At 45.1% G+C, this 208,871-nt stretch overlaps 2 protein-coding genes across 6 annotated transcripts; both read left to right on the top strand.

The window, feature by feature from the left end:
- Positions 1 to 11,249: 11,249 nt before the first annotated feature.
- Positions 11,250 to 54,608, top strand: ABCB7 (ATP binding cassette subfamily B member 7). Its single transcript, XM_040572494.1, has 16 exons — positions 11,250 to 11,434; positions 20,105 to 20,182; positions 21,783 to 21,869; positions 27,693 to 27,812; positions 35,406 to 35,538; positions 35,981 to 36,249; positions 37,434 to 37,522; positions 37,605 to 37,692; positions 38,631 to 38,805; positions 40,781 to 40,938; positions 41,476 to 41,639; positions 41,801 to 41,930; positions 42,380 to 42,551; positions 46,070 to 46,173; positions 47,767 to 47,874; positions 50,586 to 54,608. Exons 1-16 carry the CDS (start codon positions 11,267 to 11,269, stop codon positions 50,802 to 50,804), a joined length of 2,262 nt encoding a protein of 753 aa, XP_040428428.1. The 5' UTR covers positions 11,250 to 11,266; the 3' UTR covers positions 50,805 to 54,608.
- Positions 54,609 to 69,585: 14,977 nt separating this feature from the next.
- NEXMIF (neurite extension and migration factor) lies at positions 69,586 to 208,577 on the top strand. Of its 5 annotated transcripts, none has more exons than XM_040572466.1 (5): positions 69,586 to 69,787; positions 162,909 to 163,043; positions 195,745 to 195,869; positions 199,228 to 203,512; positions 204,198 to 208,577. In XM_040572466.1, exons 3-5 carry the CDS (start codon positions 195,794 to 195,796, stop codon positions 204,373 to 204,375), a joined length of 4,539 nt encoding a protein of 1,512 aa, XP_040428400.1. In that variant the 5' UTR covers positions 69,586 to 69,787; positions 162,909 to 163,043; positions 195,745 to 195,793; the 3' UTR covers positions 204,376 to 208,577. The 5 variants fall into 5 exon arrangements, 4 of the variants coding, with proteins under 4 accessions (XP_040428400.1, XP_040428402.1, XP_040428401.1 ...); XM_040572468.1 differs by lacking the exon at positions 69,586 to 69,787 and adding an exon at positions 129,774 to 130,058; XM_040572467.1 differs by lacking the exon at positions 69,586 to 69,787 and adding an exon at positions 156,702 to 156,848.
- Positions 208,578 to 208,871: the final 294 nt, after the last annotated feature.

Raw genomic sequence — 208,871 nt, 5'->3', positions numbered from 1 at the left:
CATGTTTCACGTGCAAAGTTTCAGGCAGGATGCTTTCTAAACAATGAATTTGTGAACTCCTGACAGTGGCGCTGGTAATGGAAGTGCTGGCAGAGCCTTAAACAAAGAGGCACAAACACACATCCCTCATTTGACTTGCACATTTTGATTCTGCAATAATTAAGGGATGTATATCAGTAATTTTGTAGGCAGATGTCTGTTAGGAGAAGAGGATTAAAAAAAAAAATCAAAGCCTTGGCACATCTTAATTAACTTGTCAATCTATTTAACTGAGAACCAAACCTGCAGGAACTCTGCAGAGTTAAAACAACACTTAACAAGAACTTACTGTGGGATTGTGGCTTACTTTAAAATGTAGCAGAGAGAGAACAGAAGACAAAACTGATGAGAAGGTGGAATGACTGCAGCAGTCTGTGTAGCCATCTGCTGCAATAAACATTTATGTATATTCACTTTTGCCTAATGTACCTACAAATGCATTTCTCTGAATATCAGCAAAATTCAGTATGAAAACGGAACCTAATCTTAAATTACGGACAAAACTTTCAATTGTGGGAATTGGAGTATTAGTCTCTGTTCAGTTCACTAGGAGGTGACTGCAATACTCTTGACTTTATTAAAGATGAGCAACACCCCAGAGAGATAACAAGCTGAAAGACAAACTGAGGGATGGGAAACTGGAAGCTATTGTAGAAATGGATAGTTGCATGTTCACAGAAGAGGTATGATTTAGCCAAGTCTGAATCTGTAGCTGTGAATTTCTCTTGAATACAAAGGTCCAATTGTTAGATTTATGTGAATCTTTCTTTCTTTTTTTTTTTTTTTTTTTTTTTTTTTTTACCAGAAGTGAGGCTTCAGAAACAATTCATCCTCTTTTGTCATTTGATATATATATATATATATTTGGGAAATTTATGTAATTTTTTTATTCTGTTTGACAGGGGAAGAGGAGGGAAGAATTTATCTGTAGCAGCTGTTCTAGAGACAAAACCGAAAAAAATGGCAATATTTCCTGCGCTCTGGTTTGACTATTTGCCATCAAACTGAGAGGAATTGCTGCTGAAGTGTCAAGTAGCAGACCATCTAGGCTAGCAAAACACAGAGACACTAAACAAAAGGTGAGCCAGAGTAAGAAGCATTTTGCAATATGCTTGGAGGCAAATTTTAACACTTTTGTGCTTTATTACTTAACTAAAGAGTGTATCTGTTGGGAAACTACAGACTATGAAGATGATAACTTGTGGAATGAGGATATGGGCAAGAGCTAGTTTGGAGGACAGACCACTAGTCTGAAAATATGGGCATCATAACTGCAGAAACTCCAATACCAGCACAGGTGTCTGACACAGAGTGCTGGAACCCGTTTAGTGCCATAAAGCTCAGAGGATGGCAGGTTCTGTGCTGGTGTCCTATCAGAGCATCATGGCAGCTTTCCAGCAGACGTATGCTAACTAAATTTCTAACACCTTAAACATTTGTCCTTTTCACTATGCCCGTCTTATCTCTAAATTAATATGCATAAACTTGTTAAGACAGGGACTAATAATAGTTTATTAAAACACCTGACCCACTTGGCATTCCCTCCTTCCTAGGAGGGACCTTGAGTTGGTACCAGAATGCAAGTGAACTACAATACCTGTAACAATTAAAGAGCAATCACACTTACACTGAATTCAGTGAGAAGTTCATTACTGACTTCAACAAGTGTGTCACATAAGGGAGAAAATACACAACTGGGTTCATGTCTAAGGTTTTTCCTTCAAGAACATACTGTTGGCCGAGCTTTTGATGCTAATCCCATTGCTGCCTCCTCTAGGCCAGAATCTCACATGCCTGTAACACTGCTGTCTGAGGAAGCATCTTCTAAGATCCCAGTGCTGTGCCAGCCCTGCCTAATGAAGGTCAGAGGAAAAACAGTTGACTTCTCGTAGGTGGAGAGGGACATGTTATAACATGGCGCTATCCAGGCCATATGTTAGTAGAAGTCAGAGATTATTTAATCGGAAGCCTAACTTAATCAGCATGTGTCTAGACATTGAAGCAGAACCAAGCTCTATCCATTTTCCGGGAAAATCAGGAGTTGTATACCAGGCATAGTATTATTTATAAAAGGATTGTTTTATGGGATTAATAAGCTGACGTATTACATTCCATCTTCTTGACATTCATACAGTCAGATCAAGTTTGGTGTATTTTTTTTTCTTTGACTTTAGGTTTGTTAACTGTCAAGACTTAAATTTCAAACACATGTAAATTGTACTGTATCCTAGTTACAGTTCTCTGAATGCTTATTTTTAACCAAGCACTGAAACTTCTAAAATTCAAACTGTTAATTAGGTGACACTGCATGGCCAGTAATTAATGTCAATATATCAGACTTTAACTATCTGCTTCGTATTTAAAGTTAATACTTCCAGTCCCCTGGGGACAAGAAAATATATTAAATGCAGGGGAAGAAAGATAACACAGAGATGGGGAGAGCTGAGAAGACAAATTCATTTATAGTATAGGCAAAACCAACAACAATACTTCTAAATATTTTCTCCAATACTGCCCTTAGTCTCTGAAAGTCATTTCTTAGTACAGAAAGACAAAGTGTGTAGTGTAGACTGAAAGTATATGTTTTCTTCTCAGTGATTATCATACTTGCATAGGAAGTGTACTTCTGTTGTTCCTATCTTGAATTTATGTGGTCAGTTTAATGACAACTGGTTTGTGCGTGCAACTCTGCATGTGCTGATGTTGGACTTGGTATCAAAGAGATAGGAAAGGATTTGATGGGGCATAAAATATAAAAGTATTTTGTATTTCTATGTTCCCTGCTAAAGATAAAAAATGGAAGGGAAATAGCACTTTCTTGAGAAATAGGAAACTCTCTACTTGAAGACAGCAATTGCATCATCCCTCAGCCTTCTCTCCCTATGGCTTGGACAAGCCCCATCCTCACCTCATAGGTCATGCTGGTGATCCTGCCCTCTGCAGGCCTACGCACAAACAGGGCCGCTGATCGTGCTGAACACAAGCTTAACTGATGTATGTAAAACCTGCAGACATTCCCACTGTGACTTCGTGTAAATACAGGATATTGCTTCTGCCCTAAGCTGTTCAGGAGCTCTTTCCTTGAGCTATAAGGAACTGTTCTATTGACAGAACAGATAGGTTTGTGGCTCCACAAAACTTGTTAACTGCCATCTACTGGATAGTTCTGTGATGGGGTTCATCCTGATGAGTTTAGGTCTGATTTTATCCTGACTACACAAACAGCAAAGATAACATCTTCCTTTTTTAAGCCATTAGGTATGTTCAAGAGGAAATAAACCATCAGCGTTTGTAGTCAGTTACCTCAGGTGTCAGTAGGTCCCAGTGGACCTTTCTGATAGGCAGCTTTTGCTTGCATCAGTTGGATGCCTTCTCTCTGAAATGCTGGAATTCCCCATAGCCTTTGCCAGACATACCTTTAGCACCTGGAAATCCCCTAACATGGGATATGCTGAGGGGTGTGATGGTGCCCCTGCTGTTTCCCAGAAGCTGCAAGGATTAGAGCATCTTAGTACTCATCAAACGAGCACTGCTGGCTGTTGGCTAAATGCATGAATTAATTCGCTCCTCGATCTTTATTAGCAGCTTTCATACAGCATTCCATAGACACCACAGCCCTATTAAATTCCCTGCGACAATTACAAGAATTTGCCTTCTGGTGAGACTAATTCATGCAAGAGCTTTAATGAGTGTTTTTCCCCTCCCTGTAGATCTGTGCTTAAAAATCCTCTCTCATGCTAATACAAAAACACAGTTGCAGATTATATCTTTAAAGATACAGTTATGTTAGCATGTGTTGCAGGACTGAGTCTCTTATCAAGCTGGTAATGAATTCAGTGTTTGCTGTTAAATGAATGCTCTGATTACTTTTCAATGCATTGCATTACATACATTTGCAATTCCTTTCTCAGTGAGGCTCTATTGGAAAATGTGCTGATATGAAAAAAATTATTTTCATGTTCTATCATTTAAGAGTAAATGGAGTGTTATTTTCCATTTTTTCATTTAACACTGTAGACTAGCCATCTGCTCTAGTCACTGCTTTCAGTACTAACAAACAGGAGAATTTATTTTTAGGTTCATACAGTATATAATGTTCATATATTGATGCTGATCCTCAGTGTATGTTTAAATAATTAGCTGTTCTATATTACTTATTTAAAAAAAAAAACCAAAACTATTGAAGAACAACAGAAGGAAAGCGTAAACAAACTATCCTTATTTGAGGAAAATTCACGGTATTACTTTGTAAGCCTCTTTATTAACAGCATAGTGAAGCTGTTAATGCTTGAGGCATTTAAAGCTCAAGGAATCCTCAGAAACATGAGTGAGTCATCAAATTATTCTTCATTGCCTCTTAGCAAGCTGAAACCATCATCAGCCCCATAATATTAAAGAAATGCCATGCTGCTGATTATATATGGTATTGTATATGCTATCGGTGTGACTTCATAATATTTCATTGAGATGTGGATTTTTTTTAATTACTAATTTTGGTTGGGTTATTTTTTTCTCGCCGGTCTTCAAGACATTGTAATGGGGTGCAATTTTTCAAGAGATATATGCTTAGCATAGCGCTAACGCTATCCAGCTCTGTTCAAGTGTTTGAATCAACAAAAATGGAAATACTTCAAATCATTAGTCACTGGTAATTAGGGTGTTTGTGGATATAAAATGAGAAGTTAAACAATCTTTTTCAGTGGTTGGCATTCTAGTTAGGATGTTGGATAGTTCTGTAGCCCTGTGATATTTGTAATACAAATAATATGATACGTTTTAAATAACTTGTAAAATAGCCAACAATATACTAATATAACATGTAAGCTGTTTGCCATTAAAAAACACAGGAGAAGTCATAGTGGAAAATCCGTTTTTGTGCTTCAGTCTGTGTAGTGAGGTTAACAGAAACATATTTTTAAGAAGAAAGCCTAAAAGACACTTTTGTAATGCAATCATACATTTCAGTATATAGTTCATTTACACTCGTTATTTGTCTGCAAAATGTAATTCGCACTGCACCTCAAATGTGTGTGTAGCTGCTCTGCCCTTAAAGGTAAGGTCTTAGGAATAATAGGAGTTAATATTTTTCAAGAAATAAGTGTAACAGTAACTATCTCCAAATCATGACTGCGCCTTTCAACACATTATATTTGTCAAAACTAATTTTATATCAGTCTGAGGGAAGGTTTCTCTTTTCTTCCCCTCACAAACTTGTCCTATTTTCCCTTTTTTTCTCAGATTTCTTCCCATTAATTTTCTCTTAATATACTTCAGTGAAGCACTCCCCTCCTTGTGTTCTTTACCTTCTCATATTGTTGATTACAAATTACGACTGAGTAGGATATTGTCACTTTTCTACAACCTCTAGCCTGACTTCTGGTTTCAGTTTGATTTCCACAACTCTGGGGACACTTTCATTTAGTCTGATGCATGCTGTAAGTGGAATCGTCAATGTTCCCATTTGAAATACAGGTGTCAGTCTCCCCTTGGCGTGTGGATTATTTAGCATTCAGTGTTGATTCCATCCATTTTATAGGACCATTTAATAATTACACATCTTAGCTCAAGAAATAGTCTTTATGAAATTGTGTCCCGCTTTATTACAGCTGGAAGAAATAAGTACTTGTCAATATAAGTGAAGTTCATTCCAATGTTGTAATTGTATTAAACACCTTTAAAGAGGAAAAAATATCTGAAACCTGTCTTATTATTTAGACTTTATTAAAGGTTTTAAATTCTAACTGCCATTTGTTAACAGTTCCCTGTACATAACTGAGAGAGTGTAGCTGACTCCAGTGTTTTGATTGTAAGCCATAAGCTTAACCACTGCACTTGTGCATATTCACGATTCTGATATTTTATATGTAAATCTCAGGATTTCACCACCATGCGTATTCCACTTCAAGTACTTCTCTGCCGTAGTGCAAATCTCCTGCGAGCGTAGCCTTGACGGATTTTTTTACAGATAGTTTTATTCCACTTACATGGCTAAGACATTTCATGTACGTGTGCCAAGCTGTCAAAGCTGCAAGGATCTAAATGAGGCCAGAGCTGCCACCCTTAGGAAACAGAGAACTCAGAGATTTGAGGGCATAATGCAAGAGAGCTTTAATATCCTGCTGCTAAAGTGTAGTTTAGGTTTCTTTTTATTGAGGGACCGGAATGCTTAAAGAATGGCCACACATCAGAAGTAACTGGAAGTTTTGAGGTTTCTCCAGGGCGAACCTGAACAAAGAGCAAAAGTGTGTCAGTTTAAGACTGCAAAACTGAAAGATGGTCAGGCATATGACGAAAGGTGCATCTTTTGTCTGAAAGAATAAGTCCACTCATTATTAGTGCAATAGTTCATTATACAAAATTGCTAGAGCAGTCCAGTTGTAAATAATGAGTTATACCCTCTGCAGTTTCACTAATTCTCAATTGGTTCAAATTTCCTGTGATCCCTCAGTGTGCAGGCACCATCTCAATTGCCTTGCTGAATGCTAATGAGCTTCCACTGAATTTAATCACAGAGAGACATCTCTTCCACATCAACACCTATTACCAGCTCCAAAACTGCTTTGTGAAGCTTCATAGAGATGTGCCCATAGTGTTGTAGCTGCCTGTAAGAGCTGGAAGTTGCACCAGGCACTGTGCAATAGAGCACTAAGATGGACTTGAGGACCATCATATTGTGCCCATACCTGGGAACCACCTTACTGTTTACCAAATACATTGAAACCATCCCTAAGGCAATATGAAGAGAAGGTAAAAATGAAGGAAGAAACTGCATATGGAAGTCCATATATTAACAACACAGTTCCTATATTTAGAGGCAGGCAGGAAGCAATATATTAAGAACATGCTTTTATCTAGCTATGCTTTAGATCAGCTCTGAGCTTTTCTCTGCTTCCTCCAGCTATCCAGCTGACAGATGGTGTCATAGCTTTGTGGCTGAGATCCATAAGTGAAATGCTTGTCCTGCGTTTAGCTTTCACCAAAAGGGGATCTTCAGTTGGGACATATGTATCCAAGCTGTCCCCAGCTTTTCTTTCAGACCTTTCCTTCCCAAGAATTTCCCGTGATTCGTAACTTTGGATTCTTAACTCATTTTAACACTCCCCTTAGGGTTTAGTGCACCTTAATACTATCTTTAGAAATGCTTTTCTCCTTGGATGCAGTAAGCTGGAGCTATCTTCTGCCTGTACAATAAATGGGATTTCTTAACTGTTCTTCTGGTATGTCAGCAGAAAGAAGTCGCAACCCTATAGCCTACCTATTAGCGATATTTCCTCCATTTGGATTCATTCTTCACACAGTGAAACTCTTTTCATATAAGCACGCATATTGCCAACTCTGCTTTTTCCAAGACTATAAATAAGCATGTGGCTTGTTACTATTTCTTGATCAGGATTAAACACAGTCATAATCAAACATGTCCAGGATGAGAATGAGCTTATAAGGAATGATATCAACTTTGGCTTTGAGGATTCTGGGATAACAACAGGTGCTTCAGAAGGTCTGTATCAATATACCTGTGAGAATCATCTGAACCAATTTTATAGCTTCTTATAAAACCTTGTTTTATTGCAGTTCATTCCCTCACTGTATTTCACAGTTCGCATCCATCTGCAAATGTCATTTTTCGTCCATTCTGACTATATTTCCCCTCCTGTTCATCTATTTTGAAATAAATAAATTAATTCTGGTTTATTGCTTCTGAAATGCCTAGATTTTTATGAGGTATATAATACTTCCACAGTGGAGTTTTTGTGGGTCTGCACTATGCCCTGATGTATGATTCTTGCAGGAAAAACCTAAGTACTCACTTATGTGAGTACTTATTTATTAGCCAGATGATGCTTTCAAAGTGTTGAGAAAACATTAACAAATTAGTCTTCATGCCAACACCCAGTATGTCAGCGGTGTCTTCATTTGTTTTATCTTCAGTGTGCTGTTAGGGATACTGAGACATCCCTGATATAGCTGTACAGCATGTTAGGGTATAGTGAAAGTGTTCTCAAGACCTGGTTTGCTGTCTACACCATTCATGGAAAGACTGGTGGCCATACTACAGAGTATACACAAGTACACCTCTCAGATTAGTGTGATATTAGTTTGCAGCAGTATTTTGGCATTTATTATTTTAGAATTTTAATATTAGCAACATAATATTTTATGGTGCTTTGGGAAGTAGTGTAGAAAAACTTCAGCCATTCTATTCACAAATCTCCTCTGTGGTAAGTTATTACCATTCTTGTAGCTTCTATTTCTTCTACCGAGCTTTTTCTGTCATTTATTCTGACTGCAAACTCTGGACCAGGCATCGATTTTTGTCTGAGTTATACAAGGAAATCTTCTGCTTCTATAGCTAAACCTACGAAAAAAACCACATGCATATTTTTTTCATAGCAAGCTACTTTGAACAATTTAAGTGTATAAAAACTCTTCAGTTAGCTTTCTGCATCTACATCATGAATTTTGTTATCCTGGTTAGATTACTTTGAGATGTTTCCCATCACTAAAGTATATGGCCTCTTCTTTCTGTCTCTCTCAGGGTTTGTGCAGTGAGTGCCTTGTGCAGATAGAAGTAATCATTACTGGTTTCAGAGAATCAGAGTTGGAAGACCAGAATTGGTAAAAACAGTAAAACAGTAGGGGGAGGAAATCAAAACTAACAGCCTTGGAGAGTCGTAAAATGAGGAAGAGGAGGTAAAGGCAAAAAAACATGCAGGGAAAATACTTTCAAATATGTTAAGTACCTTACTAGCCTTAAAAGTAGAGAAAAAAAAATGCATTACCACATAAAATGGAAGTTATAAATCTGCAGGTTTAGTTCATAAAAATAGAATATTAAAAATATTAATTATACAATTTTCTATCAAGTAATATACTCATCTTATATGTATAGTTAGTTACATATGTTTATATATATGCCGGATTTTTCAGTTCAGATTGCCTTCTCACATCTTAGCCATTTTAATTCTAAATATCATAAATGAGGGGCTATTGACTATCACATTATGTGTTTGGTTTTTTTTGCCTGTCACATTTCCATTATGACAATTATTTGACAGATAGTTATCTTTAACTTTCCTATATTTAATTTGATCCTTTTACTTCCAGTACTCCTTCCTTGTATCGTCAATAATTTCTCATCCTCCTAAACATTTACGGCATGGGATATTAGTCTACTGTCAGTTATCTGTAAGCCAAGCTGAAAGTATTTAGCACTTTTAATCTCTTTTTGAAAATGAATCTCCTCTTCACCAGTCTTCTGGTGTTTTCTTTTTTTTTTTTTTTTTTGGTGTGTTTTATTTATTTATTTATTTATTTATTTATTTTTAGCGTTAAGTGAATAATAGAACTTCATTTTCAGTGTTAAGTCACAAGACTGAACTTTCCCATTCGTGTTATATGAGAGGAGTAAGGTAGACCCGGGGAACTATAGGCCTGTTAGTTTGACCTCAGTGCCAGGGAAGCTCATGGAGCAGATTATCTTGAGTGTCATCACGCGGCACTTACAGGGCAACCAGGCGATCAGGCCCAGTCAGCATGGGTTTATGAAAGGCAGGTCCTGCTTGACGAACCTGATCTCCTTCTGTGACAAAGTGACGCGCTTAGTGGATGAGGGAAAGGCTGTGGATGTGGTCTACCTTGACTTCAGTAAGGCTTTTGATACCGTTTCCCACAACATTCTCCTCAAGAAACTGGCTGCTCGTGGCTTGGACTGGCATACGCTTCGTTGGGTTAAAAACTGGCTGGGTAGCCGGGCCCAAAGGGTTGTGGTGAATGGAGCCAAATCCAGTTGGAGACCGGTCACTAGCGGAGTCCCCCAGGGCTCAGTACTGGGGCCAGTCCTCTTTAATATCTTTATCGATGATCTGGATGAGGGGATTGAGTGCACCCTCAGTAAGTTTGCAGACGACACCAAGTTAGGTGCGTGTGTCGAACTGCTCGAGGGTAGGAAGGCTCTGCAGGAGGATCTGGATAGGCTGGACCGATGGGCTGAGGTCAACTGTATGAAGTTGAGCAAGGCCAAGTGCCGGGTCCTGCACCTGGGCCGTAACAACCCCAAGCAGCGCTACAGGCTGGGAGATGAGCGGTTGGAAAGCTGCCTGGCAGAGAAGGACCTGGAAGTACTGGTTGATAGTTGGCTGAATATGAGCCAGTAGTGTGCTCAGGTGGCCAAGAAGGCCAACAGCATCCTGGCTTGTATAAGAAGCAGTGTGGCCAGCAGGTCTAGGGAAGTGATTGTCCCCCTGTACTCGGCTCTGGTGAGGCCGCACCTCGAGTACTGTGTTCAGTTTTGGGCCCCTCGCTACAAGAAGGACATGGAGGTGCTCGAGAGAGTCCAGAGAAGGGCAACGAAGCTGGTGAGGGGTCTGGAGAACAAGTCTTACGAGGAGCGGCTGAGGGAGCTGGGGTTGTTCAGCCTGGAGAAGAGGAGGCTCAGGGGCAACCTTATCGCTCTCTACAGGTACCTCAAAGGAGGCTGTAGCGAGCTGGGGGTTGGTCTATTCTCCCACGTGCCTGGTGACAGGATGAGGGGGAATGGGCTAAAGTTGTGCCAGGGGAGGTTTAGGTTGGATATTAGGAAGAACTTCTTTACCAAAAGGGTTGTTGGGCATTGGAATGGGCTGCCCAGGGAAATGGTTGAGTCACCATCCCTGGAGGTCTTTAAAAGACTTTTAGATGTTGCACTTAGTGATATGGTTTAGTGGAGGACTTGTTAGTGTTAGGTCAGAGGATGGACTCGGTGATCTTGGAGGTCTCTTCCAACCTAGACAATTCTGTGATTCTGTGATTCTGTGAGTGTGTATGTTTCTTATGCAATTAGTGCCTGCTTGAGAACTTTAAAACTATATTAGACAAAACCTAGTGCTGGGCTGTGCTGAAGGAAGCACGAATTGAAAGACCAAATGCAGGTTTTCCATCTATTTTAGTGTCTCGTGGAACGTATGTAACACGTTTTATAAATGACTCTGTATAGGCATATGTAGCCTGCTGTTCTCTCCTCGTTTCCATTTAGCTAAGTACAATAATAAGTTATCTCGTTGTGAGGTTTAACAACGATTTGTGAGGCCATTCCCCGCAGGAGCCACGTTTGGGCCCAACCTGTCCCGGCGCCCTTCACAGCCCCAGGCCGCAGCAGGCCGCGCGTTGCCATGGCGACCCGCCCCTCCCTCCTCCCCCTCCCCTCGGTCCTCCACCGCCCCACAAGCCCTTGCGCTCCCTCCCGCCCAAGATGGCGCTGCTAGGCGCCGCGCCGAGCCTGGTGGCGGCCGCCTGCCGCCGGCGGCGCCTGCTCCTCGCCCTCGCCTTGCTGCGGCCTCCGTCCGCTGCCGCCTGCTCGCACGGCTGGGCGGCGGGGAGAGGGCGGCAGCGGGCCCGGGGAGCCCCGGGGAGCGGCGAGGTGCGTGGGGAAGGCGGGCGGTGGGGGTCCGGGGGGGCGCTGAGGGGCGCTGAGGGGCTGAGGGGGGCGCTGAGGGGTTATAGGGGGCCGAGGGGGAAGGTGAGGGCGCCGGTGTGGGGCTGAGGAGGGCACCGAGAGGCTGTGGGGGGCTCTGAAGGAGGTGGCGAGGTGGTCCTGGGTGGTTTTGGCATCAGGCTGGGAGTCTGCTGCTGTGCTCCTGTCTGACCGGGGGTTCTGCGTCCCTGGGGGCTTGGGTTGGGTTTTTGTGGACAGGCACTCAGGAAGTTCGTGGGTGGGTGGGCTGTGTTGGAGAGGGCTGTGCTGACAGCTGATTTTGCCCGTACGTAGAGGAAGGAAGGACCCCGAGGGTGCTGTTAAACTTCTTCTGGCCTTTTGGGATGCGTCTGCATAACGTGTCCCAGTGCTGTTCTTCGGCACCTGAACTGCCCTGAACCATGTGGAATTGCTGTGTGTTTGAGAAGCTGCAGGTTCCCCTGCCTGGCTTTTGACTTAGCTGCACAGTGTGCGTTTGGGCCTTAAAGTAAGGGTTGTGTTAGCCACTTCTCAGCATTGATTCTTCTGGGCCATCCTGATCTGTCTGGGCTGAGGGTTAGTGACTGACCACTTTTCAGAGCAAAGCCTTTAGAGGGACTTCATCTTTTGGCTTTGTTGTTAGACCTGCCTGTTAACCCATTCTTCTTGTGGTAGTAGAAAACTAGACTTCCATCGTAGAAAAGATTGTTCGAGTATTGTGGCTGGTAGAGTCTTATAATCAGAGCTGAGTTATTGTGCTTTCTTTTGTCTTTCTTACCTAATTGGGTTTCACAGAGGGGTCTGGATATTGGGCAGCAGGTTTTTTGGGACTGCCAGCAGCTGATCATGCTGGGACATACCTGGTCCCCAGCCCACACTCCTCCTTGCTGTTAGATCCTGAGAGCCTCCAGCTGTGGAAGGGCTTCCTTCCTCCAGATGACTTCCTAAAGCTGTGCGTTTTACTGCCTCTCCTTGACAGATGTTGTGCAGCTTGCTTGTTTGAGATCAGCTGTTCCCGTGCTAAGCCTCTTTGCGTAGGGAAGTTGCTGGTAATGTTGAATTGGAAACATAAAGTGTTGCTTTTGAGTTTTACATCGGTGTTGTGGTCAGCTACCTTTTAAAGCAGTTTCAGCATTTAAACCTGGGACTACAAGATCCACGGAGGAAGTCGTTTCGTAGTTAACTGCTCATTTGCAGATGATGGAATGCACGCAGTTTGAGTTCATGTGCTTTTTTTTCACCTTTTCTATATTTTTGAGCAGTCGACTCTGTGTTATCCCCCTTTTTCCTTTCTTATCTCCATCTGTTTGTCAACGTGGGAACAGCATTACTGCCCACACGCTTCTAGTAGTATAAATTTAAAAACGTAAAGCAGTCTGTAGCTTGCTACCAGCACAGGAAATGGGTTAAATCTGAGCATCAGATCATCCTATGAATCTAAACAATTTCCATCCTCTTTGTTTGGACCTTAATAGTAACTTCCTGAGTGAAAGCGTGGCTCTGTTGTGCTAGTACCAGTAAAAACACGCCGTCTTTTGTGCTGCAGTGCCAGAGTGTTTGACTACACGTGTTTGACTGTATTGTTGCGTTAAAAATTGCCACAGTCGTCTTTGGATGTTATAAATTCATGCTCTAGACGACCAGTTGTAACTGCTGTACAAACCAGAATTCTTGCTGTCAGCAGCAGAAGGCTGTAACATGTTCCAGTGAATGATTTTTTTTGGTTACAAGTAGAGAATTGAGTGCATGTCTCAAACTGAATGGGTCCAGCTTTCACTAATTTATTTGCATTTTTCAAATGGAGAGAAGGAAGTGTATCTCAAAGATTGTACGAATGAACTTTCCATAAACTCTCAGCTATTATTTCTGTTTGATGATAACATCAAGCCTTTTTTTCTTCTTCCAAGTGTACTGCTCTTTGTGACTGGCTTTTCATCGTCACTTGTCTTAATTGCCCCTGACAGGCAGAATTCTGTCACGGGCGACAATCAAGTTCCTATTACTTGGAAGAAGAGATGAGCAGGACTGAAGTAGTAAATTGTTAGGGCTTTTAGTATTGAAACTCGTGGAAGACAAGAAGCTGAGAGTTGAAGGTGATGTAGACCAAATATTTTATTTCAAATGTCTAGTGAGTAACCAACAATGTAAGCGTGGTGATACACATATTTATTTTAATCCTATTTTCCTTTTGAATATTTTCATGTGAAAATGTCAGTTCCTCCTAAGAAATGTTGATTTGCACTGGATTTTCTGAATGAGGAAGCTCAGGCTATATCTGCAGTGTATTGATGCATTCAGCTATTTGACCTTTTAGTTTCTGTGCGTTTCTGTGTTAAAACGTGGTAAATTAGGCATTTATTTATTTATTTTTTCTTTTTAATACACAGTCTGGTGATTAATTTTTACTTTGCTTCTGCATCAAGCTCTATTGGGGTGCCCACTGAAGCTCTATTGGGGTGCTCTTTGTGCCCCATTATGACAAAAAGGCAGCACATTTTGTGTGGTGTGCAATCCAGATCGATTTATTTGATCATTGTCTAGCAGGAGGCTCCAGCTGCGTGCTCTAGAGTTCTAGATTATGATGCCCTTCAACACGTGGCGGCTAGCTGGCAACACTTAACCTTTTATTAATCTGCTGACAAAGGAAGATGCGCTGTCCTGTGATCCCATTTTTTTTTCTTTTTCTGCGAGTTCTGTTGGTGCAGGCATGGAATTTCTTGAGGTGACTGCCAAAAGTTGGCTGTGAGCTTGAACAGGTTGTAGGTCAGAGCAAAAAGCCATTGGCTTTTATCAATGAGGGAATTCAGCGCGTAAAAACTTCTGGGAGCAAGTCAATGCATCCTATGAGAGTACCAGCTATTTAATTGTTTTGCTGTGTTCAGACCCTAATGATAACTGTAAGTCTTTTTAATGGGCTTGTTCTGAAAGCTTTCCTATTATTAAAAACTGAAAGAACCGGAGCTTTAATTTTTTGCATTTGAAACAACTTAAGTTTGTTTGCTGTGATCTTAAGCTGCATGTTTCACAGTCACTTGGGTTTAAGGCTTAATGAAAGCAATGGATACAGCATGTGTTCTTGTGAACATCTCCAGGCTGCTGGGTGACGACAGCCTCGGTTAGCGTAGGGACGTTTTTATGGCCACTTACAATTTACTCTCTTTAGTTACTGCGGCGTTACTTAAAGATTTTACTGTAGTTTGGGGCTCTTGTAATTATAATCATGCATACTGGAGTAACAGCAAAGAAAGCAAGAGATGCTCAGCACATTCTTCTGGTTTTTATTCAGTTGTTTCCATTACACGCCTTGTTTTATGTTCTTTAGTGTGTGCAAGAGCTCTTGTGTGACATTTATTGCTCTGTTCCAGGGATCAGGCATGGATTAGATCTTGCGCTAGCTGATTGAGTAGAACAGAGGGCAGTAAGTGTGGGAAAAAATGCTCGTGATCCAGCCTCTTAATATCCCATGAGAGGGAAGACTGGCAGGACCCAGCCACCTGTGGGATTCTGATGTCTGGCTTTAATGACACATCGTCCCCCAAACGTTCCTAAATACCATGTGTTTTACTAGGAAGGAGCACCTGCTGTGGGGCAGTTACACCAGCAGCGCAGTGCTTTTCAGTGCCGCAGTGAAATCACTTTTTGTGAGTAAAACAAACCGTACGGCCGCAGTTCTGCCTTTATTGGTATAACTACACAAATAGCAGAGGGCTGTGGCAGCACAGCCATGTTCGTCAAGGTTTGTGCCTTTCACAGCTCAGACTGGTAAACACTGTAGACATGGCGTTAACTCGTGAGAAAAATGATTAAAGGCAGGGAAAAGTTCTGGAGAAATAGGATCATAAAGAAAAGTTAACCGTTCTTTTTAAGAATGGTAGAATTAAAACACTTCAGCATCATCTGATCATGTTTCTACTCTACTTTGCATCCATCTGATGTGTGTTTTTTGTTTTCCTTTTAAGAGCCAGACGGCATTAAGTATTTTCTGTGGCACTTACTGCAATGAGATTCAAGCATAGTGGAGCTGTTTGGATGCTGTAGTGTTACAGATGATAATCCATGTCTTTCTCCCCTCACACGTGCATTTCTCAGTGGTTTGATCAGCTTTGCTTTTCTGAGGAGTAAGACGTGTAACATTTGTATCCTGGAGAGGAAACTAGCTGCATTTATGGAAGGGTACAACGGGTATTGTAAAAACTGTGGAACTGTGATCAGACTCCATTTCTTGATGTTGAGATCAGTTTGTATTTCCATAAACATAGCCCCTTCGCTTCACCCTGCCCCAGTGGGCAGGGGTTCATTGTGTCAAAGCTCATTGTGAATTTAGGATCACTGCTGGATAGTGATGGAGAAGATGGCCGTATCGGGTGCAGTCTGCCCTTCGAGCTTTGGGGAGTAACCAGACGTGACTCTCGTGTCTTTTAGGAAGCTTTATGGTCTCTTTGCTTTTTTTTTTGTGTTGTTTTTTTTTTATAGTTTGGTTTGCCTGCATCCAAAATAAAAGCAATGGGAAATTATATTTAAATAAAGCTTAAATGGGGGAAAAGAGCATTTGACTGGAAAGGCCCAACAGTATTCAAATAAGGATAATTCTTTTACTATGAATCTGCATAAGTCAAGAAATACATTGAGAGCTTGCTTTCAGCGATGACTTCAGCAGTTATAAAAAGCAGGACTTTTTAAGTTATTGTGAAGTGTAACGGCAAAAGGTAGAACAGACCTCTTCTTTTTTTTCCTTGCATTATCTTGGCCTTCCAGCTGCCACATGGTGTGTGATAAAGCACGTTCTTGTGCATAAGTTAATAATATCCCTTGCTCTGGAAGTAGTTGTAAGAGAAGCTTCAGGTACTTCGGTTAAATTTACTAATTTATGTGCAGCCTGCTCTGTCTTGTAAAATTATACTGCTGCTCATTGTCTGAATGTCACTTCACATGTCTGTGTGCGTTGCTAAATTCACTTCTCTAGATGTTCTGGTAGTGTAGCTGACCAGTTTGATGTACAGCAAATATTACTCAACTGTCTCCATCCTCTGTTGAGCGGGGTGCATATCATAGTTAAAATATATATGTAGCAAGACCAGAAATTAATTTTCAGTAGCCTTGGCTTTGTTATAAGACCTTTTTACTAGTCTCTTTACTCATAGATATATGCCTAGTAACACTGAGTAGTTGAAATTCATTGTATTTTCAAATTCCCTTTATAGGGGAAATATTGCTGCTGAGCAGATCAACAGTCCCATATTTCTACCCATAAAAGCATCAGACATCTAATTATACTGAGAATTGTTGCAAGGAAGGCTGTATAATGAAGCAGAGCAGATGGAAATATGGGAACTGGATCCGAAATTCGTCTGGGGAGTGTTGGGGGGCACGGGGTGAGCAGCACTCGCTGTAGTAGAAGTTGCTGTGGTGTTCATTGGGCTGCACAGGGTGGTGCTGGGTGGGTTTTCCTTTCTGCCACTGGGGTGGGCTTTACCAGAAGAACCTGAATGTGAGTGTATATTAGTCAGATGATGTTATGGGGAAACTTCAGGTATTTTTTGTGATGCTCTTGGTTTCATTTGTTCTGGATTTGCCTACAGAGCACCTGCATGTGGTTAAACATAACTCCAGTGAAGCTTATATTGCTTGGTTTGGTATGGTTGGTTCAGATTTGTAAGGGCAGTGTATTCTGCCTGCCAGGATATTTTCACCTTTCACCAATGCTACATTGTGTGCTACACAGAGAAGCTTCTAAGTGTGGACTTGACCTTGTGCAAATGTGTTTAATCCTTGTTGTTGAAATACTATTGACACAAACTACTACCAACAGTCATGACACTTCAGCAATGTGACTTTCATGTGCAATCAGCACTAGACATCTGTTTCATCCTTGAGAGTACGTAGGTTCATCCGAAAATACATTAGAAGAACGTAACAGTGCAGAGTGAGCCCTTCAGAAGTTAGGAAATGCCAGAATTAATGTTCCCCGAGGAGTTCGTTCAATTCTGAAATAAACAGGACTCAGGCTGCAGCAAAGGAGCCCGCTAGTGCTTTGTTCTGCTGCAGTAAGGTCCGAGTAGGGCTCTCCTAGAGCCCAGCTCTGTTGGGAAGGAGCTGTAGTGAGGGACGGTGGAGTCCTAGGTCTGCTTGTGGGGTGTGTGGAGTGCGGCGGTCCTGCTCCTGTGGGTGTTTCTCTGGTCGTGCTGTGATGGCTGGAAGCCTTACCAGTGCAGTGAGCTGCTCGCCTCGTCGGAGTTTAATTCCTGGTTTCTTTGCTGGGACTTGGTTTTTAACAGGAGCTTGGGAGAAGAGGGAAACCTCCAGTCTTAGGCGCAAGACCAACAATAAAATCTTCAGTTTCCCTGCGTAGCTTGTGCAAATCATGTGTCCTTTTCGCTATGTCCATCTCTTAGCCCTGTGAGGGTTTGTAGGTGCAGTCAACGAAATAGGCTGTCTAATGCAGTAATTGAGCCTGGGTCTGTGGGTGTTTCAATTGAACTTGTTTCTGGGGTTTTTCTCTTGTACTTCAGTCAGGAGGAGATGTGTGGGTTTTGCCAAAGGATTTAAGTTATTAGTAAAAACATTTTTGTTGTGTCCTATGAGTACGTTCTTGAAGAACAGTACATAGTTTCTTTCCGATAACTGTTGGAGCATTGGTTGTCTGCTCTCATGTGCTAGGAATATACAACAAAAACAAATACATTCTGAGTTAGATACCTGCACTTCAACCTTTATAATACTTAAGATCAATATATTCTTGTTCTTGCAAAGCCGAGCAGGAGGGAATGATACTGCCCAGGAGAGGTTCCAGCTGTGTTGTCTTGGGAGAAGCCAAAGCATTGAGCAGTTGGTTCGTCAGACCCGAAACCTCTTTGGCATGATGTCTCAGCAGTCTTTTATCAGTGTCACGTGCTTGAAGTGTGAACGTTGGCGTAAAGGCACCGAGGATTTCAGCATGCTGCACGCTCCTCTGTAGGAGGCAGGAGCTGAATAACTGTGCTGAGCCTCTCGCCCCGGACCACAGTTCCATGATAAATTGTAGGTTGTTGTAGTTTGGTCTCTGCCTGTGGCTGGTGAGGCAGTTGGAGCTGTAGTGACATAATTGCCTCCCCTGAATTAGGGAGTGCCGCTGCTTTTGTGCTGGTTGTACAGCTTAATTTACTGTTAGACTCTGGGTTGTTCCCAGATGCCACTGTAGTGGTTGCTGCAAGGAATTCTTAATCCTCTTCTTGCGTTGGTGGGAGCTTTTATCCAAAGTAACTGTGCCTTCATAACAGATTAATTTGCAGTAACTTGGGATGTAACGAGGCCTCTTGGAAGTCCTTGTCCCTTTCCATTATATTTTTTGTTTATGAAGCTGTCACCATTCATACAGAGAGTGCATTAATTTAGATGGAATCCACCCTGTTGACATGAAACTGAAGCTGTGAGGTTATCTGCGAGGAGCTGCACCTCCTTAATTCAGCTCAGGTCTTGGCGGCATCGGGACAGCTGACCCAGGCCAGTGCACTCTATTAAACGTGCAGTATGTAGTGCTGACGTTTACTCTTCCTCTGCCTGTGTTGTCACATAACTGGAGCGTTTGAAATGAGCATGTCCTAAGTGGTGACTTCTGGGGGAACTGTCTTCATTTTCTGAAAAATGAATTATGGTGTGCGGCTTAGGACAAGAGCAAAGGAGTATCTTAAGGCAAGGTATAAAATACGTGGCGGTGCTGCTGTTTGTCAAGGTTAAAAATATCCTTCTTTGTGATCAAGGTGTTTTTGTTATTTTTAACACCTTTTGGACATTTGTCCTGTGCCTTGGGGTGATGAGCGGTTCTTTCGCTATTTTGCTCCATGTTCGTGCTCACGCTACACAATAACGGAACAGAGCAGTAAAAGATTAAATATTGAATGTGTCAAGGTTGTGGAGCCATCACTGTAACTGAAAGAGAGGCCCCTGGTTTGCCATTGGGGAAGCACTGCCAGCTAGTCCACCTAGGGAAGATAAATGCTCCTTAGACACTGTTAGAGAAAACGAATTGCTTTTGATGTGCCATGTAAAGCATGCAATAGTTGGTGCCTCGCAGAACGCCCATTAAAGATGCATTGATGGGTATGTGGATGTTGGTGTCTTGTATCCTGCCTGCCTGACGCTCACAGACAGCCGTGGTGCACTCTCTGATGGTCCTGATGCCTGCCGGCGAGGAGCTGCAGCTTTGATTAGCCTCGTGGTCTGCCAGGCAGGCGGGGTACCGGCTGATCTGGGAGGGATGGGAAGCGGCAGAACCTATGAGCGTAAGAATAACAATTCATTGTGAAAAATAGAACAAAAGGATATTTGAAAGAAATCAGAAGACAACCTGGGAGAAGATAAAGATGAGAAGGAAAACTTTGGGGCTTTTGTGATACAAAAGAATTGATGTCTGGTGGCACTGGGGCTTTAGGGAAGGGAAAGGTTCATTGTCATTTAGCATTTTTAATGGTCGAATGTGATATAGTTTACACCTGCACCCCACCAGTTTTCCTTTTTGGTGGTCAGTTGTCAAAAAACAAAGCCGTCTGCCTTGTTCCCATGTTATGCTTGTTTACATAAATTGGATGAATATTCTCTGCACGTGAACTGCATGTTCTGCATTGTTCCATTTTCCACCTTTTTCTCCTTTTTATTCTGTAGATTTTACCAATCTGCAAGCAAAGATCATGGCAGAGTCTGGTGGGAGGTTATTCAAGACCGTTATTAGAGGCATCAGAGGTAGGTAGAAATTTTTCTTCCTGGTTTTTGTGGGGGGAGGGAAAATCAAGCTCTTGGAGCATCTTTCATTTTTTTCCCCTTTTTATTTCACTCTTTACAACATTGAAGTACAGCAAGTTAAATGACAAGTTATGTTTCTCACTCTAGAAAAGGAGTGAATTTTGCTTAGAAGACTCAGACTTTTATATACCCCTCAAGAAGGCTTTTTGAATCTCTAAAAACTAGTGATGATACAGTCAATTATAAAGAAGAGTTCTTATCAATGCAGAAAATTTACATTTTTATGTAAGTTCATGGTGCCAGACATAGAAAGTACCAATTTGTAGAAAGCTGTGAGTTTTCCTTGAGTACATAGGGTTTTATTGCTTCAAAATGCTGTTTAGGTTGGGAAATACCAAGAAACTTTACAAATTTATTCTCATCATTCTGAGTGACAGGTTGTCAGGCTCTTATTCCTATGAAGTCTGCTTGCCTTAATACTAATGTAAACATAGGGAGAATTTATTTTTTACTGTTCATGGACTCATCATGACTTATTTCTAACTAGTACCCTTGGCTTGAATGAAACTATAATGTATGTCTTTTTTATTACTATTATTAAAAAAAACATTTATGAGTGGACTTAAGCTAACCACTTATGAATGAACTTAAGCTAAAATCTTTTGAGAGTCATTGAGTCTGTGTGAAATTAACACTGATGATATTCTTTAATATGTGGAAAGCGAAATTTTGCCGTGGGAAACTCTGAGCTCTTTTGGTTTTATATCTGATGGTTTGATAAAGAGCTTTTACATAACTTTTACTGAAATGGAAGTGGAAAATGTAGCAAAACCTTTAAACAAAATGCAAGCACTTTTGAAGAGCTTTGATGCGCCCATTGTTTGTGGCAGGTGAATTGAAATTGCACTTGAATGAGTAATAGTGAATTGTTATTTTTGGTCCATCTACCTGAATCGATAAATTCCAAATTTTGTCCATATTTATTTAGCAGAAGATCTTGCTCACGTGGTAAGTCAAGTGAGTACTTGTTTTTAAAAATCAGGTTCTTCTCCTGACTGCTCCAGTACATGCTGTTCTGGATTGCAGCGGGGGCTCTGGGGTGGGTAAACGTGTGTCTGTCATACAGTGCCAGTAAGCCTTTCGCATCCCAACGGGAAAGGGAAGTGTGAAGCAGGTTTGTTTATTTTGACCTCCCCCAGTGAAGTTATATTTTCTATGTGGAAAGAGGATTATTGCTTAAGTGTGTCCCATTTTATTTATTAACACATCCGAGTACAGTTATCTTCCAAAACTTTAATTTCTTTTTATTGTTTCCTTATTCTGCTTTTCAGTTGTAGGTGTCCTTTTAACTTAAATATTTAAAGCTCTGTTGTCTTTACCTCCTGGATGCTTGGAAGATTCTCTTCGCTATAATGCTAGATTTACAGTCCTTCTCTTATTATTGTTTCCATAAGCAAGGCAAGGTTTTTGAGATGATATCTTATATTAATGCAAGCTGATACAGTTGGAGGGTAAGAAGAACCAGTAGTTCTTCTTTCTGTTGGCTTTTAAATGCGTGTTTCCTGAGGTTCTTGCAAATTAACTTTTCTTTTTCACACAGATCTTCCCAAGGTTGCAACTGATAGAGAAGAGAATGTGTTGGCATGGTCATGCAGGTGGAGGGCTTCACACAGATCCAAAGGAAGGGGTAAGAAATCTCTTAATTAGTATTGCTTTTATATTAAAAAAAAAAAAAAAAGCCAAAGACCCCACATAGCAATTTTTGAAAACCTATTGGTAGATAAGTGAATGCTGTAGCACAGCAGATTCTCTTTACCTGTTAATGTAAGCTTACTAGCTCTTAGATTACCAAACATTTGTAATAACTGTTCAAGTTCCTCAGTTTTATTAAAACACAATGCTAGTGTCACACGCTGCTTTGTAACTTGCGTGCATTATGTTAATGATTTTTCATGGAAAGTATGTTCCATTGTTACTTAATGTGCTCTGATACTTGCCTGCGACTTGGCATTCAGAATAGCAGAAATTAGCTTGTGGGTGCAAGTTGGTGCGTTAGTTGGTGAAATTGCACTTGAGGAGGGCGGAAAAAACTAATTCAAGTGTGCTTGTATTTTTACTTTGATTTAGTGCTGATGCAGCCGATACACTCGACTGAATTTACATTCAGGAAGCGCATGCGCTAAAATAGTGATGATAGGTATGTAAGGAGAGAAGCCGATCTTTTATTAAACCAAACTATTAAAGGTAGAAAAGAAGCGGGCTTTTGGTTAAAACAACATGGTGTAAACTTTGCGCTATTAAAATTACAAAATCAAAGAGCTGGGGTTATATAACTCTCCATTTTTTCACTTGCTGTGCTTTTCTCACTCGCACCTCCTTCAGGTGCTTTGTGTATTGCGGAACAGTGCCACGTGGGGAGTAGAACTTGGTCAATCTTCGGTGGGATCTTCCTTGGACTAGCACAGGCTGTGTTGATGACAAACTGAGGTCTCAGTGCAAATCCCAGGTGTTTCAGGCTGGTTCATTCCTGCTCACCTGCTCTGACACTCCGCTCCCCACAGCCTAACAGAGCTGAACATCCTTTGTCCTGTAACTGTAAAGGAGAGGGGCACTGCACCTAGGATTTCCTCTTAAATCTTGGTCTGAGAGTTATCCCTTCATTTAATCCAAACCCGTTTATGCTACAGGCAGAAGTCAGGAGAGACATTACTCAGATGTAATGCTTTTGTAGTAAGGGGGAAATGCATAATATTAAATGCAGCCAGATTGTTTTAGCAGGCATCTGTGATCTTTTCTGCCTAAGGTGCAGGGAAGCAGGAGAGTCAGACATCTTCAGCTGGTGCTATTACTGGTCCTGCATGTAGCAGTAACTTCAGGGTAATTTTAGGACCCTCATTGCAACACATATAGGCTCTGTCAAATACTTCCTAGGCAAAACGGACTTAAAAGCTAGCAAGCTATTCATCACCCTACTTACCCTAATTGTATATGTTATCAAATACAATTACTATGGATTATATTTTTCCTCTAAATGGAAGGGGGGCATTATCCCCTGTGTTGCCACTCATCTGTTGGGCTTAATTATTGTTGTGGTTTTTCCTGTTACAATTTCTATTCCCATGGGTATGTTGATCAGCTGAATGTTGTCTGTTTGCTGTCAAAACCTCATCTTTTCACCCGTCTGTGGAAAAGATCCTTTTTATATACAAAGAACGAACTCGCACTCATATGCTGCAGCTGCAAATCACAGACTGACCTGTCTTCAAAAAAAGCTACAGGGTCTTTACTCTTCCTTTAAAACCCTGCTCGCTGAAATGCCACTTGCCACTGAGACACTTGTGTGAGGAGAGGAAAACAGAGTGACAGTGGATGCAGAAGCTGAGGTTCTTGGCAAAAGTGAAGGAAATCTGATGGTACATGTGCAGTTCTTCCATGTATGCACTGGCACTCAGTGCTCAGAAGTACTGGCACTCACATTACCACAAGAACTTTTTTCCCCTGCAATTACGCTTTTAGGAAAGCTGTAGGTGATCACGTCAGCAATATTACACCTGTATCTCTCTTCCATTTTTTTTGACAAACTATTCTGTTTGTTTTGGAAAGTGGTTTTGGCCTCATGTTTTAAATTCCTCCTCCTGTAGCAGCTCCAGGGGAGACAGAACTGAATGTGAAGGATGAACAAAGAGTGTGAAGGGCAGTAGGTGTTACCTTCATCTGGCAAGGAGCTGGAAGAGAAGATTACACATCTGTTTTGTTACAGAATAATTTTTACGTGCAACAGTGGCCTATGTGCTGGAGACTGAAACTGAAAACAGTAATGTTCTTTTACCATCTTCAATTTCTTTTTTGTGTGTTAGACTTCTGTAAACAGAATAGACAGGAATAGAAGCGGTGGTGTCTGTCTGGTTGCTAAGCAGTCGTACATTACTTTCTTATGGAAACACTGATAGTCATGATAGAGTGCTGATAATTAGCCTGCCCCTACCACCATTTCACCTGGTTGCTATTTGCTTTGCTAGTCACTGCTTGCCCTCCTTGGAGGGATGGCTAGTACTAAGTAGTGTTTTTTTTTCCTCAGATTTTGGAAGAAAAATTCAGGCCCTAGTCTGACACGTACTTAAGCTGATCTGGCAGCCCCAAAAAGAATCCTACTTCACCCTGGAGTTTTGCTGTGACTGTATGGTCTGGCAGTGAACTAGTGAGAACTGATTCAGCTGAAAAGTAACTTGTCCAAAGAGGAGAGAACAGTGTGTGTGTGCCCCCCCAATAACAACAGCAACTTCTGCTGGTTCACTCAAAGCATGTTGCATACCCTGGACTGAAACAATCTTTACGAAAATAAATCATGTTCTGTGTTCTCAGCCATACTTTGTCTCGTGCTACTGAATTTGCAGAATTATCTGACTCTTCCATGAGCGGAAACCCTGCAGCAAACACTGAAGAGTTTCCTTCCAGTTTCATAAACTGAATCAGCTCATCAAGGTGTTTCATGAGCTCCAGAGGTGGTGTGAGAAATGGGCTGGGGCTGTGCAGGTCAGTGCTGCAGAGAGGTGGAGAAGCAGAGGAGGAAGCAAGCTGTTAGTGGTTCGCAGAATTACCTCGTGCAGGTGTGAGACAGCTTGTGCTGCCGCAATACAGAGGATGATACAGCTTCGTGAGTGAGTACACAGGGAGCCAGGACAGGGTCTTTTTTCTTCATCAGCGATGACAGCTTAAATGCAAGTCAAACTACCACTTTTCGTCCATCATGCTGCTGATAGATCATACTCCTAGCGCAAACTTTATCCATAAAGTCACAGGGCCAGCCCAGTAAATGCTTTGCAATACTCAGTAATCTTGGAGATTGTGGACAGGAATGGTTACTTCTCTTTTTTCTTTTTTTTTTTCCTGTTTAAAAGTATTTTAGAAGGTTCAGAATCTGGAATGGGTAGGGACAGGAAGAGTCTGCGCTTGTTCTTTTGCCAGTAGGTCTTCAGTATTCCATAGTGTTTTAAAAACATGCTGTGTTAAAAAGGAGAGTGGAAAAAAGGCTTTTCTTTGCTACCTGCTATAGTATAAATCTAATACTTTTCCTTCCATTTCTTTGGAAATAAGCCTTTGGAAGAAAATATAAAACGTATCACTGCTACTTAAAAGGTTAAAATTACTTACTTACTCTTGACCTTTTTATATACGACAGAAATCAAAAAATGACCTGAGTCCATTAAATAGATTGCTTATTTTAATTCTTAATCTTATTACTTGCATAGTTAAACAATTTTCAATTTTCGACTTGTGTTTCTGTACAACAGGAACATTTATTTCATGGTAAACTTTGATGTAATGTGTGTGCATTTTGCATCTCCTTTGATATTTCTTCTTGTCCCTTTGCAAGGCCTTTGGCAAATGACTGGCTGCCTTCGGACTTTTTTTTCTGAACGGATTTACTTCTGTCGCTGTTCAGAGCCATGCAGAAACTGAAATGGATTCCTTGTTTGCCGTCAACGTACTTTTTATTTTTAATAGCTTTTCTATACAAAGTCCAGCTATCCAGTAGCAACATATAATTAGAACTGCTCTGGTTGTGCGAGTATCTTTTGTGTTCGTGTGATACCATTTCTTTTACCTTCCTTTTTAGTCTGTAAGAGGTGATCAAAGATATTTCCCAAATGTTTGAAATGCTATTCATGCATATCCTTAGCTCAAGTGGAAAGGGTTGTGTGTGTGCTGCAGCAGATAGCTCCATCTCCTCAGACAGAGGAGACAACAGAAATAATTTTGCAGTCTCTGTTCACTTAAAAATCTTCAATATATCCATTTTTAAGTCATTTGAAATGTGCTTATACTTTGCAATGCTCAAATATGTTTTTGGTTGTTGACAATATTCAATGTCTTCTGTTGGTTTTCTTTGAAGTGATGACTAGGCACTATGTGATGAATTTTCCAGTGCTTTTAAACGCTTACATTTGTAGGATTGGCTTCACAGGTTGCCTTAGCAATCATACCTCTTCACAGAGCTCTCCTTTCTCATTCACACTAGACTTTAAGAGAGAATTTTTATTCTAATTGGTTTTATTCTCAAAATTGAGGCATGAGAATGTAAAATATACAAACTAGTGAGGGAAGCATTAAAATACATTGTAAAATGCCCCCTTTCCACCTACTTCTGTAATGAAAAGTCATCTTAAAGTGTGGACCGAATTTTCTTTCCTCTTCCTTCCCAGTTACAAAATAACGCCTGAAATAGAGAGATTAGCTGCTACTTGCTGCCCTCCCTCCAGCTTTAGATAACCTTCATGTCTTTGAAGTTAACCCCAGGTTATCCCACAAAAAAAAACAAGTTTTTGGTACTCTGTGCTTTTATTCTTGATTGGCTAGCTTTGTTTAGGCTTCAGCTGCTGTAATCAGCTTTGGAGTTTAGTGGAATATATATAAAGTGTAAGTGATACATCAAACTATAAAATAACCTCTCTATGGAGGAAAAAAAAGGTATTTCTGAAGACTTTGTTCATCTGAATGGTGGTGGTCTTTAGAAGAATATTTGAGGTTTGGAGAATAGAAATCATGAAGATTTTATATTAAAAAAAAAAAAGACATATCCAGTTACATTAATGTGTGGCCGTGTATATCTTAAAAGCCTGGTAAAGGCTGATTACCCAAATTCAAGGGCTGTTCTGTTAAACAAAGTGGTGACATTTGAAGATGAGTGAAAGCAACTGGAGTAGTTCTTCTGCTGGTAGTCCTGCCTTCGTTGGGCACCCATTGAAGGACTACCCTTTGTGCTCCTGAAAACGAGTTCTAGAAGATGTGGGAAAAAATAGAGAATGTTTCTAATTTCACTGCCAAGGTGAAAGGATGACCAAAACCTGTACAAATGGTTGTTGGAAATGCTTAAATGTATAGTAATGCAAGCAATTAATCTGATCTCAAATTTACATACAGTTCAATTTGTGTATCAGCATAAGCGTTTAGTTTGAGGTTCATACAAGTTCCTGTAGTGCTAGTGATTTTTCTTTAAGTACTGCATTTTATTGTGACTCACTGAATGTTCTCCAGACTACTTTGTCGACCTTTCAGACTTCTTTCTTGCCTTATGCTTTTTGTTAATTTTTTTGCTTGTTTTCCCTCTGGTTGTTTCTGTGCTGTATTAAATCAGTTTCTGAAGAAGTAATACCAAGCCCTTGCATCCTGTATAGGAATCTTGGGAAGATAAAAAGAAGGATCAGTTTATTTGTTTTGTGAACAATTTCAGCTGGTTTATTGTCTTTCTCTGTTTTCCATTTGTTATACTTGCGCTCTTGAGGACACGTGAGTTAAGAACAATTCATCTATTTTAACGGTATCCTGGTTATAAACCTAAAAAAAATTACGGTTCAAAATATTAATATGTTGTCCTAGGCTCAAACACGGAGAACTGTCTGCCTATCAAAATACAAAAGCTACACAAATGTATAAAATTCATTCTTAATTGTACTGTTGTTTTGCTTCTGGGGTCTCTTTATAATGCGATACCTTTGTTCTTTTTCAATAGCTGAAGGAGATAGATGCCAAAAAGATTGTCAGAGCAATGTTGTCTTACGTGTGGCCCAAAGACAGACCAGACCTGCGAGCCAGAGTAGCCATATCGCTGGGTTTCTTGGCAAGTGCAAAGGTAAGAACAGATACTTCCTTGCATTGTAATACTCATGCTCTTGCTTGTAACAAAATTAGTGTTTGTTAGCTCTCAAAAGGACATAAGCATACAGAAGCTTTCTGCAGATCAATGGAGGATATAATTCAAATTTTGTGCAATCCTTGTAGAAATAATTTAGAAGAGCAAATGTTAACTTTGTGCAAAAAATGTTTTGCTTTTGGAAAAAAAAAAACACAAATATTTGATTAAAAAATATTGGGAGTAAATTTTGTAAGTGTCATTGAAACATATGGCTCAACTGTCTTTCCTCTGAATGGCAATTTTTACCATGGCTAATATTAGTATCTTGCTGGGATAAGCTAAAGTAGGTGCTACTTAGCAATGAGTTTTAGCACTTAAGGAAGTACAACGAAACTAGCTTATCAGTTTTCAGCAATATTGCCGTGTTATGAAAAGAAAGCGAAGAAACACTCTGTTATCACCTACATGGCTGAAGTTTACTTGGAAGAGAAATGTGCTCATTTATTTGAGCTGATGAGGAAGAGCCAATCTTTTGGTGTACAGCTCTTTCTCGCAGAGGCAATCTATCAGGTGGTAGCTGGTACTGTCTCCAGTAGATATTTGTGTTTGTGCTGCTGCTGCTTTTCAGGAAGTTGCTGATAATGCAGATGACAACATGTACAAACATGCAATATTCTGCAAGTAAAATTCCACCTTTTTTTGTATGCCTGTACAAAATATTACAGTGATGCTTTTGATTGCAATTGAAACCTATCTGGGAAGCTATCTGCTCAAAATGCAGATGTTCAGACTGTTTTGCTTTACGTGCCATGTGGTTACCCTCATGGTACTATTTAACTTGATTGTATGGTTGGTTCGTTGGTGTTTTGTGGTCTACTTTCAAGTACACCCCACTTACCAGATGTATATGAAAATTCGCTTAACTGAGTTTTTTTTAAAGCCTCTTACTAGTATTACAGATAGTAATCTGAAGGCAACTTTGAAAGAAGCTTGCAGTATTTTTTCTCTCCTCTTAGCCCCACTCTCCTAATTAGTAGGGTTATTTGAATGTGACAGCGAATGTGAATCCAGAATCTGATCCTGCATGTGGCACCACTGTACCTTGCTTTTAGGAAATCTAGTAATGTTCCAGGCAGCTTTTTGGGTGCTAATGAAAATCGATGGCCAGGATGCATGACTCTTGCAAATAGCTTTCTATTAGGGACTCCTGTTAAGCATCCGTCTGTACCAGGGTGTGCTAATACACAGTGTCACCTGAGACATCCAGAGAAACCTGGTTTGCTTGAGGGGTGGCATGGGATTCCCCCTCTTGATTGTTTTAATGAATCCTGCTTTCTCACATAGTCTGAGACATTAATAATGTTGCTAAAGCTTATTTCACTGCAGTAAGTAACTTCCTTTGTGGCAGTGGTGGCACTTTTTATTCTCAGTCACAGAAGTCTCTTTGTAGGTACTTAGCACCCGGTAGCCAGCCAGTTAAGGTTTTCTGTTTCTTCAGATTTGGAAATAATTGTTCTGTGGAGTTTCTTGTAGTAATGCTTCCTCACTGGAGAGGTTAGTTAGGCATTTTAGCCTTTTTGGTTCGTAGCTTGGTATGTCATGTTGGATTTGAACTACAGGTGGCCAGAACACCAGCTAGGGCATTTGGTATACAACTGAAATTCTCTGCTGGGAGAGCTGCATGTTTTCCCCAGTCCCATGTCAGAAAATCAGACATTTAATTGCTCTTTGGGGAAGAAACTGGATGTTTGGATCTCTCTTAAGTGTTCAGTTTCCTACTTCAAATATAGCCTGGAAGCCCTGGTGTCCAAAGCAGCTTCCCAGAAGGAGGCAGCAGAAAACCTGTTGAGCTTTGTGTTCAGGTTTTAGGAGATGCCAGTTAAAACAGAAGTGTTTTGTAACAATGTTTTTTTTGGGGGCAAACAAGAATTTCATTGGGAAAACATACATCTGTAGAGAGCTCGTTGTGTATTGTAACAGGCTGGTGTGAAAATTTTCATGGATGTCTTCTAGCGATCCTTTGCTAACATTCTTTGTTTTGTGGTTTTCTATCATAACGAAGCTTTATTAGATCTCAAAGACAAAATAACGGCAATCTAACATGTTATTCCTCATCACCTAAGCAATATCCACTCTTCCTTTTGGGGTAAATTTTCATAAACTGCTTCGTATTTTACACACATGAAGTATGCGCGTAGTTATTGTGGCATGAGTGACGTGCAGTAGATTGGTACAGAGCTGGTAAGTCTGTCACATCTCTGAACCCTGAACGTGCTCTTCGTCCAGAGTGAGCTAGAGGTCACTTTGACCTACAGGGAATGAAATAGGAATCAGTTTACCTGTAACTTGACTGGACCATGAATAAACCTGTACAGATTCCTTGTTGTCCGATTTGGGGAGCCTTTGTTCTGGCTGCTTGTGAGGTTAATTACAACGTACTTGATAGACCACACAAGCAGTTAGAGTTTTGCTGCTATTCAGTTGTCAACACAGGAATGCCAGCGTATCTTTATCCTCGCTGCAGTCCTGGCCTGCTTTCTTTGTTCACTGTGAACTTGTCTGCATCTGAAGGGTTTCCATCCTTAGAATGCAGTTGGTATAAAGGCTGCTTGTTCTTAGGGCTTTTGCACAGAGAACTGTGTAGTCATGATGCCTGCTACTGGTCACCTTTCACCGTAAGAAATGCTTTTGTAAGCCTTTTGGTCAATTACTTTTGAGTTACTCAAAGGAGTTAGGGGTTCTATACCTATATATGAAGTTAAGTTTCCTGTTAAAAGATCCAAACAGCAGCTCTGAGACAGAGGCTGTAGTGTGGCTTCAATTTTCTTGTAAGAAAATGCCAGAGAAACCACAGAGGGGAGGTGGTTTATGAAATCCTCAGCCACAGGAAAAATTCTGGAAGTTCACACTGCGTTTGATTTGGTCTTGCTTAACCACAAAACACAAAGAAGCTGGAGAACATACCTCCTTTTCCTGCTGCTTGTGAAATAATTTGTCTTATTTCTTATCTCTTTCAGTCTTCCAGTTCAGTAGAACTCAATTTCAAAACAAAAGCTGAGTGTGTGTGCAGCTACTGAAGAGCCTGCAGTTATAATCCGTCTTGACTCCTTTAGTGGGGCCCAGTTGCCTGTCATTAAACAAGTTACTGTGATTTTTGGTTCCTTTTTGTCTACACATAACTGCTAGTAGTATTGTTAGCCTTCAAAGTGAGCTGTTTGTATAGCTTTTTATGACTGGGAGCTGACAGAATGAAGTCTGCTCCAGGGATGGTAAGGTCTTTTTTTTTTTTTTCCTTTGGAAGACTTGTTATATTATGACATGCTTTAAATTTTTATCTTAAATATTTATTGCCTATCTAGACTTGTGTCATCTGAAAGTTGCAACAGGAAGACAGGTGAGAGGCGTACACAAGGCATTATCTATGTTTTCAGACGCATAGATTAGCCTGCACAGGTTTTGTATGCTTTTGATTTTTCCACATTCCCTCTCTTTTTTTGTCTTCTCTTCTGGGATATGTGTAATAAACCCTTTTCTTCTTCCCTTTTTCTTTCGTGGCACAAGAAAAAAAAGTGCTCTGGCTCCTGAGGAGCTGGATTAAACATGTGACTATGACAAAATCTTGTCGCTTCTGTGAGTCTGCAATGTTTTTTGGCCTCTTGGTCACAGAACAAGTATGTGTTATTCATAAGCCAGAGAAATCTTTCAGACTATCTGCATTTCTACTGGCTGCTAGTTCTGTAAGTTTCAGGAGAGTAAGTTGTTTGGCTAAATAGACAAGTATTGTACTGTATCTTTGCATACAGATAACATTTAATGATACCTATCCGATCACTTACAGTAAGTACATATGGTCTTTGTTTGAGCCCTTTTGGTGATTACATGGAATTAGATAATCACAGTAAACCTTAGAGACTGTTAGTTTTTTTTAGCAAGTTTTAGGTGAAAAGTGGTTCTAGATTTTAATTGGTTTTTCTTCTACTGAAGAACTTGTTTAAGATCGTCAGTGAATTCAAAGAAGGCACAAAACTAGATGGGCATTCCCTCTCTTTTGGACCACATTTTCTAGCTTTTGTTAGCAATCTTACCTCTGTAAGGGATGGAGTTCTCTGTTCGTACTTCCACAAATAGAGTTGTTGGATTTATACTTTTTATATTGGCCCAGAGATAATGGTCAACGATTTTCATTGAATTATTGTCAAAAGAAGAGTTCACTGTAGACCAGTTTTATTATGTTGGGGCTCAGCCTGTCACTCATTCATCATCTTTATTAAACAAGAAATACTGGGAAAAACAAAAGGAAAGATAAGACTGTTTGCCCTAAAAATGTGCAGTCCCATAAGTGAATAGAGATGTTGATGCTTTATCAGCTTAAAACAGTGCAGTCATTTAAAAAATAAAAATGTTTAAACTCATCTAAGCATGATGTATTGCACTATATCATGCTGTTAATTGGGGACTATTGAGTTGGGATGACTTCATGGGTGCCGTATTTGATATCGTGTAAATTCAGGCAGGGATTAGCTATTAATTCAAAATTATAAATAGAAAATGTACAAATTTATTTTTAAATTGTCTTTTTAATGGGAATTGTTATCAGCCTTTCAGGCATTAGGAAGAGGAGGGAAACCCATATATAGATATACTGCCTAAGATGATTGCTTTGCATGGTAGCTTTGCACAGTACCTACGTGTGCTTAAAGCTTTGTGCTCTGCGTCAGCTAGCTACAAAAGAGGTAGCTGGAGTTTGTGCAGAAGGCTGAAATTTTGTTTCCATTAATGGGAACATGATCTCATGGACATTACAAATTGAGTAGGAAAGACCTATTTCTAATAATGGTCTCTCATCTGTCTTGCTATAAACTTTGTAAGATTAACTTTTTTTTTCTTCCTATGACTAGAAAGCAGCAGGCTGCGTTGATTGCTAATGAAATGCAATACTGGGCTGCCTATTATTCAGACTTTACCCTCCAAGAGTCAGAACAACTATAACCTGAGACCAGGCTTTAAATTTCGTTTAATACTCTGCTGGGTGGAATTATATTGATGTGAAAGAAGATGTTTCTGCAAAGTTGTAGGCTGTTATCAATTAAATTAATTGGGAGTGGAAAACTGCAGTTTAAAGAATACATCTCTTTTTTTTTTTAATGGACTTTAAGATATATCTGTAGTTCTATTTCTAAACTACCTGTAGTGTAACACAGTTTACTGAAGAGTAAAATCCCTGCAGCGGGATTTGTAAGAATCTGCAGCCAATCAAGACAATCTGCATTATAATACTCTTATTTTCCACTGAGTAGTCTCTCCCAGGAAAACCTGCACTCTGTCATGTTGGTCATCACTATCACGCAAACGGTAGTATATTCTTCTTCATTAAGAACAAAATGCCACCAAAAAATGAGTTTCAGTAACTCTGAAAGGAATAATAGGCTTTTGTTTTTTTGTTTTTTTCATTTTCCTGTGGGCTGGGGGGGTGGGTATTTGGATTCCGGTGTTGTAAAGATGGAAAATCTCTGTTAATAGCATCCTCAGTTCTTTGTAGGGCTTCATGCTTAACATTTAAGCACGTTATAACAGTAACCTGTTATTCTGTTGTATAATTGAAGTTATCAGTCGTCATTGTATACTGCTGCTTTGATAGTATTTGTTAGATCTGACTTTAATAATGGAGATTTTCAATACTCTAGTCTCTTAGAGAGCTATTGGTGAGTGACACTCAGGCTTGCACTAGATAAATTTCAGAGCAGCGTATTTGAAATAGGACCTGATCTTTCAGCTGTTTTCTTTTTTCAGCCACAAACCAACCAGTAATAATTTCACCTAGATGCTATTATATCTCATTTGTCTCCTCTCAGGAGCTGTATAGAGTATGCTGTACTTTAGTTGTTCTTTTTTTAATTTTCTGTACTTTTTTCTGCTTAGTGTATTTTAGAGAGGAGAGAGAGAAGGGAAGAAGAGAAAGGATTCCTTCCTCATTTGCATTTGAAACTCTTGTCTAAAACAGAGTTTAAAAAACAAACAACAGATTCAAGAAATTAGCTATTTTTTTCTTTAAACCTTTAGTATGAAGAAGTATTTCCAAAAACTCTTTTAGTTAAGTACTTGCATTCCACTACTTATAGTAGTTCTTAACACCGAGAATATTTGGTTCTGAGATAGTTCTTATAATTATTAGAAATTTTATCTTCCAGCTTGATTTTGGACTGAATTTATAAAAGATTTTGCCACTCTTTTCACTTGAAGCCTAGTTTTTTCTAGTTAATTTACACAGATTTTGACTGGACTTTCAGTTCTCACTGATGTCCCTAAAAACAGTTGAGATCTAAGTGGGTATGCAAAACATTTGGTGGAGAGAACTGAAATATCTTTGTCAATCTGCTTTGGGTTTTGTTTTCTTACCATGTGAAATAATTTGTCATCTGCCTGTGTTCTTTTCTAAATAATTACCAAAAAAAAAAAGCACACTAAAAAACCACAACCTTACGCGAGGTCAATTGATTGTAAACAGATTTAACATCTGCCATGAATGTAAGATTTAAAGTCTTAAGATGCTTGTTCAACTGCTAAGAAACTTGTATATGTTATTTTTGAAATCTGAGAAGCAGTTTGAATGAATGAATTCTGTTAATTAAGTGTAACAGCATTTTTTTTATTGTTGCTATAAATGAATGGTGCAATAATGAAATATTAACAGGACTTAAGATTTTATACTTTCCTTATGACTTTCAGTATTTTCTTATGCTACAGTTGTATGAGGGCAAATAAAAGCAGTCCTAAAGTTGATCTGTTTATGTATTTAGCTGTCTTGTTTCTTACATATAGGGCAGACACCGCTGCTGGAGGAGATGCAATTGGGTTGTGGTGATCTTACAAAAATATGTAGCGACATAGCACATGTTAGGGGTGGGTATAATTGTTTGAAAACTAATGTTAAAGCAATTCATAACATCTTGTAGACTATGGAGTCTTTTGTGTCACTGTTGGGGTTAGTGGAGATGTTAGGATGAATGTAGATACCACGTGAATGTTTATAGTCATGTTGCAAATGGAAAGCATTGTTTAAATATTGAGGCAATATTAACTGTCAGAAGAGACAAAGGGGGGATTAACTTCCTTCCTTGGATTTCACTGGAGCTTTGGTCTAACGTATCTTGGTTGGCCTGGAGTTAGCAGCACGTGGGTAGCTTGGTTTTCGAGTACTAGTAGTTGTTCTTACCAAGTGTTGCCGCACAGAGCAAGCACCCTGTAATGGCAGCATAATTTAGTGGCACTGAGGATGCATCATGCAGCGTCTGCTCCTTGATTAATTTCCCAATCTTGCCACCGCCGTAATGAGCACTCTGCCTCAGTAAACAGTGCTGTTGCAGTTTGTTTAGGGCAGGAGTCGATCTTTTGTGTGTGGGACACACAAATGACCCCGCAGTCCCAGGATTAAAGACTTTATAGTATGGAGAATATTCTACTTGAAATTGAGAGCCATCCCACCAGCACTAAGTGATTAAGAACCAAGTATAACGGTGCAGCTATTCCAGAAAAAACGCTCATGTAGCATAGATATGTTTCAGTATGTAAATGGTGTTCTTTTGCTTTTAGGCCATGAATATACTGGTTCCCTTCATGTTCAAATATGCAGTAGACAACCTCAACCAGATATCGGGAAACATGCTGAACCTGAGTGATGCACCAAATACTGTTGCAACTGTGGCAACTGCTGTTCTCATTGGCTGTAAGTGGGATTCCCAAATCTGTTGACAGGTGTTAACTTCCTTCAGCAAGGTAGTGGGATAGCACAGCTTCCCACCTTTGCACCACCTAGCATCTGGAACAGTTATTCTGGAGTGGCTTCTGTGTTGACCTCTTATTTCCAATGTTCTGTAACCTTGCTTCTGATGTTCCAGGTTTAAAAAAAAAAAAAGGTTATAGAAACAATTGTTGATTATAAATCCTACCCTTTGTTATATCCAGCTGAAAATAAAACTGATTTAATATACACATGCAGTGGTTTATAAGTGAAAAATAGCATAAAGTTTTGAATCAGTTAAATATAAATTAGCTTTGAAGTAAGAATGTTGAAAATATGTAAAGAATGAGTCTAACATTCTCTTCATGCATGAAGGGAATTTGTAAAAATAATTATTTTCATTTTGTAAATTTTTCATCTTTTTTAGATGGCATCTCAAGAGCTGGGGCGGCATTGTTTAACGAAGCTAGAAATGCAGTATTTGGGAAAGTAGCGCAAAATTCAATCAGAAGGATAGCAAAGAATGTGTTTTTGCATCTTCATAACCTGGATTTAGCATTCCATCTAAGTAGGCAAACTGGAGCTCTGTCAAAAACCATTGACAGAGGAACGAGAGGTATCAGCTTTGTCCTTAGTGCACTAGTATTTAATCTGGGACCTACCATGTTTGAAGTGGCACTTGTCAGTGGAATTCTGGTAAGTATTCATTCTGTTTGTGGCTTGGAACTGTCTTCTTTAGGATTAAAAGACTGATTTACCTTTACCAAAGTCTGCAAAGTGTTAAGAAAAATGAGTTGAATTGAATTTACATGTTGGTTGTAAAAGCGACTGTAAAGGAGAGTAATTTGTACTTTTCAAATATTAGTTGTTCAAATCTCCTTATCTGAAATTATTTCCGTGCTCAATGCCTGCCTCTAGCCAATGATGTTTATGTGGAGAGTTTTTAATGTTCTTCTAAAGAATTGCTGAAAAAATGAAATCAGGAAAGTAAACTGAGCACAAAAGTGTCTAATGTATCTGGGCACATACTGAGAAGGCAGGATATAAATGTCCAGAAATGTTACATACTGGTGTGTTGAGAGTAGGGGAGGGAGTGATTATTGGCTCCCTTCTGAATACTGATCTTTTCTTCTCTGTAATTTAAAATTGAAAGTTATCTTCTGGAAAACATCTCTTTGCAGGTTTTAAGCTTGATGAGGTCAATTTTAAACTTCATGTTATAAATCACACCTGCTGCCTTTTTAAATCGGGGTGTTTGGATATTTGCATGCTAAAATCTAGGTGTTGGTTATACAGTTTAAATTAGAAGTAAGAATCTTGTTTTGTTTATTCTCTTCTTTTTGAATCACTTCAATGTGACAATAAGTTAAAAACACTGATGATATTTGGTTAAATTTATATAACCTTTAGAAGTTGCAAATTAAGCTGGCTAACAGCCAACTTGCCTGATTTTTTTTTTCCTGTGGCTTTTCTCTCCTGATATACTCCGAAGTAGAGAAAACACTTCATAAATTGTTTTCAAGGCCACTTATTTCTTCTGCTGTCTTCAGCTTTCTATCAGTCTACTGAAAGAGCTCGTAAACAGATATTTCCATGCGCAAACACTGACAACATTTATATTTTATAATGGCAAAAATAACTTTCTAGTATCATGTTATACATTAGCTCTTGCTTATCTCATTTTTTTAACCTATACTCTTATCCTTGCTACTTGTGAGTTTATACCTGTGGTTCAGAGCAGGGACTGTGGGAGGGATCTTCAGAGTTCTTGTGTCTGGGACTGAGATATCAAAATTTGAGACACAGTGGAAGAAATATTTCTAAATTAATTAAAAGTATTTAACTTTAAAAAATGAGTCATTGTAATTTTTATCTTCTAGTACTACAAATGTGGTGCGGAGTTTGCATTAGTAACCCTGGGGACACTGGGAGCATATGCAGCATTCACAATAGGAATTACACAGTGGAGGTAAGCCATCCCCTCAGATTCGTCAGAGTGCTTAGTGCTGCTCAGCCTGAACTTTTGACTGTATTAAGCCTTCATTTTACAGGACTAAGTTTCGAATAGAAATGAACAAAGCAGATAACGATGCAGGTAATGCTGCAATTGATTCGCTACTAAATTATGAGACTGTGAAGGTAAGAGAGATCTTTCCGTTGTTTTATTTCTGTCAGCCTAAGTAAAATGAGTCATAAGATTATTTTTATAGGGCTACATATTTGGAGCATTAGTGCATTTTTAAAAAACATTATTCATTTGAAGAGTGTTATGTGATACTGGTAGAATAGCATAGAAGTTGTTAGCAGGGCTCAAAAAAACCCTATTTGCTGCTGAAGACTAAGATTTTCATGACTGAATTTTCTTGACCATCAGTTTCTGCAAAGTATAAACTTAGTCTTGTGCGTGTGTTTCCAAAAACTTCCTTCTGATTGTCAGCCTGCAGCATACAGTCTTCTCAAATGACCACGCATACTGTTTTCTTCACCTGTTACTTTTTGTAGCACTCTATTGCAATTTTTGCGTGAAAGATCAGGTCTCTATTGAATTTTCTACTGCTGCTCTGAACAGTTCCTGTGCAGTTTTGAAATTGAGCATGCTCATGTTGATATTATGCTTCTATTAATTGGATAGCTAGACCTGGAAAGAAGAAGAAAGACTGTACGAGAACTATTGTTCTCGAGACTTTGCCATCATTGCAGTAACAAGGATGCTCTAGTACCTGGAGAATAGAAACTTTTCTTTTTAGTAGCAGCTGATGTTTGGCTTGGGTATCAATTGTGTAGAAGCTCTCTGAGAGACGGTGTTAGTAGAACATGAGGATGGCAGGGATCTCTGTATTGTCTCCTTTCCCAGTGCGGGGTGTGCTGGATTTTCTCATTTGTAGAGTGACCTTAGCTCATAAAGGTTTTGTACACTAATCTTTTTATCTTCCTTTCATTGTAGTTGTTAGATTTGTTGCAGGGTGGCAGGGGGTGTCTGTGCATGTGGTATGCTTATGCTGAATTTTGTAACTAGTGAGATATGTAGTCTGGTATGATCGAGAATGTCTCATTTATTATTTTTGTGTCTACTGTAGTATTTCAATAATGAAAAATATGAGGCCCAACGGTATGATGGATTCTTGAAGACATATGAAAATGCTTCTCTGAAGACTACCTCTACTTTAGCTCTCCTCAACTTTGGACAAAGTGCTATATTTAGCATTGGCTTAACAGCCATCATGGTGCTTGCTAGCCAGGGCATTGTTGCAGGTAACTGATTTGTCTATAAGCTAAAATTGATTCTCCTTTACCTTAATCCATACTAGAGGTGTTAATTAACTTGTGGTTGATGTGATAGTTCATTTTAAAACTGTGTTTTCCTGAGAGTATTGGAGTTTCCTGGAGCATTATTAGTTCCATGATAAATATAGCAGCAACTAGGGCGATTTTGCTAAAGACATTTTAAAAGTTTAGCAGTTAGAGAAAGTTCCTAAGAAAATGCATCTTAGGCAAGTTTCTGTTGACGGATTTTGGAAGGAACTTCTATGAGTATGAACGCTTCTTTGGGGAAAGTTTTTAATTTCTACAAGGGTCCTTTCATTTTACCCTTCTTCCTTCCCATGTTGGCAAGAACCAGAACTTTTTCCCCAGTGTATACACAAATGTAATTTTGTTAGCAGTGTCCTTCACATTCCTTAGATTAATAAAGGTGCTTTATTAAAAGATTCTGGTTCCATGTGCTAGAGTTTTTCTACCTATATTGGTCTAATTCACTGCATAGAGGAAAACTTGCTTGTTTAGGAGGATGCAGTACAAGCTTCAAATATTGTAGATGACTGCATTATCAGAATGAGGCTCAGCTAAAGGACCGCGTGATTTTAGAGTAAAAACAATGACGCGTTGAACACTCTTAGCATCCAGATGTGTTTGTAGGGTAGACCTTTACATCATGTTGTCTATCTTGCGTCTGCTCTGTTTTTTAAGAGATGCCAGGAAAGGGAAAAGCTCCACTGTGAATGGGTAAGTCAGTAAGTGCAGCTTATGGCTGTCTCTCAGAAAATTTAGAACAGCCTTTAAGCAGGAGGGTAGAAGCATGGCTTTAAATCATCTCTGTGTCTGTTCAATTGAACTAGCGTGACTACTAAGCTTTAGCTAGTGCTTATCCTTAATATCCTAAATTACTCTGCCCATGTGAAGCCCCACTTGGAGTACTGCATCCAGGTGTGGGCCCCGCAGCACAAGAAGGATGTGGGTCTGTTAGAGCAGGTCCAGAGGAGGGCCATGGAGTTGATCAGAGGGCTGGAGCACTTCTATGAAGAAAGGCTGAGAGAGGTGGGGATGTTCAGCCTGGAGAAGAGAAGGATCTGGGGAGACCTCATTGCATCTTTTCAGTATTTAAAGGGGGCTTATAAAAGGGATGGAGAGCAACTTTTTACTCGGGCAGATAAAGACAGGACAAGGGGTAATTGTTTAAACTAGAAGAGGGGAGATTTAGATTAGAGGTTAGGAGGAAATTCTTTACTCTGAGGGCAGTGAGGCACTGGCACAGCTTGCCCAGAGAAGTTGTGGATGCCCCATCCCTGGAGGTATTCAAGGTCAGGTTGGATGAGGCCATGGGCAACTTGATCTAGTGGGAGGTGTCCCTGCCCATGGCAGGGGTTGGAATTAGATGATCTTTTAAGGTCCCTTCTAACCTAAACGATTCTATGATTTTTCCTTGATCAATGTATTTGATATTAAGTTGCCCAGAGGTTTTCACGCTGTGCTTTGGCAGCTCTGTTGTATACAGTAATAGTCATTTGATTTCTTGATCAAATTCCATAGTTTGGTTTTGTCTGCAGTTTTACTTTAGCTTCAAAATGACCGTATTTCCTGATTGCTTGCTTTCATGTATTAGTTCCTCTCCTCCTTGTGCTTTTAACTTACATAAGACTCTGTTTCTCACTGTGGAACTTACAACTTCATAATCTGATATTTTTTGTGAATTTCCTGAAATGCTGCTGGTCTTACTTTCCAGGTGCTATTTTTAGCTTTTCTGGTGAAATTCACACCAACATTGCCACTTGTTTCAGACACCTTCCTATATAACATCTGATCCAGTAGGAATGTATATGTTGACCATTTAGACTTCTGGTTTTAGAAATGTGATATGAGAAACTAGATTATTTTTAAAAGCTATTTTGTTGCTTCCTAACAAGACAGCCCTTCAAGCCTCCTTATTCTCTCTCATCTCTCTTGTCTTAAGGCAGCCTGTCTGTTGGAGATCTAGTAATGGTGAATGGATTGCTGTTCCAACTGTCTCTTCCCCTGAACTTCCTGGGAACAGTATACAGAGAGACAAGACAAGCACTCATAGATATGAATACACTGTTTACGCTTCTCAGTGTAGATACCAAAATCAAAGTAAGTAGTAGCTTATTTTCCTTTAAAGCATGGGGTTACTTAATAGGGGTGTTCCCTAGCAGTGCTATCACTTCACTGTGTTTGTTACCTTCCAGGTGTAGTTTCTGTTCAAGAAAGATGTTGCAGAAGGATGTTGTCCTGCATCTTCTTTAAGTGCAGTTAGTGCAATAGCAGCTGCTTTTTTCTTGCAGAACCTTTTAGTGACAGCAAAAGTTGCTTCATGGAAGCTGTGTTTGTATTGAGATTTTAAGTATCTATGCATTGTGCTTTTATTTTTATTTGTAATTAATGATGCAGAATTTATTACTGCAGAAGAAGTTGTGAAGCAGAGTGTTTACAACAGAAATTTTTACCTTCTTTGAGGAAAAGGAGGAACAACCCAATTTTACTTGTGTGGCTGATTATAATTATTTTCAACATATCCAAGCTGGAGTGTCTATTTGCCTTTTTCTGAGCTAGGAAATGGACTGTTTAGCTTGTTGAACTGCTTGAGTTACTTTCTGGGCAGCATGTAAAGTGGCACTCTTCTTTTAATAGGACAAAGAACTGGCTCCACCCCTGCAGATCACACCACAGACTGCTGCCATCGCCTTTGATAATGTGCATTTTGAATACCTTGAGGGGCAGAAAGTCCTTGCTGGCGTGTCTTTTGAAGTCCCTGCAGGAAAGAAAGTGGCCATTGTAGGAGGTAGTGGGTCAGGGTGGGTAAATGGACTAAATCCAAAATTCTGCATCATTGATTGGCGTTTTTTAGATGTTTGTTCTTGTTTTGATTATTATTCTTGTATGTGACATCAGTGTTTGGAGATTGTAAATGATGAACCAGGAATGTAACATTAGCTTCAATCCTTTTCAATTTCAGGAAAAGCACAATTGTGAGATTATTGTTTCGTTTCTATGAACCTCAGAAAGGAAACATTTATGTTGCTGGCCAGAACATACAAGATGTCAGTTTGGAAAGTCTGAGAAAGGCAATAGGAGTTGTACCTCAGGTATAACATGTTTCATTCTCCCCACATAATCTGTAATAATGGTAATTCTCAGAATGTCCTAATTCAGTGGTGGTGTCTATTTCCTTTGAAAGTCACTGTGCTTTTTTTTTTCTGGAAATATTACAAAGTTTTTGTGTGTGTCGTTACATGGACCCAATTTCTCAAATGTGTTTAAGCCTCTTAAAGCTGGAGGCAGATTCTCATTAACTGATGTACTTCTATACTTGATTACCACCTATGATGAGTTAGCAAAGTGGTGAAAGTATGCATGATATACTTAAGACACGATGAAATGTGCCCGTTTTTGGGAAATGAAATTTCCCGTAATACTTTTACTTTTGGGCTTTGTGGAAAAATGCAAACTACTCTGTATTTATTTCTTTCGTGGACTGGGGACAGGTTTTTTTGTTCACAGTTTCTTGTTTCAAATGCTCTTTCCGTGAATGCAGGACGCTGTTCTGTTCCATAACACCATCTATTACAATCTGCTCTATGGCAATATTAGCGCAACACCAGAAGAGGTGTACGCCGTAGCAAAGTTGGCAGGAATCCACGATGCTATTCTTCGAATGCCTAATGGTTACAACACTCAAGTTGGTGAACGAGGCCTCAAGCTCTCAGGTAGGCCCTTAGGTACACATGCTCTTGTACCCTGTCTGCTACCTCCAAGTTCAATGCATAATTTATTCCTCAGGCTTGCTTTTAGCTCATTTACATTATAATATAAACACAGGGCTAAATATTGATACAAAAATCCAAAGTTTGGACAACTGTAGTCTTAAAGATACTTGAAGGAATGCATTTTCAGGGGATAGTTTTAAATGAATTAATATGTAAGCATGTAGATGCATCTAAATAAAAATGATCTTTCCTGTAATGTATTTGGGTAGTGGAATGCATGTGAATAGAATTGGGAGCTTTGTGTGCTTTGCATGTAGGAGACCTTCCAAATTTGAGTTTTTAAATCTAAACTCATAGCAGCTGACAGTGAGATACTTATTTTTGCAGTTGATAGTAAGTAATGCTGTGGGATATATTGCTGTTGCAGTATAGTTGTTTTAAAGCTTATTCATAACAAAAGGGCAATTGTCTTACCATTTTTAAGAAACAATGCAAAAGTGGTGTCTATGTATTTGCAAGCCATGGATTTATGTAACATGGCCTTGGTGCTGAAGTGTAGGTTGTCAGCATTCCTCCATAGCTGGGTACGTACCATGTAAAGTGGCATAACTGTCCTACCCCAGAAAGCAGCATCACAGCATTAGCCAGCCTTTGCTAGGCATGCTAGCCGTGGTTTGGCCGCTCTTACACAATTTCAGTTTACTTCTTCTCTCCAGGCATCTGTAATATTACAATTACACACCCGTGTTTTTAGGGAAGATGATGCAGGAAAGCAAACATTCTTCCTGTGGCAGAGTTAAGGGAATGATAATCTAAAATGAGGGATCACATGGAAGCTGGGGAATGTCTAAATCACGTCCCCTGTTCTTCTGTTTTTTATTGTAGGACATAGGATTATAAATGTATGGACTTTAAGTATAACTCCTCTAGGTAGTAGCAAGATTCCAATAAAATGCTTTCAGTTTCAAATTTCTTAGGTTGCAGTTGCTTTGAGAGAAAGCTAATAACGATGTCCATCACATAAATGTAACAGGAAATGCACATTGAATAAAACAAAATCAAAATTACTGTTTATGTTGAAGGGTATGTGATTATTATTATGCCATTATTACCTGACATTGTTATTATTTATTATCATCATCAATAAGTTTTTATCCTCGTTTGGCCCTTAAAGTTTTTAATAGATATGTGATGCAAGATAAAATGGGATGATCATTTTTGTGAGGCTTCCCCACTGAATTCACTGATGGGTTTGTTTCGCCTCCTTGGTGGGCATTATGAGAAGTATAAGAAGCAGTTGCAAACTTCATTAAAAACATCTCCTGTTGCCTCATTTTGAGAAAGCAAAGCACTGTATGTTTTTGCTTATAATTGCTAGCCAATGTGAGTAGTGCTGGGGCAGTTTTTCACTTGTTTTTTTTTTAGTACAACAAACTTAAAGTTGTTAAGATAAATGGGAGCTCAATTAAAACGTTTGGAAGGATTTTGATAAGTGCCGAACTGTGTGCAGAGAGTAGCAATGAAGAGACTTCAGCACATACTGCCTGGGGAGACCCTGTATCACTGGTGGCATGTAGGACATGTCTTTCTAAACAACTCCTCCTCAATACAAGGTCTTATAGCGAGCTTGTAAGCCTGCGTGGCAGAGCTGGTTAATTTTCTTCCACCCTGACGCCGTGTATAAGACACTGTTGGTCGGTAGACTGAAGAATGGGTCATCAGTTTTCATTTGCATGTAGGATGGAGCAGTGGAGAGCAGTCTGCTCTGTTGGGAACAAGGTATGGCCCTACAGGGGAGACAGGTCTGTCCCAGTGAGTTGGGAAATGTCAAAGTACTGAGGTTGTTTGGGGACAACGTTGGATCTTCAGAGGACATGGGACTGGTGGGAGTCCAGGAATGCTGCACATTCAGGCAGATGCTGCCTGTTGCAAAGAGAGCAAGCTCTGTGTGGTTTTTCTTACTATGCAGCTGCTGAAATCTTGGACTCTTTCAAACAGGATCAGAGGTTACGTTCTGTACCCGGAATGTACCTGCAGGAGAAAGCACGGGCATTTGTGAAAGGGAGAAATGCAGAGAGGAATGTTAGAAGGAGAATAAAATGTGAAGCACAAATCTGGGTGAGCGAATGGAAGATAAAATAGGGACTGGCTGCACTGCAGAGGGCAATGATGATGATGAAAGATTTCTCTCGTGCTGCCTGTTTCCCAAAAGTAGTAATTTCTAGAAAGAGGATTTGACCAACAATAGGTTTGGAATGTCTTGTTGTTTACCTTGAAATAGAAGTTTAGGCTTTTTCAAGTAGAATGTGTTGCAGTGTTTTTTTTATAATAGATGCGTAATAAACAGAGCCACAACAACCCCGAACCCTGACTTTGTGAACAAAACAATTAAAATGCTGCAGTCCTGAGTGTGAATGGGGAAGAACACGAAACAAGTCTGTATGCTACAGATGTAAGGAAAGACCTTGGATTTTGTTATCATTGTATGTCTTTCAAACATGGATATTGACAAGCTGTGAGTTTTGAACATGCTTTGAAGGAGAGAGAGAGAGAGAGTATTAAAATCGACTGAGTAAATTGTGCAGTTCTAATTGCTGCTGAGTTCTGCCCGAGACAGTTTAAAATTTGAGCTGCGTGATTATTATCAGCCTTTTAAATGGTTTATTAAAGCATGTTCTCTCCTGATAGGTGTGGACCATTAACAGGAATGTAATGATGTTAAATGGAATGTTTCACAGTCTTGAATGAAACAAGAGGGGACAAGTGCATGAATGTGAAATGTTTGTATTGCATACCAAATGTTTATCAGATTTTAAGTTCTGAAATGCACCTGTTTTCCTGTCTGTTAACGTTGTCCTAAGTTATTCTTGGGTAAGTGTCTGTAAGAATTGTGAAGGAAGGAAACTAGTCTGAAACTTGCTTACCTCAAAAAACAACAGGCAGTACGTTGCATAAGGAAGGTGGTTTTCAGTACTGTATTAATTGTATTCTTAAATGAAATTTGTTTGTTAAAGCTGTTAGGTATGGACACTTTTACTCTGGGCCAGAGAGGAATGAAAAGGTAGATGAACTTCAAGGAGAGACGTGAAAGAAGAAAAAAAAAAACACGTTCAAGGTGCATGAAGTAGAATACAGCAGGCATGGATAGAGTATGGTTTATTTGTAAGGGGAAAGAGGATTTATGTGTGTTCAGTTACTGCACAGGGCATAGCTTAGAGCAGGCAAATGAGCACATACTTGGAGCTGTGTGGGGTAAGTTACTGTATATTGTCATCCTCAGCTATGTGTATGAGGCTCTTGCCTTGTGGCATGCATGAAAGAGTTTTCTGTCCCTGTCTAAAATGCTAATCAATCTTGAATCACTTTGGATTTACCAAGGAGCAGGAACTTGATCTCTATTGAAAAAATTAAAAACAAAACAAAAAAGTCTTGTCCACTGTTAAATTTAGAATATTCTGGAGGTCATGATTGTAACTTCATCTTTTTTCCTCTTCCTTCCCTCACCCCTCTCTATTTAGGAGGAGAAAAGCAAAGAGTTGCAATTGCTAGAGCAATGTTAAAGGAGCCACTTATTTTTCTCTATGATGAAGCCACATCTTCTTTAGATTCGATTACGGAAGAGGTAAATTGGGATAAAGAAATATAAAACTTAAGTGGTGTAATGATGTCTGATTATGATGCTTTTTCCGTGTTCTTTCCCTCCTGAAAACAATTCTGTTCTTTTTGCCAGATGGTTATCATATCTTTTGCTGGGATTGTTAAGAGATCCTATGGTTAATCTCTTTTTCTAAAGGCCAGACCAGAGATGTGTCTCTGTCCACCTTGAGACATAGTGAAGAATAGCAGCTCGGTCTCTGGGTGTATCTTCTGTTTTATACTCTGGAGGTCCTGTTCACCATTAAACGTGCTTCTCTGATACCATTGTAAATTCCGGGTGTGGCCATGGGGCGTGAAGCTTTCCAGTCCACTTCAAAATATGTTTAGATGACATCTAGCATTCATTTAAAATGTCTTAAATAATTGTGAGATAACGCAAAGCAGAAAAACTCCTGTTCATCGCGCAGCATCTTTCTGAGATGCAAATCAGGTGGGCGTAACCTGCAGTGCTGGTATTAATTTGTATTCATTTCACAGGAAGGGCTCCGAAACATCAGAGTGTTGTGACATAGATGTCATGACACTACCACAGTAACTGCATCAGGCTTCATAACTACGTCTTTGCTTAAACACAAAACTCTCAGCACCAGCAGTAATTTCACAAACTAATGTCATCAAAAACGAGAGCTGGAGCTGTGTTTATGTTCACTTATGCAGATTATTGAGTGAATTTATTGACCTGTAATCACTAAATTGCTTTCATTTTCCAGGTATAAAGAAATCAGAGTACAAACAGTACACCTATAAAGTACCTCATTAAAATATAGTACAGCTTCCTCATTGGACCAGAAACGTTCATAACACGCACTATTCTACAGAACCCTTCTTGATTCTTTCTCTTTCATTTTGCTGTGTTTATGGCAAGAATCATAAACAAAGCTGACAGCTTCACAGCAGAGCTGCACTTTAAAGACAGCAAATGAAAATGAAACATTTCCACAAAAGTCTGTCAGGTAATTGGAATGTTTTCTGACAAAGACAAACATTTTGCAGGAAAATGAAGTGGGCACTTCACTTACTGTAGTGAGGGCACCAACTCCCAATTGGTGCTGCTTGCAACTGAGTACAGTTTGGGAAGGTGGCAAAGTGCTCACAAAGGAAGCAGCAGATGGATCAATCCCAGGATTGCTTAACTTTGTGTTCCATGTTGGCATGGTATTGAGAGTTTTTTCTTTAGCTTTCATTGATTGGAAAATCATTTTTTTTCTTCTTTGTCTTTACTGTTGTTTATGTTGCTTCTGTAACGTGGCTACACAGAGGGAGGTTTTTCTGAAATGAAGTAATACTTCTTCCTTGGGATATCTGCATTTTTCTATGAATGAAAGCTCTTTTTTCCTCCTTCTCCCCTGTTTGAAGACTTTATCAGAGGCCTCATATTTCATGCTTGGGCTGCTTCTGTTTCCTGTAGACCTATCTGTTTCTTATTGTGATAGTATAGCAGTATTAGAGAGATTTCTCAACACTCATTTCCAATAATTTGCATATTTCCAGACAGCCTTTTATTTCTTTCATATGACCTATAAGTGTTTAAGAGCATGTCTGTGTTTTAATCTTACAGAATATTCTCAGTGCTATGAGGGACATGGTGAAACACCGAACGTCAGTTTTCATTGCCCACAGGTTGTCGACAGTAGTTGATGCAGATGAAATCATTGTGCTGGATCAGGTGAGGCTATTGCCCTGTGAAGCGTAGTTTCTACATAATCTGTGCTCACTGTAGAGAGTCTGTGCCCATTCTGAAATACTAACACCCCCGCCAAGCTACTAAAAGCTCTTTCTGTAGAGATGAACTATGTTAGAAAAACCCAGTGCAAGCTTTGTTTTCTGTAGGTCTTTGCAGCTAACAGTTTATCAGTTGTAGAAACTTGCATGTCCAACTCTTGTATATTGTGTGTATTTTTACTTCATTTGAATAGTACATTTAATTACAGGTGTTTATAAGGATTATGACAAATTTTGCTTGATGCTCTGGGACTGGCAGAACATTGCATGATTCTAATCTGATTTATTACATGTTCCCATCAGATTGGCTTCGTAATGTGTTCCTCCAGTTTATGCTTCATTCTCATTACTCATTGAGTGTCTGTTTTTCAGAAACATCCATTGTTTTTTTTTCTTTCAGTGGCAAGAGAGAGTCCAGCATATTCTGTTTCCATGCAGATAAAACTGTTGTAGGATTGTCCAATCTCATTGTTATAAAACTCAACATCGTTTTCTTTGTACCTGTAGAAAATGTGCAATTACTCCCTTCCTGTATACTTCCCTTCTAAGAAAAGAGAAGTTATAATATTTGATTTACTAATATCACAATTCAGCCCTCATTCAGTCTGTCCTAAGTCTATTTTCTTCTGTTACCCATGACTGGGTATAGATTTAAAACAAATATTCTTATTGTAACTTCATAGTTACTCTTTTTGTTTGCTTATGCTGAAAATGAAGTGCTCTACTCTACTGATAAGAGATGTTAAATTTAACTCTGCATTCATTTATTTCAGTTACTCTGTATATACTTGTGACCGTTGTGTATCTAGTGACCAAAAATGTGCATATCTAAAATAAATTATTCTTGCAGTATGGAACATGATTTAACAGAGAATTATAACAATATCTTATGAAATAATGACATTCGTGATTGCCTTTGCTGTACAAATTTCAGCTTCATATCAATCTCAAATTGAAGTAGTGGAGAACACTCCCTTTGCAGCTCTTTTTCATTTGCTTTTGTTCTACTTGTTTTTTTGACTTTCGCTGAAAAATCATTTTCTAAGGTGTATGCTTTATGTAACTGCATGTTACAACATCTTGCAAGTGTTTTTTAGCGTGTTATAAAGCAATCTGTGACTTTTTGTTTCGATGCAAATTTTTCACAGCTTACTAAAAGTGTGTTTTGTGTTACAGTGTAACTTGAATTAAAAATAAAAGCACAATCCAAAAGTGTAAAACAGCTAGGGTGCTCACTTTCATGAATGATTTTAGCGGAAGAGAGTAAGTGGATCAGTAAGGCAGCACGGTGCAGCACTTTTTAGCGGATGACTGTTTTGCGAGGCATCCTTGACGTTTGCTTAGCAGAAAGTTGCCTCTTGTCCCAGCTTGATTGATGAGTGCTGTGTTAGCAACCAGCTAAATGAGGTGACAAGATGATTGTGGCTCTTTTTGCTTAGCAGTAGAAATACGGCACAACAATTTCAGCATCTTTGCCTAGATAAAATCTGAATAATTCTTATGTAAACAAACACTGCAGCATTAAGATCAATATCATTAATAAAGCTGAACAGAGAAGTTAAATTTCTGGTGATTGTTCAAGAGCTATTAAAAAAAAAAGTCATCAGTCAAAAGCTTAGTCTCCACTACAGTGAACTCTCCAAATTAACCACTTAGTTTTTAAATAAATTCTGCGGTTAATGTTGGTCAAGTGTATATTTGTTCATATTCTACCAGCACGACTAGTAATAAAAGTGACAAGACCCAATTTTGTTTCCCAGCATGTTCATCAGCGGCTGTCACAAGGAGGTAGATTTAATTGTAAATCAGAATTTGGAACTAATACAAAATCCATGTAGCTGTCTTTTCCCAAAAGAAAGAATAGCTGGAGAATGAATACATTATTTTAATTTGAAGTCAGCAAATGCAAATGTATCTCTCAAATTAAAAAGATGAGTGAGTCAGGTTTTCTGAAGAGTAGTGCTGTTTCACTGTCTGTAGGATTTGAGTTCTCCTCCCCAACTCTTCCTTCCTATTTCCGTCATGATAGTCAATAAATCAGCTTTGCCCTTCGAAACAAAGAACACAGGTGAACTAACTGCTCGCTCAGTTTTCATGATGGCACTTATAATGGCAGAAGTAACCGAGCACCCATCTAGAAGCACAATTTACACTAGCTGTTTTTAGGATTTTATTTTAAATGCATTTTCTTTATCTAGTACAAATCCCTCTTTGCATGCTCTTTTAGTTTCTCAATGTAGATTAAGTATATTTCTTACCAAGCAGAGGCAAATATGTGTTTGTTTTGGTACATTCATGTGACTTTTGTGGTAGCAATTTAGCACATTGCTCCTCTGTTTATTTTAAATAGCACTTCCAGTTTAGATAGTAAACTTTTCCATGTTGATGGGCTTTAAATTTTATCCAGGTGGACACAAGGCATCTATGCTCTTGTTTACTTATGCTTTAGAAGAATACAGCTCCTCGTTTTCAGCATGCAACATAACATGCAATTCAGTGCACCACATATTCAGCTTTCCATTGCTGTTCTAAGCTTCTCCTAACTCAGAATTGTTGTAATCCATACTGTGAAACTTTGGCCCATATGTTGGCAGCATTTATATTCCTAAAGCTCTGGTGATATTGCTTACTGACTTAACTTCCCTTCTTTTACAGGGTAAAGTTGTGGAACGTGGTAGACATGCAGAACTTCTTGCAAGTCCTAGCAATCTCTATTATGAGATGTGGCACACACAGAGCAGCAAAGTACTAAATAGTCATAATGATCCAAACTGGGGAGAGAAAAGTAATCAGATGTCCAAAGAGGAGGAAAGGAAGAAGCTACAAGAAGAAATTATCAATAGTGTGAAAGGCTGTGGAAACTGTTCGTGCTAAGTATGATCGTGGATTAATCTCTTATAGCAGGTTCCAATACACACAAGGTTACAGTGAAGCACAGCTCTTGTATTTTCTTTTTTTTTTTAAAGTCAACATTCAAAAACTTCCTGGGTCTTGCAGTTTTGCGGTTTTACAGTTTCTCAGAGGGACATAATTTCAACCAAAGGAGTTTTAATTCTACATCTTTGCAAATCTCCAATATTCAGTGGCAATCTGCAAGAGCTGAGTTTTTTCAAAAACTTTAAACTTACTTCTCAAGTAAGAGTGTACTTTATGGCAAATTTTAGGCATTGGTAAATTCTCTTGGTAGTTGCTTTGAGATGGATTATTAAATTGTAAACAGACTTGTCCTTGATTTAGATTTTCTCATCATTATTGATTGATAAATGTCATGTTTTAATTGTAATTAGGCTAATTTGAGCTCAGTTGCTAGTGAGGAAGATGCAATTTAAATTCTGGAGTGGTGTTCTGGTTTAAAATTTTCTTCCATGTGAAGAAGAAGAAAAGCTTCAACAAAATATTGCAGGTTTCTAGTAGCAAGCTAAGTATTGGAATAATCCACCTCACTCTTACAAAACACCTTTCATAACAGACTATCTGGAAATGTATTGGTGTTCTTTTAAAAAAGAACATACAATATTTTTAAGAGCTGGCAAAAATCTGGAATTGAAAAAATTTGGTACAACTTTACAGAAAATTTACAGAAAACATACAAAACGTTGCATGCAAATATTAAGAATCTGAAGCTTTTCCTTAAATTAAAAAAAAAGTCCAAGTTCAGTATTCCTTATCTTCAACATCTGCTATAGTAGTCAAAGCAGAATGCAGTCACTTCTTTCTGTTTCAGTGATGGTCTTAGGGAGCAATTAAGATTCAATAAAAACTTCCATGAATTTCTATTATGTCATTAATGTGTGAGAAAATGACCTGGATAATATTGAAAGTGTAGCTGTAAGAATCTCCGGATTTCAATAGTCAAAATGTCTTCAGTGCCCAGAAACCTCAGTCTTTGTGATTTGGAAGACACAATGGGATTGTATTTTTTTAGGCCTTATCTTTTCAGGGAGATTTACCATATCTATTTATCACTAGTTACTCTAGTATAATTCCTCATTTTGGAATTAAAAAATAAAAATAAAAAATCTTACTCTTGGATGTTGAAAAGCAACTGTTTGTTTTTTTCCTGGGAAATTATACCAGTATAATTACACCCCTGTAATTATGCTAGTAAATCAGGTGCAAAATTTCTTAGTGTGGGCACTAGCAAAACACTGAATTTGGTGCTTCTGGAAACTTATCTCTAAATAGTGTTTATTCTTTTGTTATACCCTTCTCTGCAACAAAATATAGGAACAGTAACGTAAAGGAACTAAAACCTTTATCTTTTCTGCTAGTCACTCATTTTCCCTCTATAACAGATTTTTCCCCCACCATTGTAATTAATCCCCAGTTAAAAATTACTTGAAAATTGTATCAAATGCAAGGACATTTATTTTCATCCTCGGAGTCCACAAGCCTTGCTGATGTAGTGACAGTTCAGAATTCCTTTAGCTTACAATCTTCCTTTTATTTTTACTAATTCTTTTTTTTTAGTTTCTAACAGCAGTATTGTTGATTATAAAGGTGCAGTTATCTCTGAACTGCCAGAAACAGTTAGCAAAAGGTTGATGCAAGTGTTGAAATGTCTCCCTTTCCTATATTGTGACTAATAAAAAATAAAAATAGATTAAAAAAAAAAACACCCACAAAGAAAACATATCGTCTCTCTCTGATCCCCCTCCACACCTCAAGAACTAGTTTTTGGAATTAAATAATTTTTCTGCTGCTTCATACAGTGGATAATGTACAAAGGCTGTAAATAGTATTTCAATTAAGAACATTTTTTTCCCCTTTGGCACAAGCTTTAGAAATGTCACAAGTCTGAAAATGGAGGAAAAGTTTTGTTTTTTTTTCCTTGATGAACAATTTCCCATATTGCAGGGTTTAGACATCCTAGTAGTTGTCTGAAGTTGATGCAGAAGTTAGCATTATCTTCTAAACAGCCTGAACCCAAAAGCCATTTTAATGCCATGCTTGATTGTGAAGGTAAGTTTTCAGGTCAACAAATGATTATACAAAGTTGATGTCTTTAATCACTGGGGATGGATTCTGCAAATGCTCCAGGAGTCTTGAGTATTACAGATTTGGGTCAAAGACTGTTTTCAGATGTTAAATACCAGAAGTGGTCAAAGTTTAAACCTGTAAAAGGTTTGGTGTAGCTGTAAGGCCATTACCTACCTGTCTCTGCCATCATTTTTGGTGCCAACCCACACGCTGAAGCTTTAAGCAAACAGGATGACTGCTATTAATCCTTAACAAAGACATTTCCTAAAAAAAGGAGGGTAGTCACACAGTAGAGTATTTGTTTTAAAGAGTTACAGTGAGGTTTGGAGATGTCTAATAACTTGCTGTGTTGTGGAGTTGCTAGATAAACACTCTGGCTTCTTTGTCGCTTTATTTGAGTGAATGTTTTTTGTGCTTGTCCATCTGCTTCTTAGGCACAGGTTACAAAAATATGTTTTCCCATTATAAATTTAGCAGCAGCACACAAGAAATGGAAAAACAAAAAGGTTAATGATAGCATAAGTTCCCCCTGGTCACCTTTGCAATTTAAATGGTGAAACACTTCCTGTAAAAGCAGAAAAAGTCAATGCGTAGCTGAAGAGTTGTAAATAAGCAAATGAGGCTCCTCTGCTGTCAGCAGCCTCACACAATTCTGTCAAATGGCTGCAGTGATAAAATACTGAGTGATGTGTTTAGCTTGTGAGCAGGCATCTTGGAGAAGTAGTAGCAATGCTTGGTGATTCTTTTGTCTGCTGGAAGGTAAAACTTTTTGTCTCAGACTTCTTTGTTTGTTTGGAGTTTTTATGTACGGTGACTCCAAAATGTCACCATTTTCAGAAGACATTTAAAACACAATGATGTGAGAGTCATGTCCTCGAGGGCTTGGTCACTGTTACACCGAGTCGTAAGATGGTATGTATGGCATCTCTTTATAAAGTCCTACAATTTTAGAGGAAAATGATATATTTTGGAACTCACTCTAATAACCTCTGTGAATTTTAGTAATTCTGCTTTTCTGTAGTCTGGAACACCACTTATTCTAAACAACAGCTTTTCATATTCTGGAAATTTTCCTGGACTTTTAGCTGGTCATTTTTCAAAAGTCAAGTCATCTAGTACCATTATAAAATGTGTTTGCGTTTTTAGAGTGGAAAAAGCCATTCACTTTTTTTAATGCTCTCTTTATAAAGGAAATGTATTTGTGAAAAATAGACATAAAAAAGTGGCCGCTTCTTGCAGTATATAGTCAACTGTAAACTTACAGAATTTAGTTTTAATTCCTATGCAAGATCTTCTAAGCATAGGAAACAACACGTTTTGCCTATTGTAACCTCTAGGTTAGCAAACTACTTAGTTGGTGGAGAGGTTGATGGTGTTCTGGTTGTTACAAATGGAAGTTTATAACTTGCTACTTGCAGATGACCCATCAGTTTATTCTCAGCAGTGCTGTTATATAGATTATTAGTTACCTAAATCTCTTAAAATTAAGATTTTAAATTATGTGCAGATTTCTTTTCAGAATGGAAATGTAAAATATACATTGTACAGTAAGCTGATAATGTTCAAGAACAACAAGAAGAGCTAGCTTAAGATCATATTGTGTAAACAGCTTGATGGAAGACTTCTTACCCTGATTCCTCTTGTTCATCTGTGTACAGATAATTATTACTAAATAAAGGATTTATCTTTGTGAATAGATACGGGTGTCCTGTTAAAATGATTTTAATAACAGCTAAGGGAGTATGGCTTCTCCACCTAGCAAGGGGAGCTCTGAATTGACTTTTCTAGTAAAAGCAATTGTTTGCAGTGTTTGGGAATGACAGTGAAATCCCTAACAAATTACAGGGCTGTGGGTTAGCATAAGGTAACCAATCCAGATGATCAGTTAGAAAGGTAAGTTTGTGTAGTGCACACAGATTCTTTTCCCATCAACTTCCATGTCTTTTTAAACTTCAGTGTACTGAGCTGCAAAGCCATATGGAGAGCGCTCACATTAGATGCATCATGCTGATGAGAATGAAAATCTGTTGTTAAAAAGTTTGACTGTTTCTTACTTGAAAATGCTGTATTTTTATAAATGTGAACTGTTTTACCTCTTTAGCACTGAACCTGAGAACAATAGAAGTAGATCTGTTTGAAGAATTTGCTTGAGCCTTCTCTTGATGTGACATTGGGTCTGATTTCTGACTGAAGATCATTTTGTGCAGCTGTGTCTCGAATTTCTCATTATCAAATGAGAAGGCAAGATATGGTTTTTATTTACATGTAGTTTTGATGGTTCTTCTCATGTACTGTGCACCACATTGATCTGAGCCGCAATAGCTGCTGGTCCTGCTGTCATTTTGTTTCAAAGCTCCAGTCACCGAGCACTGCATGGTCTCACAAAGTGCACTGTGTGTCTGGAATGAAGGACGTGAGATCTAGGAGCAAGCTGCTGTTTTCAAGTATGACTGGATGAACTTCCAGCTGTTGTTTCTAAAGGTTCATTTGCTTTTCTTTAAATCTTTCAGTGGTACTGTGCAGGAATACTCTATAAATGCTTACTGACAAAAAAGTCATTAATTTTTGAGGAGAAAGAGCTATAATGGGAGTATGTTTTTTCTTCATGTATACATATAACTTCTATTTGTGCTAATTTGAGTTGCATGTGTGCATCAAGGAAAACAGTAATTACAAATCTAGCATTTTCTAATCTTCACATAAATAGGAATCATTTTGAGGTTACCATGCTCATTTAACATCCCATCTGCATTCCCACAATGGTTGCAGAAGTGACAATTCAGTATTCTATCGATTATCTACTGTTTCCCCCAGTAAAACATTTCTTGTGACATGTGTTTTGGTTAGTAGAGCATCCAAACACTTCCTTACCTTCCATCCTGACTTCTGCTGGAAATTACAATTTCGGCCAGCACACAGGACAGGAGATCTGATGGCAGCCGGATGCTTTCGTAACTGCATGCTGATGTGTTTGTCATATTTCTTGGAAGAAGCCAGAACATTTTTCTGAAATAGTGATTAAAAGCTGTCTGAAGTGATTTGGCAGTACTCTAACATATGGTTGTCTTCTTAACCAGAATTTCACCACTGACAATTTCATTATCTTAGTGTCCTGTAGAACTGAGGTTTTAGAATTCGGATGCTACATTAGTGCATAAACCTGGTTTCTTATTAAGAAAATCCTCAGATGGTTAGTGCCTGAAAAATATATTTAAAGTCCCTGTTATATGACTTTTGATCAATTTCCACAGATGTTGAGACTAAACTCAGGGAAAAGACTGGAGCTTTATGCAGCCTGGAAGCCCAACAGAAACTCTGAGAGATCCCCCAGGGAGAGGTCTGCAGGCTAAGGTTGTTCCAGTCCCCACATCCGTCTTGTCTCCCACCAGGATGCCGCCAGAGCCCATCAGTGGCGCTTAAAGTAAGAAAGTTTTCTCTAGCCGGGCCTGGTTGGCCCTGGAAAGCACTGGCCAAATGCCTGGAAGTGTTGCTGGATGTTGCTGTGTACATGAGGGGAAGTATTGCTGCATATCCTCCTGCGGATGCGTCAGGAGGGAGCCCAAAACACTGGTGTGTGCAGTCACAAAGTGCCTGTCTGCAGGGCCATCTGCTCAGCCCCACTACAACCCTCTGTAGATGCAGTATTGCTGATCACACTGGCAAGCCACTGGTATGACATGGTTTGTGTGCATAATTCAACCTATGACTTCTCCGAGCTGCTATGTAAGTTCCCTACAACCTACAGCTGCACTGGAGTCATGACCACAGGCACTCGGTGTTTCAGCACAGGGTCTCTTTCTCAGATGAGAAGTGCCAGTTGTACTAAGCTGCATGGTAGTGGAAAAAAAAATAAAAAAGCATTTTTACTTGTGTCTCAGGGCAGAATTTAAAATAGCATCCCTGATGTTAAAAGACTAATGTGACTTCTCAGCTCCCCCACATTTCATTTCCAGTTTTCAATGCTTTGTAGCCCTTCATAAAATTGTCAAGCGTTTATATCACACCAACTTAAAATGTGTCTTGTAAAGCTCTCAGACTTATCCTGGAGAGTAGGGGGGGAAGAAGAGAATTTTTCCCTTTCATTATGGAGAAGAAGAAACAGGCTGGAACACCGTATATCAGCTTGTGTTATGTCCTTTGAATGCGTTGTAAAGTGCTCTACAAGTGTCATCTGAGGATTTTACTGGCCTTGTGCAAGCCCCAATAAATGTTTCGAAACGTAGAGGTTGAAAAGATGATTTTTTTAATGAAATATTTTATTGTTTTTATTAATGTACGCTCATGTTTTTACACAGGGATGTAAAAAATCTTTATTTCTTCAGTGATTTGAAAAAGGTCCTGGCTTTTGAAGAAGGTTGAGCCTATTTACTATGAAAACCAGGGAATGTTTTCTGGTTTAAAAAAACAGCATTTGCAGAATTTGTAAAAGGTGACGAGGGGCAAGGGGATGTCGATGCTGTTTAGCTGTTATGTGATTCGAGTAATCTAGGATATTTAACAGGATACAAGGGAGGGGAAAGAGCACAAAACAAAAGTATTTTAGACTGGAGTTGTTACATCTACGCTGTGCAAAGTTCACATGGGTTTATTTCAAAGCTTGTATGGGGATTGGGTGGGTAATGGGTTTGGGGTGTTTGGACCAGAAAAATATGCACCGGGTCAAGTCTTATGACAATCCTGTAGTCTCTGCTGGAAAGAAGTTCCAAGGAACAGCTTAATAAATGGTAGCAAGTTAAGCAAAACAACTAAAACCTAAGAAGGTAATATATTACTATTACGTCCGGAAGCTGATGTATGAAGTAGGTGAATGTCAAGTGAACTTGTCTAGCTGTCCCAGAGGTTGCATAGTAGGTGTCAGTCACAAATATCTGTAGCATTAACAAGAGAAATATCCTGGCAGAGTTTAGACTTTTAAATGGTTGAATTTGGACTTCCATGCATCTGTGAAGTAGAAAGCATGTGTATATATCTGAGACTTGTTTAAGGTGGAGGCTGGGAAGAATTTTAAAAGATTAGGAACCTGAAAAATTGTATCGTGGAACACCTGATGTTTACTTTTGGGGGTGTGGAGGGCATCGATTCACGTTCAGTGATGTGCTGTGTGCGCACCATAGGTGACCGCAATGGACGTTACTGAAAATGGCACTCGCCATAGCAAACAGTGTTCCTTAAGTTTCTAGGGCAAAAATAAATGATGGCCCTAAGTTGTACAATGTGATGATTTTTTTTTACGTTTCACAGTATTTAAATATAAATGGCACAGGAAGAGAAATTCAGGTGGTATCAGGGAGTGGTGGGGAGAAAGAGCTCTAAAATCAATCCCTTAACTGCAAGCTTTTAATGCCGATCTTGGCCTCACCTAACAGTGGCTGCTTGCAGGAGTTTTTCTTGTAGCTTCTTCTTAAGCGTTACCTTACTTTGCTGCGTTGTCTCTTCTCCCTCCCCTTCCCCCCAGCTCAACTATGATTTTCCTGTAATTCTCCCTAAAATATTTTCTGTCTGTAAGCCTGAGGAAACATTACCAGTTCCTCTCTCAGAGCCGGGCTCTTTCCCTAGTGTGCTGTGGAAGAGTGCTGGCTTTCAAAGGAACTTACCAGGTGACCTCGGTGGGATGGGGCGCTGCACAATGAAGGCCCTTGTGCCACCTTTGGACCTCTTGTGTAGCAGCTCTCTTGTGGGGAGAGGTTTGCTTTACAAAATGCTGCTGTCGAGCTCTGCCACAGTGTCTGCTTTTCTCCAATTTGGGCGGGCAAGTAGCCTGAAATATGAGGAAGCTGATACCAGCTTTCTCAGTGCTGTCTTGTCCGGTGTTTTATGTAATATTTGGGTTTTACAGGCATTTAATTTTCAGTAGCGTCGGTGTGCGATCGTGTTACGTAGCAGGACTTCCAAAATGGCCGGAGATAACTTCGCAGAGAGTGCTATGCACACACAGTTCTCAGTGTGGAGAGGATGACTTTGCAAGTCATGTCCACCGAAAATCAGTGCTTGATAGGACCCTGTGCCGCTGCTCAGCGCTGCTGCAAAGAGCACGCCTGGCTGTTGAACTGCACGTTTGGGTGCTGTGCCTTTGTCTCTCAGAATTCATTTCCCATCAGCCTTGTGCTTTTGTGTCAGTCCCCTGGAATTTTTCGGTGCTTGAAATCTGCAGCCTGTCAAAGCCTTCCTGCACCAAATGTACAATTCTGGAACTTCACCTGCTGAATCTCAGCTTGGGCAAGAGTTACCTGTTGCTAAAGAGGAGGATTCCTGTACATGCCAGCAGCATGCAAAACATTAGGATGTTTTTAAAAGCACCTGATTTTGCCTGAGCTGTGCTACCAGCAGAATCAGCAGCTGGAATTTCCAATGGGTGTTAGATTCTCAAGTCACTAAATATTTTGTAGCAAAACGTGGCTGTAGGTAAGATTTCTAAAGCTCCCCTTGTGCATTTCATGTCGTAGGTTTGCACGTGAGTTACCATAATTCAGTCAGACTTGGCTGGATGCTTCCATGATGCAACAGCTCTCAGTCACAATCTGGAAAGTGTTTCTCTGCACTGCAGCCTGTAGTGCTTGCCTTGCGTACAGTATGCACTGGAGTGGTATGTTTAAAATATTTTATATCTTTTTGTAGATGTGTATGCAGATCACATGTAACACTCTCAACTCCGAATTCATACAGAAAAGGCCGTCATGCCTCACCATCAAGCCCTGTGTGCATGCGTGTGTACTAAATACAAACACAGAGACCACAGTTAATGAAAGGAGAAACAAGAAATGATTGAAGGCAGACTGCAAAATTAAGAAGATTACCTAGCGTAAATAGCATAAAAGTAATTTACAGCAAGTCAAATGCAAATAAGGCTTGTTTGCTGTATTTCCCTTCTGTTCTCACTACTTCTCAATGGACGATCAGCTCCGGAAGCTCACAAAAAGTGTTTTATATTGATTATTTTGTGTTTTTTGTGTTGTTTTAATTTAAGGCCCCAAGCTTTCTAGCTGTTTAGTCTACTGGAAAGCAGTCCAGTTCTCGCAAATAAGTGTCCATGTGATTCTAATAGGTGTCTAGAAAAGCAAATCCTACAAGTGGCTATGTTTTCAGTCTCAGATATCCAAGTCTTGGTGGAAATTCATTCAGGGGAAATACAAGCTCATCTCTAATAGCCATCTCTGATTTAGACCAAAGCTGCTTTACTGGCCTTTGAGCTGTCCTACGCAGATCCTGTTCTAACTAGCAAACTGTACAGACTTGCTTAGTCCTTATGTTCCACTGGATACATCTCTTAAGTACTTTGCTCAAAGAAATGTTATTTTACTAAATCTGCCAATTTTAGCTGTTTGACAACTTTGAGTTTGGTCTGACAGCTCACATCATCAGTCAGAACATGATGAGCAGAATAAGGGGCTGCATTGCTTGATGGTGGCTTACGGGGAATCTTGTAATAACAATCAACTAGAGAATGTTGGAAAGCTGTGACAATCTGTGAACTGTGTGTGGCATCTGTTAAGCACTTGTTTTTTGTCCCTGTTGGCTGTAGTGAGATGCAAGTGGCTGTGGAAATGGGGTGGCTGTGTCCCAGAGTGGGAGCAGAAAGTCGTTGTCTTGGACCCATGTTGTCATTTGGGTGAATTTCTATGTAAATGACCACAGCACATTCTTAATGCTTGAGACAGATTAAAAAGTAGTTACTCAACAGATTATTTCTCTCTGACTGCAGGAGATAATGATGTGAAAATAGTTAGCCTGTGAATTTTGTGGAGAACACAAGAGGAAAGGAACTTCATGGAGTCCTTGCAGTTGAGTGCTTTGACGCGACCAGTGCTATCTACATGGGAAGTGAAGGCAGGCTTAATGGCTTCATGGTTCAAAGCAACTTGGTGATGATTTAAAATGAAATGGGCAGTGTTAGAGATGTAAGCTCACAGGTGCACGTATGCCATCTCCGTGTAGAAGGTCCTGAAATTGCAAGATGCATAACTGTGGCCAATTAAGTAGAAGAGCTGTGACTTTCTACCAGAAAAGATCCTTTGCTAGATTAGTTTGTTATGCCCTGTGACTGAAGTATATGCTTCCTGGCAGTGGAACAAGGCTTCCTCTATGATTTATTTTGAAGGCAACATCAACTTGTTTTAATGCACACTTGTTCTAAAGTTGTCATTACTGAACCTGTTTGAAGAGCTGTTGGAGTAGCTGCACAGAAGCTGCAGAAAGCATTGATTTACCAGGTAGTGGCAATGTAGCCAAGTGAATTCAGATGGTGCTCTTCTCTAAAATAGGTGCAAAAAAAGAACATGGCCTCAGAAAAAATGTGTACTTGCTGAATCATCCAACTGTTACCGCCAGAGTTTGAGTCAGAGATCATACAACAGAGGTGGGCAACAGCTATTGATAAAGATAGTGAATATGTGAAGGAAGCCCTTGGCACTCTCTAAGCCTCTTGATGTTGTTTGACCAGATGTTTATAATCCGCAACAGGAAAAAAAGCTGTGATCAGCCTGGTTGTGGCTCACTAATATCTCTTTACCCATTGACTAGCTGTTCATAAACACAGGAAATGAACTAATTATTTTAAAACAAAATCAGCCCAAGTGATTAAAAAAAGAAAATCATTGAGCTTTCTGTTTTTTCCCGAAGAGCTTCTCCAGCAGTTTGTGGTTCTTTCCAAGGGCTCCATACCTTCTCAGCAGGCTTGGGTCAGACTGGGACAGAGCATCATTGATCCTATTGAATGAGTCACCTTGAATCTGTTCTCTGGTGCAGATTGGAAAGTGATCTTTGTGATCAGCGTGCAGCAGATTGAGCTCTTGATGTCGTGGCCTGTTCCTAAAAGTTCCAGGAGTTCTATAGCACCGTAAGAATTAGGAGGAGCATCTTAAAATGATTCTAGAGTGGAGCCCAATGTGCTGCCAAGGTACTAGAAGGTTTATAATCCACAAACTAGCTAGGACTAGTTAGGGAAGAGCATGATGCAAGCAGGGTTCTGTTACCTATACCCTGGACTTTTCATCAGCCACAGACTGTAGGTTGCATGATCAGGGAGTGTGTACGTTCAAGGTGACCAAACACCTTGAACAACTCCAACAATTAGAACAACCTCCAACAATTGGAGTTGCCTCAAGTGCAAAGTCAATATCTGCAGCTGAGCTCTGTGTGTTGCTGCTGTGTTTCTGAAGAGAAGCAGGAACGATTGAGAATGTGTATTTGCCCTATACGGCAGATGTCCAAACCTTTCTAAATGTTTAGTGTCCATGGACCTCAAAGTCTCAGTTATCACTGTTATCACAAAAGGTTCTATGAATAAAGGTTGGAAATTGAGACCTCGGTATAAAATCCTATAGATTAATTGCCTTGACTCCCTTTTGCCAGATGAGGTAAGGTTACTTCACACAGGCAGTGCAATTACCTGCTGTACAAATGGAAAATGAAATTGCAACTTTGCGCATGATTTTCAGGAAGACACCCAAACTACAAGCTATCTAGCAGAACGGCTGCCCTCCTCTTTGGAGGAAAAGCTTGCATTGTTCTCTGGGGAAACAATAGATTTGAAGACATTAATCCTTTTAAATGTGGCCTTGCAAAGTGTCCTGTGAAAGATGATGATCTACTAAGTGTTTACACTGGTTTCTGTAGCTTTCAATCTAATGGATAGAAATCTCATCACCCGAGACCTCCTAGGGCTTTAGCATGAAGCAAAAAATCAGACCGAATTGAAACAGAGACCAAGCTGAAAGCAGATACAGGGCTTAAATACAGGTTATGTGATGCGTTGGAGAATTAATTGAACTGTCCTATGCCGTTAGGACAGACTAATGACTGAATAAGTCTTTTTCCCCCTTTTACTATTTTTATTTAAATTAGGTACAAGAAGGAGAGGAAAAAAGTAAGCATCCAAGCACTACATTCCCTAGAGGGGGAATGTAAATGTTACAGTGGAGACAGAGGAAGAGATCCCTTCCTGTTGCAGTCTGAGGCAGATTAGCAGCATACCTTCAATATTCCTTCTTAGAAGGTAAAAATAATAATTCCCTAAGAAATTGAGTTACAAAAAAAAAACTTTCACTATAAAAATGTCCTTTAATTTTAACTTTAGTCTTTATTTGGGGGGGAGATGATGAGGGTAACATGAAGCACACTTAATCTACACTTACTGTTGGCTTTTTGTTTTCAAAAGTAAATGTTTTGCCTGGAGACAGAAGCTAAATCAGTTTGTACAGGTGTAAGCCTTCCCTTTTATTAATATTAAAATAAATAGGGGACTCTCACTGAACTGCAGTTTAGTTTTTTAATCAGTCTTTGTTGGATTGGAAAGCATTTTTTTTTCTGCTAGGAGGCTGTATAAAAAAAAAAATTATCCTTAAAATAAATTAATAAAAATCTCTTGTGAAAATGCTGAAACTAAGTGGAATATTTCCAGAAAAATCAAGCATTATTGTGATGTTTTTAAGTGTGTGTAAAATAATCCTGTCTTCCAAAAAGATGCTTAAAGTCATTTGGATAGAGTTGGCATCTGCCAGGGTAGAGTCACACATAAGATAACATGATTGACCATTTTTGGCATAAGATGGTCTAAATTGGCTCATCTATTGGCTGTCAGTCTCTTCTGAATTGGAGCCAACTCTTTGTAGGCACGTTTCCATCTGGTTAAGTTTAGGACTCAAGCTGTTTATATATTAAAAAAAAAAAGTACTAATAGCAGTCTCTGGGAAAAGGTTTTTGCTTATATTACTAATGTATTTCAAAACTATTTGGTTTTCCTTACTGGGCAAAATAACCTTACAAATGGTGAAAGAAGATGTGCTTATGTATTGTGTTAAGATCCTTGAAACACACAAATAAAATTGAAAGACGTAAATTTTTATACATGCTTACTTAGTTGTATATATGCATACATATAGTTCTATAATATGCTGTTCTTCCAAATTGGAAAAAACAGATTTTAAGTCTGTTAATATTTTAGCTGTGTGCATTAGGAAAGTAGGATGAATACATGCTGTCGCATTCTCATTGAGTCTTTCTAAGATTGGCCTTGCATTATTTTTATTCTGAATATTAGCCATCTGGCACAGTGTGCTGCAGTTTTTAGTGCCACAAATAATAATGAAAAATATGGTAATATCTCATGATACTTTAACATAAAAATATAAGACAGAGGGGTATAAAGCTTTGGGCTTATAATCTTAAAGCTGCCAAAGCATCTTGTTCCCTGTGCCCTTGTTTTCCATAAATGATTCCTTGATTGGAGACAGCAGCAGTAATGCGCAAGTCACTGGTTAATGCATGCTAATGAAACTGCTGTTCTTGTAGTTCACAAACTACAGTCCTGAAGAAAAATAAGCATGAAACCCACCAGGATTTATACCTTTCAATTCAGGTAGGTGTAGATGCATCCAAGACACACAAGAAAAAGCTTTTTGAATTTAAATATATTGGAGAGGACTCGATCTTTTACACATCACTCAAGTCCTGTATAAGTGCTTGAATGTTTTAAAAAAAAAAAGTTTTTCCTCCTGTCTCTCCCCACATCAAAATATAACGAGACTTGCATATGCAGCAAAACTGTTGTTTGACTGTAGTTAAGTTTCATAATTAGATGGGGCTTAAATGAGGTGAGAGCTAAGTTCAGTGATTCTCTAGGCTGATGCAAAGGTGAGCTGCAAGGTGACTCGTGGAACTTAAGCCTTTGGTGTTTCAGGAAAACAGTTGAAGGATGTTTAGCTAGGTTCAGAGGAAGGGAGCATTTTCATGAATATTCGTTTTAGAGGACACGTGCTGGAAAGATGAATTCACTTTTACAAGTTTCTCTTGGGTTGGATTTGCTGTTGTAGATGGGCCAAGCAGCAACTGGGATGGCAAGACCTATGTGGCCATGTTGCATTGCTGCTCTGTCTGCAAGAAGAGCAACCATTTTCATGAGCTCCGCTGTTAAGAATCCATTCACTACTGGAACATCCTCTATACTTGAAGCAAGAGCGTGAAGTATAAGGTGCCTCCAGGCACAGGGAGCTTAATGTTTCCTAAAGAAATCAAATTATTTATTAGAATACTACGTGACAACTCCAACAGAAATGAACAGGACTTAACTTCTGTTTCCATGCAGCCCACCCCAAACAGAGACGACAGCATAACATGAAAGATGACAAGGCTAAATAAAATTTTTGTTTCCATCTGTTGGCAAAGAATTCTCGCCAGCTCTTTCAACTCTGCTGTGCTCATCCAGGATTTTTAGATGTGTGGCAGCTTGGCCAAAGTAGTGGCTAGGTTTGGCCTGTGGAACATCCAGGAGCATCTACTGCCTATCTGCAGTTCATTGCTCTAGCACACGTAGCAGAGGCGACCCGCATCATCTGGTTCACTAGATTTACTGCCTCTGAGTAGATCAAATCCATTGTGAATCCCCAGCAAGTCTGATTCTTTCCAGACGTGCTGGCACAAGGATCGATGCCTGAGCAGTAAGTTCAGTGAGCGCAGGGTGTGTTGGGCTTGGTGCACGAGCAGAAATTCTGTGCAGAAATCCAGAAGCTTTAAGCCAGAGGAGCCAACTTCTATGCACTGTATCTCGTGTTCGTCCATTCGTTCATCAGTGGCCAAAGGATGTAGGAGTGCAGAAGAGACTGGCTCCCTGGTGGTGATGTGGAATTGGGGGTTTCAGCTTGGGGGCTATTCAAGAGGCGAATTGATCAACAGCTCTGCTGCTGCAGTTGGTTGTGCTGTCTCAAACTGTTGTTCAGTGTTATTGAGCATTCAGAGTTATTCACTCTCTTTCATCTTTTTTCTTTGTATGTATCCTGATCCTTTTGCCTTCTCCGGATTTTTTGTAACCAGTGTGCTTTTTTTTTTTTTGTCTAGCCAGTGTGCTCTGGCTTACTGCAAATACACCAGACCATTCTTAAACCTTTTTTGTTGTTGCTGGGTTGTTTTTTTTTTTTTTTTTTCTTTTCCTGCTAATACAGTAGCCTCCCCTAAAATGGCCAAGGTTGTTAGTCCTGCCAAGGAAATGAAAGAACACAGAGCCTTCTGTCTGCAGAGTATTCATCTTGGCCAAGGCACAAATGTATGCTTTTATTTCCTCCTGTTCAGAAACCACCAATAATCAGGTGTTTGGCCACGGAAGCCTGGTAAGATAAATGTACAATTTGAACAAAGATTTTAAATTTAAAGTTGAAGTTTCAGGAGGGATGTTTGGGGGAAAAAAAAAAAGAGAGAAATGGGTGTGGACTAATTTTAGGGATCAGAGCCTATTAGAAACACAGTTTTAATGTATTCCACCGTGGGATATTTATCTGCTGGAACTTTCTGACTTGAATATGGATGTGTTTTTTAGCCTTGTGATGGGAGTTGCAATGAAGGCTTGCTTTCTAGGGGTGGAGAGGTTTAGCTCATGGAACAAGGAACATAGCAAGGAATGGAGAAGACTGGACAACTAATCTGGGACCCTCCTCACTTTCCTTCCACAGTTCTGTCAAGCACAGCAGAAATTTGCCTTGCCCGGAGAGGTCAGCAACAGCCTTGAGTTTCTTTTTTCTCAGTGTTTCTGAAACATCACCAGTCAGAGCAAAGAGAAGGTATGGACTAAATAGCAACACGTTTCTCCAGCTCCTCTTAGACAGCACACTGGAAGGGATATGCAAAAAGACTGGGGAGTGTTGGGGGAGTCTTTCTGCAACTGGTGGAGTACGTAACGAGAGAGACTGCTTAGGGTAGCATTTCAGAGGTTTTTGATAGAGCTCTAAGGCTTGCCAGGTGTGACAGTCAAGGAGAAATTCAGTATCTGGCGGTTCATAATCCCAGCTTTGTTCTTCAGGAATTGCTTCAGCCTCAGTAAGAGTGAATCACTGTTTGCAGACTCAGAATTGTTTCCCACAGCATACAGTCAGGTTTGAATCACACATCAGGACCAGGGAAAGGAGGAGACAGGGTGACTCCCTCGCCTGCCTGAATTGAAGCGCCCCGCTGCATGGAGTGCCTCCAGTTCCAGTTGCTTTTCTGCTCGTAATGGCATAAAAATCATTCCTTCATGCAGCAGTTTGTAGATGGAGATCTGATGTTGTCTCCTCATCAGGCAGTTCCCTGGCTCCATCCCCAAAACAGAACTTTTTCAGACAATTGTCTCAGGATAACAGACCTCTCAGATGCCTTGCTTGTGGTGCTGGCAGCATTAGGGTCTCTCAGATGTGGTGGGCACCATGCAGTGCAGGGGGCCTCCACGTGGTTTGGGAAGCGCTGCGATGTTAGGGCTGTCTTGCCCAGCACGAGTAGGTCTGGTGCAGCACGTCTTCTCCGCTCTGTTCACACCCTCCCACATTCTCTCCTTCCTTCCAGATCCCCACCAGGCGTGTGGGTCACGCACGGGGGAGAAGCTGTGGCTCTGTTGTGTGAATCTGGCCTGTTACCATAATCGGGGTTCTGCTATCATGGACTCTAACTCCTGCTTCCTAGGAGGCAGACAAGCAAGCGTTGGCTGAAGGCATACATACGTGCCTGGGCACAAGGATTTTGTCTGAAGACAGCTGGGAGGATGGGACAGATGTAAGTGTCTGATCTGCTCCGTCTTACAGGTTGTAGTGAATGATTGCAATGCACGTTGCAGCTGCACTGTATTGGGGAGGTCAGGAAAGCAATGAGGGTGTGTGGCAGGGCAGAGCGAGGCGGTGGATGGCATTGCAATCTCTCCTCACTCAGGGTTTTGTTGATCTCTTCCTGCCAAGAGGAGTTTTCTTAGCACCTTGTTCTTAGACCTGCAAGTCTCTTATTTGACAGTCTGGAAATTTAATATCCACCAGCCGAGGTGGGTAGCTGCACTTCCATCAAGCCAGCGCATTTTGCACGTGTTTGTGGCAGTACATAAAAAGATCACAGTGCACAGACTGTTAATTTTTAAGATTGCCCAAGATGCTGTGCAGAATTCTGTGCTGCTGATGGACTGATATTATGGTAGTTCTGTAAACAAAGTATCCTAAATGAGTAGCATGCAGGAAACTAAAGACATTATACTGTGCCATACTGTGCCACAGCTACAATGATAACCTATAAGCAAGCCTTATGTTTGTGTTCTCAAGAAAGGAAGGCACTTAAATACCTATTGTTGTCTTCTAAACTGGATCCAGGTGCAACGTGTGTTTAATTGAACGTATCTTTCCATCTCCACAAAGGCTCTTCCCACCCTTGCATCTAACCTTATGGAGGCGGTTAGGTACTGCCGATGGATGTCCCCGCGCACAGTACTGCTGTGCTTTCCTTCCCAAAGCCCTCAGGAGGAGCTGGGGAGGGCTGGTGGGTGCATGTCAGTGCTTCAGTGCTTCCAGCCACCCTCATCCTGGCACTGTGGGGTGCCTTTTGGGGGCATTTCTGAAGGTAACAGCTCCAATGGCACTGCCCCAGGTGTGGCTGAGAGCAAAACCTGCCCCGAGCTTGGGGTATTTTGAAATGTGCCAAGCAGGTAATGAACACCATCTGAAGTGTGTTTATTTTACTGAGTGCTGCCAGATGCACCGTCACTGTCTCACCTTACCCTAATTACTCACTTATATCACTTTAATCTTTCTGTCAAGAAAATAACGTGGGGTGAAATTAAATATGGTATTATAGTAGAGATGTGCAATGCTGCAGGGGCTGACCTCTGCACCTTCCACAGCACTGGGCTGATACTGGAGGGGAGAAGCGTGACTGTGAGTAGGATGGGGTGGTGCTGCTGCTTGGCTTAGGGCTTGCTCCCTGGCCCTAGTACCATCGCTCACCGCTTGCCTCCTCTACACCGGGGCACGGTGCTTTGAGTAGGAGCAGTAGGAACGAGCTGTGTGTTTGTACACAGAGCATGGCACAGCCCGGGCACCGCTGCTACTGAGGAACAAGAGGGGTTTATTGCTCGGGGTGTGGGGCTGGGTTGGGGTGGAGGGTGCTGAGTGCGGGGAGCTGCACTGTTCCTCTTCATTCCTGCGTGTGTGCCACATCTCTTGGGAGCGAGGCCAGTGCTTGATACTTTAACTTAGGGAATCCCAGGGCGGTTGGAGGGGACCTCAGAAGAGCAGAGCAGGACCACCTAGAGCATGTTACACAGGATAACATCCAGGTGATACTGTGACTTAAACCTAAAGCAACTTTTTGGCCTGTTTCCCAGGTGGAAAAACGGTATTTTGTGTAAGCCACAGGTGCCCGCTTGTACCAGAAATGCTTACACCCACATCCCTGTGCCCAACCCGGTGGGCTCACACCCATCTCCCTTTCCCGTAGCTGCGCTTAAAACTTGCTTTATTTCTACAGTGCCTTTATCACCTTTAACTTTCTCCTCCCCTGACGGGAGGGGGGCCGGGGCTTTATGATCGGCAGCCAAAACTTTCTCCCCCCTCACTGACGGGGCGCCGCCGCCTTCCCCGCTCCGCCCGCTCCCCTCAGCGGCGGCGGGGGCGTGCGGGGGGGGGGCGGCGGGGCCGGGTCCCTCCCTCCCTCCATCTCCCTTCTTCCCTCCCTCTCCTCCCTCCTCTCCCTCTCCACAGCGGCCCCGCCGCGGTGCGGAGCGGCGGCGGGCGGCGATGCTGCCCCTCCCCGGCGGGGCCCCGGCGGCTGCAGCGGGGCCCGGAGGAGGCGGCGGCGGCACGGACACCACCAGGTGAGGCCGCCCTGTCCCGTCCCGTCCCGCCCTGTCCTTCCCCGCCCGCCACGCGCGCTCCCGAGCCCTCCGTGAGGGGCCGCGGGGACGCGCCGCGCGGCCCCGCGGCCGGGGGAACAATGGCGGCGGCCGAGCGGGGAGGGGAAGGGTGGGGAGGGAGGGGGAGGGAAGGGGCGGGCGCCTCCACCTGCGCGCATGGAGCGGCGCTGAGAGGGGCGGCGGGGGGGGACGCGGCCGCCGCCGGGCCCTGAGGAGCCGCCGCCGCCTCCTCCCTCGCGGGCCCGGCGCTGAGGTGAGTCCCGGGGTGGGGGGTGGGCGAGGAGGGGGCGAGACCCCCGGGGAGGAGGAGGAGGAGGGCGGAGGGGGAGGAAGGAGGGGGCCGGGGGCGCCGCCGCCGCGGCCTGCCCGCACTGCGCGGGGCCTGCGGGGAAGGGAGGGCCGGGGAGCGGCCCCCGGCGCGGGGGGGAAGGGGGCAGCGGGGGGCAGGATGAAACCCGCCTCATTGTCTGCTAGCCCTCCTGAATGCGGCTGTCGGGAGGATAATGAGCCATCTGGCCGGGCGGCGAGCTGCCCGGCCGGCCCCTTCCCTTCCCTTCCCTTCCCTTCCCATCCCATCCCATCCCATCCCATCCCTTCCCTTCCCCTCCTTTCCCCTTCCCTTCCCTTCCCTTCTCCTCCTTTCCCTTCCCTTTCCCTTCCCTCCTTTCCATTTCCCATCCTTTCCTTTCCATCCTCAGCCCCACAGGCCGCCGGCTCGCAGAGCACCACAGAAATTACGGAGGAAAAAAAAATAAACCAAAACCCATCACCCCCAGCCCCCCCAAAACACAAAGGCAGCCCCCAGCTGCCGGCTGGCACCCCGCGCTGGGCGCCGTGCAGCTACGGGGCTGCAACGGCGATTGCTGGTGAACCACTTCTGGCAAATAAATATTTGACAAAAGGACTGGACCCGTGAAACGGGTGGCAATTATGTAAGCCCGTAGTAGGTTTGGATGCGCCTCGAGTCCGCTACATAAATCAACCTGTTTGGCGAATAAACCTGCTCTGCACCAACGCTTTACGCTATGATGGTTATTACTATTATTATTATTATTTTTTTTTCCTTTCAAGGGGCTAAAGCCTGGCTGTGTGTTTTCGGATGTCGCTGTCGGAGCGCGTGAAGCCCGCGGGGAGGGTGGGCGCAGGGCGGAGCGGTGCCACGGGCCTTGGGCAGTGCCTGCGGGTCCCCGGCGCTGGGCTCTGCGCTGGCGGCGGCCCGTACAAAGCTGCATTGATTTGGCTCTCTCTGTTTGCGACGGCGGTATTGGTGAATAATTATTTTCCCAAAAGCTCTAACTAAGGGAAGAAAAGAGAGTCCCCCGGTCGGCCTACACAGTAGTACAGTATCTTTGAAAGCGCGTATCCGGCTGCGAATAAAGGGAGCCAGTCCGAGTGCTCAGCAGAAATGAAAGGCGGGCAGCGAAGGGGAGCCTCCGGCCCGCGTCTCCCCTCCCTCCCCCTGCCCCTCGTTCTGCTTCAGGGGGCGTGGGGGGGCCTTTGGGCGTTTTCGTCTTTCCTTTTTTTTTTTGTGCTTGCTGTCTTTTGGAGTAGAGCTCCGTCTCCCCTTGCAGATGGTCAGTGAGAAGTCTTTTGGATGGGGGGGGGGGGGAATAGAAAAGGGGAGAAAAGTGTGGCCGGGTGGTTGTCGGCGAGCGCGGCTGCGTAGGGCGGTGTTTTGGTGGGGTCCTCCTTCTGAGGGGGTGATGTCTTGTGGATGTTTTTGGCGTATCTTCTCCCTTTCTGTGTTGAAAAGACTTGGACGAGTTTGCAAAACCGGGAGGAGGCCTGGGGAGGAAGTATTGCCAGACAAAGGAGCGCGGCTCGGGCCGGCAGCCCAGGTGTAGGCCACAATCACCAGCGGGTAGGGCAGCAGTGCGTCTCAGATAACCCACCTTGTCCGTCGTGGCCAGAGCAATAACGGCTCCATTCCAGCCGCGCTGATTTCCCCAGCGAATGGTCCCCTTAAAGTTTGTGCCCTGTCACAGGCAACATTGGGAAATACTCTTTTCCTCAGGGAGGAGAGCGGCGCGAGCTCTGGGCTTCGCCCGAGTCCCGCGTGGACGCCGTGGTCGCCGGCTTTGTGCTTGGCCTGGCGAGGCAGGTGGAGTGAGCATCAAATGCAGCAGAATCGCTGTTGCCTCTCAATAACAGCACTTTTTGCTCTGTGAGGGAGTTCACAGAAAGATATTTGGAGAGTTGGGAGCAAAATAATTTCGATGCAATCCACCTGAGATGTGCCAGACCCTGCCTCTTCACCTGGGCGAGGGTTGTGCCTTTCTTTTGGTGCTGAGTCTTTGTGTCCTGCTAGCGCAGTTTGCGTTGGCTTTGTCATCGCTACCTGGGCATCTGGGCAGGTGGTCAGCGAGGAGACAAGGCGTGTTGTGTAAAACCAAGTGCATTTGGTGAAGGCTCCTGCGTGCCCTCGTGGTGTGGGCGTCCCGTAGTGGTTGCATCCCGGTGCTGTAAGCCGAGCGGTGAGGTTAGGAACACCAGAGGCAGTTGCTTGGTTTAAGCATCCATGTGCTGGGCATGGATTTTGTCTGAAGGATGCACAAATTTGGGATAAACCACCCCACTGTTGTGCCCAAGTGTTGGCGTTGTTGGGTTCACAGCCCTGGCTTTTAGGGTTTTGGGGGTGTCCGGTGAAGCCGAGCTGCAGCGAAGGCATTGGAAGGAGCCGCGCAAGGCAGCGATGAACGCGGCCGTGTGCCTTATCCCTAAATCCCTAACCACGTCCCCTCATGGAGGAGGTGGCTTTGGTTCAGCAGTGCTTTGGGCAGCGAGGCAGCGGCGCCGGGTGGATTTTGTTTGCGGGGAATAGCGTGTAATCTGTGTAACGCCGCTTTTGTGCGCATCTCTCCCAAATTGACGTCTGGGGAATGGCGTGGAGCAAAGGCTCCAGACCAGCAGGTCCCTGATATTTTTGCAGCGGTGCCTTTTTATTCAAAGCAGGTGTCATGGAGATCTTTCATCCCGGGATTTCTTTCATCCCTGGCGTTTGTTAGCTCGTGTTAAAACTTTAAATCTGGAGAATTTCTTGTATACAGGAGGCGTTCTGGCGTCCCTCTCAGGCGGGGTGAGCGCGGGGCCAGGGCTTGGTTTCCTTCCCACCCTGCCGGGTGCAGGAGGTGGTTGGTGCCCGGCAGCCCGGGCTCACACCCACAGTCTTGTGTGGTTTTAACAAAGCTCTGGGAACTCTTTTTTATTACAAAATGCCTAATTTATCCAAGCTCTCGTCTCGATAGCCTTCCGTGATAGAAAATTCTGCTGCCTAATTGCTTCCTTTCACTGATCCAGTATTTCTCTCTCTCTTTTTTTAATAAATTTTGTTTGTGCCGTGCCTTCAGAGCATGGGTGGATGTGTCACTAGAGGGTTTCGGGTTGATCTTCTTTCCCAGCTTTTCTGCTCTTGCCCTTTGGTATGACCGTGGTACGCTGGACCACAAGGCCTGGCACTGTTCCAGCGTGCTTCGTGCACTGAGCCATTTCTAACGCCTCCCGAAACACCCTTACCCTTTCTAGGGGTGTGGGGGCTGCCTTTGGAGCTGGATGCTGAGAAAAACAAGTCTTGATTGCTTTCCTTGAGCTTAGAAGTATCCAGGAGAGGTTTTGATGGCAAGTCTTAAGGCAGAAGAACCGGGCATAGGGAGGAGGGGGGCCCCATGGATTTTGTTTCCAGCATAACGTACCGATGAATGGCTCGTGTCTTTGATGGAGAAGAGAAGCTGAGGCCTTCTGAAAAGCCTGTTTATTGACATTAATTATTTTTTATTAGTTACAGCATCCATAGTTCGTTGGCAGTAGGAGAGCCCAAAGTAAGAACATTAAATCTTCACAAGTTTTTCAAAGCTTGCATTTTTCATAAGAAGCTTGTGAAGCTTCAAATCTAAAGCTTCCAAAGCCTTTTTTTTCATTCTTCAGAAGTGCCACTGAAGCTCTTCTTTAATTTTTAGTATTTTAGCTGAAACTATAAGTTTTTTTTAATATATATATATATATATAAAGTTCTTTCCCATCCATTGCGCTGGTCCCAATTTCCCACTCTTTGGCTGCAGACCCAGGCTCTGACTGCGCTCCGCGGACCGGGCATTACCCGTGTTCCCCCTGTAGGGTGTGGAATAATTTGGGTTCTTCTTGGTTCTGTGAACGAGACTGGTGGGGAGAGAGGTGGTTTTAGCTATGAATACTTTTCTGAAGAAAAAACACATTTTTCAGACATTGCATGAGCAGGTTGGCTCAGTAGGTGCCTTTAACGTGGAGGGGTGGGTGGAATTTTTGGGAACATGAGAACGGAAAGCCTGCCGCTGACCACAATTTTTCAGTTCATATTAAAGCAAACAAGCAAACCCCGATCTTCGTGACCCCGCTGCCTCTGTAGGGAGCGACTTGCGGTAATTTCCTGTGGTTTGTTTATGTCTATCCAAGGATATCCACTACATCAAAATCACCTGTCCGTGCGGCGGCTCGTCACGGACCCTTTGTGGGTGGGTGTGATATATTGGTTTTGAGATACATCAGCTCGACGTCGCTGTGAGAGCGCAGCGGGCTGACGAGCAGCACTGGGTTCGGAGCGCGTTTAGGACCATCACTGGCCCTGGTGTCTGCAAGTTCAACTGGAGCAGGGGAGCTACGTGGGTAACCCAGTTGGGCACGGCAAATGCGGAGAAACCATCAGCTGAAACCTCCTGCGGAAAGCATAATTTGTCCTAACCCAGTAACCTTCGCTGACTTAATTGTCGTATTTGTCTGGGTAGCTCATCATCTGATGGGGAGTCGGTACTGCAGCAAAAGCGTTCTTGTTTATTGTGCCTGCTTCTTTCTTTAATTTGAACTAATTCTTTCCCTGCTTTCTTTCTCTGTTTGAGCTGGCCCTTTCCTCGTCTTAGCTGCTGTAACGCCAGCCTTTCTGCATGGGAGCAGCAGGCTGGGCAGCCCGCTGTGTTCACAAGAGGTCTCTGGTTTGAAAGGGTGAATTTTCTGATGGCCTTGAGTTGGTTGGCTCAGAATTCATCGCTCCGTCAGGTAGCGCGAGCTGGCAGCTTGGATTTACCTTCGGTTTGAGGTTTGTGCATGTGTAGAGCACCAGGCTAATAGCCATGTGGGTCCAGGACCCGATGCTTTGTGGCCATCAGGCCTGGAGCTGGGTTTGCCCCTCGGGAGGCGAGGTGGCTACTGGGCACAGCGAGCACCTTGTTGGTTTGTGACAGCCGTGTTGGCTCTTTGGTGGTTACCGGCGTGTAGGAGGGAGGGATGGAATTAGCGATTTCTGATTAACGTGTTAACTGTGCTATCCCAGTCCCTCCATCAGGTTTTTCTCCCCCGTTAGCAACATCTGTCCTTCCTCCCTTGTTTGCAGTGCTCACCTCCATCTGTGCCACCTGCCAGCACGCTCATGGCAAAGGATTTCCTCTCCCCTCCCAAAGGCTGGATCTGGGCGACTTCAGAGGGGCCGTGGGTGAGCTTCCCAGGTGCCCCAGCTGGCCCCGGTGGTGGCAGGAAGCAGAAGACGCACGTGCAGCCATCGCCTCGGGGCATCCCAACCTGGTCCTCAGCAGCCAGGAGAGCCAGGGACCAGCGAGTGCAGTGGTGGGGAGGAGAAGGATTTAAGGACACAGTATTAGGTTGTATGTGGTGGGACGTGGCCCTTTGCTGCAGGGGCCAGCTGGAATCTCACGTGAATTTGCAAGTGTGAGTCCGTGAAGAGCCGAGGCACAAAACTACCGAGTAGCTCACGGTCTAGTCGGTACCTTTCAGTATGCCCCAAGGTGTTTATGGGCAGAGCAATGCCCTGCGGTGTTTTAGCTGCTGAGCGCGATCTTCGCGGCTCCTTGGACAGCTCCGTGCTTCGGCGTTACGGGTGCTGAGGCAGCGGTGGGACGTGGGGTGGTGCAGGATGCCCCCCTTCCTCCTCTGCCATCAGATGTGCCCCCGCCTTGCCCTGCATCCTTCAGCAACTTCTGCGCATGCCATGGTAATGGAATTCAGGGGAATTTGTTTGATGTTATTTATTCAAATCTGGGAAGGATGGTTGTGCAAAGACCAAAGAAAAATGGTTTTAACCTGACAAATGCCAAGGGTTTTTTGTTTTGTTTTTAAAGCCCAAACAAACCCTTTGGGATCCTTGGCTGCGTACATAATAGCATGAAATAGACCATTTCTTTCATTCTGCTCCCTAAAAATCTAATTCTTTATGCATTTAAAGTGGGAGTTGAGGCAAAAACAGAGTTTAGCTCTGCTGACCTATATTTATGAAAAGAGAAGGCTTGCTAAGCGTTGCAAGAAAATATATAATGCCGTTTGCATACTCCAATAAAATGTATACACGTACTAACAACACTTTGGGGATTCTTCCTCTTCTTACTGCATGTTTAAGCCCTTTCCATCCAGAATCGGTCCGTCCGTGCTGTTTGTACCACCTGTGTTCGAACTCCCCATCACGACAGCAACAAGGAGGGGCAGCACAGCAGGTAGTTTAGTGTAAGCAAGGAACAGAGGTGGCTGAAAACCTCTCTGATCCCAAGGCTTAAAGGTGAACCTTTGTTCATTAAAAAAAAAAAAAATCAGCTATTTTTGTAGTGCGCAGCTTAATGGTGATCATGCTGCTTCTTGCATAACTGTGGCACAGATGTTATTTTTTGTAATGTTGCCTGGCTTATTTAAAAGGGAAAGGGAGGAAGGGAATTTATCTCTTTGGAGATGAATATGTGGAGCCCATTAGTTACAAAAAGTGTGAAGAGCTTGTTACAGCTGAAACTAGCACAGCTCTGAAAGGCTTATCTGCAGAGTAGAGCTCTTCAGATAAAGAAGTAGTGTTGTATCTTCTGGAGTTTGTTGTATGTGTTGCCAGATAGCCTAAAATCAGACCTCACTGAAGTATTTGCACACATCGTGTTTGGGCAGATGCTTAAGTATCTTGTGGAACTGAGACCAAATCTGAATGTCCGTTTAATGAAATGAAGTGTTGGCAAAGCTCAGTCTCACCGGGTAAGCAGAAGTCGTGCTTAGAGCTGAGGGACACAGGAATGAAATGCGTCACTGGGCGTTGCTGAGCGTTAAAGTATTCGTGTTATTGCACTGGACAACAAAACCTTTGAAGCTGCTTTCTTTGACTGAAGAAATACATGAGGAACTATACGGGTTTTTGCTGGCGGGAAGAAGTCACGTGCAACCCTACAATTTCCTGGTGGAACAGGCAAGAAGAGGTAACGCCACCATCCCCGTTTGACATTTCTAATGACCTTGGAAGCTTTGCAGTAGCAGCAATGCAAGTAAGCAAAGATGAAAGTGGTAAACGCTGTATTTATATTTAATAACATTGACTTAACAACCAAATGCCTGCTGTTTCGGATCAGCACAGTGCGTGCTGCTTCTCAACATGTTTGCTTTTTGAGGCTCGCCTGTCCTGGTTGTGTGGAGGCGCTCACCATCGGCCAAGGGGCTGTGGAGCCTCGTGTACAGGACAATGGGATGTCAGCATCGACGTCCCAACTCCTGACACGTCGGAGATGAGTCAAACGGTTCCATTAAAAAACCTCTGCCAGCAAGAGCAGGTGAACAGTTATAAAAGCAAGTAGAAGGAAACCAGAGAACGATTTTGGCTTGCTCCTGCATACAGCAACATATCCCAGTTTGGTTTTTGTTTTGGTTTTGTTCTCCCCTTTGCCTTCCGCCTCTGCTAGATCGCCTGCTGCGGGAAATAAAGCATGAGGCAAAATAAATACCAAGCGACAGCCATCGAAGGCTGGAGTGTGCTAACCCAGCTGGTGGCAGGGTTACATGCTCTTGGGTGTGAATTCCTGCTTCTTGGCATCCCCATGGGATGGAGGCAGTGGGCAGTGGTGAGGGCTGAGCACCCTGACAGCACCCCTCGGGTTGAACCCCCATGGTGCAAGCCGCCTCTGCCCGCTGCGGAGGGGTGCACGAGGAAGGCTGGCCTGGAATAGAAGGGCTTGTGCTTGATGCAAGCTGTGTTTACTTTTGAAAATTCAGTTTATTAAACTCAAGGCTGCACAACTCTGGGGATCAGTGATGCTGTCTGAACATCACCTTACACACCGCACAAGCAATTTTTCAAAATTACTTTTTTAATTAAAAGTTGTATCAGTTTAATGCGAGTTAAAGGGAAGTTCACAGGCTTAGCGGTGTCTGAAACCAGGTTTGGGAAGAACCTTCTTCCGCCCTTGTAAGTTTATCCAAAATAGCCAGTATGCATGTGAGGAGAGGGGAATCTCCTCCTGTGCCTTGCATCCGAGGAACTGCAGGGTAAAGGTATTTATTGATTATCAGTCAAGCTGCGTTCCAATATCCTCTGCAATAGCTGTGCGGAGCTGAATTGGAATATGAACACAAGGAAAACAAGGAGGGCTCGAGGTACAGCAGAGGAAAGTCAATACAGAAGTTATTTAAATGTCAGCTGCCTGGAAGAGCTCTGCTCAGAAGCTGCAAGGAGAGATTAGGTCTAGGACATAATGCATGAGCGTGAGGAAGGAGGAAGATTGCTGAGCGAGTCAGGTGCTGCAGGGAATGCGTGTGAAAGGAATGTATTAAGGAGGAGGAAGGCAAGAAGAAATTGCTGGTTGAAAATTACATCTGACAATTAGTTCTGAGCAATTAATTGGAGAAGCACGTGGCTTTTGGAGACGGGAAGGCTGCGGTCATAGTTAGTGGGCGATGTGATCCATCGTAAGTGTTATTCATCAGCGCAGCCGGTTGACAGGGACAAGCAATGCTCATCACAAACTTGTGTACTACGTTCATGTTATATTGTGTTTGTTTTCTGAATGTATATGCAGCGTCCCTGCAAGCAAAGGATTCCTGGAATTCAAATTACATAGGCTAAACAAAGCCAAGAGGCCTACGTTATAATTGTGTGGCGTTTGTTGACTTAAGTAGCTTTGCATTCGGGGAGAACTTGATCAGAAAAAAGTCACTGTTTGGTAGTTGAATGGCCTTCTGAATTTCATGGCCATCCTCGTGCTGGTGCTGAGCCCCGCCGTAGCAGTCCTTGGGCGGTGCTGTGCCCCATCTCATGGAGGTCAGTATGCGTGTGACAGCGGTGCGGTACCCAGGTCATGTAAACAGGTCCCAGACTGGCTCTGGTTTGGGTGCCAGGACCATTTCTTTACCTTGGGCACCCGGCATGAGCGCGTAGCAGCATGCACTATTTGTGTTTGTATCAGTCACGCGTTGGTTGTGGTCTTGTTGTGCCACCCCGAGAGCAAACACGTATTTATTAAAAACCATCCCAACCGGCGCACATGCTCCTCTCCTGCAGAGAGGACAGAGAACAAACAGCCCATGACGAGCGTCATTAGCAGCATTTAATGCTTGGCCGGGTGTGCAGCAGAGGAGCCCATTTACACTAGGAAATGTGTGATTGTTCAGAGGGCAGGATGACCAAGCAGGCTGAGCATTTAACAAACAGGAGGGACAGAAGATGGATCCAAAGCCACGCTCTGAAGCAGTGAACGTAGGTAGGTGTGCACTGAAAATGCAAGGCAGGTGTTGTGTAGTGGTCTGAGCCAAGCAAGCCCGAGCTCAGTCCTCACACCAACACTCACACATGCCATATCTCTACTGGATGTAGGGTGCTGACGCCGTTTTTCTGTCCTGCTCGCCCCGCTTGTGTAATGGGATTGTTAATATGGAGGTGTTTGCTTCCCTGGAGTGTTGTGAAAATTAGTTGAAGCATATGGTGTGTGTTGAAGGAGTCCAAGTGTCTTGGTGCTGATCGTTGTAACAACCACTGCTTTAAAAACACTTCTCTAGTTCTTCTAGAAAAAACATTTCCTCTCTTGCTAGAATTGACTCCTCATATTTTAGTGTTCTTTGTGTGTGGTATCCCTTGGCTCTTTTCGTATATAGATGTTTTTTATAAAACCTTCTATTTTGTCCTGTATCTGAGCCTCAAATTTTGATTACTACACAAAATAAGAACGGGAGGCAGAAGGCCCTATGCCAGTGACACGGTTGCTGCCTTCCTTGCTGAGCAGTGCTTGCGGCCCCTCGTGCCTTGGGACGGACCTGTGAGGATGCTCCGTTACACCTATCTAACGGGGCTGGTTTGGCTGGGGAGGATCCTTCAGCATGTACAATGTTGGCTGTGTCTCTAGAGAAAGCTGAGAAGCAAATGGGCTGGCAGGAGGGGTGGGCCTGGAACAGTGAGAAGAAATTTAGGGAAAAGAGATGCTGTCCTTACCTCTGTTACTGAGATGGGGCGGTGGCCACTGGCATCCCCTTCAGGGACATGTGGCTCCAATGCAGCATCAGCTGAAGCCTTTTGGACCAGCCAACAAGGTAAGCATACCCTGCATGTTTCAGTTTGCATACTCCTTAAGTGCTGAAAAAATGAGGCAATTTTTCAAAGTTTTGCACATAGAACTTTTTCTTCCTTTTTATATGACGTAGAGGAGCTATCATACTTAATTAAAAGGCTCACGCTATTCTTCTGAAGCTTTCTATTCCAGTAAAAGGTGGAGAGATCTTTCTGAAGATTACTGTTGGCCAGGACTGGTTTCCTGTCAAAAAATGACCTGTTTTAGCAGTTTCTTCAAAAAGCATCTGGGGAGCCAGTTGAACCTAAACTAAGAAGGAGTAGAAATATGAAGAACAGTTTCTGTAAGCGTTTAAACTAGACATTTCTTGGAGGGGATCCTTCCAAGGGTTGGTCTAGGTTGACTGTAGGTGGTATTAAAAAACTCAGATGTGACTGGAAGTTGGATTGAAAATGAAAGGAGAGATGAAGGAGACAAATGGAGGGCGGAGTGCAGAATTCGTGCTCGTAGGGCAAGAAAACACCGTACCTTCCTCACAGCACTCGCCTGAAACATGTGTAAGCCTCACCTTCCTCGTGGGCTTGGTCTCCTCCTCTTCTCTTTGCCTTCTTGTCACTCTCTTCAGTATCAAAGCCGCAACCCATGCAGGTTAGTTTGCTTCTGGTGCCTGAGTTCACGTAGAGGATGAGATGAAACACGGCAAACTCGGTTCTAATAGCTCTCTTCTAATTCTGCTGCATAATGGAGATGAGCAGTACTTACATAACGATATCCTGGGATGTTAATAGATTTAATAACCCAGAAAGGTGGGAAGAGGTTCTGAATTACCTATAAAAACTGCATCTAACTAATGAAGTTTATGGGAAACTCATCTCTTTGAAGAAGAGTCAGATGGTAGACACAAGACTTGTACATATGCTCAGGGGAGGAAAAAGGATGAAGTTTGCTGTCCCAACCAGCATAAATCTCCCATTAAAATAAGTTCTTAGGTGCTGGTGGATTAACCCAATTTTACGTGGGCTTCTAGTTAAACTCTTGTAAAAATGTAAACAACACAAGCTTCACTTGATTTTTTTTCCAAGTGTAGATATGTTCCAGTCTTAGGGATTATAGTGCCGTATGTGCCCGGTGAAAACAATCAGTTCATTAATGCTGTTTTGTTAGACCTTGCCCCCCTCTCGCCATGGTGATAAGGGACTTTAATTAGATCCAGAACAAATGCTGGAGAGTTTGACAAAAAGGAGAAGCCCGGGGAGGGGGTGGAGAAATACAGCGATGTTGTTAGCAGATATATGCAAAGAGCCGTATCCTGCAGAGGAGAGACCGTGCTTTATTGAAAACATTGGTTTTCCTTCCCGAGAAGGCTGTGAGCATCTGTGGACAGTATGGGGAATCGGTGTTGGCAGCTTTAGGGTTGTCAGGCCAAACCCCTAGGTGTGGGCACCTGTCCATCTGCCGAGGGGACTGGGCCAGGAGAGCACTGCCGGCGGAGTGCTAGGAATTATAAATACGCCTGTACACGTGTGCTGGGGGCATTCCCTGGTGGGAAGGGGACGAATAATTGGGTTGGTTCACGTGTCCAGCCACGTACAGGGGGTGTCTGTCAGGGAGGGTGAGAAGGGAAGGAGAACAAGAGCTCTTCCAGCAGTGTCTGTGTGGAATGGGGAACTGCGATGCTAAGGATGGAAAGGAAGCTTGGCAAATGCCATTAGCTCAAAACCAAAGAGAGGCAGCTTTCTATCAGGAGAGAATTCAAAAAAATCAAGCACATGGAAATACAAGCATTAAAAACTATGGTGATGTATTCTTTAGTAAGAAATGTTAGGTTGTTCTTTTTTTTTTTTTTAAATCTGATTATTGGGTGTTCAGGGTCCACCTTCAAAACCTCCTCTGCAGTCATTTGAGGTAGAATATTAATTCGGGTTAGAGTCTCACATTTTATTCACTGCATTTCCACTTGGAAATGTGAGGACTGTGGCTGTCGGTTCTCACACCTCTGTCCGTGGTCCTCTGCATGCTGCCTGTAGGGTTACATGGCATCCCTCCCAACTTTATTCTCAGTAAACTAAGATAAGAATATCCCCTTGAGTCTGTCATAGGAAGCGTGTTTTCCAGGTCATAAGATAGTTGAACTACTAATTTTTTTTTATGTCAGAGTTTCTGTATTGCAACATACATGTTTTGGTGCACAGAGGAAGATAGTTCAAGTGAAATTTGTTGCATTACAAGATGATGATGCATGAAAGGCAACTGTGTTGTTAAGGGCTGTTGGACAATACAAAGTCCAGAACTGACTATCCATCTAATCAAACATGTCAGAAACTTTCAAGTAAGAAAAAAGCGCAGTTCCTTTCTTTTTAAAAATACATGAGTTGTCTTCTGGAAAGTGTGCATCAAACCGCTAACAAATGAATTAAGTGTATCAAAAAGCAAATCCGGATGCCTGTGGACCCTATGCACATGCTTCCTTTTAAACACACAAAAAGGTGCTAAAGCAGCAGCGTGGGAGGCGACTGTAGTGTCAGTGAATACAGAAATGTCCGTCAGCCTCGATTACGTGGAAGTAGCCTTCGTGTGGTCTCGGGATACACTGTACTGCTGCACCCAGTGCATTTGGGTGAAGAAACGGGAACAAGGCTTTGTCTTGGTCACAGACCAAAGAAAGCGTTTGACTGGGTTGGGTAATGCTGTTTGACAGGCGGCCTTGGATTTTACAGTGCTTCAGGGAAAAAAAACAAACAAAACACTACGTTTTATGTATCGGTAATTTTTTTGGTTTAAATTTGTATTTGGTTGACTCAGGGTATGTTGTATAGAACAAAGTTATTTTGGATGTGTCAGTTTGTGCAGGTTCCTTCCTGGTTGGTTTAGACGGGACTTGGGTTAAGGAGAAGGCTCCAGGTATCACGGGGTTTGCGAGGTCTGCTGCCTCGGGGCGCAGGGGTTCATCTCTACAAAGGCAGCTTTGTTTTTCCTGCAGTGCATGCTGGAAAGAGGAACTATTTGAAGTTGGTTAGGTGGATGATTTCTTATGTGTAGGCACAGACAGTAGGATGAAAGGAACTGCTGATTCTTGTCGTTCACTGTTCCTGTGTGTTACCAATAACCATCTTCAGGATTTTCATTCGAGGCTGGCAAAATCTCCTTTCGAATTCTTGACATCTTTTCAAAACCCCAGAGTTACTTCTTTGGGCTTTTTTTCCACATTTACCTTGAGAACATGATGACCTTAGATATCCAGGGCTACCCAGTGTTTGTATTTTGCAGGAACAGAAAACAGGCTTCTTACTGGAATCAAACAAAAAATTAGGTTGTTTCATTTAAATCTTCCCGTTTGCCTTCACAGGCTGAGAGTAACTGGTGTTAGCAACAAGCAGATTAACTTGAGTGTCATCACGCGGCACTTACAGGGCAACCAGGCGATCAGGCCCAGTCAGCATGGGTTTATGAAAGGCAGGTCCTGCTTGACGAACCTGATCTCCTTCTGTGACAAAGTGACGCGCTTAGTGGATGAGGGAAAGGCTGTGGATGTGGTCTACCTTGACTTCAGTAAGGCTTTTGATACCGTTTCCCACAACATTCTCCTCAAGAAACTGGCTGCTCGTGGCTTGGACTGGCGTACGCTTCGTTGGGTTAAAAACTGGCTGGGTAGCCGGGCCCAAAGGGTTGTGGTGAATGGAGCCAAATCCAGTTGGAGGCCGGTCACTAGCGGAGTCCCCCAGGGCTCAGTGCTGGGGCCGGTCCTCTTTAATATCTTTATCGATGATCTGGATGAGGGGATTGAGTGCACCCTCAGTAAGTTTGCAGACGACACCAAGTTAGGTGCGTGTGTCGATCTGCTCGAGGGTAGGAAGGCTCTGCAGGAGGATCTGGATAGGCTGGACCGATGGGCTGAGGTCAACTGTATGAAGTTGAGCAAGGCCAAGTGTCGGGTCCTGCACCTGGGGCGCAACAACCCCAAGCAGCGCTACAGGCTGGGAGATGAGCGGTTGGAAAGCTGCCTGGCAGAGAAGGACCTGGGAGTATTGGTTGATAGTCGGCTGAATATGAGCCAGCAGTGTGCTCAGGTGGCCAAGAAGGCCAACAGCATCCTGGCTTGCATAAGAAGCAGTGTGGCCAGCAGGGCTAGGGAGGTGATTGTCCCCCTGTACTCGGCTCTGGTGAGTCCGCACCTCGAGTACTGTGTTCAGTTTTGGGCCCCTCGCTATAAGAAGGACATGGAGGTGCTCGAGAGAGTCCAGAGAAGGGCAACGAAGCTGTTGAGGGGTCTGGAGAACAAGTCTTACGAGGAGCGGCTGAGGGAGCTGGGGTTGTTCAGCCTGGAGAAGAGAAGGCTCAGGGGCGACCTCATCGCTCTCTATAGGTACCTTAAAGGAGGCTGTAGCAAGCTGGGGGTTGGTCTATTCTCCCACGTGCCTGGTGACAGGACAAGGGGGAATGGGCTAAAGTTGCGCCAGGGGAGGTTTAGGTTGGATATTAGGAAGAACTTCTTTACCGAAAGGGTTGTGAGGCATTGGAATGGGCTGCCCAGGGAAGTGGTTGAGTCACCATCCCTGGAGGTCTTTAAGAGACGTTTAGATGTTGAACTTAGTAATATGATTTAGTGGAGGACTTGTTAGTGTTAGGTCAGAGGTTGGACTCGGTGATCTTGGAGGTCTCTTCCAACCTAGACGATTCTGTGATTCTGTGAAGTCTTAATTATGGTAAGAGTAAGGTTGTAGAGACAGCTTCATGGATGCTCAATGGAGAGGGGCTTTGGATAAATACATACAAGATGCTTACAGTTTAGATGACATGAACAAAGTGAGATCCAAGGGTAGATGCTGGGGCGCCTTTAGTTTTCAAATGGCTGACCTGAAGGGTCAGGACGGGTCAGCAGCAGTACCACAGCCTGCCACTTGATGGGAGCTCAATGTAAATTGTTAATGGGGTTTCTGTTCTCCGTTAGCTTGTAGTCCACAAAATTACTGTCTGGTAACCATTGCTGCAGAATTTAACGGGAAGTCTCACGGCTCTGGATTGCCCCACAAGTGACTGTGGGGGAGGTGTGGGGATGATGACACCAGGACAGCGGGCTTGGAAGTGGTCTTAAGTGGGACGAGGTCACAAATTTAGTGGCCAACTTGGGTTGAAGTTGCTCTTGGATTGCTGGCAGGCTCCATCAGAGCAGCAAATGCACTTGCAGGGTACTTAGTAGCATAATTAAATCGTCTAGAAGATTTAGTCCTAAAACATGATGAATGTTTTCTTTCTTTTTTTTCTAAAAGCTTTTGTTCTTAGTGGTTGTAAATTTTTCACGTCTAAGAAATTTTGTTTGGCTTTTATGAAGGCAAAATATTATGGGAGAGTTTTTAAAATTGCTATTTAAAGCTCAGATTTTGAGTTAAAATTTCAGCCTTTGCTGATTCCCGTCCATCCCAGATGGATGTTTTGTCCATCTGCAGACAACTACAGGAAGCAAACACAAAAAGCCAAGACGCAAAGGGTGCTTTCTTGCCCCGCTGCTGTCCTTGTCTGTACGTGGAAGTCGTGGTGGCTTACTGAGGGCTTCCCGAGCTGTTGAAAAACCCCTCTTTAATCCTTAGTCTGGTTTTCACCTACCTCAGTTAATAGTTGTGGAGATGAAAAACCTTGCAAGTTTTACTAAAGGTGTGAATGACGTGCCTTTGGAAGACGCTGAAGACCTGGAGGGTTGGTGGGCTGCTCTCAAGTCTCTTGTGCAAAAGCTCTGGGTCTGCAGCGTAGGTGCATGAGGGGTGGAGGAGACATGATGTGTGCTTCTCTAGCTCAGGGGAAGAGTCTGCAGACAGCTGGCTTTGTGCACAGGTGTAGGTAGTAGGTGTTTTGGTGAGGGTGGCTCCTCCCGTGCTGCCCTAGAGTTGCAGTGAGCAGCATGGTTTAGCTATGGGGTGTGCTATGGGCTCTGCTCACGTAATTGCCATAAGACTGGTGTGGCTGCCTCCCCCCCCCCCCGGGGCGCTAGCTGGGCGATGTGGCTGCAAAAGCAGCATTGTGGTGTTGTTGTGCGTGGAGGGGTCCTTAGCGGCCTGGCATCTGCTTCTGCAGCTTCTCCTGAGCTGATTATTGAAGCCTGATGTTAAAAAGATGGAACCTAGTTAAGGATCAAGCGAGGGTATTTACTGTGAGTCTGTTCAAGGTCCTGATTCGACCACTCAGGTGCCTTCTCTGGGGAGTCTCAGCCTGCACCTCAGGCACATCCAAGAACATGCTGTAAGAGGAGGATTCAAGGCCGCATGGAAGTGCCGCGCGGCTCGCTGAGTGCTGGATCAGCAGTCTTAAGAGATGTACAAGTTTGTGGGGGCTTCGGGGCGCGTGCTGGGTTCCTGGTTCCTCGTTAGGGACCCCCCTAGCGGGTCCCAGCCCTGCAGGGCTGAAGCACTGTCTTTCTTCTTGCCATCCCTCCTGGCAGGAAGCTGGTCCAGCAGTGCCTTTTGGATGCCGTGCCTGGGATGGAGGTACAGGGGGAACGCGCCCATCTCTGTTTGTAGGTGACTGGAAAAGGAAACTGGGCTAGAGTCTGGGACACTCCGTGGTGACGGTGTCTCGAGGATTGTGGTATGGGTCCAGGCATCTGGTAAGCCAAGTGCTGCACTGGCTTTTAGGGCTTTTTAGGTGCTTTTAGGGCAGAGTGATGCTAGCAGCAATCATCCAAGGCTCGTTGCAGTTTCCTACCCGTCAGCCCAGCCTGGTCATCTCTTCCATTACCAGGAGAGCCCGGATGTCTGTTCGGGGTCTGTCCTGGCAGGGAAGCCCGGGCACTGTTTGCCCGTCTCTCTGGCTTCCCCTGCCTCGTAGCCTCTGCGCTCCTGGCACCGAGGCCGTCTCCCACACGCAGATGGTAATGGGGAGCGGGGATGTGGGAGCTGGCACGGTGCCGGCCGTGGCTGCGTGCAGGCTGGGGAGCAGGGAAGGTCACAAAGCTCCGGCAGGACTGCGGTGCTGCTGGCAGTGCCCCTCTGCAGAGCACAGCCTGGGACACTGCACACTGTAACGTGCGTTATGGCCCTGCTCTCCTTATGCAGTTACCCGGAGTTTGTCGTTTGTTCAAGCGAATACGCAGTCAAACCAGTAAGTGTGCACAAATGTTACAGAAATGAAATTGGCAAGCCGAAAGTGATGGTATGAAAGGGGGGAGGAGGGAATAAAAACGATAAAGCTTTTTACAAAGCTTGATTGTAAGCAATTTATAAGCAGATGTTTGGAGCATGAGTTTTACTTTGTGTTCTGGAAACTTTCTAGTCTTCTCTTTCTTGTTAATGACAAAATAACAGCACCACTTCCAAGTCTGCCATGAACAATCTCCTGTGTGCTTCGCTTCATAAAAATTCTTCTTGTGACCTGCAGAAATTTAACACAGAAACATGAAATGTCTGTGTAACTCCACACAAGTGCCAAACACTCTTGGTATTCATCAACTCTCAGCCACGTTGTCTGTAAAAGCAAGGGCTGTGGCCCTGTTAGGTTCTCGCAAGGTTCTTTAACAAATCTCTGAATCCCCTTTTCACAGAAGGTAGAAGTGAGAGCAGGAGGCTGGTGGACCAGTTTTGCAAAGGTGCTGTAGGTGCTCAGCTCCCAGGGACGTCGGGGCGAGGGCAATGAGCATCACAGAGGTCAGTGAATCTAGCAGAAAGGCTCACGTGCTCGTGTTGACTCACACGATTCAGCTGACTTCCCTGCGGCTGCTCAGAGATTAACCTGTTCCTCTCCCACCTGAGATGGCAGACGAGGAAGCCAACCACATCCACGCCAGCGTGTCCACCCAGGGGACTCGGCGCATGCTTGAGCAGCGTAGGACGACGGCAGCAGTGTCTGTCCAGGAGGCGGTGGTTGGCAATGCTGGGGTTTCCTCCACCTGAGGAAAGCTGGCTAGGATTTGCCAAAAAACAGACATTTCATTTGGTCTAGTTAAACTGTTTAGTTCAGCCTTAACTAAAGCCTGAAGTGCTGGTTGTTCCTGTCTGAGTAGGAGAAGATGTTTTGGGTACATAGGTGCCAGAGCAGGGCCACTGGTGGTGGTGTCCCTGGGAAAAGCAGCTAGCCCCAGGAGCCAAGAGAATTAAAAGAATCCCGTTTTTGCCAGTTTGTGTGCAACAAAGATTAATCTTATCCCCAAATTTACTGGCTCAATTTGACTCGAGTCTTTCCCTTCTTCTTAAACTCCCCATTATGGTTTTAAATACACGAGTTTAGTATTCTTGATTGTGGTCCTAAAGCTGCATAGTACTGCTGGAAAATATAAAATACCTTCTGACACTTGCCATTTCTTTCTATGAGTATGACCTCTGGAATAATTCCAAAGCTCTGGGAAAGAATGAGATTTTCAGTAATGGCTACAGGCATTAAGGGCACAAATACCATTGAGTATCAGTGGGATTTATGCTCCTAAGTTGCTGTAAGTGCATTTCAAAGTCACATCCAAAACGTACCATTTAGAACAAGATATGTTGTTAATGGTCTGTTTTTTTTTTTTTTTTTAAAGCAGATGTGTAGTATAAATGAAGAATAAAATGTAAGGTGGCTTATAATATTATTCTTGCAGAAGAATTGTTAAATACATAATTATTACGAACAACTGAATTTTTGAGAGCTTTCCTTTTCAGGATTGCACTTTGGTATGTTGATATTCATCCAGCTTGAGAGAAACCAAGGGCCTAAGGTTTCAGCACAGAACTCCCTTACTCCATTGTTAATCAAGAAGAAATTTCTATATATTCCTACTGAGACAAGAAAATATCCCCAGTTTCCAAGAAATGTTCTAGTACACTGATTGTTAAATGTAAATGAGACCCTGTCATTAAAATCCATAGATTCACAGTGCTAAATGACAAATTGCATTTACCACATCGCTTAATGCACCATTCTTTTATTTTAATATCTTGAAGGTTTGTTACTGCTCAGCAGTGTCTCCCAAGTTTTCCAGGGGTTGCAGCTCTGGCTTTCTCATGTCTCCAGTGGAAGTTTGCCTTCCGCTGGCTGCCGGATCTCCTGGAGGAAGGGCTTGGGCTGTTGCTGTGTGAACAGATCCCTGCTGCCTTTCTCATTGCAGTACCCAAACTATCTCTTCTGATACACCACGTGTTCCAAAACTGCACCGTTTTGCCCTCCTTCCTTGCCTGCCTCCGTTTCATTTCTGAAGTCTCTTTTTGAAGACAAGGCGATTCCTTTGGGAACGATCTTCAGCTTTGTGCCCGTGTCTGAGCTGCTGGTCCATGGAATTCTGTCGTAGCGATGGTGCTGGGCTCTCCTATTAGCAACTGTAGTTACATATTTAAACATATTTCACATAAGTAATTATGCTTTATAGCCTGTAGCCAAACTGACTAATCCTGCTTCCTAGGAGCTCCAGAAAAAAATATACGTGCCTAGAACTTGGCTAAAACTTCCCTTTGGCTACTTCACGGTGTTTCCCTACGGTCAGGCAGCGCTCAGCAAATACGTGTGTCTTCACACAAGCAGATCTCACACCGAGTGCTTCCATCCATACATCCATCTCTCCATCTTTGAGGCTGTCTTTGGTGGCAGGCCGGGGGCCTATTTACTGGGCTCATTCTCATCCTTGTGCTGCTGTAGAGGAGCTGCTCGGGTGGCAGCAGCGCTGGTGTCAGTGCACAGGTAGGCACGGTGCGTGTGCAAGGCTAGAGGGGGGTCTGGTCTTATTTTTTACGTCTGAGTATCCTAAGTTGGGTTTAAAATGTGAAGCCATTAAACAATGAAAGCAGCGCCTGCTCCTGTAGAGGTCAATTTAACTGGTATAGCAGCACAAAAATACACAAAGGACCTATGTAACAAAACCTAATCGGCTTTAGCTTGAGGGTTACCAGAACCCACATCTTTCAGATTGCTGCTGTCGGTACGTTTCTACAGTTCAGCACTATTTATTTATTGCAATTGAAGCGCAATATTTGTACCTATTAAGCCTCTGAGTTTCCTTTGTAGCTCCCTCCATATAAAGCAAGATGCGGCATTATTATTAAACTGTTCTTGAGGCTAAACATCGCGAATGTTATTCATGTGTGTTTATTAACAAAAGAGGAAGGGGGAGAAGGTTTAGTGCGTCTGGTTTGCTTGACATGCATCAAGGATAACTTTGTAAGAGGAAGAGCTTTCAATAAGAATTTGAAATTGCATAATGAAAAGGTCCTGGAAATAATTAAAAAAACCGGCCTGAAATCACTCTGAGAATTGTTGAGGTTTTTATTTTTTTTGCATTTTAATTGGCAATGAAGTGTAATGAAGACAGTCAGAAATAACCCCTGACGCCCACACAGGGTATATATAGAGACTGTATTTACTCTGCTGTGCAAGCATCTACTGCAAGATGGCACATTAAAATGTGAACAAAACAGCACATCCACGCTCCTGGATGCCGCAGTGCTGTTACAATCTGATAAACAGTTTGAGTGCGGAGTGCATGCTGTGTGCATGCATTATCTCGCCGTAATGGTCTGCATGCTGGCATTCAGTGGCCACCAGCTTTGTCTCCACCAAGCACGGGGCGGCACTGGGGGAGACGTTTGCAGGCTGCCCTCCCTCACCTCTGAGGGGATTGCTTCGCACACTGCCTGAGATCAGCCGGTTCGTTCTGCAGCCCTCCGGCTTCCAAACTTCCCATCTTCGGCGCTTTGTGCTTGGGCACGCACGGGCGGTTCGTGGCCAAGAGTTCAAAGGAACCCTCTTGTAGCGCTGATCTGCAGTGGTTGATGATGATGTTGAGGTTGTGATGGGTATTCGGCAGGGCATGGGATCCTAAATTAAATCCTAAACTAATGTAGCTCTTGGGTGGTGGGGTTGGTTCACTCTTCGGCAGCAATATTCCAGTGGCATGTTCATGTTCTTTTAGGTTTAATCTTTCTCTTTTTCCAGTATAAAATTGTTTCCAGTCTTTGTAGATATTTATATGACCTTCAGTGTGTGCACTAATCTCTTAATTCATTTTGTACTGAATGTATGGCAGAGTGAGACATTAGCTTCAGAGGCTCATCTCAAAGGATACGTTAGCTCTAAAAATCTAAAGTATCAAATTTGGGAAGGAAAGACGAGCCCAGTTTTAAGTAACCAGCCTCTTCCTACCCCCAAGCTGTTTCACCTCTCCAATGTCATATTGCCTATGTTTGTAGGTGATAACTTAGCATGAAAAGCACTTTGAGCATCCTGGAACGAACATTTTGACATTCAAGTGGATGTTTGCTTTCACGTCCTCCATATTTTTGTATACCTCTGTGAGAAATGCATTGCAGGGTCTTTGCATCTCAAGTTATCTAAAAATGTTTTAAATGCCAGTGGTAACTAATTGCAGCTAATGATTTCAGCATGGGCATCCAGTTGCTCTGGCTGAGCCATACAGCAGGAGACTGAGTTCATCGTGCTCCCCTCCTGCCCACCTTGCTTTCTGGATGCTGAGGGAGAACAGGCAGAAGGATTTGGTTTGGGCTTTGTGGGGTCAGATGTTTTGTTTGGTTTTTAGACAGCGAAAGGATCGGCTTTCTGGTCAGCAAGAAAGGCAGCATTTATGTACTGTGCAAATGGTTTTTAGGATGCAGTCCTGTGGCCTCCCATTTCATGAGTTCTCGCTCTAATTAAAAGGAGTGTTCCTTAAAAATGTAGGTATGGTGAAGAGGAAGAAAAAAATATGTGGCTAGTTGTTGGCAGCAGCTCGTGTTTGCAAAGGAATGTCATCACCTTCAAAATTTGTTGTTTGTAAGAATGCTTTTTTACCTCTCAGTGTTGCGAGTAGCATTTAAAATAAGCGATACTGAGAAAAGATCATCAGAGTTCCTGTATTTTTCCAGGCTATTTTTGCGAAGATATCTGTATAAATACATTCAGAGAGTTTTTCCTATTTTGTATAGATTTTTTTTTCCACATAGCTGCAGCAGAGAACAAAGGTTTTATGTTGGAAAAAGTATTATTTCTAAATTCTTACGGGGAAGCTGGGACAGACAAGGTATGTAAATTAACTTCTAAGTCCCTTAAATTCTAACAGATTTTAAGAAGGCAATTTGCCTTTTAGTTTACAATCTCATCCAGATACTGTCATGCAGTATAAACAATAAAATTAAATGATTGCGTTCACTGTGTGGTTTTCATCGATAATGAACTCCTGATGCAGCGACTTGAGGAGAGGTTCAGGAGGGCTCGGACGCGTGATGCAGTACGTGCTAATCCTGGTCAGTGCTTTCCTTCTCTTCTGGTTCCCAGGTGTCTTGGTCAGTGCATTTATTAGCTCAGTAGCGAGGGAGGTCTTGCTTGCAGAAAAGCATGGGGGATAAGAAGTGTTAAGCTTGTTGCATAGCCAGAAATTCACTTGGCTGGTCTGGAACAGGCAATTTTGTGGAGCTAGTGGTGTTGAAGATGTCTCTGTGCTGTGCTAACACCTGGGTGGAGTTAGGTGTTTGCTGGTATTAGTGGAGGGGGGGGGGGAAATGCCTGGGGTGGTTGGGCATTTTACGTGTAGCGTGTGGAGGCTAGCACCCACAGAGATTTCTAGATTTGCCTTGACTTGTTGATTTCGTAGAAGTCCATCCGCCGTGCCTTCGTCAGCATCTCATCTGAGGTTGGTTGCAAGGGGGAGAGAAGACAACCCAACCCAACCTAACTCAACTCAACCAAACTAAGAGAGCCCGGCAGTATCTTTAGGTCAGGTCTTAGATGACCAAGGACCTTTGGGAGGACCCAGGAGCTGGGGCAGGTGGGTTGGGTGGGAGCACCCCAGCCCTTTCTGCTGAGGTCCTCTCCCTCCTGGTGCTTCCACCCTTTCTTCGGCCAATGCTGCCCTCCTGCGGGGGGCTTTGCGGGGTCTTGAAGTCTCCCGGCACTGTTTTTGTCCACTGGCCGCTCTTGTTTTGGAGGAAGCAGGGAAACTCAGCAGCCAAGGTGGATTTCCATCCCCGGCTCCCCTCTGTGTTGTTACAAGCATTTGCAGAACATATGGTGTGCAAGAAGCACCCTTTCTCGGTGAGATCCCGGCAAATTCTCAGCATATCAGGGTGAGTTACTTTTAGAGCGTCTCTTAACTCTTTAATCGACGGATTTCCATCCCTTAGCATTGCAGGAAAACATATGGTTCTTCCCCCCCCAGCAGTGTTGTGGTTGTTTTTTTGATTTTTTTTCCTGGTTTGTTTTGTGTGTGTGGTTGTGGGGTTTTTGTTATTTGTTTCATTGGTTTGTATTATTTATTACCTTTCTTTTCTCAGAGCAAGACAGAGGGAAAATACTTTATACCACCTCTAAATATTGGCCAGGTGGCCTTTTGGGGATGACATTATTTTATCTTTGCTAAGCTTTTGCATGCGGTTTAAATGACAAACCCCTCAAACTCTGGATTATTTGCAGGCCAGACTCTGACCTTTCTGCATGCAGTGGGGGATTTTTTTAGCCCTTCCTCATTAGTGCTACCTGTTGGAGCAGTATTTTCCTTGCTAACCTCTGCCATTGCTGTACCTCCCAAAGTAAGGTTTCCCAGTCCGTTGCTGATTTTTATTCGTGGATATATTGCACCAAACATAAATATTTTACGTTGGATCTGCATATCTTACTTACCAGTGGACAGCTCTGCTTAATAAATAAAGACAGAGAAATAGTTGCTACAGCTGCTTGTTAGGCAGAACTCAATTTTTTTATGACTAAAATACAGGTATTTTCAAGTTTGTGTTTGTTTAAAAAAATAAATCACCAAGACACTGTTGATTACATGAAAATGATGAAATTAAAGCCTGTTGCACATAAGCTGGCATGTAATCTGCACAATATATATTTTTAAAAATGTTCCTGTACCTTGAAAATAGTCAATAGACATGTTCTGTTTTGTGTTTTTTTTTTCGTTTGAAGTTGCTTCTTGGTGTCCCCCAACCTACAGACACACATGGGATCAGTGGTCAGCAACTGCAAGGCAAAATCTCATTTAGTTTTTGTACAAGCCATAAAACCCGTGTGTTATTAACAATTGTTCGCTTTGGAAAGCAGCGTAAATAGATCCCAAAATAGATCCAGGCGGTTGATTTCTCAGTGCTGTACTGCAAACTGAACAGACCTCCAGCGCTAGGACAGCGAGTTTGGATTCCTGTGGAAACAGCAACAAACGTGACTGAGTGTGGCATCGATGGTATGTCTATCACAGCAGTTACAGACCAGTTTCGTTTTGTTTCTGACCTTCCTGCCCAAACCATCTTGATCTAACTTTCAAATCCTGAATGACTTGTCATCTTTTCTTCGTTTTGTTCATTTCTGCAAACGTGTTTAAGCGTTTGTTATTCCAAGACTGTACGTTCCTATTCCAGAAATGTGGGGACCTGGGGGATTTTTTCACATCTGAGTCCATGACAGGTGCATCGAGCCAAACACGGCTCTGGTACACATCGGTCCGGTCTCCAGCCAGCAGTGGGACAACGGTGGCACTCGCTGGTGGTGGCATTGTCGCTTTGCTGGTGATGGCAGAGCCTCAGTAGCTCGGCTCATCCAGGCTGCTGGTTTGACAGGGCTTTTCACACAGAGCTGTGGTGTTTATGTTAACATATAACGATAGTTCTTCTTGCATCCCATTAGTGCTTTTTTTCTTTTTTCTTTTTTTTTTTTTCCAACTACTGAAGAAAAAGCTAATGCTGCCAGCTGTCTCGGAGATGAGATAGGTAGATGGTTAGTATATTTGTGATGTTCTTTCCCTCCCCCGGCCTTCCTTTCAGAAGAGCTTGAACATAGCTGGAGTCTGCAGCTCATTCTTAAGGATAAATTTACCCAGGAGTGACATACAGCTTCCTCCGAGGTGAATCAAAGCAGTTGTTACAGCTCGATTCAGCACCGAGGCTGGAGAGCGTCATCTCGGGCTCCAGCCTCAACACTGCTAAACAAAAAAATAAAAAAATATATTGATATTGCTACGTGAAGTAACAAAATATTCCTGAGCACCTTGCTCGTGCTTCTGAGGCTGCAGGAAGCAGGTCTTTTCGGAAGCTTGTTCTGCACTTGCGGTGCCACCTTCGCGTGGCGGGGGCTCCTGCTGCTCGCCAGGGGTCCACCCTGCCCCGCTGTTGGTGCCGGTGCTCCACGATGATCCCTGGCACTTGCCTCATTTCCACTGGATAATGGTGGTGATGAACAGCCTCAATTTTGACGTTATAGGTAGTAAATCAAGCATGTTGGTATCGTGTCTGCAATGGTAAAGGGTTTTAAAGGATAACAGAACAAGCGCTGCAAACAGAGCATGGATGGTACCCGGGTGACTTTGGAGATCTGTTCGGGGCCTCGGACTGCTTCTGCTTTCAGCTCTCCCCTGCTGCTTCCAGCTTGCCCAAGGGATGAGCACTCCTCGAGGGGAAGGCCGTAAGGGCGGCCACTGTGATGCGGGGAAGAGAAATCCCCTCTCCCCTCCTCTCCTCGCTGGGCTCCTGGACCAGCATGCGGCGCCTTGCTGCTCCTGTGGATGCCTGGCTCTCCGTGCCCAGAGCCATGCCCTGCATCCCCGAGCACAGGGCTCGTGCACACAGCTTCTGCTCTTCCCGAAGTGCAATTCCTGTGCAGATCATTGGCTGGAATCATGGCTTGCTAGGCATTTGCTTTCTGACATCACCACCCGATCACAGATAAATGTGTAGCCACGGCAAGGGGCAGCTAGGAGCACAGCCTGCCAGTGCCAGGCTGGATGCAGGTGTCCCACAGTCCCTTCGTGCCCGTCCCTGCGTCCCATCGCAGCCCTGTTCCTCCCCGAGAATCCACCCAGACGAGACTGTGCCGCCTGCTTGACGTGCGACAGGTATCGTTTGCTTAGGCTTAATTTGCCATGGTGCGTCGGAGTGCTGGTCGTCACACGATAGCTGGAGACCTAACTGTGGTTTCCTTCTTGGAGATATTGTTAATTAAATTTTTTATGAAGGAGCCGAGGCACACCAGCAGTGATCTCCTTTCAAGCAGAAACGTAGCAGGCAGTTCCCAAAGAGACCTCATCTGCTCTCTTCTCTATGAAAATCAATTAGTGTTATGAATGTGTGATAGCTTCTTAAAAAAATCTGTCGTGATGGAGAAGTCTTTACACCTCAGAATAGTAAAGGGAAGGATGTCTCTGGCTCCTCCTTCTTTCCTTTTTCCCTCCCCTGTTCTGCCTGCTGAGCATTGCTATGGGTGGGTGTCCACTTGAACTGTCTTTTTGCTCAGATTCTTCAAGTTCGTGTCTTTATATTTTTTAAAGAAAAAACAAGCACAGAGTTTTGCTTGACAAGGACAATATGTGAATCAAGAAATCCATACTTTGGTCCTTATGACTTCAGCAGCATCGCCAGGTGTGGGGATTGCTGGGGCAAGTTCTTGTTTCTTGTTTACTGCATGCACTTGGATTCAGCAAGTGACCCGAGGTACGTGCTGTAGAGGTGGCATCCTTGTCGGTTTTGGAATGGGGTGGCCGTTTGTGCTCCTGCTTAAACACTTTTTTGATTCCCTCTCTTTCAGTGGTGCAAACACTGTTTCATTGCTGATTGTATTTTTTTTTTTGAACTTCCTATCCAAGCTTAAATGCTGATTTTTTAATTTAATTTTATTTTTTTTCCCCCTCACACCGTATTTCTGCCTAAGCTGAGCTATGGACTAAAGAAAAATGTTGTACTTACACGCTAAAATGCTTAATAGCTATGTACCAGTAATAGACAAAAGATCATTTTCTCAGCATGACAGTGTTACTGGAGTAAATGACTTCAGCCAATCACAAAGGTGATGTTTGGAGCGTATATTTTTGCCAAAGCCTATATTTGCCAATGTTGCAGGTACAATATTGGAAATCTAGAATACGTTTTCAGGTGATTTCTCTAAACAATGGGTATTTTAAAAAAAAAGTTACTTGTGCAAATATAGAAGTTGCTTTAGAGAACACCTTCCCCAAAACATGCAGATCACAGAGTAGCATTTTTGCTTTTTACCTCGGGTACTGAAATCTTGCTCCTGCTGGTGCACGTTGCTGTCACTCTTCTTTTGTTGGCGGTGTCGCAGAACTCTCTTCCACCCGTGCAAAATGTCCGATTGTGCAGGCTTTGACCTTTACAAACCGCGCTGTTGTTTTCTTCCAGTCGGTACTTACGAAATTAGCACAGATCTTGGCTGCTGTGGCGCTTCTGGTTGGGATCCTGGAAACGAGACCGCTGCCCTCCTGCATCAGCAGCCACCATCGTCCCACCTCCCACCCCCAGACAGGTAAACCCCAAACGCTTTGGGGCCTCCGCTTACCTTGCCGTGACCTTTGTGAAGGCAGAGCCGACTCCCGAGTTCATCGTTTGCACAATTAATCCAGCCCACAGCCTGTTCCTCAGGGGGCGGACAGCTTTCCAAATAGCAGGCTGCACGCTGCAGACGTGCGGGCTCTGGCAGTGTCCTCGTCTCAACCGTCAGCGCGGCGCCAGTGCAGCTGGGACAGACCTCGCTCCGGGAATTCGCTGTCCCTACGGGTTTGTAGGAGGAAAGCGGTGTTCCGGGATGCAGGCTGAACGTGGGGTTTGCTTTGTTCCCCTCACAGGGAGGGTGAAGCGTGCTTGTGAGCTTGGAGAAACGACCTCCAGGAGATCCCCCCGTGTTTGGCATGGTTTTGGGCATCGGCTAGGTGCAGAAAATACACGACCTCAGAGATCAGGGCTTGATTTCTGGTGGGGTTGAGATTTTGTCAGAAGGCCTGGGTTACGTTCAGTGGGGTGCACATCTACAATACGATCTTTTCTGATAGAGCAGCTTGCGCCCATCAATAAAACACACTGTGCCAATTTGTGGCCAGCTTGCTGGAGGGGCTCTCTGGGTTAGCTCACCGCCTCTTCTCCCTGCTCAGACTCCGAGCTATTTTGACGAGGACTCAACTGCTTTTTGAATGCAAGGTTTCTCTGGAGGTTCCTGTGACTGCATGGTCTTCAGGTGCTCCCACCTGTGTAAGATACCCAGGGATTCTTTTGTCTGTTCTGCTCAGTTTTCGTGGTGCTGGACCAGCACCACCGCCTGGGTTGGGTTCGCAGGGAAGCGTTCCTTGCAGCTTCCCTTGTAACTTCTCACCCGACAGCCAGGGACAACAATTTGTGCATTAATTAAAGGGATGTCCCGAGGATAAACTGTTGTTTGAAAAATGCTTTTCAAAGTGCTTCAGCTGCGTGGGATCCTCCTGTTCAGAAAACTTTGGAGTTGGGAAAATGGCTCTGGATGTGTGTGGTCTGTGATGAGTTTGGCAACAGCTTTCAGCGTGCATATGTAGGGAGCTGGAGGTCGAGAGGCAAGCTGGGGATGACCTGTGTTGTATCTGCAGGTGAGAACAGGGTCTCTGCTGCCTTTATGTCCTCTGGGACCATGCTAGCTCCTCATGTGAGGAGTGCCACCAGCATTGCACCCGGCAGAGAAGGGCACTTGTAAGGGTGGAAGCTAATTTCCAATGTGGGCAGCAATGGTTTTCTCTTTTTAAAAATCCCCTGCCCTTCTGAACGTCCTGCTGGAGCCCACCCTGGCCCTGGCAGTCCTCTGGGTTCAGCAGTGTCCCTTTGCCCTTTCCTGGCCTGTGCTGTGGCTGCTGGGGGCAGTTCCACGCCTCGGGGACACGGCGCTGTGCAGTACATGAGCCAAAGGGGCAGAGGCAGATTGCATTTTAAATTCTTGCATAGCTTTTAAACATTTAGATTGAAGTCAAGTATTAATGATCCAGTGGCTGTTCCACACCAGGTTATAATGCATTTCAAAGTCCTACAGGCTACTGAATTTTGTATGGAGGCAGGTTGAGAAGATCTTTAATTGAGCTCACAGGAAAAAAAAAGGAGCGAGTGGTGCGGCTTTCAGAGGGTAACTTTATTCTGAGCTTTGTGTCTGTGGAAAACAGAGACGCAGTGAGCATCCTCATCATGCTGGTGCTGTAGTAGCTGTACAGGATGCGACTTACACCAAGCAGCAGGCGAAGAAAGGTGTCTGCAGAGCCAAGTGCGATATTTATTTTCACCTCTTTCTGAGGTTTATCTTTAAACATGCTTATTTTTGCGTGGAGGAAGGAGTCAAAATATGCAGGACGTGCTCGTGCTCGTGCTCGGCAGGCTCCTCTGCAGCAGGAGCGCACGCGTGGCTGTGCGTCCAGCTCCTGTGCTTAGCTGCTCGGGTGGCGATCACACACAGCCTTTCCCTTCCTCACACTTGCTTCGTTTGAGCTCGCTGGAGCTGCTGCATGCCTGCAGCCTTTGAAACCATCTCAGGGAGCAGAAAGCAAAGGGGGGCTTTCAGCCTGCTGTCGACAGCCTTGCAAAGCATTTATCGCCCACTTGGACCTGTTGCGTTTGCCCCGTTCAGCAGATGCTGACAGAGTCGTGTCATGCTATCTGGGCTTCTTCATCCTTAAAAACTAAAAGCCTTCCTTCCCCAAAAGCCCTTCAACACCCACATTAAAGTAATACGCGTTGCGAAGAGAATCTCTCAGAAATCCTTCAGCTGAGTAGTGTACATCATCATGGTTTTCTTTGGTTCTGCTTGGATAGCGTTTGGGAAATGGCTTGGTGTTCACACCCAGATGCTGAGCTCCTCGGGAGGAATCCAGAAGACGCTGTGAAGGATCCAGGTCCTCCTTGTCTTTCTGCCTCTCGCTGCACATCAGCCATCTTGTTTACAAAACTCAGGCATTTCAGTCACATGAGCATCGGTTGCGATCTGCCCTGCCGGCACTGCTGCTGGAACTTGGTACCAGATCAGACAGAGATTGACAAGGCTTTTCCCGTTTGTTTTGCATCCCTTGCTGCTTGCCATCAAACCAGGCAGCTGAAGGAGGCAGGGGTCCTGCAGGAAAAGCAGTGTGTGATCTCTTAAAGACTGAGTAGCGGTGCGCGTACACAGGGGACGGCACTGCGTTACGCCAGTGGTCTCTGCTTCGATGCTGTCAGATGTGGAGCCTTTAAACTTGGACTTTTATTTCCACAGAATTCTTTAGGGTTTTGGAAAAGGGAGGAAAAAAAAGCCCTATCTTGTGGAGCTCGGTGCTAGACAGCAAAAAGATGCTGCGTTTTAATAAGAAGCTGTTCCCTTTCTTCTTTGCCTCATAGAGTATGCTCATCTCGTGTTGATTGAGCTGTAACTCTCCTGGGCACCTCTGCAAATACAGCCGTGTTCTGTGGGAATTGCGCTGTGCTTCCTCTCCTCCTCATCCACTCACCTTTTTCTCCAGTCTGTAGGCACAACAAACGCTGCCTACCCAGGGGCCAACGGGCTTGGACCACCAGCCACCTTGCAACTACATGGCATGGTGTTTCTCCGGAGGGACCCTCCGCACAGCGAGGTGCTCATGGTCCTCTATCCCACAGCATCTCCAAGGCAGTCTCACAGTTTTGGAAAACCCAGACTTGCCAGCTAAAGGTATTCAGCGTGATTTCTCAGCTGTAATCATTCGGGAGAGAGCTGGCCTTGGGAACACATGTGCCTCAACCTTTCACGCTTAGCAAAACCTTTCCCTCCCCAGTCCAGGGACACCGGGCTCCTTTCAGCCTCCGGAGCAGCTTGGCTCCTCTGGTCCCAGCCTGTAGTGCGGCGTTCAGAGCACCTCAGGTGAGGGGGAGTGATGCGGTGAGTGCTTTACTTACAACCCCAAGTAATGGTCCCTTGCTGAGATTTGTGGATGCATAGGAGAATGGATTAGAAAATAAAGAGTGCTGGTGAAAATAGCTGCAGCGTGATGAAAGCCGCTCATTTTGCGGGTACGTGGGACACTTAAAAACAAAGGATACTACCCCCAAGTTTCCTGCCTCACAACGTAATCTTTTCACCATTGAATTTAATTGCTCCTGTGGTCTCTAATGGGAGTTGTGTGGCTAACTCCCCTGCACTGGGCTTTGATGAACAAGTAGGGGTTAATATTAAAGCAGAGCGCGCTGCTTTAGAAATGGGGAAAAGTAGATGCAAATTACCATGAATGCTAATTGTTTCTATTTGAAAATTCTTGTAGTGTTTTTCTGAAAACACTTCCATTAAGTAAGCATTAGGTGGATAGCTGTGCCGTTTGCAGAAAACCTCGGGCATGTGCTGAGGCTCCCTTGCGTGGGGAAACGGGCATGGTGCTGCCTGTGCCGCTTCAGGAGCCCACGGCTGCCGGCGTCCTGCGGGGAGCGACTGTGATGGGCTGCAGGCGAAGGGAAGAACGGGGGCCCAGGTCCTTATGTAGGAGCTGGGGGATCCTACATACCCTACCCTGGGATTTTTGGTATGCTGGGACAGAACTGGGGTAGGGAAATACAGTTCTTCCATTACAGGAGGCATGGACAGGCATCCGCATCAGAGCCAGTCTTCCCAACGGCTGTGCCATCAGTTCTGCCAGCTCTGCCATCAGTTCATCATCTGTGGCATCACTAAGGCCTTTTGTGCAACCAGAGCCTGATCCCATCCTGTTAAGAAAATAAATATATATATATATTTATCATGGTGGGAGCCAACCCTAAGGAGAGAGCGAGAACAAGGAGAGAGGAGAACTAAGGAGAACAAGGAGCGAGCACAGAACAAGGAGCTTTCAGGAATAGTGAGTTGGGTACGTGGGGTCAGCAGCAAGGAAAATAGCCCGGCCGGTCCCCATATGCTGAATGTTACTGGGATCAGAAGTTGGGTCCCATCAAATTAGCTGTGAGCTAGGGTGGGAGGAACACAATGATGCCTGCCCGGGCTGCCCGCTGCAGGGAGAAGGGTGCGTGTGTGTGTGTGTGCACATCTTCCTGCACATATGGACAGCTTGGGTCGCTTTTTTTGGCTGTGGCTGCACCTATGGAGGAGTTTCAGGGCTTCCCCGGCTTCTTGGTGCCCTTTAGAAAAGAGTTTTGGCTTTGGCCTTGCTTGCGCAAGGAAAGCTGACAGAATTAAAGGGGGTTTTGAATGCAACTGCGTGTTTGGCTCCGGCTGCATTGTGAGCTGGGGGCTTTTCCTGCTGCTGCTGCAGCACGGAGGCAGAGAGGTGTCCCTGCGGACGAGGGCAGGGTGCTGCCGGCACTGCATGGTTGGCAGCTTGCTGGGGACGGTGTGCTCTCTTTGGCATCTGTCGTGAAATCACCTGCTGCCACATACGTCATACGGCAGTCAGAATAAACCATAAACAAATACTTTGTTTAAAGCAAGAATTTGGCAATCAATAACTTTTTCTTACATCCTCAGGTTCTCCCTGCTGTAGTCTCAGATTAACCGCATAAGAATTAGGTTCCAGGGACTGATGGTTTTGCTTGTATTTATCCTTTTGTTTGTGTTGACAGATAATCCCATTACTGCTCTTCTTACCAGTTTGTTGACTGTGATTGCTTTTATTACAGATGTCTCGCTTTAAAACTGCTAAGCCTATCTGAGCGCTTGATTATACCTTCAGAGCTGAACACCTCCCCACCCTCCCATGCAGTGGACAGAATGCTGATTAATATTCCTGACTTAAATACATTTTTTTAAAAAGAAAAAGGTTGGGGGAGTGAAAAAAGCATGTAGTTTTAGGTAAATACTTGCTTTGACATCAGGGGTTTTAAAACCCATTAATAATTGGCTACAAAATGGTCTGAGCTACTGTCATTTTGCCCATTTAACGAACTGTGCCTTGTTTTGGGCATCGAAGGGCCTAGTTCAAAGCATGAAATGATGAGGCGAAGCTCTGGCCTGCTGTGCTTCCTCTCCTTGACTCTGCGTGGATGAATTTTGGCCAAGTTAGCTTTGTCTTAGCTTTGCAGTTTGTAAAATGGAGCTCAGGACGCTGGAAGCAGACCCTGCAATGGAGCAACCTGCGCACGGCGTTGGGGCTTGATGCAGTATTAGTGTCAGAGAGCAGTGCCTCGCGGAGAGAGGCGGACGGGCATTTCTGACTGGAGCGAAATGGGTCTGGCGAGCTTCCCCTGAGCACAAAGCAGTGAGTGGTGTTTGTTTTGTTTGCATCAGGAGATTACGAAGCCGCGTGCCTATTCTGATACGCCTTTCAAATGCATGGCACGTCAGGCTTTGAGCTGTGATACGGTCGTACGCGATGAGCCTATAGAAACGGACCTTTAAACAGCATAAAAATGCAACTCTAGGATATCGCCTTTTTTTCAGGCTTCAGTTTTCAGGCTTTTTGCAGTGTAAAAGCCAAAAAGATGGTTTGTCCGTGGCTGTGTGTCGGGGAGCAGCAGCAGGGTGAGCTGGGCACTGGCCAGGCAGTGTCCCCGCTGGTGAGGGCCCTGTCCCATGTTCCCAGCAAGATGACAGTGACACTGTTCAGCCCAGCGTCCCCATCCCCTGGCACGTCCTTAGCAATGAGGCTGTTGATTGATGTGGGACACCACATCAAGCCAGCAGGTCAGGGTGAGGATAAGCATGGACAGCCTGACCCAAGCAGGTAGAGGTACATGCAGTGCCCTGGCACTCATATTTTTGTGGATATTTGTATTTCTTGCCTGGCATTTTTTCTACTATTTGAGACTATAGAGGTGCTTGAAAGGGGGAGTAAGTTTGTGTGAAATGCTTAAATGCTAAAACTTAAGGTTGTACAAGAACTGTGTGGATAAGTAGGCTGTGTTTCAATTATCTCCTGCCCTCTTGGGAACTCCTAGAAATAAAAACAGCTAAAACCTGAACTCTGTGTTGGTAGAACACAATAAACGGAGAAGCTGCTTGTTTTGCACCTTGTTAGCTGTGGTAAAGTTTTGTTCCCCTGGCCTGGATGAGTTCTGTTTTATGAATCGGAGCTGGAACCATAGGGAAGTTTAATTGCTGCTTCTGTTTGTTGTTGTTGTTGTTTTTCCTCGGGATTATGCTTTATAGCAAAGGTGAGGAGTTCAGGGAAATGGCCATGGGATAATCAGCCATTTGGAGGTGCCTTTAAACACAAAATGGTGCAAAGTGATCTTCCTTTTCCCCTCCCAGCCTTCTGAGAGTTGTTCCTGGGGCTCCTGGGCTTGCTGTTACTCTGGCTGAAGGGTGGCCTTCCCATGGACTCCTCCCTCCCTTTAAGTCTGCTTTGCTTTTTCTGCTTCAGTACTACGAAGGGCTCATTACTGGTGAGCTTGGGAAGGCAAGCATTTTACTCTGCTTTTGACTTGTGCCGCTCAGGTAGTCACAAACCCGTCTTCCACAGCTGTTCCACCTCCCAGTTTGTACGTGAGCAAATTCTGCCTGTGCAAGCTATCGGGGCTTTCCTTCATGAAGTTCCCGAATGGCAGAGGACCAATGTATGGGAAGGTTTTGCTGAAGGTCAGGTTTCCGATTCCTCCTGCTGACTTATCAGGACTCAGGGGCAGAGAAAAATCCTGATTACCCCAGAGGGGGGAGGGTTTGCTTTGCACAACAGTATAAAATTACTTCGTACCGAATAAATAACTAGTGAAGGTCAAAACGCTTCTTTTCCTCTTCAAATTCTATCTTTAAGGATTTTCTTTATATTAATTTATAGCTGTTCAGAAACATACTCCATCAGTTTAAACCATTTAATTTTCTTTCCTCTTCTGCCATCTCCTTTATCTGATTGTTCAAGAGACATCAAGATGAGATCTGTGTTTCTGCCTGAAAGTGATGTACCTGCTGTGGTTTCACCCAACATCTCAGGTTACTGAGATTCAGAGAATTAGCAAGGTTTTTAACTAGTCAGGGGTTTTGACATCTTTTTTGTATAAAATTTCTGTTTTCCTGGACAGCCAGTTGTTTTCTCCCTTCTGAAAGGCCTTTATAAACACCAAAAGAGAGTAAAAATCCCTTATATGCTTTTCATATTTTCAGGAGAAACAAAATCAGGCTTTTTTCTCAAAAGGTAGTCTTGAGTAGTGTTTTTCCTCTTTTATGGGAGCATGCTTAAAGGAGCCAGATAAAGCAGTTCTTGCTCTGTTCTGCAGCTGCCAGCCTGAATTAGTTGAAGCAGGGTGGCCTGCATCCTCACAACATACAAACACATCAAAATCTATCATGCTGTGGTGGCACGTGGTTTGAGCTGTGAGTATGTCCAGGAGCCCTTCAGAACTGGCAGCATCTTTGTGCCATAGGCAGGCTCCTCCAGGAAGCTCTGGTCTCTGCGTCTAAGACGTGGAATACAGAACCGTAAGGAAGGCAAAAGGGAGTGGAATTACTTAAATGGCTCTTGGATGACTTTATTTTCAGTTAGATTTTTTTTTTCCCAGAGAAGCTGTGGATTCCCCATCCCTGGAGGTGTTCAAGGCCAGGCTAGATGGGGCTTTGAGCAAGCTGGGCTGGTTGGAGGTGTCCCTGCCCTTGGCAGGGGGCTTAAAATTAGATGATCTTTAAGGTCCCATCCAACCCAAACTATTCTATGATAGATTTTTTTTTTTTAATTATTTATTTATTTTAATAATGATTTGGTGATCTCCCATTTCATTCCTTTGACTAATTTAATGTAAAGTTTTAGAGATGGGTTTTTCAGGAGGGTTTATAAGAAAAAGAAAGTGATGTCCACACAGACCCCTGGCAAGAGCTGTCACTTAAGGAAATACAGCTATTATTTCGTAACAGAGCGTAGGTGGCATTTTGTATTGCATCTCTCACCAGCACATTTTCTGTTCTGTCATTGACTCCACTTCAGAGTTTTTCAGATAAATCTTCTTTTCATGGGTTTTTCTGTGCTGCTTTTTATTAAGCTTGGAGGAGATGGGATTTTAGTGGAAAGTGAGTGAGTGGACAGATGAAGATGGCATTTTAGGGGGAATGGAGTGGGTTGGGATAGATGAAGTGTGACAGTAGGCTATCCTTCCTGAAGAACAACATGTGCACGTTATGTGTTTGGGTTTTTTGACACACGCAGGGTCTTGTATAAATGCATTATCAATCTTGTCAAATGTTAGCCACTACCAGTGTATTTATTTATCTAGAGTTTACATAACAAAAATGTGAGGTTTTGGACACAATCGGGAGTGATTGTTAGTGAAGAAATGACACTAATCAAGAAAAAAAAAGTGCTTCATCTTAGCCCTGTTTACAGGTCAGCTCTAGTGCAATGCTCTTCCATTTGTGGTGTGCAGTAAGCTGTTTATTAGACACATGATTAAAATAAACCAGCAAAAGTTAGTATCCTAACCCTGGGGCTGTGAGTTTCACCTAGGCAAGTCCTGATAAAAGCATGGACTTGACCTGACAGCCTGGAAGCATGCATGAAGGCCGTGCTCCTGCCGGCTGGAGCTGCAGGCTGGCCTCGTGTTGTGTGTGGGGCCCCGCTCGTCAGGGCAGGCGCCATTTTGTGCCGCCTGGAGGCTGCGTTACTCTCAAGCACATGTCGGAGGCCTGGTGGCACCAGCAGGCCCTGCTGAGGCTGTGGTGGGCGCTGTCGGCCCTGGCCCCTTCCCTGGTCCCAGGGCTGCAGCTCCAAGGACACTGTGTTCATAATGCCTGGCCTTGTTGTTGGACCTGGCCCAGCTTTGCTGGTGGCCGAGGTGGAGAGAAGCACGCGCTTCTCATGGTAAACAAAGCCGAGGGGAATTTCCACCGAGTCCTGCAGTGAATCCATCTCCTTCTGGAGTCTCCTCTTGGCAAAGAAGTGGTCAGAGCACGGTCATGCCATGTGCCCTGATGGGTTGCAGTGGCATGACGTCCCTGCTCGTGGGACAGGGCGAGCGTGCCCGCCGGCTGCCTCCCGTTCGCTCCCTCTCGTGGTGGTGGCACACCAGGACCCCTTCATAAGCAGTTTTGTAAGGGGTTGAGCAAAGCCACTGGTTTTAGAGAGAACTTGAAGAAAGTCCCTGTTTTGATAACTTTGGCAAAGTGCCTCAAGTCTGGCAGTTTGATATCGGCATTGTTTGTGTTAAAAAGCTTGACAAACCTTGGGGAGGCCAGTCTTTGGGCTATCTCTGAGTGGGAGGGCACACGTTTCAATCTGTGTAGTGTGGCTCAGGAACCACAGCTAAAACACAATTAAAAACCGTATAGGAATGGGAGGAAAGGACAGAGGAAGAACACAGTGCTGTCCTTTAGATATAGCTTATCTGAACAAGCACAAACCTGCTCAAACATTAAAACCCCTTTCACCTCTCAGGAGTATGATCAAGGGTAGAGGGAAATCCTCTAGGGAGTGACTAGTTTAGATTTGAAAAAAGAAAGAAAAGACTTTTTTTTTTTTTAAATCGCACTTCCCCTGATTTCTATATTTATTTGTAAGCACTGCTGTCTACAGTCTCTTAAGGAGGTGGGAGCTGCATCCTCTTTACTTCACTGTGAGTGTTTCTGCACTGTTCCAGCCCCCCTGTCAGGGTAAAGTCAGTTTTTCCTTTTGTTCCTGGAGGCCATTCACATGCAGCTATGAGGAAGGAGGGGAAGGAAAAGTGGTTGTGAAAGCACAGAAAATTGGCAGGGAGATTTGGGGCAGAGATGTAGGATCTGAAACCACTGTTAAGTCTTCTAAAGATTTTTGATGCGATTTCCAGTTGCTGGTGTCCCCTTATCTTAACCCAGAAGAAAAGTCAGTAAATGTCTGATTTTAGCACAGATTTAGTTCCCCAGCCTGGCGCTGTGCGTTGGCCTGTTTCCATGTTTCTTGTTTGACTTTTGTTGTAGACGCTGTGTGCGTGATGCTCCGATCGGGGTGCAGGCAAGGTATAGCCCAGTTGCGTGTCTGCTTGTTTGAACTGAAGTGGTTTTTTGTCTTTGTGATGGACAAGTGCAGAGAGAATGGATTTCTGTAGTTTTAGCTGATTGTATCACATATTGCTTCTTCTAAACTGAGCACACTGGAGATACCCCTGCTTTAAAACGGGGAGCAACAGTCAATTTTGCATAATGTCTAAATCCTCTTGGATACAAGGCATTTTAAAAAAATACTAAAACACCTACTATAAAAGTAAAATGGCAAATTGAGATATTAGATTACAAAAGTATTCTGAATGATGGGGGATTATCCTTTAATTTCTTGAATTGAGGAAGAACTAAATCTTTTTGTGCAAACTCAGTATCACACCCATGTTGTTGATTGCTAGGACTGGGGATTAATGCTGTGGATTTATTTTAAAAACTTGATTATAGTACATATAGCATCAGAATACGTGGCACTGCCCTAAAGGGAGAGACTGGAAGTTAGTTTACAACTTCACTTCAGACATAAGTTTGTTGTGTTCACGAATCTGTTTTAAATAATAAAATTATTTTAGAATTTCAAGGCGAAACTGTTATTATGTTGAAGGCTGTTTTCCTGCAGGGATTGAGCATGGTTCCTCCACCGGTAACCAGCAGGAAGGTACACTAGGCAATCAGGTGGTGGCTTGAGTGTCACAGCGGTCGTCTCGTGTAGTGCAGAGTCCTCGGATCGCTCCTAGATGGGGTAGGATACGTGGATGGGAGTATTTAGGAGACTTCAGCACTGGTAATGCTTTGATGTCCTTGCAGGCACTGACAACACAGCAAGCAGCAGAAATTCTGCAGCGTGACTTGAAGCTCAGTAACCTGGGGGGCATTGCAACAGTCTACATCTACAGCAGTTTGGTGTCTTCTCCTGCGTTGTCTTGTGGGTCTTTCTGCAGACCTTTTGGGTTTTGTGTGGTGAGCTAGGTGGGCACAGCTGGCTCCACCACCCTTGGCTGCTTGCTTGTCCTGGCCCCAGAGAGGCGAGGGATCGTGGCTCCTGCAGAGTTGGGAGCTCAGGTGGGATCCAGGGTCTTCATCCTGGTCACCAGAGCAGCGCTGTGAGCGAGCTGGCATGGCTTCTGCAGGAGCAAACTTCCTCTTCTGCTGCTGTGAGGCCGACTGAAATGTCCGGAGAGGAGATGGCGCTTTGTTACAGGGATCTGCTCGTGGTGGAGTCAGGAGGGATGAAGCTGGAGATGTTCTGCTGAGCCTAGGCAAGGGAAGGAACAGACTTTTACGATATGGGGAGGAAATCACACGAACACATACAAGAGTTGCTTTTGATGCTGGTGGGGACGTCATGAGGAGGGCTTGAACTCCTTTGACTGGGAGTTATCCCAGACTGGTCATGGGAAATGCTGCGGAGTAGCAGGTACTCGGAAATGAATTCATGCTTTTTTTTCACCTCTTGAAATATTGTGTGGCAGAGATACATTGTGAAAGCACAAGATGGTTTCAAGAAGCAAAGAACGGCCTATTCAGTGAACAGTCATTGATGAAAAGTGAGGTTACTTTTAATTTCTTGTACCATAAGTATTTCGTGTATTTTTCATCCTTAATGGCATTCTGGCTTGTTACAGGAATTAAGCACTGTGAGTTAAAATAACAAATCTGCACTATGCTTTGCTGGGTTTTAAATCAAAATGGCATTCTTCCTTCGCGAGCCCATAATCCTTTCTTTTATATAGTTTGATGCTAGCCAGCTCTTGCTTCCTGAGGCAGAACCATTAGATATCAAAAATATAATTGCTCTCTATATGAGTGCTCCTTTGTAGCCCATCCCTTTCATGTTTTGAGGCTGCAGCACTTTTATTTCTTTAAAAATATTCTATTAACTTCTTCTGAATTGTGTATCCCAGCCTCCACAGGTAACAGGTCAGCACGTTGTTGCGATACGGCAGAGAAGTGGAGCTTCTGTGTTAGGGTTTGCTTCCTGGTGTGGCAGTTCAGCTGGAAATAGTGAGAGCCACAGACAGGCGGGTATAATTATCCCATCAATGCCAGTTGGGAGTTAATTAATCTATAGTTCCCCACCTGGCATCCAAAGTGGAAACTGTTTTGGGTGAGGGAGAGAATTGTAATGGTTTATCTTGTATTTGTTAGGCTGTTAGAGGTTTGGCATACACAGATGTTGGAATATATACATCATCTTCTTTAACGTATTACGGGAGTGTTGCTATACCTCGTTCCACACCTAAATGCATGGAGGTGTCTCTTATTTGTATGGACAGGTGTTCTAAAACCCCAGGGCATATTTTTCTTTTTCCTCTTTCCATTTTGTATCTGTAATTAAAAGCACTGCAGAGAACTGCATGGTGCACCCCCCCGCCTGTCCTGTCCCCTGGGAGCCACAGCGCTGCTGGATGAGGCAGGGAGGGAAGGGTTTAAGAAATTCAGGTGACCTGTTCCCGAGGCCAACAATTGCTACTCTCTTCCTGAAGGTTAGAATTATAAAAGCCCCAATACACAGACATTTCCTTTAATAATACAGACCCGTTTTCTCTAGTCTGCCAGAATTCAGAGCGTCTGGTGGTTTCCATGGAGAAGTATATTTCTTACAAGGCCCAGCTATTTTTGCAGACTATTTTGCAATATATTTGAACTTGCAGTCTTGTGCCATTTCTGTTCTCCCCGAGCAGCGCAGCAAAATACTGCCAAATGCCCATTAAGCTCCGGCAAAAGAGCAGGCCAAGGGCCTGGGCTGCATCCCAGACGTTTGTGACAGTCGAGGAACCGTCTTCGTGCTGTCCCCAGCCTCAGCATCCCTGCACGTGGGGCAGAGGTGGGGCTGCTCCTGCTTTCCACCACCAGAAGGATGCGGCGATGTGCTGCTTAGGAAAAAAGGTGATTTCCCTGCTGCTGTGAAGTCTAATGACTTGTTCGCAATTTTATATTGGACTGAGTTTAAGCTGTTTTTCTAATTGACAGCTAAACTCTCTCTAATTTTATAATAATATATAAAGCTTTGTCTAACAAACACCGTGTCTTCCTTAATTGTCTAATTAGAACTTAAACTGCACTCCCGGTGCACAACTCCTTCGCTGCCTTCTTGTCATGGCTGCACAAAGAGAAACCTCAGAGAGACGTGAGCAGACAATCCGTACTTTTTGGAGCTCGTCTCCCATTGCTTTGGTGTTGTCCACTACAAGTTTAATTACTGCGTGAGAAATACTTTTTTCAAGCGGAGCCAAAATCTAGGATTTAAGCCAAAGTAAATTAACAGTTCTCAGAAAACCTGGAGTCCCCACGCCAAGAATTTCAAGGCTTTTAGGCATTTCTGTGTTATTGGCAGGCATCTCGTGATGTCATGTGGTAGAACAAATGGACACCAAAAAGCTGAAGTCAACGTCGTGCCAGTTTAGCAGGGAAGATTAAAACTGATTAATTTAGGGAGGCCAAACTGGAAATAATGAACATACACAGAAACGGTGGGGTTATTTCATAAGCCATATCCGTTCTTTTCCATTAGTGGCAGATTTCCAAGCTTCATTCTTGGTTTCCTAAATTTGCACTATAGCTGTTTTTTTCTGTGTTGTGTGGCTTGTTTTTATTTTATTTTTTTATTGTTGTTGCTTTTTTTTTTTTAATTTAGGGGCAGAGGGAATGCTTATTGCTGAAGCTGTGTTTGACTAGCTGTACTTCCAAATGTGTTAAATGTAGTATTCTCTTTTTTTTTCCCCCATAAATTGCCGTGCTACTCAGTCCAAACATTGAATTTTGCATAAAATAACTGGCATTCAAGAACTAAACAGGAAAGTCCTCCTGGTTGGTGGCGTAGGGCTGACACGCACGTTTTCTTTTGAAGGAAATTGATGATGCTTAATTTTACCTTGTGTGTGCAATCAGGAGGACTGTGTATGTATAATTCAGCACAGAGCAGGTAATAAAGAGTTCCTCTTTGTGTCTGATTCCTGCGGCACGTGGAGCCTGTGGGAAGGGAGCTGTGGCGCAGCTCAGGCTCTGGTGGTTCCCTTTCCACCAGGGAGGTGGTGGCCGGTTCAGGTCCCACAGATCCCCACGGGGCAGGGCAAGGAGGAGGACTGCCTTCTACGCCTCCGGGTGGCCCCGTGCCCCTGGTGGGAGCTGCTGTTCCTCGTCCGTGCTTGGTCTGCGTGTGGGGTGTGTTCCTGGGGCTGTGCGTGCTCCCCTAATAACAATGATACTAAATTCTGACTCGAGATCTAGTTGTTAACATCTTTTTCCAGTGTGAGCGCTCCAGGAGGGAAATGCAGGAAGCCCACCCAGGCTGGCATCACCTGCGTGGCCATCCTTGGTGCCTGCAGGCACGCTCCAGAGCTGTGCGATGTGCTGCAGCTGCGGAGCAAAAGGCGAAGCGTGCTGGGAGCGAGGCGCCGTGCAGCTCTGGAGCGAAGCAGGCAGGTAGCTCTACATCTGGTCAAGGCTAAGGAAGACAGCCTTTGTTTTATTTTATTTTATTTTATTTTTTTTTATACAAATACATTGCTCAATACCTGTACATATGCCATCACAAAAGGCCTGTGCTCGTGCAGGAGGCGGGCTGAGGGGAGACCCCATGAAGTGTACGTGTGCGTACCTCGTGACATGAAAGGTGCTGCTGAAGGAGTTTGCTGGGCGTAGCTGTGACAGAATCCACGGAGAAGAGAGAAATTATGTATTACAACCAATGTGACTGACTGAATTCCTTGTTTTGATGTTTACTGTGGGTGTCAAGGATGTATAAATGCAAACAGCACATTCATGAATTATTTTGGGTTGCTAGTAGGTTTCTGAAGAAAATCATTTGTAATGAGCTTTATTTATGCACTAGAAATAAAGACGGGATTAGGAGAATATTGAACTGTAAATGCACTGGTGATTTTTGGCTTTTGTGCACAGCACAGAGAATCTCATCATTTATCTCTGTTCTGATCTTGAATATGCAGAGCTGGCTGTGCCTTTTATGCAGCAGCTATTTTAGTTTGCAGCAGTCTGGCCTTGAGTCTGCAACGCGAGCTCGCTGCAGAGCAGGCAGCGCACCTCCGCGTGCCTCTCCCTGTGGCCCTGCCGCTGCCTCGCAAGCTTTGTCGGGCTCTGCCGGCGCACCCTGACCCAGATCCAGCGCTCCTCCTGCGCCTTTGTGCGAGCTCGGTTCCCCAGCAAATGTCCGGGCTGCATCGCCTCGTCTACCTGCTGCTGGGCTGCGGACGTGCAGCGCACGTGGCTTCGCTCGCTGGCTTCCTTGAGGCAGGTAAGGGCGGCACAGCTGGGCTGCGCACGGAGGGAGCCACGAGGTGCTGAGGCATGAGGAGGCTGATGGCAGGAGCAGGAGGTGCAGCACTGGGGGCAGAGTGCTGTGACGTGCCTTGCTGAGGCTGCCCGGAGTGCCCATCAGCTCGTTTTAAGGAGGGGGCTTTTAGACAAACAGCAAGCTTTATGGGCGGTGCCGAGGGCGGTCTTGATGTATGCGAAGAGCTCTTCTGCTCGGGGTGATCTGCTGTATGGAAGAACTGCAGGTGTGCTTTAGCACCTCCAGAATAGCCACGCTGTGTGCGGCCAGCGCGCACGTTGGGCAGGGGCTGATGTGCTGAAACCTACCCCGGGCTGTACGTAGGCACCCGTATTGGTAAGGCCGTGTTTTGCCAAGAGGGAAGGATGCATCAGGTAACCTTTGGAGTCTTGTTGGGTTAGGAAATTTGCTATTCACCGCTGCATTTTAACAGGACTGTTGAACATCCTTCAGTGATTAGTACATTAGCAGTGCCGTAGCTTGCGTAGTGTTGAGAGCACTTACATCCGCCATCTCAATTTCACACAGGTGCAGACAGCAAATATTTTTTCTTAACAATTTCAGGCTTATAGACTTAAAATGAGTATAGGTATAGTTTTCATTTGCCTGTTTATGTGCTGTGCATACTGTTTTCTGAGTCCTGGGGTCTGGCAAGCCAGATGTTTTAGGCTGCCCCACTGTATAGCTTGACGTGTTCTGAACTGGTTGTGTTGATGTTGCCAGGCTCACCAAGTGCTTTCCTTGCAGGCACTGGCTTGGAAGCAGCTTCTGAAGCTCTACCATAACCTTGTCCACTAAACATGTTTGTTTTGAAGGAATCTGGTTCAGGAGGTTTGGTGTTGCAGTCCTCCCAGTCCTGTTATCACTGGTGCCGTGCTCGAGTGGCATGGATTGCTTTTTTTTTTTTTCCTTTTTTTTCTTTTCTTTAAGCTAATTCTGTAGCTTGAAGGTCTGCTTCATCTTACTTAGCCTTTTACATTTTGCAAAACAGTCTTGCCCCCTTGTTGGGCTGTAGGAATTAGACTTTCACTTTAATTTAGTCACCTTGAAAGGGGACTGCCAAAAACAAAGGCGGGATTCAGTGATACGGATCAGCTTACACCAAATCAGCATTGTTGCCTGAGAATATGGCTTGCAGTGAGAGAAGCTTGAGACCTGCAGGGTGTCTTTTTATGAAAAAAGCAAAATATATACTTATTTGTATGCACAGACCACCTAGGGGAGTTTCTTTTGAATGTTGCACTGTTTTAAACACTCATTGATGTGAGTGCTTATTGCAGAAGCAAGGACAAATAAGATGTACAGTAGCTGAAGGGCCATTTTTGTCTGGAGGCGCGTGCACGTGGAGTAAACAAGGCTCATTAGAATAAGAGGAAGGGGGAATAACTGCGAAGACATGGTGCCTGCCCGTGCCGTGGTCTGGGCCTGCAGGAATGGAGTTGTTTTACCCTTTTTGATGGAAGAGAAGTCCTGCTTCTGTAAGCTGAGCTCCACAGAATACAGATTTTATGTGGGGGGTAAGTATGAGTTTGTAAATACTTGTGCATTTGTCTTCTGGAGGGTGAATGTCTGGTTTCTCTTTTTCCTTCCTCCCCTCGCTGGGGTGCAGCTCTAGGGTGTCTCTGTGAATGCTGCGTGGATAACAAATCCTGCCAGTCCGTGCTCTTGTTGGGTAGGCGGGGCAAGGTGAGGGTTCCCAGCCACAGAATTGTGCTGCCTTGCTTTTGGGGTGGGGGAATTTTTGGCTTTGAGCTGGGGAGCTGCTGCTTCTTTGTGGTGTTTGCAAGAATCCCTGAAACATAATCGTAATGGAGGAACAGGCTTCAATCTGGGCTCTGCTACATTTACTGGAGAGAAGAAATTTTATAGTAGTTTTGCAGTTTGGTTTCTCATGTTGAGGAGCGTAAGGATATAATTCTTTTACTGAAGTGGCTAACAGAGATTAGATCGAGCTACAGGGATTTCTGAAGAAGAGGTATTTGTGTACGAGTTCTAGAAACGAAATGGGAGGTACCTGGGCTCCTCGTAGGGGCCAGGACTACGGAATTCTTTCCTTGGTGTTGGCGCAGTGAGACATAAAACTTGGGCAGTGCTTCTTGTCCGGAAGGCTCACGGGATGTCGTGCGATTTCCGTGCCCACCACACTGTGTTGAAGCCTGGTCTATGGCAGGTTGTAACGAGCTTTCGGGATTGCACAGTAGCTCAAAAGTGATTTGATAGATCCACCAGCAGCAGCAGGAACTGTTAGCTCAGCAAATCAGGACCACAGATGCGGTATGAAAAGGTCACCGCAACCCACGCAAACCTGCCAGCAGTGCTTAGCAGCGGGCCAGGGACACTGCTGAGGTAACCTGCGAGTTTTGGCCAAATTAATGAATAGCTTCTAAAGAGATCTTTGGAGATTGGTGTGTGCTTAGATGTCTGTGCCCGCCAGGCACTTGAATTTGGAATTCTGTTGTCTTTCCCTGCAGATTTCGGCCAGCAAGCTGTAAGCGTTAGCCACAGGTGGAAGTTTGCCTTCCCCATTTCCTCCCGTCCTGTCTTCAATCACTATTTCCACATCTCAGGTTTCAAATACGTGGATTCTTCTCTCGGAGATGGTTGAGAGCAAATACTGGGATGGCGCGAGCCGGTTTTGCTTTTACACCGAGGGAGAGGCTTCTGGGCAGGACCCCTCTGCTTCTTGATAGCAGCTACCAGTCGGTGTCGGCTCCGGGCGCCTTCAGCCCTTTCTTCCCTCCCTCCCTCCCTCCCTCTCCCAGCAGCATCCGGAGCCCTGCAGTGATGGCCCCGCACCATTAGTTCAGGTCACTTGGCCGGGGCATGTCCTGGGACAGCATTCCTTGTAGTGGAGCCAGGAGAAAAGTGCTTCCAGGAGTCCGGAGAAACCTCAGCAGCAGCAGCTGCTGGTTCCTGGGGGCACGCACAGGCTCGGGCTCGGACGCTGCCGCACCACTGCGCAAGGATGCTCTGTTCTTGTGGCTCTCAGGTGCTTTAGACCCTCTTCTTTGAGTTGTCCTGAAAGGTTTGATTGTTTTTGTTGTTTTTTAAATGGACTCAATCGCTGTGGTTTGTAAAATTGATTCCTTGCCGCCTTTTCCCCAGAAGGTACCATTACACGTGAATAGACCTTTCAAATTCAGCTCCGTTGAAAATAATGGAATTAGGCTGTGCTGTTGTTCCCATTAAGGAAATCAATCTTGTTTTGAAAACCCTTGTGCTTTTGGAAGAGCAGAACTTGGTAAGAAGGATCTACCTCTGCCAGGCAGAGTCCCCCTGGGGCCACCTGCTCTGGGTGAGCATCCCTGGATGTTCCCTCCCCTTCGGGGGAGATTTGCTGTGATTTGGGACCTGGCATTGACCAGAGTAGTTTTGTGCTGTTGCTTTTTGTTAATTTTTAATGTTGATTTAACCCCTTTTCAGCCATTTATGTCAGGTCATGGACAAACAGTTGTGTACTCCATGGTTTTATTTCGGGTAGTGCCGTCCTCGCTGAGCGTAACCAGCAGGCTGCATTTCAAAACTGTCTCCTGCTTTTCCTCGGCCAGAAACACGAACTGCTCCTCTCTGTTCATCCAGGACAGCTTATTACTACTGGTGGGCCTTTGGTGGCCTCTTTCCAGAGTTTCTTAGCCCTTTTAGAGCCAATTCTTTGCTTCCCCTTGCTGGATGCTGAGTCACTGGGATTTATTTGTCTGTGTGATTTGTTGACTGGAGGCTGTGGATCCGTGGAAGCCATGGATTTCTTGTTGATATTCCTGAGCAATGCAATATTAGATTGGCTGCTTTTCTTTTATTTCCCTATCCGTTCTGTTCTATCTCTTTATATATATGTATTTACATACACGCACACACAAATATACATACATAAACAAGGAAGTTGCTGTAGAAAACAAATCGCTGTTGAGAGGGGGCAAAATGACACTATATTGGCAGCTGTACAGAAGATATGATGCCTTTGATTGATTAGTTGTCAAAGAAATGTAATGTACTAAACTTGATGGAGATTAAGGATGTTAGCATGGTTAAAATTCAAGTTGCATAAGTGTTTGGTGTTAGGTTTAGAGCTTCTTCCAGAATTTTAATTTTGAAAGTGCAAAGTATTTGTTTTATGCTGTTCCCGAGGAGCCCTCTAGATGTTTTGGAAAATTTGAGTTCTTAAAACAAACAAAAACCAGTCTGAAAGTATTTAGTAATCACGGTTTATGAATTAGAGAGACACATTATTTTTTGTGATTAATAGTGAGCTTCTGAGATGCATTAGACACTATTTACAGAAACTGAGCACCAGAAATAATAGTAGCATTATCCTGAACCTCGTAATTACTCTCAGGGTCCAATTTTACATTGTATCTAATGTTCAAGAAATAATAGCAGCGTACTTTTCAACAAATGATTATTTAGGTATTTAGATAGATACATGTACAGCAGGAATATTAGCTAAACCAAACAATGCCTTCTGAGAGGACAAGAAATCAGTTTTTGTTTGTTTTATGGCTGGGTTTTTTTTTCTGTTTCCCGTGTGCTTTTTCTTTTGTAACAGCACTGTTGGCCGGGAGTTGACAAAAACAAATACCTGGGTTTTGCATGCGTAGTCCCAGGCTGAGTCCCTCTCAATGCTCTGCATAAGAAACCTTTCAGAGCCTTCCATTGTCCTTATCTCCCTATCTCCGGATTCCTGCTTTGGCCTCCATCCTCACCACTTCCCCTCTTTCCAACTGCTAATAAATCCTAGTTTACTTAACAAAGCAGGGCAGAAAGGAGCCTGGGGACAGCCGGAGAGGTGCCGCAGCCTCTTGACGTCCTGGCCACTTGCTCCTTGCATTGCATCTGGATACTTGCTCCAGGGGAGCAGAAACTCTTCCCTGGCCCAGCTGCAGCGTGGCACAGCTCGCCTCGGCCCCTCTGTGCCCTTCCATTAGGCACAACTCGCGTGCCTGTGCTTTTGTGGCCAGTTCTCATCTTGCCTGCCGTCTTCCTGATGAGTTTTTCGGGCTGTTGCTGTCAGCTTCCATCGCTCCTTCGCTAACCACTCGAATAAACCTCTGGCTGTCTCTCCGGGGACACCCCTCTCGCAGGATCGGCGCGACGCTGCGGTATCTTTCTCAATCATCTCCTTGCTGCAATGCTGAGGCGGAAGACAATGAAGTGCCCCAAACCTGACAACAGTTAAGCTGGTGACAAATGACTGTCATATTGACCGCTGTAGCCTGCTTGTTTCTATTCTCATCTCTTTTCAGAAGTGATACCAAGCTGGCCTGCGCGCTGCTTGGAACCATCTCTGTGGTCTGTGCCTGCTGCGGCTCGTGGGCTCTGGCACTCTCATCGTCACTGCCACGAGCTGTGTTTCGAGGTAGGACCAAGGAACGTGATTTCAGACCTGTTGGCAGATGCCAGGGGCTGCCAGGCTTGTCTGACTATTGTAATTTCTCAAAAACTACCACCTTCGAAGGGACTTTCTGTAGCAAGCTGCCCCGTGTGAGTGGAGGTGAGATGGTGAGAGCCCCGGCTTCCCCTGTGCGTAAGAGCTAAGGCATTTTAGGCAAGAACTTTGTTGTGAACTTGGCTCTGAGCCTTTCTCACGTTCTGCATCCGAAGCCTTTCCGCGCTACCTAAGCATGCTCTGTGCTAGGAAGAAGGGATCGGCGTGGCTTTTGCACAGAGCAGGCTTGAGGTGAAAGTCACTGAAATGCAGCAAGCATGGAGCTCCAAGGTATCGTTTCAGGAGTACCTTTCAGAGTACCACAGCTCTTTAAACTGATTTCAGTAATGAATAATTCAAGTCTAAAATATGAGAACAGTAAATATTTGATTAAAATACTAAACAGAAACCAGAAAAGCTGTTGAAGACAAAGGAAGCTTTCTTTTTTTATTCTTCCCTACTTTTTTTTCTTCCCCCTCCCCTTCTCTTTATCCTCCGAAGTTGGAGAGCCCTGGTCTGGGCAGAAGGGAGCAGGGGATGCGCAGCCGTCACAGCGCTGTCAGGGATTAGAAATTCCTCCTTACTTATTAACTGCTGGCTTCTGAATCTTCCTTCACGGATTACCTTGTGAGTATAATGATTCAGATAATATCACATGTATTCCTTCCCCGGAAACATTTGTAGACCTTGTAAACTCCAGGGGCAGGGAAGTTTCATAGCTGGTCTGCTGAGGAAAAATGTGTTGGAGCTCGAGTCAGAAGTTATGAGTTCAATAGAAGTTAATTAGTGGCTAACATTGATATATGGAGTCACATTGTGTATTTGCTATTAAAATGAACACAGCATTCGCAGGAAATGTCTGATTAAGGATTTGAATAATACCAGGTAGTAAATAAAATAAATAAATAAAGCAGGTCCTTAGAGCAATCTTTCCTGATTTTTTTTTTCCCCCATGTTCTGGACTTTAGCAAAATGCAAGATTATTTAGGGGCTCCACAGTTAGAAGTCAAATTAGATGTTAGTTGAAGCTGTGTTTATTAATCAAGACTAGCAATTACAAAAATGCTGTTCATTTCCAAGAGGTATTCAAGCAATCCTCGCTACAGCCTAGTGAGAGCGAATAGATAACTGCCTATAACTGGCAGACAGAGAACGAGCATTAAAGGCTGATGAAGATCTAATTTCCATTGAAAAATGAAACCAAATCTAGTCTGAGGAATTAGAAGCAATAAGTGCAACGTGTTAAAGGGTGTTTGTAGGCAGTGTTGGTCTGTCTTCTGCTCTGAAGTCTCCCAGGCCTCCGGGTCAGGGGGGCCTGTCTCATTCTTGTCAAATGATGGCACGAGCAGATCTGTATTTCACTGCTGCCGATTCTGCCTCCTTGTCTGCAGCTACCTTTAAGACATTCTCTCTAAGCACTGATTTCCTTGTATTCAAAGGAGAGGCACTAACTGGTTACGTAGCCATCGTTATGGCATCCGTCCCAAGGATCACAGTGGGTAACTTACATCAGACTGAGATCCTCAGACTGTTCCCGACCTATTTTCCCAGGACTGTACTGAGTGGTGCCCGAAGATGTTGGCTGGTAATTGCTTGATTAGCCGTTGTGCCTCTGGTGTCAGAGGTCACTTGGGATTAAATTTGATAAAAGACTTGGCTGCTGCAACATCATATTTTTAAGTGCCTGTGTTCCTGAGTGGAGCCCCAAAATCTGAGTTAAGTTGCTGCCATACAGAGTACGTAGAGGAGTTTAACACTGAATAAAGTGATTATAAAAAAAAAAAAAAAAAAAAAAAAAGGAGGGGAGGGGATGATGGAGACAATTCTCTTTTTTTCCCAGTGTGGGGAGTGGCATAGAGCTAGAGGGAGGCAGAGGGAAGCTTCAGACTGAACAGGGTAGGGAAGGTGGCTGTGAGCAGAGGTACCAGGAGATTTAGGGGGCTACCAGACATGTGGGCTTTTTGGGTTTTGGCTCGTGTGCCTGAAGTCTGCCAAAGCCCGTTTGAGGCACAGAAGTCCCGTTCTGTGAATGGCATTTTAACCCAAGCGCTTAAGTTGCTCCTTCAGAGATGTCACGAGGGAGTTCTTGAATATTGGCTGATGCTTGTCAAGCATTTGAAGATTAAATATGCTGCGTGTGAACAAATTTTTGCTTTTCTTGTATTGAATTTGGATACCAAGGTGATGAGCATGGTATAAATATCTTGAGAGAGAAATGCTGAGCATAATAATTTTATTGATCTCAAAAGCTAGAAGACCTTTCTGCAACTTTCTGCGTTTTTTTGGTATCTGATTAGTCATTTATGTCCAAATAATGGTGCAATTATGTTTTCAGCAGAAGAATCGGAAGGAGGAGATTATCATTTTAGTAAAACAGTGTAATTCCTGAAATAATAGTTAATTTCTTCTAGTTGCTTGGTTTAAGGTGAAAACAAATGGTGGAGATAGCTCTGGGTGGGATTAACACGCTGTATATGTTTTGAGCACTTGTTGGCTCTGCAGAACAGTGGTTTCTGGGCTAATGTGTTGTTTTATTTACAATAAACCGCTGCTTAGAAGACCTTTTAGAGGGTTGTTGTTTTAAAGCTGACATTATTAAAGAAAAAGAAAGTCTAAAAACAATGGACCCTTATCCTTTAGATAAGCTTTCTATGAATATGCTTTTTTTTCCCCTAAGCAAACAAAAACCCCTAATTACAAAGGATTGCGGCTTTCAAATAGCGCTGGTATGATTTCATTTGCAACTCACTATCATTTTCTGAGTCACAGCTAGGGAAGAAAATACAGGGAGTATTTCTGCTAGACGTGCTGCAGGAGGGCTGATGCTTCTCTGTTGTGTTCTGGTAGCGACACCACAAAGGGCTTGTTCCTGATACATTAGGAACACCTAAAGCCTTTCAGTTTAAGGTGTATGAGCAATCCTAGTTATTAGTCCCTTTGCCGATTTTTTATTCTTTTTTTTTTAATCCGTCACTACCTCTGAAGTGTGAACCAGTTTTGGAAACATTTGGAACTGGCTTGATTAAATGGTCTTTCCTCTACCAAGTCTGTTGATTAGCTGATACATAGTATTATAAAGTTATCCCCGCTCTTCCATAAGAAATGGTCAGGGTTTATGATTGGGTTGCCCGTGATCGGTTTGGTGCTGCAGCCATGTGCGGGTTGGAGATGCGCACTTAATGAGGTTCCTGTGAAGTCTCTTACAGATCCTGATGAATAGTTAGATGCTACTCACATGGACACTTTGTCTTGTGCCGTGGAGTAATTGTTGAGCAGCTGTGCTTGAATCCCTTTCAACGCAGTTGTTGCTTGGTTCTGCCTGAGGCAAGCGGATGATGCTCCCCGGCTTGACAAGGCCCTGTCCCGGGGGGATGGAGCCGGGTAAGTGAACTGACAGGGGTTCTAGTTCACAAAATGGGCTGGAATTGTTAATTCTGTGGCAGCCTGAAATACAGAACTGGCTGCTTTTCCGCGGAAAAGAGGAGGCCACCATGTTGAGCAGGCACGTGTCAGTTCAGAGCTGGCTCCAGAAGAAGCTATCCATTTTCTTTTTTGCTGCTTCTTCAGAATACTTAAAGCCAATGTTGCGTGTAAGGAAAAAAATCACAATTAAAATATTAATTATTAGTGCTGAGAGTGTTTTGAGTCATTTTTGTATTCAATCGGCTGTAATTAAATACTCAGTGAACACAAAATTAGGTCATATATTATGTAAATAGGATGAGACATCCACTAGCTCTGGCAACAAATGCTTTGGAGTCCTTAAGGGTATAATTCAGGATTGGACTCTTGGAGCCTAATTGGTTCTGTCTGACCCCAATTCCCTTCTCTGTTGTGTGCCCACCTGAAAGCAAAGGGAATACCGGGGCAGGGCTGGTGACACCCTGCAGAGGTGACTCGGTGGCCTCGGGCTGTGGCCAGCAAATCCTCCTTGCTGTGGGCCAGCCACACACCGTGCCTGCACCCTACAGACAGGAGCTGAATGAATTTAGGTGGATAAAAAAAATAAAAATTAGATGCTTAGCTGTTAGGCTGAGCGAGGCTCGGAGTGCTCAGCGCTGCCCAGGATCGTGCCCTCTATTCTTTTAACGTGACATTTGATAACTTCTGTTTTAGCATACATAATTACAAATGCCAAACCTGATTTTGCTCCCTCTGAGGACAGTGGGAGCGGTAACAGGTCCATTATTATTAGGCAGAACAATTATGTGGCTCTTAAAGGAGGAAAAAATAAATAAATTCGTGCCTTCCTGCGACAGCGTCGTGCACACTCGGGGCACGTGCTGCGTGAAGGAGCATTTCATCCTCGTCTGGAGTGACTTCATCCGAACGCCCTCCATTCATTTCAGATTCATTGCTCTGTTGCCAGAAGCAGCTCTCGAGGAGCACCACTAGCCTCCCCTGTGCCTTTCTCCCCAGCTCTCGGAGTTGTTATTGAACGCACAAGGCACGTGGAGGAGAAGAGCGCGTTAGGAGGTGCCGGTGGCTGCGTGGGGAAGCGAGGAGGGAAGAGTACAGGTAGTTTTGTTGCTAGCCTTGCCTGGTTCTCCATCACCCATTTGTTTCCCACCCTGCCCTGGTCTGCCTCCTGGTGCAAGAGGCTGTAATTCAGAAGCTGACTAGGGGGTGATGCATCAAATAGTCTGTCTGAATCCCTTAGGGATTAGTTTTCTGACGTGTGCGCCGTTCTCTGCTGCTGGTATTTAGATGATGGAAGAAGGAGATTTTAGCCCAATTATATTTTGAGTTTTGTATCAGTATCTGCAGCCCGATATTTAGAAATGGCAAGTTTACCAATCTGGCTTGGCTACGATTAACCTATATGTGTCTTAACCTGTATGTATCTTAACCTATATGTATCTTAAGGTTCCTGCAGAGGTGGGGGACTTGTGGGAGCATACACTTGTGGCTGGTGTCTGCCAGCCTGGGGGTGCTGCTGGTTGCTCTTTGCTTTCCGTAGGGGTAAAATGCATCAGACTGGGTACGTTGGAGACCCTGGTATTTCACTTTCAAACTTCCTTCTAGCTTTGGGAGGGTCAGGCTTGACTGCTTGCAGCTCCGTACCGTCAGGAGGCATGGATTTGGCTTATCAAGCAGCGCTGGACTTGCTAAGTGGTTGGCAGACATTATAGAAAAGCGAGATGCTATTCATGCTGCAGTGGATAAGAAGTTGGAAAGCATTGGTTTAAGATTGCAAGAGGCTGAGAGGAAAATTGAAGTCGTGGAGATAACGATCATTGGACCTAATGCTGTTCTTGCTGAGAATGCCAAAGACCAGGTTGTAAGCCGTGCAGAAGTCCAGTTGATGATCTGGAAAATAAGTGCAGATTGGGAATTATCATCTCGGTGGGAGAATCTCGTGGATATATTGATGGAGAAGGAGAGAGATTCATTTGCTTGTTGCAGAGCACAGGTCGAGCTGCATTAAATGCTAGGTGAATTTTTTTTTTCCAAGTGCTTCAGGATGGCGTAAGGGCATCGTGTCCGTGAAATGTCAGGCTAAGCAGTGACTCCCCAGGACCACAAAGCAGTGCTGGCGGTGTTGTTACATGGCTCAGGAACCCGAAACTGGTCCGTATGTTGCAGCCCCAAACTTACAAAGGATGCATGTCTGTTATTTCACTAAGCGTTGGGGATCTTTCAGCCTAAAATCCCACAGGGTAGCTTTAAAGTTCTGCGATCTCTTTGTCATTCGGGTTTGGCTCTTTCTCAGGTATAAAAAATAATTAAACTTGGTCTGGCTGAACTGCATCTCGGGTACTCTGCCTTCTTATTGTCAACAAGTTATCATTTCATAAACCGCTTTCTATTTATATAAAAATTGGCAGAGAGATCTGGACTACAGTCGGTGCCGTCGGCCCGCGTCCCTCCTTTTTTCAGAGAGGAAAACAAGGTTTTGGGTTAAACTGTTTGTACCGCCTGCATTGTGCACCAGCAGGCACGGAGCAGACAAAGCCAGCTCAGCGGCGCACCCAGTCCTATTTTCTCCCCCAGCAGCATCGGGTCCGCACACAGCTGCAGGCAGAAGGTTTGATTGCCCTGACAGAGGAAGGGCTCTCTGCAGATGATTCACCCCACCGACCAGCGTGGATCCTTCGGCACATTTTCGGGCTGCAAGCTTTGCCTTGACTCCTTCACGGAGGTCCCCTCGTGTCCTCGTTTCTCCGACGGCCTGCAGGGGCCCAGCCTGCAGGAGTTTTTTGGGTCTCCACCTCGGGCATCCTTCGTGCAGGCTCGACAGCCCTGTTGTGTTCGTCGGTCCCACCTTCTGAGACTTGCAAACTTTTTTTCTCCCTAATCCGGAGGCAGGTAAATGGCACAGCCTGGATGTTTTCCTTTGTCCTGCGGCTTTCTGGAATAAAAGAGAGCTTGGAAAGCAAGGTTATGTTCCAGCTGAAGGACAGCGTAACCTACTGCAAGGTCTGACCCGTCACAGGCTCCTGTCTTTGCCGGTGCAAACCACTCCTCCATTTTGCTTTCCCCTGGAACCTCCATGGGGTGGATGGGTTTGTTGCCAGCCGGGGCATTTCAAGAGCTCGGTGACAAACCCCGGTCCCCAGTACTGCCCAGCTCCTGTCCGCTCTCCTCTGTGAATACCTGTGGGGTTGCCTGGGACTCGGTGGTGCATTTGCAAGCGAGCCACACGCTGGGACAAAACTAGGTCACTGGTAGGCTCTGTGCTTGGGCAGATGTTGAGTTTTCCTCGTTCGGCCCCTGTGCTCGGCACGGTAATTGTGGTGTTAGAGGTAGCTGAGTCTCCTGGCCGTGGCTAATTGGTATTGTGGGTCCATCACAAGAGTGAATTTTGGAGGCCCGAAATGGGAGTTTTCCATAGCTGGGGGAGAGCGGGATATTTTGTCTTTGACTCTCAGTGGGAGGTCACAGCCTTTTGTGCTCACAGCTCTGAAACCAGCACAAACTGGGGTGATTAGCTCCCTTTTCTAATGAGTACACAAAGCTGATTGTGAATGAGCCAGTGGGTTCATTGTGAAACCTTGGCCTGCATTTAATCCCTTATGTGAGACCCCCTTTTACGCAGAGATAGCAATTGGAATCCAATTTACACCGGGCTAGGCATTAAATCTCCTTACGCTGGCAATACTGCTAATCAATGAAATTGAAATTCAGTTGCCGTGAGGAGCCTCTTCCCTCCAGTTATGTCACTCACTTTTTAAGAGAGACGCAGCCCTTAAGTGGGAAACACTTTGTCTTCCTAACACAGGAGTGAATAAACAACGGCTCGCTTCCTGGCAAAACACATCCCCGGCAATGCGTAACAAACAGGAGGTATCTGAAAAGTCCATCAAGAGACGCTATGGTAATCCTGCAGGAACGACCACCTTGCTTTAGTGGGAATTATCTAAATACGAAGATAAAAGGAAGAAGAAAGGGAGCTTGACATGTAGAGAGACACATGAAAGGTTTCAGGAGAGGCTTTCCATGCTGCGCGGATATTTGAGCAGAGTTGTCTGGCAAGCACCTTGATAGCAAGGAGAGGTTCTTCCTGCCTGGTTTTAATGAGCAGGGCTTCTTAAAACCAGGAACAGGCTTTATGTGCCTCGCTTGCTTTCTTTTCAGGGGACGTGGTGAGTGCTGACTAATGGAGCCCTCCCTGCAGCCTTGGGAACGACAAAATCATAGCTGGAGAAATGCCCCCAGATTGTAGGTGAGCATAGGAAGGATCAAACCAGATTTTTAGGAGCATCATCACAGTTTGGGCACCCAAGTGTGATGGGAAAGGAAGATTTGAGAAGTCCTAAGTGCTCGTGCCTTGGGATCCACTCAGCTGAAACCTCTCACGTGGGGAGCCCTCGGGAATTTGGGCTGCTTTTGGAAGTCGGCGTGCTTTGTGCCTTGATGGCTCAGGTCAGGAACTGCTGAATTTTAATCCCCACCTATTACTCTTGCTGCCTACAAGCCCTTAAAATATTCATTCCGCCTTTTGTTCATTGGTGCCGTTTAATACCTGAGGCATAATGATGATCTGGGACGTTTGTATTCTGTTACACTCATTGTTTTGGGATTATCTGGAAAGCTGACACTAGGCTGGAAATGAGTCAGTGTATACTCCTGCTGTAACCAGTCTGCCAGGTGGATGCGTTTAAAAAATCATGAAGTAGCCTCCCCAAAATCAGGTGTTCACTTCTTTTTTTTAAAAACACAAGAAATTGCGCTCACTTTTTATTTCTCACCTAGTTTCTGAGCCGTTGGGGTGCACGTTGGTCGTGTTTCCAATCTTATTTGCAGCTACGAGAGTCAGAAATGTAGCTTAGGAAAAAAAAAAGCTATTTTTTAATACATCGTAAGGAATTTGCGAACAGAAGTGTTAAGACAAATACTACAGAACTCGCTGTGAAATCACGGGAGCTGCCGTGGCTGCTGAGCTGAGCAGAGTTGAGCCGCTGCCTCTTCTTGCGGAGCGATCTGCCTCGCTCTTGTTAGGAAAATGCAGCGCTCCCGAGCCCGCGGATGGGCTGAGCTAATGATGGTCTGAGCTAATGCAGCTTTCTCTGTCCTGCAGAATCTGAAACGGGAGCTGAGATGACTCCAGGGCCTCCCTGGGCAACCCTTGTAGCCCGGAGCCTGAGAGCTGCTGGGTCGGCCTCTGTGCCGGGACCGGGGGACCTGGGAAGCAGAACAGTGATGAATTTCAGGTTTTTTCTTAAGCTGGTGATTTCAAAAGAGGAGTGCGTCCAGGAATGCAGCAGCTCTTCCTAGCTAGCAACCCAACAGGCTGTGGAATTGTAAAAATGCGCTTTTGGAGGGGTTGTTGCTTTGGGGTTCCCAGGCTGATGGGTCGTGTTGGTATGTCCAAGGCCGGCTTTAATTTGGTTGTGTATCAGTGACCTTTCCTTTCCAGTCTGAGCCTCAGGTTGTCTCGATCAAGTTCCTGCAAAGTTTCTCGACAAGGTTAAGCTGAAAGGCCAGGGAGAAGTTACAGCTGGTGCAAAACGGAGCCACCTGCGTGTTGGATGGCAGTAGCTGCAGGGAACGTATTTGACTCGATCTTCAGCGGTTCACACTTATTTCCACATACAAATTAAGAAAAAAAAAAAAGCAACCCCACGCTCTAAGCTGCTGCTCCCATTTTAGAGATGCCAGTTCTTTGCTAAGGAAGTCGGGGCTGAGCTGTAGCGACTACAAGGTAACAGGCACATAGGTAAGAGTCGTGAGCTGGAAACCGCCGCGCTTTTTCGGTGGGTGAAGTCTTGACCTCGTAATGGATTCCATCAGGAAAAGTGCGGTTGGCCTTTCAGGCAAAGCTGATCTGCTAGGCTCTAAGACTGAGGGTGTATTTCATTGATTGTTTGTATTTTGTACGAACGCAGCAGCCTGAATTAAGGACAAATGCCCCGAAGTGTGTAACGGAGTCTGTTTAATAAGCGAAACATTTTGGGGCATTTGATTTTTGACCTCGTTTCTGTGAGCACGTTGAACCTGAGCACTTTGCAGGGAGCATTATTTCGTGGAGAGAGGACATTGATCTTATTTGGCAGAAAATAAATGGATGTTTGTGTTATGACGCCTATTCAAGTACTTTCTTTTATGTATCTGCAGGATGCTCTGCCCTGAAATCAGATCTCGTCTAGCTGATACATTTTAAACAGGATGATTCTGACTCTTTCACAACTTCCAAGTGTAAATGTGTTAATGTTTTGCCCAGCACATTATTTCTAACAGGCTGAACTTTCATTGTGTTTTCGCAGTTTGGGTTTATGTTTAACTCGAGGCTTTCATAGTTATTTAATTCTTTACAATTTCTGCTGCCTGGTAGCCTTACGACTGCCCCACGATTGCAAAGAAAAAGACAAACATCCAGCCTCGCTGGTTGTGTTTTGTAAAGATCTTTTCCTTCTCTCCCCAATCTCCAAGCCCCCAAATCTGAGCCCCAGGGGAAAACAGGAAGTTGCTTCCTCAGACCTGTCAACTCTTGTGCTTTCAGGATGAGCCTAATGATGTTGAGCCCTGTATGATTCTTTCACACTTGTCTACTTCAATCTCGCACCACGAGACAAGTAGGTGCTGTGCTGAGGGAGGGATGAAAGTCTTGCCACGGTAGAAATCTGTAAAACGTACACTGGGTGTAAAGGAAATTTGGGATGAGATGCAAATCCTGCGTGTAGCATGGCTGCTTGGTTTGTGTGGTTTTGTTTTTTTTTCTTCCTGCAGTTTAATATGATTTTTGTCTTGATGCATAGGAAACCAAAGCAGGTTTTGGAGCGACACAGGGAGGATAAGAGTGAGGAATTATGCCGAGTGCTTCCCATCCGCCTGATGTTATGTAGGTGGGAGCAAACAGCAGGATTTGGCCACGGAGGGAAGAGAATTAGTGCTGAAATAAACAGTGCATAGGTGGCTGCAGGCCTAATGTCTCAGAGCTTGACCCTCTCTGCCTTTTTTAACCATTTATGTGCCCTAAAGACATTTTGTCTGCAGGCTCCATATAAAAATGCTGAGGCTGTGTTGGACAGAGAGCTATGTTAGTCTGCTGGCTGTTAGATGCAGCCCACTCCTGCACCCTCTTGCACTGAGGACGGACAAGAAATGTTGCCAGGGTAGATTTTGGGAGCAACCCGTGCTCAACTGCCCAAGCTCCACAGCATGAAGTCTACTCTTGCTTCTCAGCGTTTGCTTTGCAGCTCATCTGTGAGCGGTTTCCTCCTCTTCTGCTTCCCAGTGAGTCAGAGAAGGGCAGAGCAGGAGCTGAAGGCAGGCAGGAGGGCAGTAGCTGCATGGCTGCAGTGCCCGAATCCCTTGGGAAGGAGCAGCATCACGGAGCCTGGGGCTGCTGGTTCTCTCCAGAGCGATGAGATCTTTGCAGACAGCTTTCGACAAGTCACACGCAGGTGCTACGTACAGAGTCAGGTGAAGATGGGGCTTGCTTGTCCCTTTGCTGTTGGGTTTGTTTTACAGACAAATGAACAGATCAGGTTTTTGCTGCGTGTGTGAACAGTGTGGTTGTCCCTTTTCTAACTATTCTTCATCTCCTACCTGCTCCATGTACCTATTCATAAGCAAATCTTGTACCAGGCTCTGGTTTTGGTGTACCAGGATGGTATCTGAGGTCACACAGACGAGTGCTCCTGTACAGAGGTGGCTGGAAGTGTGGCAGATGCGGTGGCGGAGCTGCCCTCAGAGCACGGGATGCCACTGGCTGGTGCACACGCGCTGCACGATGGTCCCTGGTGAGTGAAAGGGGTGAACACAAACAGGATAGGAGGACAGAAAGCAGAGTGGGATGTTAAAAGTCTTATTAAAGGCTTTTCTGCTTTATCTTTACTCTCTTCTTTCAAAATAGCTCTAGGTCTTTTAGGTTTGCAACTAATTTGTAGCGGAGTCCCTAATCAAAAATCTGGATCCTGGAGGCTCCGCTGAGTTTGAGCCTTTCTGCGTCCTTATGCAGCTGCAGCACACCAGGTACTCAGACATTTTTTTCTGAGACTATTTTGCCAGCAAAGGCTGTTGTCAGTCCTCTGGGTAGTTAAAAACCAAATTCAAGCAGCCCATTGTGAGGAATCTGAGAAAGTGCTGTCGCCAGCCAGGTTCTCAGTGAATGCTGGCCCTTGCCCAATGATCAAATGGGTGATTTACTATGTGCTTTTCCCCATTGCTATGCAGCAGGCCAGAACTGTTGTGTGGATTTTTTTTAAACCTCTTCTATTGGATTTGTGAGCTCTCTTTGTGGTTTGCCAAATGACCAGCATTAAAAATGACATTCTTTGGCTGTAGGTCTAAAGGTTGTGATAGCAAATCAGAATTTCAGTGTCGGAAATTGGGCCTCATAAGAAGCAGACGTATAAATCAAGGCTGAGCTGATTAAATATGCTCCTTTGCGAAGCGTTGTCGTGGGGCTAAATGCGTCTGCTTCTCCACCGAAGTTCCTGAGGGGTCGAAAAGCGTCGACGTGAAGGAGGAAAGCGTGTTCCCAGGAACAGCAACCGAGTGCTGTGCGTCACCTGCGCAGCCAAAACGCTGCCGCCAAGACCGCGGGCGATGCACTACGGGTAACACCAGCGGTCCTGCTGAGCCCCCTGAGCTCCTCGAGGTATTTGTGCTGAGTCTGATAGATAAAACAGGGAGCTGCGGCCCCCTGGCAGGGCCTGGTGCAGAGCTCTGGGGCTGGGGATGTGGCTGTCACCCGCCGCCTGAGATGGCACCCGCTCTCCTCCAGCTCCCTGCCTCTCCGAGGCTGCCGAGCACTGGCTCAGCGGCGGCGGTGCTGACTGCAGAGCTTCTCTCCGCTGTCTTCTCTGCAGCAGACACTTCAACTGCGACTTGACTAAACAAAGGATTTACTGGCACTTCCAAGGCAGAACGCGTATCAGTCACTCTTTCCGTCTGCGTTTCCTCATTTCTGTTAGTAATCACTCTTCTAGGCGTTGAAAATCGCAAGTGTTCTCTGTTCCAAACTGCTCTTCCAGTTGGACAATGAGAATCAAATCATTTCCTTCATCCTCTCGTGGCTATGAGACCTGCCGAAGAGAAACATCAGGGATCTGTTTATGAAAACAGAGTAGAAGCAGCTAAATACGTCAAAAAACACGTGCAATAACATGCTGTCTTGAAGACTTTCTGAAAGCTTTCCCAAGGCTGTGGTGTCACCCAGGCGGCTGTGGGGCACTGGGGAGGCAGAAGCATCGAGAGATGCACCAGTCCTGCTCTCAGTGCATGTTAAAACAATATTGTGCTAGCACATACCTACACCGGTGACTGTGCTTTTAATGAATATGCACTGTGCTGAGCATGAAATCTAGATAAATCCCCTAGGGACATTTTCTTTTTTGACTGTTCCAAAATCCCATTCAAGCGCATTTGAGTTAGTCATCTGACATCTGCTTGCTTTTCGTTCCTATCTGTACTCATTCAGAGGTAAACTTCCAGGGGTAACCTTTGCCAGCACTTCCCTAAATACTCAGCAATATGCAGGGAGCAGAGGAGAGTGCGCTGAGCCTTTCTGCCTCTCTGAAAAATTTTAATATGATCCAGCGTGAGCAGAATGCAGCTGCCACCTGCAGATTGACATGTGCGGGGGCACCCTGTCCGATGGGCTATGCCTAAAAGGTTCTCTGTGAACCTGAAGAAATTGGTTCACTGATCTTTTTTTTTTTTTCTTTTTTCTGTATTTCCCCCTCCCTTAATCCATCATCTGCAATAGCTTGATTTGGAGGGGCTGGAGAAAGGGAAGGTCTGCAGGAGAAGGCGCTGCGAATAACCCGCCTGCGAGCCGGGAGAAGCGGCAGAGGATCGGGGTGTCGGGGGCAGAGGACTCGATGCCAGCTTCGCTCGGGAGCATCTTTCATTAGATTCAGTGCAGCAGGCATGAGAAAGCAGCTCGTTCTGTCATTATGATCATAGCTCAGGCTTTCTTCTACAGCTTCAGTCCTTCTGGTATCTTTTTTGAGAATTCTGCCGAAGCTGCAGGCTTCCTTGCATCATTAAAGCTCTTGTCCCTGTTTGCCCTGGTTAGTCACTATAAATGAGCTGTTGCATTTGATGCTAACCTAGTGCTAATCTACTACTACTTTTAATAATATCAGAGGCATAACAAATAAATGCTCACTTGTCTAAATCGCCCTTCCATCCCGCTGTGCTGCCTTTAAGACGGATTTGTAGCCTTTCCTTCGCTGCAGTGTACCCCAGCCCACCACGGGCATTGAATGGACAGGGTTTTGTTGCCATAAATTTGGTGAGTTTTAGGGTGACGAACCAGGAGATGCAGCAGTTTATAGGTGGAAGGGAGCGCATGGTCCCTTTGCTAAGGCTGCCCATTGTTTCCAGCTAGTCTGTGCTATTTCATTGATGACAGGCATACATTTTTAAAAGGGAAAAACATCCCCAAATAGTGAGGACGTTTGGGGTCAAATCAAACCCAACTTTATTTTGCCTCATCTCTCAGTATGTTGTTGGTGGTGATTTTTTTTTCTTCCCAACTAGCTGGGTTCTGTGGTGCCAAACGGGGCCCGTGGATTGCCAGAGCAGATGACTTCAGTGCCGGAGCTCGCAGCCCTGCAGGTCGCGGTGCTTACTTGTAAGGAAGGCAAAACGGGGCCAGAGCAGGACAAGGTTTCCCTGATACCCCCATACATCTCCACGTTTGGTCTCTGCTCCCCCTTCAGTCCTGGGCTGAATGCTAAAAGAAGCGAGTTGACACCACCTCGCACAACAGCGATGCCCGATAGCTGTTGGTCTGACTTTTACTAGGGGTGCTGTTTGCCCTGTGGCTCAGTGGTAGTTAAATCAGAGTTAATTCTTACCACGGGTACTTTCCTTTTGGTCATCACCATGCAATATATATATTTTTTTTCCACTGCAAATTAAACATAAGACACTGCGGTGTGTTGCAGTCTCAAGGGATTAATTCTGCAATTTCCAGCCCGATGTTCCATTATCCTGGCATGAAAATGGTCGTCTTAGGTAATGGCTATTTTTATGCAATCGTTTGTTCACCGAGAACTGGGCTGAGACCTCCGATAGTGCGTTGCTGACTGCTAAACAGCCGTCCTGCTACTCGCATCGCCTCTGAGCTTGGCTGTGCTGGTGTGGGGGAGAGAAGCTGGCTGAGAACCTCGTGTGTGCCTGCAAACCCTGCTCAAGGCCGTTTCAGCCCCGTCTTTTTTGGTGAGGCTCAGGAAAACCACATTTTAGGGGGCAGCTCGAAATGCTGGCAAATCTGGGTAAGAAATGGCACTAAGGTTGGTGTTGGTGAAAAAAGAAAACCGTGGAATACCGCTGCGACGTCGCGTGGGTAGGTGGAAAGTCCAGAGCGCTTGAGCACATGCAAACCTCCATATTTTTGGAGCCCAGGCGAGGACAGGCTGGATGGTCTCATCCTTCTGCAGTGTGCTCTGTGTGGTGGGGCAGGGTGCAGCTCAGCCGCTGGTGCAGTTAAACGGGATGAGGTGCTCTTTTCCTGCCTTGTGGGGTGGGTGGTCTAAGCTGCCATCGCCCACAAAAGGCACCCTGGAAGAATTTTGTCTTTTTTCCTCCCCGGTGTGCTTCTCCATCTTACCTTCTTTTAATCCCTGGGTGCTTCTGGGCCAGGCTGGGCTTGGGATGCTGGCGGGTAGCATGGGTGATCGTGGTGCTGCAGAGACGAGCCCCAGGCTCGTTTGCAGCCCTGAGGGTTAGTTGTGGGATCAAGCCAGCGGACCAGGCTCCTTCCAAGCAAACTTAAAAAGCTCTTCGGAGGTAGCAGTGAAAAAATAGCTAAGCAAGCTGAGATCAAAATCGAGTGAAAAGTAGAAAGCTGCAGATACTATCCTTCTGCTTTTCAGTCTGTAGTGGCGAAGCATGCAGTTATTGTCAGGAATTATTTTATTTGGTTAACACTACTAAATAAATGCTTTTGTTACTTTTTCAAGGCCTTTTTTTTTTTTTTTTAATAAACCTGGCCAAACTGCTTGGACACTGCCTTAGCCCCGAATTGGCTTGTGGATCAGTATGCTGTGAAGTTTGTATTAATCAGTGCTCCGCAGTCAGTGTATTGTTGCTTCATTAACCTACTTGTTTTTAAGTACCTGTAAATCACAGAGAGGAGAAGTCCTGCTGGCAGCTGAGAAAGCAGCCCTGTTTGCAGCATCTCTCCTCTCTGAGTCACATTTCTGGTTAGCACTTGGTTTTTATGTTTTCTTTACCTGTGAAATCTGTGGTGTAGCCTAGAAGGGCATTTCAAACGTGTGTATCCAAAATTGCAAGTGCTGTTGCTTTTAACATGTAAGATCCCTGGGGATATTTAGTTCTGGAAGACATCTATTCTCTAACTGTGATTTCACTGCTCACCGGGTCTCATCTAAGGTCTTGTTGTTCGGTAGGTAGATTTTATTTGTCAATATGCTCTATCTTTCCAAAGAGGCAGGGACTTGCAATAAAAATGATTTACTACTTTTTTTTTTTTTTTGAGAATCATTACTGGAGTTGTTAAAGGACACTAATAAATGTTGCTAACAGAAAAATCTTTACAAGATCTATAGGAAGGGCCTGAAGTGAGCTTCAGGTTGGTTTGACTGCAGATGTGACAGCAGTTGCATGTTAATATTTCTCTGGCTAGCGACGACGTCGTTCAGTGGCCGTGTCCTCTTCGGGAAGAAGAGGAGGGGATGGAAGGAGGAAGAAAGGGTTGTTTTTGCTGTTGAACATTCAGACACTCACAACTGTAAGGAGTGAGCTCCTGTAGAGTCGGGACGGACCCGATGACGCTCAGCGTTCTTGTCCTCGTTTTTGGCAGGTCCCTTTTCATGTGGTGCCCATTTGGGGTGCTCCCGTGGGGACTCAGCTGGGGACGGGTGCTCGGACCTGTGCCACACGTCAGCCTTGGTGTTCAGAGGAAGCAGCCCCTGAGCTTTTGCTGTTTTTCCATTATTTCTTGGAATTGCAACGTCAAGGTAATAGGGAGCAGTGGATGTTTTCCATTTCATAGCCTTTATCCCGTATCCTGTCGGTGGCTGGATTTTTGTTGTTGTTGTTGGAAGTGCTGTCGAACACTCGTTGCAACTTGGACAACGTGGATTTAGGGCAGAAAGCACCTACGTGCAGTCAGACCCCAAACATGACTCACATTGGTAATTAATCGCAGGCACCGGGTGTGCAACATGCTTTCCATTGAAACGTGGGCTATTATGCAACATGAGCTGACAAGTGCATTTTTGAACATTTTTCTCTGACTGCACATAAGCATCAGTGCTGAAATGTGGAGAGCTTTTTAATTGAGTGATATTCTCTAGGAGAATCAAATACATATTAACAAAATTTTTTAAACATAACAAAGAATAATTGAGCCTCAATAGTATCTGATTACGTTTGGTGTAAGCCTCACAAAAATCAATTTTTCTTACAGATTGAAACTGCAGTTGCGTTTTCATGTGTGCATTTCTGTGCCAGACACGCTATTGGCACTTCAGTGCCTGACTTCTGGGTGAAAGAGTTCCCAATATACAAAATAAATACGGGTGGTTTCACTGGGTCACCAGCCAGGTGCCATTGCCATTGCTGTTGTTGTTCACCAGCCTGTCCTACCTGTTGAGAAGGGGAACATTATCTGTAAATATAAGCTGTGGGCTTTGAAGGAATCTTCCCCAAACTCCTAAAGCACATAAAGCTTTCTCTAGATTATTATTTAGACCAAACTTATTAAATAAGTGCGATTTTTTTTTTCCTAGCATGGGATTTTTAATTTATCAATCTCTTGCCTAGTGGTGCTAGAGGAGACAAAAGAGAATCTCCCCAGTATTTAATTTTATTTCAGATTTTTTTTTTCTATTTTCCAAGTAAACGCTCATTTTACATCATCATCCTTTCCAGCCATTCCATGACAGATGCCACGTGGAACATTTTGTGTGATCCTCTTTAGACATAGTCCTGAAGGCAGCCTGTGCACGTAAGCATCCACCACATTTAACCTGCCCTGGCTGTGCACCCTTGTCCTGCGCTCAGAACGGGATCCTGGCGATACCTCACCCCTCGTGGCATCCCCGCCTGCGGCTGAGCCCCGGAGGAGGCCCGCAGGTAGTTTTTGGGGTTGATTGATTCATAGAACACCCTTTTCCCCTGCAGTTAATACCTCGGAGGGGTTTGGACGATTTATGCGTTGCCTTTAGTTGTTGCTGTTTTAAAAATAAACGAGCAGTTTCCCCACGCCCCCAAAACTCCCACATTGGGGGAAAAATAGGCGTAATGCTGAGGCTCCTTGGCACGTGGAGATGCTCCCGAGTGCCCTGTTCTGCAGCAGCCCTTGCGAGGCAGATGGAAACCCTTCTTTTTGATATATCTGCTTCCAGCAGGCATATGCACTGCTTCGTCAAAAAGGTGACAGCTCATCATTAGCCAGTTCGGTCACACGTGTTACGGCGGTGAGCGATGTTTGATCAAGTGAAGCCCAAGGTAAGACATGAAGAAATAGGTTGTAGAGCATGCTTTGTTAATACAAAACACGGAGGTGGCTCCCCAGAATCTAGCGCAAACATCTAATAGCTCCGATTTTATCCTCATCTCGTGAAATGTGCTGAGCTTAAGTGGAAGCAGCTGCCTCCTGCACAGAGAGAGCGAGCGCTGGCCCCCCCGGCCCCCAGCCCCTGCGCTCAATTAGCTGCTGTTTTGCCTCCAAGGGCTGCATTATGACCACTCCTCCCACCAGAGACATTAGCAAATATGCAGCACGGTAATGAATTTGTAAATAGAGAGCGGGGCTAACGAGTGGCCTCCGCGCAGGAATGCAGCAGGTATATATTAAGCCAGGTGTATGGGGCGGGGGGAGGAAAAGCTTCTCCAGGCTGGATTTTATAATTAGGGCACATGGTGTAACTCTTTTGTTTTGCAGAAGCCAGCTTTATTAATTGATGTAGAAGGTTGCTGTGTGCTATTCATTGTTTGATTAAAATGCCTGTATAAATAATTAGGCCTCTTCTGTTTGTTTTATTTTTGCACCCAATTTACATTTTCAGCCAGAACGAAAACGAATTAGCGAATGCATTTATTTTCCAAAATTTTTAACCCGTGGTGCTTCTCCCCCCGGCCAACCGCTGCAGTAATGAGGTGACCCTTGAGCTGTGCTACCCCTGAGCCCAGCAGCTCTGCTCCTTGGGGAAGCTGTGCTCCTCCTCCCTCCTTGGCACGCTCCCAGCGGTTTGGGGCGCAGGATGGATTTCAGAGGCACCAGGAACTGCGTTAGTTGTTACATCAGGGCCTGTCTTTCCTTGTTAACGCAGGGCAATTTGCCTGTCGGCAGTAAAGGTGGGGCAGCCCCGAGTCGGTACGAGATGTGGCTGCTGCAGAGGGTTGCAGGATGCATGTCTGGAGCATGCAGGGATGTGAGCGCCCGCCTTGGCTGTCACGGCCATGCTGCAAATACGGGAATCGTGGATGACCCACGTGGAGACCTGGTTCTTCCTTCTCGTCTGCATACAGCTGGTTTTCTGCATCAGATCAGGTGTGTGCCCTCTCGATGGAGTTGAGCCCAGCTCTGCAAGTCTGCTGCGCTTCCTGCTGTTCCACGCATCCCATATAATTCGAGTCCCTCTTGGCGGAGAGATCGATGTCGCCTTCTTATTTTTTCCCCTCCTCTCGCAGTCCGAGCACTCACCCATTTCTCCCTCTGGCCACAAGTCCTTCTGCCCGGGCAGCACCGAGGCTTGAGAAGAGCTGTGCTGGTCCCTGCTCCGGAGGACAAGCTGTGGTCATTGTGCCTCTCGTGCTGCGGAGTTGGGGAGGATGGGAACGATGATGCATGCCGGCTGATTCGCGTTGGTGCCTGCCCTGCTGAAAAGCTTAGCCAGCTGATGTCTGAAAATGGGCGTCCTCGATGTTGATCTCCTCTATTCTTCTGATCGTAAGGACAAAAATAAGAAGCGGAAAATTTCTTTCTTGGTTCATTAAGAGTGCCTAGTGTCATCGTGCGTGGCCTGGGAATCTCACCCAAAATCTCCTCTGCCTCGGAGCAATGCACGTGGAGAACTGGGAGAGGCTGTTTTTTTACTCTTTCCCCACTGTTTCTGCCTAGCCCCAGGCTGGTCCCACGGCATCTAGGCAGGGTGTCAGAGGAGCTCTCCTCTGGCAGACCGCGGAGGATTCTCCCTTCTGGAAGGGCCTGGCCAGCAGCGCACGCTCTCTGAAGTTTTTTCAGGCACGGATCGATAGGCAAGCACAGTTTAACAGCAGCTGCAACAACAACAACAGAGAAAGCTCGCTCTGTGCGGCTGATCCCCGGGGAGAAGTGGAGAATTGTCCTCGTAATAAGAGAGACTCAGTTAGGAGTAAGTAGCTCTCCCTGGGAAACTCAGGAGTGGGGGCTGCCTGGGAAGGCAGCAGGAGAAAGAAGTGCTGTTCGTCTCTCCTGGCTCTCCAGCCAAGCTTTGCTGCAGCCCTCATCGCTCCCTGCTCGCTTTGTTGCTAATGATGGTGGCATCTTTGTGCTCACGGGGCGAGTGCCCACTACGAAGGGAACACAGAGCCAGAGCCTCCTGCCTCGAGGTCTGCAGGGGCAGCAGTGCTGAGCCGACAGCGAGCCGCTGCCGCTTACACCGACACCTCACCGATTTGTGGCCGCAGCTCAGCACAACGCGTCCCTCACCAGTGTGTCTTGTCCTCACCATCCCTCGTCCTTTCCAGCCCCTCTCCTCATCCTCCTCGCCTCACCTGCATCACTCTGGCTGGCCATGTCCTCCGTGCGATGGGACCTGGTGAGATCTGTGCTTGGGCGGTGTGGGGCAGCACCACGATCCTGCTGTCAGCACCTCCTGCTGTGTCCCAAACGTTGTTGGACCCTGTTCCAGCTTCTTCAGAAGACACCAGAAATCCCCACGGTTCCTTATGGAGGTGGAGCATCACAATTAAGCATATTTTGAAAGCACACGGCTGAAGGGTGTGATCCTGGAAAATGCTACAAACTCCCAAAAGAGCGTCTTGCCTTCTGGCTGAGGTTTGCTGTCCGTCGCCGGCTTGCTTGCGAGTTGCAGGGTGTGCACAGACAGACTGGGAGTACGAGCTCTGCACGTCTCCCCCGTGCTCTGGGGGATACCACGGTATTTCCTCCTTCCCTTGTTGCTCAGAAGACATGTTTCTTTGCTCGAATTCCCTCGTTGTGTGCTGAGAAGTTGGGCAGCAGAGCATGGCTTAGGCTGCAGTCGGTGGTGCCTGGCGAGGTGCGGGAGCAGCAGCTGGGAGCCAGGGCTGGCCAAGGTCGGTCCTCACTGCTTCATGCCTCTTGCTGGTTTTATCTGCTCTTATTTTCTAGGAAAATCATGGCTTGGATAGTTTGGATCAAACACAGCATTATTTTTTCTTTTTGCTCCACTTAAATGCTGCATCCTCTATTTAGTCCTTTTGCCTTCGCTGCCAAGCACGGCGTAGTCAATGGGTGGGATTTTTTTCAAGAAACTCAGACTTTTCACTTAAAAAAAAAAAAGTTGAGAACGTAGCATAGCGAATATGCATGTGTCTGAGCAAGTTGTAGTGCATGCAGCCAAACCAAAATGCTCCCACCCTCGCTTCTTCCTTTCGCTTTCATGGATGTCTCTGGCCATTGTGAGTGGAAGGGCTGGGGCCGTGCGTGCAGGATCGTGCCCAGCGTGGTCATGGCAGGGCACATCTGCAGGCTGGAAGGACAGGAAGCTTGGACTTGTGTCTCTGACACCTTATTCTGTACTGTTTGATCAATCTCCTAATTTCCATCTGGGACACGAAGCGAGTCGTGCTTGTCCAATTTGGGGCATGAGGGTTTGAAGCCATATGTTGTGTATTTTGACATCCTCGTGCTGAAGGAATTCTGTAAGCACATGCCAGGTGTGTGTCCATCCTTGGGAATATGTATGCTTGGCGTAACGCTGCACGTAAGGAATGAAGTGTTACCATTTTACTGCTTATCTTGCTTTTCTCGTCAGCTTCCCAGGGAAGTCACTGTGATGCCGCAGGCGTTCTTGGTTGGCTCCTCCAAAATGTAGGTTGTCTAGAAAGCTGGAGTAAAATGCTGCCCTTGTAAGTGGAGTAGCAGGGAAACATGTATCTGTTTATGAGGAAAATTACAACGCTTTACTGAGGCTTTCAGAGAGGCTGAAGTATAAAACTTGAAACCATTCACATTGTTATCTTCGCTGCGTGTCTTCAGGTTTACTTTGTGCTTTGATGCCGGAGTGAGATCTCGGAGAAGCCTGAGCTGGGCACAGTTAGCAATTTGCTGCAGCACAGGGCTGTGATACCAGGATTGAGCCCACTGGAGTATATGGGCTGATTCCCCATTTTTTTGGACAGAATTATGCTTTTCCTGCCTTAAAATATTACTATTTGGTATTGCAGAAAAATCAAACATTGGTGACTTGCTGCAGTGGAGGGCAAATCCCAGAGAAGTTCAAGTTCAAGACCAGGCTTTCCAGCTCGGGGCCGTCTCTGATACGTGCTGGATGCATCGATGGGGTGAAAAACCTCCGGGCTGGGTGCGTGCGGTGCCGCTCAGTAGGAAATCGTGGGGGCAAAGAGTTTGAGTTGGCTGGAAAGACTCCTGTTAATTTTGTTCCTTGTCGTTTCAGACACAGTTCCGTGATGGTCGTTAGGATCTTTAGCCATGCATTAATCTCGGCTCTGCTGAGCTTCACGCCGCTGCTCGTCCACCATTATAGTGCCAGGTTTCTGTGCATTGCAATTGGAAATAAATTTATTTATTGCACATTCTTTGACCTTGGCATGTTTGTAACCCTTGTGATTATTAGAGGGAAAAAAGGAGGACTTCTGGGAATAATTGCCTTGTTTGTTCTTTATCTCCGAAGCATTGATACCTGCAGTTCTGTGCTGAGATAATTAAATCTTAGAATCACAATCGCACCGAGAGAATCTCTCCGTTTCTGTAGGCAATGTTTTTTTTTTTTCCCGTAGGTAGAAAAGTGCATTTTCCATTTGCAAACTATCTGCGGTGACTTTGGGAAAGCGGTTATGCCGAATGTCCAGCTGGAGCCGCGCTGCCTTGAGATAAGGGCTCTGAAATACATGCTCGAGTCACCTTTAAAAATAATCATGTGAAAACATGTGCACGAGAGAGTAGTCGGGAATCAGGTGGTACCTCTCGGTATCCATAGTGAAAACAATTTTAGAAACCACTCCTCTCATAAATACTGCATTTTTGGGATATCTCTTCTTGCGTTCTCTATTGCCAAGTGCATTGGCATGAAAGCAGCTTTCCTCAGAAATTAATCCGTGCCTGCTGTCTTTTCCCGATGGGGTGACGAGAGCTGCTGTAAGTGGAGCTGGTGAAGCTCCATGGGAAATGTAGACAAAAAATTAAGAGCTCAAAAGGAAAACGTTCAGATATTTTGAAATATTTTTTTTGATCAGACAAAAACTCCTGCTCCTTCTTTCCTTTTATTTTTTATTTTTGATCCATTCTTTGTTTTCTTAGGCTGTTTCTCCCTCCCTGGTACCACGCCATTTTGTTTTCTTTTCCTGTTTAGATGAAATAATGAAAAATGAACCAATTTTACTTCTGGCTGCCTTTTGGGGTGAAGCACGGCTGGGAGCAGGGCACGGGGAAGGAAAGCTTCCCCTGGCAGCTGGTGCTAGCGTTGGGTTATTGTGCTGGTGTAGCCCGCAGCAGCACTCTGTGGCCGGAGAGCATCCTCGCGCTGCTTCCCATCCTCCCTGGTCTTGCTTCCTCTGCCGCGCAGGATTGGGACCTTATCCAGAGCCACCCTCCTCCTGCTTCAACTTGCACTAAGTTTTTAGAAGGAAAAAATAATCTGCCCGCAGTGCAGAGCAGGTTTATACAGGATCCGGTACATTTTCTCGCTGTGTTTTCTCTCCTCTTTCCTTTCCCTAAGGACACGGTAAGGTATTCGTTAGGTGTCATCCGAGTCATCTCAACATCTTGTTTTCCAGAACCTGTGATTTGTACCGAGAAAGTTGGTTATGCTGCACAGGGTGTTTAAAAAATAAAACAAAAGCAGAAGGAGGCTTGTTAGCAGCTGGGAGAGGCTTGTACTTGCCGTCAGGAAGCTTGTTTGGAGGCACGGGGAGCTGAAAAGGCAGCCCCCAGGGGCGGGGGGCTGCAGGCGGTGCGCTTGGGGTCACCCCTGGTCTGGTGGCGAGGCTCAATTTTTGGCTCAGGTGAAACATTTGTCATTGGAAATCGTTTTATGGAGGTGGAGGAGTAGGCAAGGGAGGCACCAGGAAAGCCGTGGGGCCTCTTGAAGTACAGCTGGTCCTCGCTGGAGAGGTGCTCCCCGAGCGGAGCGTTGCTCAGGGATCTGGGTGGCTCAGGGTGAAGAGCTGCACCTTGTATCTGTGTGGGCAAACGGCAATAACGCTTCATCACCCCTGAACTCATTCCTGGTGCCCCCTGTGAGGGAACTGGGGCTAAAACCCAGTCCTTTTCCCCAAGGACTTGCTTGAGTCATTCCCCCTCGGGTGAGCCCTGGATTCCCAGCACTGCTTTCCAGGGCAGAGCTCCAGCCTGGCGTGCTGCAGGGGAGCGAGGCAGGATTTTCACTTCCCCGTTGTGCATCGTGCTTTCCTCCGGAAAGCTTTCACAGCTCCGCGCCGTGCTGATTGACATATCTGTGCCTGCTTCATTGCAACTTCTGGGCTGCCTTTTCCAGAGGAAAACACTGTTCCCCTTAAATTTGAAGGTGTGAAACAAACTGCCTGGCTGAGGCTCGCTGCAAATCTGGTCTTTGCAAGCAACAAACATTGATATTTTCACGTCGTAAAAGTTTACCATCCCTCTTTGTAGCGTTTTTTTTTATGGGGGAATTGCTGAAGAAGTCGATGTCCTTAATTGCAAGCCGCAGAGGGGCTCCTGCGTCCGAGCTGCTGATGGTGGGCACGGGACTGCTGCAGTGGTGCGAGGCTGGGAGGGATCGCCGAGATAAAAGGTAATTCCATTGAAAAAACTGCAAAAGGCCCTAAAATCTGTTTGATCATATTCCTCTGACTGAGTAAATAGGGTGTCAGGAGCTGGAGACACTTATTGCCAGATTTTCAATCGGGTGCTAGAAGGGAGCCATCATGTTTGCTGAAGGATGTTCAAACCTCCCTTTGTCATGATAATGAGGCAGTGCCTGGGCAGCACACACTGCCAGCTACTGCAGTGTTTTTCTCTCCTTCGGATTCAGCCTGTTCGGAGAAAGAGAGAAAGGGCCGCTGAATGTACAGTTGACCCAATCTGAAGCACATCAATAAGCTATAAACACTGCTTTGTACGGAGAGCCGGGAGAGAGCTGCTTTTGTGTTAGGTGACCCGTCTTGCAGATTTTTCTCCTTTTACAGTGAAATCTCTTACTGAAGTTTTGGGAATACAGGAAAGGGAAATGACTTGGAGGGAAACGAGGGGCTCCCTGGCTGTGTGGGACAGGGAGCGGTCGGACGGGCGCCCCGGCTGTGCCTGCCACGCTTGGGCAGGCAGGGATGTCTCGCGTTGTCACCGCTCTCGATGGCAGGAGCACATGCCCAGGACAGCCTGGCAGCACGGCTCACTGACGGAAAGGTATTGCCTTCGTGAGAGCTGCTGCTGGAGCAGAGAGGGGAGGGCTGCAGTGGGCTTTCTTGGTGGTGGTCTTCCTATCAGGGCCATTTTTTTATTTATTTTTGTTCTTCTTCCCCCCTCTTGCTACTCTGAAAGACTCTTCTTTTAAGAAAATTCCCCGTTTTAGCCCTTCCGATAGCAGCCTGTGAGTTGTTCCACAGCTACCAAGTGGCTCTGACTTCATTGACAGCAGTCATTAAAGGATGCTGTAGGCTTGTGTCTGGCTCAATCTAATTTTTAAATTATCTTCTTTCGATATAATGCTGTCTTAAGTCAGTTGGCGTACTGGGTAAGTAGAAGAGCAGCAACGCGTTGATATTGAACGTTTCCAGACGTGAAGGCTTGATCTGACCCGGCAGGATCTCACTGCCAAAGTCAGACTGGCTTGAAGACTTTCTCCTTGATAGGGTCTGTGGCACGGGGCGCCCTCATTACCTCGCCAGGACATGGCCAGCGTGGCTTTTTCCCTCCTGGCTGCCTCTGCGATGTGCTCTGCCAGCAGGGACGAGCCGGGAGCGCAACCAGGGCAGGGCTGGGTCCTTTCGCTTCCATCATTTTGGGGAGCTTTTTCCCTTTCTTTTTCAGCCAGCGGGTCCTGATCCTTTGCGGTAGGGTGCTTACGTGAAAGTCCGCAAATGGCTATTTTTTTTTATCAGTATTTAAAACAAGAGGAGCTGGTGTCAGAAGCCAGGAGGAGCAGTTCCCAACCCAGCCGTGACCGGTGCCGTTTGTTGGGATTTGTCGGGTCCACCCTGGGGCTCTTGCAGTGCCATGCTTACTGCATCCCTTAAGCACTGGCTGTGCATCCTAATAGGACAAGGAGATTCCTATCTCAAGTTTTCTTTTTTAGTAATTTCATCCTGTTTCTCCTCCTAATAGCTCCCCCATGCTGTTTTTTATTTCCTGCTTGATGTTTACACCTTTCAGCCACACACAGATACAGATCTTGTCCCACTCTGCTAGGCTTTTGCTCAGGGCTGGACATGTTCAAATCTTTTGATCTTCCCTCAGAAATTTTTCCTTTCAAACCCTTAAACATTTTTGTTGTTTTCTTTGTACTCTGTTCAATTTGTCAATGTCTTTCTGGTAATGAGGTGTCCAGAAGTGAATACATTATTCCATTTATGGATTAATTACATCTGTAGAGAGGGGAGACTGCACCATCCTGCTATGTGATACATTTTTCTGTGTTCTCTGTCTCTGAAACCTGTCTTTTAGCTGCCACGTCTTCCTGCGACTCCATCTCGAGCTTCCTGCCCTCTGCCTCTGCACGTCCCTGCCTGGCTGGCTGCGTTCCCAACATCTCCTTCTCAGCATGGCTGGACTTTGGGTGATAGCCTCTTCGATATTACGTTTCCTTTTCCAAACAGAAAAAGGCTTTCTATGCTTTTTCCCACCTCCTTTCAAATCTGACAGGTTTGGAAGCTCCTCCTGACGAGGACAGGTTCGTCTCCTCCGTGTCCTCTTAGGATGATGTTGGTAAGGTGGCCCCGAGAGAAGATGGGTGCCTTTCTTAACTGGAGGTGTCCCAGTCAATCAGAGCAATTCTTGCTCTGTGTATTTTCCTGTTCAGTCCTGTGGTGCGTTTCAGTGCACTCTAGGTGAAATTTAATAAACCATATTCCTTCCTCTTCCGGATTATTAATAAAGCTGTTCAGATAAAATCTACCGCAGATCCACGCGGTACCTTGGCAGCTTCCTCCACTTCTTTTGTTTTGTGAGGCTTCAACCAGCTTTTAGGTGTATAAACGCACTGAGGTTCGAGTAATTTGTGTCCAAGGGACCAACATCCATGGGCAGGGGCTCGTGGCTCTCGGCAAGCTCTGGCTCTGGCCTTTGGGACAAAAAATATTGTCAGCTAGCTTCGATTCTTACAGGTGCTGAGGCTCAATTCCTCCTAAAACAGGGAGAGTTGAGGCTGCTCAGATTTCTGCACGATCCGTCCTTTTAATTTCAGACCCGAGTCTCAAAAACGCTACCATAATCCATGTGGCATTTCCTTTCTTCTTTTCATTAAATAAATTATTTGCTCTAACAAACCAAATGTGCATAACGAGGTGTTCTCGGCAAATCTGCACTTCTTGGAGCTTGCTGAGCTGCCACCCGCGACAGAGAGTTTTTCCTTAATAATTTTTTCTGTTCTTATACTAGGAATAGAAGTTAATTGCATCCACCTATTTAAGCAATTTCCAGAATTAGGTATTAGGCTTATGTTTTGAAGGAATTTGCTAAATTTCCCTTTAAAAAACAATTCTTCACAAATAACAACACTTGATTTCTGTGGTTAATTGCACAGATTGAGTGATTTGGCACATGTCTGCATTTTCCAGATACTCCCTTTTTCTCTCCTTCAGTGGTGGCTATTTTTATAAACTCGCCATCCCTCTCTGATAGTGCAGGCATCTTTTCTTAATTTACTTTTGAAGACAAATTTAATAAAGGAATTCCCTTTCTTAGCCATATTTGAATCATTCTTTTCATCTTTTCTCTTATTAATTCCCCTACTTGTTCTTAACCAGGTTTTCGCGTGTATGTTTATAAATAAGTCTTCCTTCATTCCTTAATCCTTTTGTCTAGCATTAACTCGTACTGTATTTTATTGTTAGCATTTAATTGACTCTGTGAGAATTAAATGTCCATGTGGTACTTGCTGTTTGTTCTCCTCCTTGCTTTTCACAGCACTCCAGCTCCTACGAAGACATATCGGATGCTTAGGATTTGGGGGGGGGTTCGCCGTGTGCGTGGGGGGTTGTTTTCCTCTGTTTTGTTTGAGCAGTGTTGTGTTAATTGTGATATTCTTCCGAATTTGCCACCTGGCACGTTGTCAGCGCAGGTGGAATTTGTGGAATTCATTTTGCCAGCTCTGCTGATGGGTCTGGAGGTGCCAGATCTGGAAAGATGCTGAGGAAGTCCTACGGGGCTTAGCTTTCTTTTATGGCTTTGCCTTGCAAAGGAAGCAAATAACTTGATATGCCTGAACTGATGTGGTTTGTGGCCACTGGTCCCAAATTTCAGTAAGGTAAGGTCCAAAGGAGGTCTCTAGCAGCTGGAGGGCCAAATTGCATCCTAGGCAAATGCAGACCGTCATGGTGGAACCGTCCTTCCTTGCTTAAAATCCTCTGCATCCGGGATTTTTTTTTTACTTTGGATTTGCAGCGAAAGGCTGCAGCCTCTTCAGGTTGATTTTTTCAGTGCTGATAACGCAGTAATTTAGTCAACCTGAGCTTCCCTGTTGAATTTCAGCTTATTGGCGTTATAATTAATTTTGACACGTAACACCACCCCTCCAACTTTCACTCCCAAATCTATTAATGCGTAACGATGAAAAGTGTGTTCTGTGCATAATATTGTTTTAGAGTTACAGATCTTAAGTCCTCGTTGTCTGAGAAGAGCAGAGTATAAATGCATTAAATCCTCGTAGCTGCAGCTTGCTGAAGGCTGGAAAGGGTCTGAAGTTTCTTAGTTTGTGGTGACAACTTATCTTAGACATGAAGTTAGCCGTGCGTTTTATTAAAACTTGAGCTCCACTCTTTCAGTTCAGTGTCTTTTCACTGTACTTCCTAACGTGCTAATTATAAGACACTGGACTGCATTACATCATGTTCAGCCTCGCTGCTTCGCAGTATTTATAGGACTGCAGCTTCCTTGGCTCAGTTTTTGTGAACTTAGAGAAGATGAAGGCAGTCAGTGGCAAAGAAACAAACAAACAAAAAGCCCACAACCCCGGGTGCGTTTGTTACAAAGGCCATTAGCAATTACATCACTGGCGTGCAGTTAGATTTCATTTTCCTTCTGTACTCGGTAAAACCCCAGAAAGAATGCCCATGAGGAATTAAGCCGTAAAGACTCTGGTGGAGGAAGTACGTTAAAAGCAATTAGCAGAAATTTAACAAAGTAGATGAAAATCAAATCGGGGCTCTCCCAGAATTTCCGACGCGGTGCTGGGTAATCCCCAGTGTTGGGTTTGCAGCAGGAAACCCGTGCTGGGGCTGGGGAGCCTGCTCCTGGCTCGGGCAAGCCCCGAGGAGCCCTCAGAAATTCCAGGAAATGCACATTTTCCCAGCCAAGAGCCTTTTGTTTTTTCTTTTTCTTTTTTTTTTTTTTTGTCATTTTTGGGTTTTATGTTACACATGACAGCGTGTTTGATGGAGATGCCAATTCCTGACTGCCTTTGTGGTGTTTTTTTGTTTTTTTTTTTCCCGTTTCCCTCCCCCCTCTCCTTTTTTCTTATTAAAAGCAAAGGAAAATGGGCAGATTGTCCTGCCTGGGGAGCACAGCCGAACAGCTGGTACGGCTTCAGATCAGGAGGGGAGAAAGCAGGAGTAAAATGAGCGCTCGGAGAGAGCGAGCAAACATCTCGGGGAGAACCGGGCTCGCTTCGCTCTGCAAACAAAATGGAAGCGTCAGCGGAAGCGGGGCTGCCGGGGACGGGGTGCTGGGCTGTGTGCTTCTCAAAATCACAATTTGCAGCCTGCCCACTGCCTGGCGTGCGAGCCGAGGGCAACTCCGGCACCAGCAGGCTGTGAGAGGTGGCGAGGCGGAGGAAGGAGGCTCTCGTTATTTCTGTAACAGCCAAGGACTATAACCCAACTGTTGTCACCAGCAGAAACTGAACCGGAACACCCTTTGCAAGGAGACTGAGGATGAAAAGGGCGAGATGCAGTAAAACACCAGCGGTGCATGCTGGAGCCTCGCCGGCCGGGCAGATGCCATGCCCCTGGGCTGCAGGAGGTGCCCAGGGGGTACAGGGGGATTTGGGCAGCTGGTGCTCAGCCTGGGGGAGCTGAGCGGGGTCTCTGCGAGGAACACGTCTGCTGTGAAAGCCCAGGAGCTGGGGTAACGTCCTGGAGGAGGCCAAGGGATGGATGGCCTTGCCTGGCGGGGCTGGAGCAGCCAAGGCTTATGGTCATCCTTCTTCACCGTGACAGCACAAGGGCCCGGTCAGGGTAGATTTTGGGCACTGCTGCCCCAAATGTGCCCCCTGCACTGCTGCAACAGGAGTCTATAAATTAACATAGGGACAACTGTTATATCCACGTTTCTGCTCCAAATTCTCAAAAGTCCCTGCTTTTCTCTATAAATCTATACCTGGGTTGTCAGTGGGGGCTGCCACAGGGAACTTCGTGTCACTGATTACTTCCAGAGCTCGATTCCTTGCCCTGCTGGATCCTGGGTCTGCAGTGCTCTCCAGCCCCATGCTTCGCGTGGAGCTGGAGGAAGGGTGGCCGGATCGCTGTGGAGACATGGAGAGAACGTCAAAGGTAAAGCTAAACAACAGGGCAGACACAAAAAGGCTGTGAGTGAGGTGGAAATTGCAGGCAAATAGACAATAGAAGAAAGTTTAAGTAGCAATTTGTTCTCCTCTGCACAAGGAAACGCACTTCGTTTTTGAAAGACCATCCTTCAGGAAGCTGTACTCCTAAATGCAAAACTAAATATACCCTGGGAGAACCGAAACTGGTTATTGTGCTACCCCTCAAACGTGCACGCAGGAAAACAAAAGTGAACAGTGATTGACAGAGTTAATCTGTTCTTAATAGGTGTTTTATTTCAATATTCATTTTTCTCATTTGCATAACTGCTTTCCTTCAGATTTCCTCTCAATACCGTGCCTTTCTCCTGGTTCCTCCTGCATTGGCGGAGGTGGGTCAGGACCTGGGGACATCCCTGGTGTGTCAAAACCTGTGGCTACCCAAAGGGACCCTGCCAGCAAGCGCTGAGTTCGGAAAGCCATTCAATTCTTGGTGCAAGATCGTTTTCTCCTCGAAATAATAGTACAGGATTTTTCTTAACAACTTCAGTCCTGTTTCTTGTGTCTCAGATGAAAACCCACGAGGTGCTGAGCTGCTTCTGCGTGCTAAAGGTTCTTGATGAGGGAGATAAAAAAGAGCGTGCGAGACTGATGCACGCTGAGGCAGCATTTCCAAGGCGTTTCTCACAGCCCTCCAGGAGAAAGAGGAGGAGAGGCTCCTTTTGCTGGCTCTACAAGAGCAATTGTGTGTGTTCCCTTCCAGTTGTTAAACACTGGAGTTGGACTGGAAACCCAGAACATCTCAGGTTAACTCCATGTTAACACAAATCCACCAAAATCAGCGTCCAAGCATGCCCGGGGCAGCAGCTTCTCCTACAAAGAATCGCTGGATTAAATGAAGGGACCATCAAAAATGGGGTTCACACCAAAATAGGTCCGGGTGTTGGTGGGTGACGAAGCTCACCTTGTTGTTTCAGCCTGGAGGAGAGCCCAGCTCTCCTGGCCATGGCCTTGGCACTGCGCGTTGGCCATCAGTCCTGGGGGCTCCCCACAATGCCCAGGTGCTTCGTTCCCTGCATGAATTTCTTTAACCTCACTGTTCTCCCTGGGAGATTTGTGACGACTTGCCCTCCAGAGCTCCCCGCTCTAAAAATCCATTTGGATAATGCCTGGGACATGATGGCTTTCTCCCTCCTGCCTGTCTCCGTGCCTCCCAGGCATCCCTAAATGTGTCCCTGGGACAAGTTCTCGTCTTCCCAGAGGGATTTTGTAGAGCTGGAGAATGCTGATAGATGTGAAATATTTCCACGCAGTAGCACAGGGATCTTGGTTTAGGTAAGAAATACGTATCGTAAATAAGGCTAACTTTTGCATTAAAAAGAAATCCAGGAAAAATGCCAGTATCCTCCCTCTGAAAGAAAGCAAAATGAAAAACCACAAACTCCACCTCGTCTGATGTAAATACACGAGCTTGAATATCCGTGATTTCTTACATTTCTCTGGAAAGCTTTAGGTGCTCTTTAAAGTTCAGATTGCTTTTTCATATGCGAATTACTGGTCTGATTTCTGTACTGCTTGTAAGAAATGATGCAAAATTTGTTTAAAGGATTTAATGAGTTCTGGGCTGTCTGCATCACATAGCATCTCCGTACTGCGTGGCACACATCAGGCACAACTAAGTATTTCTACATCTTTCTTCAAAAGATGCCATAACCATCAAAGATACTTGCTATAAATGGTCCTGAATGTGTGGATTTTTTCTCTACAGTGAGATCTGCATATCCAGTATATTAAAGGAAATGTGTTTTCCTTGAAGGAGGGAGATAGTTTGTACGTTAGAGTTCTTCTTGGGACATCTGCACAGCCCATTTATTTCATCTCATTTTGTCCTATTTTACCTATTTGTTTGTTGTTGTTGTAGAATTAAGCTTCATTAAGGAAAAAAAAATAAAATACAATGTATAGGGCTTGAATAATGCCAGGCTTAATCCTGAATAAGAAATGTTTTGAGGAGAAAGGATCTCGCGTTGGTTGGCCATAAAGAGCCCTTGCACGCCGAGCAAGCCACCTGAAAGATGCTGCCAGAGGAGCCCCGGCTAACCTAGACGCTGCCTTTTCTCTTGCTCTAGACTGTCTTCTACACCTCAGATAAAAATCACATCTTGTTATTGGTGTGAGGATAAAGAGCAGATGCATACAGTAAAATACAGCTTATTAAACTACGGCTTAGATTGGTTAATTACTTTCTCTGCATTAATAGAGGATCAGGGCTGCCACTGTCGGTTTTAGAATTCAGCAGGTTCTTTTCTGCCTCTGTAGAAGTGAGTCAGTACAGTTCCTGCTTTGATTTACAAAATTGGATTTTAATCTCTTTGAAACCATTATGCTAAATCAATTTTTAACATAGCAGAGCATGGAGGTACAAAGCCCCTCTTGTTCTCATGTTGCTGACTCTTTGGATGAGTGAGCACCATATAAACAAGACTTAAACGACATCTATGTGGAAGAGCTCGTGCCAGCGTGGAAATACAGTTTTGCTCTATTATGATGATTAGCGACTGTGGCGTGGACAAAGAAAATAAAGGTGTGGCTGCGAGTGCTGCTGCCGCTAAGAAATCCTCCCTCCGGTGCGGCGGTCAGGAAGGACATGGGAGGACTCGCAGGATTTGGGTGTGGGTTTTTGTGTGTGTTTGTGTGTGTAGTTTTTTTTGCCTTCCCCTTAGCCCGGCTCCGGAGCTGTCAAGGCACGAGATGAATCACCCCTCTGATGTTTTGGATTTCTGGCAACGGTAGCGATCGGGCAATCATCCAAATCCAGCAAGAGCGCTGATAGTAATGAATGGGAAGCTCATATGATTTCATATGGAAAGCAGGAGGAAGAGTTTGGAGAAGATGCTCTATGCATACACAGGCGTGCACTTCCCCTTTATTCTGCTCTTTCTTTCTGAACTTTATGGCATCCCTCTGTCTGGCTGATAAATCAGATTTACTGTGGGGTGGGGAGGGGATGAAAGCCTTCTGAAATGCTAGCAGCAGGTCCGAGCTGCAGTGCTTTGGACTGGACTGAAAATCTCTGGACTTCAAGTGGTTTGTAGACCTATCCTTCTTGCCTACTGCCCAGTTTGAGATGCAGCTTGCATATCCTGTTTGTGTCCTATAGGGATATAGCGATGGTTCCCCCACTTCCCCTGCCCCCAACTCTCCAGGGAAGAATATCTGGAAAAAGATCTTTCTATCGGCTTTTTTTATCCTACTTTAATTAAAAACTTAGAGTGTGAGATCTTTCAGAAAACTTCGCCGATACTTTGCAACAACCGAGTCTTGAAGACTGTTGAGCCTGCCCCCATCCTTATTTGTCCTTTCTTATGGGTATTACCTGGAATATTCTGGACTGTTCAAGTGAAAAGGGCGTATGGCATATTGTACTTGGCCACGTTCACTTTGGTAAAACCCAATAATAAGCATAAAAGTTAGCTGCAAAACAAATAGAATTATGTGGGAATATGAAGAGAGGATAAATTCCTTACCCCTTAAAATCTCCTTTAGGAAAAAAGAAATGTTGCGAGATTTGGGCAATTTGCTACATAATAAGTCTCGTTGCCTAAAAGCTGAGGATATTAGCGAAACAATGATGCAGAAATGAGGCAGTTGTTTTATCTGTGTGTGAGGGGTTAAGTCTGTGGAAGGCATACGTTGGCTTTCAGCTTTTGCGATGTCGGTGCAACATGCCTCTGAGTTACGGCACGGAAGGATCCATTCCTCTGCTCCTTCTTTCCTGAGCCTTCTTTGTCATGGGCTTAGATCAGCTGGGGAAGGCTCTCCTGCCTTCTGGTCGTGCTGGAGGAGGGGCTGCCAAAAAAATTGGAATATTTATTAGAGTTAAAATAAAGGGGCTCTTCCATTCAGGAATTAGTGGAGAAGGGGGTTGCCTTAGAAGCAGAATTTGGGTCCAGCTCCTCGTCACAGTGGTTTCGTGGCCCATGGTGGTGCTGATGGACGAGGGTAGCGCTGCAGTCCTGTGTTGCAGTGGTTGTAGCTGGTGGTTTAATCTGTATTTCTGCTTGTGGGGTGGTTCCTCCCCACTCTCTGCGTAACATGCTCGCTGCCTTTTCAATAGCACCACGATTGAGGTCCTAGGGGCTTCTTCTTTGTTAGAAAACTCAGTTCTGGTCCCTGTTTTGGGCCAAAATGGCAACTTCCATCTGCTTTTAAACAGTATCAGTTTAACTTGAGAGCGAGCACATGAATTTGCTAATAATCTCTGATTATTCCACGCTAATCTTGCAGTTGTAGAGCCTGGATCCCACTGACATTCAACAGATGAGTTATTAATTATTTTCCTTTCTATTGCCTGCCCTTCATGCCAGATTTCTCAACACCTTTCGGTCTGCATTGTTAGCTGTGCTGTTTGACACTGATTAGTTCTTTATGCTCTCCTTTCCTCGAGTAGGTAACGTTGCTGAGCATCCCCCCAGCACCAGTCCCAGTTACTCAGGTAGCAGCTCCACCAGGTAAGGAACCTCTGCCATCACCTTGGCATTGTTTTTCTGAGAGCTCAGGGCTGTGCAATGCCCCGTGAGCAGGCTCGAGGCTGTAAAAAGCTCCCGGTGGCAGGCAGACAGGCGAGCATTGCTGTAACCTCGCCGCGGTGCTGGTGCTGGAATAGGAAAACTCTTTCAAAACGCTGCACTGAACGGCTGTATTGCCAGCCAGGATCCCAAAATAACCACCTTTCAGTTGGTAAAATAAATCATAAAAGTCTGTCAGATCCAAAATGTAATGGTTGGGCAAATTAATCCATTGTTGTATTGTTATAGTGCTCTAATCATATTTTTATATATCCCAGGAGCTGGAACTAAGAAGCATTTTGCTGTCATTGCAAACACAATAATAAGAATAGTCTTAACAAAGTGACGTGCACTAAGTTGACTTTCTGCAATACATTTCAGCGGAAATTACAGATGCTTTTTACATTTCATTATCATTAAGGTACAAATAACTTTCTTGTATTGAAAATCAGGCCTACTTTATCTGGTTTAATAATTATATTGAGGCTCATTGTGGACACCTTGTTTGTAATTCGTGCTTTTCTTATTGAATTCTAAGTGTGTTATTACAGAAGTATGTACTTTAACAGATGGAATATACGATGGCAGTGTTTAGTTCCAGTTGATCTTTTCCAAAGAATGCGCTGAACGATCTCAGGCTAAATACAACCCAGTCAACATCCAGCTCGATTTGTTCCTACCAGCATTATTCCAGCTGCTCAGAGGCGAGCAGAGAGCCAGAGATGCCGTTGGATGGAGCACGGCAGCGGGAAGGGAGCGTCCGGTGGGCTCGTGCAGACCTTGGGAAGAAGTACGGGGCCCGCGTCACAGGCAGGGGGGACTTTCCCAAGGAAATATCTTAGTTGGTGTCAAGGTTGTCTCATTTGCCAGTGGGATATTGCTTTAATGGTGTTCTTTTTTCCTCTCCAGTTTACATAATGAGATCAAGCTAATTAAACCATGTCTAGCTCTGGGAAAAGATCAAAATGTGAGCTCTTTTTATTTCTTTTTATTAAAACCTTCGCCCTGTGATAGAAGATTATAGGAAGTACTTTGCTACCAGTGCCTCTTGCTCTTCTCTGGTGAAAAAGAGTTCTTTTTATGCTTGGTTTTAATTGTTTTTTCTTCTAGTTTTCCATGTTTCGGGAGCTTACAAGAGTTCCTGATGTGGTTCGGTAGATGAGGTAGAGGAATAAGAACAAGCAGATGCAGCAAGGTGTTGTAGCCAAAAGCCAGCTCTTCAGCGAAGCCCACAGGGACGTGCTCTGTGTCTGCTCCCACGAAGGTTCGGAGCTGCTTCTTGGGCTGTTTTACCTGGCATGCTCCTCGTTAGTCATAGCTGACTGCCCAGCACCAAGTGTAGCCTGAGGTGTGTCCCCATTCCTTGGACCCAGGAATGTTTTTTACAACCTCCCCAAGTTTTCAGTGTTTTTTCCCTATTAAATTCTGTCTTCATCATTATTATTTTAATTTTGGGGGTGAAAATACAGCAATTTATTTTTCTTAGATGGATGAAATGAAATGGCTAAACACCCATGAGCGCTCATGACCCGTCGAGTAGCACCGGTCGGAGATGCCGTCACCTGGTGCCAGGCATGGTGACACCGGGCCACAGATGACCACCACGTGCCTTCGGTTGTTTCTCTTCTGTAGAACGCCCCGATTCAGCAGTCGCTGCCCTGGCAGCTCCTCCCTGTGTCAAGGTCACAGATCTGAGCCCCACGTCCCACATGACGTGCTGGCACCGCTGGCATCGCCTGTGTTCAGCCCTACCGAGCGCTCGCCCCTAGCCTAGCTGAGGAGAGGCTTCACGGGCTGATATTAAGGCGAGGAGTTATTGCTAATATTAATATATTACTGTATTAGATCATGCTAATTATGTTTTAAGCTACAATGATTTCAGAAAGATGGAGAGGAAATGAGGGCTCTCCCATGCCTTCTCCCTCTTTAGAAGGAAGCAAGGTTCAAGTATTATTTTCTCTTCCAGAGGGGAGGAACAGCTGTGCCGGGGCTCTGAAGTAAGTTTATAATGATTGAGTTGAATTGCAGAGTGCATTTTAGGTTGCATTCAAATCAGGGCAATTTCCCTTCCCTCTGTGACAGAGCAAGGAGCTCTCCACTTTGATCGTTGATGTAGACTTGGAGAGAGAGTGGGGGGGGGGAAAGAGAAAGAAAGCTTTTGTTTCGGGCGTGTCGTGGTTTTCCTGCCTCCTGTTCCCACGGTGAAACAGGGGAAATGCTGTCGTTCATGGACAGATGGCCACGAGTGCTCCTGCCCTACAGGTCCTGCTCCTGCTCCATAGGGTGCCCCTCCTGCTCCCCACCCTGTGCAGCACGTTGATCTGTTCCTCCCGGGCAGCGTGGGAGCCCCCCAGGACAATTTCTTCCGTGCCTTGTTGGCTGCTGGCGTGGTTTTGCTGCAGCATTTCAAGCAGCCGCTGCCTTTGGGAGCTGCCTCACTGCCGTAGTCCCGAATGGGGAGCGGGATCCCAGCCCGTCACGCAGACCCCGTTAGCTGGTCGTCGTTGCCGTGCCCAATTCCTGAGTCCTTGCACGGGGCACGTGCACGGGAAGCCTTTTATGCTCGGATAAATAAGTCAGTCCTTGTCACAATGACATGTACACGTCTGCTTTCTTTGCCTGTGCAACTTCACCAGCAAGCCAAATGCACTTAATAATGTTTTTTGCTGTATTTCAGTGGTATGAATGTACGTGAAAATTACAGCAAAGGCATCATTTTTTTAACAGCTGTGTTTAGTTGAATAACAGATTTAGAAAGTGCAGACTTTAATTAATCTGTGTTTTCTGCTGGGATTTCAGCACCATCTGATTTACTTTTCATGGCTGAAAAGTGTAATTGTAGTTTTTCCCTTTAGCTGCGGGTGTATCCTCCCAAGAAATTGATTCGGTTCTTCTTTTTCTTAAAGAAAACTCAATATCAGACTAATGGTGCCTGGCACGCCGTGCAGGTGATGCGCTCGCTCCGGGTGGTGGTGGCGAGCCGGGCAGGGCTGGCTCAGGAGGGCTCTTCTCCTCCTGCCTCCAGGTGGAGGAGAGGAGCACCTGGCCCAAATCCCATCCTGTGCTCGGATTTGTTGAACAAAGGGCGAGGACGGAGGTTACTGGAAAAAAAAACAATGCAGAGCAGGAAGGGTTTTCCCTATGTGTATTGTGATTTATTTTTTTTAGTTGGATTTATGGTAGGGAGGCTCTGCCTCTCTCTGCTCACTGTTCATTGTGAGGCGTGTTGGTAACCTAACTCCTCAGATGTTGTTCAAAAACCTCTCTGCAGAAGGCGGTGCTGGGTGGTGGCTTCGTGGACCGTGGTGGTGAGGGCTGAGCAATAGGTTGTGGAGCCACGGTGATAAATTGCGTTTATTATGCACTGTTGATCGCGCGTTATTCCATCTCTGTTGGGATGAACAGGAGTGTTACAAACATGCAGAGTGCCTTGATGGCTCTCATTGGGGATTTTTTTTTTCTTTAAAAATCAGCTGATTGTGCAAATGTGCCCTTTCCCAGCCCTCCTTCTGCTCTGGGACAAGGGTGAGGACTCCTGCCCAGAGCCAGGAGCACTTGTTCAGAGCTGGGTCAGAGGAGAGGAAGTTTGTACAGAATAAGGGCACTATTTCTGTTTTTAGAAGAGGTCAAATTATTGTAGTTAGGCGTACTTTCCCCCATTTTTATTTTACTAGGTTGGTATGGAGTTTGGATGTCTTAAGGGCTTTGAGCGCAAAGCCCACGATGTCTGAAGGGAAGCAGTGCGTTTAGACTCAGAGTGTAATCTCAGGGTGGCTGCTAATCTGAATAAGATTTAAAAAAAATAAAAAATCTTTATGGGTTTTAAAACTTATTTTAATTAAGGTTTTCCCTTTCATCTCGCCAAAGCCCGGAATTAGCCCCCTCATGCTCCCCCAGATACGGATCGGCTGCCGTTGTGCACAGAAAGGGCCAAACCCCGGTGCAGGAGCGCAAATCCTGGAGACGCCGCGGGGATGCAAGGTGGAAAGGAAGGAACCCGAAGCAAGCCCTGCCAGCATGGTGAGCTGCAGCACGCCAAGGTTCCCCAGCAGCACCTTGTGTTCCCCAGCTCCGTTCTTTGGTGTATTTTATGGGGTAGATGCAGCCCCGCTGGCCGCAGCGACACTGTCCCGCTGCCTTCCTGAGCGTGGGTGCGCTCAGCAGGACGACCCCGTTCCCTGCAAGCCTCGGCCCCAGCACGGAGCCAAGGAGAAGCGAGGCCAGCAAACAATCAGGAATCAAAGGAGCCACCTGCACGCCACGGGGAGCCTCTCCCCGGGAGGCTGCAGCCTTTGCCAGCGCTCGTTGCCGAGCCTCCTTCTGCAGCCCCCGGAGGGGGGAGCAGGGCTGCTCCCCAAAATCCCGTAAAGAGGTGTCCTTACCATTCATCCAGCCATGAACAAGACCTGGATGGATGGTGAGGGCACCTCTTCATCCATGAGAAAACCTTTTTTTTCCCCTCTTCCTCCTGCTGAGCAGGGGAAATGCTGGAAGCGACGACGGAGCCAGGCTGGAGGCAGCTTTGGGGATGCCACTATTTAGGGGACGGCCTCATCGCACCCTGCTGGCAGGGAGCTCTCCCTTGCAGCCTGCCCCAGAGGAAAATTAGGTCTTTTCCCCAGCATTTTTATCCTCTGCTGCTTTGCAAGAATGGACCCCGCGAGCGGGAGGGGGGTGAGGGGTGGCGTGATGTGCCTCCCCAGGTGTGTTTTCACCCGGCCGGGAGGCTGGCGGCTTGCTCTCGTTGCTTCAGAGGGCAGATAGATAGTATTTATTTTGGAGAGGGAGCCAATGTGTGATGTGCGTGCGTGCGTGCGCGCCGCTGCCTTTTTTTCGTACCAAGGAAGACATGTTCGGTCCCAGCCCCCTTCCAGCCACGTGTGCCTCGGTCTCAGCAGGAGCTCTGCAAAAAGGAAAAGCAGTGCTCGCAAAGCCGGGTCAAAAAAAAAAAAAACGGGCTTTTCTCTAGCACGCAAGCATTACCTGTGGCTATTTATACCCTCCTCCAAGGCTATTTATGCCCTCTCCCCACTGCCGGCTGGGGAAAATTCTTGGATTTGGTGTTTTTGGTGGCTCAGGGATATTCCCCCCCAGTGCAGGGCCGTGTGCGTCTGATGCCTGGACTGCGATCTCTGCGTTGCCTTTCACTGATGGTCGTATAAAACAAGAAACTGTAACATGCAATTTTTCCTGCTCGTATATAACCAGTAGAAACCACAGCTGTGAGTGAAGGGGCGAGATTTCAAGCCTGAGACACCAGAAAGCCCCTCTGCAGTGGTTAACGTTTGGTCAATTGGGTGTCTGACGAGCAGCGCCGTGCTACCTCTGCCTCTTGTTGGGTGATGGCGTTTGCAGGCTGGGTTTCATTTATTACAGAAATTACAGTATTCATTTATTACAGAAATTGGATTGTGCTCAGCATCTGTTTTAAACCCGGATCGCATCCCTGCCTGTGATGGTGATGCCATGCTTGGGGCTTGGGGATCCGTCTGCCCAATATAACCGTGGGTACCCGTCTGCCCAATATAACCATGCTCATAGAGTTGATCGAGGTCGCTCATTGAGTCTGATCCTCATCCCATGCTGTGCAGCTGACAGGGAGCACCACGGGGTTATTTTCATGTTTCCAGGACCCTGGTGGAGTCAGCGCGCTGGGCTTGCTGCAGCCCTGATCCCCCAGCTGCAGCAAACATCTTCAGCAGGGACTGCGCCACAAAGCAGACCATCATCTCGCTGCCCAAACCAGTGGCTCCTCTCCTAAGGGTTGTCTTTGTTTGGGAATAATGTATGGATCCATGGGAATGGGATGTCCAGCGGAGTTTCTTAGTGATTTTTGAAAGGATACGGGAAAGGATTGCGGCGTCCTGTGTGCCTGCTCCATACCGAGCCCACACTGCTGTGCGCGGTGGGCAACACTTGTAAATTCCCAGCTCTTCCCTTCTTCTTGTTAGTCTGTCCCTTTGGCAGCGTCTGCAATGAGAATATGAGGGTGTTTTTTTATTCTTCGCAGAAATAGCCTCCGACTCCTCGTGAACCCGCAAATGGGTTTCTCAGCCTCCCGCCACCCGAGGTGTAAATGAGACGGGAGCGGGGCTGGACTCGAATCCTTTCCCTGGCAGCCCCGGCAGCCCTCCTCCCGGGGACAGCCGCTGCCTCGGGGCCGAGCTTTGCGTTCTTCCCCCGTCGCATGGATTATGGTTATTTCCTTTAAATGCTCACCAAATCTGCCTCTAATGACTGCGGGTGCCGGTGTGTGCGCTGGGATGCGTGGCCACTCGGCACGAGGGGCAGGGACCCCCAAATCCCGAACAGCCATGATTTACTGCGCAGCTTGGGCAAAGTGCATTTGTTGCCTTGGAAACAAATAGCAGCAGTGAACAACTAAATGAAATTTATGGAATCAACTTCAATAAATCTTGATGATAAATGTGCAAAAACATACACAATTTGATGAAGATCTACAGTATGCAGATGGGAGGGGTGATAGGAAGTTATAGGACTGCTTCAGATACGTTTTTGGGCTGCCACAAATACGTTCCTATAATATGTTGGGTTTTTTTTGTTTCTGAGGAAGCTGTCTGCTTCTTTTCATAGATATGGCATTTAATTTTGATTTCCAGGGTATCTTTTAGCTTAATTGGCACACTGGATGATTGCAGTGTGTTGTTTTGTCTTTTGCAATCCCTGATTCAGAGCTAACTCGGGATAAAAATAAAATCAAGAACTGTGGCAATCCAAGAGAGCAAAATGCAGCGAGTGTCAGGTCACGTGCCCCCAAGCCAGGTGCAAAATATCCCAAATTATTTGCAGCATTTATCCAGGATGCCTCCCTGACCCCTGGTATGGGTCTGTGTGTTTTGCAGGACGAGGACAGGGCAGCGATGTGGAGTTGCGGAGCGGCGCGGCGTGGGGAATGGTCTCTGTGCTCACCTGTGTGTAGGGATGCCTTTATTTTTTTGTAGAAGCACAAAAAATTGCAAGTGATATTTTCTAAAATAGTTATTGTTGTTTCTGGCTTGACCTGTGGATCGATAAAGGTTCGGGAATACCAGCGGGCTTGTCTGGAGACTGCTGCAAACCTTTAACGCGGCCCTTAATGGAATTTGATGTTTTTCCATTAGTTCCCGTGCCTCTCCTCGTTACAGTGCCTTATTTTCACCTTCCTCCACCGGGTCAGGACGCGGGGGAAATCGCTGACTCCCCGGCGATTCCTTCTTGGTTAGAGCCTTTGTAATGTTGACTGGGCTCAGAACAGGACTTTCCTGAAGCTGTGGTGTGCTGCAGACCTCCCCGGCGTCCTCCCCACACGTGGCAGAGCAGGGTTGCTCTTCCCGTTAGCATCCAGCTGTACAAGACAGCTTGAACTCCGTTAGGAGCTAAATTTGGCGGCTCGCTAACTTCTTTTTGATATGTTTTTATAGTTTCGTTGTATTATGACACCCGGTTTTAAATTTGCATGAGTAAATGAGCCTCTCGCTAAGTCAGGTAAAAAGATTTTTCACTTATCTACCATGAAATAAGGCATTAAAAAAATGGTAAGAAGAGAAAGCAGTGTATCCTTGACATATTTAGTTTACGTTTTTTTTTCAGCTGTGCTGACTGAACGCTCCTAATTATTAATGATACAATAAAGCTATTTGTACTGCATCTAGCAGGCGAAATAATTTCATATTAGGAAGACTTTTCATAATAAATTCGGTGTTTTGTACCAGAGCAGTGTTTTTTGAAAAACGCGCGTTTTTATTGAGTTACACCCAAAATCTAAATTTGGAGCTGCAGTGAGTGAAAATCAGGCTCTCACCGTTCACATCAGGACATTTGGGTGTACGGATGAGGCTACTGCTAGAGAAAGACCTGGTTTGGGGTTACCAGTGCTTTTTGGCGAGTGCCCCGCAGCCCACGGGCTTTCCGTCCCGCTTTCCATCCCTCTACTGTGGGTTTGTGGCCTTTCTGTAAATACATCTCGACTTCCACTCCAGGTAGGACTCGAGCAGCGTTGAGACCTGCATTTAAATGTCTTTTTCTCCTCTCCTAGCCAGGAGGGGCACCGAGCACCTGGGTGCCACCGCTCTGTGCTGGGGCCATTATCACAGCCCCAGCACCCGGGGCTTTCAGACTCCCCCATCTCTCCTGGTCTTTAATCTGTTTGTGCTATTGACTCTTTTTTCTTTTTTTTAGCTGTTTCATTAATAGTGACAGATGCTTTTAATTAAAAAGAAAAGGCAAAACAAAATCCCGAATAAAACAGAAAGAGAATATTCTAATTTGGTGTGACATTATGAGGCAGAATGGCTCCTGGCATGCAAGGTACAGAAAAGGTCATCTTCCACGGCTGCAGCCTTTTGCAATGGTGGAATTAAGTTCAAACTCGGGCTGGTTTTGAAGTCTTAAGTCTCTCTGGGGATTCCTTTCATAACATCTTCGAACTGGATAACACTACAGTAAATGAAATACACTGCACTGGATTAAAGGGTTATTTCCCCTGTGTGTCAGGCTGACACAGAATACCAAACCTCAGGTTGCCTCTGAGTTGTCTCTATCTGCTGATACCCTCTCTTCTTTACATAGCAGCTCTTGGAGTTCTTGCATGGAAGTTTGTGATTATTTATTCGGCTTCGTTGCGTTGTGAGTGCGGCACAATTTTATGCAGCGAGGAACCAAAACAAAGCGACTAAACGGGAAGAAACCTAATGGGCATAAAAATGTGAAAGAAGCGATGCAGGAAAGAGCAGAGCTGCCTCTTCAGTTCTGTTAGGCTGCCCTATAATTTGTACCAAAACACAAAATACAGATATCTCTGCATTGCCACTCAGATACATGTTCAGCAGCATGGAGCCTGCAATAACAGCCGGCTGTGATCTACGGCACCGTGCTCTCATCTGACTGCACCAACGGTTAAAATTTGTTAAGGATCGTTTGCACCGTGTTTGCCCTAGAACAAACGTTTGCTGTGACTTGGAGCATCCTCCCTCCTGACGGATTTTTTAAAGTATTTAAAGACAGGTTTTGTAGGGCTAAATAAATGTTAATAGCAGCAGCGTGGCACGGGGTTTGGCAGCGGAGGCACCGGCTCGGGAGACCTGGCTTTTGTTTCTGCCCTGCTCCTTGGTGTCTCGAGCAGTTTTATTCACTTGTGCATTACCTTTCCCGTTCTGCTGAGCAGAAAGGAGAAGCTTCCAGGCTTTGTTAAAACACTTAGGATTTATCAGAGGCTGCTGGGCAAGCGTTAAACACCGTGCTGCGTGCGCAAGGCGTTGGTGCTGCAGCGTTGGTACTTCTGCGGTGGCAGCGTGTGTTGCTGCCTGCTACTTGCCGTGACCTTTGTGCTTTTCAAACCAAATCAGGGTAGTCCTTGACTCATTTTTTACCCCCTAGCACACGTAGCATCTTCTAAATCATTTGGGAAATACTCCTCCTTGGGTGCTTGCAGCGTTGAGGCTGGGGCTCCCCGTGCTGGCTGTGCCCAGCAGGTTGGAGAGCTGTCGGGAGAAGAATAAAAATGCAGAAGCTGGTTCCTGTCCTCTGCATTCCTTTGTCAGTTCCTTAAAAAAAAAATCGTATTTTGCAGACCTCAGAGGGCGGCGTTAAATGGGCAGTGAGGCTGGGGGCAGCCCCGATGAGTGGGCAGCCTCCGGGAGGGCAGTCTCGGTGGGGACAAGGTGGAAGGGGGAGTGGGACAAAAATCCCACCCTGGCACGGGTGGCAGCCCCTTCCCCAGCGGCTCCACGCGGTGTTTGCAGGGCTGCACGTGTCGGAGGGATAGCAGCAAGTCACTGCCAAAGCAGGTGGGGGATTAACCTGGTTTGTAGGGCTTGGGCTCACAGGCAGCCCCTGTGCTGCGCTGTGAGTGCTGGTGCTCTCGCTGGGTTGTTTTTCTTCTGTTTTAGAAATTGCTCTCTTTTTAACCCCCCTATCATTTCCCTGACTGCTGCCTTCTCCTTGACAGTTGTGATGTTTGTATGTGTGCATAAAAACAGTAGGAAGCGTTTATGTAGGTGTCACTAATTTAATTTAATTTAACCTGATACGTATGTATAGAGAGGCCTGTTCTGCACTAAAGTGCTTCTCTTTATTTTACAGTCTCCATCGTCATCAAATACAACTCCTTTCATTCTCCTCTTCCATTCACCTACCCAAAGACCAAATCTGGAAATAGTAACCAAAAGAGAAGCCCAGATCATACACAAAGCAGAGAAAGATTGAAGTAATTTAAGGGTAAGTAATTTTTCACCCTTATTCTAACTTGAAGCTTTGTGTTCAGGGTAAAGCAGTAACAGTAAGTGCGAGGCTGCATAAAAAAGCTGTTAAGCATGTACAGAGCTGCTCTATGTGCAAAGAGAAAAAAAAAAGACTGAAAAAGTGAACTGGTGATGAAACCAAGGTATAGCAGCACCTTTTGCAGGTGAGAAGGCGGCCAGCAGAGCAGCGAGCTGGGAGTTTGGGGCATTTTGGGCGTTTTTTCCTGTCCTGTTTCGGTCTGTGCTGGTGCCAGGTGGAAGCACGGCGCGGGGTCGTGGGCTTTGCATGTCCTCGGCTGGTCTGGCTGCTCCCTGGATATGGACGAGCCGGGAGGTTGGGGTCTTGCGGTCTCCCCTTGCTGCAGCACGGTTCAGTCATTGCCTCGTCTTGTTGCCACTGCAGGCAATAGGAGGCTGTGGGAGCGCTGCGGTTGTTCCGTGTGCATGGCGCAGGACGTCTGGGTTAGCTGTGGCTTCCCGGAGTCCTCGTGGGTGCCAGGGCTCCAGTAGTTTTTCCTGGAGCAACCCAAAGGTCCCGTGCCACGGCTCCACAGGGCTGGAGCAGGACCAACCTGTGTGGCCGAATGAGGAGGGGCTCGTGGCGGAAATCAGGGTCTGAAGTGACTTAAGGCTTTTCTTGCGCTGCCAGGGCGATGAATACGAGATACAAAATGAGTTTCTGTGAAATTCAGAACCCTGGCTGAAGCATTAGTAAGCTCCAAATGTTAAGGAACGTGTTTTCCCACCCTAGTTCCAGATCTGTGCCTGCATATATTGCATTTCCACACATGTTCTTTCAGAGATGGACAGGATATGCATTTGCTTACATCTGAAAACTTAGCTTTAAACATCTGGGCTTTCTGTTTTATTGCTGCTTTTTTTTTTCTGCACTGTTTGTTCATGCAAAATTCATATCTGGGAAGGGCATCTCAAATCCCTGCTTCTGAGTCAAAAAGGGAAAGTATGGAAGTGAAAAGAGGGATTGTATCATTTAAGAAATATGATTCATGAATTAATCCTCGTCTGCTACACCATCTGTGGCGTGTGTTTCAATACAAAAATCCTGGTTTTGTATCTCTTTAAAAAGCTTCCTTCTCGCTGGCCACGCAGTGTTCAGATGCTTTCAGAGGCAGGGCAGGGGTTTGGCAGCCTCCCAGGTTGGTGCCGATGGGGACAGGATCCAGATCGCTCCACACAGGAGTGGAAAATAAGGGGTTCTTAAAAGCGGATCAAGGGGGCTTTTTGTGCTTGACGACAGAATGAGGGCCTCCCCGTACTAATTCAGTTCCTTGAATTGTTCTCCAGCTTTTCACAGGGACACACTTTTCCTTTTTAAACACATTTTTCAGGTGTCTATTCCTTTAGCTTTTGTAGCACACCCCATTTCCTTCTGGAGTTAGACCTGGGACGTCTGTGTGCCTCTTCTCCCCCATCCACCAGCAGGGTCCCAGGTCGGGACAGCATCTCAGCACGTGCAGCGATCCCTTCCCAGATCCAGACACGTCCCTGGACAAAGGCATCTTGCTGCCCCACCAATTTGCTCCTCTTCTTCACGGGGAAAGCCCATAACAGCTTGAGCATTCTTGTCCATGCTCTCGAGGAAGACCTCTGAAAACTGCAGCAAAACCCGAGATGCTGGGGAGGTCTCGAGCAAGGTGGATGTCCCTCGCCCTTGCCATGGCTCGTGGTGGCCCCAGCCCGTGCCGTGGGGTGGCATGCACGTGGCTGTACCAACTACGTGGTAACTACAGCTCTGGGGAGCTCCCAGACACTGGTAACGCTGATAGATGGAGGCTATCCAGGAGCTCAGTGCCGATGGTGAAATATTTCGGGTCTATTGCCTTTCCATTCATTTTGTTTTCACGCCTTTCTGCCTCCCTGACTCATTGCCGCGCGGCGTCTGCTCACAATCTCTGTTTGCTTCGGTAACACCCCCTGGACAAGGCAGGAGGCACTGGTGCTTGCAGCTGCTTTTTGAGCTGCTTTTTTAATTGAGCATCTAAAGCCAGGATGGTGACAGAGAGGAAAACATTAGCGATGCCTTTTGCCATAGTAGGAAGCGTGAATAAAGTACTCAGACGAATGCAGGGCGGAAGAAAGGCGCGTGGTGCCAGGCTCAGGATGCTGCAGAAAAGTCCTGGTGTCCAACCACAGGCTCTGTGGGCAGAAGTCTCCCAGCTGATGGTAGCCACTGTCATAGGGTTCCTGATGGAAGATGGTCATCCTCATAACTGGGTGCCAGGCCATTTCAGGCTCTTGCTTAGTCCCAAACCTGCCCGCTGGACGTGCGGGTGCTTTGCTGGTGGGAAAAGCTGAGTGAGCGCCGCGAGCACTGCAAGGCTGCTGTGAATAGTGGTGTGTGAAGGGAAAACTGTGTCAGCAGTGGTTAGGCAAATGTTTAACCCAAAGTGGAATTAGAGTCTGAATTACTCCTGAATGGAAAATTCCTGCAGGAACGCAGACCTGAATCAGCACAGTTTTCTGTGTCTCAAGCCCACACGCACGCACACATTTTGCTTTCACTAGGAGCTCTGGCTAGCTTATTTTATGCCTCTGCAATATATTGCAGCTGTCCTCAAGCATATTCTGGATCTGCTTCAATCATTTTTGACCTGAGTTTCTAAGTTTATATACCATTAAATGTGCTGAAGTTTGGGAAGTACAGGTTGCTCGGGGTGTACCTGCAGCTTGGGGCACAGGGTGCTCATCTCACCGGCATCATGCCGCAGGGTTCTCCATGAAACAAGGTTACAGATTTTTTCCCTTGAGGTCCTGTGCTTACTTACACTGCTAGCATCAGCATCCTGAAAAAAAAAAAAAAAAGAAAGAAAAACAAAACACAAAAGCTCCACTGGTTTAAAAAAAAACAACAGCAAACAGTAAAACAAATTGTCCCAGAAGTGGAAGAAGAGAAGTGGTCCAGACATAAATAAAGAGGCAATAAATAGTTTGCATTTGACTTCTTGTTTGGTGAAGGACTGGCATTGTTTGGGAGAGGTTATGCCACGTTGTATTTCCCTAGCAGACACCGGAATTTTGTGCAGGTCCTTTTCTCCTCCGGGAGAGGACAGCCCCAGCCCTGTGGGACCACACCCCCACTTCAGGTGCCTCCGTCCAGTCCTTGTTAGCGGGTAGGGCAGTAAGAAGAGTTATTCTAAACACCACAGGGTGCCCGAAAAGCCGAGGAAGGGGAGGTGATGCGTTCGGCACCCCGATGGGGCCCAGGAGGAGCTTACGGGCAATCTACCTATGTGCTGGTTTGGCAGCTTGAGTGGCTTTGGGCTGCAGGAAGAAGCCCCAGCGCGCTGATGAAATGGCAGCCAGGCTGATTTCCATAGGGCCACTCTTCCAGAAGTGCTCACGCGCACCTTGTTAAGGGCCTTTGCAAGAGTTGGAGCATGTTGGTTTCCCTGCTTTGGCTGGCTGGCAAAATCTTCTTGGACTGGTGCATTCGGTGGGCACTGTGGTGAAAGGTTTTCACCAGCTGAAAGCAAAGCAGGATCCCAGAGGAGCCATGACCCGCATTCCCCATGGGCCAGGACGGATCCGGCTGCAGCTGTCCCAGGGCTGGCAGGCAGGTGAGTGCAGGCTCAGGTCTGCAGTCTTTGGTCCCAGCTCCTCTCCGCTGCAAGCTTTTAATTCCCCAAACCTCAGAACCGCCCTGAGCAAATAAGGGGCTTGGGGGAGAGTCCTCAGGTGCGGGGCGCCCGCTGTTCCCATGACCGGGAGTGGAAATCAGGGTGCTCAGCACCTTTGCAAATGAGGCCACGCTGCCTAGTGCATGGAAAACGAAATCATTAAGTAGCTGTTGCATTAAGACTCTGCTTTTATTCATGGAGTGTAATGTGCTTCATTTGCCCTTTTGCTCTCATGTTGAGAAGGCAGTCATCTAGTATGCATCGCTGGCTGCTGGCTGCAGGGAGAGGGTTTTTTTAATTTTTTTTTTTTTACTTTTTTTGTGAAAGAGCAGACATTTTCATCTAGTGCAGCTCAGCCACGGAGTTGTGCCTTGTCCCTTTTGGCGAGCAGCCCTGTTTGTGGAAGTGTTGAGCTCAGGCCACCTCCCCGTCTCCAAGCCTCAAGGCCAAAATCGATGCAGGAGGGCTACAAGAGCACCCGGGCAGCACCCTTGGGTGACGGCGCAAGGACCTGCTGGGGCACGCGGCCAGGCCCTCAGTGACCCCAGGATGCCACCAGCCACGGGCAGGGCAGAAAAAAAAAAGGGCGCTTTTTCTGATAACCTGAAAATGGGTGGAGGAGGTCGTGGGTTGCTGCTGCTGCTGTCACGGTTTGTGTTAGGTGGGAAGTTAAACACAGCCCAGGGACATGGTTCCTTCCTGGAGTTACAACAAGAACCATGCCAAGTGAGGGAAGAGGGCAGAATCCAGAAGAACAGAAAAATAAAATTTTTTAAATGTTAGCGCAGGGAGCATTAACTAAGCCACTAATTCCAAAAGAGTGATAATGAGTAAGGCGCTTTGAGTCACTGCTGCTTGTTGCGGACGGGATCGGAGCAGTTCAGTTCCATGTGCTGGAGCTCAGCCTGCAGAATAAGAAGTGAGAAATCCCTTTTTAGCCCCAACAATGGTGGCCCGCGCTTTCTAAGCACAGGGCTCTGAACCATGTCTCAGCGCTGCTGTTGAATTCCCTGTGGTCCCGATGCGCGGCACGGTGACCACCTCAAAGTCCTCAAGTGACCCTGGATTTTTAATGCTTCCAGGGTCAGGGGATGTATAAAAATCAATAAGGCCTGTTTCAGAAGCAGAAGACAGGAGGAGAGTCACTGCAATATGTTCCTTTGTTTTTTTGCTTTGTCCTTTTGTTCTTCCCCCACCAAAGACAGGACATCTGGAGGCCAAAGAGGTGCGAGGTTTGAGCGGCTGACCAAGCGCAGCGACCCTGGGGTGCGGACCAGGGGAAAGGCTGTTCTGCAGCAGGGCACGAACTGGGCGCTTCCTTTGGTGATTTTCCTACACTTTGTCGACAGGGAGGCATGAGAAGAATGGGTCAGCTGTGGCTAAAGATAAGGAGAAATGGTTTTGGAAAGAGCTTGGGGCTGAGAGCTGTTGGAAGGGGATTTTTTTGCTGATTGGGGTGGACAAAAGAGGGGAGGCTGCGTAGAGCTCGGGAGGTGGTAACGCCGACCTTCTCTGCTCTTTGTTTTCGACCAAGAAATGCACAACTCACCAATGATATTGCTGAGTGGTTTCCTGCTGCTTTGTGGCTTGATTTGGATCTGCAGTTGTTCCTAGCCCGGTTCGTGACTCCACATTGCAGTAGCTGACAAAAGCAAGCAAATCCTCGCCCGTGGAACTGTGATTGTTTCATAAGCATGGCCCGTTAGGAAGACTGCTTCGCACACACCTTCACCTTGCATCGTGCTTTAGATCCTAAATGGAGTTTGAATAGATTAATGCCTTTCGGAGTGTTCTAGAAAGGTCAAAAACAGCAAAGAGGATCTAATAGCAGTGTAGCAACCAGCTGGTTGCACTGGGTTTCATTTTACTGCCATAGTAACACTATGAGCCACAGTGTTAATGCCGTGCCCACTGAATGCCATTTCCCCCCTCTTTTTGTCAAAAGACCAGCCCATAAGAAGATATTTTCTTCCTTGAGAATTTCTACCAGGCAGCAATAGGCTTTTTGGAGGGGACAGTCCTCATACCCAGAGATGTAAGGTGGGTAATTTACAAGGCAATGTGCAAATGCCAAATTGTTAGGCAGAACTGCTGCTGATTTAGAAGGCAGTTAATGCTATAAATGTGCCAAGTGCCAGTAGAGTGTTTCTACAGATGGAATAACTGGAAATATTGGAGAGGTTCCAAAGGTTTAATCAAATTCAACCATTTTTTTTTTATTTTTTTTTAACTGCAGAATTCTCTAAGGGGCACGAGTTGAAATAGTAGATTATTCCATTGCTTTTAGTACCGGGGGGGAGATTTTCGCAGACGAATATAAAGCACTTACTTTCAAGCAAACACACAAGCAGGTACCCAAATCAGGGCGACAGCAGCAACACTGTGATAACCTGTGGCGGTTGAGCGAGGGGGAGCATCGTCCTTAAGTACCGTGTCAAGAGGGACCTTGGAAGCAGACCGATTGGTTTACAGCTCTGCAGCACGACAGGAGCGAGGGGAAGGGAGCGTGGAAGTGGCAGTCAGCTGCATCCCTGCTCCTGTGCTGGGGCTCTGCTGTACCTGGGCAGGTTTTGGTGGGATTCTGGGCACGAGCATCCTTTTCGTGGCTCCGTGTGCAGCGCTGGGGCATGCATATGTTTCTGCACAGATGCACACCTTCCTCTAGTCTTTCTGACAGCCTTTCCAAGGCTTCTTATTTAGCCAGACCATATGTGCTTGGGCATGGAGCTGGTGTGATGTGGAAAGAGCATCACATTATCCTTGGGCTGCAAACACCAGCAGGAGCAATTCAGAGCAAATTTTATTTGCAAAAAAGATGTCGAGCTCCTGAGCTTGCATCGCATCACAGGGCATTCGTGACGGTCAAAGGCGATTTTTTAGCTCAGTTGTTAAAACCAGAATCCAGGTTCCCAGGTGTCATAAAATTAGCTCTCCTCGTCCGTTCCTTAAGCACTACAGCAAAGTGTGGATCCCCACCAGGGAGAGGAGGCATCGTGGCACATCCCCAGGGCAGGCTTTGCTGCCAAAGAGGTGATATGGACCGAGCTGTGGCAGGGGCTGGACATTATGGCGTGGGGTTTCCCTTGCCGTTTGTAGGGAAAATGAAGAGCCCTGCTCCCAGCTGGCAACAGGATTTTGGTTAGGGGTGGCAGGGCCGTGAACCTGAGGGGTCCAGACGGTAGGAAGTCCTGTAGCAGGAGTGATGCTGTGACAGCTCTGAAGCTTTTATCTCTCTGGTATTTTTTCATGTGCTGTTTCTTCAGTGACTTTTTTTTTTGCAGTCGGCTTGTTTGGATCCATTAATTGTCATTTGTTTAGTTTTGTAAGGGAAGAAGAATTTCCTGCTTTTCCTGGAGTGCTCGGTATTGATCCTCCCTGCTCTCTGCCACTCCGGAGCTGGGGACCGTCTCCCTCCCAGGCACTGCCATCCTCTCTGCCTACTTTCTGCGCAGACCCCCGTGTTGCTCTATGCAGCATTTCTCACTGAATAAATTGCTACAAAGCTATTAGCCTCAATGCCACAGTCTGCTGCTCCTGCTTTCCTGCACCCACCTCCACCCTGCAATTGATCCAGCCTGCTGTCTGTTTTCTACAGTCAAGAATGCCTGGTGCCACTGCACATAAATTGCTTTAAAATTGAATTGTTTAAAAACGTTTTATAAACATTCCCTCCCCTTTGTGGTAACGTCTGTAGTGCCAGCCAGAGCTGGGAGCTTTTGCTGATTTTTACCAGGCAGGATGGGGAAGATTCTCAATTTCTTCTTCTTTTTTTTTTTTTTTTTTTAACTAAAGTCAATACAGAAATTAAAAACTATGTGGTTATGGGAAGCAGGTGTCTGATGGATGCTGTTATATATGGATATCTCTCGCCCCAGGGTTGCCCAGCCTCAGGAGCACACTGGAGCAAGTTACACAGGGACTTTCTTCGTATGCATCCTCTGTGTGGATGTGAAAAAAGCCTTTGCAAGTGCTTTGGAAAGAAGATACGGAAAAAGCAAGTAATTTTGCAGGTAGTTCTAAGTATCACCCTGAGAAACATTTGATTGTACAAAAGGTGGCATAGCGCTTCCAACGGTTGTTGATGTTCCTTTGTTTCCCATCCTTCCCCCCACCCCCCAAACTCCTCTTCACTCCAAATACCAACACAAGAGCCCTTCTGAAGCGACATTTATCTTGAGTGCTGCTATATCAGGATTCATCGATCTTGTCAGAATATCATCCGCGCCTAATTGAAGCTCCAAGGGTTGAAGAGTGACACACGTGCTCTCCTCCTCTGTGCCTGGTCTCTGCTTATTGCCGAGGGGCTGACTCTGGGTGAGACTTGCTGGGATCGTGCTTCGCAGGTTGTCCCATCTCGGAGCCTCCCCTCCGTGGTGTGGCCCCATCTGTGTCCCCTGGAGGCGCCAGGACCCAGCTAAGCAAACAGAGAGGGTTTGTCCTCTGTCCCCTGACACCCTCTTAGCCAGCTGGCAAAGGGAATTTGATCTTTTAGGGCTTTTATTTTTTAATGTGGCTCTCTTTGCAGTGCACTGCAGTGGTATTACTGCGGTGCTCACTGCAGTGCCCAGATCCCTCCTGGCTGCCCGATGTTCCTGCAGTCCCAGCCTCTGCACCTGTTCATTTTCCATCGCCCAGTGATGCGTGTCCCCCTGGCTGTGTCTTTCCGACATTTGCACACCTATTCCTATGTTATACTGAAAGTGGTTTAAGCAGAATCCTGCAGGAATGTCTTCCAAACCTACAGATCCTCTTTAAGCTCTTCCCCAGTTTTGTCTACAAGAGGTAGACATGCTCAACATTACAGCGTAAGGCTGTGACCTCACCCTTGTAGCCTTGCTGCCCAGTCCGACCTGCAACGATGCTACATCAAACTGAATTTAGATTACATCATCATGACATCTGTACCTGTTCTTAGTTTGGGAACACTTTGGGGCATTTGACAAATAATAGAAATACGAAATTAGCATGGTTGATGGGTCTTACATTGACAACCCTGAAGCTCACCCAGAGAGGTTAACTCAATTGGTACAGATTTATTTGCAAATCTTTGTTCAGACAGGACCACCTTTAAGTGCGGACAGCAGTTTGCCTCTGCTCAGGTGCTGTCATTTCTGTTGTACCATCGAGCAGGAGGCTATCGTGCTGCTGATGTTTATGGCAGGCTCGGAAACACTCAGCAATAAACCATCTGTCAGGAAATTCTTGGTTCGCTTCTGCTCTGAGTCCAGATCGGAGCTAGAGGTGAGGCGCTCCTGTTAGCATGTTGTGGTGCCAGACCTACTTCTTATCCTTAATTTTTTCTTTGCATCTGATTTTTAAATGCTATTAGCCTAGGATTTCTCTTTCCTCTCTTTTCCCAAGGACAAGAGAAGTGCATTTGTGCAGACAGCAGGACTCCCACCGTCACCCAAAGTAAGGTTACAAACCACAGTCACCTCAGCTGGCGGCAGTGCCCTGAAGAGCAGGGTTTTGAGGCTCTTCCTCCGGTTTTCCTGTTAAAACCTGTTCGCTTTGCACTGAGTGCTTAAATGGTCTTTGGTCCAGAAAGAGGACTTTCCACATGACTGGACGACGTTGGCCTGGAAGAAAGAGCACTTGTGTTTGTTTCAATGCACATTTCCTTCTGCTAAGTGCAACAGCTCCAGGATCCCGTGGTCTTTTGGTGCTTAGGGCCTTCTTCTGAAAGAGGGCAATGGGGGTCCAAGCCCCTTGGCTCATGTAAAGGAGTCCGTGACCGTCACCTCTGTCCCCCAGAAGTGGGCCTGGTCCTCCACATGTCTAATGAGGGCCTGCAAGTGACACAACTTCTTCAGACTGAACAGAATTCTCTATTTCCAAAACAGAAAATAGGCAAGGGAATAAAAATCTCTTTCGGTCTGTACAGATTCTGTGTTTTCTTCAGTCCAACGTAGTTATTCATCACCCTGCCTTACAATACAGGCCTCTGGGGCCAAGTCACTCAGGTGGGACCTGCTTCTGCTCCTCGTTCCTCTCCGTCCCCTTGCACCCCACCTGGCAGTCCTCCTGTGGCTCCTGGCCGGACAGAGGTTTTAGGAAGTTGGGAAGTTTGGCCACCCTTGGCCTAATTAGTTTGTTAAGCACAGGAGAGCTCAGATCACAGTTCAGACGGCTGTAATTTGAGGAAGCTTGAGACAGTGTGAGAGGATTAAGTAGTAAAATTGTGTCTATTACTTTGGCCAAAAAATATATTCAATTTGACTCAAATATTTAGTTTTTGGAACTTAAAGGTTAGATATTAATATGGGCTTGGCAGAGTTCATCACTTGTAAGACTGTGCTAAGAGTTCTTCATGTGCTGAGATCAATGCTTGAAGTTAAGCATGTCGTTCTGGAAATTATCCTCAGAACAAATAATTGGCCTCAATGAGGAGGTGACTGGGCAGAATTTTATTCCCTATTATTGCAGGAGGTCCTCTTAAGTGAGCTGGTGGTCCCTTCTGGTCTTAAATCCCATGAACGTCTATAAAATGCTGTTTTTTAGTGGTGTTGTGTCAGGGCTGGCTGAGGAAAAACAGTATTGACCTGCTCAACATGGGTAAATGGATAGGCTTGCCTTTTTTTTTTTTTTCTTTTTGCTATTGCTCACCTGCATCTATTTTGATAAGGAAAACCAATACGTACTGGAGCCTTTTAAAGGATTTTTAGTAAATGAGAACAAACATAAGAAATTTAAAGGGAATTTGGTCAAAATAGTAGTGACGGTTTTAGTCAAAATTGGAGAATTCAGGGACTTCTGGAAGTGTTTTTAGTCAGCTTAAACCTGTTGAGCTTGGTAAATATAAATGATGGCTCGTGGCTGATTTCTGCCCTCGCTAAAGCCCCAGGCACAGGCTGGGGCAGGGCTGTCCTGCCAGGACTCCTGACTCTTCCTGGGGAAAAGGTAGGGCTGAAGAGTTTGTCCAAAATATGTAGTTTTGAGAGCTTTCTAGTCAAATGAGCCTTGAGCGTGGCGATTGGCACCCATCCCATGGCACTGAGCTCACAGCACGTTGAGGTAAGGCTTGTCCCCCTGCCACGTGTGGCTGGGTGTCGAGCTGTCGGATGCACATTCAACCTGCCAGGGCTTTGGGTTAGCAGGTCAGCACTGGAAACACATCCCTATGTGCAGGCTGGCCTTGGGGAGAGCTGGATGGAGCGCTCACTGCCCTAAATGATCGTATGGCACCGAGCTACGTGCCACTGTGCCACACAGGTGTGACTGTGCTTTCTGGCTGGATAAAGTGGTTCTTTACAGACATATTTAGGGCTTGTGAAGCTTTTGCTTCTGTGCATGCTGTACAGAGGGAAGGCACCATGGCACTGCCCCCAGACTTCTTTGAAGTCCGGGTAGAGGTGCTGTCTGGTGGTGTGTTTCCATTCAGACCTGTTTCTTCTCTTCTGCCCTTCATCTCCCCATGCTGGCTGCTGGAAGCCTTTGCTTGGTTCCTGTCTCTGTCCCCAACACAGGACGCCTTCAAACCAGCCAGGAGAAGACACCGTGGCTCACTGGCACCTCATTTCTTTCCTCTGTGTTTGCTCGTCTGCTTGCAGACCTGCAGTAGACAAGGGGTTAACAGCATCCTCTTGGTTCTTCCAGTTACCCCATCAGGACTGTTGAAAAATTAGCTTCTCCCCACTTACAGCACTATAATTAGGATACAGGAGTTGTGGGGAATGATTTCACAAAGTGACTTGGTGTACTCGCCCATGCACCCCAGGGAGCCAGGCAATTATGCATACATAATTCTACTCTTTGAATATTTTCTCTTTCTCTGCATAATTTCTCTCTATTCATCTTTCCAGTGTCCTTCTGAGATAAACTTAGAAGTCTCAGCTTTCGGAATTTAAAAAAAGATCCGATGACTGCGTGCTCACTATTTGCATTTAAACCAGAAGCCATTCCCTGGGATGGAGCAGAGGGGCGAGGAGCGGGGAGGGCGCAGGATCCTACAGAAGGATGCAGGAAAAGCCTGTCGAGAACATAGCACCGCCACGGCGTTGACGAGCTCCTTGCTCCTGAGCTCCCCACTCTTTCGTTTTTTAGCCTTCGGTAGGGCAAAACTTCTGTTTTGCTGGGGCAGGTGCTGTGCGAAGGCTTCTCTGGTGCCCGCGGGGCTGCGGTGTGGACGGGCAGCAGCAGAGGCTGTGATGGAGCTGGCTTTTCGGAACACAGCGTATTTTTGTTTCAAATATCCTGTTTATGCTGCTCTCGGTAAATTTATTGCAGCGCGATAAGCAAAACACGAAGTAACTGCCAGCATATTTCCACTGTCTTCAGAGTCAGTTTATCTCTATAAACTTGCTGTTGACATGATGCAATTTCTCCCTGTTGCAGTGTAGCTGTATAGCAGCAAAGTTGTGATAAAAGACAACTTGTTGAAGGGATTCTTTGTCATACTCCTGAATCATCTACAATTCCTTTTTCCCCAGTGCCAGAAGTGTGCTGGTGCTTTGCAATTATACCTACACTTGATTCCTTTTTTTTTTTTCCCCTTTCCCTCAGCAATTCATGTTCCCTATTGTACCCTCATTCATTCTCTCTCTCTCTTTTGGTTTCCTCTTCTCCTTTTTTTCTTTTTTACCCAGCACCTTCTCAAAGCACTGAAGCTGTAACTGCTTCGCTGTGGTCTTAGGAAAAGCTACTGTTCTACTTCCTGAAGAAAGCTCATTGTGTGGTGCCATGAAAAAAGGTTTAAACAACACAAGGGAATAAAGGCTCCATATTTCTCTGAAAGTTTTTCTTTTCTTCTCCTTTTTTAATTTTTTTTTTAAGGAATAATACATAAGCTGCCAGGAAAGGGCAAAAATGTCTCCTGCCTCTCTCTAGTCGTGTCTGTGAGGCTGTGAAATTCTAAGGAAATCTGCTTTTTACATGGGGGCTTGAAAGGTAGACCACCCCACCTCCAAGCCTTTGCTATTCTCTGCATTAGCCTCCTAAGTCTAACAATAAATCCTGAGATTGTGCCCAAACAGCACAGAATCAAAGCTTACAAGGCAGTAGCATAATTACTTGCCTTTTTTTTTTTTTTGGTACCAATTTATAGCAATCTTATATAAGACACTCAAACACGATCATAAAGGCCTTTTCACCAGAGAGGGCTGTTATTCTGCAGTCAGCAGAGTTTCTCTGGGCTCACATCAGGGCAGATGTGCGATGGTTTGGGTGGCAGCTGCAGGTTTGCTGAACCCCTCCAGGTGTTGAATGCCACGAGTAGGGATGTTTGTCCAGGAAAGGCGTTTTCCTTAGACTACAATTAAAGATTAAAGTGTTACTGCTTTGTTTCAAGTGGTACTGCAACCAGTGATCTTTAGGGTTGTTTTAGCCAAAGCATGCTCAAGGAGCGGTACATTGTATATTAGATTCCTTGGTAAATACAGTGAAATAGGTGTCAACTTCAAACACGGTGGTAGCCTGCCTTGCAAATCAGGAGAGGATGGAAAGTTTGTGGCCTGAGCAGGGAGGAGAGCTCGCGCAGGGCTGCAGCTGTTCTGTAATCCCCCAGCCGTCTCTGAGAGTTGTCCACAAAACACCTTTCTGCCCGGCCCTGCACGGGAGCTGCAGGGATGTTGTTATCATCTAAACCACGGTAATTAATCAGTGCTTAGAGATAGCATGAAGGGAGCTGCATTTCTGTCATTTCTCCTGTTTTTTGTAGCCGACTGTACAGCAGGACACTAGAAATGCCATCGTGGAGCCAAAACGCCTTGACAAAGAGTTGGCTCCTTGTGAGGAGGAACAGTTCGGTGCCCCTGGACCTGGGACGCCGCGCGCGTCCGCCTGGCCCTCGCCTCAGCTGTGAGGCCTGCAGGCCCCAAGGCCTGGAGGTCTCGCCCGCTCTCTCTTACTGGATTGATCCTGCCGCTTTTGGTTTTCTCTTTTCCCCTTTACATACTTTATGTATATGTATACGTAAATTCAGGCGTTTAAAGGTATTACTAGCATCATCCTTTGAGTCTTGTCAGGACGAAGTACCGCCTGCACTACGTGCGTGTCCCACATGCCCAATGCTTCTCAGGTGCACCACTTTTGTGTTGTAGCACCCGATACACACAAGATGTGGTTTTCTGGCTGTAAACCACCCCCTTCCTCTGTGGTCTGACAGAGGGGATGCCTTTCAGTGTGGTTAAAACATGCCCATGGATGCAGCCCGCCTGCTCCAGCGGCACACATCTCACCGACAGGCAGCTGCGCGGGGCCGTGTGTGGCACAAATAGTATTTATTTCCTGACGTGCTGTCGTTACCTGAACTTACGTGACCCATTTCTGCCATGGTATCTATCAGCAGGTGGGAGGCAGGAATGCATTATTTGTTTCATCGACTTGTTTGCTTAACTTGGAGCTGGTGTAGTGCTTAAATAGAGCATCTCCCTGTGCGTGGCTCGTCTATCCAGGCTCTTGTTCCCGTTCGAATTACTCTCCTCCTCCTCACATTCCCCCGCCTGTGTTGCAGCACCTGTCGCATTTTGCCATGAACTGGAGCATAACTTTTTCACAGCAGGGATAATTTGTGCCTGTCCCCATGCAGCTCTGAGCATCATGGGGCTGGGGCCCGCTGGGGGTCCATGGGTACCACACGCGGCAGCAGGGAGGGCGCTGGCAAGGATCCGGCTGGGGGCTGTTCTCTTCCACCATGTGAAACACCATTAGCACCTTGGAAAAGCTGTCGCTTCAGTTCTTGGAATACCTTTTAGGCAGGTTCCCTGCAATAACGTGAAATCTGGACACGAGGATAGCTAGGATATGCCAGAGGCAGTCAAACCAGAGTCCTTTTTTATCACAATAAGCTTTGATTAAGATCATTATAGCAACTGGTAGCAGCACTACTGTTGGGATTGAGTTGGTATTTCTGTCTCACAGGCTGCAGCTCAGTGTTCAAGCTGTCAGCCCAGATGCAATTTAAGAAAAAAATTGAAAACCAGAAATGGTTTCCATCCATTGAAGTGTTTTAGAGCTGTGTTCTTAAAAGATAGATTTTAACTTGCACTGGAATATTTTTATGGGTGATACGTGTCTACACGTTATAGGGTTTTCAAGAATCTATGATTTCCAAAAAAAATGTTGCACTCCTGTTTTTCTTCAGCTTGTAGCATGAGGAAAAGCATGTGCATGTAACAGGGACCTTTGCATAGTGAGTTGATACCACGTACAACTCTTATTTGCATACTATTCTGTCTAATCTCATAGGCCATCTAAAAACTTTTTTTTTTTTTTTTTGGAGCTTTGTAAAAAGGGGGAATAGTACAGTGCCCTGTAGCTTTGTGTCCTGAGCAGTCAGCATCATTTGACGCAGTGGTGGCTTCACATAGGCAAAGCAGAACAGGAGCTGGAGCAGCCGACTGCAGTAGGATGAGCTCGGGGTAAAATATGACCAGGCTGGATAAGAGGTAAAAGAGAAGTAGCATGGCTAATCCCCACGTGTTCAGAAGTTGCAAGACTGGCTTAAATCATGCCATTTTTTTTAAAAAGGAAAAAAAAAATCTGTATTCCTGTTAACGTGATTTTGTTCTTTGAGCCTCTAGCTCATACCTGGGTCAGATTTTCAAGTGCTTCTCTGCAGTCTGGTAGTCTGGGCACATAGTTGTGTTGTAGGTGATGCTGTCATGTCATCGCTGACTCCAGGAGCTCAAGCACTGGGAAAAACACCAGACAGTCAGAGATGATGGTACTGGGGGAGCTGGAAGCACTAAATTTAGATCATTTGAAATCCTTCACTTCTGCAGTGCTGCTAGATTGTTAACTGAGGTGAAAAAAATTGAAGTACTTTGTGAGTTTCAAATTGATAGCATCCTTTAAAATCTTAGCATAAATTCAGTGGCACTTCACCTCCCGCACACAATCAGATCTAAAGAGTGAGAGTAACGATGTCATTTTTTGCCAAGCTATACAAAGAACACATATCAGGGACGTATTAATGAAATATTAGCAAATCAATGCCAGGAAAACCTAACAGCAAGCTGGAAAAGAAGCGTGTGATGGTCGGCAGGGGAGTTACAGCACTGACCTGACTCAGTGGGGCCAATTCAACCCAGAGATCTGGTTGCAATTGAGAGAAAATACAACTCGCTGCAAGAAAGGAGGACGAACGCCCTTCAGCAGGGTGGAGGCATACCAGCGGTGACAACCGCGTTTGGAAATGGGCACGGTGTGTAATAGGCAAGGTGACTGTACAGCAAAACATGCATTGTTTGCTTTGGGATAAGGTGGTTTCATTTCTGGATGGCCCTCAGCTCACCTGGCAGGCAGACACGGCACCAGGCTGCTCGCCCCTTCAGAAATAAACCTCACCAGGGCTCAGCTCTATGTGTGGAAAGGGTGGGAGAGCAAGTTCGGCATGGCTGGGTATTTCCTTGACCCAAGCCAAAGAAAAAGCTGAGGGAATGTTTTATATTCTCAGGTTTTGGAGATGACATCAGTCAGCGTGAACCTCAGAGGTCTCTTCCACCCCGAGCTGTGTTTCTGTGCTTGCTTTGGTTGTTTGTTGTTTTTTTTTGTGTGTGTGTCCGTCTGCAAAAAGCACTGCTAAGCCGAAGCCCTGTAACTACACGTGAGGAGGCTCTGTCGCTCAGACATCCTTCTGAGCCCACCCCGAGGTCCACAAGGATCTTCCCGTGGGAGAGGGTCTGCAGCCCCAGTGTCTGTGCAACCTTGTGGGCTCTACAGCTTTCTGAAGCCTCTACAGATTCCTGAACCCACTGCACATCAGGGTGCTCTGTCGTTTCCAGAAAGTTGTTCCCAAACAGCAGTGAAAATGTTTGATAGATTAATCACCAAGTGGTTTAATTGCATCTTTTCCATAGCTATTAGTTGTTGCTGCAGTAAGCCACTCCTGTCTGAAGACTGGTGTGCTTTTCAGGTAGGGCTGATCCTGAACCCTAAACCCTAAGCCTGCCATCCTATAAAATCCTATGAAAGCATCTCAAACCTGGCTGTCGCTTCTGGGGTGCAGAGTCACGCTCTGCCTGCTGATGGAACAGCTGTTTTCTCGGGCAGCCCAAGCAGTGTTTGGAAATGCTGTCAGACTCGCAGACAAACCCGGACACCACAACCCAAGCCCTTTGCTGCTCCGCACGTCCCCGTGTGCGGGGCTGCCCGGTCCCCGCAGCCCTGCTCTCATCCAGCCGCTGCCAGCTCCCACCTCGCAGGGGTAAATTGACTCTTTCTGAAACATCTCACATCTCTTTGGGGCTGCTTTCAGCTCTGCAGCCCTAAGCTCGCTGCGGCCCATTTATCAGTTCCTGCTCAGAGATTTTTAGCGTGCACCAGGACATCATGTAGGTTTAACAAACAGGCTGAGAGACAAGCCATCCAATACCTTCTCCATTAACCTCTCAAACGTGGCATGCCAAAAGCCATCACTTTAAATTGCTGCAGGCCTCGTCCTGCTGTGAAAGCAGCCTTTCCCCTGCTCTTTGGATATACTTCGACATGCCAATCCCCATTTTTAAGATCCAGGGTGAAAAATCAGGCTCTGCCTGCTGCATCATTCACAGCATCATCTCTCCATGGTAATGGACAGGAATCCTATAAGTGACTTCAGGATGTTGTGCTAACATCTTTTCCTTAAACGAGAGCTGTGGGCACAGCCCGAGGACCACTTAATTTCTGCAGTGCTGTTAAGTTTCTTCCACAGGCCGTCACTGTGCCAGCTTTGTCCCTGCTGTGGTTTTCCTCAGTGCAGCAGCCTGCTCAGCTCACGCATCGTGGCTGCGGCCAGGAGCAGATCTGGTGGGTCCCAGCTTTGGTGCACAGAGGGCTGCAGCCCCTGGGTGCCTGCTCCCGGAGGCAGGCTCGATTTATTTGCTGCACGTCAAAGTGCCTGCGCATCATTTGCTTTCACCAAGATGCCTTTGAAGGAGTTGCTACAGACTGAATTCGTAATGCACATTTGGGAGTTTTTTCTTTTTTTTTTTTTTTTTTCCCAGCGGTTATTAGCCATAATGAAATCCCAGGTCATTTTTAGCCGGCCCGTTATCTTTGAGATCCAGAGTTCGTCACTAATTTCCAGCAGTCTGAATCTGCAGAATTAACAGCCTCGTTCTGGGGGGGGAGGCAGCATTTTCAGGCACGGTTATTCCTCTTTTCTAGTCACACTAGCAAAGGCAGCGAGGAGCAAAGCTTTCTGGTAGCACACACTCTTGTCTTTCTGGAGCTGGCTTTGTGCAGGTCACCCTGACACCTCGCATGGATGGGGAGCCACAGGGTTTGTGCTGCATCCCTCATCCAAAACTCACGGGGCATTGAAGCTGCACCATGAAGCTGCTAGTTTCCTTGTTATTACAGGTGGGTCCCGAAGGGGCGAGGGCAGCAAGAAGGGGATGATTTGGCAGAGATGTTTCTCAGCTCAGCAGGCACGCTTTGTTGCGTGCACGCACAGCACTCCGCTTTGTCCACAGACACCGTCCCTGGCCATTAATTTGATTTAGATGAGGTTAAATGAAACGTGCACACCTTGTTTTACTGGACTTCCATCAAATTGCTCCACAATAGCACCACTTATAGTGCACACAAATATGTCTTTCCACTCTCTGAGTGAAAGTAATTTATCAACAAGTGGTCCTTGTCCCTGTACCATGTAAAGTCTTTGTGAAATACACTTTTTACAGCAGGCTATGATTTGTACAACGTTTCTCCAGTTACAAATATGCTGTATTTCTCTTTTAAATGTTAAGATACAGAAGAATGAAAAGGAAGCGTGCAGGTTTGAATAATTTTTGAAGGGGAAAGCTATCTATTGTGCAGACCCTCCTTGAAATGAATAGATCTGCATTAAACGTGTTCTTGAACTTGGCGATGGACTTTGATTTAATCCATTGTAGAGGATATTTCACCGGTGTAAGTGAAATGCACGGAAGGGGAGAGCTGGGCAATTTTCTCTTCCCTACCACCTTTGTGTTTGTCAGCTGGTGGTGAGGGAATTGTTCCCTTCCCATATGCTGGCGAGGGCGGTCAGTAATGGGGACGCTCACTGGGGCACGGGAGGCACACTTTCCCACCTGGAGGTTTGGGATCCACACCTCCTGCTGAAACATTTCTGCATTTGCCTGTGTCTGTTCCATGTGGCTGGCCTGATCCTGCACAGCCCCTTCCCAGCATCGTGCCCCTCTACCTGTGGGGCACCACATGCTGAACCAAGGCACCAAAGCGGGGTGTTCACTGCCCCTGCTTGGAGTCTGGTTTGCTTTATCCGGATGAAACTCTGCTTCTTTTTTTCCTTTCTTTTTTTAATCTTAACTCTTGAGCTGGAAAACAACGCACGGAGAAGAAAGCGCTTTCCAGAGCATGCTGTAGGCTGTATGCTTCAGCTGTGCGTCTCCGCAACGGAACAGATGCTGCGGTTGCACCCCCGAGGAGATCACGGGCTGGAAGCACGCCCTGTCCTTGCTGCCTGGTAGGTGACACGGCCAAAGGTGGCGCTCCCCAGGGCTCCTGGACTTGGGAGCTGCGGTGCCCAGAGGGAGGCAGAGCGGGCACCGGCACCCGCACGCTGGGAGCAGATCACTGGCTTCCCTGCTGTTTCCCTGTCTCTATCTCTGCTAAAAGGATTTGGCATAAGAGGAATTCAAAATCTTCTCCTTATTCTGCATCTGTCAGTGTTTTCTTGGAGGGATGTGTTATTTTTCAGCTGTCTGAGTAGTCCTTTCCAGGTGCAGTTGACGCTGGCATTTACAAACCACAGGGTTGCAGATCTGTACCGGTAAGCGCCACGTGTCGGCAGCAGGTAGCACCCACAGGAGCCTGCAGCCTGGGGAAGTCAGCACCCAGCTATCTGAGCAAGCCAGCCCTCTGAAAGCCTACCCCTGTGCTTAGGAGCCACAAACTGCCACTGAAATACCAAGCGGTGTTACTGCTGGGTTGGTGAGCAGCCATCTGGAATCTCAAAACACCACCAGGAAAAAGCCATGGAGGCTGCAGCATCCAGATACAGGTGGACAAGATGAAGGACCCCGTGCAGGAAACCTTAACTCAGCAATTCCTTGCCGTCCTCGGCTTCTGGCTCAGCACTAATGCTATTTTAACATAGTTGCGTGGCTCGAGTTGCTGTGATTAGAGCAGCAATTTGCTGTGCGTTCTTCAAAATTGCCAATCAATTTCAGCTTGAAATAGATGAAAGTCCCCACATAAATGATGGCTGCTGTCCAGAAAGCACTAAACAGTTTGGAAAATCTGAAATGGGATTCAAGTTGGTTGTACGAAGCGCAGGATCCCCAATATCCCCTTGTGCATTCTTTAGCTGCAGACTGGGGAATAAGAACATAAACCTAAAAGGGAATAAGAAAAAAAATCAGGGTATTGTCTGGATTTTGTTAGATCCCTTGGAGAACCTCGATTCTGGGTGAATTTCAGGCAAAAGAGCCTGCCATAACTCACGTGGTGGGAAAACCCACCGTGTTCCTGGCCATCCTCTGGCAGCCCCACGAGGGACGGATGCATCCAGAAGCGCTGGCACCGTTGACTGTGGCTGTGAGCTCCTTGGGGCACCGGTGGCACCGTGCAGCACCACGACAACACTGCACCTCCCCGATTATGCTTCTGCTGCCAAAGCAGAGCCTGCAGGCTCTGTTTTCCTTTGTGTTTCCCTCTTGTTGCTCTTTGTAGGCTCTGTGATGACTGTCAGAGGTCGTTTTGTTACTGGGTGAACGGAGAATTTGGTCCAGGTAGCACTGGGTACCCACGGGTACGTTCAGCTGTCCAGTGCTTGCATCCTTCTCTTGGAAATTGAGGTGTGCTGCTCCTTGGCCAGAGTTTCACCAGGCACTCCTGTTGGTGTGGTTCTCCTTTCATCTTTGTACATGGTTTAGGTCTGGGACAGCACCAACAAGTGATGGAGGGGTGATAATCACAGGGCCATCAGCAAGGAGCTCCCAGGGGAGCACCTCACGGTGCAGCGTGTGGTGCTTGTACAAAAAACACCTGCTTCTCGGCCAAATACTGGGCTGCACGGCCTGGAGGCTCAGCACTGCAGAGCATCCCCATCCCAGCAAGCGTTTGCTGGGCCAGAATCTGCAGGAAGGCCCCACAGAACCACTCTTGTCACAGGTGATGCGCTGACCAGGGTCTGAGCTTGGTTTTCTGGTGGAATCAGTGCAACTTTGGGTTTACGCTTCAACAGGCTGCTTGCTGCTTGGTTTTGACTTTGTCTTGGTCTCATTCTACATGGTGGGAGGCTTGGAAGTTTATCTAGAAAGAGGGTGGGATTTTGACCAGTTTCAAACGTGGGTGGGGTTTTTTAGGATTTTCAAAGAGAAGGGTGTTCTATTTTTAGTAGTTCCTGAGGTTTCCTATCACTGCTACTGATTTGCCCAGGATACTTTCAAAATTGCAGCAGTGTCCTCAAGAGGCTGGGAATACATCCGTGGTGACTCATGAGAAAGTTGAACAAAGACAAAGCATTTGCTTTTGAGGAAAAATGAAAAAAGTCTTAATTTGTGGAAAACAAAGTACTTAGCAGGGCTTTGCATGAGGCAAAGACAAATGGGCAGACCTCAAGCTCAGCGCACAGACACGCGTTTCCTCCCGTTACATTGCTTCTTGCCTCACCGATACTGCGAGCACAGATTTGGGTACAAAGTTTTTTATTTTTACTGAAGAATTGATTTCATGGCTGCCTTAAGTGAATAAAGCTGTGATGCATTAACTAATGTCAGGCACAGGATGTTTACCTATTTATCTTCTCTGTGGTGTTGCCTGTAGGATTTTTTTCCTCTGTTCTCTGAGACTCGTTAACGTTGCAGACATAACCGAGGTCCTCCTAATGAAACAATTGCAGCTCGATATGCAGAGCAACACCTCCAGCAAAAGCTGATAAATGCCTTTGTTTATGATTTTTCTTCCCGCTATGCTTTCGCGGAGAAAGAGCAGGGAAAGTTGGTGACTTCCCAGTTCCAAAAAGCTGGACGGAAGGGAAGCTGATGGGCGGCGGGCTGGGGATGCGAGCACGGCGGAGTCCCGGGCTCGGTGATTCTGAGCTGAGCAGTGAATATGAGTAATAATCCATGACCTCACTGTGATTAGAGATGAAAGAAGGCTGATGAAGGGACCCTGCCGTGACACAGAAAGGAATTAGACATTGTCTAAAGCCAGGGCAGTACTGGAGCATTTGGATTTCACATCTGAGATTCACGGGTGAATAATTCAACACTTGAAAAAATGCCTCAGCCACAGTGTGACATCTCCACATCTTCTTTCAGTGATATCCAAGACTTTAACTAAACATTGCTTCCCAGGGAGTTGGGGCAGCTGTCCAGATAGTTCTCCTCTTAAATATCAGCATTCCATATTGTTACCTGGATACAGATGGAGGTTTGGACCGATATCTTAGGAGCTGCAGCCTCTCCGAAGGCAGGATTTTGCCTTCAGAAATCGCCCTTAGTGTTTGGCTGAACCCAAAACCTTTCCAAGTGAAAATTAAGAGAGGTATCTTTATATTTAATTGACACTTTGGGCTAATTGGGTGAGCCGCTAAGGCATGCGGAGTCGTGGATGGGATTGTTTGGGAATTTTAAATAAATGAGCCAGTCCTCAAAGGCAGATGTTGGGAGATTTATTAAACATGAACAGAGAAGTGGAGGAAAAGTAGAATGTGTATAAAACAGCCTTGTAAAATTACTTGCTGTTTTATAAATGCAGGAGCCCTATAAACTAAACCAGCCACTTGGTTTTAGAGCCAAATACAGGCTATTAAATTTCTGCATTCGGTTAAACATACAGCACTCTGGAAATGCAAGCGTTAAAGTCTTCGTACAACCTTAACTCTGCTTCCTAGAACATATACATTATAATAAGTCTTTAAATAAATGATCACATATTATTCCTCAAATAATTCATCCTTTTTCTGAATTATTAGCTAAAAATGGATGGTATCTTATAATCATCATCAATTCAGACACCTTATCAGGCCTGATAAATTCTTTTCACTGTGTGATAAGTGTTTTGATCATTTGCTTTTCCTACCTACCCCCATTCCCTTTTTAGTCAGAAGCATCAGCTCCTTCAGAGGCACATCATAGGATGAGACTTTGAAGCTATTTTACCTGTAAAACGTGGCGGTCCAGCCGTGCCAGCTAGGTGAAACCTCTCACTCTGCAGTGGCAACATGCTCAAGTCAGTGGTCGTGGCGTGGCTGCTGTAAGTCACGTCAGGATTTGCCTTGTCTGGGGGACAAGGAAGCAGGACAGAGCAACTAACCTGTCTGCTCAGGCTTGTGGTTTTCCTGGTGCCCATATTCCCCTATCTTACTCATTTTTGTTTACGCGTGTGTGATTTGAAAGCAAGAGCAAACCAGCAGGAGTAACCCCAGCTTCGTGCTCCAGAGCTAAAAGCACAGGCTTCCCTTTCCCGGCACAGGGAGCATGCGGGAATGGCACAGAGCTGGAAGTTTAAAAAGGAAATCATATAGAAGAGGCCATCTGCTGTCAATGCGGTCATTTATATGTATATAAAAAGGAAAAATCCTTATAAAACTTCAAGTTGTTGCTGAATATCCAAGAGCTCTGGCTAGGAACTTTAATGGCTGAGGGGCTGCAGGTAAATGAGGAACAGAGCGCCGTTTGGGGGCCGCGCTCACCCCTGCCTCTTTCCTAGCAGCCTGGCTTACCCAGATTCTCCAGGTCTGTAGCAGACGTGTTTGTATTTGATGCTGCCCATCGCATGTCCATGGTAAGGAAACTGTGCCCTGGAGCCTGGGTTGTGCTGTGGGTGCTCCTGCCCAGCACGTCTGGGCACAACTGTCTTGCTGAAAAGGGCCTTGTGCCATTTGCAGAGCACCAAGGCAGCATTAACGGGTGTATATATGAAAGGTGGGGTAAAGGAGCCCTTCCTCCTGACACCCCAGCTTCATTTCTTCCCGTGTCTAATCCAGGCACTCCGTTGTTTGCTCTTTCTACCCGTGCTTTTATGAAAATTCTGTGTATTTTAGAAATTAGCACTTTTTATCCTGAGTCCATATATGTTCATTGCTAATAAGAGACAAACGAGCTTTTCCAAGATTTCTTTTTCACTATAAAATTTCTAATTTGGAGATATTAGAAAAGAGAAATGTTTACCCCACTAGGGTTACTGCAAATATCCTGATGAGTTTTCATATCCTCCTCCAACACCAGCAGGCTTAATTGCCCTCTTCAGTCCAAACTTCCATGCATTACAAATTCATGCAGGAAAAAAAATCATTTTTTCTCTCTTCTTTTTCTTAAACCTGGTGGTTAACAGTGATGAGAAGAAGCTATTTCTAATAGGGGATCTTAAGGGGGAATCATAAAGTTTAGGACTGAGCCTTTTCTTCGGCGTACCTCTGTGAAATCCATTTCCTCATGCTATTCTGGCTCTGCATTAATCCATATCTTTAAACAAAATTTTACACACCATTCTTCAGCTGAGTTATTCGATAATATCCAGTGTGCAAGGAACTGTGAAGCATCCCCATTCTTAGAAAGCTTCTGTAATATTAATGTACTTGACCTTGGTCTCTCATATTTCCTGATTAGGTTCACAGGAAGGGTTTGCGAAGCTTTTAAGATACTGTCTTGTAGACCTATACGTAAATACTGCAGTAGAAAGAGAATTTTGGTAATAAGTTTATTTAAATGAAGCAATTGTGCCCATCAAGAAATCTCCATCCTGAACTATTCTTTAATGTCTTTTGTTATTTTAGACTAGCCTGATACATAATTAGCTTTGGAGAGGTCCTTGTGTTTTTGTAAGGTTAACACCCACGTATCTCACTGAATTTTCAACCTTTGCAGATTGGAGTTTTTAATCATTCCAGCCTAATTTTCTCAGAAACGCAGGCCCTTAACATTTCTGATTTATCTTAACTTTATAGTCAGCGACTGAGCGAAAGCTACATGTTTTGAATACTGTTGCTTTTAAGGAGGAAAGGCATAACGCAGTGTTACAGTCTGCCTGTCATCCTGCTGCCCATGGTCCCGCAGGCAGAGATTTCTTCAGCTCCACAAAGAAAACTTTCTATTACAGCATCTGCATTTTCCCGTTCAGTTTGAGACTTTCCTGCATGTCGGGACAGAGTATGGTATCTCAAGCTTTATTTTTATAAATAGCACGTAGTTTGTTAAGTGCCCTCCTAATTTTACTGCCTACGATAAATCCTGCATGCTGTGGATTCACACACGTAGCTCGGTCTTTGTGTCCCGGTTCTGTCTGAGCCAGGGTTTTACCTCTCACGCAGGCTGAAAAATGCAGGCAGCCGAGGTAGGGGATGCTTTTTAAAGGGCCTCAGTTCTCCGTTCCTCTATTTTGGCTCTTGTTTTGCTTTGTGGTTTATTGCTGGTGGTGGTTTGTGGTTTTAAGATTTGTTTGGTAAGCCTCATTAATGCGCTGCTCCCTCTCATCCTGTTCTTGCCAGCCTGCCGTAACAATTTCTTACCAGTTTGCTCTTAGATCCTTCCGAAAAAATCTTTGTATAGATGTTGTAGAGCAGCATGGGGCAGCACAGGGTAGAGCTGTGCTTTTACTGAGCATCGGTGTTTTGATTTCCTGTTTACTGGAAGCAGGTCAGCTAGAGGATAAGAAGCCCAGCTGATTTGTGACCTTCATGGACCTACAGAGCAAATCAGTCCTAAAACACATGCCTGTGCCGTGGCACAGGACGTCTGGCTTCTTCTCTTTCAGATACATTCAGGTCTAACACCTTCCTCCTCACCCAAACAATGAACCCAGCCTCGCTTGGCTTTCCATTGCCCTTGTTCCTCCCCGTTTGCTTTTGGGCTCACATTCTCCTTGCTTCTCCCATGTTTTCAGTCCTTCTGGTTTCCTCAGTCCTACTTGGAACTTTTTTTGACCCACGAGGTTCCCATTTTTCCCTGTTACTGCTCAGCCTCACTCTGCCCCTTGCACACGCGGGGTGCAACTATTTTTCTTTGCCTTCTGACAGCTTTGTCTTTTGGGTTTAGCAGCTGTCCTTCCCCTACCACAGCACTGCTTTATGCTGAAATACACCGTGCTCCAGACATTCCTTCACGCGTTTCAGCTTCTCAAGGCTTTTAATTGCCGCCTTTTTCCCTTTATGATATACTGCTGTTCTTGATGTGTGAGAATACATTTACAGAGAAAGCTCCTTCTGTATTTTACATGTGCTTTGTCAGGAAGGCTATAATTTTGTTCACTTCCTTCCTTTTTCCTTAAAGTTGTTTGTGACAGGTCTTGAAACACTGGCACCTTATGTCCTCTCGGAGTAAGGTCAGAAACTGTCATTTATTTCAGAATCTGCTCAAAAATAGTCAGCTCTTAATATCTTATCTCGGGGTCTGCTGGAGTTGGGGCTCGGGCTCTGTGATAATTGTTGCTTCTGCTTTCAGCTGAGAAGAAAGTGGAGGCTTGCTATGAATATTAACAAGCCATCCATCCTTTACACCTTCTGGGAACACACGAGTTCTTAAACTGTTTCTTCTCATGATTTTTGTGTTCTCCATTTTCTCCGCAAGCTCTTTTTTTATCAACTTCTTTTTTTTTTTTTACCCCGGATTTATTCCTAATTGGAGGCTTTTATCAGTATTTATATCTAGGTTGCCAAACCTATTCTCAGTTAATGTTTGTTCTACCAAACCTCACCTCCTCGAAGGGTTTTGGATGTCTCACAGCTGGATTTAACCCACTAAGACCTTCTTCGTCTTCTCTTTCACTTTGGCCTTTTGTCCATGGTCATCCTTGATAGGATGAAAGTCCAGGGAACAGCTAGGGGATTGATTTCCTCTTCAGGTTTTTATGGGGAAAAAGCTCTGAAACTGGAACCCGTAAGTCTGGCATCCATTTCATGGACAGGGGAAGCACTTTATGATGGGCAGAGAATACCTTTCCTTATGAATTTCTCCTTTTGAACCATACCGGTTCTGGAAACCTCATGTACTTTTTGTATTTTTTCTTTTCATGTTGTTGGGCAAAATTCAGACCCTTGGCCTAAATAAATATAAAAATGTCAATTCTTGGAAAAATGGGTTTAGCAGGAGAGGCACTTCTAGAGAACCTCTTTTTAGAGACTTAGTAGTAAAATCTATCCCCATCTGCTGGCAAGTGAAAATTTTTATCAGTTCACCCACCCATTGTCAAATTATTGTGAAAAAGCAAGGATGAGGTAGAATCCTCGGGATAAAAGGGATTTGGGAATGTCAGAATCCAGTAGGAAAACAGCATCATTGGGGTCAGTCCTGCCCCGCTTCCCTGCAGCGAGGTTCGCAGTGCCCCATGACGCTTTCTCCAAGAGAAGCTCTCTATCCTATGTCCTGCACAGGTTTCAGTGGGGCTAGAAGGGGAGGAAAAAAGGATATTTTTCCCTGCAGAGGCCTTGCTGCCCATTTTGTCAGCACAGAAGGAGGTGTGCGGTGTGGTGGCCTTGCTTTGGAGAGGAGCCGTGCGGTCATGGCTGCAGCCCGGCGAGGCGAGAGTCGCGCTTTGGTCTCTTTGGGAGAGCTTTATTTCTGTTTACGTCCGATTCGTGGCAGATGGCCCTGAACTCTATCTTTTAATTCTGCCTGAGAGTTAATGAAGTCCAGCAAGGGCAGAAGACGTTGTTAGGAAGAGCACAGCATGTTCCGCATCCATTCGTACTGGGGAGAGAGCTGAATTCTTTTCTGCTATTACTCCGCTGAATGTAAATATCTCAGAGACATTTACATGGTATTTCTTTTTAAGCATACAATGTTTTCATTCAAAAGTATCATAATTCTTAAAAGACCTGTCAGAGGCTCTGACATGTAATTAATTTCTCTAAAGCTCTTTTTTTTTGAAAGATGTAACCACATATATAGAGCTCCTTCCAACACCTGCGCTTATTCACAACTCTGCAGAAAAAAGCCACATCTTCTGCTTTGCTTCTTCCCCCTCTTCTCCAGAAAAAGATTTTCCTTCGCTGTGGATACTCCCTTTCCATCTGCCCCCGTGATCTACAGCAAATAAAAGCGCTTGGTATGTGGAAGGTGTGTGTAAATAGGAATTGCCACGTTGGGTTTTGTCTGGGTGCTTGCGACCTTTTGTTTATTCAGCTTCAAGCTGAAACACTCTTGTAACTTTAATTATGGAACAGCTATCACTAACCCCTAATCTAGACCATCTAATACAATTCCCATATGTGTAGGTGGGCTTGCAGTCAGTCTGGCAGGCTGTTTATTTTTACCTGGTGGATTTTTATTTTTTTTTCCCTCTGCTTGGGAGTGTATTAAGGTTCAGCAGGATAGTGCTGGTGCTGAGGACACGTGGCCAAGCCCTGGATTACGCGGCAGGTGTGGCATGCTGGTGCCCATGGTCCCCTCTGAGTGCTTCCAGGACGCTGCTGAGACCGTGGCCGCCTTCTCTGCAAGATGCCAGGAGCTGAACCACCGCTGCCTCCCAGGGGGAGCTGGCGGAGGCCAGCCTTGGAGGATTTTTTCCCTGGCCTGGTGGCTGAGACCAGAGCACATCCTGTCACTGCAGCACCACTGATAGCAACGAGGGATGGACCCTTACCTATAAAATGTTCACTTGGGACCTTGCCCTGCTGGGGGAGAAGGACATTGTCTGGTTGAGAAAGAAGCAAAGCAGCTTGTCGCTGTCTTTGTAGAGTACACCCTTCGAGCAGAGGCATTTTTCCCTTGCGGTCGTGTAAACCAGCAGTGCTTCCCCTTTCACCTTGAGGAAAGTGCTAAAATCCAAGATGTACAAAGAAGTGTCAGTTCTAAGTGAACATAAAGCCCATCATTTCCTCGACTCAAGCGTAGAAGCATATTCAGATGTATTAGTTTTGTAATTTGGGCATTTCCTCCTCTGCTGTAGGCAAATAACTGGCACCCACCCATTTCATTTCCAGCCAGGAGCATTGATTACATAGCTCTTGCTTTGGGTACATGTTGAATTTATAGGAAGAGAAATAAGGACAAGAAATATTGCGTTTTTACTCCAAAGAACTGACAAAAAGGTGTCCCACCAAGTGTGCACAGGCTCTTCCTCACTGGGAGTAGAGAGAGCTTGTGGGGCCTTAGCCTGGGCATTCATCGGCTTTCGTTCTCTGGCCACATCTGTCTTTGGAGACAGTGCTCCACAACTGCAGTGCCCATAAACCTTCTTGGGTGTCTTTTTAAAACAGAACAAAGTAGTGCTTTGGGTTACTTGGCCACCTGGGCTGAAGAACACCTGCTCCCAAAGTGATGGACCTGCTGCGAAGGCGATGGGAGGTGTAAATCTGAGGATCCATTTGGGTGCTGTGTTTGTGTTCTGCTGGACACGTGCACACCACGTAGTTGCTAACAGCTTTTGCACAACCCCGTTAGTGTGAGTAGTGGGAAGATGTAGGGGAGACACGAGGAGTGGAGAATGCTCTCGGCTGTGATGCTGAGGGTTTTTCCGAGGTGCTTGCAGTCCTTCGCCTGACATGAGCTGTAGGGCTGAAAGGGACTTCTCCAGGTCACCCAGTCCTGTGCGCTGCTCTCACAGGCAATTTTTTCCTGTCCTTCTGCCCATTAATTTGTCCATCTCTTGCTTTAAACCAGTTGCATTATTTTCCATCTCCACTGCTTGCTTTCTGCAACTTCATCCCTTCCATCTCCTTTCATAGCCAGTATCTTTTTCAGTTATGCCAGCTGTGATCTTAGCAGACCAAAGCCCTAAAGTATGCGGCACAGTCGAGACAAGCCTGTCCTGCCAAATTCATCCCGGTGACTGAACCACCTGTGACTGTCCTTGTAGCCCAGCCTGCCAAGCTGTGCTCCTGCCCTCCTCCTCCTCCGGACACCTGCAGTCCATCCGACTCCATGGCTTTGACCATCCTCTTCCTCCATGCACTCCGGCTCCAGTCAAGTTCATAAACTTCAAGCTGGTGACTGAATTTCCTCCTGCTGGTTCTTCACAATAGCGTGACCTCAGCCATGTGTATCTTCAATGGCTGGACGTTGTCTGCAGCCTGAATCCTCTCCCCTTTGTTCTGCTGTCTGCACATGGCTCTGTTCTTTGCTCTCCTGCTACCTGGCGTATTCTCTTCCTATTGCCTTTATACCCCAGGTCTCCATCGGTTTGGTTTTTCTTCCCAGGGACCCAGCTGTTCTTCTCCTCTTTGTTATTCCCAGTCTTCGGTTTCCTCTGGTTCTGCATTGCGTCAAGCCCCTTTGTCAGCTTTTCTTTCACGGTAGCTGGTGTTTCTCCCTGTCCGCCTTGGGAGCTGACCTTTCGTGGTCACAGCACTCTGGAAAGGTCCTCTTGTTCAACAGGTCCCTGCAAACTTCAAAATTGCCTGTTTCATTTGCACTTCATCTCTCTTCAGCCGTGTCTGAAGATCCCCCATCTGAACTCTTTTCAGTTCTTTCCAGCTCGTTTCTGGAGCTTGGCTCCGCACTGCGAGGTACCGCAGTCAAGGCTACAGGCACAGCCCCTTAGTTCTTGCATTTCGTCCTCCTCTTTGTCTTCTCCCGTCCTTGGATCACAGCCACCAGAAACTTCCCTCCCGTGCCTCCCTCCCCCTTATGCACACATATCCCCCCAAATAATAATAAGAGATGAAAAATCCCCCGGGTTTCCAGCCCCTTAGATTCCCTTTTTCTGCCTCTGACTGCCTGACCACCTGCTTGCCGCTCGCTTGGCGTCTGCTCAGCTGAGCCCTGCTGTCTCCTTGGGGTCTGCCCGTTATGTCCCCAGGAGCAGGAACGAGGGGCAGACAGTCCCGGGGGCAATAGGATGGTGCCTTCCTCACAATGCTCGGGATCTCTCTTTGTAAGCTCTCTGGTGTTTTATGTCCCCGTTACGGTTTTCTCTCTGGAGATGTTTTGTGTGCTGCAAGTGACACATCCACACTACTGGAGAATTACTGTTCCTGCCTCTGTATTATGTTTTATTCAGTGCAAGCCATTATTTTAATATGGCTGTGACGATGTTACCCGTTGAAAACAGGCCAGCTGTGTCATTTTGCACCAAACTGCTCTGAGCAGGTACATCCCAGCAGAAGTCAGACCAGCAAGCCAGTGCAGAGGTAATGCTGGCGCTTTTGAGCCATGTGGGAAGGTGGAGGACGTGACCATGGGTTTTGGCTTGTTCTGCTGGTAGACCAAAGACTCGACTTGCAGCATTGAGCCTTGTACGGCAGCACTAGGTCATCTCTTTTCCTTCAACCTTGTTCCTGTAGGTTAAAGTGAAAAAAGTTCTGTAGTATCCTGATTTGGTTTCTGCACTTGGATAACTTGAAATATTACCATGATTCTCCTTATGAATATAATAATTATTATTAAATATTCCTGTGATGGCCATACTCCAAGTCCTGTGTAGGACTGAGGCCGTGTTTTTGCTGGTGCTGTAAAATGAGAAACCACTGCCCATCCTTTGGAGGACAGCAGATTGAAACTGGGTCCATTGGACACAGCACGAAGCTGCCACCTGCATTACCACAAGGTTCTCTGGAGGCCAGCAGCATCAACAAGGTAGGAAGACATAATTAGAAAAATCAGCAGAATAAAGCACAGGTATAGTCTCTGAACCCACAAGTCCCAGAGCAGAGCGTCACAAGCAAGGTGTCTGGCATGGCGTCTCCCCGTTGACTTGGCATCGGCTGGTGGCCGTCAGAGGGATGGAGCCTGCACCTTGAGGTGTTGGCGTGTCCTGGTGTGGCTGTGCCCGTGGCAGGGGGTCCGTTGGAGGTTTGCAGCACCAACACAATGCCTGCTGGCCCTGATGTCATGCTCGTCGCAGGAAGGAGGAGGTGCCCCTGCTTGATAAGCCTCTCCTGGAGCATCACCTTCACACTTCAGAAGGATGGTGGAGATCAGTGTGCAGGAATGCTGGTTATAAACGTCTGTGTTTTGGAGATGCCGGTCTGATCAGCCACGAATGCTCTTTGAGTGCTCTGAAGTGAGCCCGTGAGCAGTGGGTTCAGATCTGTGAACGCACATAGCCAAATGTGCTCGGTGCTGGCTCCAGCGAGCTTTTGTTGACCGCGGTGGGAACCCGGGGCAGCGGGGAGAGGAGGCTTAGAGGAGCAGACCAACTCGTCCTGAGCTTTGAAATATGGATTTGCATCAAAGTCAAACTCTCCAGGTTAGTTAAATATTCCTCTAAATATGCAGAGGAGTTGGGTTACTGATGCTTGTTATTCTTATCTTTCTCTCAGTGTCACAACATCTTTAAGTTTGGTGAAGGTTTCACTTATTGAGGCAGTTTTAAAGATTTCACATTAATTAAGAGGACTCCACTGCAAATCTGAATATGAATGACGTTCGGCTGCTGAACCCGGGGCAGAGAGCACTGCGGGATAATCAGGCATCGATGAATGTTGATTTAAAAACAAAAAATGATGCTTTGGTCTCGTACCTGTTCTGAGAGAGAAAAAAAGTTGAGCTCAAGCTGCCAGAAGTTAGATTCAGTCTTTAATTTCTGGTCAAAGAGGCACGGTTCTGTTCATCGGGAGCATCCCCTCGGGTTGTTCTCTGCTGCCCGCTGCACCATGTCCATGCCAATGCATGGCGGCAGGTGGCATGGGAATGAGGGCAGCTCCCCAAGGAAGGAGTAAGAAGGGTTTCCAATGAAAAATGAGGCTAGATACTTCTTCCCCAAAATCTCCTTAGGCTAGATTTTTTGTACCTGGCAGCGCTTGGAAGAGGAGAGCCTTCACTGGCAGCTGGGGCAAGCGGTTGTCGCACGGGATATCTGAGTTTTTCTTCCAACCGTGCCACTGAGCTGCTGTTGTCTGACCTGGGGCGAGCCCCCTCTTCTCTGTGTGCCTGCTAACCCGTCTGCCAAATGGAGAGAATAATGCTTACCTGCTTTCGGAAAGCAATTTCAGGTGATGGGAAAGGCACTGCAGAAGTGCAGAGCGCTGCTCCACCTCCTAAAGGAGGACTTTAGGGAAGGAAATGGGGATATATATCATTTTAACCCTGCTGAAATACATCGGACTTGGCTTTTGGAGTGGAAAAGTGAAAATATGATAGCCTAAATAAATAGCATTTGTCCTCTTAAGCAGGGTGAGGGCAGCATGTAATGTTGTGGGGCTTTTTTTATTGTTGTTATTTTTTATTCATGGTTCCTTGAGCTGATTTTGGGAATTGTACTGACTGTGGTTATGTTTCTGGAAATGTGCAGGTTGGCCAGATGCAGTGGGGCATGGAATGAACAGAAAGAGGTTAAATTGATGGATGACCAACAAGAGCAGGATTGTGCCTCAGAAGACCAAGAAACTATCCTGATTAATGGGGTGAAAGAAAATGGTAAGGAACTTAATTACAGTACATGAGGGAGCAGTGACAACCTGCAAGCCAACTTATTTTCCTAATTCCTTTCATGTATTTAATTTTAGTGGTTTGCAGGTATCTCCATGATATGGAGCAGTAGGGCAAGTGGGTATTTTCTGCACTCCAGCTATGGATCTACAGCTTTTGAGGTCTTAACAAGTACTGCTTTGGCCCATGCATATGCATGGCTGGAAGTGTTTATGTGCACATGGAGTTTGAATTATGGATTTTAGTTCAGTTTGAATTATGGATTTTAGCTCGGTTTCTTAGGGAAAAAAGTCATAGGAGATTATGCAGCCCCTCTGCTTGGAATCTCTTCCCCTCTTTGCAATTACATAAACCAGTCTCAGCCTGGTTTAACTGAGGGTTTTCAGTCCCTACAAATTTAGGGGAAATTAGAGCTTGGGTTACAGACCTGAATTAGCACCCAGTGCTGAGGCAGAGCTCGATGTTTTCATTCTAAACATTTTTATGGCTAATTTTATGGATTTTTAGAACTTTTGTTGGCCTGCAAATCCTGCAATGTGTGCATATAAGCTGGACCCTGTTAGATATCTAGGACTCGGTTCTCTGATGCCACGCGTGTTCAGATCCTTCTGTCTTACCAACGTGAGGTTTGCCCTAGCAGGAGCGTGTAGAGGCACATGTTGTTCTCATTCATTACCCAAAACCTGGAGCGACTCCAGGCACACGGGTGCCCGTGAGGACCCCGCAACATGTGCTGGCGGCAGGTGAAGCGTACGCTGGCGCTCTCCCGTACAGTGTAATTTTGAAGGTCTCCGTCTTTGCCAGCCCATCTTGTTCATGACTGCACACAGCTGATGGCAGCTGCTGGAGCTACAAGGAGGTTTTCCAGCCGTCTGATCGAGTAGGCAGTAAAATCAGCATGTACCTCCTCAGTGAAGACTGGGGTGATTTCTAGAACCCGATACCACTTCCATGAGGTTAAATTAAACAGGACTTAAGAAGAGCTTTAATTAAACATCGTTGTGTAGGAGTTGCTGCTGAATCCAAAGCAGAGAGATGCCAGGTAGCTCTGGTGCCGCCATCTCCCTGTTGGTGACATTAGGACTGGGGCTGGGGCTTCTTGCAGCCTCTCACCCTTGCTACAAATCGGTGCTCACTGTACTGGCCACGGTTAATCCAGAGCAGCCTGCAGGCTGCTGAAATGCACCCTCAGACACTGGACTCCTTCTGGAGCTGATTCACAACAGGATGGTGCAGTGTTCTTCTGCTATAACTGCCCGTATGCTTTTGGATGGTTATTGAGTTAAACCTGAAAAAGGCTTTTTTGGTGCTCCAGTATTTTTTTTTTAACTGTTGTCTTTCTGGAGTATTGCTTTGGAGCTTCAATTGATTATGTGCCTGATTTTAGGACAATGCAGCCCCTATAAATCAAGCTTGGGCATTTGTATTTCACAAGAGTGAAGTTTACTTGTGTAACTAAAAAAACCCCACCTGCAGACAGCTTATTTTATATTACAACATCTCTGTGTATTTAATGCAGTATTTGAGATTGATTTTGAGCTCTCCACCTCCCTCTTTCTTTGAGTCTTGCAGCATTCACAGATATTCTTTTATCCTTAAATTTTCCATGCTTCCTGTCAGCTCCAAGCTGATTTTTATTTTCTTCTAAAGTGGAAGTGCACTGGTTAATTTGTTTTGCTGCTTAAGGAAAAAGATACCACCTCTGCATTTCTGATCTAAAAATGGTGGGAGGGACCCAAAATGCGCTTTATTTTGCTTTTTAACCCTTCTCGAGGAGGGAAACAGCACCGATTTCCAGCAAGTCAGTCTGTTCAAGCTGCATACAGCCATTGAATTGCATTTCTGGTTTGGTTTGTGTACCATTCGGAAGGTTGCTCAAAGCTTTTAGAAGGCTGGACAGCTCTGACTGTAGCTTGCACGTACTGGTTTAGGTTTTAAACGACAGCTCCGTCCGTGAGGCCTCACGTAACTCGGGGCAGCTTTTGGGATCAGCTCTGGGGGTTTAGGGCAAGCCATGTCACAGCGGAGTGGCTCCATACCACGTGGCTGGGTGCTCCTTTCCATCTGTCCCAGACGGATGCGCTCGGGTGGCTTGGCACGCTGTCCTCCTGGTGGGACAGTGCTGTGGCAGCCGTCCTCGCAGGGACCAGGTTCACCCTTGGGTAGGGTGGCTTTTGGAGCAAATGCCCTTGTCGCAGAGGGTTGCAAGAGCTACATAGGTGCCACATCACTTTGCGTGCCCTGCTCTTGCAGTGGGCTGGTGCTTCAGTGCTTGTCCCCCCTGAATACCCATGTGGGATTCCCAAAATCCTCGTCGTGGGGCCAGGATGTGCTTCTCCACGCTTCCCAGTGCCACATCAGGTGGGGCTGCCCCTCTGCTGGCATTGAGCGGGGTCTCACCCCACCAACCTTGGGTTTCAGCAAAATGGTCGGCCAGGTAACCTGTGTGCTGGGACAAAAGCAACAAAAGCTCGAGGCTGGCAGAGGTCTCCACCTGTTCTGAATGCACACATTTGTGTGTTTTTATTATACAGAGATAGCCGAGCATGTTCATGGATAAAAAGACATTGCATTTCCATGTCAAGGGTCATACCGTCCGCTGAGCCAGAAGTCGGATAAAAGAATATTCATAATTTTACTTTGCCACAAAAGAGTGCTATGAGGCAAAGAAAATAAAAACCCTTAAATAAAAAAAAATCCTTACATTATGCAAAAGGCATTTGAAAGATGAGGAACAATGGGAAGAATTGCAAAATCAACAATAATTTTAATAATAATTGCCTTAAATTCTGTTTCCTCCTGCTTTTCATCCGTATGGACAAGAAGGCTGTTGTTTTTTTAATCAGCTGTAACTTTGTGACCCTGCAGCAGCAGCGCAGCTCAGGTGCGTTTCAGCTGCAGGTGCTGCAGGAAGGATGTTTTGCTTCTTTAAGAATCTTATTTTTCTATTAATTTTGCAACTGTTAATGGGAACATTTTTATTAGACTTGTTTTGTTTTTTTAATAACCTTGTCAGATTTGAAAGGCAGTATCCAGGTAACGGTATGTATATTAGGAGGAAAGAACGGATGGTTTTGGTTTTTTAAACATAATCTTGTACCTCTTCCAACTGGCTGCGGGGGGCAGAGTGTTTACCTCGCTGGTTTTCGTACATCACAAAATTAATTAGCTGCACGAGTGGAAGATTGCGATCTTGCGGGGAGGAGCCTGCCGCCTTCCAGGCAGGCGGTAGGGAAGATACGCCCCCAAAACCAGGGAGAATGAGAGCGGGGTGACAGGAACTGCGAGGTTTGTAAACTCTCCTTTTTTCTCTCTCCCTTTCCTCCCTCTCCTCCCGTCCCTCCAGAGCCACGTGCCCCGGATGGCGAGGAGAGGCTGTGCGGCGATGCCGCCGTCACCTTCCCAGCCCTGACGGCAGCTCCGAAGGAACCCCAGGCGTGCCACCGCGTGCTGCCACCCCTGCCTTCGAAGAAGCCCTGCTCACTGAGCCCGCCGTCCCCACTGCGGCTCACCGATGTCCCCGAGCACGCGTCAGACGACTCCTCGGCCCACGCCATCTCCCTCACATCCTGCGTGACGAAGGGCATGAGCTCCTGGTCGCTGCCGGGTGACTGCGAGAAGGCTCCCTTCAGCATGATGGAGCCGGGAGGCATGTCCGCCCTGACCGGGGACTGCCTAATGCAGCCGAGCCGGACCTGCCTGGGCTGCTTCATTGAATCAAAGGACGGCATTGATGCAGAGCCGGGCATAAGCTTGAAAGTGGGGGATATAAATAGGGATTATGACACCTGTTCGGTCTCTGATATAGGGATTCACTGCATGAGCACAGGAGAAACCATGAGATATGGGGATCAACTGCTTTCAGACCAGCTTTTAAGCTTCCCTATGCATAAATCGAGGGCAGCGGACAAAAGAGATGCAGAAAAATCCGACAGTGATTCAGAGGACCCCACTCAGAAAAATTATTACGAGGGATTACTATTAGACAAATGCAATGGTGAGGAGCCCTTACTAACAAATCCCAACCAGGAATGGGGCTATTTTGAATCTTTCATTAGCGAAAGTAAAATTGAGCTGCTTGACCTCTGCTCCAAAAATGAGCTTTCTGTAAATCTGTTTTCTGAGGAAGATGTGGATAATTACATGTTTGATGATGATGATTCGACCTTGGGAAGCGACGTCTGCTCCTTAAAGATCAGATATGAGTCTTTCCAGGACAACGTCCGGGAGAAGACCACAGCCCTACAAGAGGACGCCCAGTTCAACTTCTTCCCCAGCGTCTTTGGCAACTGCACCAAAAGGGACAGCAGGAGCACCCTGAAAAGGGGGCCCGGTGGTGCCACCGACCCTTCTCAATTCAAGTCTGAGGAAGGCATCATCTGGGGGGAGGAGGAGGAGGATGGCGAGGAAGAGGATGGCGAGGAGGAGGAGAAAGCTGCCTTAAATAAATCTTGCAACAGCACGGAAGTGGTGCAGTATGTGGGCTCCAAAAGGAGCCACTTCTTGGACTCTGTGAATTCCACAGAGGACTCTGGGGAGTTCAGCGACGACAGCACGTGCACGGAGTCTTCCTTCGATGTGCTGCGGGATATAAAGGACTGCAGCCGGTACCTGTCCCGGGACCACTCCAGCTCCTTCATCCAGCAGAACTACGGGCTGCGGGCGAAGAGGAAAGTGCGATACAGCGACGACTACCTGTACGATGTGGACTCCATCGAGAATGAGAAGATCCTGGATAAGAAGGAGTGGCTCCCGGACGGGCCCAAGGAGGAGGATGATGACGAGTGGTGCCCCAAGAAACGTCGAAAAGTCTCTCGCAAGGAGCCCCCCGTTATCATCAAGTACATCATCATTAACAGGTTTAAAGGGGAGAAGCATATGCTGGTGAAGCTCAGCAAAGTGGATGCCAACGAGACAACTGTTACCCTGAACGAGGAGCTGCTCAGCAAATACGAAAAGCTGGCCCCATTGAAGGGCTTCTGGCAAGAGAGGCAGCAGAGCCGGCTGGATTTGCTCAGATCGTCTCTCTACCACAAGCAGAATTTCTATCTTAACGGCTCAGATGCTTCATTCCTCCCTCACCCACGGAAGCGAAAATGCAAGCTAGCAAACAGGCACAGGATTCAAAGAATTAAAGCCATTGAACAGTCAGTGAACAAGCTGGGCTCTTGCTCCTCTGATCACAAGCAGCCTTGCAGCAGCAAGGAGGATGCAGGCCTGAAAGGGCTGCAGGCATTAGCCATCGCCACCCCCAGCTGTGCGAACGGATTACATGTAAATGACATCACAGGCATTGCTGCCGTGAAATGCAAATCACAGGAACGGGAATACAAGGGGACGGAGAGGAAAGTGCTCCGCAGGATCAAATTCAAAAGTGAAGCCAGGTTGAAATGCAAGAAAATCAAAGCTGCTACCAACATGACGGAGGGCTGCCCGGCTCTGGAAAACCAGGACTCTGCAGCACGGCTGAAGGACGAAAATGTTCCATGTGCTTCAGACAGCTCCCATCTCCCGGAGTGCCATGAGGATAAGATTGCTAAAAATTCTGCTTTCCTACCATCCACCTCCTCTTCAGACAAGCCTCTGCCATCTGCTAATATCACCACCAATGTACCCCTGATCCCTGGAGGCTATCTGCAGACGCTGTTAGATGCTTCGGATTTGTCAAGCAGCACCGGCATCTCGTACTTCACCCAGCACCCCTCTGAGCAGCAGCACCCACTCCCCAGCATCGTCCCAGCAGACAAGCCGTTCGCCGGCCTGCAGCCATCGCAGAGCTGCGTGCTGTCCCCGCCGTCCGAGTCTGAGCTGCAGCAGTCCCCCGGCCACCTGGAGATGGAGCAGAGCAGCTTCGGCAGCATGTGGCCGGCGAGCAAAGCTGCCGGCAGCAATCGGCAGGAATTCGCCGGAGAGCTGCGGGAGGCCGCGGCGCTGTCGGGAGAGTTCAGCAGTGCTGCGGGCACTGATGGCCTCCCGGCCTCCAGCTACCCTCCAGTCAATCTGAACAGCAGCAAATTGCTCTACCAAAAAAATTATGTGCCGGATAGCCAACAAGTGCAGTCTGATGATTCTTATCAGTCGTGTCATTTTAATAATGGAGAGGGGCGCTTTCATTTCCAGCGAGGTACACTAAGTACAGATGATGGCAGACTCATTAGTTTTGATTCAGTGGGTTCATTGTCAGTTAGTTCTAGCAATTATAGTTCTTTAAGTTTAAAGTCTTGCGAAAAGGACGGCGAGGATGATATTAATGACGATTTCTTGGCCCACTGCAGTCCCAAGCTAGTGATCCAGCAAAGCATAGATGAAATCACCCCTTTGAAGGAGTCCACGGACCTTTTAGACATTTCCAACTTCACACCCGATAAGTTCCGCCAGTCGTCGCTTTCGGAGATGTCCCCTCCGGACACTCCCAACCTTTCCCCACAGATAGCCGGCTCCGACACCAAACCCCTGGGCACCCTGAAGGGCTTCCCGGAGAGCACCCAGGCCGCTCTGAGCAGCTCCGAGAAGGTCAAGTGGAACTGCGGGGTCCTGCAGACCGAAGATCAGGCGGATAATGGGTTTACTTTAAATAATCACCAGTTTCAGTTCCATATGTTCAATGATGAAGATTCTGTCAGCCTTCTTGAAAAAAGTCCGTGCTTGTCAACATTTAATGAGCCATCTGGTCAAATTAGCACCAATAGCAAAGTGTCAAAATCTAAGAGGAAAAGTTCATCCAGCAAGAATGTGGGTACAAACCAAAGTTCTTCCCAGAAAACCACCAGGAAAAAATCTCCCAAAACCAACAAAGGCACCGAGAAGCCCCAAGGGAAGAACTCCAGGCAGGCACCCAGATCCACCAGGAAGGGGAAGAACGGAGCGGGCCTCAACGGCGAGAAGGCCCAAGCAGGCGGCAGCAGAGCCATCAACCAGCTTGCTGGCCCGGCCTTGGCAGCCAAGGGGCTTGCTGAGGGCATTCAGCATTGTGGCCCAGCCACCGGGAAGCTGGGCAAGCACAACGGCCTGGCTGGAGAGTGGGCTCTGGGGAAGGACAGCAGTGCGGGCTGGTCAGAAACGGGCCTGGGGAACACCACCGGCCTGCTGGATGACGACCAGAGGGAGTTCGAGGAGCCCTCCAACATCCTGTCCAACATCGCCTCGGGGATGGCAGATGTCCAGAGGTTCATGATGGCCTCCATCGAGCCCTTGTGGGGGCCCGTAGGCCACAACAGCGTGCCAGACATATTCCGGTCACCCGAGTCGAACAGCCTGAAACTGAAAACCCTTAAAATTCTGGCAGGGACGCCCCAGGAGTCAAAGAAGAAGGCAAACGGCGGCTCGCCGGGAACGGCGAAGAACCACAAGTCGAACAACAAGGGCTCAAGCAAAAACGGCAAAGCTGCTGCCTGCGACCCTGGTCGCCCCAACTGTTCAACTGGGTACAATACAGACATTCACTCTCCCTTTTTTGATAAAAACTATAGTAACCTGAGCACTTTAGGCAATAACGGACCTACCCATAAAAAACTGTACCGTCATAAATCGAGTTCTAAATCACTGAGGGATGAGAACTGTAAAATAAAGCGAACAGACCGCGAACAGACCCATAAGGACCCACCTGTGACAGCTTCTTTTGAGAAACTGAGGTAATGCTGCACCAAACTGGCTGGAATGCCCCTTTAACTTTCCTACTACCTGCTAAGCCCGCTGTTCCTCATTTTTTCCTTCCTGAAAGCAAAAGTTGCATGAAAGAGACATTCCCCTTTTACAGTTTTTGTTGTTTTTTTTTTGTTGTTGTTGTTTTTTGGGGGGGTTGGTTTTTTTATTTTTTTTATTCTTTTTTTTTTTTTTAATGCATGAAAATAATTATTACTTGCAAGCTACCTAAAAGAATGACCAATTTTCTGGCTTGGCTGGGGTTAAAAAAAAACTAACAAGGCTACTCTTTTCTGCTGTTTGGCTTCTTCAGTTTTTAATTACTTATTTATTGGGGGAAATACAAAACAAAATGATTACATGCTCTTTTTAATGATTTTGAAAAGGAAAGACTTTTTTTTGAACATTTTGTAAAAAATAAAACACAAAAAAGAGGTTATGCATCCAAAAGCCAAGATCTCTAAACTAAAGGCTCTTTAGTTTGAAAATGAAAACTCATTCATAATTGAGCTTCATGTGGCAATTTTGAGTGCTTTCTAGCCCCCTCTGCTGTTTATCTCCTAACCTGCATCATAAAGCTTCATCTCCTGTGTCAGAGTTTAGCGCATTTGATCCTGTCGTGGTGACTCCACACGAGCTAACTAAGATGGCATAAAATGTTTGGTTTTTCTGCAGGGAATCAGACTCCATTCTTCTTAAAGCAGAAACAACATTTTTGGTTTTTCCTGTATTTGAAGAAGAGACTCCCTTTTCTAGAAAAAAGACGTTTGATGTTTGTTTCTTTTTTCCGTTTGTTTTTTTCGTTTGTTTCTTTCAAAATATGCCTTGTGGTATGTTGAAATGTAAGTGCTGAAATGAAGAGTTTGAAATTGTGGGAATTTATTATTTGAAAGCGAACCTAATCTGGTATTCTCTGTGAAAGACTGTTTTAAAAGTCATACTGTTGTACAGTAGTTTATGCACTATTACCCACAACAACAAAAAATTGTGCCAAACTATGAACAAGTGACTGTATTGTATATATTTTTACTTCTCTATCAACATTGGGTTGTGAGTGTTTTCTGCAGCTATGCCTTTTGATTTTACTAGAAACATTCCAGTTAAGTACTAACCACCCCCTTTGAAAGCACCTGTAACTCACGATGAAAACAATATTGTTCACTTATACAACTTACCAAAAGTTTTATGGACATGACTAAAAGTGTGCCAAATTTACTTACCTCATTTCATGGATTCACCCTGTGGTTTAAAGCTCATAAAGGAAAAAAAAAAAAAAAGGGAAAAAAAATGAAAAAATACAAAGAAAAAAGGAACTTTGAAACTGATGCTGGGAAATTGTATTGTCCTCTCTTTAAAACCACGAGCAGAAAAACATAATGGTGAAATGTTGAGTTTCATTATAGGAGAGAGTTGAAATGGTGGAGGAGTTCAGAAAACCACTCCAGGTAAGTCTGACAGGAAGTCGAGTGTCTGCATCTAGAGACTACGAAACAGCTGCTTTTCAAGTGTCTGTTTTCTTAAAGCAAAACCTGTAGCTGAAGAGCATTTGAAATGCAAGTTACATTGCTAATTCTTTGTATCTCAGTTTTATATATTTTATAATAACCTGGGATAAATTCTAAAATAGTTATAAAAATGGAACTAATATGTTTCATACATTTATTGCTATTTACTTTTACTTTGAGTAGTTTCTTAAACATTTTTGATGCAGAGCCTGTCAAAAGTGCTCTCATATCATAGCTTTGGTGTTTCCTAAATGTCTAACCTTGCAATGCCAATATAGTTTGAAATTTTGAAAGCAAAATCATTAGTTTTAAATACAGCTCTGAACCTTTCCTTTGATTCAGTTCGTAGTGTAAGGAAGAAACCAGAACTATTGGTGATGTCACCGATCAGGGCCGGATCATACATGACTGGACTTTATTAGACAGCATTAAGTATTGAATGCTAAATGTATTATCAAAAGGCCTTATTTGTAACCCTACTCACCACACCCTCGCCCTCCAGGAAAATAACAAAACAAAAAAAAAAAATACTCATCTCTTTTCCTTGTGCAACTGAGAGCCTGTGCATTTTGCTGCTGACTTCTTATGAAACCTTGATATGCAAGAGACCTGCTAGCTGGGAGCTGCTGGGACCGGAGGGGTGTGAGGCTTGGACACACTTATGCAATAGGAAGGGGTGAGGAAGAGGAGCCTTAATACAGCCGGACAGATTGCTGCCGTGCCTGTGGGCGTAGAGGCGGTGTGTTTCACAGAGGACATGGCTAGACTCAGTTCTCTGTACAAGCAGGTCGTTTCCAGCCCGTGGCAAAGGCAAAGCATCAGGAGTGGCTGAACAGGCTATGTAGGTTCACTTAGCAAAAAAGGAGAGCAATTCTCATTGACCACTTGGAATCGAGACGTAGTCGCCAAGTGTCAAATTGGCATCAAAATGTTCCCAGCAGATTTTCAGATCTTGAGGGCCAGCAGTCCCGACGAGAGAGCATGGCACGGTAACGCATTTTATTTAACAGGTGAAGTAAGCACGGCTGGTGCTGCCCGGAGCGAGTCACTCCGGTTATGGCCAGTCCCTGGGTGGACTGGGAGATGTTCAGGATCCGGGAGACAAGCGCTGTGCTGGGACTCCATCCCTGGGTGTTTGGCTTTCCCCCACCACACTGCTCTCCCTTACATCCCCCGGAGCTGTCTTTTCCATCTGTAGTGTCACCCAAGTTTACAAGTCCTGAATGTGTTCGTGTAGCCAGTTTTTGGGGAGCTCCTCCTGTGTGCCAAAGGGCGAGGGGCTGCTGGCTCCGTGGTTTGGGATCTGCAGGCTGCTGCTCCTATGGAGACAGGTCAGGCCTGAAGCTGGGACGCGGCACGTCACTTCTTTTCGACCCAGAACCATCCTTTGAAAGCACATTTCCACTGGCCCATGCTGTGTTCTTCATGCTGAACATTTTAACTATGTGGTCCATAAATCAAAAAATGATAAAGTACCTTGTACTGAAATAGATAGCAATATTTATTGCATTTGAGAAATGTGCAATAGGGCATGAATATAAGGCATAAAACATATTGTATGTTGAAAACCCAGGAACAACCCGACTGCCGGATGTTTCAGGACTCTGTTGGTCACAAATGCCAGCTGCCTTCCTTGTTTCTCTCCTCTCAGTCCTGCTGCTCCAATTTCTCTGCCATCTCCGATTGTCATCCCGCATCCTTCCCCAAAATTTCTGACTGTGGAAATTTTAGAGACCCCCCAATCCCTCACGGAGCAACTCTGGCCTTTCTCTGTCTCTGCAGAAGTTATCCCCCCTGCTGTCTGCTCTCAGACTACCAACACTGGGCGACTAACTTGAGCCAAACATCAGTCATCCCCTTTTGGCCCTTATCTCCACCTGCCTATCACTACCTCAAGATTTTAATCACTTCCACTTTTGCCTCATTCCTTGCCATATAAGCTCATTTTGTCTGTTTCCCTTTCTTGTCAGGAATGTTGAATTTTTGTTTCTCCCAGCCATGGGGATGTCTCATCCATCCCCTGCCCACTATCCAGCACCCCATGGGCTCCCCATGCCACCCCATGCTCACTTTGCCTTTTTCCCATCCCAAAATTCGTCATCTTCTCCAATCACGGTGCACGTCAGCCATCTTCTTGTCAGACTCCTGGATGTTCAGGGTGATTAATTCAAGCCGCACAAAGATGTTTATTCTGCAGCATCACTTAAGATGTCTTTTCTACTTGATCTCGCCCCACTCCTGCTGTAGAGGCATCGTGCGGAAGGACCCTGACATGGTCGCGCTCTCCTCTCAAACTGCACCGTGCTGGCACGCTGCAGTTGGGCGAGTTACAATCAGCAGCAAAATTAAAAAACAACCGCCTGCAAAGGACGGTCATGAAAACGGGGTGAGATCAGACCAAACCAGGGCAGTTTAACGCGACCTTCCTTCGGGGAATACATAGCGAGGGCGACGTCCTCCCAAAAGAAACCTTACAGCGAGCCGGCAGCAGCCAGCCCGACCCCGAAGGCCACAGTTTTGCTGGAGGTACTTGCATATAGAGGTTTTGTAAATAGAAAAATATCACTGATGGGGATTCAAGTAATCATTTGAAAAATAAAAATAAAAACTTGATCAGGTTTACATGTTGCTTTTTTATTATTATTTTTAACATAAGAGTTGTTGGAGAATCACGGATTACAGACCAGGTTTAGCGAGGTATTTGGTGGAGGGAGGCGAGCGGTGCTGCGCAGCTCTGTCCGGAGAGGAAAGCTGGTTGTTTTATTTTATTTTAATTTTATTTTATTTTATTTTATTTTTATTTTATTTTATTTTATTTTTTAAAAACATTACAGCTCCAATGAGCCAGGAACCAAAATAGAGACGTTCTAAGCATTTTAATCCCATACCTGTCGGACCATATTCTTTAAGTGAGGGCTCGATCTAGCAAAGCACTTGGGCAGGAGCGCCCGCTGCCGGGGCCACCGCTCGCCCAGGTGCTTTCCTGGAGCACAGCCTGCCCCCGGCGTGAGCCGAGAGAAAACTCCATTGAAGTCAGTGTAAGTGAGAAGAGGATCAGGTGCATGGACTTCAGTCAGTGCAGGATCAGGCCCTTGGTCTTACTTTCTCAACTCGGTGTGTTGGACTTTGCCTATGCAGCTCCCAGGGAGTCCGGTGGAAGTTGCATGGTTCAAGGCGCTGACATCTATTTGAGAATGTGCCTCTTTATCTCTTCAGCGTGTAAAATAATGCAAAAAAAATAATATATAGAATAAACAAAGTACAATGTCTGTGGTAGAAGCAAGGCTTTTCAAATCTGTTTCTCAGGTAAACAAGTGACACTAATGACAGTGGAGTAACAGCCATCTAAGGGAATTCGGATCTAGAAAAGGAGGATGCCCTCCATCCCGCAGGATACTTGGGTTGCCAGACACGTTTACTGAGCCTTTGAACACTTGGTGCAAAAGGAAACAAGAAATAAAATTTGTATTCACCGCTACCCTTCAATAGATAGGGAAAAAAAAAAAAAAGTTTCAAAAGCACAAAGGGAAGACTTTAAAATAAAATAAATTAAAAAAAAAAAAAAAAAGAAAAAAAAAGATTCCAGTTAAACTCCTTTTGTCTTTTACTCCCCGTGGGAAGCAGGGTAGGAATCGAAGGAGATGCTCTGTTTCGCTGCCCGCAGCGCTGGCTGCGGCCGTTCTGACTGCTGCCTACAGAGATTTGAATGTACTGCTCCTTGAGTTAACTTCCATAGAACTAGAGGCACCTCACGAGTAAGTTGCTACTGTTTTATGGTGCTAAAGAAAACTTTTATCCCCCCTCGAGCATTTAAGGAATATTAAATGGCCCTTTTTATGAATGT

The sequence above is a fragment of the Cygnus olor genome, chromosome 13, assembly GCF_009769625.2.
Source record: "Cygnus olor isolate bCygOlo1 chromosome 13, bCygOlo1.pri.v2, whole genome shotgun sequence".
NCBI lineage: Eukaryota > Metazoa > Chordata > Aves > Anseriformes > Anatidae > Cygnus > Cygnus olor.
The sequence above is the reverse complement of the archived record's forward strand: the minus strand, read 5'-3'. Positions and strand labels throughout refer to the sequence as shown.

Excerpts from the sequence above, each read along its gene's own strand:
- ABCB7 (XM_040572494.1), top strand. The coding sequence starts at position 11,267 with ATGGCGCTGCTAGGCGCCGCGCCGAGCCTGGTGGCGGCCGCCTGCCGC. Across the intron at positions 38,806-40,780 it reads TAGCCAGGGCATTGTTGCAG|GCAGCCTGTCTGTTGGAGAT; the intron begins GTAACTGATTTG and ends TCTTGTCTTAAG. Across the intron at positions 47,875-50,585 it reads AAATCATTGTGCTGGATCAG|GGTAAAGTTGTGGAACGTGG; the intron begins GTGAGGCTATTG and ends CTTCTTTTACAG.
- NEXMIF (XM_040572465.1), top strand. The coding sequence starts at position 181,635 with ATGCTGGCGAGGGCGGTCAGTAATGGGGACGCTCACTGGGGCACGGGA. Across the intron at positions 182,093-195,744 it reads CGCCCTGTCCTTGCTGCCTG|GTTGGCCAGATGCAGTGGGG; the intron begins GTAGGTGACACG and ends GGAAATGTGCAG. Across the intron at positions 203,513-204,197 it reads GCTTCTTTTGAGAAACTGAG|GGAATCAGACTCCATTCTTC; the intron begins GTAATGCTGCAC and ends GTTTTTCTGCAG.